The 288,358-nt window shown below is 40.3% G+C and overlaps 2 protein-coding genes, 2 long non-coding RNA genes and 1 other non-coding gene across 8 annotated transcripts; 3 read left to right on the top strand and 2 right to left on the bottom strand.

Annotated features, from left to right (window-relative positions):
- Nucleotides 1–36,559: 36,559 nt before the first annotated feature.
- Nucleotides 36,560–56,274, top strand: PITX2 (paired like homeodomain 2). Of its 3 annotated transcripts, XM_055434658.2 has the most exons (5): nt 36,560–36,793; nt 40,604–40,659; nt 41,124–41,261; nt 52,411–52,616; nt 55,017–56,274. In XM_055434658.2, exons 2-5 carry the CDS (start codon nt 40,614–40,616, stop codon nt 55,578–55,580), a joined length of 954 nt encoding a protein of 317 aa, XP_055290633.1. In that variant the 5' UTR covers nt 36,560–36,793; nt 40,604–40,613; the 3' UTR covers nt 55,581–56,274. The 3 variants fall into 3 exon arrangements, with proteins under 3 accessions (XP_055290633.1, XP_055290634.1, XP_055290632.1); XM_055434659.2 differs by lacking the exon at nt 41,124–41,261 and having other exon boundaries at nt 36,565–36,793; XM_055434657.2 differs by lacking the exons at nt 36,560–36,793; nt 40,604–40,659; nt 41,124–41,261 and adding an exon at nt 50,646–51,557.
- A 1,872-nt stretch (nt 56,275–58,146) lies between these two features.
- Nucleotides 58,147–78,598, top strand: LOC148777796 (uncharacterized). Its single transcript, XR_016037366.1, has 3 exons — nt 58,147–58,391; nt 75,121–75,195; nt 78,520–78,598. It is a non-coding gene; the product is annotated as an uncharacterized LOC148777796 (long non-coding RNA).
- Nucleotides 78,599–83,104: 4,506 nt separating this feature from the next.
- On the top strand, nt 83,105–207,631 carry LOC129561540 (uncharacterized). 2 transcript variants are annotated; one of them, XR_008687035.2, is made up of 5 exons: nt 83,105–83,140; nt 169,023–169,094; nt 176,982–177,012; nt 206,328–206,400; nt 206,795–207,631. It is a non-coding gene; the product is annotated as an uncharacterized LOC129561540 (long non-coding RNA). The 2 variants fall into 2 exon arrangements; XR_008687032.2 differs by lacking the exon at nt 83,105–83,140 and adding an exon at nt 161,162–161,700.
- On the bottom strand, nt 113,872–196,036 carry ENPEP (glutamyl aminopeptidase). Its single transcript, XM_055434170.2, has 20 exons — nt 195,253–196,036; nt 179,032–179,173; nt 176,950–177,081; nt 166,193–166,313; nt 164,716–164,870; nt 164,423–164,536; nt 161,597–161,731; nt 159,237–159,302; nt 156,495–156,560; nt 156,209–156,360; nt 144,992–145,071; nt 135,611–135,744; nt 135,429–135,484; nt 127,705–127,855; nt 126,369–126,442; nt 126,156–126,260; nt 125,898–126,068; nt 122,967–123,107; nt 115,714–115,792; nt 113,872–114,696 (listed from the first exon to the last, which is right to left on the bottom strand). Exons 1-20 carry the CDS (start codon nt 195,882–195,884, stop codon nt 114,550–114,552), a joined length of 2,853 nt encoding a protein of 950 aa, XP_055290145.2. The 5' UTR covers nt 195,885–196,036; the 3' UTR covers nt 113,872–114,549.
- Nucleotides 207,632–236,421: 28,790 nt separating the features above from the next.
- On the bottom strand, nt 236,422–236,523 carry LOC129562218 (U6 spliceosomal RNA). Its single transcript, XR_008687141.2, has one exon. It is a non-coding gene; the product is annotated as a U6 spliceosomal RNA (small nuclear RNA).
- Nucleotides 236,524–288,358: the final 51,835 nt, after the last annotated feature.

The raw sequence follows: 288,358 nt of genomic DNA on the forward strand, positions 1-288,358 counted from the left end.
TGTCCACAGAGTCGGTGATGCCATCCAGCCATCTCATTCTCTGTCTCCCCTTCTCCTTCCGCCCCCAACCTTTCCCAGCATCAGAGTCTTTTCCAGTGAGTCAACTCGTCGCATGAGGTGGCCAAAGTGTTCCAGTTTCAGCTTTAGCATCAGTCCTTATTCGACAAATGAGACATCCCTACTCCTACCCTAACTCATTTGATCAGATTGAGCCTACTCTACCAGTCCTTGTGTTTAACAAAACAGAAAAATTGTTATTAAAAGAGAGAAAGACGTATTTGGCATTATTATCACTGGTAACCTGAGGCGTGCCAATGTTAAGTTAATAAAGGTTATTTATAAAGCATGAGGTACTACAGTACCATTAGGAATAAATAAAACCCAGAACTTCCATTCCTAACTTCAGCTAACAACTCTTTCCCAACCAAAGAAAGACTTACCTCTGAAGTTCTGGAAAGGAAATAGTGTCAACAGGCTATATTTTGCACTTTTTATTGAAAGAATATTTGAGAAATGAAATGTGATAATAATCAGATGTTTACTCCAACAAGAAAGAATGCATTCATATCAACTTTTGCTTCCATCATCTGACTGTAAACACTCAATGCCTGTAAAGCTGAACCCAGGCCAAAGAAGGATGTAGGCCAAAGTGCACAAGTAATATAGAAAGCTTGAGGCTAGAAAGTATGTTCCCTCAGGGTAATTCTTTTTATTTAGTACTTTGCACTTTAAGAAGTTTGATTTAATATGACCAACACTCATCAAGTGCCTTCTGTGCGAAGGCATTATTTTAGCAGCTTTGGTGTCAGTGGCCAACAAGGAGATCAATGTCCTGTCCCTACCATTTTATTTAATCCTTGAAACAAGCTCACAACAGATAGATGTTACCCCTATTTTATAATTAAGAAAAGTGAAGTTTAATAGGATTAAATGACCTTCCAATGATCACAGATCCATTAGGCTGAGACAGTGGTAAGAATCTGAACTTTGCCATTTGACTCCCACACCAGTGACCTGTAAATAAATCACCCCCACCCCTAGGGGGTGCCCGCGAGTTCCTTTGTGGCCATTCTTGCTTTTCCTATTTATACCACCTACTATCTGGAGGACAACTCCAGCAGTCCTTTGAACAAAAGGTTGAAAAAATAGAAGGCGGCTCAGAAACTGGAGATGAGGGTGGGGTGGAAGGGGGTGAAGTAAACAAATGGGAGTAAGACCCCAGTCTCAACCCTTCTCCTCACACCTGAATTCAGAAGGAACTGTCATTATTTGAAAGTAGCTGCTAGTTGTGATAGGAATGTAACACATTTTGAAAAGAAATTTGGCTTCCAACAAATTTTATAGTTGCTCCAAAAAAAAAAAGTTTAGCTGGTTATGTGTAGAGTGCAAACGTTACTCCTAGATTCAAAATCATTGACTATTCCAGCAAAATCATCCAGTAACAAACCCCATGCTAGTGATTAACCTTTAGGCTGTGATTTCCAGCACCAGCTGAACATTATCATCCCCTGAAGAGTTTCTAAACATTACCATTTCCCTAGGACACACCCCAGACTAATCAAATCAGAAAGCCTGGGAATGGAGCTCCAACTTGAGCTTTGGTTCAAAGCTTTCCAGGTCATACTGTTGTGCATCAGAGCTTGATAACCTCTGCCTTTCACTGGTTCTCAAAGTGCAGTCCTGGAGACCAGCAGCAGCTGCATTATCTGGGAACTAGTTAGAGATGCAGATCTCAGACCCTACCCCAGATCTACTAAAGCAAAAGCTCAGTGAAGGAGGCCGAGCAACCCATGTCTTAGGAAGTTCCCCAGTGATTCTGGCAAATGCTCGAGTTTGAGAACCATTGCTTAAGAACATTCTGTTAGTCCAAGAGTTAAGATGTATCTACTTAAGCATCTAAAAGAACTCCTAGAACAGACTTTTGGACTCAGTGGGAGAAGGCAAGAGTGGGATGATTAGAGAGAATAGCCTTGAAATATATACATTACCATATGTAAAATAGATGATCACTGCAAGTTCGATAGATGAAGCAGGGCACCCAAAGTCAGTGCTCTGGGACAACCCAGGGGGTGGGGTGGGAAGAGAGGTGGGTGGGGGGTTCAGGATGGGGCAGAACACATGTTCACACTATGGCAGATTCATGGTGATGTATGGCAAAAACATCACAACATTGCTAAGTAATTATCCCCTAATTAAAATAAATTAATTAAAAAATAAAATAGCTTCTAAGTCATTTCATTTCCTAGCATTAGCAAAGCTACTCCTTGGAAAACAAACTTTACATTAAAAAAATAATGTCACAGTAAATAAATTCAAAATAAAAGATACAGACATTACCCTTATCATTTAATTCATCTTTTCCGAATTTTCCCCCTATTTTTCATGGATTTTTTCTTCCCTTCTCTTTCTAAGGATCAAATGTTAAAGTTTTCTGAGTGCTGGCCTCATGTACAAAGTTGCCTTTTGCTTTAATTGCATGAGACACGTGTGAGCACAGAAATATGAGTTACAGATTTACATGCATTAATCTCTGTGAGAGAGCAGCATTCTCCAAGCAGCATGTAAGCCTCACGTGATGGTCCTGGGTGCCACAGGCAGGCATAAGTTGTTTACATTAGCAAATACATTTCAACAAAAACACATGTTGGCAGTGAGCACTCTCTCTCAGCTCCTCACAAAAGTCACTCTGTGGGGAGTTAGACTTTGTGAAAAGAATCTGAATTGGAAAAGTTTCCCTTTATATTTGGTTCCTAATGACCATCTGAAGATCTCAAAACATTTTGAATATGTTAGTGTTTCAACCCTCTCTACAACTAACTACAAGGAGCCAATGTGACCAATCCCAAAATCAAAGAATAAAGTAAGAAACACTATTCATAAACCAATAAAAACAACCCAAGTTGTGGCAATGGGGATATAAACAGTCCAGATGAGGGCAATTCTGAAGAGACAAAGTGCAAATGAAAGTCGTTCAGTCACATCTGACTCTTTGTGACCCCATGGACTATACAGTCCATGGAATTCTCCAGGCCAGAATACTGGAATGGGTAGCCTTTCCCTTCTCCAGGGGATCTTCCCAACCCAGGGATCGAACCCAGGTCTCCCGCATTGCAGGCAGATTCTTTACCAGCTGAGCCACAAGGGAAGCCCCTGAAGAGCCGAGGGAGGTCATTAAAATGACACGAGCTGAAAACAAGCAAGCAAGCAAGCCACCTCCAAGAGGAAGAATTAACACTCAACCTGCAAGGCCAACCTGTTGGTACAAACTGGAAATACTTCTACATTGATTGGTAAGCAGCTGACGCTCTGAGCCCCAAGAGTATCATCTCCCTGCCCTGGGCACCTCTGACACTGCCCCCAGCCCTCCTGGCCACACCGTCTTCATCCTGCAGAGGTAGTGCCAGGCAGAGCAGGGAGCCCCTGGGCCCTGCTGACGCAACCTGTAATCTCTTCCGACAGCCGTGCCCACGTCATAGACTCTGCTGAGCGTTTGGAATGTCACCCCTGCATCTGTCTAGGCATCAAAAAATGACTCCAAAGGGATGAAATAAAGTTCAGCTGATTTACCACATTACCATAGTGTTTACCATTTTAGCTTCACATCAATATATTTCTGTTCTTAAATCAAATGCCCTGACCTGAAACACACACACATTTTAAAAAAGCAAGGATAGATTCCTGTGGATGAGGCCCTATTTCTAACAGTGACTTTGGCCTTGGCAGCATGCACAGGGGTCATTGTGGTCACAGTTGCTGTCATGCTTGCATTGACAGTCCCTAGCCTTGCTTCTCTAGTTGCACGTCTCTCCTAACTAGAGAGAATAGGGGGCCCTCAGACTGCAGGCTCTTCTTCTTCCAGAGCAAGGATTTAAAAAGGCATGTAGTAGCTTGGAGGGGAGAGGGCAGACTCATAAAAATCACAAATTTTAGCATTTGAATGTGAAATTTTTCACAGCCTCTTTTTTCACCCTTATTTCAAAACATTTGCTTTGGCTATATTGAAAGAAAGTTGCTCCCAAGGCAAATGTATGTCTATCAATGAAGAGCGCTGCAGATTCGATGCAGGGAGTATCCACCTAATTGACTATTCCCATCCTTCTTTTCAAGTGTTTTTGACTAATCAAGAGAGAGAGGAAGGCTTGGGGAAGCTTGTAGCACCTCGAAGTCCAGCACTCCTGCTTGACTATCTGAAGCAGGCTCAGCCACAATCACAGCCTCTAAAAACTTTTTTCAAGCCCCCACCTTTCAAACTTGTTTATTCAGTTTTGCTGTTGTCGGTGCCACACCCATCAATTCTCTGCGGCTCTGCGTTTTCATCCTCTGCCAGCTCCCTTACGTGACAGCCTTACCAGTTTACCAGTTCTTTACTTCCTGTTCCGCCCCTGACCCCAGTGTCCCATGGCTTCATGGCCTGCGACCTTGGGACAGTCACTCCCACACACCCAGCCACAGGTCCCCGAAGCCCAGATGAGCAGAGCCCGACCCCCCACCCCTGTCCCTACCATTGCTTGCTGGCAGGGAGAAGAGCTGTTTTGTCCATATCAGTAGGACACTTTCACAGGGGTGACCTGAAGATCATTCACTCGCCACCACCTTGTACTGACATTTAATCAGCTAACTACCTCTAAGCCCCAGCTCTTTACAAGTTACCTTCTCACTCTGGAATTAGCGCTTTACCAAGACTTAAATTATTCATAACATTAGTGGTGAGTCAGAATAAATATAAAAGAAAAAGACATTTTAAAATCTTTGAAGAAAAAAAGGATTCAAATAAACATGAATACCTAGTTTGCACACTTTATACACTTTCTCAAGTAGCTGCTAATAAAGAATTTCTATTCAAAATAAGCCCACAGGCATGCATCCTGTGGGAAGTTTCATTTCCCTTTTTCAGGTTATTCATTTTAAGAAACTCTTGAAAATGATATTAATTTAGTGTCCAAGACTTTGCTTTAGCCTTGAGTCCTCTCATCCAATTCTGATAAGGTTTACTATGTAAAGAGGATTAACTTTAACATTTAATTTAAGCACTCTAAGGATTATATTATCCATAAATGTCAGTAAATAAGTATTATCTTTATCCTTTGGTATACAAGATGTAACACTCTTGTACTGCATTTGTTTTTCAACAATTGGAAAGTTTACTGTGGGGTGGGACTTTTTAAGAAACTGGTGTGTGACCAGCAATCCAGGTCAAAGATCCATCTGGCCCTTAAATGTCTTCATTTTCTCCCATTTACTCTAGCCTTACGTAACATCTGTTCTTTAGTTAATCAGCCCCACAGCAATATTGTTAATTCTTCCCCAAAGCAGACATCTTTGTCTTCAAACATATGTATTCAGATTTTAGTATTTCAAATACCTTCTTTATGCAAAACCCTGCTAGTGAGAGAGAAACACTAAAGTAGATCTACCTTTGTTGTTATTTAGTTGCTGTCATGTCCAGCTCTTTTGCAACCCCATGGACTGTAGCTGCCAGGTTCCTCTGTCCATGGGATTTTCCAGCAAGAATACTGGAGTGGGTTGCCATTTCCTTCTCCAGGGGATCTTCCTGACACAGGGATCAAACACATGTCTCCTGCATTGCAGGCAGATTCTTTCCTGCTGAGCCACCGGGGGGACCAGATCTACCTTAGCAGCAGGAATATTCAGTCTAAACAACTGTGCTTATCAACGTGTTGTTTACTACAAACATTTTCATCCAGCTTCTTCTTGGTTTCATCATCACATTCCCGGATATTGTGACTCTGCTAAGGACCAATTATAAATTCACCAATTCTAGTGCTCTGGGGAAATTACCTATACAATTGATCATCTCAGACCACTAGCCTAAATCTCACCTCTACTAAATCACCAGCTCATTGGAAAAGACCCTGATACTGGGAAAGATTGAATTCAGGAGAAGGGAACGACAGAAGATGAGATGGTTGGATGGCATCACCGATTTGATGGACATGAGTTTGAGCAAGCTCTGGGAGATGATGAAGGATAGGGAAGCCTGGCGTGCTGCAGTCCATGGGGTCGCAAACAGTTGGACATGACTGAGCAATTGAACAACAACTAAATTACAGTACAGAGATAATAGAGAAAACATTAGATTTCCAGCATCACCCAAAGTTCTCACTTTGTCAAATATTTCATTTTGCAGTTATAGTACAACATAAACATCAGGCTTCTGCTTCACCTATAAAATGCTAGCAGAGCCTCCAGTGACCTTATGTAGAAACAGATCTACAAAAGCAGATAGCATGTTAAAGATGTTGCAAGGCAAAGAACTGGAATACCTAAAAGTAAAAGAAGAGAGAGAAAACAGCCAGTGCTCACTTTCTAATGTCCCAAATCAAGATTTTCACTTTTGAAAACAGCAGACTGTAAAGACCTGCTTTTCCATGAATTATCTTTAAAACTGTAAGATTTCCATCAGTTCCCCTAAAAGCATATTAATAATAATAATGACCATTAATTAAATCATGCATGGTATCAGCCACTTCTTATAAGTGTATTGTTTGGGCTTCCTCCTGTCCCTACCTGTTCCTTCACTCCAGTTTCCCTAAGATTCCCTAAGATTGTGCTCCGTTATTAAGTCTCTTTATTTAAAAGAGGCCGCACTAGAGCTTTTGCTTCAGTCTGTCTGCTTTCTGGTAAAACTTGGTATATTAGTTACATATTCCTGCATCACACAGCTATAGGATCTCGGTGGCATAGGACCCGCAGCATTGAATTTTGACTCAGATTTGCCAGACAGCAGTGCAGCTTCACTTCAGAGTGGGGCTAAGGAGGTGCCTCTGCCCAGAGCTGTGGCTCTGCCTAGGCTGAGCTCCAAGTCTCGAGCTCAGCTCCAGTCTCCTGCATGGATCCATGCAATTCTGGAACTCAGACTGAAGGAGCAGCAGCCACCAGAGGGAAGTTCTTTTCATATCAGTGCCACAGAAGCAAGATGGCAGCACAGGAGCATCAGCACCTTTTTAGCCCCTGAACTGTGGTGTTGGAGAAGACTCTTGAGAGTCCCTTATACTGCAAGGAGATCCAACCAGTCCATTCTAGAGGAGATCAATCCTGGATGTTCATTGGAGGGACTGATGCTAAAGCTGAAACTGCAATACTTTGGCCACCTCATGCGACGAGTTGACTCACTGGAAAAGACTCTGATGCTGGGAAAGGTTGGGGGCGGGAGGAGAAGGGGACGACGGAGAATGAGATGGCTGGATGGCATCACCGACTCTGTGGACATGAGTTTGAGTGAGCTCCGGGAGTTGGTGATGGACAGGGAGGCCTGGCGTGCTGTGATTCATGGGGTCACGGAGAGTCGGACACGACTGAGCGACTGAACTGAACTGAACTGAACTATGTTACATCTCACAGACCAAAGCCAGACATATGACTGAGCTCAAACGGAGAGAAACTAACTGCAGGATTACAGGGCAAAGGATGCAGGGATAGGGAGAGGTGAAGAAATTAAGTCAATGATTCAATCTACCCTGCTGGGCTGACACAACCACTCTTGTAATTTGAAAGGTTATCTCTAGTTCACAGATGAAAAAATAACCACTCAAGAGATGAAGGAATTTTTCCAAAGTCACAGTTAGGACTGAGCCAGAAAGTCAAGTTTATCAGGCACAAAAGTCCATTTATTCAGAAATTGCAAATGAGTGGCCACTGTGTGCCAGGAAGGATATGATAGACAGGGCCCCTTCGGCAGAACTCTTGCTTCTTGCTCAGAAGAGTCCTCATTTTTCACATTTCTCCACCAGAGCACATTCCTCTTTTCTCAGAACAGCATGTTTCCTACCTAACCATTGTGTTTATTTCTCCAGAACATCTGTATAGTTAGAGCTGGGAAGTTCCTGCCTGGTATTAATACCATCTCACTGTGTAGGAATAAATGCCTTAGGCTCTGTTTCTGGGAAGATAGAAATGGGCATTTTCCTTCTCCAACTCACATTAGTTTCTTGAATAAATAACAAAAGATAAGGTAGACCTTTCTAACACACCCTCGTTTTCCCAGAGTTTGGGCTTACATTACTGCTTGTAAGAAGAGTCACCAAAGTTACTCTTTTTTAATCCAATGTATAATGTTATTAACTCTTAAGGTAAGGCATTATCATATTTCACAGCGCAAAATGTGCTGCAGATATTTACGTCAAGATAACTTAACAAATATTATGATTTATATTTTAGCTTTCTTCCTTTCAATTATTGTCATATTTGTTCAGAATACTTAAAATGAAATTAGTAATAGCAATAAAATGAAACGAGATAATCAGAAGAAAAAGCATGTCCTATTACCAGTTACCAGAATCTGCACCAGTGGTTTTCTGTCCTTGGTCATATAGCAGAATCAGAATTTATAAAAATATTGATGTTCAAGCCCATTCCAGATCCTTGGAATGGGGTCTGGACATCATCAGTTTATGAAAGTTCCTTAGGTGATTTTAAAGCCCAGCGAGAACTGAGAAACATGGTTCTTCTTATACCATCCACCTATATCTTTCTTATTATGACTGCAGTTGTTACCTCAGTCTAAAGTGACAGTTTGAGCTGGCAAGCTATATCCAAAATCCTAGTTAAAACTGTTGTTTTCATTCATTCATTCAACCGACATTTGCTAAGTGCCTGCTATTATAAAGGGGACGTACAGAATATAGACCAAGAGCCGTAGTCCCTTCTTTTAAGGAGATTATGAAGCAAAAAGCAAACATTTAACAAGAAAACAAAGACGATTTTAAAAAGTAAACCAAACTATTAGAAGTTATAATAAGTGCCACAAAGTAAATGGCTATTGGTGAGGGCATTGTATACAAGCTGAGACTTAAAGGATAAATAGGAGCTCACCACACAGAGTCAGGAAAAGAGTGTTCCAGGCAGAGGGAACAGCATGTGAGTTCGTTCAGGGACCTGAGAAACAGTGCTTATGACTGCTGCAACCTGGGGTGGGAGAGACGGGTCAGCTTGAGAGACAGGGGTCACATCATCAGAGTCTTTAAGTTTTATTTTAAAATATGTATTATATTCTTGAGTGTGTGTGTGTGTGGGTGTGTGAATGGCTCCATTTATTATCTTGTTTTTCAACTGTTTTCACATATTGTTATATGTAGTTATAGATTTATTCCATTACCATATCATGTTTTGTTGTGTGAATGTACATTTATCTCCTCTACTGTTGATGGGCATTTGGGTAGTTTCCAGTCTGGGGATCTTTCCAATAGTGCTGCTGTTCCTCTATAACCTTTTGTTTGGTTGTAGTTTTTTGTTGTTGTTGAAGTATCATTGATTTATCAAAGGGGAAAGAGAGAGAGGAATAAATTAGGAGTTTGCGATAAAATAAATAACGCAAAATGACCTACTGTATAGCCCAGGGAACTCCGCTCAATATTTTGTAATAACCTGAGAGTTGGACTGTGAAGAAAGTTGATCGCCGAAGAATTAATGCTTTAGAACTGTGGTGTTGGAGAAGACTCTTGAGAGGCCCGTGGACTGCAAGGAGATCCAACCAGTCCATTCTAAAGGAGATCAGTCCTGGGTATTCACTGGAAGGACTGATGCTAAAGCCGAAACTCCAATACTTTGGCCACCTCATGCGAAGAGTTGACTCACTGGAAAAGACTCTGATGCTGGGAAAGGTTGGGGGCGGGAGGAGAAGGGGACGACAGAGAATGAGATGGCTGGATGGCATCACCGACTCTGTGGACATGAGTTTGAGTGAACTCCAGGAGTTGGTGATGGACAGGGAGGACTGGTGTGCTGTGATTCATGGAGTCGCAGAGAGTCGGACACGACTGAGCGACTGAACTAAACTGAACTGAATAAGGGAAGTAGGTTTTATATATATATATATATTTATATATCTCTTATAGGTTATTACAAAATATTGAGCAGAGTTCCCTGGGCTATACAGTAGGTCCTTGTTGGTTATTTATTTTATCCCAAACCCACTCCAGTACTCTTGCCTGGAAAATCCCATGGACAGAGGAGCCTGGTAGGTTGTAGTCCATGGGGTCACAAAGAGTCAGACACGACTGAGCGACTTCACTTTCACATTTCACTTTCATGCATTGGAGAAGGAAATGGCAACCCACTCCAGTGTTGTTGCCTGGAGAATCCCAGGGATGGGGGAGCCTGGTGGGCTGCTGTCTATGGGGTCGCCCAGAATTGGACACGACTGAAGCGACTTAGCAGCAGCAGCAGGATATATATATGTATGTATGTATATATATATACATATACATATCAGTTCAGTTCAGTCACTCAGCCATGTCCAACTCTTTCCGACCCCATGAATCACAGCACGCGAGGCCTCCCTGTCTATCACCAACTCCCGGAGTTCACTCAAACTCATGTCCATCGAGTCGGTGATGTCATCCAGCCACCTCTTTCTCCGTTGTCCCCTTCTCCTCCTGCCCCCAATCCCTCCCAGCATCAGAGTCTTTTCCAGTGAGTCAACTCGTCGCATGAGGTGGCCAAAGTATTGGAGTTTCAGCTTTAGCATCAGTCCTTCCAGTGAACACCCAGGACTGATCTCCTTTAGAATGGACTGGTTGGATTTCCTTGCAGTCCAAGGGACTCTCAAGAGTCTTCTCCAACACCACAGTTCAAAAGCATCGATTCTTCGGCAATCAGCTTTCTTCACAGTCCAACTCTCACATCCATACATGACCACTGGAAAAACCATAGCCTTGACTAGACGGACCTTTGTTGGCAAAGTAATGTTTCTGCTTTTTAATATGCTATCTAGGTTGGTCATAACTTTCCTTCCAAGGAGTAAGTGTCTTCTAATTTCATGGCTGCAATCAGCATCCACAGTGATTTTGGAGCCCAAAAATATAAAGTCTGACACTGTTTCCACTGTTTCTCCATCTATTTCCCATGAAGTGGTGGGACCGGATGCCATGATCTTAGTTTTCTGAATGTTGATTTTCAAGCCAACTTTTTCACTCTCCTCTTTCACTTTCATCAAGATGCTTTTTAGTTCCTCTTCACTTTCTGCCATAAGGGTGGTATCATCTGCATATCTGAGGTTATTGAGATTTCTCCCAGCAATCTTGATTCCATCTTGTGCTTCTTCCAGCCCAGCGTTCCTCATGATGTACTCTGCATATAAGTTAAATAAGCAGGGGGACAATATACAGCCTTAACGTACTCCTTTTCCCTTTTGGAACCAGTCTGTTGTTTCATGTTCCAAGAGTTCTAACTCTTGCTTCCTGACCTGCATACAGGTTTCTCAGAAGGCAGGTCAGGTGGTCTGGTATTCCCATCTCTTTCAGAATGTTCCACAGTTTATTGTGATCCACACAGTCAAAGGCTTTGGTAAAGAATCCACCAGCCAATGCAGGAGAAACAGGAGATGTGGGTTCAATACTAGTTGGAAAGATGCCCTAGTGGAGGAAATGGCAACACACTCCAGTATTCTTGCCTGGGAAATCCCATGGACAGAGGAGCCTGGCAGGCTACAATCCATGGGGTCACAAAGAGTCAGACACAATTGAGTTACTGAGCATGCACACACATATATGCATACATATACATATATTCAGTTTATGTATGTATTTTCTATATAGCTTATATATAACTTATTTATAACTTTATGTATAGTATATATAGAATATTTATATATATAACTGAATCACTTTGCGGTACAACTGAAAAAATATGTGTTATAATCTAACACATACTAAATTCCAGTATTCTTGCCTGGAGAATCCCGTGGATGAAGGAATCTGGTGGGCTACAGTCCATGGGTCGCACAGAGTCAGACATGACTGAGTGACTAACACACACACACATATACTAAATACCATAGGAAGCCATTCAGGTAGTGGGGAAAGGAGAAGAGAAAGGTTTATGAGATCCAGTTCATCCCAGTTAACAGGAGAACAAGTCTTCCTCCCTAACCCTATAGGTGACATTTTGAGAGTAGAATTCTCACAAACTAGTGAGTCGAGTTGGTTGAATAATAAAGTGTTTATGAAAACAAAGTACATATTTGTAAAACACAAGCACACACAGTACCTAACTAAGGTTCATCCCTACCAGTGGCAAATCAGTTCAATATACTTATTGGCATGTCAATATTCAGCTATCCTGTTTATTTTAATGTCTGTCTGTGCTCAGTCACTCAGTCATATCCAACTCTTTGCGACCCCATGGATTGTGGCCCACCAGGCTCCTCTGTCCATGGAATTTTCCAGGCAAGAACACTGGAGCAGGGAGTTGTAATTTCCTTCTCCAGGGGATCTTCCTGACCCAGGGATCAAACCTGCATCTCCTGCATTGACAGATTCTTTACCACTGCACCAGCTGGAAAGTTTCTTTTAATAACTGACTCTTAATATAGTGCTTGCCATCCTGTAAAATTAATACATGATATTTGTAACCATCCTCTTTACTCCTAGACCGAACTGTTGTTTCTCGTTACTATAGAGCCTGAAATCCTTCTGAAGAGAGTGAAACACTCCATCCAGTGCCCAAAAAAGGCAGTATCATTTTAAGTGAAAGCTGTTAACTTGATTTTCATTGATGAATATTAGCCAGTTGATAAATCTTCAAAGACACATTTATACCTACATATAAGTACAATGGATTTTTGATGTGCTAATAGGAAGAATCCCAGTAAGGATAAATACACTAAGGGAGAAAATGACTTTTTTCTAAATGACAGATTAATGGTTTTAATGACTTCTTTCAAGTCTGGCATAAACACAATGTTCAAGAAGAAATCATCAGGTCTGTGTTTAAATTTCATTTTATGACTTGGATGAATCTCCAATTTGTTCATTCAAAAAAATGTGTTACATGAAACATATAATGTTATAAACCAGTGGTCTCTCAATAAAAAATAAAATTGAATTCAATTTTTTAAAATCCTTATCCTTTGTATTAATTTCTCAGGACTGTCATAACAAATCCTACAAATTTGGCAACTTAAAACAACAGAAATACATTCTCACCCTATCAGCAGACTCTAGGGGAAAATCCTTTTCACCTCTTCCAACTCCCAGTGGCTCCTGGCTTTCCTTGTCTCGTGGCAATATAACTCCAGTGTCTGCCTCTCTCTGTACCTGGCCCCTTTCCCTATGTCTCTCTGTGTTTCAAGTTCCCTCTCCTTTCTCTTATAAGGACACATCATGGGATTTAGGGCTCAACTTAATCCAAAATAATCTCTTCTCAAGATCTGTAATTTGATTGTATCTACAAAAACCCCATTTTCAAAATAAGGTCACATTCATAGGAACTATGGGTGGGACTTGGATATATGAATATCTTTTGAGGGGATACAATTCAACCTACTGGGCTTCCCTAGTGGCTCAGCAGTGAAGAATTCACCTGCCAATGCAGTTGTGAGCTCAATCTCTGGGTTGGGAAGATCCCCTGGAGAAGGGAATGACAACCCACTCCAGTATTCTTGCCTGGGAAATCCCACAGACATGCAGCCTGCCAGGTCCCTCTGTCTATGGGATCACAAAAGAGTCAGGCACGACTTAGCCACTAAACAATAATAATTCAACCCACTAAACCTGTGTAAATATCATTATTAATATTATTATTAGCTGCAAAAGAAATAAATCTCAAAATAATAGTAGCTTAAACAAGAAAAGTTTATTTTTTGTCAAGGCAAATCTCAAGTAGAGAGGACAATGTTGATCTAGTCCCCCAAGTTGTCAGGGACCCAAACTGCTTTTATCTTATTAGTAAGAAGATGCCCTTGACCCTTAAACTTACCTCATGAACCAAGATAATTACTCTATCTCCAGCCATCACTTCTGCATCCCAGCCATCTGGAAGGTAAAAAAAATAAGGGAAAGAGTATATCCTCTTTCTTTAGCAAAACTTCCCAGAAATGTTTCACACTACTACCATTTACATACCATTGGCCAGAATTTGGCAAACCAAATCGTGTAGCAAACCTAGCTGCAAGAGAAGCTGGGAATTACAGTTTCTATTTTGGGCTGCCATTTGCCTAACTAAAATTCGAGAATTCTATTGTGGAAGAAGTGGAAAATAATATTAAAGGATACTTAAACATCTGTGCCTCAAGGGCAAAATAATCTTCCAGAATTGTTTTTCAAGAGCTGAATATCCTGAATTGCTAAATTCTAAAGAATCAATGCTGCATAGAACCTAATTTTACTCTAATCTTTGAGATAACCACACTTTCCCCCTTCACTATTTTTCCCTTCTTTAGTACTGTTTATTTGGTCTCTATAGACAACTGTGATGTCTGTACCAAATGCACCAGTTAAAAAGTTATCACATTTATTGACTATTACAAATCTTATCAATACCCTTGATTGCTAAGCTATTATTAAGATAAAATCCCACTATATCTTATAATTGAAGTTGTTCTCAAAGGGCTTCCCTGATAGCTCAGTTGGTAAAGAATCTGCCTGCAATGCAGGAGATGCCGGTTGGATTTCTGGGTCAGGAAGATCCACTGGAGAAGGGATAGGCTACCCACTCCAGTATTCTTAGGTTTCCCTTGTGGTTCAGCTGGTAAAGAATCTGCCTGCAATACGGGAGACCTGGTTAGATTTCTGGGTTGGTAAGATCCCCTGAAGAAGGAAAAGGCTACCTAGTCCAGTATTCTGGCCTAGAGAATTTCATGGACTGTATAATCCATGGGGTCGCAAAGAGTCAGACATGATTGAGCAACTTTCACTTTCACCTTATTCTAAAAAAATGTTATGAATGGAAGGTGCCACAAAAGCAAAGGAGCATGTTTAAGTAATAGCAGACTGCATCCAGAAGAAGGAAACTAGTAGATTTGGGAGGGTGGGGATGGAAACTGATAAGCATCACCAGTTTTCATTTCAGCAGGAATTGAGCAGTCCATTTCACCTCCAAATGTGGCAAAAGAACAGCCATGCAGAAAGAACAAAAACTTAAGACCAGTCAGTGGCGATCAGAGAGCACCTCAGCTGAGCTGATGGAACAAAGAAATGCTTCAGGAGTTGCTTTAGTGACAATTTTCAGAGACAATTACAGACCACAACCTTGACTAGAGGAGATATCTTAATGCAATATGGAGACAGGGAAGGAAACTTAGGTCTAGGAAACAGAGATTATAGAAATGAGACCAGGAAACAAGCCTCAAAAGTCAGTTGCCCCAACTCACTATTAGAGACCAGAGAGCTAAGAAAAAGAAATTGAGAAATGAAAGAAGACCTGAGCAGAAGAACGACAGACTATCAGATGACTTTACCAAGGACAGATTCAGAAAACCCTTGTCAGATACTGCCAGCCACTACCACAGAACACTGTATCCTCTGGAATTTTGCCCCAAGGAGCAAGCAAGCAGAAGATAATAGTCAAATACTACGTGGGGGAAACATGTCTCAATATTTTCATAGGTGAAGTTCCAGCCCAACCTGCTGGTGATATCCATTTACCAACAATGAGGTAAGAATTGACCACTACTTTCTAAAATACATGTACATTTGTGATGTAAGTACCATGTTAATTTCTTTACTAACCCACACCTGAGGACTCCAGTGTAAATCCTAAAAACAAGATTATTCTGTGATGAAACTCACAGCTAACTCATTTTAAGCCTTCAAATTTTCTGTTTCTGGTCATACATCTTCTACCCTTAACAATGGAACCATTCTTTATAACACCCTTGAGTATAATTAAACAGACAATCCTCCTATTCTGAACCACTACATAAAAAGGAGTAAATCAAGTCTCTCATTAATAAACCAATAAAGGGAAGTCCTTTGAATTCAGGCACTGGTAGAAGAATTCATGTGTTTTCAAAAATGGTAAACAATGAAAAATTTTTTTCAATGTCATAAGAGTTGGCAGTCAGAGTCTCCAAGACAGTTTTAAAAAAATGTAGCTTAAGTATTTTTCCAACCATCACCAAAAGTGGTAGAGACAGTAACGTGGTAAAAGACAGAGAACTGTCAACCGTTATTGGATTAGACACCATCTGACCAGTTATACGTCAGAAGATTTTTTTTTTTACCTCTCAGAGTATCCTCTTTTTCCCAACATGTGTTGTAATCCTCTACAAACATCATATAGTTCATATAAAACTCACATAAGGAAACGGATGGGAAGGCATTTTGTGCAGTATAAAGTAGTACGCAGATGCAAGATGTTTGTATTCCTACAAGCATGAATACTTTCTTTTAAGGGAGTATTTTGCTCACTCTGACTCACCACAGGACCAGGGCAATTGCCTGAGTGTTGGGAGGATTTTGTTTTATGTTCATTGTTATATAGTTTGTGTCCCCATTTCATCTCTGAGGTCTTTATCTTGATTCTTCAATTTGTTTGCTGAATTTTCTTTTTGCTTGCTCGAGAATCAAAATCATCTGTTTATGATCCCTCCACTGCACAACTTTCTTTTTCCGTAGTATGGAATCATTTGTACGTAATCAAAGGCTTCTGTTCGGGGAGCTCATGGGTTTGAAGTGACTTCTGATGTTCTTTCATCACTGATTGACTTATAAAGTTTTAGAAAGACCAGAGAGCAAGTTAGTTCAGCGGGTGAATTAGAGAGGAGCATGGGTCCTAACCTCACACTCTGCTTCCAACACCTAGAAGCACTTGGGTACCTACTTAGACACAGTTTTTTTTCCCTTAAGTAAGACTCCAGTGACTTCCCTGGTGGTCCAGTGGTTGAGACTCCATGGTCTCAATGCAGGGGACTTGGGTTCCATTCCTGGTCAGGGAACTAGATACTGTGGGCCTCAGGGAAGATCCTGTGTACTGCCAAACAAAGGAATAAATAAAACATTCCATCCATTCTGGCCTAGGTTTTCCTGAACAATGATAACCATGTTGATGTTTTCAAGGGTCTTCAGCAAATAAGAAGTAATGAACCAACAAGAAGACAAAAGGGTCAACCAGTAAGCAAAGCTATCACTTTTTTCACTGACACAGAGTAGGTTAGAGGACTGAGCTTACTGGGAGAATCAAAACTGCCTTGCTCACTCCTGACATTCAGTCTAGTCCTTAGACCAGCTCACTTGAGGGGAAGTTTGAGACCACAAGGCAGACATACTTACCCAAGTCAGTGTCTCCATTTCTCTAACTGGAGTGTGAGAAAGAAAGATACCACATTCCTTCACGCCCATGGATTTTTCATAGTCTAGCTCCCCACAGTCCAGGAAACTGGAACAATGGCTGTCACTAGGCAAAGATATCACCAAAAGAACTAAGACATTGATCAAAAGGTTGGGAGTATGTAGGGGTGATCCTTCCTCACAGAAGTCAAGAGCCAGAGACATTTTTTTCTAGTAAATAATGATAGCTAGCATTTATTGTCCAAGCTTCCCTTATGGCTCAGTGGTAAAGAATCCACCTGCCAATGTAAGAGGTGAGGGTTCAATCCTGGGTTGAGAAGATTCCCTGGAGAAAGAAATGACAACCCATTTCAGTATTCTTGCCTGGGAAATCCCACAGACAGAAGAACTTGGCAGGCGACAGTGTGTGGGGTCGCAGAGAGTCGGACATGACTTAGCAACTTAATGACATCAACGTTTATTGTTATTATATCTCATGCGCTGCTCTAAAAGCTTTACTCAGATTAACACAATTCATTCTCACAACAAATTTATGACGAAAGTACTATTATTACTCACTTTCCAGTTGAGGAAATTGAGGCACAGAAAGGTTAAGTAATTGGATAAGAGAAAAGAAAATCATGTCCAAGTATTAGTAAGTAGAAGACTCTACAGGAAGTAAAGCAACATTACATCTCTTATAGAACTCATGAGAAAAATACAACCATGATGGAAGAGTTTCTTTTCTTCTATATTTAGGATTTCTTCTCCCAGTACATCTGGGACTTTAGGAAAATCCCTACACAGAACGCTGCTAATGAACTTGGCTGGATTGATGGAGTATGACAGGAAGGAAAGGAGGAATGTTCCTCTTACTCCTAATGTCTCCCCCTTGGTTTAGTGTAGAATCTGCATGAAATCTCCACTGACTTTTCTCCTGAACTTAAGATCTAAGATTAATAGTAAAAGATAAGTGTTATTGGGATTTCCCTGGTGGTCAAGTGGCTAAGACTCCAAGCTTCCACTGCAGGGGTATGGGTTTGATTCCTGGTCAGAGACCCTGCATGGCCTACAGCGCAGCCAAAAATAAAACAAATAGTTGGGGAGGGGTGTGGAGATTAATATTACTAAAACAGAGAAATGATGAGTTAGGGGCTTCCCAGGTGGCACAGTGGTAAAGAATCCACCTGCCAATGCAGGAGACACAAGAGAAACTGGTTCAATCCCTGGGAGGATCCCCTGGAGTGGGAAATGGCAGCCTGCTGCCATATTCTTGCCAAGGAAAATTCCATGGACAGAGGAGCCTGGCAGGCTAGAGTCCATAGGGTCACAAAGTGTCAAACATGGCTGAGCATACACACACACAATAGAGAGTTATAATCAGCCTTATCTCCTTGCAACAAATTAATCTGGGGGTGGGAGTTAGGCCAAGGGAATAAGCCCTGAAGAGATGAGACAGAGGTTGGAGAAGAATGAGTACAAGTGAGGGGAGTAGCTCAGTGAGAAGGGCTCACAGGTAGCCAGTAAGCGCTGTGAGGACACCAGGTTCTGAAAGAGACTGAACACAACGCAAGGGAAGGCCTCTCCCTCTCAGTCCTTCACTTTATTTGACTTGATGTTCCCAACTTTTCTTTGGGGGATTTTTTTTTTTAATAAAATCCCTGTTTTTTGTGGAAAGATCATTACTGCCTGTCTGTATTACAACAAAAACATTCATCTTTCCCTGAGGCCCTTCTGCTGTCTCCTCCCATCAGCAGAAGCCCACATCCCTTAATGTGTGCCTCGTCAGGAGTGATAGGAAGGACACCCATTCTATGATGTTATTTATGAATGCCAGCGCTAGGATATCAGCTCTTCCCCATGTATTACCTGCGGCTGCTACAACAAATTATCACAGACTGGCTCACTGAACACAGAAATCTATTCTAGCGTAGTCTGGGAGGCCGGAAGTCAGACATCAAGGTGTTACACCTTCTCCAGGGGCTCTTGAATCTTTCCTTGCCTCTTCCAGCTTCGGTGGTGGTCTGCACTGCCTGGCCTCTTTGGCTTGTGGCCACACCATCCCAATCTCCACCTCTGTGTTCTCTTCAGTCAGCCTCTGCCCTTAATATAAAGATACTTGCCACTGGCTCTAGATCTGCCCAGCTAATCCAGGATGACCTCGTCATATCAAGATCTCAACTTAACTACAACTTCAAATACCTTTTTTCCAAATCAATGGACGTTCACAGGTTCTAGAGATTAGGATGTGGATGTGTATTTTAGGGGGCTACCATTCGACTATACTCCATCAGAAGGACAAGTGAGAACACAAGGGACAATGCAGGATTCAAAAATGGAGTTGTACACTATTTTAGAACTCACCTCATCAAGAAAAATGCCAAAAGCAGAGGTTGTAGTGATGCTCTGAAGAGCAGGCCAGAAAAGAGCACCGAGTACCTGTCCCAACAATGTGATAAGCATGCATGTGACCCTGGATGATTCTCTCGTCCTTTCTGGGTCTCAGTTTTTTTATCTATAAATGAGGGATTGCTCAAACATTCTTTCAGGATTCTTCCAGCCTCCACATCTTATGATTCTACAGAAAATTCCATGCATATCTGAAGGCTCAGAATGCCTATTTAGAAAACAGACAAAAGTGATATTATCACAGCTAGTCTTTCAATCAACAAATGCTGCTGAGTGCCTTCCTTTTGCCAGGGAAAGGAAGGGTATATCAATAAATAAGCCATCACGTTGACTAAAAAAATTCCATGATGCTAAAATTAACAAGCTTCCAGGAAATCAAGCTGGTTTATACAAAGTCTATCCTGTAGAAAAGAAGAATAAGGAGGAGAAAAAGAAACCTGGCACAACTAATCTGAAGCAGAGCTGCCAAGTTGCCACTAGAGACACTTGATTTTGTTCTGTGCTAGGGGGACACTGTGCTGGAAAAGAGTGTGAGTTTTGCATTCAGTTCAATCTGAGAATGATCCTAATTATGTGAGATCTTGAACAATTCACTTAACCTTCCAGAATCTGCTTGTTCATGGGGAAAATGAGGAAAAATAATAATAATGCACATGTCACTGGAAAATGGTGAGGCCCCAACTTGACAAGGTACAGCAGGAATTTAGTGGCAGCTGTCTGGTATGTGTCATTTCCTTCTGTGTGCCCTGCCTGGGAGAAAGTAAACAGATAGGACCTTAAACAAAGTTGTAAAGTGTTTAAAGTTCACTTTTCACCTGCTTTCCTGTACTTTTCTTTTCCTTCTTGTTGGTTACCTTTCCAGGCAAGGAACTTGTCATTGACAGTTGTTTTTTGGTTGAACTGAAATGATTCATCCCAATTTGTTGCCTGAAGCAAATTTCCAATTATTTTGTCTCTAACTTTAGAATGTATGTCAAAGAATCTTTGGATATAAACAGAAAGATGAGAGGCGATCGGGATGGGAGCAGAGAAACTGATTCTGAAGTCCCATGAAATGAAACGCGCTTCCTCTCCAGATTCAGAAGAATCTCATTAGACATTTGGGACGTGCTTGCAAAGCCTGAATGCAATGGTACATAGACTCTTGTGTTTCTCACCAAAGCCAGGCTGAAAGCTAAACTCTCTCACTCTAAAGATGATTTAGAGTGCTACTAAAGGCAATTTAAATAAAATAATGACAGTTAATGACAGTGCATATATTCAAAGCCTATTCCATTGTCACATTCACATTTACCTATTGGGACTACTTCCTATGTCCCCGAGATACTAAGATGCATAATGAAAGTTTTCTGATGTAATTTGTGTTTTGTTAATATTTGACGTTTTTTTCATTCCCAAACCTTATCACAAAAAACTGTGGAAAATTCTTCAAGAGATGGGAATACCAGACCACCTGACCTGCCTCCTGAGAAACCTATATGCTGGTCAGGAACCAACAGTTAGAACTGGACATGGAACAACAGACTGGCTCCAATTAGGAAAAGGAGTATGTTAAGGCTGTATATTGTCACCCTGCTTATTTAACTTATATGCAGAGTACATCATGAGGAACGCTGGGCTGGAAGAAGCACAAGCTGGAATCAAGATTGCCGGGAGAAATATCAATAACCTCAGATATGCAGATGACCCCACCTTTATGGCAGAAAGTGCAGAGGAACTAAAAAGCCTCTTGATGAAAGTGAAAGAGGAGAGTGAAAAGGTTGGCTTGAAAAATCAACATTCAGAAAACGAAGATCATGGCATCTAGTCCTATCACTTCATGGGAAATAGATGGGGAAACAGTGGAAACAGTGTCAGACTTTATTTCTTTGGGGCTCCAAAATCACTGAAGATGGTGACTGCAGCCATGAAATTAAAAGATGCTTACTCCTTGGAAGGAAAGTTATGACCAACCTAGACAGCATATTAAAAAGCAGAGACATTACTTTGCCAACCAAGGTTTGTCTAGTCAAGGCTATGGTTTTTCCAGTGGTCATGTATGGATGTGAGAGTTGGACTGTGAAGAAAGCTGACTGCCGAAGAATTGATGTTTTTGAAATGTGGTGCTGGAGAAGACTCTTGAGAGTCCCTGGGACTGCAAGGAGATCCAACCAGTCCATTCTAAAATCAGTCCTGGGTGTTCACTGGAAGGACTGATGCTAAAGCTGAAACTCCAATACTTTGGCCACCTCATGAGAAGAGCTGACTCACTGGAAAAGACTCTGATGCTGGGAGGGATTGGGGGCAGGAGAAGGGGACAACAGAGATTGAGATGGCTGGATGGCATCACTGACTCGATGGACATGAGTTTGAGTGAACTCTGGGAGTTGGTGATGGACAGGGAGGCCTGGCGTGCTGTGATTCATGGGGTCGCAGAGAGTCGGACACGACTGAGTGACTGAATTGAACTGAACTGAAACCTTTCCCATAGCTGTTATCCAAGAAAATACCCTCAAGGCTTCTAATTATAATTATGAAGTTCCTGAAAAGTACACGAGCTAAAATTATACTCTTCATTGACAGGGGCAGTTGGAGTGTATACATTTGAATCTGGAGTCAGACAGGTGCGTGGCTGGGTTTCTATCCCAGCTTGTAGCTATTTGCTCACTTCCTGTTTTTGCAAGAACTTAGGAAAGTTACTGTCCCTCTTTAAGTCTTAGTGTTCTTATCTGCTAAAGGGGGACAATAATAGTAATGACATAATAAACTGCTTAGCACAGTATACCCACTACATTTGAGTTATTATCATCATCCAAAGCATGTACACGTGAAAACAAAAGCTGATTACTTCAATCTTGAGAATGAGAAAAGCATTAGTCTGAATTAATGAAATATTTAACTGAAAAATGATGTTAAGGAAAAGGACACAAGAGTCCCACACTATTGCCTGGTATAAGTAAGACATATTTGGAGATCTATATAATAGACTTAAGATGGGTAATTTGACTTCAGTGAAACATAAAACTTAAAAAAAAAGTTTTTTAATGAACTAAGTTGCCAAAACAACAGTCCAATGCAGTTATTATTATAAAAATTTCCAGATAGGTCATTTTCAGTCCTGATTATTTTCATCACAAGGATGGTTTGTCAATTTGATCCATTTATTCTTCTATTCCACAGCAGCAATTTTGATATCAGAGAATTGTGCTAGGAACACAGAGATTGATTATATTTAGCCTACTGCTGCTGCTAAGTCACTTCAGTCATGTCCGACTCTGTGCAACTCCATAGATGGCAGCCCACCAGGCTCCCCCATCCCTGGGATTCTCCAGGCAAGAACAGTGGAGTGGGTTGCCATTTCCTTCTCCAATGCATGAAAGTGAAAAGTGAAAGTGAAGTCACTCAGTCGTGTCCAACTCTTAGCGACCCCATGGACTGCAGCCTACCAGGCTCCTCCGTCCATGGGATTTTCCAGGCAAGAGTACTGGAGTGGGGTGCCATTGCCTTCTCCGAATATTTAGCCTATGGCCTGCCAAAGCTTACAAGCATGTACTGGGCAGCAATAATCATGCAAGTAGTCTAGATAATCATTTGGAAATTTAGGTAATTTAATGTTTCTCATCTTTACAATAGAAATAGCTACATACATTATTTATTTCTCAAGATTACTGGTAAAAGTAAAGAATTTGTTAAATAAGATCTTTAAATCTTTGACCAAACAGCATATGAAGTATATGGTTTATTTTGATTATTTTTATTTTGACACTGTACTAATACTAAAACTATTTTGAAGACAATTAAAAATGTAGGAAATGACAGAAATACAAAAATTCTAACTAATTTGAATGAGTTCTCAGAGCTATTGATTAGGTTCATGTATTTGTCTCTGTCTGCCTATATACATATTTATTTCTTGTCTGTTACAAAAATTAAGCTGAAGTGGCACAAGCAGCTAAAGTTCGCAGCACTTGGAAGCCTAACCCAGGTTACAACATGTATACTTGAAAGAAAATGAAACAGCCTTTCTTTCAAAATATTCTTTAATTTAGACTTTCACTAATGGGCCCCGTCATTCTACCTGGTGTTTTGCTGTTGTTTTTGTTCTGTTTTTTTACAAGATAACCCACTTAGCAAGCTGTTGCCAAATTACTTAGGAATTTTCTCTTCATTATGACAGATGACAACAAATCAGATTTCTAATTTCTCTTCATATAAGTAAATTTTAAAAGCAAGTAGCAAAAAATAAAAATAAAGAGTAAGTAGCAAAAGAATATAACCCAGAACAGTTAATGTTCTTAGGGAGAAATAAAATTTTTCATGAATTTCAAATTGCTGTATTTTCCATACAGTTTCAGTACAATACAATAATTACCCAGCTCCTTTGACGGAGTATTTGGATGAATGAAAAGGGACTATTTTTACCTTCCCAGGGCCAAAACAATCTAGTGATTGAAACTGGCACATGGTACACCATCTAAAAATATTTCAGCATATCATTTTATAGTACCAAAACCATGTCACTTATTTTTTTTAATTGGCCTGAGACAAGGAGGTTTTCATTACCTCTCACCAACATTATTCCAAAGAAAAGTCAGCTTCAGATTAAAGCCATATACTTTTTTAATTACGTGTAACTGTGCCAAGGTGTTCTTGGGGAGGAAAAATAAAAAGCTCCCTTATAACCCTTACTAAGAATCTTACCATGGGGACTTTACTCTTATTTAAATTAAGAGTCAATCCTTTATTAAATATATTCTAACTAGCTATTACTATTATAGGAAAATTACCTCTATGAATGAAGAGATTAGGGGTAGGAGCTGTAGGGAGAGTCTGAACTGGATTGCTTATTCTCTTACAGTTCATCAATACTTCACAAGGCTTTGTAAAAATATAAGGCTGAACTGAACTGAACTGAACTGAAGGCATTATTTTTACATTTAAGCATTATCTTATACTAAGTGAGGTATGCAGTTAAATTTTGTGCTAGAACTTAAACAAGCATTACACGAGTTCACTAGGGAGTGAGACAACATATCTGATATATTGTAAGTGATATAAAAGAATTTATATTTCAGTTCTTTAAATGAGTCAAAGAGCTTTCCCAATTTGATTATTATTTATCTTATTTTTATTTGTCTTTGTTGTCAAAATTATAAGGAGATAGGACTCACAGGACATGTTGATATATAATGTATGTATATATGTACATAAATATTTAGACACACATTTATACAGGGTGGCCTATTTAAAATCATAATACTTTACATGGACCTCTATTTAAAGGAGAGAATATTTAAACACATATTCATTTATCTATGTATAGAATACAGAGTATAGACAGGGAGAATATATTCATAATCATGTGACTATTTTAAACCATTTTTTAATTACAAAGGATAAAAATTAAATGAAACAAAACTATCATAAAGTTTAATGTTTTACTTCTAAGTAGAATAAAAATATCTGATTTAGCTTTCTTAAATGTTTTATGACAGCGTAATTCTCATAAGTGTTTTTATGTAGATATATGAAATATCAACATAAAATATCTCAAATATAAAGGGAAAAAATTCTGGCAAGAATAAAAAATTCAGAAAAATCCACAGTTCAAAATAATAATTAAAACCACAGTCAATGACTTCCAACAAGTGAGATCTTTTTCAGTTCAACTAAAACCTAATAGTAGTAAAGAAAAAAAATGTGGTTATTATATCACAGCCTGGTTATCAATCGTTTTGAAGATCCAGAATAACATCAATTTCTTAGTTTTCGAATATCTGCTTATCACCTGAGGTGGGAAATCAGACATAATGAATGAATTAAAATCCATGAATTTTATCCAGATCAGTAACTCATCCTATTTCAGAGATAATATATATATATTTTTTTAATTTTACAAAGAAATGGTGGCTTTTGTTGTTTTCTCCCAACTCTTTGACTCCACAATCATGTCTGCCTTCCACTACCTACAGGGTGGAGCCAGTCCAGCATAGGACAATGACCCCATCAGTAATAAACAGAATACAGAAGCAGATTCCTGAGGGGGCAGCAAAGGTTCCTGCACCTGGTAATAGAAGAGAAGGAACGTTGAAGGTTCCACTACTTCTATCCCAGCTTCCTTCCTCAAGCTCCTGTTTCCCAGAACACTCCTCATTCTACTGGGACTATATGACCTCCAGACTTGGAGCATCCAGGATGTACCCTTTTGGGAAGAACTCTCATAAATATCCATACCTGGGTAAGATTCAGGTTTGCTGGTTTGGTAATGAAGCAAAACAAGAGCAGCCTCGAACCTGATCCAAATCCTCCTCCTTGCCATTTTTCATACTCCAGGAGATTTCTGAGGTCAGGACCAGCTCAGCAAATGAACTGCAGCTTTTCAGTGAAATAATCCTTGGAAGGACCTGGGAGTAATGTACTTTCTTTTTTCAAATCTCCAAAAGATGTATTTAAAGGAAAAAACTTAGAAACATTTAAACTAAATCACTGTATTCCTTACAATAGAAATAATGTTAAAGAGGTGAGACATTAATTTCATCTGAAATTAGAAGCAAATTTTCTATTTAAAAATGTAATACTATTTAAATTTAATCTGAGAAGCAAAAGACTCAGCAGTCTCCTAAATCAATTTGCAAAGCAGCCGACTCTAATATTCTCTCATCTTCGCCCAACCCTGCACCCTACCACATCTATTTAGCCATCTCTCTTTTCTTTTTCTGTGATCATTTGCATATAATTAAAAGATTTGGTTGGCCTTTTTAAACTCAGTTTATGCCCATTAAAGATCTAGAAACACATTTCCATCATCCAGAGCTCAGCTTAGCAAATTACCACAAAATGAATCTACCAAATTAACTGAATCATCTTGTTGAACCACAATCTTAGATTCCTCCTCTCCTTTCTTCTCATTTTAGTTGAGTTGAGTCATTCCTTTTCCTCTTGTGATTTTTTTTTCTCTGTATTCCACATATTCTTGTGGATTTGGAAAGGGTGGAAGATGAGGAAAGAGTATGATTTATGTCCTCTTTCTAAAATATAAGAAAGCAAATAAATAAATGCTTCCAGATAAAAAGCATTATTTTCATTTTCATTGACTTTTGTAGGCCCTACTTGATTTCTGTAAATCAGAAACCAGTAGAATGACATTAATGCTTTGGAAAAAGAAGTATGAGTTGCCAACCGTGGCAAAAAGAATAAAGAACTGAAAGGAGGCAGCTTTAACCCATACAATTCACAGCTGCTCTCCTGTGAGAGAGGAAAATGTTCTCTTCCAGGGAATGCATCTCTGAGATAAAGAAGAAATAATTCAGGGGAGAATAAGGAGAGCAAATATGAAAAAAAAGAAAATGAAAGGACTTCCCTGGTGGTTCAGTGGTTGGGACTCCATGTTTCCAATGCAGGGGGCACAAGTCTTACCCTGGTCAAGAAACTAAGTTCTCACATGCCACATAACACAGCCAAACAGAAAAGAAGGAAAAATAAAAGAAAATGAATAAGAATCCTTTTGGTTACATTCAGGAAAAACAACTCCCCAACCCCCACCAAATTGTGGAATATGTGAATTTAAAGAAAGAAAGAACATTTCTATCCAGACAAGGAAAATGCATGGAAAATCATACTTGGCCCAATATTACTCCAACATTTTCTTTCAGGAAATTTAAACATTATAAAATGAATCGATGACTTCAGTATCTTGAAGAGTCCGGCTTGGGAAACAAAACTAAATACATTTGTGAGAAAGCACACATCCAAACAAAAGGGCAGTTGTTACAACATCATGAGTGACATGAACAAAATGATCAACATCCTCCCAAGGGACAGCATAAATATCAAACGTGCTAATAAGTGGAGGCGGTCCCCTCGTGACAAAAGGTGTGGTACGTGTACAGTTACCACATAAGAACAAAATCATGGCTCTTAAACAGCAGCAGCACTGTTAGTTACATGTGATATTTGAAAAATATGACAACCATCTCAATCTGCTCAAGTAGCACTCATGGTAGGGTGAAATTTCATCAACATTGGTTAACTTATGGTGTATTAAAAAGCCAGCAAGGAGATAAATTGATGGATTAAAAGATAAACTACTCACAGGCAGACAAACAGAAGGACAGATAGAGTTCCAAACAAACGTGTGTTTTACTCAGACAGAAAGATGACAACCAGCCCCAAGAAGTGATGTGTCTGCTAGGAAAGCCTTGAACACAGAATTTTCTGACTTCCTCTTTAATTTAGTTCATCCAGCGCCATGCAGCACAACCAGGGATAACTCTCTAAACGTCTCTATGATAAAGTCATAACATCTATTAAATGAAGCTAATAATATTTTCACATTGTTTTTTGAGCATAAAAGACCTAGGAAATATTTCGAAAGGTCCTCTATTCACGCCCTCTATTCATTGGAGCTACTTGACATGATATCAATCTCTTCAGACAGATACACAGTGTATATGTGAAATTGTGAAGCATCCAAATGCATTACCAATGGACCTTAACGTGCTCTATGCTGTAAAGAATAACTGGTAATCTTTCTGGGAGTAACTGAAACATCGGAGGAGGGCATCTTCTAGATCCTTTCTAGTTCCTTATTCCTTTGAAGCCTAATTTCTCTTCCCTGTTTAGGAAGAAAATACTGTGAGAACCACAGGATAGAGATGAAAAATAAGAGTGCATGTCTTCAAATTTTTCTTTCAAAAATACCATGGCATTTACAGGAGATAGTCTGGATTCCTGTGACAGAATGAGTTGAGATCCCCCTTGAAATGAACAGACATGCCACTTTCCTTTATATGAACTTTATATGCTTCCTTATTCTACACACATCCCAAAAGAATGAGATGTTCATTGCCAGAAAATAGGAAACTAGATTGATTCTTCCTTTTTTTCTTTTCCTTATATAAAATTGGGACTCCATTCATACACTTATATGTATCTCTCCCTTCTGGAAAAGGCCACGTGGAACCAATGGTGGCTCATTTTTGACAAAGAGACAAACTTGAATTGGGAATAACCTTTGGGGTCAGTAATGGGCCTGAGGTGATGAAATGGTCCTGGTGGCAGGTTCCCTGGCATCCTCTCCTGGCTAATGTTCTGCCAGCAACTGGTCCAGTGTTGTTCCCACAGATGGTGTTCTTGGGATTGTTATTTCTCCCCTTCGTTTGTCTCTTGACACCCCTCCACTCAAGGTTTCTTCTTCAGCGCAGAAAGTCATCTCATTTAAAATTTCAAGTGACTTGACTACAGTAACAGAGCTCTTAGGGTGCAAACCAGACAGAGGTAGGTAAAGATAGGTAGAAATCCATTTCTCCTTTGAGCCTCGCACAGCTCAGCACAATAACCAGATTCCTAACAGGTTTTTCTAGATTTCACTCCCCACTCCACTTGCATGTTCTTATTCTTATTACAACATGGATGCTCTTATTACTCAATCCTTACAATCATCTCTCTTTGGTTCTGGGATAAAGCTGCTGCTGCTGCTGCTGCTGCTAAGTCACTTCAGTCGTGTCCGACTCTGTGTGACCCCATAGATGGAAGCCCACCAGGCTCCCCCTTCCCTGGGATTCTCCAGGCAAGAACACTCAAACTTTAATTTAGATATGTTATACTCCCCTGGAATCTCTGGGAAAAGAGTTCTTATAAACTAGATTCCTAGATCTTACTGGGCTCAGACCATTAGTGAAAAGTACTAATTTTCCTACTGTTCACAAACATCCCTGCACTTCCTTTTCTTTCCTGGGATGACTTGCCCATGGCAGATCCTGGAGTTTGGCCTTCCTGCTGTATTTCATTCAGCCGATTCTCTTTTCCTCCTCTCTAGCACTGCAGACATTTCTTCTCTATCCCCCAGTAATATATTTGCTTTTCTTGTTTCTGCAGTTTCCTTTCGCTTTTTGAAATGTTCCACATGGAAGTTCTATATTTCTTTCCCTCAGAGGCTTCTGACTCTCCGGTTATGATTATCAGTGTTCTTGTTAACATTTGGAACTCTGAAGACAGACAAATCTAGATTCCAGTTCCCACTGTGCCACTTACTGCCTACGTGATATGAAGTAATTTCCTACTCACTCTGCACTCCAGTGCTTAGAAACTCCTGCTCTTTTCAGGTGGGTGACCTTGGGCCAACGAGACAATCACTCCAAACTTCACTGTCTTCACTTGTAAAATGACAGCACATACCTTACAACATTAGTATCAAAAATAGATGTGATGATCAATACAATGGCAAAATAAACTAATCACTCTATAAATATTAGCTATTACCATTATTAGCAATTCAAATTGCCAGGCCCATTTGGTCTGTATCAAGTTTCCTGACTTCACTTTGTTCTCAGTACAAATGCTATTATTTCTTAAATGTGGAATTTATCAGACCTCATTAGCCAGAGGCATTTTCTCATGGTCCACATGAAGTTTAGAGAGCTGGGAGAGCCAGAAGTTTTTACACGGTTAACAATATTTAAACATGTCTGAGTCCTGGTGAGTCGTCACTTGTCCCATTTCTTCTCTGTGCTAGAGCTTACTAACAGAGCAGTTTTCACCCAAATGCATCAGAACCTAAATGTGGAGATCATGACAGTAAGTATGAGAACTACAACCAAAGAATATCACTGAACCAGAGACCTATAAAACAACCAACCTGGTGCAGACCACGAAGCAGGACTCCACACACACACACCGAGTGCTTTGGGATCCCAGAGTGAGCAACTCAGTGCTCCAGTTAAAGAGAAAGTCAGAGTGGGAGACCTGACCACCGCGTCAGTCACTTCACTCAACTCAGGCTTATTCCTGCTGAAGTGTCTGATGACCTCCAATGCCCTCTTCCTCCTCCATTGCTCTAAAGGCCACTCCTCCAGAAATGAGAACCCAGCAAAGAGCATATCGGCTGTGAGAAAAGCTATTCCTGATGCTATAAGAAAGTTCACAAGGTACATTTGTAGGATGACACTAAGCCAGATGTGTTTCAAGTACCAATTATTATACAACAAAGAGCTTACTTTTTGCATGTTGTTATCTGTGACGGTGGTGGTGGCGATAGTGGACACAACCCACTCCTCAAAAAGGAAAAAGAATGCATATAGTAATACTAATTATTATTACTTGCAAAACAAGACAGAAGTTCTGAAATAAAAACTGAGGGTTTTTTAATATTAAATTAGAGATTTCTGTTATTTGAAAACCAAGATTAAACTGACAGGAAAGTCTACTTCAGAACAGTAATTGAACTTGCACTGCAGTGAAGGTAGATTCAAACAATGATGTGAAGTCTGATGAACTAACAAACCCCAGCAGAGGGTCTAAAAAGACCATACTCAAACAATACTAAACCCCTGAGCTTACAGATCGCAACAACTCAAGGGGTTTACCCCCAGTTCACCATGTCATATGGCTCTACTTTCTAAAGTCACTATAAGAAATTACAAGAAATTCTGTATAGCTGCTTTAAATGGGGACCCAGATCAGTAGGTATACATAAAACAGATAAGGCAGTTTGCGTCTTATTTACTCCCATTATTATAAACAAAATCAAACCACTGAGATTTGCAGACTTTGGGGGTCTCTTTTTCACTGTTGAGCCCAAGGTTATTTCTCCTCTTTAACACCAATAACCATGTTGACATATTTTTCCTAACTCTGCATATATTGAAAATAGGTGGTTGCAAACAAAACTCAGAAACATAACCAGCATTCTAAGAAAATGGCCCTGAAATTATTCTTTTTACTGTCGCTTTACCTGATGCTCCACGGTGCAGGCTCCTGAGGGCCTCCTGCTTGGAATGACTGAATGTAGATGACAACCAGAGTTGAATGAGGAATCCTGAAATTGGGGATTCTGATTCCTAATGCAATCTGTTTGCCAGTCTGCAGCATGAGTTCCTCTTTATTTACCATTTGGTAAAGACTATAGGTGGAGATGTTGTGGGCACATGGACACAAGCGTTCAAACTGCTTTGAAAGAGGAGTGCAGAAGAGAGAGAGATCCAAGTGCAAATAGGCAGGCATTTCAGATTTCAAGAGACAACTGAAAAGGGAACATCTGTTGCATCCCCTGGGTTTGAGGGCAGTCTGTGTAACTCTTCCTATCTCTGAGAGTGTGCACAAAGTGGAGAGGGTGGAGACTTCCAACCTCAAATCTAAAAAAGATTGAGAGATTTCGGAAGGCCCAGAGGCGCCAAAGGTCAGGGGGATCAATATACAGACCCTACCGTGGGGGAAGAGAGGGGGAAGGGAAGACTCGTGTTGAAAACCGCTGCAAAAGGGAAGCCAATGAGAGAGAAGGAAGTTTCTGAATAATTAAAAAGTTCAGAATAAGCAAACTCAGTTGCCACGGGGGAAGGAGGTGGGATGGGGGATTTTAAAAAAGCGGTTGATGTGGTAATTAAGAATTTTGGTGAGCGCCTGGGCAGGTCACCTCCTTTCTCAGATCAGAGCCCCATCAGAAATTCTTTCAAGTGTCCTTCTGCGTCGCCAAAGATGACAACAGCAAATCAATAAGTGCTTGAAATGAAAGGGGATGTTGGCGAGCCCCCAGGCTACAGATTTCCCGCCGCCAGCTTGTTCTGAACTCCTAGCGTGCCTTTGCACCGCCTCTCTTAAGAAGAGCTACCTTTTATTCCAATTCTCAGGACGAAGGTAAGTGCTCAGTTAGCATATCTATTAAAAGTCGTCTCTATTTCCAGCTCTCGCTTTGGGCCGAGAGAGCGCTGCCTTGGTTCGCCAGCCGGCCGGCCAGGCGGGAGGAGAGGGGCGGGCTGGCCAGGCCGCCGGCGGGGCCACACACCTCCCGCGCTGGCCCAGCTGGCCCCAGGACTGAGCGCTTCTAGGTCTGAGCTGGAAGGTCCTGCCACAGCAAACGGCCTGAGCGACGGCGCCTCCGGAGCGCTTCTTCCACTTCATTTATTTACAAATAAACACAAAATCACTAACAACAAGTAAGGGCCCGTGCTCCAAAACTACAACTTGGACTCACCGGGAACTCCGTTCTGAGTTCCAGACCGTGGTCTGTTCTCCTTCCAATAACCATCTGTCCCCTAATATGCCTTGATTTGACAATCTTTCCAGAGCCCAATATCGGGAGACGTTTTAATTAGGTAATTCATTAGTGAGTCAATACAGACATTGATATATTCTTTTAGCTCAAGTGGTTAAGTACTAATTTCGAAATGATTATAAAACACCGGAATAGGCAACGCATCGTAATTTTAATTTATATGCAAATCAATTGGTTCATCTTTAACTCCCTTAAAAAAAAAAACAATTATTGTATTGTAGCATCGGAGGTAGGATCAGACCTCCTGAATAAATTTGGAAACAAGACCTGGACTGGGAAGAAAATTTAGAGCAGCCAACAAATCAATAATGTTTGAGGCAGTTAAACATCGCTAGCCATTGGTATTTACATACTCGCTTGTTTTCAGATAAGGAGCTGGGGAAATTGCTTGCCAGAGCTGAAATCATAATCCAGAGTGAAAAAAGTAAATGGTAGCATGCAGCCAGTTACCGTGGGCTTGAAAATAATACTGTACCTTTCCTAAATCCTAACTCTTGGGTGAGAGGAAGCTGGCAGGGGTCACCCCACATTTGTCCTCGGTTTTGCCCTGCTTTGATCACAAAATGCTATGTCTTCCCTGAGTTTCACAATATGCTCCTTATTCGAACAGTTCTGCCACTTGCTTCAAAGTGTTAGAGGGAGGGGCATAATTCAGAATCTCACTAGAACTTTTCTGAACCCATGTAACCAGCACCACTTTTCCTATGCTGATTTATTGGGGGAGGGGGGTTGCCTTATGTCTAATTCTCTGTCCCCCCACACATTAAACCTGATCATCAAAAAGAAACAGAAGGAACGGGCGGTGGAAAATAGTGCAGTGCACAGGTTTAATGGAAGGTTATTATCTTTAGACATAGCTCAAAATTTTGGAAAATTGAAAAGAACATTTACTTCTGGGGGGAAAAATTTTTAAGATGTTCTAGAATAGTGAATCTCACCAGACGATCGGCGCTTGAGTTGTTTATGTAAAAGTGTAACATCCTTGAAATTCACTGATACAGAAGGTCAGTGTCTCCCCACCACGACTCCCAGCCAGGCGATCTGGCCCTTAAGGAGCTGGTACCTTTGATGCTACAATCTTGTTTACATCTGCAGAGAAGGGAATTGCTTGCTTTGCTTGGACGCTCCCTCCACCCCTTCTGATTTGAAGTAATCGGAATCTAAATACAATCGCCACGGCCCACTCTTCCATTTCTGCTCCAAGGAGAGAAAAACCTGAAATCCACGTATTAGATCAGCTCGGTGGTTTGTAGCACACACACACACACACACCAGCACCCTGCCTTTCCTCTGCATGCCTAATGTATTCCCTGGTGGTTCTGGGCATTAATTAGTTGTTTAATAGGAGTATGACTAAAAATGTAAAAGAAGGATTAGGAGCGTGAAACGTATGTCCAGCTCCTTCCACACACTCGAGGAGGGAATGAGAATCATTCTGTATCTTCTATTTCTCCAGGAGCCATTTGCATTTCCCACCAGCTGCTCACTTCAGCTGCACTGGCGCTGGGCGAGGCGAGGACCCAAAAGCTCGGCGCGGTGTCTGCGGCGGCCGGGACTGGGGTTAACCAGCCCCTGGCGGGCGAGACTCCAGACAGAAGGGGGGCGAGGGGAGTGTGAGCTTCCCAGAGCCCCTCCATCCCAGCGCTGGTTTGCGAACCTCGGAATACTGAAAGGGGAGGGGGTGGCACGCGCTTATCTGCGCGTCTCTCCAGCGCAGTCCCTTTCTCTTTCCCTTGTCTTCCCGGGCGTCTCTGACTCTGTCTCTGATTTTCTCACTCTTTCCCCACTTTTCCGTGAGATTCTCCATCCTTGCCTCCAGATGAAAGCGAGGTTGTTCTGCTCTGAGCGTCTCTTAATCTCTATAAAAATGAAAAGAAAAGAAGGAAGCAGACATTAACCCATAACTCAGGGGGCTGAGGAGGCGGCAAAAAATCTTTGATGAGTAGAGAGGAAAATGTCTTTCTTGGACCAAATTATGTGGTAAGTTGTGACCTTAGATTTCAGTCGTGGGACTTGGAGAAATTTGATTTTCTTGCCTCAGCAAGATTGCAGAAATTAGAAATAGAAATCCTCTGAGACAGAGGGGAAATAAAAGTAAAAACAGCACGTGGGCATTTCCCCCTCATTTCTCTCCCCTTAAATAAAACTGTCTTGAATTTCCACCGGTAAAGAGAGAAAGTTTGAGTTTTCACGGATGTTATGTGGAGGTTAGAAATGGCTTAAAAATCTAGACCTCTAGTCAGTTTTCTTCCTGGCTGAAGAGGCTAACCCTTTCCATAAAATGAGTCCATCTGTCGACTGTTAGCTATTTCAAAGTGAAGGGATTTAGCACTCAAAACAAATTGAGCAAGTTTGTTTGCCTGTTTTTACTGCTAACTCAAATGAATTCAAAACACGGAGTAATTCAAGAAAACACATAACATATTCCAGACAGCTCCCAAATGGAGGGAAAGCCCAGCACCTATATGGTGACCTGGGTTATTTTAAACGCCAGGTTTTCAAAGATGTATATATTTCACACACATTCTCCCGGCCTCATTATATTTTCTTAAAATTGTGAGATTTGGTATATCGATGTAGGAAGAGCAATACAACTTTTAGAGGGGATTTTATCCTCTCCTGAGACCCAAAGATGGGGGGCCTCTCTCATGGTGGGCCTGGTTGAGTTTTGCTCCTATGCAGGAAATAATATTGGTGAGAATATAGGACCAGGGGCTGTGGCTGTTTCCCCACACTTTCCAAAAACCTACATTAACAGGATGCCCTAGAGACTGAAATAACTTTGTCCAATATGCCTGGCAGAGCCTTCCCACCTGGTCTTCCAGCGAATCGTGTTTATAGTCCTACCACTCAAAGGCAGGGCACAGTGAAAATATCATCTGGCCACCAAAACGCAAGCTCTTGCTGGAGTCAAGAAATCAGAAAATCAGGGTTTAGAAGTAGGGCACGCTTCGGGGACTCCGAGGGGCAAATGTCCCTTCTGTTTTCACACGTTCTTCGATTTTTAGGAGCAAATGTGGATTTGAGGGGAGCTTCCCTTCCCACCCCCACCGCCATCCCTTGCAATTTAATACCATGCCCGCCAGGAACCTTAACCTCGTCATTTTAAAAAATGAGATAGCCGTGACCCGGAGTGAACTTGTTGAGTGTAAGTACAGCAGAGGAAATTCTAGACTCCATGAACACCGGAGCCTTGTCCAGAGCAATCCCTCGGTGCCCACCGGTCAGTGCGCGGCCGTGCCCACCTGCGCGCAGACACCGGGTGCTGTGCGCCGGGTCCACTCGCCTTGACCTCAGTACGGTGTCGCCGCCGGCGGTGCTGGCCTTCCGCGGAGGACGCGCCGGTAGCTCCCTTCTAGCTGTCTTCCTCCCACCCTCTTCCCAAACCCAGTCATCCCACCGACCCCTGCTCATCCCACTTTTCCAGATTTCTCCAGTCATCCTCTCTCACCCCATCCCGCAACCTTCTGTCCAGCTTCCTGCCTTCCTGGTATCTGTGAACTCTCTCCTAACCCTTGCAGGCCTGAAAGAAGGTCACACACTAGCTTATTCAAACTCACACCCTGCAAGCCTCGCCCCCAAACAAACCCAGGCATACTGCCCTTTGTTCCATTTCTTAGGCCACTTTCTCTGTCCCTCCCTCCCTCCCCGTCCGGGTTTCCACACACACACACACACACACACTCCAGAAGAGCGTTTCTCCCCGACGTCTCCTCGACGCCCTTGCCCTTCCCCTCTGATTTATGCGAGCTCCTGGTTTGGCGCAGATTCCTTCTTCTGCTGCTGCTCCTTCTCGTCCTCCTCCCCACAGTGGGAGTGCTCGCGCCTGCTGCTCAGTGAGCTCCCGTCTGAGCGCCCCGCCCGGCCCCCTCGCCCGCGCGCCTTCCCCGGGCTGCCCCTCGGGCTCCCGGCGCCCGCGCCCGCGGGCCTGCACCGCCCGCCGCCGCCGGGTTTCCGTCGCCCCTGCGGGCTCCCCCCGCGCTCGCTCCCGGCTCGGCCGCGCGCCCGCCACTGTGCGGTGGAGTTTGGTGGAATCTCTGCTGACGTCACGTCGCTCCCCACACGGAGCCGGAGCCGAGGGGAGAGCGGGATGAGAGCGAGGGAGGGGAGAGAGAGTGCCAGAGCGAGCGAGCGGGCTGGAGGAGAGCGGGGAGAGGCTGCCAGTGACGGCTAGGTTCCGGAGGCCGCCGCGCGCCCCTGGACCCCCTCGGGACTTGGCCCCCTCGGGAGCCCCGCAGTCCTCCCGGCCCGGGCTTCTCGGGCGCCGGCGGTGCAGTCCGCGTCTCGGCTCGCTGGAGATCGCCCCGGGACGCGGCGGGACGCGCAGACTGCGGCTCTCTCCCGGCAGCCGGTAAGTGGGGGCCGTCTCTCCCGCAGGGGTGTGAGATAATGCGAGTTTGGAAATTTGTTCCACTTTGGAGAATCTTCACCGAAGGTGATTTGTGGCTCTTGGGGGCTGTCTTTCCCCCCGAGGTAACGCAGTTGGCAAACAGACCTTGCAAAGCCCTGTTCCCTTGGTCCCCAGGCACAGACACCAACAATCTATGGGGTGCTGAAGTCGAGTGGGAAGCGAGACCATGGCTGGCATTTAAAAGGAGGTATCTTCCCTTAAATCTTGGTGCCAACACTGCAGGGACAAATCCTCAGACGGAGGATTAGCATTCTCAAGATAAAGGGCCGGGTACAAAGTTTCAGCTACTGGAAGATTAGCCCCCTTCCCATTGTTACCAATTGGAAAAAAGATTCCATCTTAACTGGCAGTTAGTGACCTCTCAGGCCCAAGCGAATTACCTGGGAGCCAGGCCTGAATGCCAAGCTCACACAATTACTTCGGATTATAAATCCTTTAAATTGATTACCAGTCAACTCCAATCTTGCACTTTGGGAGATACATTTTAAATGGATACAGGGGAGACGACTATTTTCCAACCATCCAGTGAGGAAAAAATTATGATTCTAAATCTGAGAATATGTTCCTCTTTTTATTACAATTTAATGATTTTTATTTTCCTTAGCAATTTAGAAGTCAAACCATCATAGGGTCCTGTGATTTTTATTTTATTTGTGCAAGCAATATGTCATATTAAATTAAATTTAAAAAAAAAAACTTTCACTACCATGAATTAAAATAATATTGGAGTTCACACATTCTAAAGTATTTTATGAAAAATTAATTTGATTTAGAGACATTTCCTCACATTCTTTTTAGGCCATTAATAAGAATTAAAGTTGCTTTTAACATCATTTTGGAGGAAATCCATCTAAAAATACAAATACCAGTTATGTAAAGGAAACAAAGCACATAAGCAATATAGGCTGAGGATTTCTGTTGATATCACATAAAAGAAGCATCCAAAGTTTCAATAATCAAACTTTGCCTAAAAATGAAATAGCTACTTCATGTATGGAATGTTTTGCTCTACCTCAGCAAAACACTTAAATTATTCAGGTGCTTTGTTCCTCAAGTTGAGCATGTTTGTCCCCAAGTGTTCCTAAATGACCAATATTAATTGGGTTAAACTGCTAAAATACAGAATTGCGTTAAGCAGTATTTTAATTTCCTTAAATGATTACCCACTGCAAATTAATTTACTGACTAATCTCACTAATTTAGTTCATTTAAAACATATGTTCTTATGTTTATTTTTAAACTTTCATCAGAGATTTTGTTGTAGGATAACAATGGAAAGGAGGGAAATGGGAAAGGATTGGAATTATCAGGACTATGTTTCATTCCTACAGTTTCATCTTATGGCAGTCGTCAGAAATTATTTTTAAGCAAATTGTTTTATTTCTTAGGGCTTGCCTGCTTGTATTAGCCAGTGTGGTTCAGAGTGTTCCCATTAGCCGTGTTGTGCTTTTTAGTGCGCTCACAGTAGAAAACTCAAGTTGACCAAAACAAGATTGCCTGGCATATACATTCCAACCAGGACATGAACTTTTGGGGTGAGAACAACTTTCCAACAGGAAAAGTTGCTCGTCTTAATTTGTGAGATTAGCCACTGAAGCCCCTCGCTAAATCCAGCAGCCAAATTTGTCTTGTAAGACTTGTCTTGACAGGGCAAGTTTAAGGATCAGCAGGCAGGAGGGAATTGGAGGTCTCTTTTAAAAAATTACCTTCCCCAGTTATTTAGATTCAGTTCATCTAGCAGGTTTGGTCATTATATGAGGAGAAAAAAGTGCAAATCTCAGGACTCATTTTGACTGCAAAATAAATCCCCAAGTCACAAGGACATGTAGGAGTGAGCTAAGGAACATGCCTTGACCTTCTTTTCAGTCTTTAGAGAGGCGTTCTTGAAGATTTGTTTTGTATTGCTTTGTTTGGTCTTCAGCACTGAAGCGTGGGAGTGAGGAGGGGGTAGAACGTGTAATAATCGACTGACTTTACACTGAGCAATCCGATCTTTTTCTTTTGTAGATTTTACTATTTTTAAAAATAAAAACTATCTGCGGTTACCATCTGCAAAGCTCTGGCTACTGGCTAATAATGCAGCCAATTCAGAAGTTAAAAAAAAAAAAAAAAGATTATCGAAATGATGATGACATGCAAATTTTCCCCGAAATTATCATAAGTAAACATTTGAAGTCTGGACTAATAAAATCCCATCTGTGTTACTTCATATCGAGTTAGTAGAAAGCTGTGATAATGAATTTTGTAATATCTCACGAACAGACATCTCAATCAGGGACTAATCCTGTGATTTTACTGCAGAATCACTAAATCTGGAACCGCCAAACTGCTACTTCTGGGCCCCCAGGCCCTCCAGGATAGGCAGAGCCCCTGCCCGCGTCCACCCGGGTCTCCCGCAGGGTCGGGGAACCGCCTGGAGATCCCCACCCCTTGGATCCCCAGGCAGCTGCGCTAGGCAGCGACCTTGGTCCGAGGCCCCTGGGTCCTGGCTCCTTCCAGGAGAGGCCGAGGAACCTAGAAATGCGACTTAGGCCAGAGTCAGACACCCCACCCCCCCACCCCCAGCTCCCTGCCCAACCTCTGCCCCTCGAACAACCGGGCAAACGCCAGCTCGAAGCCCCAGCCCTGGATCCGAGCAAGAGGTGCCCTCCCGCCGCCGGCGTACCCTGGTTAGCATGCAGCGAGGCAGGCGTCGAGATCCGAGGGGCCTGGGGAGCTGGGACCTTCATTCTTTTCTTCTGTCTTTAAAGCAGCCGCCGCTCTTGTACCCACCCCGACAGAGCCCTCTCGCCACCACCCACCTCTCCCGGTTTGCCTGTGGCGGAGAAGGGGGAGCGCATTAAACGCCTGGCTCGCTGCGTTGTGGTTGGAAATTTAAAAAAAGATTTGGTTTGCCGGGGAGGAGAAGGGGAACTGGGGGGAGCCGTTCTCTCAGAGCTATTTCTCTACCCTTGGCGGGCAGTAAACCCTCCGGGGACGTTTGCCCGCGCTCCTCAGTCTAACTCACTCCACCTCGGTTCCCCTACTCTGCGATCTTAAATCATACTTTAGGGTAAATAAATGACCGGGTGAGTATCTCCAGGGGAAAGTGTGGCTAAATATGGAAAAGTGGCTTCTGATAGAAGAGAGGCCCGAAGCCAGTCTGCTCTGAGCATCCTAGGCCTTGGAGTTCTGTTCGTTTCAGAATTACAGAAAATCGAGGCGGGGGTGGGGGGTGGAGGGGTTCTATCTAGGATAGGAACAAGCTGACTCTGACACTCTGTACATGTTTACTGAGCTTCAACTAACGGACAAGCACTGTGCTGGCCTTCGCACACAGCTACCCACGGAGAAAGTCCTCTTCACCCAAATTTTGTATCCCCCTCTAAGGTTGTCCTCGGGTTCAGACGGGTTTTTAACCCCTGACACAGGCACCCCTGTGAGTAGTTCCACAGCTTGGGTTCCCAGAACGCGGTGGCTTTATCGGCCAAGAGCCCCTGGACCCATTGGCGGCAGCTCTGTAGAGAGATCCAACGCCCCCCATACACACACACTTGGGTAAACCGTCGGACGTCCAGCACCGGGAGCAAGGGTGGGGATGAGGCCGGGCTCTTGCTGCCAGAGACTGTCAGGTCCGAGAAACACTCCTGAAACCTAGTAGGGAGAGGCGCCGGATGGCTTGTGTTGAAGTCCTCTGCCCCACAGGTAGCCTCCTGCGAGCCCTGTGCGCCCGCCGCCGCTTCTCACAGCCCTCCTTCTCTTGTTTTGCAGGTAACGGGGAATGGAGACCAACTGCCGCAAACTAGTGTCGGCGTGTGTGCAATTAGGTAAGAGTCGTTTCTTCCGCCAGGGTCACCCGACCTGAGACCGCGCCACGCGAGGGCGGCGAAAGGGCACTGGTCTTATGGCGAGGCCGTGCGAGGGGCTTTTCCCGGAGGGGCCGGCCAGGGCAGGAAGGAAATCAGAACCTAGACGCCGGGGGACTCTCCTGGTGGGGGGCTGTGGGTGGGGAGGGAGCCGCGCTCCGCGTCTCCAAGCCTCGGGCCTCCTTTTCGCGGGAGCCGCTGGTAGCCCGGGAGGCGCGGAGACAGAACAGCGCCCTGCGCGGGGTTGCCAGACGGTCCGGGAGACTGGCGCGTCCTCCGCCCTTTCCTCTAACTGGGTCTCTGCTCTCTGTCCCTCTCTTTCCTCGCTCCTGCCTCCCTCCCCACTCTCTTCGACACCCCGATTCTTTCCCACGCCGTCCGGGGCGTCTCTCTCCCTGCACGTGGGGCGGGCGCGCGTGGCCTAGGCGTGCAGCCGGCGGCCGTTGAATGCCTCTTCTCCAAAGACTCCGAAATCAAAAAGGTCGAGTTCACGGACTCTCCGGAGAGCCGGAAAGAGGCGGCCAGCAGCAAGCTCTTCCCGCGGCAGCATCCCGGCGCCAACGGTAAGACCTGGAGCGAGGCGCAGGCGGAGCGCCGGGCGCCCGCCTCCCAGCCTCCGGGGCTCGAGTGAGGCGCACGCGGGTGAGGCCGCCAGACGGGGCGCGCCTGCTCGGAACTTAAGACACTTGGCCTCCGGTTGGGACGGGAAGCAGCCGTCCAAGGAACGCTAATTCTTTTCCCAAATTATACTGCACTCCTGAGACCCATCGCCTCTCCCTCTCCCTCTCGCTCTTTCCTGATGATCTCCTGATGTGTGGCCTGATCTGCGCACACCCCGAGCTCCCTCCGGGCCTCTAGCTGGCGTGGAAAAGTGGTCCAACAGCGACCTCTGTCGCTCACTACGTCCCACTGCACGCCGCACCAGCAGGGCCCACCCGGTCCCGGCGGCCCTCGGCCGCGCCCCGCCCAGCCTTGTGGGTGCGGGGTTTCCCGCGGAAGGCCAGCGCGCGAGGCTTTGGTTAGCGTCGGTTCGCCCCGGTGGCGAGGTGGAGGCGCTGACAACAGCCCTACGGAGCCGGAGGGCAGCGAGTGCGCGCAGCAGCTGAGGGTGGAATGGAGTGTGTGACCCTGTGGCACCACCTCCCTGTGGTGCTGGTTGCAGGGTCTGGGTTTTGGCGGTGCAATCGATGGTCTGGTTTCACTATGGAAGAGTCAAGGGCTATTGCTGCTCGAAGTCTGCACGCTTGTGTAAAACTTAAAACGTCCTCTCCGCATAGACCTTGTTGAATTGAATCGTGGTCTTTAGGGGGTGTGTGAGAGAAAGAGACAGAGGGGTTGAAGGGACAACCTTTCCTTAGGAATACAAGAAAAACTCAGATTTGCCGTTGGTCTATTCCCCATGTTTTACAGGCTCCTAATAAGTAAGTGCCTATTCTTAGGAGGTTGTTGACCTTTGATAATGTGAGGACATAACCACCCACACACACACACACACACACACGCAGACCTCCGCCCCTAACCACCACTTTCTGGATTAAAATGTAAAGATACATATGTAATATGTGCGAGAGGGGGGCGAATTGGTATCCCCGCCAAATAAACTTGCCAAGAAGAAAACAAAGGCTCCGCATTGGGCTTCCCGGTGAATCGGAGAGAAAAGCACCATTTGTTGGAATAAAGCGCCCAAAGTGGTATGGAACTAACTGGCCTCAACACCGCGAAATATCGCTAGTTCTCCTGCTGGGCCAGTTAAACGCTCACTTGTCCGGGATTAACCCCATGGGGTTAAATGGGGCCTTGCAGAGATAACGTCGGGTGATTTCTGTCATTAAGATTGTGTTAAATTCTTCTTCTGTTTGATAATCGGTCGTAAAAATAAATTATTACACCGGAGTATGTTTGGGATATGGTTAAAAATCAAGAGCAGCGATGACTCCCGGAGAAAATGCTTTGTACGGGTTGAGCCCTGGTTCCGGCCAGACCAGGGGAGCTTCCCAATGTCGCTTCGCACAGCGCGGGCCGGCCGCCGCCCAGCCGAGGCTGACATTTCTCCTGCTTTCGGGGCCGAGAGATGCCAAATCTCTCCTACTTTTCTCACCCGCATCTACCCTTTTCTTGCCCCCAGGAATGGTTTTGAGGACAGGTGGCTTCCACGGGAGTTTAGGACCTCTTCAGTGAGAAACCTGAGGTGGGGTGTGGGCTTCCTAGGCGGGCAAGCAGTGGGGGAGAGCCGCGGAGTCCTGCTCGCTGCAGTCACATCCTGGGCAGGTGGGCCTGGGTGTTTGCTTTTAATAATTAGCAAGTAAATAAAGAGCTAGAAATAATTAATGATTTTTCTTAACCCTTACGTTCAGGCCCGGATTATTTTAGTGCTGGGAAAGGCTCTTCTCCACACAGCCAATAGTGTGTTTTCTGCCTTTTGAACTGAAGAAGAAAATTGCTGCCCAAACATGTTTAATGCCATTAATTAAGAAGAGACACGTGATAGGAAAAAATGCTGAAACTCTTGATGTTATTGGCTTTTAGGGAATTGGGTAGACCAAAAATGTCACACGAGTGGGCAAAGCTGTATAGTACCACTGAAGGAAGGTTGCAAGAGTCCCCTTACTGAATATAAGTAAATTTAACTTATGGAATATGCAAACTCCTAGCCACAGCTTCCTTTAAAAAAAAGAAAGAAAGAAAAGATTTTTTTTTTTCTCCTTAACTTTTGAATAGGTTTTATTTGCTTTTAAAAAGAAAAAAAATGTTTGTAATGACATGCGATTTTCAAAAAGGGCCATGATATCCTATTATTGGCACTGCCCTCTCCTCATTTCCCCAAAACACCCTGTCCTCACTGAAGACTGAAAACGTTCTCTGAGTTGACAGGGTCGACCTCCTGGAGGCCCCGACTCTGTATCCCATCCCAGTCGAGTCCCCATTCTCTTGATACCCGTTGGAATGACCCAACGTCTGGCTCGAACCCTTAAACGGGAGCGGGCAGGAAGCAGGCTGAAGACCTCCTAAAGCCAGAGGTTTGAGAGAGGGTGGAGAGAGGAGTGGCTAGGTGTGTTAAGTGGAGAGAGGAAGAGTCGACAAGTTAACCAGTACCCTCTCCCCCTCCCCCCTCCTTACAGAAGGGGCAGAGGCCCGCTTGGAACGTCTCCCTAGAACAGACGTCTTTGGCTTTCCTTCCCTTTGGGTGTCCCAAAACGAGTTTACGTTTGGAGGAACTCAAAAAGTTGTCTCGACCTTCAGGAAGAGGATGGAATGCTCCTCCCCTGTCAATAACCTTTAAATTTCGGGGTAGTGACCCTAGTTTGGGGGCTGTAATCCACCGACCTGCCGAGATCGGTCCCGGCGCCTGGCTTCGCGACCAGACCTGGGGCGGGTATCTTCCCCAGGCCTCCCCACAGCGACTCGATTAATTTTTAAATCGTTCTGGCAAAGCGTTTGTGCTGAAAGTGTTCGCCCCTTGCCTCTGGTGCGCGCAGACTTCCTTCCCTAGGGACGAGGACTCCAAGGCCCCAACCGCGACACACACCGCCTCCCGAGGCAGCAGCCGGCTCCCCGTCTTCCTCAGAGCACCCGGGGTAACCCCGACGCCTTGACGGCCGCAGCGCCCCATTCATTCAATCACCAAGTGCTCGCCAAGCACATTCATCACTGATTCCTAATGTCCCCCAAAGCAAATCATCCGATTTCTCTACGCCACTACCCTACGACTTTAATGCTAACAAACAGACCCGTAAAAGCAGCCCAGACCATCTCTAGCAAAAAGCAAAATCGTGCTGCGCGGGGCGGCGCTTAGACCTGAGCTTGGTCGGAGAGAAAGGAGGGTATTTAAAAGGGGATGGGGGTAATCTTAGTGCTGACAGGGGGCAGGGGAGGGGACGTGCCGGAGGAGAGTGAGGATGAGCGGAGGTGGGGAAGGACAGCATTCCTTTTTTTTTTTTTTTTTCTACTCACAGCCCACCCCGCGCCAAATCTGCAGTTTATCCGCAGAGCTGCCTCTCCTTTGTGTGTGTGGATGTGTTTTCCCAAGAGGGGAAATTGTCCGAAAGCAGTCAGTCCCCAGCGGTAGGCAGTCCGGTCGGTTCTTCGCTGCCGACGCGGTGCGCGCTCCAAGGTGCGCAGGGCTGGCTCGGCAGTTAACCCGCACCGCCCGCCGGTAATATATGCAGCAGTTGTTAGAGCGGCTCCGGGGAAAAGGAAATGTATAACGAAAGCTTATTCGTGAGCAGGAATATACTAATGGAACAATCTGATGTCTTCTTAATCCTATGTAAAAAGCTTTGTCGTCCTCCTAATATTGACTGAATGGGTAATTAATGGCTCTTCATCTAGGCGAATACCCTGTAATCCAAAGATAGGCAAAAGACAACAAGCCCAAGGTAGAAGACAAAAGGCCCAACTGCGGTCGCCACCCTCCTCCCTCCCACCCTCCACTCAGGGTCTTCAAATGGGAAAGTTTCCTCTCAGGAGAAAAGGCAAGAGTAGGAAAATATACATACCTTTCCCGGGCTAGATTTAACCACAGAACCTGGCTGCCCAGCTCCATACTCCACTACTCCTCTCTCCCCCACCAGCCCTTCCCTCTGCGTTTCTTTCTTCTCAGTTCTTCTAGAAAGTACCCCCTCACTGTGGCCCAGTTCAGCATCTTTCCCCCCCAAGGCACCCATTTTTCATATAGGGAAGCAGTTGACCACGGAGGACCAATTAGGAGGTCCTCTAACTCAGGCGAAGAATTGAGTGCCTTTCTGAAAAAGAGATTCCATTCTTTTACAACCCAAGGCAGACAATCGGTGAGGACTAAGGTAGTTGGGAGGGGAGGGAAGAAATTAATAGAAGGAGAGGTAGTAGGCAAAATTATGTATACATGTTCAAGAGTGATCAGGAGTGATGGAGTCAACTCCACTGTGAGGATCTGACATGAAGAGTGCCCAGGATTCTCCCAGCCTGTTTTTAACAGGCTGACATTTTAATTTAAACCTTTAGAAGTAATATATTACTTGGGTTACTACAATGAGGTGGGTTCTTTTTTTTTTTTTTTTTAGTCAGTTGACAGCTTTTAAAATATTATTTCGCTAGGGAAATAAAAGCTTCATCTCAGATTATAGGTGGGTATTTTTGGATTTATGTGATTTATGGTCACCATGACAACTAATGCTGAATGTTAGCTACCAGCATGTCTGGGAGAGGGGAAGAGAAAAGAAGGGGAGCAAGAGAAATAGAAAGGGAGACAACATGAGCGGGAAAGGGGAAAACAGAGGGAAAATAAAGAGAGAAGCATTTCAACCCAATGTTTTAAAAAGTGACTTTAGTCAGTCCCATGTCACTTCTGTCTCTCTGGACCTAGACACTGATGTTTATTCATTCCTTGTCTCTCTTGTATCCCATACACAAGTATACCATTCTTTTTATTTTATTTTTCCACTCGTAGTTGTGTTCTGCGATTAAGTGAGCACCTAATAAACCTGTAGCATTAACAGGCTGCTGTGAACAGGCCCTACAGCATGTGGGTTTAGTGATTGCAGCACCCCCACTCACAAGACCCAGAGCTTCCTCTAATCTCTGGCTCTTCTCTTCCCCTGCCAGTGTGGGGTGAAGGGAACCCCCCAGCCAGTTGCCACAGACTTAAAGTGGTTGTGTGAGGGACAGAAATATGGGCACCATTTGCAGGGACCCAGAGAGGTTGGGTGTTGCTCAGTACCTCTACAAACTTCTGATTCCTGAAAGAATCTGCCACTTTTTGCAAACCCGCACTTTTAAAAATTGCATTTAGGGAACTGGGGTGGGGGTGGATCAGTCACAATAAACCTTTAATTTCTGGGTGTTCCAAGTGTTTGGCTCAGGTCAGGGAACAGCAAAGAGGCCCTTTCCAGCATGATTTGTGTGCAGAGAAAAGCCAGGCAGAGGAACGAGCAGAGGCAGAGCCACTTCTCGGGCAAGGTGCAAGGTCTCCCTCTGAGCTCTGCACCTTACACTGCATGCTCATGCGCACACACACACACACACACACTCATACCCATGCCTGTCACGAGTCGAGCTGAGTCCGGCAGGATCTCATCCTTGAGCTAACCTGGACCCGTAGCAATACTCCCACCCCTCTATGGCCTGACAGCGCAGAGACATCTAATTTCAGTCTTTCAGATGAACTTTGAGGACAGACTTTTTCCCCCCAAAGTCTTGAGTCACTCGCTTGGGTCCCAGTTCACATCTCTGCCGCCCTCTGCGGAGAGTTTAGCAGTGCTGCCTAACCCCTCTCATTGCGATGGCCAGAGGGCCTTTGTGCACTAAAGAGTGTGAAATTAAATAAGACCTCAAGACTGGTAATCGGTGGCAAATACCAGCTAGAAACATGCCTAACCCTGTGTCACACATTGCCCTCCTCAAGGGGCTTTCTTTGAAAGAATAAGCAAGAAAACCTGATCAAAACGATATCTTCTGAGTGGAAAATCCAAACCCACACTGGGCTTCCCATCCTCTCCCCACCCTAGCCATGCAGCTTCCCTGAACCGACTATGCTGATTTTTTTTTTTTTTCTGGAATGACAATTTCTGTGATAGTTGCTGAAGACATAGTCATTTCTTTAAAAAAAAAAAAAATGTTTGACTGCTCTGAGCCTTGGTTGTTGCATGTGGGATCTAATCTCGGCGCCCCCTGCACTGGGAGCACAGTCTTAGCCACTGGACAACCAGGGAAGTCCCACAGTAATTTCTAGAACCAGCCAAAGAGTGGGGTGGGGGATAGGTCACGTAATAGTAGTGTTGAACTTGCAACATACCTAAGATTCCCTTACTTCCAACTCCTTTGTCATCTATACTGCCCAGACCTGTGCACCCACAAGTTTTTTGTAGACTAAATCTAAAAATTGCCCACCAAAACTACAGTTTTAACTGAAATGTGTTTCTTGTACTACACACTTGCTTTTCCTCTTCTAGACTGTTCATGTTGGAGCACCCCTACCAACCATGGAGTGAACATGTTGGGCCTGGAAAGGGTGTCACCCAGTATCAATGTGTAAAGTGATTTGAAGATTAGGAGGGAGTTGAAACTCTGGCTAGAAAAATGCAAAGAAATACCTCCCCTGCTCCACTGGGGGGGAGGGGAGGATATATTAGGTACATTCATTTCTATCTATAGAGGGGTATATGCATGAGTTTGTTTTCACTTAACCAGAGTTCTTCAAATAATTTATCTTTCTTTATTCTCCACTTGACTTTGCAGTGAATCAATACAGTTTAAGATTCTTATCTTTTTAGGCTTTCAGGCTGATCACCAGCACTTGCAACATCTCCAACACTTTGGCACTATGTGGAGCTCCCACTTGCCCTTGGGTTTTTCACCCACTTTGGAGTCTAGGTTAGGTCCTTCATACATGTGTATTTGCCTTGAGGAAAGTTCTGTTCATTGACAAAGCCAATGAGCTTAAATCAAAATTCCATGCATTTAATGAGAGATGGGCTTAGAAATTTACATGGCTCTGTGGAGCTTCTCGGCTCTTCTGAGTTTTTAAAACCACTCAGAGCCTTCACCAAAAATTGTAACTCCAGGATTTGAAACTTGAAGAAACAAGGAAGAGAGTATGTTCACTGTGGAGGAGAATCTTTCATTCTCTGATGTGATGGAGTTCTTTGTGATATGAAGGCATGAGCATGTGCTGTTGTGGGGACTGCGGCTATGCCGAGGTTTAAGAAAAGGTATTGGAATATGATTAGTAAACATATTGGGCAGAAAAGAGCTGGATTCATATTGACTTAGTTATAGGTCATCGGCTGTCAGTGCAGTGGGAGGAGATATTTACTTTACGCATATACTTTATGATCTTGAGGGAATTAGAGGAAATTCAATAAGAAAATGGCTAGAAACATTTAAAACCCTTATTTAAAAGACTTAAGCAAATTAGAGTCTTATCAGATTAAAAACCACTACAAATGTAAGAGCATTGTCTTCGGTGAAACACTGGGGGGTCTGAGAAGGAGAGTCTACCAAATCTCAGGGATAAAACGCGTCATTTAAGCACCCGATAATGAGCAGAATGTAAATTAATTTAACCTTCTTTACCAACAGGCTGCTTATGTAATATGTATAATTTAGTGATAAGATTTCAGAACCTAATATAGCTGGATGGATGAGCCTCAGCTAATGCAGACCGGTCACACGGGGATGTGTTCTGCTCTGAGCAGGTGTGTGTGTGCATGGAATGGGGTTAACTGGAATAAAAGGTTAAAAAAGCCAGAAATGCTGATTTAAAGCGTCCTATGAAGAAAGCTCCTCCTGTTAGCTAACATCTTCTTACACTAGGATGATACTTTGGGCAGAGACTAAAGAATTCTCATTTGGTCCTTTGGACTGCTCTCAAGCTTGTTTAAGATGGGGGAGGAGTTGCAGATACCATGAGGTGGGGGAGCAGGGCAAAGGAGAGACACCTAAGTTACAAACATATTTGTTGTCTGCCTTATCCACTCTGCCTCAAACTGAATGAGTTTCTCAATCTTGGGAACAAGGGCAAGGAGTGAGTTTTTTGAAGATACCTCATACTGGCGTTGCAAATCATTGACTGTAATGTCAAACAAATACACATTCAGGGATGATAACACTAACTCCACAATAAAGCAATCGTCAATGCAGAAACCCAGGGGAGATTAGTTTGTGCTCTTCAGCTGACCTAAGCCAGAGGACAAAAGGACTTTCACAAATTATTTTGAATGATATCTTTGGATTTATTTCTTTAATTTCTGTGAAAATAGTGCTATAAAGATTTACATGTCCCCAAAGGTGTTTTTTCCTTTTGTCTCAAATGAACGAACAAGGCTTTATTTTTCCTTGTTGAGTGTCCTCCTAGGCTTTTGCCCTTCACCCACAGCCTACTGTCTCTGCCTGCTTGGACTCCAACAATTCAATACAGCCTTGAGCTCCTAGGAATAGAAAATGACTTCAAAATTATCCTTGAAATTGGTTATTTGGCAACATTCTTAATTGTATGGAAATTCATTAAAAGCATATTTTATATATAATTAGCTCAAAGTTGTTGATTCTACAGGCTTTATGGATTTGAATCTGATTGATAATAAAGTAAACAAGAGTCAAATTTAAAGCAAGATTCTCTGTTGGGTTAGGAGGTGCTTAATACAGTGTATAAGGAATTTGAAAGCCCTAGGATATGTGTCTTAATCAACGTTAAGTAGAATGGATAAGCTTTCAGCATTTTGAAAATGCTGGGTTAGGGTTTCTATTCTATTGTGTGTTTTCTGTCTGGGGACTAATAAGCATTACAGAGAACGTGATCTGAGGCGACTTTTTATTCTTGTATAAATCCAGAGTGAACCACCAAACAGTTGTTCGTTTAAAGTCAAGGTAATTTTCTTTTGACGGGTCCATTTGCTTCTGATTTCTAATTTATTAGCCTCTCTTCTCAGGGCTCTGTCTTCTTTGCAATTAAAGTAAAGCTTCTTCAGATTAGCGCCGCAGCATTCACTTGACAGGTTGTTTGGAAAATTTAAGATCGGAGAGATGATTTGTTGGTGTTTTAAATTTTTTCTGGTTTTAAGTAGTATATCTCCTTTCCTTGCAGGGGGAGAAAAACACCTCTCGGTAGGGAATAAGCGTAGTGAGGCACAAAAGGGGAGGGGGTGCTGGGTGCCCTGTTGATCCTTGTACCCCTCAGCCTTCCACCTTTCCGCTTTTTTCCAACGAGCTTTTTACTCCCAGCCTCGTCTTTCCACCTCCTCACCAGAACTAAAAGCCGGATCGTCTTGGGCCGGGCCGGAGCAGAATTCCCGGGAGCCGGCGGGTGTAGACTCTGCGGGCGCACGGAGGTATTGGCCCGGCCCCGCACATCTGATAGGTGCAGACGGGATGGGCCCTCCGTCACGGCTCGGGGGCTCCTGATTGGTGTGGAGCCACGTCACTCCAGCCGGCGAAGGGTCTGGGAGGAGGCGGAGGCTGGGAGGGTCGGGGAGGGCTGGGGAGGGCAGCGGCCGAGTGACGTCTCGGCACCAGGAAGCCCGCCTCTGGTTTTAAGATGTTAGGCCAACAGGGAAGCTTGGAGCCGCAGAACTGGTCCGTCGCTCGTCTGGGTGCTGGGAGCTGAGCTGCGGCGAGGCCAGGCTCGAGCTCTACTGCCCGAGGGGGTGTGCGTGTGCGCCCCGCGGAGGGTGCGCCGAGAGGCCCGCGCCGCCGCCGCCGCCACGGGAGATCTAATATCAGCTACCTGTCCCTGTCACTCTTGACACTTCGCTGTCAGGGCTGCCGCGCGGGGGGCGGGCAGAGCGCGAACGGCGTTAGCTTTCCTTATTGGAGGGGTACGAGGGGGAGGGAGGGAGGGAAGAAAGGGGTCTTTGCCCACTCTTGTTTCGCTTTGGAGCTTGGAAGCCTGCTCCCCAAAGACGCTCCGAACCATTCTCTCCTACCCACATCCCCATGTCTCTCCATTGACCCGCTGACTCTCGGCCGCTGGATCCTTTCGCTTGAGCCTTCGCAAGGAGCCGGGGGGGGCGGCTCGGCTCCAGGACTCCGCGCGGGTTGTGTTCCCGGCTCTGCCCGCGGCGGCCACCGCGAGGAAACTCCGCGCCTGGAGCGGGAAGCGGAGCAGGCGGCTGCGGCGGCCACGGGGCTTCGGCGGGGCAGCAACCCAGGACTCGTAGGGCGGCGCGCTCCTTCGTCCATGAACTGCATGAAAGGCCCGCTGCACTTGGAGCACCGAGCAGCAGGAACCAAGCTGTTGGCCGCCTCCTCGTCCTCCTCCTGTCACCATTCTCAGCCGCTGGCCATGGCTTCGGTCCTGGCTCCCGGTCAGGCCCGCTCCCTGGACTCTTCCAAGCACAGGCTGGAGGTGCACACCATCTCTGACACCCCCAGCCCCGAGGCCGCAGGTAAGGCGCCGCGCGGTCCCAAGGAAGTCGGCCCCACCTGGGGGAGGCGTGGTGGGAGTGGTCGTTCGGCTCGCTCCCCGCAGAACTTCCGGAGCCAGGGTTGTATGTATCCCGCGTCCCTTCTCTCTGCATCGACTGCCCGGCTGGGGTGGCGCGAACCACGCGAGTCGTTCTGCACGGTCCCCTTCTCCCATTACGACCCTGATCTCCCTTCCTTTTTCTGGGTCACAGAAGTCCCAGCATCTCCGTTCTAGACCTTCAGAGGGGGCCGCCTCCCCCGGCCCTCCCCAGCCCTTACGCGGTCCCTGTTCTGCTCTCAGCTTTCAGCTCCCAAGAAGCTCCGCTTGTTAGAAAAATAGTTGTGAAACTACGCCTCAGAAGAACAGGCGTTTTTGTTTTGTTTTTCTTCTTCTAAAGGGCAGAGGAACTTGGGTGCCTCGCCGAATCCCAAAGTGTACTTTTCCTAGCCTTTGGAAACCGCCTCGATATCTAAGCTTTCTACCAGGGGAGGTTCTGTAAAACACGCGCGTGTGGGTGCCCCGAGAGATTTGATGTGTCCTCGCAGAAGCGCATACACTTGAAAGCACAGGCTATAAAAATGAATGTGCCGTCGCAGTGAGATAAACATGTAAATAAAACGTGCGGCGCTGGGGGAGGGGAGGAGATGGGGCGCGCACACCCACACTCACGTTTGCACAACCCGCAGACGCAGCGCTTTCCGTGGCCCGGAGCAGCGGCTCGCACACTCCTCCCCCGCCAGACAGCCCGGCTCTGGCCTCTGCCGCCTGGTCCAGTTGGCGTTGGCGGGCAGCAGGTGGGCATGCTGACGGGGACCTCTGTGTTTCGTTTTCAGAGAAAGATAAGAGCCAGCAGGGAAAGAATGAGGACGTGGGAGCCGAAGACCCGTCCAAGAAGAAGAGGCAAAGGCGTCAGCGGACTCACTTCACCAGCCAGCAGCTGCAGGAACTGGAGGCCACTTTCCAGAGGAACCGCTACCCGGACATGTCCACGCGCGAAGAAATCGCAGTGTGGACCAACCTAACGGAAGCACGAGTCCGGGTAGGAGCCCGCACGAAGCTGGGGAGGGCGTTACTGGGATGCCGGCCCTGTAGATCAGGAGGGAGGGTGAAAGGCAGAGCCGTCCGGGAGGGCTCGGGTGGGTGCCTTTGCAAAAGCAGAAGGCCTCGCGGCGGCCCAAGTTGCAAGGTCACAGCTCCCCCTTCCGAGACCAGCCGCGGGCCTGGAGCAGGCGCCGGGAGCGGTCCGGCTCACCGCCCCGCCACACAGCGTGCTCCCAAACGGGGCCGCGTGCATTCCGCTGCACAGGGCATTGTGTTCCCCGTTTGCATTCGCCAGACGAGCTCTAATAAAATCCCTCCCAAGCCAGGAGCTGAGGACAGGCTCCGACCTGCGCGCGTTTAACAAGGAAAACCCGCCTGAGACACGCAAGGGTTGGCTCTCCCTGGAAAACTTTTGCGCCAGGTCTAGCCGGGCCTTTTCTTTACTCGGCTCATCCTCATCACAAGGTCTTTGCGGTTTTTCTGCCACTCAGTTCTCTCCCACACCCTACTATCCTCGGTTTTGTGATCTGCGGAAGTAGTTTTAATACAGAACTGCTATCCTGCCAGTCCTCTTAGAAAGAAAGGAAAAAAGAAGAAAGACTTTTCTATTTGGTTTATTTATCTTCTCTCAGGAGACTGTTACTCACGCCCTTCCTCCCAATTATAATAGTTTTATTAAAGAAAAGGCTTACCTTTGTAGCAAATCTGTACTTAATGAATTCGCAAAAATGAACTTAAATAAATTACGCGGTAGCAATATCCTGGTTTGTGCTGGTCGGTGAAAAACTCCAAATGTTAGGATTCTGAAAGTATCACATAGCAGGATCCAGAGGTTTTGCTGTTAAAAAACAAAAAGCTCTGGATGGAAAAAGAGCTCCCAGTTAGAACTGAGAAAACACTGTATAGCACTAATGATGAATAAAGACCAAAATGCGCTCGGAAAGCAGAGAGAGGAAGGCACTCTGAGTAGCATCTGTGTAGGGAATGAGGCTAACCTAGTGGATATAGGAACCAGGATGAAGTTGGAAATGGTTTTAGTTTAACAGCGCAGACCTATGTTTAGGCCCTGGCCGCGTGGTTTTTTCGCAAGGTCAGTTTCTCTTTAGCCCTCCTGCACTTCTGGGGAACGGGCCTCGCACGGACTGTTCTCGCCTGGGCAAAGTTTAGGCGGCCAGGGTAGAAAAGGCAAGTAATTTAAATGAAAACAATCTATGGGGTCTCCGGAACCCTTCGAAAAACCCTACCCCACCCTCTTCGGCTTTTCAGCAGTCCCTCGCGAGCTCCCGGCCGCCGCTGCGCTGGGCTCTCACTCCCTCCGCCTGCCTCCTTCCAGGCCCGGTGCTCGTCCAGCCAAGTGGGGAATGAAGCTTGCTTTTTATAGCTGTCGGGTGCAAAGAGGAAGGGGGATAAAAAGGAAATCTAGAATGAAAGGGAAAAAGAAAAAAAAAAGCGGATTAGGCGTCTGGGCCTGGCTGAGATGTGTAATGTGAAACATCACCGGTGTCAGCTCGGAAATCTCGGGCCAGGCCTCGCTCCAATACACAAAAGCCGCCGTCTGGGGCGACGGGCGGGCCCGATGTGGATTGAGAACGGGTTTGCGTCTGGGCCATCGGACGCGGGTGGGGGCTGGCCGGGCTGGGCGACCGCCAGCAAAGCCCTGCAACTAGGCCTGGCCGAGCAGCGCCGGGCGCGCGGGCCTGCCCTGGGTGGGCGGAGAGTGTGAAGGAGCGGACCGCAGGGTGGGGGAGGCTGCAGGAGCGACTCGCTCAGGGTTCCCGGAGATTTACACGCCAAACTCTTGGGGTTTAATGAGCTGTCGGGGAGGTGGGCTTTTGCGTTTTATTTGGTTCTTTTGGCTAGGCGAGGAAGGGGTCGCGGCCGGGTGCCTGATGAGGGCGCTCGTTCTGTGAGAAGCGGGGCGGGAGTGAAGATCCGAGAGGGGAGGAGGGTTGTGGGAGAAAGGGGCCTCCCAGCCCCTTGCCCTCATCTCTGGGTCTGTGGCTTTGGAATGCAAGCAAGTTTGCAAGGTGGCCGGGGAAGGGTTGGGCAGAGAGCCCGCTGCTCCGCGTTTATTTTGCAGTAAGTGTTTTTGGCCCCTGAGGAGGACCGGGGTTAGTGAACACGCCACCCGCAGGCCGCCGGGCGTTGGGCTGGGGTTTGTGGCGCGACTCAGAGCCCGGACTCGCAAGCCTGAACTGGTCGGGGCCTCTGTGTTGGGACGGGGTTCTGGCAGCTTGGGGCGCGGCGCAAGGGAGGGGGGTGGGGAGCGGCTGGGGAAAACTGTGGCGGCGAGGGTATACACTTGTGTGTCGGAGGGGGGATCGCTAGTGCTTTCCGGGAGCAAGGTTTTACTAATCCGATCTGTGGCGTCTGTTCGCTCCTTGCCCTTCATCCCCAGGTTTGGTTCAAAAATCGCCGGGCCAAATGGAGAAAGCGGGAGCGCAACCAGCAGGCCGAGCTGTGCAAGAATGGCTTTGGGCCGCAGTTCAACGGGCTTATGCAGCCCTACGACGACATGTACCCGGGATATTCGTACAATAACTGGGCCGCCAAGGGCCTCACTTCGGCCTCCCTGTCCACCAAGAGCTTCCCTTTCTTCAACTCTATGAACGTCAACCCCCTGTCGTCACAGAGCATGTTCTCCCCGCCCAATTCCATCTCGTCCATGAGCATGTCGTCCAGTATGGTACCCTCAGCGGTGACCGGCGTCCCGGGCTCCAGCCTCAACAGCCTGAATAACTTGAACAACTTGAGCAGCCCTTCGCTGAATTCCGCGGTGCCGACGCCCGCCTGCCCTTACGCGCCGCCGACTCCTCCGTACGTTTATAGGGACACGTGTAACTCGAGCCTGGCCAGCCTGAGACTGAAAGCAAAGCAGCACTCCAGCTTCGGCTACGCCAGCGTGCAGAACCCGGCATCCAACCTGAGTGCTTGCCAGTACGCCGTGGACCGGCCCGTGTGAGCCGCGCCCCACTGCACGGGGATCCTAGGACCGTGGATGGGGCAGCTCTGCCCTTGAAAGACTGGGAATTATGCTAGAAGGTCGTGGGCACTAAACAAAGAAAGGGAGAGAGAAAGAAGATTTAGGGAGAAAAGGAAACCACTGAATTAAAGAGAGCTCCTTTGATTTCAAAGGAATTTTCTCAACGTCTGACATCTTTCACTAAAAGTATTTCCAACAGTTGCGAGGACACACAAATGTTTGACTGGATATGACATTTTAACATTACTATAAGCTTGTTATTTTTTAAGTTTAGCATTGTTAACATTAAAATGACTGAAAGGATGTATATATATCGAAATGTCAAATTAATTTTATAAAAAGCAGTTGTTAGTAATATCACAACAGTGTTTTTAAAGGTTAGGCTTTAAAATAAAGCATGTTATACAGAAGCGATTAGGATTTTTCGCTTGCAAGCAAAGGAATGTATATACTAAATGCCACACTGTATGTTTCTAACATATTATTATTATAAAAAAATGTGTGAATATCAGTTTTAGAATAGTTTCTCTGGTGGATGCAATGATGTTTCTGAAACTGCTATGTACAACCTACCCTGTGTATAACATTTCGTACAATATTATTGTTTTACTTTTCAGCAAATATGAAAAAAAATGTGTTTTATTTCATGGGAGTAAAATATACTGCATACAAATTGGTCTGGATTCTTTCTGCCCTCCTCTGTCGCCTGGCCAGGGTTTCTCAGTCACTGCTTCCTAAACAAACCAGTTCCCTCTGCCTGCCTAGTTAAATACACAAGGCAGCAGTACTTATTTAAATTTGGTAGAAATAAATTATAGTCATTCGTCAGAAACTCAAAAGAAAAAAGAGGCACTCAGGGGGAGAAAAAAAAGCTGCAAAGTCTGTTCTTGTCTCCCAGATTTTTCTTTGGCTTAAACCCAAGGGATTCCATTATTGCTAGCTAGCAAATAATAGAAGAGAGAAAGGAGAAGGAAACATAGAAAGTACCTTAGCTTGGAATGACTCAGGTTTACTCCTTTGGGGAGGGAACCAGCACACCCAGTAAATTGTTCTGGAGAAGTATGTGTGTATGTATGCATGTACAGTTTATATACATTCCTCTCAAGAGGAATAGGTCTATAAGTTTACAAGGAAACACCTCCAGTTCAAAATATTTAGGCCTCCACGTTTATCTTTCAGGCTTAAGTAGAGAGATTCTTCATGTTATATTACATTACTATTTCCAAATCCTTTTGAGACATTAAAAGAAACAAAGCCCATTTCTAATAACCACAGCCCTTTAGTTTCTCAAAGAGCCCAGGGGTTGAGAGGTTAGAGTGGAGTTTCCTGAGTCTTGTCGAGCAATATGTAGTTGAGGCAAAGGTCATGCTCCCCGTGTTTTGTTTTAAATAATATTGACCCATTAATTCTAAACCTGCTTGTTCCTGAAATTATACAGGATTATAGTTTGCAAACTGCGGGACAATGAAGCAAATCAAGATGAATTACAGCCCTGGCCCTCCCTCCCAGCCTCTGACATCTAAACGGGGAATGAGGTGGGTGTGTTTAAAAGAGCGTTAAGCACCCACTCTTCTTTTGTTGGTGATTTTCAGCTTTTTTTTTTTTTAATGTGAAATTTAATTTTGTAACAAATGGTAGCAAATACGACTTAGTCCCAAAGACTTCATAACCGTGGCGCAAGGGAGGTCGGTGTGCCGGGGGCGGGGGGCTGGGGGGAGTTCTGAGTCCTTTGCTATTCGGATCACTGCCCCCTCCCCCCGCGGTGGGCGACGACGACAAACATCACCCCGGGGGATCCGGAGCGAAAAGTAGCCGCCGGTTTTCTGGGGCCGAGGAAACCTGCGTTTTTGCGCTTAGGTTGCTTTTATCTGACTGAGACGCTACCTACGAGCTTTCGGAGCTCAGACACTGAGTCTTTGTTCTGCGTGCGACTGCTGCTGCCACTTAAAGAGATCGCAGATAATGTCCCCGATTTAAGACCGGTGCTTAATGCACATTAACTTTCTTTCTTTCTTTTTTACGCTCTGCCTCCGACCTGCGGAGGGATCACGCGGCAGTGGAGGGCGGATAAAAGCCCTTTGGACGAGGTTCACCTCCGTCCTTGTTGATCACTTGAGAGCAGTGGAGAGGAAAACGGTCCCCACGGGCGGACTTTGGCTCCTGGAGCCGCGGGGCTCGTCGGCCTCGGCCCCGCGGAGCCTCCTCCGGGCCCGGGGCTGGGGCGGCGCGGCGCGGGAGGGGCCGGGAGAGCGGATTTGGGGCTGGGGGGCTGGATGCGCTGACCAGACCTGCTGGGGGGACTGGGTTTGCAGGCCCGAGAGTGACCGGAGCGCTGGGTGAGGCGGCGAATCTCGGCCTAGTCTGCTGGTGCTGAAATAGAACTCTTATTTCGAGGAAATCAATCAATCCGCAGGAAACAAAAATGGAAGTCGAGGTTTGGGAAGACTTGTCACTTCCCGGACTTGAGTGGTGCGGGCTGGGGGCGGAGACTTGGGAGACAAGAGAGGCCCTTTCTCCCACCTCAGCGCCTTTCCCAGGACTTCCAGAAGGGAGAATGACCCTCCTCACCTCCCTTTCCCAACCCACCCTGGCTCGGCTTTCAGCCCCTTTCTGCACCTCCTTTTCCCTTCAAGTGAGAAAAGCCTAGTTCCCGAGCTGACGGAGTCGGTTCCCTCGCCCCTCCCGCTTCCACGCGGGTCCCCCCCCCCCCGCCCACCCTCCAGCCATCGTTACTGCCACCACCTCGGTTCCACTCAATCGATTTTTGCTGCAGGTCAACATTTATTACCGGTGAGTGTGAGGGTATTTTTTCTCCTTCTCTAGGTCTCTTAATGATTTCTGAGCTAGTTGTGTATTAAAGTGCTTAAAGGAACCTTTAACGTAATCTATAGCATGAACACCAGCCTCCTCCTCTTGGGATCAAAGATGGCGAGCTGGAGGTCGGGGCCCCCAGGAGCCCAGGCATCCCGAGCCTTCAGTCCTGGTCGACCGCCTCTGGGCCCCTGAGGCTGGGGAGGGCTGGGACAGGAACCCCGCGCAGACCGTCCGCGGTCCAGGGGCTTTTCCTTCCCGCCCCCCTCACCTGTTACTCTAATCCTTTCTCTGGTCTGTCCTCCTTTTTTAAACTTAACATTTTTAAGGCCCCGAACTCTTCTTCTCCCTAATACTGAATTCAAATTAGTGGAGACCTGGGAAAAGGCTGATAGAGCCCACATTTGTTTCAATTTCCCCCCACTTCCTAAATCTGAGTTTTACCGCCCACAACATGATTAGAAATTCAATTTTTAAAAATACGTAGTGCAGCCTGGGCCCTGTAGGCGGTTTGGTTAGGAGGCTCAACCTCCCCTTTTCCTCCTGGCCCTGTTCTTTCTCCCACCCCCACCCTCTTCCTGCGAGGTGCTGAAACCCGGGAGTCACTTTAGGAGTAGAACAAAAAAAAAAAAAAAAAAATTAATGGGAAAAAAAATAAAGAGAGTCTTAAAAGTCCCAATATTCCTCGAAAGCCCCATAAATTAACCCTATGAAGAGCGGCGAGTTCTTTTAAGGCGAGTCTATAAAAATCTAGCGCGATCTCGAAGGAGAACGACCCTCCCCCGCACCCCCGTCGAGAATGTGACCAAACAAAGGTCTGTCCTGCAATCCACACCCTAATCCACGGACGCCCTCGCCGCCGTCGCCAGGGCTCCCCAGCCTCCGGCCGCTCACAGAAGCTGCAAAGCTGGAAGTCCCCGGCTCGCTGCTTATATTTTTGAGAGGAATGAAAAAAAAAGCGGGGGGGGAGTGTAATCAGATCAGAGGCATTTATGAATATAGAGTCCCTATTGATTGTCTTATAAAACCCCTTTGCAAGCTGCAGTTAATCTGAGCACAAGGAGAAGCCAGAATCGTGGCTGATGGAGGAAAGAGAGGTCTCAAAGTAAACGGGAGAAATTTCTCATAGCAGAGTTTCAGAAGGAAATTTTAAAAGCTCTCCTTTCTCTCCCAGCCTTCCTAATCTGAAAGTTGCATTTTAACTGAAATTGAAAAAAAATAATAATTGAAGATGAGATTTTTAAAAAAAGGGTTGTGAGGAAATCCGATTTTAGACACATTGCTAATTTACTTTTTCAGGTTTTTACTTTGATCTTAAGTTTATTTATCACTGGCCCCACCCCACCCCTAAAAGGAGAACTTCTCATTGTCTTTCTATCTAAAAAGATAAAAAACAGAATTTATTGTTCATGGGATGCATAACTCCATTCACTTCCGTGCTGAGCATTTTATGCATTTTATATAAATGTTGATTTTAGATTTTGTTTGAAGATTAGAGAAGGCCTGGAAGAAATAAAATAGCCCATTAAAGATGTATTTAATTCTACTTAATTACCTTTAAAAAAAATCATTGCTACTCCTGTTGTAACAGTGCGGCTGTTAACAATTCAATGGCAGTTGTAGAAAACAAGAGATAGTGGAAACTAAAGTTACTCCGTCGAAGAATGATTGAAAGAACCATCTCCTTTTAAAAGAAAAAATTTAAAAACATTAATGAGTATACGGTAAAGGTGTTTACTTTTAGGGGGCTGTGTGCGGAGCTGCCTTTTTTTTCTCCTCTCAGAAGGGCTAAGAGAAGTTCAGACTCACTGGGCCCTCCCTGAGCAGGGTGTGTATCACCATCCCCTGACATTGATGGATCTTTCCTGAGCCACTTCTCCTATTCTGTTGTTCCTGCAAAAATGTTTAAGGTGTTTGCCCCACCCCTTGCTTTCTATCTTTTTCTCCCCCTATCTTTTCCCTCTTCTGTTTTCTTTATCCACTCCAAAGTGGGCTTTTTTGTTTATATGCTTGCTTGCTTATTCTCTAACAACTTAGAAAATGACCCGCTCACTTGTATCAGGACTAAGGCTTGGTGTAGCTTCCTTTGAGCTCCGAGACTCCCTCTACCAGTGCTTCCTCCGTCCAGGAGCAGCGAAGTCTTTCTGGCTCCTCCAATAATTTGCAGCAGTCCCCCCTGCACGCAGTCCTGGGCAGGAACCTTCATCTTCGTTCCTTTGGGGAGATGAGACCTGGAGTCATTTCTGTTGTCCCCCAAAAGTCGGTGGAACAGCATATGGAACGTGACTTGGAACCACTACCAACTGTAACCTAGTTTAGGGGCACTTTCTCCGTTCTGCTTAGTATCAACTACCCTTCTTCTCTGGGCGGATATCTGGGTGGGGTTACTGCTCCCAGATGAAACTTGGTGGCATCTTTCTCGGTCCTCCCGGATGAACTGGCACAGCCTTCTCTAGTGTCACTTTACGCGGCCGCCTGTGTTGGATGGACCGTGAGTCTGAGATGGACCTTGAGTCTGACTGATACACCCCTCCGCATGTGGGCACGGCAGAGGTGGAGACCCTGCCGGCTGTCCCCAGCGCCACAGAAAGGGATTTGCCAACTGCCAGAGCCCAAGGCGACAGACGACAGGTCACTTTGTTAGGAAATAAGATAATATCCAACAAAAGAAAGTAAAATAAAACCCTTCTTAGGCGGGCGCTGGGCCTCCGGGCGATGTTCATTCACACGGCTCTCCTAACCTCAGTGCCTCCACCCCAGCCTAAAACCCGTGAAATCATAGGAGCCACTCTTATCTGATGAGGCAGGGTCTTGTTTGTCAGATTCTCCGACAAGGGCGAAAAAAATCCCGTCTGCAAATTCAGGGCTGCAGCTCCCGGCGCGAAGCTCCCCTCCCCAGCCCGGAGCCTCCTTGCCTCGTGCAGCCCCGCCGGCCTGTCAAGCGCCCCGCGCCTGGAGTGCCAGCCTGGACCGCTGACCCGGGCGTTCTGGAGCCCTGGATTCTGCAGGGCCACGCGGCCCAGCCCTGCCGGGGACCCGCGGAGCAGCCGCCGCTCCACCTGAACGTGCCCCGGGGCGGGGAGGCATCACCCTGGGCCTCCCTGGCCGCCCGAACTGTGGCTCCGACACCACTTTCTATTGACCACAACAGCTGCTTTATCTTGATGTTCCATTTTTTGGCCGGCGACGTGGGAGAAGGGCGGTGGCCAGACGTGCCGCCTCGCATGACCCTGACGGTATTTTCAGAGGCACCCGGAGAAGCGGCGGCCCAGAGGGCAACCTACGCACCTCCGGGGACTCTTCTCGGGTCCCTCCGGACAACAAAACCGGAATCTAATCCGCAGCTGCCGCCGCCCGCCCACCCCCTGCCCCCGCCACCCGCGGCGTGCCTAGCCTGCCTGCCGCCCCGGGCGAGCGTCGGACCCAGGCGGCCAGGGCGCCACAGCTTGCCCTCAGAGGCCCTCTGGGCCGAAGCGCCCGCCGCCCCTGCACGCGCCGCTCAGGGCCCGGGCGGCGGCGTCGTGGGCGGTCGGGGCCCGGCCAGGGCGCGGCCTCCCGGCTGCGCTTCCAGGGACGCGCGCTGGGCTCTGACCGCGGATCCGCCTGCTTCTCTGCCTTCTGGGAATCCGCTTAGGGAGGCTCTGGCCGGAGGAGCCCCCCCACCCCCCGCCCCACCGCATCCCCCTCACCCTCTGGGGCTTCTTCGCCTTCGCTCCCAAGCGGCCATATACCTTGAATGGGTCTTCCCTGGCTGCCTCCCTCCAAACTGCCCCTCGAAGCCCCGGGGTTGAACATTAACCAGTCGGAGCTATAGAGTGGGGTAAAACATTACATATAAAAATGAATCATCTATCCGATCCTGGGAGACAGAGCCTATAGTGAGCTCGGCGTCTAGCGCTGCCTCGGCCATGTTACCGGTCCGACGCACCGACCCTCCTGGCGGCCACTTCCCCAAGGACCGCTGCCGGCGCCTGGGGTCTAGTGGGGGCTGCAGGGCTCAGAGTTCTCGGCTCAGTCTTTCTTCTTGAGGAGCCTAATGTCTACACCTTCTAATACAAGCTCATGTCCTTTCCTACCACACCTGAGGTGCACAGAAAGGACTGGAACAGTTTTTTCTCTCTTCCAAAGGTTAGTGGGAGCAGCTACGGTTCCAGGAGGAGATGCAGCCCAGGGGATCTGGAGAGCCCAGGCTGAGCGATTGATTCCGGGGATCGAGCCCCAGTTCTGGCGCTCCAGGTGGACCCCGGGAGGCAGGGCTGGGTGGGCAGGGAGCTGAGCGGGAGCCGGGCCCGAGTGGAGGCGTGCAGTGGGCGGCGCAAGAGGAGGGTGTGTGGGTCTCGAGTCTTGAGACCGCGCAAGCCCTGGCCGGAGGTTTCGGGCTGAAATCCCAAGTTCAGGTCCCACGCCAAGCCGCACTCTCCCGGTCCTGCCTTCTTCCTACTCAAACCTCTTGTTTCTTTAAACATAAATGATAGAAAGTTACAAGGGTACTGACTTCCGTGTTAGATCCACGTGCCCAGTCCAATGTACAGAACTTACAAGAAGATAACAAGAGCTGGTGAAGCAGTGCACCTCCTGAGTTCTTGTGCCCTCACCTGAAAACGTTACGAAGGTGATTCCCTTTCTGTATGTCTGTCTCTGCCTCTCTGTCTCCTTTCCCTTTCCCCAATTCAAGGAAAGAGATAAAGTGGGTACAAACACGAGAAAGACGTGATGTTACAAAAGCTTTCAGGAATCGCCAACCAACGTGCACAACAGTTCTTGAACCTCCTAAGAAGACTGGTTTATTTCTATGCAAAATAGCTGCTTTATTCAAAATAGATTGCCTGACCCATAACAACCTCTCAGAAAATATTTTTTGAACAGGTAAATTTCCCTCCCTTCCCCACCTCCACCGTGTCAGCTCATAATTTTTACTGAGAGCATTCACCCAAATCTTTGTGTTTGGGTGTGTGATAAAGTGGCTGTGGTGGTGTGGATGTCTGGGGTGAACTCTGCATCATTCCAATACCCTCTCATGGTCATGTCCTAGCTTCTTCAAAGGCCACTGCTTCTCCTTCAGTGTGTTCACGTTGATCCTGAGAGTTTCCAGGGATGAGGGAGGGTGGCAACTGAGACACTGGTGAACAAGGTTTTTCAGAGACTCAGCAGGCATCAAGTATGTGGGAGTATTATGTATACGTATTAGTTGGGTACTAATCAGTTCCAGAAGAAATGGCTTTGAATTTAAGATGTGGTTGCAGGATGTCCATTGCTTCATGCAGTGTCACAACTTTAACTTCAGTGCACACAAAATTCTTTGTGATTCCCATCGAGCAATACAGCCCACTTTGTCATTGCCCAGCTTTGTGTTACCCCACTTCCCCCAAGAAAAAGAGAATTGACTCAAATGTTCTAACCATTAGCTTCCCAGAGAGAATAAGCAGATCAAAGGAAATGAATTTTTTAAAAGGTAGGAGTCACACTCAATTGCCCTCTGGTGACTTAGAGATACAGAGAAACATAGATGGATAAAGGACATTTACTGATACTTTAAAAGATGTGTATGGCTGGGGAAAGGGGTATTATAAAGGGTATTGCAGTGCTCCAACGTCCTCCTCCCTCACCAAATTACCATGTTATCTGACACCCTCAATCTATTTGTGTCCTGGGTAACAGACAGTTTGACCAAGAGGTCATAGACTACAGGGCTCGGGTGATTGGATACAAGTTTGACAAGAAAGGAATCTGGGTGAGGGCCACAGTGATGGCAGAGAGAAGAAGGCCACAGTGGCTGGAGCAGCCTCACAACACCAAATCTCTGCCTGGCCTTGCATCACCTACAGTGCCTTGTCAGAGAACAGGGAAGTAGGAAGAGCTAACAATACAGCCTCATCCATGGAATTTCAGTACCTGTCCATATCCCTTTTCTTTACCTTCCCATTATTTCCTGCCTTCTTCATGTATTCCTATTTTGCCCTTCACCCATCTCTGGAGCCTATCCCCAGAATTCTAGTTGCTTTTGGAGTAAGTATCCTCTGCTTGTCCCCATTTGAATTAAGTCTTCAGATTGTTTGTAGTATATACTCTTCCGGATAGGAAATGTTTTATTTAATTGAGAATCTTCTTGTAAACCATTTGTATTTATAAATATGGAGTGCTTGAATAAACAGTAAATGTGTCAGAGCCAATAGGTAAAGCATGCGGTATAGGAGCCTGTCTTTTCCCAGCATCGGAGGCACTGTGCACATTCTTTAAAAAGCCGCATTGCATCCTGGGTATCCTGGAAGGTTCAGTGAGCACACTCCTTTCATCCCAGGCAGCATTAACCTTAGTGTTATGACTACCAAAGTAGTAAATCTCAATTCAATTTACTATTCTTATTTGAAAGTATCTTCTCTGCCTTAAACTATCACTTGTGGGTTTGTACACATTGTAAAAATTATACATTGCAGGAAAAAACATAATAGTCCTGTGTAGAGTTTGTATACGAATGTGAGTTCTCTGAATTTTTCCACTTAAAAATGCATTTCATTTTCTTGTGTTATATCCTATTGTTGTTATCTTGGCAGTATTTGTGCTGCAAAAGATGCTTAGCAGTATTTTTTTAATAATATTGTGTATATGTTAATCCCAAACTCATAATTTATCGCCCCACTTTCTCCTGTGGTAACCATAAGTTTGTTTTCTATGCCTGTGGTTCTACTTCAGTTTTGTAAATTAGCTCATTTGTATCACTTTTTTTTAGATCCCACATATAAGCAATATCACATGACTTTTGTCCTCTGTCTGGCTTACCTCGCTTAGTGTGACAATCTCTAGTCCATCCATGTTGCTGCAAATGGCATTATTTCATTATTTTTATGGCTGAGTAATATTCCATTGTGGAAAACTATTTTTTTTTCCACATATTATGCCGTTGTCAGTTACCATGTGGGATGTTTTAATGTGAGTTAAGACTTCGGGGGTCATTTTCTTTTAAGCTTTTTGTGGGAGCCTGGCATAGTACTTGCTATATAATAGATGTTCAATAAATGGGAATTGATCAAACAGTATAATTAAAACTTTGTTCACAAAATTTAAGTTCAAAGATATTAAAATGTTAAATTGTCATAAATTAAATCTCAGATTAATTCCAATTGATCTCTAATCTTTTCTCAACAAATCAAATACGTAAAAGAATTCTACAGAAGAAATTTTATCTGAATCTTTTTTATCATCGCTACTATCATATTTATGTCAGCATTTTAGGATGATGATGAATCATATATTTCTTATAAGGGTTCATAAGATACTGTAGATATTTTAATGTTTAATATATCTTTATTAAAATAAAAAATTTAAAAAATATATAGCTTGGGACATGTGTGTGGTGATGGAGGCAGAAAGGGGATGTGTGTGTGTGAGCGTGGAGGGGGCTATGGAGACACATAGATGACAGAATTTCCCAGCTTACAATGTCAAAACCTGGATCACTTTACTAGTAAAGAGATTATGATCTCCAGCTCTCACAATTATTTTACACTTTTAACAGTTTCACTATTCACAAATATACAGTAAAATTCAATGCATCAAAATATACTGGGAATAAGTTGTTTTTTCACTTTTATAGTAAGAGATGAAGAAATTTGAGAAGAATGTTAGTTGACCTAAAAACAACAAAAAAGTGTTAACCCAATTAGACACTGATTAAAGTCATAAGTTAAAGAAACCATAGCTATTTTTGTCTCTTAATTGTTGCCCAGTAAGCTTCAAGTGCTGTGATTCATGGGGTCGCAAAGAGTCGGACACGACTAAGCGACTGAACTGAACTGAAGCTTCAAGTATTTTTTATTAGTTTATTGGTGACAAAATATCCCTTAGATCACTTATCCCATCCACTCCCACTTTTCAGCTGCTACTATAAAAAATAAACATGTTTCAGTATACCAATGGGAGCATGGCATTACTTTTGATAAGACACCTCTGAAGCACTTAATATTTTTTACCATACCAGAAAATATATGTTTTGCCTTGTCATGCCAAATAAATGAACAAATACATACATGAACAAACAAGTAAAGGTAAAGATTGGAATGGTAGGGAGTTACAGTGAAGTTGGTTTTGCAGTGCCTGTAGAGCTTTCAAAGACCCCAGTTTCTCCTGGAGAATCACTAGCCCTGGCCTGGCTGTTTCTTAGAAGGCACCCTAAGGAGGGTTAGATTACTGAGGATTAAAAAAATCAAGAAGGAGGATAATTGGGAACTTACAAAATGTGATAGAGTAGACAAATATCTCTGATTGGTCCAGACACTATAATCATCATTAAAAAATGCTATCTACACACTCACACGGAGAAGGCAATGGCAAGCCACTCCAGTACTCTTGCCTGGAAAATCCCATGGATGGAGGAGCCTGGTGGGCTGCAGTCCATGGGGTCACTAGGGGTCGGACACGACTAAGCGACTTCACTTTCACTTTTCACTTGCACACATTGGAGAAGGAAATGGCAACCCACTCCAGTGTTCTTGCCTGGAGAATCCCAGGGACGCGGGAGCCTGGTGGGCTTCTGTCTATGGGGTCACACAGAGTCGGACACGACTGAAGTGACTTAGCAGCAGAACACACTCATAAATAATGGGCCAACATTATCTTGATAGCACTATCTATATATTTTTACCATTGTATTTTGGTCTTATTTTACTAGAAGTTTTTCTAAATATATATAAAGAGTGATACAGATCTGAATTATTGAGTTCTTTCTCTGAGTCACTGAGCTATATGATTTTCATATATTAATCAGTTCTCACAACAATCCCATAAATTAGGTACTATTACTTTCTTATTTGACAGATGAGAAAAATTAAGCTCAAAAGTAACTTGCCTCAGGCTGCCTGGTTAATGAATGGCAGAGTTGAGCCTAGAACAGGACTCAAATCAGGCACAATTTGACAAGAGGCTGGTTACCCTAACCACTTAGCAAACTGCCACTGTGAAAGAATTGTCTTCTGCATCATTTTCTGTTGATGTGATCAGAAAACACCCTTCATAAAAGGCGCGTATGTTAAGGAAATATATGAAAAGTGCTATGAGAATGATATTGCTCAGTTTTTGAGATGAATAGTGTTTGAAAAAACGATGATTACAGTGACTAAGGCAATCAAAGGTAAAGTTGTTCTACACTTTTCACATGTGTTTCAGGGTACATTTCTTAGACTAAGGCAATAGACACAACCTAAGATATTTTGAAATGTGACATTTTAGGTACGACAGGAAAAGGAGCAAACTTGCTGGTATTAAAGAAAGGATACATACACAGAGAGATATCAGTTGGCGTACGATCAAGTGACTTTTTTCTTGGTCTTGTAGACTAAAACCTGCTTCCTTCTTTCTCGCCTCTCACTTCCATTGCCCCTTTGGAGACTGACTCTAGATCTCAGCCTAGACATCCTAAGTGTGGGAAAGGCCTCACTGACATCTTGGCACTGAATCAGGTTAAGGAGCTCCTCCTGTGTGCGCCCACTCCCATGGCACAGCACATAACACACTTCCGTGAATTAACACCTTTGAAGATTATAGCCCAGTTATTTTGAAAAATGTCTCAATTTTTTTTGTGTGTGCATGGTATTTTCAGGTGATTAGATTCAGATTGCCTGTCTTCCATGTTATTGAAGTGATGCTGTGTCCGTAGGCACGCAATGTCCACTTAGACAATATTTGGTGATGTTACATTGATACTGTAACGAAGGTGGGGTCTGTTAGTTTCTCTGTTGTATTGTTACACTTCCCCCATTGTAGTGAGTATTTCTTGAGCAGCTTTATGGTGAGGAACTGAAAACTCCTGCTAACAACCATGTATGTGAGTTTGGAAGAGGATTCTCCAGTTCTTCAAATGTCTGCAGCCCTGGCCAACAACTTGACTGCAACCTAAACTCCTTCTAGATTCCTGACCCTCAAAACTGTGTGCAATAATAAAAGTGTATTGTTTTAACACGCTAAGTTTTGGAATAATTTGTTACATTGCAGTAGATAACTGATGCACCGTCTCTACCTCCTGTCTTCTGAAAGTTTGTCACTTTTCATCTGTTAGTCTTTTCCCTTCTCCTTTGCATTTAGAGGTTTATTCTATTTTTTTCCTTTTCTGCTTCCATTTTAATTGTATTTGGGGGAAAATAAAGATAAACAAATGTGTTCAATTATCCACATTTTATCAGAAGTTCAAGGAGGTGAATCTTAAGTACAGATTTGAAGGGAAGAAAGGATTGGATTTAACAATGCTGTATAAGAAAATTTGAGACAGAAGACATATGAGATAAATACTAAGAGGCAGAAAAATATTTTTATAGAAAATAAGCAACTGGAAAATTTTTAATTTCATACTTAGTAAATATAATTCTGATTTTTAAATATATAATTTTAAGAATAATTTCTTTGTCTGTCCAGTATCATACTCCTGGAAACAGAGCTGACTACCTTCAGGAGGAACTGCCCTTCTCTTTACTCAAAGTCTGTCATTCTAGTCAGAAGGCTGGTAACTCTGATCCTATCCTGAGAGTTTTCAAATGAGATATTAAAAAGTAAAGCAGTCTTTTACAATGAAGAGATGAGACATCAAAAGTCAGGTTCTTCAGGACAGAAGGTTGCAGTGTCTAGTAAGAGAAAGCTGACTCAGAGGAGCAGAAATGAGAGCTGGCTGGAGAAAGTTTAGTGTGTCTCTGTTCCTGTGATCCTGGAAGTCCAGCTGAATCCATGCCCTTCCTGAGATTTTCCTGCTCAGGTCAGCGTATTATGTGTTTTGCCCATGGTAGTTCAAGTTTGGTTTCTGTTACACGCAACCCAAGGAGTTCTTACTTCAGCAGTGCCCACCCCACCCCCATAAATAGTCATCTCCCCTAATGACAGTGGAAGAAAGTGTCTTTGGAGCTGGGATTTGAGATAGACTTCTCAGGTCCCTGGGACTCCAGAGTTATACTTATGTAGAAAGTTAGTATAACTTACTTTCTTATAAGTAACTTATATTTACATGGAAAGTAAGTATAAAGTATATATACTTTCTACTTATGTAGAAAATCTCATCTTCCAGTGGCTTTTTGCTAACACTGCCTGGGAAGTATTGAGGGGGTGAAGGAGAGTTGTGTACATAAACACACACACTCACACCTGTCCAGCTTTTTTGCCATCACAATAATATTTATTGAAGGTCTATTATATTTCAGGCACTATCACAAACATCTGTTCTGCATTAGTCTAAGAAACCAGATTTTCAGACTGTTCCTAATTATAGATGAGATAATACATTTCATGTAAAAGATGTTAAATATTAGTCTTTATGAATTAGGAAAGTTATGAGCAAAGACTCATTCTATGCACCTTTCTATACCTTCTCCAGGGTTAAGCACCGTGTGGGTGTCTCTTTTGCTTTTATAATAAAAGGTTAGCCCAAGAAACTTGGAGCAAGATTTCAAATGCAAATGCTACTTCAATATTACTATCCGAATGACTTGTTTCTAAAGATATTTTTTAAAAGGCGATGAAAAATGAACAAAAAGTCCAAATTAAACTATAACTAAATAGCGTGACTGCCTTGAAATTCTAGCTTTATTCATGTAAGTCTGTATCCTCCAGTGAAGCGGACTGAAACAAGTCAACCCAAATCTATATAAACAGACTTAAGTTCGGGAGAGCTGCAGTGTTAAAGGCATTAATTCCAACTTTGACTATTACTTTGAAACTTGGACAAGTAGTGTCTGTCCAGTAATTTCTTATGTGTTTTTCCCTGCCTCGGTCTTCCTGGGGGAAAATGGTTATGACAGCTTAGAGCTCTCTTCTGAAGAAATTTCCACACTGGCAAAGGTACCAACTTTTCACTTTCGCAGTGGGTGGTCCGGCACAGAAATTCCTCAGTGGCTGAGATTCTGGAGTCTGACTGGGCCTCCCATAAGCTACAGTATTTAAACATAAATTTTATATGTAATTTAAGATGTGAACTGTTTTAATTAAAAATGGGTAATTAGATTTTTCCCATTGGAAAATTTAAAGGTGTTCCTAGCATATTCTGTAGAGTTAAGACTATAAGTCTGCATCAAAAATTAAATTTTTTCTTGCTTACTTTTTAAAAAAATGTAATTTCTTAACTTCTTACTTTGCTTTATCAGTTTTTATTCTGTGTTCTCTACCTTTCTAATATTTTTCTTAATTGTTAAATATACACATACATTTAAAATATTTAGTAAATTCATAGTGTTTTTTTCTAAATAATTCACTTATTTTTAATAAAAAGTTATCAAACACTGTTGTAAGATTCTGTGTTAGAAACAATAGAGGTTACAAAGCTAATAATAATTTATTAAGGCAAGTGTTCTATATCCAACATCTTTTATTATATGAAATACCTATGAAATAGGTACTGCTACTTCCATTTTGGGCTTCCCTGGTGGCTCAGTGGTAAAGAATCCACCTGCCAATGCAAGAGATGCAGGTTTCATCCCTGGGTCAAGAATATCTTCTGGAGAAGAAAATGTCAGCCCACTCCAGTATTCTTGCCTGGGAAATCCCATGGACAGAGGAGCCTGATGGGCTAGTCCCTGGGGTTGCAAAAGAGTCGGAAACAACTTAGTGACTAAACAACAACAAATTCCCATTTTACTAATGAGGAAATTGAGATGCCAAGAGATTAATTTGCCTCAAATCACCTAACTAGCAACTGGTAAAAACTAAATTTAAACCTGGGATTGTTTGACCTCCAAAGGTTTTTCTCTTAACCACACTACTGTGTTTCTACTTGTTAACCTGAATCAATTTATAACACTAACTCAGCTCATTCGATGAGGGTTCCAACTCAGAAACACCTCTTAGTAATGTAGATGTGCTAACTATGACACATAGAATGATACAACCTATGTAGGTAGAAAGTTTAAGATATACAAGAAGAGATAACTCATGTAAGCATATAAGTGAAACCTAAGTTAGAACTGAGTAAGTACCTTATGAGTGGTACAAAGTACCTTGGACTTTCAGAAAAGAGTGAGTGTACTTCTGGTTGGGAGGATGAAGACAGCGTGTCTGAGACTTTTTTTTTATTTTGACTTTGGAAAAATGGACAGGCTTTTAATAGAAATGGAGGAAGAGCATTTCAGGCAGGGAAACAGCATGATAAAGATTTAATAGCAGCTATGGGATGAGCTTAGTGAACCAAGAGTAATCCAACCTGGGGAAGTAGTGGAAGATTTAAACTGTGATATTGATTGTGAGAAAAGAGGAGACAGAGCTAAGAAAGGTAATCAAAAAACTACATTGGATGAGCGGGTTTATAGAAAGGACAAATTCAGATAAACTTCAAGTGTCTGGGTTACAAACTTCAGTTATTCTGACTAAATGATGATGCCACTAGCAGAAATATGGAAATGCTATTCATTTGAAGAGTCATATCTTAAGTTAGGTGAATAAGAAAAGGAATCATGGCAAGGCAGACAGGGAGAAATTCATTTTTGGAATCCCAACATCAGGAAGTCTAGGTTTTCCTGGTAAAAATTCCCCAACTGACATGTTCAACCAAGACTGATTTTACTGAGAAGTCAAGTTGGCGGCAACCTATTCTGACTTTTAAGTCAGCCAAAACTTGACAAAAACTTTTCATTTATTTGTCAACTGTATAAGAAAATCCACACCATTAGATAGCTTGATATGGATTCAGGCTTCGAAAACAAAAGCTCCCTATATGTCATTAGATTGTCCAACTTCTTTTAAAAATCAAAAATAGTTAAAATTTGACAGAGCTTGAAAAAGCTCTCCTATCTTGGAACACTGGGGGCAGACTTAGGTAAGGTGTTGATACAGACAAGAGGAACTGGATACCAAGAAACTTGAGGGAGGGAAATTCATGATTTCTTAATAATTTATTAATCAAAAACTATTTTTAAGGATAAATTAGGCATAGGGCATCTTGCTAAATACAGGGGAAGAAAACAATGACAAAGCAGTTTAGTGGGCAAAGGATAATGAATTTATCTTACCTCATAATTTTGCCAAAGGCTAATATTTTATGTACATCCATAGCAAATAGGTTACATGTTTTGGGTTTCCAGATTAGAAAATTTAAAACACTATAATGTTTAGTATTTATTTCTTGAGGGCTTTGTCTATCTGATTCATCAGTCTTTCAAAATGTATTCGAGTTTACAGATGAAGTTGGAGCTGCCCACTATTTATCATACTATATTATCATGGTGAATGGGAGGACTGGACCCCTATTTATAGAAAATTAACTTAATAATGTATGTGTTATTTCCATAATGGTGCAGGTAAAGATATATGTACTTGCTTTATCAATTTTAAAAGTCTAAATAGGCCTAGAGGCACAAGTATTTAGCAAGTGCTTTTATCAATAAGTTACACTTCTAAAATTCCACAATATAACCCACCAATCAATAATTCAAAGCTGAGGAGTCTTGCTGATATGACAGAATTAACATTCAAAATAGATCTGAATAGATCGAAATATAGAATTGAAACTACTATTGGAATTTAATGATAGATATAGGTAATTATTATAGTAAAAAAAAATCAATAAACACCCAAAGTGATGAAGTTGGCTTAATAGAAACTCCTAAAAGCTAAATTATCAGGGATTTTAGTGAATAGAGTAGCCAGCCTTCATGATGATCCCAGTTATTCCAGGCTCCTATAATTCACATCTTGCAGTCCCCTTTCACATTAAATAAAGTTAGTCTATGTAGCTAATAGGATTTGTGGAAATGATAATGTGTGGCTTCCAAGGCTGCGGCATAAAAGATATAGCAGCTTTTTTTTTGGATCACTTTCTCTTGGGGAGAAGTAGCTGCCATATCATGAGGACACTTAGGCAGCCTTATGAAGAAACCTACGTGGTGAGGATCTGAGGCTGCCTGCCTACACCCAGTCTGAACTTCCCAACCATCTGCATCTCTGAAGCAGAACCTACAGCCCCAGTCAAACTTTCAGATGGCTACAACTTCAGCCACTCTCTTGAATCCAACCTCACGGTAGACTTTGAACTAGGAACCACTTAGCTAAGCTGTTCGCAAATTCCTAACTCACGGAAACTGAGAGGTTGTTTTCAGCCAGTGGATTTTGTAGTAGTTTGCTACGTGCTAACAGATTCGGAAGTGGGTTGCTGCCATACCAAATCCTACAAGTGAGGGAGAGGCATTGCAGTGAGGCAGTGGCAGAAGTGAAAAAATGTTGAAGAAAGCACCAGTGCGAGTTGAAAATATTCGAACAGACTGTTATTACAAGTCTGATGGCTTCTGAGGAGGCTGCTAGTGAGGAAAATGTTTTTGGAAACTCGAAGAGGATAGCTCTTAATTCAGTGACAAAAAGTTGTGATGTAGGAACTAGAAAACTGGATCTAGTAAAATATATGATGAAGGGTTCATTCTGAGTGCTAGAGGTGCTCCTTGATTTCTTCTCACTGTTTATGGTCAAAAGAAAGAGGGGGAAGATAAGCTAAAAGAACAACTGTGAAACCAGAAAATGCCAAGACTTGTTAGTCTTGAAAATTCCCAGCCTCTCAAGACGGGAACCAATGGGAAACAAAGAATTGGCTTCTCAGCAAAGATCAACTCCAGGCGCTGTCAGACAATCACTGTATAAAAATGAAGTTGAGAATATGACTATAAAATCCTTTGCTAAGATTTCAGAAAGAGCTAAGATTATCACTCACAAGAGTTGGCCAGACAGACATTAGGGCTTCTAGGAAGCTTAAGGGTACTGTCCATCAGTAATCTCAGTAGAAACTCTACATAGATAAGGGGTTATCTCAAGCAGATATGTAGGTGTGGCTTTTGTATAATGAAATATAGTAAGATTCACAGGAGACCCATTTTTAAAAGTATTTAATTGTTAGAAACATCAGCAGCTTGGACTGAAACGAACAGAGACAGAACAAAAGGAAAAGAGTCTTTGGACCTATAGGCTGAGAAAACTACCCAGATCCAAACCTAGGCTACCTTTCGTGGAAAAATCAGTTGACTCAGCAGGCAGAAACCAAGAGCTTAAAAGTCAGAGCCAAGAGTCATGGAAAGTCATTCCCAATAAGCAGTAGGAATAAGTTCTAATGAAAGAACTTCCAACATTTGCCTAGCTAGACTATAAAATTACTATGAACCAAGGATGCCTATATTTTTTTGCTTTTTGCCCTTTGAACAGGAACGTATGTAATGGTTATGGCTACCCAGTTGGCCCTAGTGGTAAAGATCCCACCTGCCAATGCAAGAGACATAAGAGATGCTATCCTATCCTTCCCCCATCATTGTATGTTGGGGGGGGCGGTGGGTGTTGAAGGTGGGTGGACAGATATCTTACCTCTTTAATTCACAGGTTTTTCAGGTCAATGAACTGTTCTCAAGGAACCATACCCAGAGAACTTCATCCATTTCTGGGCCTCACTGAGACCAACAAAGATTCTAGATTTTGAGATGATAATACAATGGGATAAAACTTTTGGTGGTCTCAAGAAGGTGTGAATACAACTTATCTGTGGAAGGGAGATTAGTCAGTGAGGAATAGAGGATGGACTCCAGGGTCAACCTCCAACATGGCCCCAAATAATTCTTGCTGCCTGATATTAATGCGCCTATTTAGTCCCTCCCCTCTCACATTGGATAAGACTGACTTGCGTAACCAGTAGTATATTATTATGGAAATGACAATACGTGGCTGCCAAGACTAGGACATAAAGGATATTGTGACTTCTGCCTTTGCTCTCTCTTAGATCACTCACTCTCAGGGAGTCAGAAATCATGTCATTTCATGAGGACACTTAAGCAACCCTAAGGACACATCCATGGTAAGGAACTGAGCCAGCATGAATTTGACTGCTATATAAGCAAACCATCTTAGAAGCAGATCCTCTAGCCCTAGTCAAGCTTTCAGAGGATTGTAGACCTAGCTAAGATTTTAACTGTAGCCTCATGAAAGACACTAAACCAGGATTACCCAGCTAAGTTGCTTTTAAATTCTTGAGCCACAGAAACTGTGAAAGATAATAACTGTTCATTGTTGTTTTCAGCCACTAAAATTTGGGGTAGTTTTAATGACATAACAGATAACTAAATCAGTCAACTGCAATTTCATGCTGCTGCTAAGTCGCTTCAGTCGTGTCCGACTCTGTGCGACCCCATAGACAGCAGCCCACCAGGCTCCCCCATCCCTGGGATTCTCCAGGCAAGAACACTGGAGTGGGTTGCCATTTCCTTCTCCAATGCATGAAAGTGAAAAGTGAAAGTGAAGTTGCTCAGTCGTGTCTGACAGCAACCCCATGGACTGCAGCCTACCAGGCTCCTCCTTCCATGGGATTTCCCAGGCAAGAGTACTGCAGTGGGGTGCCATTGCCTTCTCTGAACTTCATGATAAGGCAATAGTTGAAATGACTGCTTAAGAATATTTTGTATTTTTTGACTGCATCAACTGAACAAAGGTTCCATAATAGCTAAGGTAATAGTTCACTTCTGGACTTACATCAACTTAAGATATTGTAAATAGTGTGAGTCATAGACTTGGAAAGACATTAGCAAACACATTGAGAGCACTAGTGAAGACAACAAAATGCAAAATGAAGAGTATGTGAAAACAACTAGTGTGCATGAGAATTCCTGGTCATGCTTTGAGTAGACTTGGGGGTGACATGGCATTTGCACATGTGTTTAACGTATTAGCACAGGAAGCAGGTAATAGATATATCCAGTATGTCCTATGTTCCTTAAAAGGGGAGAATAGGAGCAAAAGGCTAAAAGTTATAGAATAACAAATGTTAAATAACACAGAGAAGCATTTTTGGATGCTTCCAGTTCTCTAGCTAAAGAACAATTTCTTCACTGGAAGAATTGAAACACAGGCTAGATCATCACCTATAAAAATGCAGAACAGAAAAATCCTGGATTAGGATGTTGGATAAACTCTGCAAACTGTCTTCAGGGCTGCTCTGATCTGTCCTAAGATATATTTATTCAGTTACCTGCAATAAAGAGCAGTTTTATAGGAACTCCCTTACATGAACCCCTAAAATCTTGTAGTGGTTTCATCACAGGTGACACAGTAGACATTTTGCAGGTCCATGGAATGTAAATAATGTTTTCCCAATTACATGAGCATCTAGAAACAAAGCAGAGATAACTATAGAAGAAAGATACTGTATTAGTTCTGAAGATTTAAAAAAACTTCCCTGGGATAGATGTATCTTCTGAAGCTAAGATTCAATTGTTTCGGCTTCATTTTAAAGCAGGACATTGTGGATTAGATTGATTTATAAGATTTAAAGTCAACTTGTATGTCACAGTGTACAAAGAAGGTGAGCATAAATCAAATCATTTTCCCCACTGAGAATCATTTCATTATCTACTGTTTGAGGAACATCTAGGGGATCCATTATGTGCCCTATATGTATCTGTAAGTGTTAAGCTTTCAATCAACTAAGCAGAGTCATATAATTGTTGATAACAGAGTTGGGAAAAGAGCTGGGGTTTCTTAAATCTTAATGTAATATGCACAATTTGGCGGTTTCTTAAGAGCTATATTACTCTTTCTAGAGTAATAAAAAGGAAAACTACACAGGAGTTTCAAACTACTATATAAAAAGTAATAAGCTACAAGCATATATTGTACAACACAGGGAATATAGTAAATATTTTGTAATAATTTTAAATGGAGTATAAGCTATAAAAATATTGAGTCACTAGGTTGTACCTCTGAAACCAATATAACACTGTAAATCAACTATACTTAAATAAGAAAAACAAAAAATATACAGAAGATGAGGAAGCTGATGTCCTCATCCTTAAATAACTTCAGAATTGTTGCTAAGAAAATATTTGCAATTATAAAACACAATATGCCTGTAATATTTTATTAGATAATTTTGTCTGATGTAGTAATATTTCTTTAAACAGAAACATAGAAAACAAAACTATACTCTTCACCAATCATCTCTGAAGTTATTAAAGAACCTTTTCTCAGTTTTATTATCTATAAATTGGGATTAGGACCTATGTTGAACATACATGAATGTTATGCAAACACTGATTTGTTATCCATTGTGCTTTGAAGATGTTTCTGATAACTGTGAAATACTTTTTTAAAAAAATTTCATTTCTCAAATTTATTAAGACAGTGATCATATGTTCATTGAATAATGCATATTAAAATGCCAACCTTAAGTCTAAAGTAAACATTTTTTATTTTTTTAATGTTACACAGGCTCAGTGTCCTGAGTGCTTCCCAGGGAATGTAAAAGCCCATTCTTAGGTTGCTGTCTTAGAAAAAGCTCATGTTTAACATCTTATCAATGATCCTCCAGGCTAAGCCTCCCGAGTTATTTTTCTATCATCATTATTTTTATTTTATATTGCCAGTATAGATTAAGAAGAAAAATATATAAGGCAAAGTATTCACAAATATATCAACATTTGAACATGGATACTTGTCTTTCAAAATCTCAATTAATATGGCAAGATTTTTAGGTTGCAGTTCAAAGTTCTTAAGTTCTTTGCTATATAACTGAGAGGGAATGTCTGCTTTTTCTCAATTCTTACAAAATGTTTCTAGCCTATGAATCTTCACTTATCCTTGGGATCCACTGGGATTAACATTTATAAACTGCAAATACACAAGAAGCAAAGGGCCAAGGCTTTCCAAATAGGTATAATTTGCTCTTTTTAGTCATGGTAAATGAGGTAATATTAATTATCATTAAGAAGAATGGAGAATACTCATTTTCAACATATATTGCAATTAAATACAGTTTCTTTAAAAACTGAATTGGTCTGGGTTTAGAATCTAGAAAACATAAGAACGTGTATTTCTGATAATGAATGATAAGAGCATCCACTATTTCATACTAGATGTCCACTTACATGTGCCATGTGGCAATGTTAAGTATTTAAAATACTGAAAACTTAATACATTTAGTTCCCTTCTTAGAAAGGCTGAGGGCTTTTTAATTGAAAAGGCACTGTTAACCTATGTTTGAAGATTTAGTTTTAAGGACATTATAGTATAAACTAGCTAAAATGTTGAATGTCTTTGAATGTGGAATATAATTTTGCATTGCTATGTGTTTGTTTCCTATAATGGAAGCTAATCTCATATAACTTTTTTTTTTTTTTTTGGCATGCAGGACCTTATTTCCTTGACCAGAGATTGAACCCATAATCACTGTGGTAGAAGCACAGAATCCTAACCACTGAACTGCTAGGGAATTTCTTAAAATTTTAAAGAGAAAATAAAATTTAAAATGTAGAATGAATGTATTTCTCTTTTCTCAACCATTTTTTAAATAAATCATATGCCAATATCAAAATAACACATTGTTTACTGACACACAGAATATTTTGAAAGTTTAATATCCCTTTTCTTTAAGACATAGCTTAAAGTAAATTTTCAGTGTTTGCCTTAAAGACAATTAATCCATCCTCAACTTGTGTGATCCTTTGCCCTAATAAATTGGTTCTCCCTTTGTGGCTTTGATATTTACAATTTAATTGGCACTATCAGTGCAACAGATGATATATATCTTCATACTTTAGGCTATAATTTCATAGAATTTTTGAGACATTATAGATCATAAGAGTCTATCATTAACTCAGTGTATTAAAACAACACTGGAGAAATAAATACATACCATTTTAGATGATATAATGGGAAAGAAGAGAGATTCTGTGTGGAATACACTGACCATTACCAGGGATTTATGGTTACTTACCCTCTTCATTTATTTTTAGTAAAAAATAAGACCAAACCCTTCAATTCAATAGATCAGGTATTCAGATTGCATTTCTTTAAAAAGTGTTTTGAGGAAGGTAGTTTGAAGAATGTCTGGCCCATCGACATGCAAATAAATACTACTAAATACTTGGAACTAAAAAGCATCTTGACGAAAGTGAAAGAGGAGAGTGAAAAAGTTGGCTTGAAGCTCAACATTCAGAAAACTAAGATCATGGCATCTGGTCCCATCACTTCATGGGAAATAGATGGAGAAACAGTGGAAACAGTGTCAGACTTTACTTTTTTGGGCTCCAAAATCACTGCGGATGCTGATTGCAGCCATGAAATTAAAAGACACTTAATTCTTGGAAGGAAAGTTATGACCAACCTAGATAGCATATTAAAAAGCAGAGACATTACTTTGCCAACCAAGGTCCGTCTAGTCAAGGCTATGGTTCTTCCAGTGGTCATGTATGGATGTGAGAGTTGGACTGTGAAGAAAGCTGATCGACAAAGAATTGGTGCTTTTGAACTGTGGTGTTGGAGAAGACTCTTGAGAGTCCCTTGGACTGCAAGGGGATCCAACCAGTCCTTTCTAAAGGAGATCAATCCTGGGTGTTCATTGGAAGGACTGATGCTAAAGCTGAAACTGCAATACTTTGGCCACCTCATGCGACGAGTTGACTCACTGGAAAAGACTCTGATGCTGGGAGGGATTGGGGGCAGGAGGAGAAGGGGACGACAGAGAATGAGATGGCTGGATGGCATCACCTACTCAACGGACATGAGTTTGAGTGAACTCCGGGAGGTGGTGATGGACAGAGAGGCCTGGCGTGCTGTGATTCATGGGGTTGCAAAGAGTTGGACACGACGGAGCGACTGAACTGAACTGAACTGAAATACTTGGAATTGCTAAAATCGACCATTTATATCCTAAACACGTCACATTTATTGGAAGACTCAAACTTAGCTGGGGCGTCCCAGGTGGCGCTAGTGGTTAAGAACCTACCTATCAAGGCAGAAAGGTAAGCGACTCAGGTTCAATCCCTGGGGCAGGAAGATCTCCTGGAGGAGCGTACAGCAACCTGCTCCAGCATTATTGTCTGGAGAATTCCATGGACAGTGGAGCCTGGTGAGCTATAGCCCATAGGGTTGCAAAGAGTCAGAAGCAACTTAGCACACACGCAAAACTTTTCTTTAGCTCGTATGATGGTTTCCTATTTATTTAAAAAAAAGGGGGCAGAAAAGCCACTGCTTTCAACAAAAGATTGGAGGGAGATTTTTAAGTACATACACGTGTGTGTGTGTGTGTGTGTGTGTATGTGTGTGCGCGCGCGGGTGCGCGCGCGGGTGGGGGTGGGGGAGGGTGGGAGAGGGTTGGTTCCCAGGTGGCTCTAATAATAAAGAACCTGACTTCTGGAGCAGGAGACATAAGAGACAGGTTTCGATCCCTGGGTCGGGAAGATCCCCTGGAGGAGGGTATAGCAACCCACTCCAGTATTGTTGTCTGGAGAATCCCATGGACAGAGGAGCCTCGTGGGCAAAGAGTCGGACATGACTGAGCGACTTAGCAGGCACAGTTTTTTTTTTTTTTTTTAACGTAAATGGAATTAAATTATGAGGAAATTTTATTTTAAAAACAAAAACGAAACTATGAGTTAAACTAGATCTTATATATCTTTGTATATCCTCAGATCCTAACAGAATCAGGTATACATTCACTAAGTAGGAATTGAATGAATTATTTTACAAATGAAATAAAACAACCATTTTTAGATGTAGCATCTTTAGTATCACTAAGTTTGGCATCAATTCAACAATAACAACTCAGCTCATTTTGTTTTTGAGGGCCAAATCTGTATCATTAAACATCATTTAATAGGTAATTTTAAAACTTTATACAGGTAGGCACAGTTGTATAAATACTATTTATTAACTCACATAAATTTAAAATTAATTTTTAAATTAATACGGAATCATTTAATGTTTTTCTGGTTAAAATCCCAAGCATGAAATATACCAAATAGGATGCTAATGTAAATGAACCGTTGATGTCAAATCACAATAACAGCTAAAAAATAGAAATGTGCAACAGAAATGTGAGTAGGTCTGAACATCTGTCACTTATATTGCTAACTAGAATAAGTAATTTTTAAAAAATTGAATCTGAAGTTTATTTTCATTTATTTCAGACACTTGGAAACTAGCCATTGTTACTGTGATTGATGTTGAATTTTTAATAGATCATATGTATGCCAATTTTAATAGGCAGTTATTTTTTGTCTAAAAGTATGAATGTGTGAAATTAAAACGAAATGGAAACCCTGACAGATGTTCAGTTTGAATATCACTATCTTGCACTTTATCTTGTGTTTTCAAGTTCTCTTTTCTTCTCAGATGTTCAACAAAATCTCTCAACAGCCTTTGAAATGACAGTGCTTCTTCACTTAGATCTCCTTCTTGAATTCTGCATATCTTTATTCTCAATTTATGTTAAATGTCCAGATCCAATCTAGGACTACTAAATATATAAATAATACTAATTTACTAAAAAAAAATTGCTCCCTCTAGTGAATTCACAGTATTACTTCACTTTCTGGCATGGCTGCACTAATTTAATAAATGATATAAATGATTATGACTATCAGTTTGACGATAGTGATCTGGTCTGCTTTTGATATATTATATAAATTTTAATGCTTTCTGTGCTTAAACATTGGGAAGTTTCATAATGATATATTTGCGCTGCTTGCTGGATATTTCAGTACACTAAAATACATACAATACATTAAAAAACTGCACTGAAAAAATTATTTATTCCTAAAACCCTTCATATTACTTTTGAAACACATTTGGTACCAAGTTATTTCCAGGGTTATGACCATGCTACTTCAGCAAAGTAAAGAGGGTGATTTAAAGCAATTGTCCTAGTAGTTAAAATATAGTAGAAGTAAGTTTAACTGGAAATCCAAGTCTATACATAATGCCTGTTTTTGCTCTGGTTACTAGAAACGTCAGACATTTTTAACCTTATCCCTCTCATTTCTAATCAGAAATGTTGTGCAACTAATGATGGCACATACAAAAATATTTGACATCCTTTGGAATTTTCTTTAAACTTCTATCACAATACTTGACTATAAAGTAAAACAGGGGGCTGCAGTGAACAGAGAGCATTATTTAACTCTCAATCGTTAATGCAAGACCTGGCCATCAAATAATCCATTTTAAATCACAGGAAGGAGAAATTAAAACTGAGAAGTCGTCCAGATGATTACATTTATACACCTAGTTAATTTAGATGCACCAGTAATAATAGACTAAAACAAAACCAAACCAGTCAGGAGACTCAACTTTTCTTTCAAAGCAGGATTCCGTTTTGTGGGGAATTTGAATCACTTGGATCATTACTTCTGTACTTGACCACTTTCCCTCAATAGGCAAAGCCTTTTTACAGTGTAATTTCAGTTAATAAAGCAGATGGTATGGGTTACCAATCACATCAAGTTAGTTTTCCTGTATCAATAATAATAGAGTAACTCCATCAAGTTTTATGTAGTTTTCACCTTCCAAGCACTTAGCAAATATTAATTCATCATCGCAGCACTCCCACGAGGAGGTAGGGATTTTTAATAAATAAAATATAATAAAATATATTCTAGATTGATTTATTTGAAAGCATCCGTGAAAGACAAACAGAGAAACTCTAAAAATTAAATGATTATATTAATTATATGAAAGAAGGTAATATTGTTTTATGACTCATTCTCCCTGGAAATCATTTCAGGAGGAACTCTTGGGAGTCAGGGGCCTGTCAGGGTTTTACAGATTTTGTTTCCACGATTCCTTCTCAAGGGAAGGAACAATCGGCAGCTTTTCCCTGGAGACAGGTCTGAGTCCAGGTGAGGGGCAACCCGGGTCTGGCGGCGGCCGTTCCCTGGAATCCCCGGGCCCTTGAGGGCAGAAGCCCCGCCCCGGACGGCGGCGCGCGCCCGCGGCCGGGCCGGGGATTCCGGCGCCCGGAGCTCAGCGAGGTGGGTCCCGCTCAGGGCTGGCGTCTCCTCTGCCTTTCTTGAGCCTGCCTCCCTCCGCTCCTTGGCCGAGCGCGCCATTTATTCTGAGGACCTGCAGCTTCGCGCTCGCTCCCGGGCCTCTCCGCGCGCACCCCTGGCTCCTCGCTCCCGGGTGGGGCGGCGCCCCGGCCTGCGGGAGGCCTGGGCCCGAGCCGCGAGCCAGCCTGGGGCCGGGGGCGGTGGGGTGGGGAGGCGGGCCCCGGGCTGCGTGCGGGGGCGCCGGGCGCGGCTCGGGCCTCGCTCGCCGGCACTCCAGGCGTGGAGCAGACGATGGTCCGGGCTCCAGAGAACCGGAAAGGTATGCACACGTCAGGTAGGCGGGTGAGGTTTGCGGGCTCCGCGTCCCACACGTTCCCTAGCGTTGGGGCCTGATTACAAGTCAAGGCAGGAGACCAACTGTCAGGCTGCAGGGAGGAAGACGTCCATCGTCCATCTGCAGTTCGTGTCACAGTTCTCAGCGACTTTCACGGTTCCCCGGCAGTCCTTTGTGGAAACCTGACAGATGTCTGGCCCTGGACATTCCTGGAACTTTCTAGTTGTCCCCGTGTGTGGTATTGAACATTGTTTGCACCAAAGCAGCTGAGCCGTCGTTATAGGCAAACCTCACATTTAAGCACCACTGTTGAGCTTTATCCAAAGGTGACATCGGTGTCATCGTAGAAATAACCGACGAGGAAGAACATTTATTTACTTAGTTTAATTTAATAAGTAATGAGAAATCAAGGGTTTGGATGAGTATAGAAGAGTTCAGAGGAAGGAGAAGAGCAAGAGTGTACAACCAGAAGACATTTATTTGGTATATTCCCAGCCTTTCTCTTGCACTGAGAAAAGGGCCCGCTTTGAAAAAATGAAGTGAGATCAGGAAAGGTTCATTGTTTCTCAGATGGAGAAGACATTTCTGTTCTCCTGATGACCTTTGACTTAGGGAGATGAAAAGGATAAGTAAGAATTGGTCTTAAGTTGGACTTCATCATACCTGTCTGTCTTAAGTGAGGTTTTATCAGTGCTTTCATTCCTTGAGTTTGAATACTGCACACACACCCAGCCATGATGCTGACAGTAAATGGCCCATTCAGTTAACAGCCTATCTCTATCTACAAAGAATTGAGGTTCAGTTTGGTCCCTCAGTTTTGTCCAACCTCTTTTTGACCCCATGATCTGCAGCATGCCAGGCTTCCCTGTCATCACCAACTCTCAGACCTTGCTCAGACTCATGTCCATTGAGATGGTGTTGCCATCCAACCATCTCATCCTCTGTCCTACTCTTCTCTTCCTGCCTTCAGTCTTTCCCAGCATCAGGGTCTTTTCCAATGAGTCCGTTCTTCCCATCAGGTGGCCAAAGGATTGGAGCTTCAGCCTCAGCAACAGTCCTTTCAGTGAATATTCAGGACTGATTTCCTTTAGGATGGACTGGTTAGATCTCCTTGCAGTCCAAGGGACCCTCAAGAGTCTTCTCCAACACCACAGTTCAAATTCATCAATTCTTTGTCACTTAGCTTTCTTGTAGTCCAACTCTCACATCCATACATGACTACTGGAAAAACCATAGCCTTGACTAGATGGACCTTTGTCAGCAAAGTAATGTCTCTACTTTTCAGTATGCTGTCTGGGTTGGTCATAGCTTTTCTTCCAAGGAACAAGTATCTTTTAACTTCATGGCTACAGTCACCATCTGCAGTGATTTAGAGCCCCAGAAAATGAAGTCTGCCTCTGTTTCCGCTGTCCCCATCTATGTCCCATGAAGTGATGGGACTGGATGCCATGATCTTAGTTTTTTGGATGTTGAGTTTTGAGTCAGTTTTTCACCCTCCTCTTTCACTTTCATCAAGAGGCTCTTCAGTTCCTCATCACTTTCTGCCACAAGGGTGTGTAACTAAGGTTATTGACATTTCTCCCAGCAGTCTTGATTCCAGCTTGTGTTTCATCCAGCCCAGCATTTTGCATGATGTATTCTGCATATAAATTAAGTAAGCAGGGTAATAATATACAACCTTGACATATTTCTTTCCCAATTTGGAACCAGTCCATTGTTCATGTCCGGTTCTAACTGTTGGTTAGCGACCTGCATACAGCTTTCTCAGGAGGTAGGTAAGGTGGTTTGGTATTCCCATATCTTTAAGAATTCTCCACAGTTTGTTGTGATCTACATAGTCAAATGCTTTGGCATAATCAATAAATTAGATGTTTTTCTGGAACTCTCTTGCTTTTTCGATGATCCAGCGGATGTTGGCAATTTGATCTCTGGTTCCTCTGCCTTTCCTAAATCCAGCTTGAGCATCTGGAAGTTCATGGTTCACATACTGTTGAAACCTGGCTTGGAGAATTTTGAACATTACTTTGCTAGTGTGTGAGATGAGTACAATTGTGTGGTAATTTGAACATTCTTTGGCATTGCCCTTCTTTGGGATTGGAATGAAAACTGACCTTTTCCGGTCCTGTGGACACTACTGAGTTTTCCAAATTTGCTGGCATACTGAGTGCAGCACTTTCCAGCATCATCTTTCAGGATTTGAAATAGCTCAACTGGAATCCCATCACCTCCACTAGCTTTGTTTGTCGTGATGCTTCCTGAGGCCCACCTGACTTCATATTCCAAGATGTCTGGCTCTGGGTGAGTGATAACACCATTGTGGTTATCTGGGTCATGAAAATCTTTTTAATATAGTTCTTCTGTGTATTCTTGCCACCTCTTCTTAATGTCTTCTGCTTCTGTTAGGTCCATACCATTTATGTCCTTTATTGTGCCCATCTTTGCATGAAATATTCCCTTGGTATCTCCAATTTTCTTGAAGAGATCTCTAGTGTTTCCCATTCTGTTGTTTCCTCTATTTCTTTGCCTTGATCTCTGAGGAAGGCTTTCTTATCTCTCCTTGCCATTCTTTGGAACTCTGCATTCAAATAGGTATATCTTTCCTTTTCTCTTTTGCCTTTCACTTCTTTTCTCAGCTATATGTAAGGCCTCCTCAGACAACCATTTTGCCTTTTTGCATGTTTTTCTTGGGGATGGTCTTGATCACTGCCTCCTGTACAATGTCAGGAACTTCTGTCCATAGTTCTTCAGGCACTCTGTCAGATCTAATCCCTTGAATCTGTTTGTCACTTCCACTGTATAATCATAAGGATTTTATTTAGGTCATACATGAATGATCTGGTGATTTTCCCTACTTTCTTCAGCTTAAGTCTGAATTCGGCAATAAGGAGTTCATGATCTGAGCCACAGTCAACTTCCGGTCTTGTTTTTGCTGACTATGCAGAGCTTCTTCATCTTTGGCTTCAAAGAATATAATCAGTCTGATTTTGGTATTGGCCATCTGGTGATGTCCATGTGTAGAGGCTTCTCTTGTGTTGTTGGAAGAGGATGTTTGCTATGACCAGTGCGTTCTCTTGGCAAAACTCTGTTAGCCTGTGCCCTGCTTCATTTTGTACTTCAAGGCCAAATTTGCCTATTACTCTAGGTATCTCTTGACTTTCTACTTTTGCATTTCAGTCCCCTGTGATGAAAAGAACATCTTTTTTGAGTGTTAGTTCTAGAAGGTCTTGTGGGTTTTATATATTTTTGGCTACACCAAACTGCTTTTAGGATCTTAGTTCTCAGACTAGAGATTGAAACCATAGCTGCAACAGTGGAAGTACAGAGGGGTCCTAAGCTGGACCCCCAGGAAACTCCTTGAATGTGGTTATCAAAGCTACATATATTGAAGAAGAACACAAAAGGCAATTGTCAGGTCAGTTTATCTCTCTCTCAGTTGCTTTCACAACAAAAATCTGGAACAGCAGACTAAAGGGTTTAAAGCAGCTGACAAGTTATAGCTCAGTTACAGATCAAGCAGATAGATATTTTGTTAAACATTTACTCCCAAAACGCAGGAGTAGACTGACTCCAGAGGAGTCATTGTATTAACCCTGCTTGGCTTTCCCCTTTTTATACTTCCCCTTTCCTCCTTGTGGTTGTGCCCTGTGCAAACTAGGGCTTGTACCCACCACAGATCAAGAAAGGGAATGCAAATGGGCATATGCTCAAGGCTGATTGACAGTTGCAAGTTATCTAACAGGCTCTATTGCAGATATATTCCCATATTTCTGTCTGTTATAATCTGATGTATATATGTGTTCAGTTCAGTTCAGTTCAGTTCAGTTGCTCAGTCATGTCCGACTCTCCGCGACCCCATGAATCACAGCACGCCAGGCCTCCCTGTCCATCACCAACTCCCGGAGTTCACTGAAACTCATGTCCACAGAGTTGGTGATGCCATCCAGCCATCTCATTCTCCGTCGTCCCCTTCTCCTCCCGCCCCCAACCTTTCCTAGCATCAGAGTCTTTTCCAGTGAGTCAACTCGTCGCATGAGGTGGCCAAAGTATTGCAGCTTCAGCTTTAGCATCAGTCCCTCCAATGAACATCCAGGATTGATCTCCTCTAGAATGGACTGGTTGGATCTCCTTGCAGTATAAGGGACTCTCAAGAGTCTTCTCCAACAGCACAGTTCAAAAGCATCGATTCTTCGGCGATCAGCTTTCTTCACAGTCCAACTCTCACATCCATACATGACCACGGGAAAAACCATTGCCTTGACTAGACAGACCTTGGTGTGTGTAGAATATCTATAAACCCTTAATGGACTCCTAGTGTCTAGGGTTATTTGAGGAAGCCCCTGTGGTTAGTTTGTATCCACTGTGTGCCTAGGGAATATGTGCAGGAGTTGTAAAAGTCTCTGTGGTTATTTGTTGCATATCTGTGAGATTTCCCTGTGTCTGGGATGGGATTTAGAGATCAGCTTGCATACTTTTCTGCTAGGCCACCCCTAGTTGATCATTCTAGTGAAGTGAAAGTCGCTCAGTTGTGTCCAGCTCTTTGCGACCCCATAGATTATACAGTCCATGGAATTCTCTAGGCCAGAATACGGAGTGGGTAGCCTTTCCCTTCTCCAGGGGATCTGCCCAACCCAGGGATCGAATCAGGTCTCACGCATTGCAGGTGGATTCTTTACCAGCTGAGCTACAGGGAAGCCCAAGAATACTGGAGTGGGTAGCCTATCCCTTCTCCAAGGGATCTTCCTGACCTAGGAATCAAACCAGTGTATCCTGACTTGCAGGTGGATTCTTTACCAACTGAGTTATTTAACTTTCTACCTAACATAACTGTTAAGAACAGTAAAAGTGGGGATGAAATTATTATTTGATAAAGTTAATTAGCAAATTTGCCCCTGAACTTCCCCAGTTTCCTTTGATGAAATGTGCTTTCTGCTCAGAGTGAAAAGAACTAAAAGGCATTTTGGTTTCTGCAAAATCCTTAACCTGCCACTAGAGGATGCTCTTAATTCTTACTATGAGAGGACTAATCTAGAAAAAATGAGGTTTTTTTCCACAATCAATATGTAACAGGAGATTACTTTGGAAATTGCACTGCTTTGCTATTCACATGTTGATGTCTTTTTGCTACTAACAGTTCTTTTATAAAAAAAATATGATTCAGGTTCATATCAATTCTGTTCAGTTGTTGGTATCTAAATAGAAAATGAAGACGCTTTTACTTTTGGCTTATACTTTTGTATTTCAGTATGGTATGTAGGCCTGCAATGCTTTTGGTTGCTGTTAGTGAATTTCCTTTTTTTGCGATTAGAAAGAAAACTCACTTTTTTAAAAATTTTTATTGGAGGCTAATTATTTTACAATATTATATTGGTTGGTTTTGCCATACATTGACATGAATCCGCCCCGGGTGTACATGAGTTCCTCCTCCCAACCCCCCTCCCCCCTCCTTCCTCCCCTTATCCTCCCTCTGGGTCATCCCCGCATACCAGCCCTGAGCATCCTGTAACATGCATCGACCCTGAACTGGCGATTCGTTTCACATATGACAACATACATGTTTCAATGCCATTCTCCCAAACCACCCCACCCTCACCCTCTCCCACAGAATCCCAAAAACTGTTCTATACATCTGTGTCTTAAAAATATAATCTTAAAAAAATTATTTATTTTACTGCATCAAGCTGGGTCTTAGTTCCATCATGTGGGATTCTTCGTTGTGGCTCACAGACTCTCTGTTTGTGGCACAGAGACTCTAGTTGCGGCCCTCGGGCTTAGCTGCTCTGCATCATGTGGGATCTTGGTTCCCCAGCCAAGGATCCAATGCCTGTGCCCTGCGTTGCAGTGGATTCTTAACTAACGGACCACCAGGAAGTCTGAAAACTCACTTTTTATTAAGGCACAGTTCATGACCAAAATGCATTGTCTATCACTTTTCTTATTAACCATTATAGTGAATTAAATGGTCGTTCACTATTACCTGCTCTCTTTTTTCATAAGATAAGGGATATACAGAAAGAACTTTTCAAATAGGCAAGATATAATTATATCTCAAATAAGCAAAGACCAAATGAATACGAGGTGAAAATTTATGACAAGTTCTAACAGCTGAGAAAGGCTTTATTCCTCATCCAGGGCATGCATATTGCATTCAAAATATTTTAATTTCTGACAAATGATATCCACCGCTTAAGTGTCATATGGCAAAGTATTAATCTGCAACATGAGATTTAAAGTAAACATTCAACTTTCTACATGACATGCAAGAACTGACTTCTAGATCTCATTGCAACTTGCGAACAGATTGGATTTTAGCATTTATTGAGCTCCTCAGTTCAGTTCAGTCGTTCAGATGTGTCCAACTCTTTGTGACACCATGAACCGCAGCACACCAGGCCTCCCTGTCCAATCACCACCTCCCAGGGTCCACCCAAACCCACGTCCATTGTGTTGGTGATGCCATCCAACCATCTCCTCCTCTGTCGTCCCCTTTTCCTGCCCTCTATCTTTCCCAGCATCAGGGTCTTTTCAAATGAGTCAGCTCTCCGCATCAGGTGGCCAAAGTATTGGAGTTTCAGCTTCAAAATCAGTCCTACCAATGAACAATCAGGACTGATTTCATTTAGGATTGACTGGTTTGATCTCCTTGCAGTCCAAGCGACTCTCAAGAGTCTTCTCCAACCACAATTCAAAAGCATCAATTCTTCAGCACTCAGCTTTTTTTTTTTCAGTGACTCAGCAGAGGTCACATCATACCAAAGGTACATACCATTAATGTGATTTATCACTGATGCTGGCATGGAATACCTGACTGAGGTACTATGTGTCAGGGCCTCCTCCTCAGAGTTGTCTTTTTTCTCCCTTTCCATGCTGTATGCTGTAAGGAGCTCATTGTGCACAGACTACACTTAAGGAGAGGGAAGATATGCTCCACCTCCCTGAGAGCAGAATCAGTTCACTTCATTCACTCAGTCGTGTCCGACTCTTTGTGACCCCATGGACTGCAGCACGCCAGGCTTCCCTGTCCTTCAGTAATTCCTGGAGCATGCTCAAACTCATGTCCATCCAGTCGGTGATGCCATCCAGCCATCTCATCCCCTGTCGTCCCCGTCTCCTCTTGCCTTCAGTGTTTCCCAACGTTAAGAGTATTTTCCAGTGAGTCAATTCTTTGCATCAGGTGGCCAAAGTATTGGAGCTTCAGCTTCAGCATCAGTCCTACCAATGAACAATCAGGACTGATTTCATTTGGGATTGACTGGTTTGATCTTGCAGTCCAAGGGACTCTCAAGAGTCTTCTCCAACACCACAATTCAAAAGCATCAATTCTTCAGCACTCAGCATTTTTTTATGGTCCAACCCTAACATCCATACCTGACCACTGGAAAAACCATAGCTTTGACTAGATGGACCTTTGTTGGCAAAATAATGTCTCTGCTTTTTAATATGCTGTCTAGGCTGGTCATAACTTTCCTTCCAAGGAGCAGGCATCTTTTAATTTCATGGCTGCAGTGATTTTGGAGCCCAAGAAAATAAAGTCTGTCATGGTTTCCATTGTTTACCCATCTATTTCCCATGAAGTGATGGGCCTGGATGCCATGATCTTAGTTTTTTGAATGTTGAGTTTTAAGCCAGCTTTTTCATTCTCCTCTTTTACTTTCATCAAGAGGCTCTTTAGTTCCTCTTCACTTTCTGCCAAATGGTGGTGTCATCTACATATTTGAGGTTATTGATATTTCTCCCAGCAATCTTGATTCCAGCTTGCTCTTCCTCCAGCACAGTGTTCCTCATGATGTACTCTGCATAGAAGTTAAATTAGCAGGGTGACAATATACAGCCTTGACGTACTCCTTTTCCTATTTGGAACCAGTCTGTTGTTCCATGTCCAGTTCTAACTGTTGCTTCCTGACCTGCATATAGGTTTCTCAAGAGGCAGGTCAGGTGATCTGGTATTCCCACCTCTTTAAGAATTCTCCACAGTTTATTGTGATCCACATAGCCAAAGGCTTGGCATAGTCAATAAAGCAGAAACAGATGTTTTTCTCAAATTCTCTTGCTTTTCTGATGATTCAGCAGATGTTGGCAATTTTATCTGTGGCTCCTCTGACTTTTCTAAATCCAGCTTGAACATCTGGAAGTTCTTGGTTCATGTACTGTTGAAGCCTGCCTTGGAGAACTTTGAGTATTACTTTGCTAGCGTGTGAGATGAGTGCAGTTGTGCAGTAGTTTGAGCATTCTTTGGCATTGCCCTACTTTGGGATTGGAATGAAAACTGACCTTTTCCAGTCCTGTGGCCACTGGTGAGTTTTCCAAATTTGCTGGCATATTGAGTGAAGCACTTTCACAGCAACATTTTTTAGGATCTGAAATAGCTCAACTGGAATCCCATCACCTCCACTAGCTGTGTTTGTAGTGATGCTTCATAAGGCCCACTTGACTTCGCATTCCAGGATGTCTGGCTCTAGGTGAGTGATCACACCACAATGGTTGTCTGGTTCATTAAGATCTTTTTTGTATAGTTCTGTGTTTTCTTGCCACCTCTTCTTAATATCTTCTGCTTCTGTTAGATCTATACTGTTTTTGTCCTTTATTATGCCCATCTTTGCATGAAAATTTCCCTTGGTATCTCTGATTTTCTTCAAGAGATCTCAAGTCTTTCCCATTCCATTGTTTTCCTCTATTTCTTTGTATTGTTCACTGAGGAGGAGTTTTCTTATCTCTCCTTGCTCTTCTTTGGAACTCTGCATTCAAATGGGTATGTCTTTCCTTTTCTCCTTTGCCTTTAGCTTCTCTTCTTTACTCGTCTATTTGTAAGGCCTCCTCAGACAACCTTTTTGCATTTTCTTTCTTGGGGATGGTCTTCATCACTGCCTCCTGTACAATATCATGAACCTCCATCCATAGTTCTTCAGGCACTCTGTCTATCATATTTAATCCCTTGAATGTATTCATTCACTGGATAGATCATGGTGGAGAGTTCTGATAAAATATGGTCCACTGGAGAAGAGAATGGCAAACCACTTCAGTATTCTTGCCTTGAGAACTCCATGAACAGTATGAAAAGGCAAAAAGATTTGACACTGAAAGGTGAACTCCCCTATCAGTAGGTGCCCAATATGCTACTGGAGAACAATGGAGAACTAACTCCGGAAAGAATGAGGAGACGGAGCCAAATTGAAAACAATATTCAGTTGTGGATGTGACTGGTGATGGAAGTAAAGTTCAATGCTGTAAAGAACAATACTGCATAGGAACCTGGAATGTTAGGTCCATGAATCAAGGTAAATTGGAAGTGGTCAAACAGGAGATGGCAAGAGTGAACTTTGACATTTTAGAAATCAGTGAAATAAAATGGACCAGAATGGGTTGTGGGGTTTGATTCTAAACAGGATTTTGCCCCTCCTACCATCTTGTTAGGGCTTCTCCTTTGCCCTTGGACATGGGGTATCTTTTTTTGGTGGGATCCAACATTCTCCCATTGATGGTTGTTCAGCAGTAAATTGCAATTTTGGAGTTCTTACAGGAGAAGATGAATGGAATATCTACATCAATTATGTGAACGTCTATACAGGAGATTTGTATACTCTTCCTCATTTATTAATTTAGTTAATGACTTTATCAGCTCTGTTTAACCCACCCAGTTTGTAGTACTTTCTTATGACAGCTTTGTTGTTGTTCAGTTGCTAAGTCATGTCCATCTGTTTGCAACCCCATGGACTGCAGCACAGCAGGATTCCTTGTCCTTCACTATCTCCCAGAGTTTGCTCAAATTCATGTCCATTGAGTCAGCCATGCCATCCAGCCATCTCGTCCTCTGCCTCCCCCTTCTTCTCCTTCCCTCAGTCTCTCCCAACATCAGGGTCTTTTCAATGAGTCAGCTCTTCACATCAGGTGACCAAACTATGGGAGCTTCAGCTTTAGCATCAGTCCTTCCAATGAATATTCAGGGATTGATTTCCTCTAGGATTGACTGATTTGATCACCTTGCTGACAGTTTTAGCAAACTAATATAGAAGGAGCGGTCAGTTATTTTGGTTGTTAATGATTGCTTAGGTAAGAGAAGAAATGAAAACATGCCTATTGACTTGACAAGAATTATTTCAGATGCAAAAATTGTAATGTGGATTGAGGGGTGAGTAGTAGGTGACCAAGTGGAAACTAGTCATAGGTTTTTGCTTTTTATTTTTGGTTACACCGAGTTGTCACTGCTGCGCAGACTTTTTCTAGTTGAGATGTGCAGGCTTCTCACTGTGGTGGCTTCTGTTGTTGCAAACCATTGGATCTAGACGTGCGGGCTTCAGGAGCTGCAGCTCTTGGACTTAGTTGCTCCGAGGCATGTGGAATCTTCCTGGACCAGGTATCAAGCCCATGTCCCCTGCATACGCAGGTGGATTCTTATCCACTGTTCCACCAGGGAAGTCCCAGTTTTTGTTTTAAATAAAGTCAGTATTGTAAGAAATGAAGGCAGTTTGTTGAATCTACCACCACTTCAAACTTTCCAGTTAATTGTACCTGATTCTCTTGCTACTTCTAATCACCTTTAAAAAATCAAATTAGTATTTCTCTTTATTTTCACTATGTTGTTTCTCCATTAAATTTTTTTTAGTGATTCTGTCATGACTTTGTGAAATTCATATTTGTTAAGGAGAGTGCAGAGTGCTGGATAGTGAGTCATCGTAAAACAGACCAGTAGAGAAATTGGAAGAAAGGAGTATATTGCTTACAGGTTCTGAAGGAAACACACAGCATGTCTTGTGGGGCTGCATGGGGAGGTCAAGGCAGAGTGCAGATGGACAAGGTGAAAGTGAAGTCGTTCAGTCGCATCCAACTCTTTGCGACCCCATGGACTGTAGCCCACCAGGCTCCTCCATCCATCCTGGGATTTTCCAGGCAAGAGTACTGGAGTGGGTTTCCATTTCCTTCTCCAGAGGATCTTACTGACCCAGGGATCGAATCCGGGTCTCCCGCATTGCAGACAGAGGCTTTACCGTCTTAGCCATCAGGGAAGTCCTGCAGACAGACAAAGCAATAGGATCTGGGGAACATGCTTTCATTAGGGTCCGTAGTGGAGTGTTTTGGGGTTCCCTGGGCTAAGGCAGTTCCATGGGGGCTTATCTAAGGAACACACAAGGAGAAAGCCCTGGGAGAAAGGGAGACTATTGATTACAAGGGCTGTAGGGGGAGCCATATCAGGAACTTTGTGACTTTGTGGGTTGTTCTCTAGGGTGTGTGTTTGCATGAAGGGCTTGTGTCAGTTTAAGGTCCCTTTAGGCCATTTGACCAAACAAAATGATGCAGAGGCAGCAATACCGTGGAAGAGTTTACCTAAACTCTTGACAGTATTTTTTACTTCCCTCTGGAATAAAGGCCTCAGGTTAACTTTCAAGACTTCGCATATTCTGAATCCTACTACATCAGTTCAGGTTTGTGATCCTGTGTTGTGATCCTCCTCCCTTCATCTCTTCTGTATACATTGTATCAAGTTTATTAAAATCTCTGGCCGTCCTCCCCGCCCCCACCCCAACTTTGTTGTATCCCTCTAACTACATGTTGCTCATCCTTCAGGATAAAATTTAAGGCCTGATTCAACCAGGACTTGGTCAATTCTATTTTTTAAAATTAGTTTCTTTTTTAATTGAAGGATAATTGCTTTACAGAATTTTGTTGTTTTCTGTCAAACCTCAACATGAATCAGCCATAGGTGTACATATATCCTCTCCCTTTTGAGTCTCCCTTCCACCTCCCTCCCCATCCCACCCCTCTAGGTTGGAACAGAACTCCTGTTAGAGTTTCCTGAGCCATTCAGCAAATTCCCTTGGCTATCTATTTTATGTATGGTAAGGTAAGTTTCCGTGTTGCTCTTTCCATACATCTCACCCTCTCCTCCCCTCTCCCCATGTCCGTAAGTCTATTCTCTCTGTCTGTTATTAAAATATCAGTTGAAAGCTAACAACTTTTTTCTACTTACTAATGTACATTTAAAGATATATCTTCAGAGGCAAAATAGTAGATAATTGGAAATATTTCTGAATAATGCTAGTCAGAGAATCCTACTTGTATCTAAAAACCTCATATTATATCAGTTAGCTGATGTGGTTGAGCAGATATAGTTTTGTACAACCCTGGGAAGGATTCCCTGTTGGTCTTGAGTTTCAGTACATCAAAAATTTATATGCCCCCTTCCTCCTAGCTGAATTCTCAGTCAACTGAGAGACAAATAAGGAGTTACTATAGATAAAGGCTTGGTTGGAGGACATAGCTTCAGTTCAGTTCAGTTCAGTTCAATCGCTCAGTCGTGTCCAACTCTCTGCGACCCCATGAATCACAGCACGCCAGGCCTCCCTGTCCATCACCAACTCCCGGAGTTCACTCAAACTCATGTGCATCAAGTTGGTGATGCCATCCAGCCATCTCATTCTCTGTCATCCCCATCTCCTCCCACCCCCAGTCCCTCCCAGCATCAGAGTCTTTTCCAGTGAGTCAACTCGTCGCATGAGGTGGCCAAAGTATTGGAGTTTCAGTTTTAGCATCAGTCCTTCCAATGAGCACCCAGGATTGACATAGCTTAGTGGGCAGTAAAAATGACAAACAGAGACAGTTAGGTAGACTCACTACTCTGCCACAACTACCTGGGCAACTTCATGTCCATTTTCGCTACTCCCCCTCCCCCCACAGGGAGGCTTTATTGCTGAGTTTGCTTTATTTCTGAAAACATGTCAGAACATACACTCTCTGGACAGGTAGACTCCTAGAAGAGGAAAGAAGTGTGAGTTGACCCAAATATGCCCAGGACATGACGGGGGAGAAGTGAAACTAGGGACAAAGAAGGGTCCTGCTCTGAAATATGTGGGATGGAGTACAGGGGCAGAGGAGGAATCAGTACTTTTGCTCCACTAGAAGGTACATCTATGCTGAAGGACACATTAGGTGTGGAAATACGTTCATTCCTGACATTTTCTGCTGCTGCTTAGTCACTTCAGTCATGTCCAACTTTGTGTGAGCCTATAGACTGCAGCCAGGCTCCTCTGTCCATGGGATTTTCCAGGCAAGAATACTGAAGTGGGTTGCCATTTCCTTCTCCATCCTAACATCTGGGGAGAAAGAAAAGAGATTTTTTTCCAGAGAAGTTTCCCAGGAACTCAGCACTTGCACCAATAGTCTGAAAAATTTCAAGAAAGAATATTTCTCTTCTACCTCTCTGAAATAATCCAAAGATCACCCAAATTCTTGAGTTTGCTTTTGGCAAGCCAAGTACTCTTGCCTAGAAAATCCCATGGATGGAGGAGCCTGGTGGGCTGCAGTCCGTGGGGTCGCTATGGGTCGGACACGACTGAGCGAATTCACTTTCACTTTTCACTTTCACACATTGGAGAAGGAAATGGCAGCCCTCTCCAGTGTTCTTGCCTGGAGAATCCTAGGGACGGGGGAGCCTGGTGGGCTTCTGTCTATGGGGTCACACAGAGTCGGACACGACTGAAGTGACTTAGCAGCAGCAGCAGCAGCACCCTTGACTTGTAAATTTCCTGTTGTCTGTTGACAGTGTTCTTTACAACACCAGTCTTTACCACCATCACCAGTCACATCCACAACAGGGTGTTATTTTTGCTTTGGCTCCATCTCTTCATTCTTTCTGGAGTCATTTCTCCATTGTTCTCCAGTAGTATATTGGGCACCTACTGACCAGGATAGTTCATCTTTCGGTGTCCTATTTTTGGCCCTTTCATACTGTTCATGGGTTTCTCAAGGCAAGAATGCTGAAGTGGTTTGCCATTCCCTTCTCCAGTGGACCCTGTTTGTCAGAACTCTCTACCATTACCCGTCCATCTTGCGGAGTTCTATACAGCATTGCTCATTGAGTTAGACAAGGCGGTGGTCCATGTGATCGGTTTGATTAGTTTTCTGTGATTGTGGTTTTCATTCTGTCTGCTTTCTAATGGATAATAATTGGCTATGGAAGCTTCCTGATGGGAGATCACCTAAGAATTGATGCTTTTGAACTGTGGTGTTGGAGAAGACTCTTGAGAGTCCCTTGGACTGCAAGGAGATCCAACCCGCCCATCCTAAAGGAAATCAGTCCTGAATATTCATTGGAAGGCCTGATGCTGAAGCTGAAACTCCACTTCTTTGGCCATCTGATGTGACAAATTGACTCACTGGAAAGACCCTGATGCTGGGAAAGATTGAAGGTGGGAGGAAAAGGGGATGACAGATGATGAGATGGCTGGATGGCATCACCAACACAATGGACATGAGTTTGAGTAGGCTCCGGGAATTGGTGATGGACAGGGAAGCCTGGCATGCTGTAGTCCATGGGGTGGCAAAGAGTCGGACACGACTGAGAGACTGAACTGAACTGATGGGAGAGACTGACTGAGGGGGAAACTGGGTCATGTTCTGATGGGCGGGGCCGTTCTCAGTAAATCTTTAATCCAACTTTCTGTTGATTGGCAGGGCTATGTTCCCTCCCTGTTGTTTGACTTCAGGCCAAAACTATGATGGAGGTAATGAAGATAATTGCAACCTTCTACAAAAGGTCCCGTGCACACACTGAAATGTTAGGTCGTTGAATCAAGGTAAATTGGAGGTGGTCAAACAGGAGATGACAAGAGTGAACATCAACATTTTAGGAATCAGTGAATTAAAATGGACTGGAATGGGTGAATTTAACTCAGATGACCGTTATATTTACTACTGTGGGCAAGAATCCCTTAGAAGAAATGGAGTAGCCCTCATAGTCAGCAAAAGAGTCTGAAATGCATTACTGGAATGCATTCTCAAAAACAACAGAATGATCTCTGTTCATTTTCAAGGCAAACCATTCAGTATCACGGTAATCCAAGTCTATGCCCCGGCCAGTAATGCTGAAGAAGCTGAAGTAGAATGGTTCTGTCAGGCAAGTGTATGCTCCTTGGTTCTGTCTCATCACAACAAAGATTTGGAGTGACAGATATTAAAGCCCTTGGCCCAAGCTTTAGGGTCTTGGACAAACCGTGTTATAGCTCTTAGACAAATCAGTGTTCTATCCTGGAAGTGTCAGGGCATGCTAACCCAAAGATGTGAAGAGAAGAGAGTAGGGGAGCACGCCAGCACGTGGGAGAGAGAGAGAGAGCCCTTTGGCTCCACTTTTTATATGGTTTCCCTCCCTCTGGGCCTGCCCTATGTGAATTGGGTTAGCCAGGAGTGCTGTTTGTTCTACATGATGTCCTCACTCTGGTCCTCGAGCCTTCCTTTGACCTTCCTTTGTTCTTTTTTCGTGGGCTTTTCCTTTCCTTGTCTTTTAGCCACCGCCATTTTGGACTCCTGTTTCCTATTCTAACTACCTAACAGTTCTATGAAGACCTGCAAGATCTTCTAGAACCAATACCCCAAATAGATGCCCTTTTCAATATAGGGGACTGGAATGCAAGAATGGGAAGTCAAGAGATACCTGGAGTAATAGGCAAATTTGGCCTTGAAATACAAAATGAAGCAGGGCACAGGCTAACAGAGTTTTGCCAAGAGAGTGCACTGATCGTAGTAAACACCCTCTTTCAACAACACAAGAGATGACTCTACACATGGACATCACTAGATGGTCAATAGTGAAATCAGATTGATTTTATTCTTTGCAGCCAAAGATGGAGAAGCTCTATATAGTCAGCAAAAACAAGACTGGGAGCTGACTGTGGCTCAAATCATGAACTCCTTATTGCCAAATTCAGACTTAAATTGAAGAAAGTAGGGAAAACCACTAGACCATTCATGTATGACATAAATCAAATCCCTTACAATTATACAGTGGAAGTGGCAAACAGATTCAAGGGATTAAATCTGATAGAGTGCCTGAAGAACTATGGACGGAGGTTCCTGACATTGTATAGGAGGCAGTGATCAAGACCATCCCCAAGAAAAAGAAATGCAAAGAAGCAAAATGGTTGTCTGAGGAGGCCTTACAAATAGCTGAGAAAAGAAGAGAAGCAAAAGGCAAAAGAGAAAAGGAAAGATATACCCATTTGAATGCACAGTTCCAAAGAATAGCAAGGAGAGATAAGAAAGCCTTCATCGATGATCAATGCAAAGAAATAGAGGCAAACAATAGAATGGGAAAGACTAGAGCTCTCTTCAAGAAAATTGGAGATATCAAGGGAACATTTCATGCAAAGATGGGCACAATAAAGGACAGAAATGGTATGGACCTAACAGAAGCAGAAGATATTAACAAGAGGTGACAAGAATACACAGAAGTGAAGTTGCTCAGTCGTGTCCAACTCTTTGAGACCCCATGCACTGTAGCGTACAAGGTTCCTCTGTCCTGGAGTGGGTTGCTATTTCCTTCTCCAGGGGATCTTCCTGGCCCAGGGGTCGAACCTGGGTCTCCCACATTGCAGGCAGATGCTTTACTGTCTGAGCCACCAGGGAAGCCAGAAGAACTATATAAAAAAGATCTTCATCACCCAGATAATCATCATGGTGTTATCACTCACTTTGAGCCAGACATCCTGGAATGCAAAGTCAAGTGGGCCTTAGGAAGCATCACTAGGAACAAACCTAGTGGAGGTGATGGGATTCCAGTTGAGCTATTTCAAATCCTAAAAGATGATGCTGTGAAAGTGCTTCACTCAATATGCCAGCAAATTTGGAAAACTCAGCAGTGTCCACAGGACTGGAAAAGGTCAGTTTTCATTCCAATCCCAAAGAAGGGCAATGCCAAAGAATGTTCAAACTACCACACAACTGCACTCATCTCACATGCTAGCAAAGTAATGCTCAAAGTTCTCCAAGCCAGGCTTCAACAGTACGTGAGCCAAGAACTTCCAGATGTTCAAGCTGGATTTAGAAAAGGCAGAGGAGCCACAGATAAAATTGCCAATATCTGCTGGATCATCAGAAAAGCAAGAGAATTTGAGAAAAATATCTACTTCTGCTTTACTGACTATGCCAAGCCTTTGACTGTGTGGATTAAAACAAACTGGAAAATTCTTAAAGATGTGGAAATATAAGACCACCTTATCTGGCTCCTGAAAAATCTGTATGCAGGCCAAGAAGCAACAGTTAGAACTGGATATGGAACAACAGCCTGGTTCCATGTTGGGAAAGGAATACGTCAAGCCTGTATGTTGTCACCCTGTTCATTTAACTTATATGCAGAAGACATCATGCCAAATGCTACACTGGATGAAGCACAAGCTGGAGTCAAGCTTGCCGGGAGAAATATCACTAACCTCAGATATGTAGATGACACCACCCTTTTGGCAGAAAGTGAAGAGGAACTAAAGAGCCTCTTGATGAAAGTGAAATAGAAGAATGAAAAATTTGGCTTAAAGCTCAACATAAGATCATGGCATCTGGTCCCATCACTTCATGGGAAATAGATGGGGAAACAATGGAAATAGTGAAAGACTAATTTTTTGGGTTCTAAAATCACTGCAGATGGTGACTGCAGCCATTAAATTAAAAGATGCCTGCTCCTTGAAAGAAAAGTTATGACCAACCTAGACAGCATATTAAAAAGCAGAGACATTACTTTGCCAACAAAGGTCCGTCTATTCAAAGCTATGGTTTTTCCAGTAGTCGTGCATGGATTTGAGAGTTGGAATATAAAGAAAGTTGAGTGCCGAAGAATTGATGCTTTTGAACTGTGGTGTTGGAGAAGACTCTTGAGAGTCCCTTGGACTGCAAGGAGATCCAACCAGTCCATCCTAAAGGAAATCAGTCCTGAATATTCATTGGAAGGACTGATGCTGAAGCTCAAGCTCCAATACTTTGGCCACCTGATGCAAAGAACTGACTCACTGGAAAAGACCCTGATGCTGGAAAGATTAAAGGTGGGAGGAGAAGGGGACAATAGAGGCTGAGATGGTTGGATGTCATCATTGACTCGATGGACATGAATTTGAGTAAGCTCCGGGAGTTGGTGAAGGACAGGGAAGCCTGGCATGCTGCAGTCCATGGGGTCACAGAGTCTGACACAACTGAGCAACTGAACTGATTGACAGTGTATGGATGAAAAAGACTGGCAGTTAACAAATAATGCACAGCTAAAACTATGGCCATATCTGTAAGTTGTATATGAAATCAAGTGCCCACATTGTATCTTGTATACTTAAACCTTATTCCTTATTGTTTCAAAATAAAGACTCTCCTTTCCCAATATCAACAAGATATATGAAAATAAAAACGTACATGAGAAAAATCTAAGCATGGCAGGTAGAACCAGAATTTAGGATAGATTCTGAGGCAGTGTTACCTGAAAATGAATTTGGTAAAAGAATTTAGAAGATTACATCCCAGTGATCTCTGTGACACTGTTCAGCTCTTGTTCAGTTGCTCAGTCATTTCTGACTCTTTGAGGCCTCATGAACTGCAGCACGGCAGGCCTCCCTGTCCTTCGCTATCTCTCAGAGTTTACCCAAACTCACATCCATTGAGTCGATGATTCCATCCAACCACCTCCTCCTCTGTCGTCCCCTTCTCCTCCTGCCTTCAATCTTTTCCAGCATCAGGGTCTTTTCCAATGAGTTGGCTCTTCACATCATATGGCCAAAGTATTGGAACTTCAGCATCAGTCCTTCTAAGGAATATTCAGGGTTGATTTCCTTTTGGATTGATTGGTTTGATCTCCTTGCTCTCCAAGGGACTCTCAAGAGTCTTCTCCAACACCACAGTTCAAAAGCATCAATTCTTCAGCGCTCAACCTTCTTTATAGTCCAACTCTCACATCCATACATGACTACTGGGAAAACCATAGCTTTGACTATGTGGATCCTTGTCGGCAAAGTGATGTATCTATTTTTAACATTCTGTCTAGGTTTGTCATAGCTTTTCTTCCAAGGAGCATGTGTCTTTTAATTTCATTGGTGCAGTCACCATCCACTGACTTCTCTGAATGTTGTAGATCCTGTGTTGCTCTGTGCTATTCTCAAGTTATGACTGCATATTTCATTTAAATGTTTAAGCTAAACTTTGATAATTTATGCACAGTCATTGACTAATCATTGCTGGATCCAGAGTATAGCTTATCACTTTATATTTAAAATAAAAAAAAGCGCAGCCTTTTACTTACCCCAAATTATGCATGTGTTAGTTTACCTGCAATTTTGTCTAAATTTTTTTATAGCTTCCTTCTTGATAAAATTCAAATTTAGACTTTTCTGAAAAATCAGATCATTGAATCTCCTTATCATTATGTTGTGGATAAATCTTTAGGAATAGTATACATTTATTTGATCATTTATTGATTCTTATACCTAGACTTTTAATTTATTGGATAGGAATCATTTACATCACTCAGGGATAAGCTTTGTCATAAATTTGACATAGATCCTTCAAATTAAAATGCATCTTCAATTTATCTTGAAGTGTTGATTGCAAAGCTATATTAATTAAAGTTATAGATTTTATGATTCTGTATCAGTTTTTTTTTTCTCCTGTATGGGAAGATGGCTGAGGAGAGAGCTTAGCAATTCTTTCTTTACATCTTTTACAGGCTAAAACAATTGGGTCCATGGCCTACATCTGGTAATTTTAGTACCATAATAGTTAGCCTGTATGTTAGCTAGTTGCAAAATTATTGATCTGGGGAAATCTTACCTTTGTTCTACATTTGAAGTATAAAAGTATTCAGACAGCTGCATCTCAACTTCATAAGAATATGTCAACATTTCCCTCAGTTCATTTGACTGTTAAAGTAGCAAGAGAGAAAATCTGTACTCCAACTCACTACTATTTTGATAAAACATCAAAACTCAGTTGAAAGTAGTATTTCTGAGAGGTTATCTGAAGAGTATACAATCCATTTCATTTGTCTAGAAGTCTTAAAGTTTAACTTTGGATTAAGTCATATCAGTTAGCTGTATATTTGGACACTATTATCTTGGCTTTTTGTAGAATTGTTTTGAGAATTAAATTTAGCAAGTCCTGACCTCAACAAGCAGTTTATGAGGAATAGTGGGGATGAAAGCCCAATTAGAATGGGCTCAAGGAAGAAATTTTAGATGAGCCTAGACAACTCTGTTTTGTTTTTGTCTTTTACTCTGACAAAATCTTGAACATAAATGAATATCTCTTCAGTATTTATCTAAAAGGGATCCCTAATAGTGGAATTGCTAGGTCTGATGGCATACACATGTAAAATCTGATAGTTTCTGCTAAATTCTTCTCTAAACAAGCATGGATAGCTCTTAAGAGAAGTTTCAGTGAGTAGAAGAAGAAATCAGGAAAGAAAAATAGGGTTAAGAGACTGGGGGGGGGTATATTTTAATTTGGGAGGAAATAATAGCATGGTTCTCTGCTGATGCAAAGAATATATCAGATAAGGAAACACTGATGGTGTAAGAGAGAACACAGACTTACTCACTAGTACGACGCTTTGAGAAGTTGAACAAAGATGAGGCCCAATACATTGGCCTTAACCAGGAGCCTAGCCATGATGGAAGAGAAGGTAGAGCATATGGGAATGAATGCTGGTATCTTATTCTGGTGTAAGGGAGCATCATAATTTGTTTAACAGTCTTAGAAACTGCCATTGGTTCTTCACTTTCAGAGCTCTGCAGTGAAAATCCTTTCATCCTTGTATACCATGCAAGTATTTTTATACAGCATCGAAAGGATAAACCTCTAGAAATTGTATTGCGGGCTCAAAGGAAAAGCATATTTAAAATTATAAAACATGTCACCAAATTCCCGTTTAAAACACTGTTTCAATCCACACTGCTACCAGCAGTGGTGAGAGGTCTATTTCCGAACCATGCCCTCATCAACAGTGAATTTTCAGTCTCTTTAGTTTTGGTTGATCTGGTAGGTAAAAAAAATGTTTTGATTTTGTTTATTTGGAGATATTCCTTCTCTTTTTTTCAATTTCTGGGTGACTTTAAAAATGTCTTATTGAGACATACACATACCATTAAATTCACCCATTTAAAGTATACAGTTATGATTTTCAAGGTTCAAATGTGTTATGTATTAGAATCATTCCTCTTCTGTAATATTTCACTACAGGTATATACCATCTTTTAAAAATTCATAATTTGATTTGTTTCATTTAATTATTATGAATAATGTTACTATAAACATTTGCATACAACTTTGTGTGTGGATATTTGTTTTCATTTTTCTTGGATATATATCTTGAAGTAAAATTGCTGGGTTTATAGTAACTCTATGTCTAATATTTTGAAGAACTACCAAACTGTTTTCCAAAGCAACTGCAGCATTTTAGATTCCTACCAGCAATGTATGAGGATTCCAATTTCTCCATATCCTTGCCAACAGTTGTTATTGTCTGTCTTTTTTATTATTGCCATCCTAGTGGGTGTGACGGAGAAGGCAATGGCACCCCACTCCAGTACTCTTGCCTGGAAAATCCCATGGACGGAGGAGCCTGGTAGGCTGCAGTCCATGGGGTCGCTAGGAGTCGGACACGACTGAATGACTTCACTTTCACTTTTCACTTTCATGCATTGGAGAAGGAAATGGCAGCCCACTCCAGTGTTCTTGCCTGGAGAATCCCAGGGATGGGGGAGCCTGGTGGGCTGCCCTCTATGGGGTCGCACAGAGTCGGACACGACTGAAGCGACTTAGCAGCAGCAGCAGCAGTGGGTATGAGGTGGTATCTCACTGTGGTTTTAATTTGCATTTCACTAGTGGTTTATAATGTTGAGCATGTTTTCATGTACTTATTGGATATATGTCTATCTTTAGAGAAATAGTTATGCAGATCTTTTGCCCAGTTTTAATTGGGTCATCTTTTTATTGTGGAGTTGTAAGAGTTCTTTATATATTCTACATTTTTTGGTTTATTCATTCGTTAAATTGTGTTCATCTCTTTGAGGCCCCATGAACTGCAGCATGCCAGGCTTCCCTGTTCTTCACTATCTCCCAGAGTTTGTTCAAACTCATATCCGTTGAGTTGGTGATGCCATCCAACCATCTCATCCTCTGTTGTCCCCTTCCTCTCCCGCCTTCAATCTTTCTCAGTATCAGGGTCTTTTCCAATGAGTCAGCTCTTTGCATCAGGTGTCCAGATTATTGGAGCATCAGTATCAGCATTAGTCCTTCCAGTGAATATTCAGGGTGATTTCCTTTAGGGTTGACTGGTTTGAGCTCCTTGCTGTCTGAGGGACAGCAAGTCTTCTCCAGCACCACAATGCAAAAGCATCAATTCTTCAGTGCTCAGCCTTTTTTATGGTCCAACTCTCATATCCATACATGACTACCAGAAAAACCATAGCTTCGAGTATATGGACATTTGTTGGCAAAGTGATGTCTCTGCTTTTTAATATGCTATTTAGGTTTGTCATAGCTAGTCTTCAAAGGAGCAAGTGTCTTTTAGTTTCATGGCTGCAATCACTAGTGCACAGTGATTTTGGAGCCCAAGAAAATAAAATCTGTCACTGTTTCCATTGTTTCCCCATCTATTTGCCATGAAGTGATAGGACTGGATGCTATGATCTTAGTTTTTTGAATGTTGAGTTTTAGACATAGAACTGCCATATGATCCAGCAATCGCACTCCTGGGCATACACACCGAGGAAACCAGAATTGAAAGAGACACATGTACTCCAATGTTAATTGCAGCACTGTTTATAATAGCCAGGACATGGAAGCAACCTAGATGTCCATCTGCAGACGAATGGATAAGAAAGCTTTGGTACATATACACAATGGAGTATTTTTCAGCCATCAAGAAGAATGCATTTGAATCAGTTTTAATGAGGTGGATGAAATTGGAGCCAATTATACAGAGTGAAGTAAGCCAGAAAGAAAAACATCAATACAGTATACTGACGCATATATATGGAATTTAGAAAGATGGAAACCTGAAACCTGTATACGAGACTGCAAAAGAGACATAGACATATAGAACAGTCTTTGGGACTCTGTGGGAGAGGGTGAAGGTGGGATGATTGGGGAGAACGGCATTGTAGCATGTATATTATCATAAGTGACCAGTCCTGGATCGACGCATGATACAGGATGCTTGGGGCTGGTGAACGGGGATGACATGGAGGGAGGATATGGGGAGGAGGGAGGTGGGAGGGGGGTTCGGGAGGGAGAGCACATGTACACCCGGGGCGGATTCATGTCAATGTATGGCAAAACCAACCAATATATTAATGTAAGGTAATTTGCCTCCAATAAAATAAATTAAAAAAAAATCTGTCACTGTTTCCATTGTTTCCCCATCTATTTGCCATGAAGTGATAGGACTGGATGCTATGATCTTAGTTTTTTGAATGTTGAGTTTTAAGCCAGCTTTTTTACTCTTCTCTTTCACCATCATGAGGCTGTTTAGTTACTCTTTGTGCCATTAGGGTGGTGTCATCTGCATATCTGAGGTCATTGATATTTCTCCTGGAAATTTTGATTCCAGCTTATGAGCCATACAGCCTGGCATTTCTCATTATGTACTCTACCTGGAAGTAAAATAAGCAATGTGACAGTATACAGCTTTGATGTACTCCTTTCCCAATTTTGAACCAGTCCATTGTTCCATGTCTGCTTGTCACTGTTGCTTCTTGACCTGCATATGGATTTCTGGGAACAGGTAAGTGGATCTGAAATTCCCATCTCTAAAAATTTTCCAGAGTTTGTTGTGATCTACACAATCAAAGGCTTTAGTGTAGCCAATAAAACAGTAGTGTTGTTTTTTTTTAATTCCCTTGTTTTTTCTGTGATCCAGCAGATACTGGCAATTTGATCTCTGGTTCCTCTGCCTTTTCTAAATCCAGCTTGAACATCTGGAAGTTCTCAGTTCATGCTGAAGCCTAGCTTGAAGGATTTTGAGCATAATCTTGCTAGCATGTGAAATGAGTGTAATTGTACAGTAATTTGAACATTCTTTGGCATAGCCTTTCTTTGGGATTGGAATGAAAACTGACCTTTTCCAGTCCTGTGGCCACTGCTCAGTTTTCCAAATTTGTTGGTATATAGAGTGCAACCCTTTAACAGCATCATCTTTTAGGATTTGAAATAGCTAGGCTAGAATTCCACCACCTCCACTAGCTTTGATCCTAGTAACACTTCCTAAGGCCCGCTTGACTTCACACTCCAGGATGTTTGGCTCTAAGTCAGTGACCACACCATCATGGTTATCCAGATCATTAAGACCTTTTATATGTAATTCTTTTGTGCATTCTTGCCATGTATTAATCTCTTCAGCTTGTGTCAGGTCCTTGCTGTTTTGTCCTTTATTGTGCCCATCTTTGCAAGAAATGTTCTCTTGGTATCTCCGGTTTTCTTGAAGAGATCTCTAATCTTTCCCATTCTATTGTATCCCTCTATTTCTTTGCATTGTTCACTTAAGAAGGCTTTTTCTTATCTCTCTTTGCTATTCTCTGGAACTCTGTATTCAGTTGGATATCTTTCCCTTACTCCTTTGCCTTTTGCTTCTCTTTTCTCAGCTATTTGTAAGGCTTCCTCAGATAACCACTTTGTCTTCTTACATTTCTTTTTCTTGGGGATGGTTTTGGTCACCACTTCCTATATAATGTTATGAACCTCTGTCCATAATTCTTCAGACACTCTGCCTCCCAGCTCTAATCCCTTGAATCTAATCATCTCCACTGTATAATCATAATGGATTTTAATTTAGGTCATACCTGAATGGTCTAGTGGTTTTCTCTAATTTCTTCAATTTAAGCCTGAATTTTGCAATAAGGAGCTGATGGTCTGAGCCACAGTCAACTCCCGGTCTTGTTTTTGTTGACTGTATAGCGGTTCTCTATTTTCAGCTGCAAAGAATATAATCAATCTAACTTCAGTATTAACCATCTGGTGATGTCCATGTGTAGAGTCATCTCTTGTGTTGTTGGAAGAGGGAGTTTGCTGTGACCAGTATGTTCTCTTGGCAAAACTTGTTAGCCTTTGCCCTTTTCCATTTTGTACTCCAAGGCCAAACTTGCCTTTTACTCCAGTTATCTCTTGACTTCCTACTTTTGCATTCCATTCCCCTATGATGAAAAGGACATCTTTTTTTTTTTTGGTGTTAGTTCTAGAAGGTGGTGTAGATTTTCATAGAACTGTTCAACTTCAGCTTCTTTGGCATTAGTGGTTGGGACATAGACTTAGATTACTGTGACTTCCCTTGGGAATGAACTGAGATCATTCTGTCGTTTGTGAGATTGCACCTAAGTACTGCGTTTCAGACTTTTGTTGACTATGAGGGCTGCTCCATTTCTTCTAAGTGATTCTCACCCCCAGTAGTAGATGTCATGGTCTTCTGAATTAAATTCACCCATTCCCATCCATTTTAATTCACTGATTCCTAAAGTATTGATGTTCACTCTTGCCATCTGCTTGACTATTTCCAGTTTAGTTTGATTCATGGACCTAACATTCCAGGTTCTTATGCAGCATTGTTCTTCATCAGTTCAGTTCAGTTCAATTGTTCTTCATACCAGTCCCTAATTAGGATTTTTGATTTACAAATATTTTCTTTGGTACTATGGTTTGTCTTATAGCTCTCTTGATAGTATCATTTGCAGCAATAAAGTTTCTGATTTTGATATAGACTGATTTATCTATTGTTTTCTTTTGTTGTTTATGCTTTTGGTATCATGACTAAGAAATCATTGCCTAATCCAAGATCACAAAGATTTACTTGCATGTTTTTTGTTCTGTTTTGTTCTTTTGTAGTTTTAGCTTTTAGGTTTATGATGTATTTTGAGCTAATTTTTGTATTTGATGTAAGAAAGTGTTCCAACTTTGTTTTATTTGCATGTGGATATCCAGTTATCCTAGCACCATTTATTGAAAAGACTTTTTCTACATTATTATTGTCTTGTGAAGAATCAAGTGACCATATATGTAAGTATTTCTGGACTCTCAATTCTATTCCATTGACCTAAATGTCTCTCCTTATGGCAGTATCATATTCTATTGATTATTGTAGTTGAGTAGTAAGTTTTAAATTTGAGATATGTGAGTTCTACAACTTGTTCTTACTTTGAAGATTCTTTTGTTTATTCTGTGTTCATTTCAATATGAATTTTATGATCAGGTTTTCAGTTTCTGCAAAAAAGCAAGGTGACATTTTTTAGGGATTATGTTGAATCTGTCGATTTGGGGAGTATTGCCATTTTCACAATATTGTGTCTTCCAATCTATGAACCTGAGATGTCCTTCCATGTATTTAGATCTTTAATTTTTTTAAATAATATTTCCTAGTTTTAAGTCTACAAGTCTTGGACTTCTTTTGTTAAATTTGTTGCTTAGTATTTTATCCTTTGAGATGGTCTTGGAATGTAACTTTATTTTCTTATTTTTCATTGCTAATGTCTTGAAATGCAATTAATTTGTATCCTGCAACTTTGCTGAATTCATTTAGTGGTAATCGTCTGTGTATGTGTATGTGCAAGTATTCTTTAGGATATTCTATGTGTAAGATCATGTCTTCTGATAATAAAGATCATTTTATTTTTTCTAATTTGGATATCTTTTTAAAAATACTTTTTAAAATTTATTTATTTTTGGCTATGCTGGGTCTTCATTGCTGCGTGGACTTTTCTTTAGTTGCAGAGAGCAGGGGCTACTCTCTAGTTGTGCTGAGCAGGCTTCTTGTTGCCGTGGCTTCTCTTGTTGAGGAGCATGGGCGCTAGTGCTCACAGACTTCAGTAGCTGTAGCTCCCAAGTTCTAGAGCACAGGCTCAATAGTTGTGGCCCTCTGGGTTAGTTGCTCCATGGCATGTGAGATCTTCCTGAATCAGGGATGGAATTCATGATTCGTGCAGTGACAGATGGATTCTTTACCACCGAGCCACCAGGGAAGCCCTGGATGTCTTTTATTTCCTTTCCTAATTTCCTTTGCAAGAGTTCCACTCCAGTGTTAAGTAAAGTTGGCAAGCACATCCTCGTCTTGTTACCGATCTTAAGGGCAAAGCATTCAGTCTTTCACCGGTATGTGTAATGTTAGCTGTTGGTGTTTCATAGATGCTGTTTTCAGGCTGAAGAAGTCCCCTTCTATTCCTAGCTTGTTGAATGTTTTATCGTAACAGGGTTCTGGATTTTTTCAAATGTTTCTTTTGCACCATGGGAACGATCGTGTAGTTTTTGTCCTTATTCCTTCAGTATAGTACATCACATTGATTGATTTTCATATGTCAAAACAATCTTACATTCTTGGATAAATTCCACTTGGCACTTGTTCATGGTCTTTAGTCATTTTTCTTTGTTGCTAGATTTGGTTTGTTAGTATTTTGTTGACAGTTTTTATGCATATATTAAAAAAGGATGTTGATCTGTAGTTTGGGGGATTTTTTTCTTGTGATGTCTTTGCCTGGTTTTGGTATCATTGTGTTAATGACCTCATAGAATTGAGAAGTGTTCCCTCCTTGTCTATTTTTTGCAAGTTTGTGAAGAATTGGTGCTAATTTTTCTTTAACTATTTGGTAAAGTTCATGAAGGAAGCCATCTGGTCCTGGGCTTTTCTTTGTGGGAAGTTTTTGTTTTTAATTACTAAGTCAATCTTAGTTGTTATAGGTCTGTTTAGATTGTCTGTTTCTTCTTGAGTCAGTTTGATAGTTTGTGTTTTTCTAGGAATTTGTTCATTTAATCTAAGTTATCTGATTTGTTGGTGTATGGCTATGCCTAGAGTTCTCTTTAATTCTTATCTCTGTAAATTTGATAGTGATGCCTCCTCTTTCATTCCTGATTGCAGTAATTTAAATTATCTCACTTTGTTCTTGATCATACTAGCTAAAGGTTTGTCAGTTTTTTTGTTCTTTTCAAAGAACTGATTTTTGGTTTTATTGTTTTCCTCCTGAAATTCAGGCAAACAGAACAGCCTCTATCTGGAACATTGTTGGATCTAGTGGCAGAAGAAAAATGGAGAATGTGGCAAACCATGTGCTGACTCTGGACATTTCCGCCTGAGATTGACACACATCAATTTCACCAATATTTCACCGGCCAAAGTCAGTCACATACCTATGCTGAACTATCTCATGATGGGGTGAGATAATGGAATTCTATTCAGGGATGGACAGTGACTACTAATGAACATTGCCTTTCCTTAGTGCCTTCAGTTGCATAGCTTTGGTTATTCCTAAACCCAACTTTATTTTATTATCCAAACTGGTGTCTTAAGTGAAGACTAGGAGATATCACAATAGTAACGATAATAGCATCTAGTGTTAATTAAGTGGTTATCATTTTCCATACAATGCATCCTTTACATGTGTTTTTGCATTTAATCCTCACAACAACCCAGGGATGTGGTGATTATTTTTATCCTCACTTTATATATGAGGAAACTAAACAATTGGGAGATTAAAGGCAAGTAGTTGAAACTCAAGGTGACTAATTTTAAAACACTCGTTTCTACTTTAATATATGGTTAAGTAGATTCTGGTGATAAACTAAGTTCAAGTCATGGCTCATGCCAGACACTAACTCTTGGGCCTTGGGCAAGTTGTGTGACTTCTCTGTCTGTTTCTCCATCTGTAAAATGGGGATATTAACAGTACCTACCTCACGGGTTTTTGTAAAGTTCAAATATAGAAATTGATGTATGTGGAGTGCTTGTGTTTAGAATAGGACTTGGTATTAGAAAGGAATTTGTTATTATTGTTACTATCACTATTAGTATTATTTAGCAGTTTTGGAAGTTTCTTTGGTTAGTCTACTCTTCTTTCTGTTCCCTGCTTATTCTCCCTTTGAGAATTACCATTCTAGCTTTCTCTTCCCACCTTATATTTATCTATTTTTGTAATAACACTTTATCTACACGGAGGGTAAACTGTAGGAGTACCATTGCCTTCAACCTAGCTGTATATCTCTGCTCCCCAGAACTTCCCTGCTTGTCACTTATATGTTCCTAGTTTATTATATAAGCTCCTAGTTTACACTTGTGTGGGTGGATAGCAGTGATCTGCAATATAAACTGCCTAGAAGGAGGCAATAATTATTACTGGCCCTGCTTCTTGCTACATGACTTTGCTGATCATTTCTTCCTCTTAAATCTTTAAAGTTGATGGTTTATTGTGGTTTAATTTTGGATACCACATACTAAAACTTTTCCCTGTAAAAATCATGACACAACCATAAAAGCACAGTAGCAAACTCTTCTTGGCATAGATCTATCTATTGGTCATCAGCCTTTAAAAACCAGATACTGTTTGTGAAGGGCCTGATTGGCTAGTGGAGTTATAACGAAGTGTGCACGGTTCTTTTTCATATGGGGTAAATAGAACTAAACAATTCATTCTCAGTTTTAATGCTTAGAGTGGAATGAAGCAGAATGACTTATAGGCAAGTTGGGAATCTGTTTCATGTACCATCTCCTTCAAATTTTTTTCTTTTAAGAATTTATTGCATAAAGCAGAAGGATAAAACATCCTACTTCCTTATTTATCCACTTGAAACAATACATAGACTTCAAGTACTGGTTTTGATTGTGGTCAATTTGAAGTTAGGGTGTTAATCCCCATGAGGATAGTGGGATTATATTTTTTTTTTCCTGATGATTTATGATGTCAATGTGTTTTTCTTCTGAAGTAATTTAAAACAATATTTTAAAAGTTTTAGTCTGAAAATATATTTTTTTGTCTCCCCCCACTTCCCCCCAGTCTACATTTGACTTTGACAGTTTAGCTATGTGGATTGAAAAGTAAAAATTAAGAAACAGCAATAGGAAAGTTTACAAAGTTTGAGAGTCCTTGATTAGGGAATATTTTTTATGTAAAGTCAAAGCTAGGGTTTTGATTGTTTCCATGTGTTTCAATTATCATCAAACCAATCTTAAATTATACTTCTGAAGGTTGCAAATAAATTTAGATTTTCTAGATACAGCAGATTGGAATATACTAATTTACTATCTTTTCTGTCTCTTGGACTTGTGTTGTGGATCTACTAGGCATCAAGCGACATATTAAGCATGTTCTTGCCACCAGCTCCTACAAAATTTATATCTTTAGTCAAATCACGAATATAAATTTGATCAGTGCTATTCTGTATGAATTAGTGATGGACAAGGAGGCCTGGCGTGCTCCTGTCCATTGAGTCACAGCTGAGCAACTGAAGTGAACTGAACTGATTCTGTATGGATTAGGATATAAGGGTTTACACATTAAAGTTATATCTAAGAAGATATATCCTCAGATATGCAGAGTCATGTTTGAAACATCCATGGGTTTCCTTATTTTCACACTTAAAGATTGCTAGGTAAGATCAAAGCTAAATTCTAATTCCATTTAGTTTTATGGAATGATCACCCTTCTCTCTTTCCTAATAAGTTTCCAGTTATTTAGCCCTTTTCCTCTAAAATCCATGTAGGATTTAAACACTATCTTTCCCTTAATTTCATAGTTTATTTGAAGGAACTTTGTAGGGAATGGAGCAAGATGACCGAAAACTAAGCATGAAAAATACTGGGTTCTTGAATCTTATTGCCTCCTACTAAAGTATTTGGGGAGTGCTGCTAGTAAAGGAACACTGGAAAACAGTGTATTTTTTCAAGGTAAGTATTCAGATTTATTTTAAAAAGGAGAGGAGAATTCTTTTGTTGATTTTATAACAAAGGTAAGAGTCAGGTATTCTTTGGCTAATTCATGCAATCCTTGAGTAAAATTTAAGCCCAGGTTACTTTGATAGGATTTAAAAGAGTAAAACATATGTGAATACAATGATGTTAGATCTGTGTAATTCTGAATAATAAAATAAAGATTAAGATGGTCCCTCAAGTACTGGTATTCAAACTTTAAAAATCATTCAAGAGAGAAGATTAAGTGGTGTTTCTTTGGTACTAAAAATGTAAAGCTAAGACCAAATTGTTCTATTTTCACAGATTTAAGATACAAAGAATGATATTTAAAGACCTTAAAATGGCTATTAAATTATCTTCAGTCTGTAAAGAATCTCCTACAAAGTATGCTTAGAAGAAATCCCTGAGTACATTAACTACTCTATTAGTATCTTCCTTCATAAACAAAAAGGAACAATTTGAAAGCTTTGCAAGACATATAAACACAGTACTTAGTGAAAGCAGTATCTATATATAAAACTCCCTCCATAGTGCTTGTAAATTAGGCCACCAAATATTTAACAGGAGAAACAATAGAGTCACAAAATTAAAATATGATATTTGGATACATTAACCATTCAAATCAAGAAACCAGTTTCTTATGGTGTCCCTGTTTTGTTTTAGCCACTCGATATTGTTTTTCACTGTTTCCAGTACTTGCTCCCTAGGTTTTTGTCCTGCTCCAGCTTCAGGATATCTTTCGAAAAAGCTCTTGATCTATAAAAGAGAAGGCAATAATAAGAAAGTAATCTTAAGCCCAATTATTCTTCAGGGATTTTATTTACAGTGAACAGCATTAATATACATCTTCTGATGCATCATTCAGATTGAGCCCAGCTCTCAGATTAGTAGTCATTACCCATGGCTTTGGACACCTGGCAGCATGTCCCGCAAAAGAGGCCCTGCTGTACTGGGGAAGGAGAGCAGCACAGTGGTGGCTGGCATGCTCTCTTTGCTTCTGCAGGTTTCTTAGTTTTCTGCACGTTCTCCCAGGGTGTTTCCTGGAAAATCTGTACTGTGGAATGATGGCTTTGCTTAGCCTTTTGTTCCAAGAGTCTGGAGTGTTTTATATACTTTCAGTTCACTAATTGAGGGCTCATCAAAAAATTTCTATTAAATTTGGTTTGTTTTCCCTCTTCCCTCCAAAACCCTCTCCCAAACTTAACCATAGTAGTATCTGCTATTTACAAAAATAAGAATTATTTTGTTTCACAGAAGAATGTAACATTCCAATATCTTAAACAGATACTGAAAATTCATACAATCTCTATTTGTCTAACGTTAATGAACATCCCCTCACCCCTCCACCCCACAGGAAGTGAGGTATCCAAAATCTGAAAGATTTGGGCTTAGTTTTGAAATTCCAAAACTCTGAGTTCTGAAAGGAATCAAATCTTGACCAGCTTATCCCAGGATTACACTTACCTGGAAAGGAGAGATGGACTGCTCATGGCTTGCTAAACTGTATGGTCTCATGGACCATGAGCCTAAGCCTCCCACGCCTCACCTTTCTCAACTTTTAAACTTTATTTCTCGGTTATTTGAAATTTTTTTAGTTTTAAAATAAAATTTTTAAATTTTTTAGAAAAAAATAAATGTATATTTAATTATATATAAGAATTATTACTTTTTCCCTGTCTTCTGCAACCTGAATAGAGAAAATATCACTTCTATTTGAAAAAAAAATTAATTCTGTTCCTTCCTTGACAAGTATAGAGGAATTTATCTTCCTACCTGCCAGAGTTGTAGTTCGGTGTTGAATGGCTCTGCTATAGTGACAATCCGGCCAAGGTTTCTGTTATTGAGTGTATACCTGAAGAGAAATTTAGGGGTGGAAAAGGCTACATAAGGGCTCAGAACTTTAAATCTTTCCTCTAGATGCAGACATGTCCTTTTTGAGAGTTTTTTAAAAGTAATTTTCAAAGTACAATAAGTATAAAACAGTAAGTAAACATATTTAATTTAAAATAATTCTATTGAGAAATTCGCAGCAACTTTTGCACTTTTTTTTTGTAGACAGATCCACACTACTTTCCCAGAAATGGTAGGCTAGTTGTTATATTCCCCAAATCTGTTTTCCTTTTTCCTGCACACATGAGAACTGTAGTCCGATTACATGTCTCAGCCTTCCTCCTGGTGCTGCTGCTGCTAAGTCGCTTCAGTCATGTCCGACTCTGTGCGACCCCAGAGATGGCAGCCCACTAGGCTCCCCCGTCCCTGGGATTCTCCAGGCAAGAACACTGGAGTGGGTTGCCATTTCCTTCTCCAATGCATGAAAGTGAAAAGTGAAAGTGAAGTCGCTCAGTGGTGTCTGACTCTTAATGACCCCATGGACTGCAGCCTACCAGGCTCCTCTGTCCATGGGATTTTCCAGGCAAGAGTACTGGAGTGGGGTGCCATTGCCTTCTCCCAGCCTTCCTCCTAGCTAGGTGCAAACAGGTGATCCAGTTCTCATCAATGGAAAATAAACAGAAGTGGTAGGTTCAACTTCCACCTTCTTGTTAGGGAAGTAAAGGGAAATTGCTTGCCTTTGATCTTCTTTTTTTCCTTCCCCTTCTTTCAGATTTCAACTACACAGAATAAGGCCCTAGGCCTCATGGAGCACAACCACCCTAACAACTTGGAATGCTCACTTCAGGAAACCAGTCTGAATGACAAATAATTACTTATGCCCTTTAAGCTGCTGGATTTCTATGTTTTCTGTTACAGCAGAATAGCTCTGTCACCTTTATCTTAACTAATAATCTATGTGTCTTCCTGAAGATACAGAAATTTGGATATAGGTTATTTATTCTGCTTCCATAAAGCTTTATTGGCTACTTGCATATTTGGCATTATGATCTATATCAGCCTGCTAAGCAAAGACGTTTGAAGCTAAGTGCAAAGATAGCACTTTAGCATTTATATTCTATTCCTATACCTTTTGCATTTCTCTCTTAAAAAGTAAGAATCACAAATTTCCCTGTAAACCAAATGCAAATGACAGTGATACAGGTAAAATTTCATCCCAGTTAATCACAGTGTAAGACAAACAATCACAAGAATTATCTGTCAACCTTGAATTTTGGGAATGTTGGGAAAGGATAAAGGAAATATATCAACATATAAAGAAGTAGACAGGAGGAGAAATTTTACATTTAAAAAGTATCACATAAAAAGCAGAAATCATGAAGATAAAAACTAATAGTTTGTCACATACACATTAAAAAATTTATGTGAAAGGAAGCCTGCCATAAAATTAAAAGTAAAAATTTATTATTTTGTTGTAAAAAGAGCAAATATTTTGACTATATAAAGAATCCTTTCAGATTGGTGAAAGTCGCTCAGTCGTGTCTGACTCTTTGCGACCCCATAGACTATAGAGTCCATGGAATTCTCCAGGCCAGAATACTGGAGTGGGTAGCCTTTCCCTTCTCCAGGGGATCTTCCCAACCCAGGGATCAAACACAGGTCTCCTCATTGCAGGTGGATTCTTTACCAACTGAGGCACTAGGGAAGCCCTTTCAGATTGGTAATAGGGAGAAATACGCTAACATGAAATTATCAAAGGAATGAATCATCAGTTTGCAAAAGAAGTATTAAGAGAAAATGAACCGAATGGAAAGAGAAGAAATGTTCTAATGATTATTCACAATTTTGGTATACTAGGTCCAACGATCACTCTTATCACAGACACCACTGAATTTAAATCCATTATGTCTTTTGTCTTTATTTTCTTTGAAGTCTAAGGCAAACAATTTCCCTTTACTTAATATCATCAGTCATTATCCAAAATGTAAGACTCAGGCACGACACTGAACCTGTCACGTGTGTACCTCCTTGCCTCTGACTTGGCCATCTAGAGTTACCCAACCTCTCAAACCCTTCACCTAGCCCTTTGGAACTACCCCTTTACAGGGAATACTACTACTCATTTGGAGAATGTTTCTTTCCCTGTATCCTCCATAGCACCAGGTCAGAAAAGGAATTGGTGTGATCATGCTCCCCGTTATGGGTTACAAACCATTATTCCTTCACTCTGTAAGACCCTCTGCTTCTTCAGGTTATTCCCCTTCATCTCATTTATGATAACACTTTGGCATCTGACTCCTAGTTGTCTTTTCTACTCCAGGCCATGACTTCAAGGTCCACTTAGATGAAGATACAACAGCTTAACTCCTTAGTTTCTTGACCTCCTCATTTCCAATGATATTTTCTCCACTCTACTCCGGCCACCAATTTCCATCGTCATACTTTGTGATCATCCATAAGTACTCTGCCTCTAAAATCATTAATTTATGTATGCTCCATGACATAATTTACCCTCATTCTTTGACTTTATCTGGATTTCCGGTCCGTTGAGCATCTCTATCCCTACTTTCTTCAGGATCATCAGCTTTTCCTTTGCTTTCACTTTTTTCCTAAAATATTTTAAATTCCATGATATACCATTTTCAATAACATTTTCGCCTAAGCCCTAAGCTTCCTTATAGTTCAGTAATGTGTGTATATATCTGTATATATACATACACACACCTACACACCTGAACTCTCTGTTCTTCTGAAAACTTTATCTTTTCTAGAAATCTAGACATTTTATTTTTGTCACTTGCCTTCCATTATTAACCTCAGTCAGTTCAGTGGATCAGTTGTGTCCAACTCTTTGTGACCGCATGGATTGAAGCACGCCAGGCTTCCCTGTCCATCACCAACTCCTGGAGCATGCTCAAACTCATGTCCATCGAGTCGGTGATGCCATCCAGCCATCTCATCCTCTGTCGTCCCCTTTTCCTCCTGCCTTCAGTCTTTCCCAGCATCAGAGTCTTTTCCAATGAGTCAGTTATTCACATCAGGTGGCCAAAGTATTGGAGTTTCAGCTTCAACATCAGTTTTTCCAATGAATATTCAGGACTGATTTCCTTTAGGATTGACTGGTTTGATCTCCTTGAAATCCAAGGGATTCTCAAGAGTCTTCACTAACGCCACAGTTCAAAAGCATCAATTCTTCACCACTCAGCTTTCTTCACAGTCTAACTCTCACATCCATACATGACCACTGGAAAAACCATTCATAGCTTTGACTAGACAGACCTTGGTCGGCAAAACAATGTCTCTGCTTTTTAATATGCTATCTAGGTTGGTCATAGCTTTTCTCCCAAAGAGCAAGCCTCTTTTAATTTCATGGCTGCAGTCACCATCTGCAGTGATTTTGGAGCCCAAGAAAACAAGGTCTCTTATTGTTTCCATTGTTTCCCCATCTATTTGCCATGAAGTGATGGGACCGGATGCCATGATTAGTTTTTTGAATGTTGAGCTTTAAGCCAGGATTTTCACTCTCCTCTTTCACTTTCATCAAGAGGCTCTTTAGTTCCTCTTCGCTTTCTGCCGTAAGTGTGGTGTCATCTGCATATCTGAGGTTATTGATATTTCTCCCGGCAATCTTGATTCCAGCCTGTGCTTCATCCAGCCCAGCATTTCACATTATGTATTCTGCATATAAGTTGAATAAGCTTTCTAACTTCTAATCTACCAAATTTTAAAGGTTGTTCTTATCTTTTCATCTTTATCATTGCATCCACAGTATAATCTACCACCATCTTTTATTAGGATTACTGCAGTAGCTGTATAATTGCTTTCCCCAAGTTCCCCATTTAGGCTTTACCACTAGAGCTTTCTTTTGAAGACAAAATTGATCATTTTTACTTTTTTATTTAAAACCCATTAGTGACTTATCACTGCTTTTAGAACAAAAGCCCAAATCTTAATGTGATCCCCAAAACCTTAGCCCTTAGCTTTCTTCTTTTCAGCCAGGAACGCTCACCTCCTGTTCATCTAATTTACTCCTGCCCTTCTTTAAGAATTCAGTTCAGTCATCACTCCCTTAGTTCAGTTCAGTTCAGTTCAGTCGCTCAGTCGTGTCCGACTCTTTGCGACCCCATGAATCACAGCATGCCAGGCCTCCCTGTCCATCACCAACTCCCGGAGTTCACTCAAACTCATGTCGATCGAGTCGGTGATGCCATCCAGTCATCTCATTCTGTCGTCCCCTTCTCCTCCCACCCCCAATCCTTCCCAGCATCAGAGTCTTTTCCAGTGAGTAGGGAAGCCCTTAACCTCCAACTTCTCCTGACTTGGTCAGTTTCCCCATTACGCTCTTTCAGTGTACCCAGAACCTTTTCTATCTGTTGTTATTACAGTTTTAATTATACATGTATTTATGTGATTCTTTGCTTACTATTACGGACTTTCCTGGTGGCTCAGATGGTAAAGGATCTGCCTGAAGTGCCGGAGACCTGGGTTTGAAGATCCTGGGTTGGGAAGATCCTTTGGAGAAGGGAATGGCTACCTGCTTCAGAATTCTTGCCTGGAGAATTACATGGACAGAGGAACCTGGTGGGCTACAGTCCATGGGGTCACAAAGAGTCAAACACGACTGAATGACTAACACTTTCACTGTACTTAATATTGCTCTTCATCATTAGACTCTAAACTCCATGAAAACAAGAGAACCAGATCTTTTTCTCCTTGTATCTCTAGTGCCAAGCATGGAGCCGAGCACATAGTATATGCTCCATAATATTTATTGAATGAAAGAATTATTATTTAAAATGAGATACCAGTTTTCATGTACTCAATTAATAAGAATATATTTAAATAAATGCGCTGAGTATTGGCAAGGGTTGGGAAATAGGCAAAATTAATAGTAAAGTTTGTTCTGGGAGACAATTTTGCAATATTCATCAGAAACTCTAAAAGTGAACACATCCTTTAACTCAGCAGTATTGCTTCTAGTATTATTTGTATCCTAAGGAAATTGTCAAGGATGTTCAAAGAGAACAAAGAAGTTCAGTTTCAAAGATATTCATTAGTACATTATTTATAAAGTGGAAAATTTGAACAATTATCCAAAAGATGTAGATTAGCTAAATAAACTAAGATGTATTTATATGTTGAAATATGATTGAGAATTTATATAGGTAGTTGCAGTTTTTATTCAATCTATTCATTGCTAGTTTCTAAATATATTCTTTAATTTTTAGTCACAAAGAGTAAAACAGAAGAGAAATGTTATAGAAATTATAGAAAATCACTGGAAAAACTGTTAGCTGTAATAACAGACTTTCTTCGAATCTGTAAAATATCATTACAGGAACTTAGTGTGATTTCCTTTTTTAAAATTTCAATTTTCTTATCATAAAATGGGTGTATATTATTTTGCACAAAGTACAGAGAAGCAAAAATAAGGATACAGAAATCACTCGTGATCACACCACCTAAAAGTAATCCTTTTTGTCACATAGCTGTTTTCCCTTGAGTCATTTTTCCATGGATGTTTGTTTATTTACAGAAATGGAATGATAGTAGATATATGTTTTTATAATCTGCTGTTTTTTACATTATCCTATATTGTGGATATCTTTTTATGTCCTTAAGTAGGCTTCTTTGATGTTATTTTTAATTCTCAGTCATATTTCAACATTTAATATAAATATGTTTATTCCAAGAAACTAATACCATATAGAGTGTACCATTTAAGGGGAAATGTGCTGTATATTTATCATGTTGATTATTTTTAAAACTAAAATAAGGATTTAATTATATCTTAAATATTTTGAAAAATAATTATATAAAAATAATCTCTGATTTAATATTATATAAGTACTATTATGTTATCCAGAAGAAATGACTGCCATGCACATAAAACTTTATACTTAACTGCTTATTAAATTATTTTGTTTATGAGGTAGTGTTTATATGATTTCATTCATGTCCCATTGACTTAATTTTTCATTCATAATCATAAAATCAAACTTTATTACCACATAATATTGACTTATTGAGTTCATTCAACTTCACAGTTTCATGTAAATGTTTAGTTGAATAAATAAAAGCAAATAATAATTTCTGAAGTGTTTTTGGAACTTTGTGGTTAAGTCTCAAACTGGAAAGGACATTAGTGGTTGGTCATCAGCTATTATAAAAATCATAAAGCAAAAGCTTTATAAAAAAGCAGATTATTTATTTGAAGATGACTATAAATTATTTAGAAAGAGAGGCAGTAAAACCACTCATTCTGAAGTCTGGAAAATGTTTAAGAGTTTGAAAATATTTGACTGAATCTTGTCTCATTTCTGTTTAATTTGTCTTATCCAATTTTAATGGGGAAATTATACTTTTTCAAGTTAACCATAATTAATATTGGGCTTTTTTGTTTGTGTCTGACATATGGTTATTATATGATTTTATGTTTTAGGCTACTTGAAATAATATCACATGAGAATTAGATTATCAGACTATGAAGAAATAATAAAAGCCTTGGGAGAGGGTTTAGAACTAGCATTGGAAATAGTCATTAATTTGTTTGTCCTGAAAAATTAAACTTTAGGTCTAATAGATTTAAGGTCAACTGTTTTTGACTTTTATGATAATACAAACCTGTTTTTTCCTACTTCTTAATTTTTTAAGAGGTATAACAATGAACTAACTTTTAAAATGAAATGTGCATCATTTGAAATAAGTCACATGTGTGTGCTTAGTTGCTCGGTCGTGTCCAACTCTTGGAGAGCCCATGGACTATAGCCACCAGGCTCCTCTGTCTGTGGAATTCTCCAGGCAAGAACACTGGCGTGGGTTGCCATTCCCTTCTCTAGAGGACCTTCCCTACCCAGGGATCAAACCTGGGTGTCCCGCATTTCAGGCAGGTGCTTCACTGTATGAGCTACAGGGAAATTCCTTCAGGGGCTTCTCTGATGATTCAGGTGCAATTTAGGTGTGTTTGAAGATTTCAGGAATCTATTGATCAGTCGGAAACACTACTTTCCAGGAAAGGAATTATGCTTCAACTAGTATATTGCTTCCCTAGAGGGCAAATACCATAATCCTTTACTTCTGATAATATGGCATTTCAGATATTGTATAGATGTCAGAGAAAGCACAAAAAAGAGAAAAAAGAACTTGTACATGGTATCAGACAAAGAGAACAACAAATCATTATCTGATCACCTCACCTGTTGACTAGATATTCCCAGTTGAGTTGTATCCAATTCCAGGCCATAGTCTTCCCATAGCTATTATATGAGATGTACTGAATGACTGTAAACACATCCTGTGTTTTAATAAGGTTTGAGTCCTTGAGTAAATCCAAATACCTAAGTCAAATGGAAAAGCAATTCAAAATGAACTTTCAGTGATCACCCTTAGCTAAATTCCAATAGAACATAACTTTCATTCCAGTAATTTAATTCTTGAGTCACCAACTGAAACAATTAAATAAGAAAAATAATAAAACACAATTTAGTATTTTCTAAAATACTTAACTGATTTTAATTTTGAGGACTAGTGAATTGTAAACTGTATGAAAATTTCACTTATTTTGGAGTACTATAACAGTTAAAACCCACAATTTTAACTATTAATTTAAAATTTTAATTGCATTTATTTAATAGAAGCACTTCATCCATTTGCCTGTTACTCCATTAAACTAAAAAAGGAACTAATAAAGTACTGATACTCTCTTTTTCATAAATTTATAAAATTTTGGCTGTCCTGGGTCTTCGTTGCTGCACAGGTTTTTGTCTAGTTGCAGAGAGCAGGGGCTACTCTTTAGTTGCAGTGCATGGGCTTCTCGTTGTGGTTCCTTCTCTCGTTGTAGAGCCTGGGCTCTAGGGCATGTGGGCTTCGGTAATTGTGGTGTATGGGCTCAGTAACTGTGCCTCCAGGGCTCTAGAGCACAGGCTCGGTGGTTGTGGTACATGAGCTTAGCTGTTCTGCAGCATGTGAGGTCTTCCGGATCAGGGATCAAATCCACCTCTCCTGCACTGGCAGGCAGATTCTTCACCCCTGCACCACCAGGGAGGTCCTTCTATTCTTATTTTATATGGGATTACAGTTAAGTCTTAATTGATGCTTTTGAACTGTGGTGTTGGAGAAGACTCTTGAGAGTCCCTTGGACTGCAAGGAGATCCAACCAGTCCATCCTAAAGGAAATCAGTCCTGAATATTCATTGGAAAGACGGATGTTGAAGCTGAAACACCAATACTTTGGCCACCTGATGTGAAGAACTGACCTATTTGAAAAGACACTGATGCTGGGAAAGACTGAGGTGGGAGGAGAAAGGGGCGACAGAGGATGAGATGGCTGGATGGCATCACCGACTCAATGGACATGAATTTAAGTAAACTCTGGGAGTTGGTGATGGACAGGGAGGCCTGGTGTGCTTCAGTCCATGGGGTTGAAAAGAGCCAGACATGACTGAGAGACTGAACTGAACTGAAGATTGTAAAAAACAACTTCCTAATATAATCTGTATGGTTAGATTAGTTGGCTATAATTAGAGTATAAAGCAAATAAGTCCAAGATAAATTAAGTGACCAAATAGATTTTTATTCACTTTATTCCATGGCTGTACCCAGAGGGAATATCTGAGCATGCTCTAATAAACTTCCATAAACTGCACTGGAGTGGGGCACTCCTGAATTTTGTACAATTTATCTTTTATCCTCTAGTTCATAAGAATATTAGTAAGGCATCTAAGTGGAACTTCCCAGGTGGCACGGTGGTAAAGAATCTGCCTGCCAGTGCAGGAAATCCAAGAGACGTGGTTTGATCCTTGCAGGAAGATCCCTTGAAGTAGGAAATGGCAACCCACCCCAGTATTCTTGCCTGGAAAATTCTGTGGACAGAGGAGCCTAGTGGGCTACAGTCCATGCGGTTGAAAGAATTGGGCAGAACTGAACACGCACACAAGGCATCTAAGTACTTGCTAATTTTCTCATCATATACAACAATTAGCATAATGGCAACCAAGTAATGAATCAATATGATGTTTTGTGGAATGTCAAGATGATCAAGTTCTGGATATATAGACTATCTTAGGCCAGAGAGAAGGAGACTTCACATATAGCCCTGAGGTGAGATAGTGAAAGTACATTGTTGGCCCTGCTAAGTAAAAGCAAACTGCTTCTGGTAGCTCTTACAAATTCGTTATTGCACTATAATTTACTATTTATATTCTGCCTTTCCCATGAATCTATCAGTTTCTCAAGGATAGATATTATTCTTTTTCATTTTTATTCCCACAATCTACATACCTATGCATAGAAAGGATATCTTAAGTGTTGGTTAAATGAATGAAGCAAATATCTCAGAATCTATATAAGCAAAAAATGAATAAGGCAGAAACTAGTTGATTTGGGACATAGGTGTGAAGTGGGAGAACATTCATAGGTGGGCTTCAAGGGGTCTTTGTATATTTTGAGTATAATGTAAATAACTATTTGTGTGTGCATGCATGTTGTGATTGACAGTCCTCTGCTGACAGAGACCAGTTTCGTTCTGGGTTTGGATCAAGGGGTCCTTGATTCTAGGGAAGGCAGATTGCTACCCCATCCTCAGCGTAGCATGATCGGCCCAAGTCAGTCAAAGGAACTCAAGTTCGTAGCAGTCAGCAAGTGATCAAGTGGTAGACCCAGAGAATCACCCAGAATGATCAAGGGTGACCTAGTGCTGGATTATGAGAGGCAGTGGAGATAACTGACCTCTTATCATAAAAGACAGAGTCGTGAGGAGGAGCTCTTTTGCTCCTGTCTTTCTTCCATTGAACATATTTTTGTGAAGACAAAATATTTGGAGTTCTGGAAGTCATAAAATATTCAACATGTTGAAGATGGAAGAAAAGAAAGAGAAAGAGCCTAGGTCTTGGGTAAAATGTTGAATTACTGTACATGACTGGAAGTTATCTACCTCTAGAATTTTTTATATGAGATAATGTGTCCTTATTTTTTAAGCCACTCTTGGATACTTTGTTTCTTGCTGGGAAAACAATTTTTTAATAGACTTTCTTGGAAATGTATCTTCCATTAATTAGCATTTTAAAGAGACTGTGACATGTAAACTATCGAGTACCATTCATGTAATTTTTTAAAAAGTTCCAACTTACCTTGACAAGAGAGTAACATTCTTCACTGATGCTAATCCATACAGTAGTTTTTCTTTTTCTTGAGCTAGTGAAGTTTTCTGGTATTGCTCAAGAGTGTAATTCCATGAAGTCTCATTGCCAGAGTTCTGCATACCATACCGATAAACCAGAAGCCTGAGATTTACAGGAACACTAGAAGAAGAAACAGTGTATCAGAGATTTTAATTCCTCATTTCTCAGTTTAAAGTCTTCTAGATATGAAAACATGGAAACAGTCACCTTGCAGTCCCAGTTAGCCACTCCTGAAATAACTGGGAAGCACTGTTCAAGGCACTGCTGTCTCCCATCCTGCATGCCAGTCCTAATACAGAGGTACGGAGTAATCTAAGAAAAGAAACACACACACAGCTGGGGTCTTGAGCACTTTTCAACATATCTTAACACACACAAATATTAAACAAATATTAATTTTTAAAAAGGTAAAAAAATAACTTTGTGAGGTGGTTTCCAGTATCATGCCATCCCAGAGAATCTGCAATGGGCTTCACTTGATCTCGGAAGTATTTCTGAAATAAAAGCACCATGTGAAGTGAGTAATAATTTACTATTTAGCGACAGTCTCCCATTTACTGTTATCTACAGTTCCCAGTGGTAATCTTTTCCCCTACTAGTTCAGAGAACTTTGGGCCTGTACTTAGGAAAGGTATATATTCCAGTTTTTATCACATAGCAATTTTACTTCAGTTCTGAACATAAGAACATTCTGGATCACTCTCTAATGTTTTATAGAACTTTTAACCCTTTTAACCCCCACTTCTTAGCTGACATTTTAATAAAAGAATAACACCTGATAGACTTACCATACTAAAGATTGCTCAAGTATTAATGAAATAGTAACTAATATTTGTATATTAGATTAAGATTTACAAAGGCTATTTATATTATATGATTCTTGCTGCTGCTGCTGCTGCTAAGTCACGTCAGTCGTGTCCGACTCTGTGTGACCCCATAGACGGAAGCCCACCAGGCTCCCCCGTCCCTGGGATTCTCCAGGCAAGAACACTGGAGTGGGTTGCCATTTCCTTCTCCAATGTGTGAAAGTGGAAAGTGAAAAGTGAAAGTGAAGTCGCTCAGTCGTGTCCAACCCCTAGCGACCCCACGGACTGCAGCCCACCAGGCTCCTCCATCCATGGGATTCTCTAGGCAATAGTACTGGAGTGGCTTGTACTATCCCATTATCATGGGCAGTCAAGTACTAACTTCCTATTGTACAAAGAAAATAAAGAAATATGAAATCATTTGTCCAATTTCTTTCATAAAGAAAATGGAAGAGCTAGAAATTGGAATCCAGAATTTATTTAAAATTACAAGTGTCCTTGTAATCGGAAAGTGCTGCAGAAATTACGAAGCCAAGAAAAGTAGTCTGAATGACTGTCTTATAATAAAATCTCAATGTAATAATAAGGAAAATTATGTTTTGATAAGAAAAATTCATTTTAACATAGATAAATCCATTAAAAATAGGATCTAGTTTGTATTTATGGTTTAAAACGTTATTTGTTTTAAATAAAATATTAACTATTGTATTTCTTCTAACACTGAAATACACCTTTAAGTGGTATACTGAACCAGAAATACTGATACACTTCAAGCTGAAAGAAAATAGCATCTCTTTGATTTGATTAGTCAAGTCATTGTAATTTCCTTTGATTTTACTTGGCAGTCAAGATATGCTTTTGCCATTTCCCAGGAGCTCCTTCTCAGAAATCTTCCTATTCTACCAATGGGACTAAACATCTACTTTCATGAGATATAGTATTAGCATTACCTCAATCATAGGGTATAGCTCTTTATCATCTTCAAACATGCTAATAATATAGTTTACAGCCGAAATGACTCTCTGCCATGGTAAATATTCCTTTTCTTCTTTGAGATACTTGGTCAAGTTCAGAGCCTCCTTATAATTTAGAAGCTGAGCTCTAAGAAAGAAAAAAAAAATCCCACAGTAAATTAAAACCAATAGATTGGTTTCCTTTGACTGAAAGTACTAACAGACTTTATAGACTTTAATGTTAATGAGAATCCTTCAATTAAACAATTAAGAAAATGCATTACTATAAAGGTCCAATCAAAGAGGTTTGTTCACAATGATGTATTAGTGTTTTCATATGTTCAGCAATAAAGGGAAAGACAAAACATTAAGGTATGCATTGAAAAATTGCTGTGGCAGAATTTTAGATAAAACAAAAGCCATTTAGTTGTATGGTTAATATTGACAAATAGAAACTTTTAAACATTAGGTTCACTAGCTGATTATAATATACAAATGCACCATTATAAATGTACCTTATTGAATTTTTTATATTTGATATGAATAAGAAATATAACAGTACTTGTGAATCATCAATGCTTAAAACATTTCAATTGGACTTACATTCCCCATAAAACATCTCCTTTTTAATACATTTCCCAGTAATATTTATAAATAAAAATGGATTTTATTCCTCAAAACAATGTGAAATTACTGTTGACACTTTAAAGAGTCCAACTTATTCCTCCTTAGAACAGATTTTAGAACTTTTTGAAATAATATTCTCAAAAATCTGTTATGCCTTAAATTTTAGCCTAGGTTTTGTAAAGACTCTCAGGTGGGAATCTTGTCTTTCCAAGTTACATTTTGAAAATTTAGGTTAAATAATAAACTTTAAATTATTAAAAGTAATACTGGTGCATTAAGTGCTATTATGTTTGAAATCATTGTTTTGTGATTGAGGAATAATGTAATCATATCTTGATTTCCTCCCTGAATTGATAGGAAGATAAAATGGTATTGGAGATCTGGGTAAGAATAAACACTTTTGGCATCATATGATTTGTACTAATGTGACATGATACAGAGTTTGTTTTCAGTTCAGAGAGCCGATTTCTCCTATTTTCTCAGATCTTGATCTTATTTATTGTTGTGCAGGCGCTCAATTGTGTCCAACTCTTTGTGACCCTGTGGACTGCAGCACGCCGGGCTTCCCTGTCCTTTACCGTCTCCCAGAGCTTGTTAAAACTCATGTCCATTGAGTTGGTGATGCCATCCAACCATCTCATCCTCTGTCATCCCCTTCTCCTCCTGCCTTCAATCTTTCCCAGCATCAGGGTCTTTTCAAATGAGTCAGCTCTTCACATCAGGTGGCCAAGATACTGGAGCTTCATCAGTCCTACCAATGAATATTCAGGGTTGACTTCCTATAGGATTGACTGGTTGGATCTCCTTGCAGTCCAAGGGACTCTCAAGAGTCTTCTCAAGCACCACAGTTCAAAAGCATCAATTCTTCTGCACTCAGCTTTCTTTATGATGCTCAACCTTCTTTATGATCTTTTTAAAAGGATTTATATTTTGAAGCATTCAACTTGTCTTAATAAAAGTATAACTAATATTAAGAAATGGAGTAATGTTTGTTGAGTAGAAAGTGATTGTAGAATGTTATGTTGCAATTTGAAACTTGAGAATTTTCTAATTTTAATAATTCTCTAGTTTCCTGGGTGGATAGAGCAACAGCTTTATCCAGTCAGTATTTGCTTTGAATAACTATGAATACTTGTTGCTCTGAGGATCAAATTGGTGAAGGTTAATGAAAGTTTATGAAGAATAATAGGTAATTCAGAAACCTAGTGGGCTGTACATTTATAGCAGGTGAAGTTTAGAGGCCCATTTTATAAATATATATTATATATTTAACTGTTGATATCCTATCCTAGAGCCTTGTTTTTCCAACATATTTGATAGCCATGCAATTATTGCACTGGTATCACTTTTTTTTTTTTTAAGGCTGGGTCACTTGGTCAGAACACTGTACTGAGAATGAATTTTTTGTCAGTTATTGTAGAGTTAATATTTTGAGAAGTTGATGCACTTTTCATTTCCCACACATCATGCTGCTGCTGCTGCTAAGTCACTTCAGTCATGGGTTGCCATTTCCTTCTCCAATGCATGAAAGTGAAAAGTGAAAGTGAAGCCAGCCACTTAGTCATGTCTGACTCTTAATGACCCCAGGGACTGCAGCCCACCAGGCTCCTCTGTCCATGGGCTTTTCCAGGCAAGAGTACTGGAGTGGGGTGCCATCGCCTTCTCCCACATCATGCTATTCTGTGGTATTTGATACTTCCAAGGAAGAGCGGTATCGTTTAGGATCATGATTCTCAAGTTTGAGGACGTATCAGCAACACCTGGAAGGTGTTTTAACACTTTGGCCCCATCTCTAGAATTTCTGACTCAGTAGGTCCGGTGTAGGGCCTAAGAATTCTCATTTCTCACAAGTTCCCAGCAATGCTGATACTACTGGGACCGTGTGTGAAGAATCAGTTTTTAGAACAACGACATCTTTAGTGCCCTTCCCTCCCAGGTCCCCTTACAGTGCTGTTTTGTCTCATGGCTGCACTTTTTCTTCAGAGAATAGCCCTTGACCAAATACATCCATCTTGCTTAAAAGGTTATGCAACCCCACCCCTGGACATTGATTGTCTGATTCAGGAATGCAACAGGCCAGCCTGCTTCCCTCAAGCTGGGTCACTGTGTAGTACAGTTCATGGATGGCTTCCTACTGGAATCTGGCAAAGCTAGACTCCAGCTAAGACCATGTCTTTGCTCAGCTTTTCCCCTGCCCCACCCTGCTTCTCACACTCCCTACCTCAGGAGAGTCCTCTCTCAATAAACCACATGTTCATGAACCTCCATTTCAGACTCTACTTTGAGGGAACTCAAGACAGCGTGTTTACTCACTTTGAGTCTCCAACCCTATTTATTAAATCCATAGACCAACAGCTGTTCTGAAAGCCAGATTTCATTGAGAATTTTCCTTATTCAAAAATCTTCCATTTATAAGAGTCCAGCCTGAGGAACTTTGATCCTAGAATTGACCTACGATCTATATTGTAGAGAGGATGGAGGCTATATCTTAAAGAAAGTTCCCACAAAATACTACAAAGAAGAAAACAAAAAGGTCTTTTGAGGAAATTCTTGCTCTCCTATCTTGGGCTGAGGTACTCAGAAGTTTGGGGAATCTTGGAACAAAAGGTTTGGTTTTGCTTTCCTGGGTGTGACCTGGAAAGATTGCACAGTCCTTCTCCAAGAAGGTCGAGTTCAGCACAATGTCTTATCCAACAATGGCTTTTGAATGGGACATTAGAAATGGTTGAGAGAGGTGGTTAGGTAGAGGGATCTGACCCTATGGTCTCAGGTTCTTCAGCAGAGTCTTCAGGTGGTGTGGAGACTTTTGAAAACTTCCCATGTGTTTGGTCTCTTGACGTTAACTTTCTAATTAAATTCAGATTTCTGGCTTAAAACAGTCTCCTTGCAATCAACTAGATCCCTTTTGGAGTCTTTCCCCAGCAATTCAGTTCTCCCTTCTTTAAAAGGCAGCCCTCAATAGGGTGGGAAAAGTTACTTATCTAGTTCTGTGCTGTGGTCTGGTCAGTTCTGTAAGCACCTATAAAAAGGTAATCTGGTGCGCCTAGAGGTCTGTAACCTTGGCATGGCTGATGTTCACTTTGTGGTCTTTATTTGCTAACCTGGCCCTCACCTTGGACATGGTTGGAGCCACAGTACCTTGAAGTCTGGCAAAAGTCTGTTTACATCATTAGTATAGGCAGCCCTTGAAACCGCCTTCTCTGGCATCCTTTCCTCAGCTAGAAACTCCTGCTCCCTTCCGTGTGTTTGCCAGCCAGCACTCTCTGCTTTCACTGGTGCTATTCCAGGCCCCTCTCCTGGCTTTGGCACACAGTGGGTTGCAAAGTGCCAAATAAGCTATTGAAAAGATAAAACTCTACTGCAACAGGTAGACAAAAAAGGATTCTTTCTGTCTCAATTTTGGCAAGGCCCCCAAACCAAGCCGCTTGGCCTATACTATAAAGTAACATGGGGGTCCACCCAATCGGGATTGACATGGTCAGAGGGTCAGCTTTCTGTGACCCTCAGCTGATAGCCCACTACAGCCTGTGAAAGAGATTGGAATGCCTAACAGGGAGAGAGAGACATTTTAGAAGAGGGCTTTTGGAGAAGGAAATGCCTACCCACTCCAGTATTCTTGCCTGGAGAATTCCATGGACAGAGGAGCCTGGCGGACTACAGTCCATGGGGTCACAAAGAGTCAGACACGACTGAGTGGCTAACACACACTTTTGGAGGATTCCGTCAGTGTACTGCAAGTGCTGTCCTCTCACGGAGGACAAGAGTGTAGGATGCTTTCCCCGTCACACCCAGTCTAGAAAAGAGGTTTCAGTGGAACCACTTGAAGAGTTTTATCTGTATATCTTGGAACTCGTGTGGACACAATGGCCTGGTGTCTGATCCCCAAGAAATCTAAAGGATGAGAGACTGTAGTTGACTACTGCTTTAACAACAGAGTGAAGAGAGAGGAATGCATGAGGTGGCCCATCTCTCCAGACTTTGTCAGGGGAAAGGATATATGAATACTTGCTATAGACTAGATGTGGTTTGGAAGTTTTCACTTCCTTACCTCAGGGAACTTCAGAAGAAAGACCGTTGGCCATGGAATGGGCCATAAAATAGCACATATTCCATGAAAGCAGCAGACAAGGGAAAGCATCAGTGTTAAACATGTCCAGAGTTCAGAGAGGACCAGAAGTGGACAGCATGTCAGCATCTTCCCTCATTTGCCCTGTCTGTGCTCTGTGCAGTGGAGAATCAGAGGCGACCTGGTGAAAAGTAGGAGCTCCATGTAGCAACACGGAGAGGAGATCAGGCACCTTGTTCTCATTGCAGGTGGCTGACCTGAAACTAGCCTGAGCCGGGGCTGGGAGAAACTTTAACTGAACTTAAAAACTTTGAGGGTGTAACTAGGCAGGGCGTATGGTTGAGCTGAGCCTGTCGTGGGGACTCAAAGTGACTGGGTGAATTCTTACTCCTTGTCTTCAGCAAATGTGCCCAGCTGGAGAGCATAAGAGTCCTGGCTCCTCACATTTGGGGGCAGGGAAATCAAGAATATTTTTCTTTTTAGGTCTGTCCTTTTACTGATGAAACAGAATAGTTCATTTCTTTTTGAATATCAGAGTAGAACTGTGTAAATTCTAATCCTCGCTCGTGCACTTACCTGTCTACGCATTTCTATTTTTCTCTGAAGTTTGAGTGATTTGGAACAGACTCTAAACTAACACAGGTTGGGGTCTGTTTCTCTCTGAGTCCATTTTTCCTCATGTGTTGCAGGCAGAAATTGGGTGATAACTCAATAGCTCAGGCAGTGTTTCAGATGACAGCTCAGGTATTTTCTGGATTGGTTGCTGTGTGATTCTACATGCTTTCTGACTTTCAAATTTGTTTCACTTTTCTTCCTTTCTGAAGCTCTTCAAAATTCGATGGGGCTATGGTCAAGCAGCTGAACAAATGCAGGAAGACTGTTCAATTGTGTGAATTATCCACTTTGTATACCATTCCTCAGAGAAAGCTGTTCGAGATTCTTTCACTTCTTAAAGCAAAAGAACTGTCTGCATTGTGTTATGATGGATATTAAACTGTAAAGATATTATAATATCTTTATAATCTTTACAGACAAGATTCTAAGCTTTGGAAAAGATCACAGTGCATTCACAGGAGAGTTTTCCTGAAAAAAAAATCTAATAGTCCTATCATCTTTAAAAAAGTTTTTGTTTTTGGCCACACCATGCAGCTTTCAGTTTCTTAATTCTCGGACCAGGGATTGAACCCATGCCTTCAGCAGTGAAAGTGCAGAGTTCTAACCACTGCACTGCCAGGGAATTCCCTAAAAGGTGGATCATTTTCTTTCACCATATCACTACTTAATTTTCCCAAGCTACATAGTGCCAGGAACAGAGTAGGTGCTCAATAAATATTTATAAATGAGGGATTGACATAATATAACATAATGAAAATAATCTGTTACATTGCCAGGAGATTAAACTTGGAGTTCACCAATGAGAATCAAGTTCTATTACCTACAGTAGAGTCTAGATTACAAATTTAGAAGAGCTTTTCTAAATGCTTCTTTTGTTTAGTTGCTAACTCGTGTCCAACTCTGTGCAATCGCAGGGAATGTAGTCTGCCAGGCTCCTCTGTCCATGAGATTTCTGAGACAAGAATACTGGAGTGGGCTGTCATTTCCTTCTCCAGGCTAGCTTCCTGACCCAGGGATCAAACCTATGTCTCCTGCATTGTGACAGGTGGATTCTTTACCACTGAGCCTCCAAATGCTTCTTTGCTGCTGCAAATCAATGGTGGGTGCTTGTTCGGTCAAGCACTGTGATCTATCGAGCACTTCCTAAAGACTGGACAATGGTTGGAGTCCTTTGTGTACACTCTCTCACTTATTCCTCATAAGAGTCTTGTAAGTTCATATCCATTTTACTAATAAGGAAACTAACTGAAGCAGAGACAAGTGAAGAAACTCTCTCAAGGTTATACAGAGCCAGGATTTTAATGTGGTTCGAGAGCTTGTTTTTAATTCCCTGTAAATTCCCCCCTTAAAAATGTCACAACGGATTTCTAACTTGCAATATCTAGGGAGTCCATGTAAAATAGTTCTCCCATGCCTTTAGTGCTGTTATACTATCCTTCCGGCCATATGTTCAGTACCTATTTAATGAGCATCTACCAGGGGCCAGGCATAATTAATTAGGAGCTGGGGATAAAATGAAGAGGAACATGATCCAGGTGCCTACCTTCATGAAACTTATAATTTGGTGGGTGAGATGGATAATTAATAGGCAATAGCAATTAATATTATTGGAAACGCAGGGACCCATAAAATGGACACCCAACTCGACAAGGGGAACTAGCATCTCATTGTCAGTACATTGCTTGTGTCTAAAATGAGGCTACTACAAAGTCAGCAAAACAAGTTGGGTGTGCCCCTAGCTCCTACAGAAGTGCCAGAAATTCAAAAAACACTGGTCAAATTACTAATGTTAGCCTATCTGAAAAAAGAATCTCAAAGGTGCTGTGGTTACTACTCTTACATTACCCCAATCTATGTTGATTTTTTTTTCAAAGTGTAGGTTGTTTTTTCTAAGTGTAACTACCTTTAGGCCGTGAGAAAAAATTCAAATTTCTGAAATGACACTTTAATTCTATCAGTCCTAGAGTGCCATGTCTCATTCTTCTTACCCCAATGACCTGAATAATATTTGAAAACTCTAGCCATAAAATCTTACAATGGGTTTAGGCTCACAGAGATGAGTTCATGAAACACATTGTTTGTCTTTTTATTAAATCAAATTATAATGGTGCACTTTTGAGCATTTGTAAGTGTCACTCCTAATTAGCTCAAGAACTCAGATTAGTCAAACCTCACTTAAAGTCAATAGGGTAGGTGAGGTTTTTGTGTCTGTTAAGGGCTGATATCAGTATTTTGGCTATAAGGCTCATACTAGTTTTAAGGAAGAAAGTTATATAAAATAATAATGTAAATAGTGGTTTTGGATACTTTAAACTATAAATTAATACTCAAACTTTGTTGTAATTCATTTTAAAAGAAATTTATGACAAGATCCATAGTATTTTAAATAATTGAATCTCATTCTAAAACCTACCGTGCCAAGGCAAAAGCATCATCAATAAAACTTGCACGATCAGCAGGAGAAAAGTCCTGGGAAGAGAAAGAAAAAAAGGTAGGAAACATGAATCTTAAAGCAAAATATATTTAAAAATTAATATCATTAAGATGCTGGTCTTAGAACAAAAGTAAAAAATTCACAGCCATTTCCACTCTTACCATGTGGTTGAGGGAAAGATTGGTAGCTATCCATTCCCAAGTTGATACTTCATAATTTACACGGTAAAAGCCAATATGATCAGGGTTTATTTTGAGAAAAGCATTTCCACTAAGAGAAGATTCCAATGTGATTCCTGTGGTAGTAAATAAACACTAATGAGAAACATGTTTGCACATACTGTCAACACATAGAAATTAGACCCAGAGGGCAAGAAGAAAAGAAATGTTAGCTTGAGGAGTCAAGTTTGATTTGGAATCAAAGCCCCAAAGTCTAATTCTTATTATTCCTATTGCCTAACTTTAACATGTCATTGTAGTGTGTGAGCTGAAAAAGAAATAAGTAATATAAATAACTGCCCTGTAATTTGGGACATTATTATTTTTTACTTTCAGAAGCTTGTCATATGGGTGAAATAATTCTGTGCTTGTCAATCCCTCAATAAAAAAATTTAAAAAAAAACACAATACTTAAAGACAGAGAAGTCCACGCCCTTTGGGAGTAATCCACATATTCTTAATCATGATGGATTAATTACCCAAAGAATATTCACTAGGATAGCCTGGGTAGGATATAAAAACGTAAACATTTAAAAGAATACTTTGTTTATTTAAAATCAATATTCTAATTGATGGATATGGTGATTGCTAAGCAGAATAATGATTTGAGAGTCAGTAACAATTTTCAAATGTCAAGAAGGCTTGCAATAGGACTAAAATCCAAATACAGCATTTTTGATCTTGTAGTCCATTTCATACTCGTTCTCCCAATTGTATTTATTTTTATAAAGCCTTCTACTTCCATATTTCAATTGATTATATCAGTGTTTTTTCATCAATGGATTTACCAAATTAACTTTATTTCTACAGTAGTATTTAGAATTTACATAGGCTCTAGGATATAGATTTTTTAAGCTCAATATTGAAGGAACAAAGACTTACATTTTAAGTAAAAACTACTCAAAATAAGGCAGGAGAAGGGGTCAACAGAGGATAAGATGGTTGGAGGGTGTCACTGACTCAGTGGACATGAGTTTGAGCAAGCTCCAGGAGTTGGTGAAGGACAGGGAAGCCTCGCATACTGCAGTCCATGGGGTCTCGAAGAGTTGGACACTGAGCAATTGAATTGAACTGAACTCCAAATAGTATTTATGCTCTGATATGACCAGTGTTTGGTTAGCATTACTCATATACTTTTTAACTCCTATACTCTTGTCTGTATGGACAATATGCAATTTAAATAGTGATGTGGGAATCCTTAGTATGCTTAAATAACTTCAAATAGTTTAATGTAATAATGACATGGGATGTGATATTAGGAAATAGGATATGAGGCTGGAAGTAAAAGTGGGGCTTCAGTGTGAAGAGCCACATGCTGTATTAAGTCCATCTTCTGAGAGATGGTAAGAAAAGAGAAGATTTTTAGGCAGGTAAATAATATACTCAGGTCTGTTTCTAGAAAGATAATTTTGATGGTAGGATGGGAAGGAGATTTTGGAAGGAGACTCTAGAGTCTACTATAATAATCTAGGGCAAGAGAAAATGAAGGCTTACCTTAATGTGGAGATGATGAAAATAGATGATGTGTTCAAGAGACACATCACCAGTAAAGTCAACACTATCTTTTCTGACTTGATGTGGACAGTTAGAGGGGAAAATGGGGTGCATGATTGGATGAATAATGGTGTTGCCATTGAAGAAGGAACGGAAGAAGATGAGTCAGTTTGGGAGGAAAGGTGATTTACATTTTGGAAGTGCTCGCAAGGTTTGGAAGATATCCAACGACACAGTAGTTTTTCATGATACATGAGTAAACACTTCAACAAGACAATAAGTTTCTTTAGGAACATTCATAGTGGGTTCTTGACAAATTGTAAACCTTTACCTCACTCATGTAGTATTTATCTTTCTTTGTCATTCTCCCACGGACAGGTTGTTGAAAGGAAGCTAATCTTTTGGCAGCCATACACTTTGAATGTTTGTATCAGAAGAGCCTCTTGCTAAGCACAGAGCCATATGTTACAGGAGAAAGAGCATGAACTTTCGAGTCTGACAGATCTAGGATAGAATCATGGCTCTATGACTTACTCGCTGTGTGATCTTGGCCAAATTACTTGACCTCTCTGTGTCTCAGTTCACCATAGGGAAATGGATAAAAATCCCTCACGGGGCTATTGTGAAGATTAAATAAGATAACACAGGTAAAGCGTTGGCTACATAGTTATGTGTCCAACAGATGGTAGCTATCCCCATTATTATGAAAGGGGATATGCCGCCAGTTCTATAAATAGCAAAGCAAATATAAATAACATTGAGAAGTTCCTGGCAATCCATCTAAATACGGCAGTATTTTAGTGTGCTTTATATATACCTAGTTAAGCCTGTCTAGAGTTACTGTGATTTTTCTCACTTTATGGATGAGAAAGCTGAGGTCCAGGAAGTTAGTAGTTACTGGACTTTCCAAGTTCGTGCTACTCCTGGAACAGCTGTCAACAACAAAATACTGTTGGGTTGTTTAGTTGCACAGTGAAGTAAGTAGGATAAAATACTGATGCCTGTTCCAGGCAGTACATAGAAGTAAATGGTGCATGATTCATTCTGTTTCTCCAGTTACTATTAAGATCTTTCTGATTACAACAGTAGCATGTGTTCTTTATGGTTTCAAATATGTATTTGGAAAATAAAGAGTATAATGAAGAATACAAAAATTATCCACCACCAGTTGACATTACATTTTTATCTTGTGTGTATATGTATATATGTATTTATCTTCCAAATATATGCACATGTGAAGATACAATACATATAGAGAAATTTATTGTGTTTTTGATTGTTGATCCTTTTCACTTGAAATTATATTGTAAACACTTTTCAATTTCATTATATATATATGAAGATGTAGATTTAATGGCCACATAGTAATCACACAATTTATAAATTGTTTTGCACCATTTCTTGCTAGTTTTATGCCTAAGAGTGGTAAATGGATTCTTTCTGGGTAGGAGCTCTTTCTAAAATTTTTTTTCCTTTTGTCTGTTAATTCAAAATTTCATTCAGAGGCTAATTTCAACTTAGATTTCAATAGCAAAGCATGCATACTAGTTCTTTAATATACTGTTTTATGTAAATAATTACAACAAAATTTAGTCAACTAGACAGCTTGTGATAGCCTGAAATTTCTAGAGAAAGAAACATTTTTCTTTGGTGACATAAATACCGGGTTCCATCAATCCTTTAAGCAAATTATCTTTCTGTATAAAATTACAGTTCATATTTATTTTATTAAATTTGTGTATCTCTTAATAGTAAAACAGCTGAAAGGTATAAGAATACTATTTTTTACTAATGACATACAAATTATATTTGGAGATCTAAAAATTTCAAGTAGGATGCACTACTTGGAATTTGGGGTAAGGAAGAAAAGTTTAATCTCTGAAACAAACACTAACATGATCCATTGTAAAATGGATTGGTTATCCATTTGTGACAATGTTTCCAACAAATTACTTATTCAAGGAAATAATAATATAATTATTGTGTTAGTAATAATTATAGAGTCCCATCTAAATCTCAGCAGGAAGCCTAGAGGATCTCCCTGAAAAGAAAGATATAGGATTAATACATAATACATAATAAGCAGGAATTGGGGAAAAATGCATTGTGACTGTCATGATGAAGAAATATCACGGGCAGTGGTTTTGGTGACTGGGAAGAAATAACTGCAAAAGAGAGTCGGATAGTGAAGATCTGTTGATGTGTCCCTAGTTTGCCCAGGGAAGCAGGTACCCAGCTGAGCTGGTACATGTGTTCCAGATCATTTGACAGATCTGCTGTTACAGAAAACAGTGTATGTGGAGAAATCTGTTGGTTGCTTCCCACACTTCCCTTTTCTTCTAGGTACACAGCTGGACTATATTTACTAGCCTCCCTTGCAGTCAGGTGGCAACATATGACTGGCACTGGGGCATAAAGTGTGGGCAGAAATAATAGATGCACTTCCAGGTCTGGTCCCTCCATTATCTTCCTCTGTCCTCTGATCAGATGCAAAAGATGCAGCACAGAAGTCTAATAGTAGTTTGCAGAGAGAGAGGAAGTGGAGCCATAAGAAGGAAAAAGAGGAATTCTAAGTCATTATCTGGGAGTGAGCTACCTAGGAGGGACGGCAGGTCAGGAATACCTCCATTGGACTGTTGCATGAATAAGAAATTTTTATTTCATTGAAATATTACTGATCGCCAATATTTGCAATAATTAGGCTCCCCTAGTTAATGCAATATACAAAGCTGTCACAGCTTGATTGACATCTTTAAAGTAATTGACGTAACTTAGCTCTCCCTTTACCCTAATTAAATAAACTTTCTTCCTAGAAGAGATACCTAATTAGCTGACGTGAATATTCTAGTTCATGTTAGCCAGTATGTTTTAATTTGTGTAAATTAACAAATTAGCATTCCTATATGTATGGTTCATGTGAATAAGTCTTTCAAGACTTGGTTGACCAGTGCTGAATTAAACAAACTGAGCTTCTGAATCTGCAAAACTGAATCCATAATGAATGATTATGGATTTTTCTTTTCTTTCTCTCTCTCTCATTAAATTTGAAAAATATATGCCCATCATTATTTTGATATGAAATATTTAAATATAACTACCGTAAAATTTTAGGAATATTTATATGATAGAATTTGGTTCTCTAAATCATCCATAATATCTAATCTGAAAGAGTTGTGCAAACAGTCATCACAAAGTCTATTCTACTTCCTATGCCCTAAAATTATCTTTTAGACCTTATATGCTCATGAATCCCTATTTTTAAATATGTTTTAGCAAGATGGGTTGTCTGATATCATATGCTAATCTATAAGTCTTCTAAATGTTGGAAAGCAGAAGATTAAAAACAAAAAGGTGGTATACCACTAAATGTAGATGCATTGACAATAGACAGTATAGTAGCTGATGTTAAAGATAGAGGCATTCACTATACATAGGCAACCTCTAGAAACACAGCAGTCTTCAGGCAAACAAGCCTTGCGAAAGGACTTGCTGAATTCTTAGTACATCTTAAGATGAACACAGCACCTTGAGGGAATAGGGTGAACAGGAGACAGGGAGTATGATGTGCAATGTGTATCTTCAAAGAGCTTATAATCTACATAAAAAGAAAAGGCAGAGAATATTAACCTTAATAATGACGTTGCTTAAAATCTAAGGAATAATACTAAGGATTGATGAAACTAATAGCACAAAATATGCTCTCAACAATAAGAGGAGAGATTATTCAGGGTAGGTTAGAATTGCCAGAGAAGGCCCTGAGATGGAGATCCTCTTTTGTTACAAAGTACATGTTTCATTGTTTTCATGTTTAAAATATTGTGCACAACACAAATGTGAGTGAAAGATCTTAGGGGAAGCCCCACTATTGCCTGGGAAATTTCTAGCTGATGAATCACCACAGAAACCAAGAAGAAGGAGGCGGGGCTGGTAACCTGAGCTGATTGCCCATTCAGTACCCTCAGGACATGTTGTCATCTGCACTCTGAGCTGGGAGTTGAAGATGTCCCTAAACAGGAAACAGGAACTTATTGCCTAGCCTAAAAATGGAGCAGGCACTTTGAAGTAGGAAGAGATGTCTAATTTGCTTCTGGCTAAATGACCAGTCATGATTCTGAAATTGCAGATAAAGATAGATTTGTCATCAAAGCTCTGTGGACATTACAGCCACTTCATTCATTCCTTCAATTAACAGTTACTGGAGATATGGAACAACCACACAACAACAAAAAATAAGCTTCATTTCTCAAGGAATATTCTACAGGGAAGGGAGGGACAGATAAAAGTCGGTAGTTACAGCAAAAGAAATGCCTCAAATCTAATGACAGAGGGATCGTTGAGGTTGCCCTGCGAGCCCTTTGCTCTCTCCCACTTCATACTAACATTTTCTGTCCATAGCACTGAGCCTATACTCAGTCAATCCTATTATCCACATAAACTCTACCTTTAGTCCCCCCAACCCTCAGACAGATGTCCCTTTCTTTACTAACTTTTCTCAGCTTCCAGATCTCCACTTGTATTTCTCCTGTGAGCCCCTTTGGCTCTTACCACACCAGGCCCTTATGCTGCTGCTGCTGCTAAGTCACTTCAGTTGTGTCCGACTCTGTGTGACCCCATAGACGGAAGCCCACCAGGCTCCCCCGTCCCTGGGATTCTCCAGGCAAGAACACTGGAGTGGGTTGCCATTTCCTTCTCCAGTGTGTGAAAGTGAAAAGTGAAAGTGAAGTCGCTCAGTCGCCCTTATGACATGGTGTTATATTTCCCTGCTGACTCGTCCACACCCTCCCTAGACAGTAAGTGCTACAAAGTAAGAATTGTGGGAATTTTTCCCTCAGCATTATCTCTATACCTACCCTGGTGTCTGGCCCATTAGTTAGGGCTTAGTAAATACTTGTTTGAAATAATTAATTTTTTAATTAATTAAGGACTAAGTTCATTATTAAAATATTGTGTCTAATAAGGACACAATACATATAAGAAAAATGTTAATTATCAACTCCTGAAATCTATTTTCTGGACCACTGGAATAAACGTTAGTTACCCAGAAATTTTACTTTTTTGAAAACCTCAGTTTATGGAAATTCTGGATAGATCGTATTAGTGAAAATAAATTATCCATGCTTTTAAATTTGTAAACATCAAATCAAGAAGATTCCCAGATGTTTCCCCAATCTTCAGTTAACCAGTGGTAATCAATGGGGAAAATATGTAGTAATATTTCAGCCAAATCCACTGAAAATTTCCCAAGGAAATCCTAGCCTCATTATGTTGTTTATCAGTGCTATCGAACATTTTTTTCTTTTTTACTGTATTTTTTTCTGTCTCCATTTTCCTTTGGCTTAAGTAAGAAAAAGGTCAGAAAAGGTCTTGGTATGCAAACAAAATTATCCTATATAAAATACTGATCTGGGTATTCTAGAAGAATTTAGGAGAAATTGCTGACTACATCAATTAAAGTTAGTATAAATGACCAAGAGAAAGTTTTTGTTGTAAAGGCAACAGTGAAGGGTCTTACCTTGACAGTAGTAGAGATGGTAGAGTTTATACTACAAACTAAAAATCACAAAGTAGGGCTTCCCTGGTGGCTCAGTGGTAAAGCATCTGCCTGCCAATGCAGGAGACACAGGTTGGATCCGTGATCCGGGGAAAATCCCACGTGTCATGGGTCACAACTATTGAGCCTGTGCTCTAGAGCTGGAGAGCCAAAACTATCGAAGCCGTGAGCTGCAACTGCCGAAGCCTGCAAGCCCTAGAACCACTGCTTTGCAATAGGAGAAGCCACAACAGTGAGAAGCCCACACACTGCAACCAGAGAGCAGCCCTGCTCAACGCAGCGAGAGAAAAGCCTTGCATCAGTGAAGATCCAGCACAGCCAAACATACACAAATAAATAAAATTATTTTTAAAATCATGAATAATTTATAATAAAAATAAAAAAAGAATCAAAGCTGAAAAACCTTATGGGAGCCACGTAGAAACTTGTACACAAATGTTTATAGAAATATTGTTCATAATAGCCAAAAGACAATCCATATGCTCATCAACTAATGAACGGATAAACAAAAGGTGGTATATCAATATGATATAAATATAACTTGGCAATAAAAAGGGATGACATACTGATACATGCTATGACATAGATGAATTTGAAAACAAGCTAGGTGAAAGAAGCCACTCACAAAATGCTATGGGTATCATTCCATTTATATGAAATGTCCAAAATAACCAAATCTATGAAGATAAAAAAATAGGTTAGTTGTTGCTTAGGGCTGGAGTATAGGAGAACAGAGGAGTTGATAGCTAAAGGGTGTGGAATTTCTTTTTGAGGTGACTGAAATGCTGTAAAATTGACTGTGGTAATGGTGCTCATTGGAAGGACTGATGCTAAAGCTGAAACTCCAATACTTTGGCCACCTCATGCGACGAGTTGACTCACTGGAAAAGACTCTGATGCTGGGAAATGTTGGGGGCGGAAGGAGAAGGGGATGACAGAGAATGAGATGGCTGGATGGCATCACCGACTTGATGGACATGAGTTTGAGTGAACTCCGGAAGTTGGAGATGGACAGGGAGGCCTGGCGTGCTGTGATTCATGGGGTCACAAAGAGTCGGACACGACTAAGCGACTGAATTGAACTGAACTGAATGGTTACACATATCTGTGAATGTAATAAAAACTAGATTGCACACTTTAAATGGGGGAATTTTATAGTATGTGAACTGTATCTCAATAAAACTGTTTTTTTTTTTTTTGTTTAATCTACTGGAAATAGGGTAAAAATTCACTTGCCAGAGGAAATGAATTACTACTTTAGAATATTTTGCAAAAGCAAATAGGCATATGTAAATAGAGGGTAGATGATCTGCTTTTATTCTTGAGAAGCAGTGGGTGAAAGTCCATGCCAAACGCTATTTGGAAACCAAGTCCTCATGGGATGGGATGGGATGAAGAAGAGTCTCATTTTGTTTTAGATAAGAAGCGACTTTGAAACACAAAACAAGCGCAATAGCAGAAGTATAGAAAGCAGGATTCTTCTTGGATAGTGGCTAAAACTTGCCTTTTTTAAAATTATTTTTTCAGCGATCTGTAGTAGAAAACATGTGATAAGGTCTTGTTTTCATATAACTCGAAAATTTTTCAAGAAAAGAAAATACAAATGAATGGAGATAGAGTACAGAAATGTATTTCAAGTTGACTTAAGTGGGTGGAACAGTCACAGCTGAACTTTAACACAGGCAAGGGCTAATATGTTCACTTAGGAAGATGGATGGATGGATGGGGAGATGAATGGGTATAGATATAGATAGTCCCTTGAGTTACTGGTGACAACTTACAGCTTAGAAAAAATAATTTAGTGTCGTTAAAAATTCTAGTGTCATGCTGGTTTGAGAAAAACATTAGGTCTGATTTCATGGCAGTATTTTAAAAGTCGGACTTGTCACATAACATTTTAAGAAATTCAGTGACATTTGATATTTAAAAAAAGAAAGGAAGACGGAAAAAAGAAAGGAAGGAAAAAAAGAGGGAAGAGAGGAAAGGAAAGAAGAAAACTGATGTACTGATCTTCTAGTGGTTGGGTGTATGACCCTTCTCTTTGAATGTAGGCATTTATTATTGTGTCAGTTATGGTAAATCATTACAAAGAATTTCTTAAGGCAAAAAATTCTCATTATTAAAGATAAGGCTGTGGGCTCATCAGTTAATTATTTAAGAGATTTCTTTTAGTTGAAATTTACATCATAAGTTCCAGTTTTATTGTTGTTTCTTTACACATACTTATTTAATGTAATACATTAATTCAAGGAAGAAATAAATCAATTGACGATATTTACCTCCTGTTTCTGACCTATTGTATAATGTAATCCTTTGTTCATCATCTTCAGTCCATTTAACTGGAATATTCCATGTGTAACTAGTTTTTTAAAAAGAAAAATTTAACTTTTATTACTAAAACATAAAAACATTTCCAAAGTAATAATAGACAAGCATAAAAGGCAATAAACAAGCATATTTTCCTCATAAGCGATTATCTAGTGTATAGTATACAGTTAACACAGTTAATACATTATACTCTTTTTATGGTAAGCTATGTAATTGCTTTCAATTTATATAAGTCTTTAAAATTTGGAAATCTGTTTCAGAAAATTAGCTAAGGTGAAGAAGATTATTTCAATAAAACGCCTTGAGACTTTGGAATAGAGTTATTGCATAAATATAATAATTATACATATAAGAAAACTGAGCATTCACATACATACTGGTATGCACTCTAATGTGCTATAGTTCCCATCAAGGAACATAATGCGTTAGAATTCAGAAGACAATCTTAAAATGCTGTGAAGGAAATAAAACATTTTAGAAATTACATTGAAATGACACCACCACCATCATCCCTTAAAATGTCTCATGCTCTTTAAATATCTCCTATTTAGAATCATGTGAACCAGTGTGCTGCAAAGAAAATCACTGGGCAAGCACGTTTCAGGGATTTTTAGTGTTTTCTTTAGCTCCTTAGTATTTTCTCATGGAGCTAAGGGAGGAGATGAGCTTTGTATTTTGATACAATATGTATACCTAATATTTACTCTTGAATCTCTTAAAAGAAATCTTAAATGTCTTTTTGGTTGTTCTCATTATCATACCTTACCAGTCAGAAAATACAGGAGATCTAGAGAAAAGATGAATCTGGGTTTAGGAGGTTTCACCTCAAAGTTGACCAATGATCTGTGATCATTCAAGTCCCTAACAGAGAATGGGGGAATGATACTTCTCCCTTTCAAGATCTAATAAAATTTATATAATTCAGACAGATGTGTGTTTGTCATCTGCATGAAAGAAGTAATCCATTGTTTTATAATTGGTGAAATGTTTTATAGATTGAGCTTTTTAGTTTTCTTGAAGGTTTGTTTTTTTTTTTGCATTTGAGTAAATAGCCGAAAACGGCTATAAGTTTCACAATACATAAACTGTTTCTTGGATCTTATAAGAGACATTGTCAGTGGTCCATCCTTATCCCCTTGAGTCCCTGTGTCATGTTTGTACTTCCAGTTGTAGATTCCAATGTGCTTTCCCTGCCAACAGCCAGCACCGGGTCTGTCTGTCAGAGGACTGCTCTCTGGCTGCCTGGTCAAGGAAAGCCAGAAGTTCCTGAAAATGTACATCCTCGGGTGCAGTCTTTAGCCAATGATGGCTGGGCGTGAGAATGTTCTCTGCCCCATCTGGCAGGACCACACTGAAGCAGTCTCTAGAACTTCCTTACAGGGTAGTTACCTTGGACAGCACCTGCCTGTTGTATTTTGCTGTTTGATATCCCACTGCCCAATCCCCCACCAGCCTTTCCTAGATTTCCTTATGAGTCACTCTTACTTGAATGATCAGAGTCTGATTTTAGTGAACCTAAGAACGATAGCTTATAACTTCTAGACAGATAGACAAAGAAACATTTTTTAAAAGTCATATCCTACCTACAGATTTCACTCTTTCACTGCTCTGCTGATTCAGTGTTGCTACGTAGACTTACATTTCATTCTCCTCAGCTTTTCCCCATGCCAACCCAACTGAAACAACAGATTCTGCAGTGTCTGGATACACTATGTATACAGTTAGGATTTCACACTTCCACTGTCCCCTCTAAGACATGGTGTTTGGGACTAGGCTGTGCCTGAGAGTAAGCATAAGACATATTACTAAGGTCGTGTAAAAAAATATTACTCTGAGGTCTGTAAGAGCATCATAAGACAAAAAAGTTTAGAGGGTTGAGGCTATATAATTTTATAGTTTTGGAACCACTTGCAGGATCTAATCTGAGTAAAACAATAGATTTGAGAGTACAAAATATCAAGAAATAGAAATTACATAAATGAAATGATAGAGTTTCTTATATGTTATCTAAACTTCAAGAGTATATTTTTAAAGGTATAATTCACTTTTTAAATATCTAACAGGGAATATATATATGTGTGTATGTGCTTAATTGCTCAGTCGTGTCTGACTCTAAGCAACCCCATGTAGCCCACCAGGCTCCTCAGTCCATGGGGATTCTCCAGGCAAGAATACTGGGGTGGGTTGCCATGCCCTCCTCCAGGGGATCTTCCCAACCCAACCCAGGGACTGAACTGAGGTCTCCCACATTGCAGGTGGATTCTTTACTGTCTGGGCCACCAGGGAAGCCCATATATGTGTGTATACATATATATAATTATAACTGATTCACTTTGTTGTATGGCAGAAACCAACACAACATCGTAAAGCAATTTTCCTCCAATTAAAAAATAAGTTAAAAAAATGCCTCTTCCCAGAAATATGTAAAACAATGTAACAGTTTCTGTCAGTATAAGTACAGCTAATCTAATTTTCAAAATAAGGAAACTAATTTTGCCCCAATATACCTACTGGTATTCTTCCACCTGTTTACACTGACTAGACTGCCAAAGACATGTAAACCCGTCCCATAGAGAACTCTCTCTGATGGAGACGTGAAACTTACCCATTTCTAAGAGATGGCTTGAGGCCATAGTATTAGAACAATAACTTACACACTTGTCAGCCATTTAGGTTATAAAAAGTTTCCGACCAGTAAGAATTCCCTAATGTTGGATTTAAGTGGTGAGAAAAGGGAAGAGGTCATTTAGTTTATAGTATGACTTAATGTTGTCTATCAGACAGGAATATATCTGAACAGAGAGCAAGTGAATACTAGGATTGGAGGGAAAAAAGATTCCTTTTTGGGGGTATTAGGCATATATTATGATCTAGCTTTTAAATCAAGTTCAAAAATAAGGAATGACAACTTTTTATGTCTTTTTTCTCTCTTATTAGTTCAAGAGCCACTACAGATTTTTAAGAAATGTTCTTACGAGTAGAGCCTGTGTTTTCTAGGTTTATTTTCCTATGCATATATACTTTGTAACTTTTTTTTAAAAAGGGAACAAATAGATTGATTTTATGATAAATGATCACTAAAAATCATGCATCTATTAGTCTAACATTTTTTAAAAGTATCTGAAAGTTCAGACTAAAAAATTTAAAGAAAAGTATAAATGTTAGTATATAGTTCCATGTTCTAAATCTTGATGGGGCTTCCCTTGTTGCTCAGACAGTAAAGAATCTGCCTGCAATGTGGGAGACCTCAGTTCGATCCCTGGCTTGGGAAGATGCCCTGTAAGAGGGCATGGCAACCCACTCCAGTATTCTTGCCTGGAGAATCCCCATGGACAGACGAGCCTGAATGCAATTGAAAGATTTATTATAACTTTAAGAGTGATTTTAGACTGGCTGAGATGCTTAGTTCCGTTGGCAATAAAGTCTTTTTTTGTTTGGAGAGGGATCCATAATGCAGGAGTAGTTTTAAAAAATCCAGTTCCACAGGTTTAGAAGCACCATTGGCTGTCTTTGACTTAACAAATCAGTGGATGTGAATCAGAGAAGGGAACAACTACTGTGAAACTTTCCCAGTGGAAGTTTGTTTCTCAAGAAATAAATATATTTAAAAAATTTTATATGTGCAAAGACTATTAAACAGCAGTGTTAGAGATAGCCAATCTGATCTGCTAGAACATAAACAGTAATGGTAAAAAAAACAATTTATGGTTAACAGAATGATCACATAAATTATGGAGGTTTATGTAATTGAACTGCCTCCTGATAACAGGTCAGATCTAAGTATCAAATCATTCACATATTATGAAGAGGAAAGGATGAAATACAAAGTCTTCTCCATCATAATCTTTCCTCTCCAAAATAAAGGATATACAGACACTCCCTGACTGACTTCATTGGGCCTAAAATCTCAAATTTTCCTATATTTTGGTGTGAAGTATTTTCAGAACCTGCACTTCAGCAAGATATCCAGTTTCTCTGAATTTCATTTACTGTGGGAGAGCTGAGTGTCTGAGGCTTTCGGGGGGTTGGGGTGGGGGGAGGCTGGTAACAGGTTTCAACAAGGTGACCGCCACTGGCTTCTCCGGTTTAAGTGCTAACCAGTTTATTGGAAGTAGCTTATTTAATAATTCTGAATGTTCTTCATCCTCCAGAAAGATTTTGGCAATTTAAATTTTTGGAAACACCTGCTAGATAGCATATTAAAAAGCAAAGACATTACTTTGCCAACAAAGGTCCATCTAGTCAAGGGTATGGTTTTTCCAGTGGTCATGTATGGATGTGAGGGTTGGGCTGTGAAGAAAGCTGAGCGCCAAAGAATTGATGCTTTTGAACTATCGTGCTAGAGAAGACTCTTGCAAGTCCCTTGGGCTGCAAGCAGATCCAACCAGTCCATTCTAAAGGAGATCAGTCCTGGGTGTTCATTAGAAGGACTGATGCTAAAGCTGAAACTCCAATACTTTGGCCACCTCATGAGAAGAGTGGACTCACTGGAAAAGACTCTGAGCCTAGGAGGGATTGGGGGCAGGAGGAGAAGGGGACGACAGAGAATGAGATGGCTGGATGGCATCACTGACTCGATAGACATGAGTTTGAGTGAACTCCGGGAGTTGGTGATGGACAGGGAGGCCTGGCGTGCTGTGATTCATGGGGCGGCAAAGAGTCGGACACGACTGAGCGACTGAACTGAATTGAACTGAACTGAGGTGCTATTCATGTGACTTAATTCCCAAACTCCTGAACTGGAAGCCAGGAAACAGATTCTGTTCCCTACTGCATGGAATACATAACATAAAGTGGGTCTACAAAACTTTTTCAGTTCTCTAGAAATATGGCTATACCCCTACAAACAAGATGAAAACAATGTTCTAAAAGGAGATTGTTCTTTGCAAATTCATCCAATTCGATTCCCTGTACACTGTTTATTCTTTAGCTGGAAATTTTAGCTCAAGTCAACCTTTAGAACATCTGCCACATGCCCCCAGCCCTAGCCCCTCTCCTGGTGCAGGCCCCAGCAACTCCATCATCTCTCATAGGGGTCACCCACTAGAATATCATCCTAACAGATCTCCCTGAATCCACACTGGCCCCACGTGATCTGTTCTCCATAGTACACTAGAGGGGAACTTTTTGAAAAATGTAAACGTGATCCTGCCTGTTCTCGCCTTAACTTCCTTGAATTTGCACACTCTTTTGTTCATAATCTTTAAGGTGGTCTGCACGCCTGGCCCCCGCCTTCCTCTCTAGCTGTATCTCGCCCCAACCCCCTGCTCTTCCCAGGGCCTCTGTCACCCAGTTCTTGGAGCCAGACTGCCTGCATTCAAATCAAGGATCCATCACTTACACTCTGCAACCTTGAATAAGCTGTTTAGTCATGTTCTGCCTAAATTTCTCCAACTGTTATAATAAAATACTCTAAAGTACTTAAAATTGTGCCAGCTACTTAGTAAATGCCAGATCAGTATTGCATATCATATGTATGATGCTCCTTTTCAACGTTAGAGCCTTCATATGTGTTTTCTATTTTGACAACCCTGACAGTCACTCTCAACACCAATTTTTACTCAGTTTAAGAATCACTTCCAAATTAATTACTTAAAAAAAAAAAAAAAAGAATCACTTCCTCAAGACAGAAAGTCTTCTGTAGCCATCTCTACTCCACCACACCTCTTGCCTCAGGCTCAGTGTTTCAGTGGACACGTATGGCAGGAGAGAATAATAACTGTGAAGCTTCCAAATGCAAGCTCCTTTTGCGAGAGAGAAATGTTTCTAAAATTTTAATATCCAGAGGCTCTGCTGCTGCTGCTGCTAAGTCGCGTCAGTTGTGTCCGACTCTGTGTGACCCCATAGTCGGCAGCCCACCAGGCTCCGCCGTCCCTGGGATTCTCCAGGCAAGAACACTGGAGTGGGTTGCCATTTCCTCCTCCAATGCGTGAAAGTGAAAAGTGAAACTGAAGTCGCTCAGTCGTGTCCGACCCTTAGCAACCCCATGGACTGCAGCCCACCAGGCTCCTCCGTCCATGGGATTTTCCAGGCAAAAGTCCTGGAGTGGGTCGCCAGTGCTTTCTCTGTCCAGAGGCTGTAGCAGTATTAAAAGTATTCAAATTATCAATCTATTGATAATTTGCGGGAACATACAACTAACTATAAAAGAACCAGCTTACGGCTGTTAAATGAAACACTTCCTGAGACACTTTCTTTACACTGTAATTCTCCTCCCTCATATTATCCTAATTGCTATTGAATAAGTGATCTTGTGATGCTTTATATATGTGACTGTAAGATAAGGTCACTGAGACTATTTAAAGTGAGAGGAACAAGGTGAAGGGTCTTTACAATAGAAATCAGGCAGTGGAGATTAGAAGCCACCTGGAATGTGGTGGGTACAAAATGTCTCCACCCAAAGCAAGTGTTAAGCTAAAAGACAGTTAAAATCAGCATGGATGAAATTGGAATGGTGTCCAGGGGATTTAGTGCATGGCTCTTATTTAGCTAGAATCCTGTCTAGGAGAGGGCTCAGTTGGGCAGGGGGTGTCTGAGATGATATCCCCAAAGTGGCACACCCAGGTTCCTGTGACCAGCCCCAGTGGCTTGGAGATCCTGCGGTTGTGGTTTTGTTCTCTTCATTTGGGAGAAGTTGGCACTCCATTAATGTCTACAAAAATAACTAATTATACAGCAATGGCTATAGTATTAACTCTTTTGTAAAAGTTGTTGTCATACAAGGGTGATAAGTTTGGAAACCACTGGCTGTGTGTCACATATTTTGTCAGCTTTTACAATATTTGAGATGTTTAAGAAATTTGGCAAATTAGAGGGAATGACATTGGATTTGTAATTTTAACTGAAATTCTTAGAATATCTTAACTCAGTAGTCATGTTTAAATGCCTAGAAAAATCTGATTTTGCTGGGGTTTTTTTTATTATTGTAATTTTATTGGACTATAATTGACTCACAATGTCAGTTTCAGATATATAGCATAGTGATTCAGTTATACATATATATATATCATTCTTTTTAAGATTCTTTTCCCTGTGCTATACAGTTCCCTGTGCTATACAGTAGGTCCCTGTTGGCCATCCATTTTATATAGTGTGTGTATGTTAATCCCAAGCTCCTAATTTATACCCCCCCCACCATGTTTCCCCTTTACTAACACTAGGTGTATTTTTGAAATCTGTGGGTCTGTTCCAAATATGATTCCATATATGAGTGACATCATATGATGTTTGTCTTTCTCTGACTTAACTTCACTTAGTATGATAATCTCTAGGTCTGTCCATGTTGCTTCAAATGGCACTATTTTGTTCCTTTTATGGCTGAGTAGTATTCCATTGTATACACATACCACATGTTTTTTATCCATTTTTCTGTTGATGGACATTTAGATTACTTCCATGTCTTGGCTATTATAAACAGTGCTAATGAACATTGGGGTACATGTGTCTTTTCAAATTACGGTTTTCTCCAGATATCTGTCCAGTAGTAGGATTGTTGGATCATCTGGTAGTTCTGTTTTTAGTTTAAGAAAACTTCATACTGTTCTCCATAGTATTTGTACGAATTTTTGTTCCCGCCAACAGCGTAAGAATGTTCCCTTTTCTCCATACCCTCTCCAGCATTTATTGTTTATAGGTTTTTTGCTGCTTGCCATTCTGACCAGTGTGAGGTGATACCTCACTGTAGTTTTGACTTGCATTTCTCTGATATTTAGTGATGTTTAGCATCTTTTTATGTGCTAGAAAAGTCTCATTTTGTAAAGTTAAAGGTTTGATTCTTTTTGTTACTGTTGTTTTTAAAGCTTAATGCGTTGAAAATGTCCAAGAAATTTGATATGCCATATTAATGAGTTTTAATTTATGTTCATAAAAATATATAGAAAAGTATTTTTAATTAGATTTATAAATCTGTGTCTTTAGGTGTTTATATTTGAAATTGTAAATGGAATTTAATAACGTTTTCAGTGGGGGCTTCTCTGATAGCTCAGTTGGTAAAGAGTCTGCCTGCAATGCAGGAGACCTGGGTTGGGAAGGTCCCCTGGAGAAGGGGAAGGCTACCCACTTAAGAATTCTGACCTGGAGAATTCCATGGACTGTATACTCCATGGGATCACAAAGAGTCAGACACAACTGAGGGACTTTCACTTTCACTTCACTAAGTAGTGTTGTTTAGAAGTTTCTTGTAAATGAAATATACAAAATAATTGATTGATTGAGTTTGCAATTGTTAAAATGTTCAGGAGAATTTCATTTATACATTGTAAATAAAAGCATCCTCAATCAAAAACTAGGGAGACTACTATTGAAGAATCTCCTCCACTCTACCCACAGGCCAGCACCTCTCTCAGAAGCACCCTCTTTTAAATGCTTCTGGTTTTAGTTCTTCGGATGTCTAATCCTGTAACTGTAAATACCTCTAAATTTTTTAGTTCATATTTCTTAACTCACCCACAAAAGAGGGTGATTTAATTCACTTTCACTGCTTTCTTTTTCCTTCTCCCTGCAACAGTCAAATTTTAATAAAGCATAATTGTTATTATCATTAGACTTTGTATAAGTTACAGTTGTCCCTTTAGATAATATACTGCCATTTCTTGTTTTATACATTAGTATGGCTACTGTCTCCTAACTGTAGAATAAGGTTCTCTTGTGCAGTGCTGGTAAATGCTCAATAACTGGTTCTCAGGGTGGAGTGGAAGGTGGAATGTGTTATTTGCTGATTTCTATTAACTCACATCATAATCAGTTTCAGGGTACTGGAATGATATCTCTGACTAGGGATTAAAACCAGCTTCCGTCCACCACTGAACCAGTATTCCAACACTCTTCTACCTTTTCTTCCTTTTCCACCTCCTTTCTTCTGTCAACTATTTTTTTTTCCTGTTATAATGTTAAAACTGTTTATATGTACAGTCTAACCTGCCACCAGAACAAAATTTTAACATGTTATCCATTGGTTGATTATAAAAACTAAAAGACAATAAATAACATATATAGAGTTATGCTGTATGCCTATTGTTGGCCAAGAAGTGTGTTGGAGTTATATTTCCTTTTCTATGGTTTGATTTCCTGGCCCTTGAGTCACTTGAATAAAAATTTCCCTTAACATCTTATTTTATAAGGGTAAAATAGACTCCTTTTGGGGTTTCCCTGGTAGCTTCCCTGGTGGTAAAGAATCCAGCTGCCAGTGCAGGAGACTCCTTTTCCTTATACTTTATCAGTGGCATAAAATCATTCTACCTGCTTCGTTTTTTTTGGGGGTGGTCACAATTTTTACATATGGCCTTGATATTTTTTTTCTAATTTTTCTTCTTTATAGTTGACCAAACTGATAGGCCTTCACCAACTCCTCAATTTTGCCATCCTCCCAATCATACTGTCTTTTTTTTCCTGCAGATCACCTAACTCAGCTCCAGTCTTCCTGCTCTTATGGCACTGTGAGCCCACTGAATGGCTACTGATCTGCATTTCCTTTCATGGATCTCCTGGGACAGATACACTGTTTCCTGGATCCTGTGTCTTCCTCTTTTTTTATATATTCATATTTTTCTCTCCCTGCTCCAGTTCACCTAGAGTGTAGCCTTAGTAACTTTCTAAGTGCTGTGCGGAAAGCATTTTCTGGGGCTGCATGTCAGAAAATGTCTTCACTGTGCTGTTACATTTGGTTTAGGGACTGGGTAGAGAATCGGAGGTTGAAAATATTTTTTGCATCTACATTTTAAATATCTGCTTTATTTTCTTCTTGTGTTCAGAGCTGTTGTGAAGAATTCTAATGTCACAGTAACTCATGTACCTTTATTCTCCGAAATTTCATGAGGCTGTAGCTAAGTATGTTTTGGTTTTTACCATTTTGTACTGTGTACTCAATGGGGCTTTTTAATCACATTCCTTGTGTCTTTTATTATTTCTTTGTTTATGATATGCCCATTAAGTTTCTCTGTTTTCCTTTTTTGAGAGATTTCTATTAGTTGGTGCTAGGTTTTTTTCATATTTATCTTCTCGTTCACATTTGCCAGTTTTGTGTATGCTTTCCTGTACTTCTTGAAAATTCTCCAAATTTATTTTGAATTGGTCTATTAATTTCTTTGACAACTGAAATTTTAATCTTTCATAGCTCTTTTATATTTTTAGTTTGTCCTTTCAAAAACAAACTGCTCTCAGTTAATGTATATAAGAGCTTTGATCTCAATGTATTTCACAAATTTATTTTTTCTTTCAATTATGTCTCTTATTGAGATGGGTTTATTGTTTGTTCATGTGAGATTTTAACTTTTATGTTTTTAGATTTTTTTCATGCATCTTGTTATCTTAGATCGTTCATTCATGTTTAAGAAAGAAGGACTGAACTGATTATTCTTGGTGATTTGTATGTTACCCCTCTACTGTTGAGAAGAGAGGTATGTTTTTGAGACAGACTTCTCAGCTGAACAGGAAGTCTGACTAGAGGCTCTGTGTATGTATGAGTGGAGCTGGCAGCTCTAGCCCATTCATCCTACAAATGCCACAGGGAGCCAAATGGAAATTCTTAGCTTTCCTCCAATTTAGTCAATTTGTTCAGGGGAAAAAAAATTTAAAAAGCCCTCTGGGTTTTGCTGGGTCATCGCCAGACTTTTGAGAGCTCTGTGCAGAGGAAAGAATGGCAGTCAGTGAAGGGAAGGTGGAGGGAGAGGGGTCTGGCTAATGCCATGGTCCTGAGTGCAGACTTCAAATTAACTGCACTGCTTTCAACTTCGCTTCTCACTCCTGCCATCCACTCTGAGTGCTGACACTGAGCCCAGGCCCATCTAGGGTAGGGGAAATCAGCTTCCACCTCTGCTCAAGTCTCTTTTCATCTGGCTGCACCTTCTCAGTTTGTTTTCTGTCTGTATTCCTCCCCCTACTTTTCTTCATCTAGGAACTTCAGAGTTCCTCTCTCTTTTCTTTACTTCTCTGAGTTTATTTCTTTTAATACTTCTATTTCCTTATTCAGTCATTTCTGGGAAGAATAAGACTTGCATGCATGTGCTCAATCCACCATTTTGAACCCAGAGATGACTGAGCTATTTCTAAATGTCTTTATTTCCATAAAGACACTGTGCTTATGAATCAGGTACCGAAGAACAAGTTCTAGATGAATTGCCAGTATTTCCATCAAATTTCTGCTTCCCCTGAAGTGCATTATAGAGTCTTACCCAAAAGCTGAATGTGGCTCAGAAGAATTAGCTCTCGAGTCCAACAGAAAGCGTTTCTGTGTGATGTTCTTCATATTGGCCACATTAAGTACAGGGTAACCCATCTGATTGGTCCAGGTGTCCATTACTTCTTTCACTGGGAGATTACTTGCCTAAGATTAAAAAAAAATAGAGAATAATCAATCAACAAATAAGGGGAAATAAAAGGATAGAATAATCAGATAAAGAAATGATTGATAAATCATTTGTTAATCAAAGAAATTTTTGAGGATATACTTCTCATTACCTCTTCAAGTGCTGCCCAGAAATCTGAAGTTTTGGCATTCTGAAATTGGTATTTTTTCAAGTAATTCTGCATGTGAAAGATAAATATTTCAGAAGTCAATGTTTGCTTTTTCCATACTTTCACAACATCTGTGAACCTTTCAACAATCTCATTCTAATGTATAATATAGCAAGTATTCCTAGAATGAAAATCGAATGATATTCTGTATGTAAAACATTTTATAACCTATAAAAACACTGTACAAATAATGATTTGTAAAGCATAAGAAATACTTTTTTATTATTAATGAGATTTTTTTTTTTTTCAGTTCAGTTCAGTTCAGTCACTCAGTCGTGTCCGACTCTTTGTGACCCCATGAATCACAGCATGCCAGGCCTCCCTGTCCATCACCAACTCCCGGAGTTCACTCAAACTCATGCCCATCGAGTCGGTGATGCCATCCAGCCATCTCATTCTCTGTCGTCCCCTTCTCCTCCCGCCCCCAATCCTTCCCAGCATCAGAGTCTTTTCCAGTGAGTCAACTCATCGCTCTAGTGGAATTGTGAACAGGAGAGGGAAAGTTTAATTTTTTCAGCATATACAATGCAAGGTACTTAAGGACAGTCGAGTGTTCAGCAGACGGTCAAGAGACCGTAACATTTTTGATCGGCTAGAGAAAAAAAGACTCATGATTCTATGATGTTCATTTATTAGCGTTAAACTGTCCACTACCAGCTATATCCCTTACCTTTATTTACACCAGTAGTGTTTTCTCATCTCAGACACTAGACGGCCCCATCACTCATGAGTGGTTTAAGTGATATGCAAAGATAAAAACTGGTAAGCTTGGCTTTAAGCCAGGGCTCTCAGCAAACTTCTTCCATAAAAAGCTGTAAAGATTTTAAGTGTTGTGAGCCATATAAGTCTCTGTCACAACTACTCAACTCTGCCTCCATAGCCCCAAAGCAGCCAAGATAATATGTAAGTGAGTAATCACGGCTGTCTTCCAGTGAAGCATTATTTATGCACTGATATTTGAATTCCGTGCAATGTTCACATGTCATGAAATATGCTTCTTTTGATTTTTTCCAGCCACTTAAAAATGTAGAAATGATTTTCATTTGCAGACCTTACAAAAATGGGTGGTGGACTGGATATGGCCCACAAGCTGTAGTAGTAGTTTGCAGATTTTTGTTCTAAAGAAATGAATATACAGTCTTGGGAATAATAATAATGATGATGATGATAATGGATAAATTGGGGAAATTACTCACTTTAAAGTGTAAGCCTTCATGTTTCCAAATATTTTTACCATACAGACACAAAATATTTTAAACTAGAAGCTTCCCCATTTTGTCAGTTCTGGTCCCCAAACCTCTCTGCATATGAGTTTTCAGGGATACTGTGATATCCCTAAAGAAAATTCCTAGTCTTCTAATCTCATAATTGGGCACTACTTTCGGTTCTCCAGGAAGCCTTCCAAAATTCCTGCTGTAATCACTTCTCTGTTATGCTCCAGAATTGTCCTGTTTAAAATATGGATGTCTTTGATGGAAACAGAACCTTCTTAAGTGGTCTTTGAATCTTCAAAGAAAATAAACCAGTGGTTGACTTTGCACATATCATTTTCACTCTAAGTTGCTCTAACTTTCAAGAGGTGCTTTACCTCAGTCATGTTATCTTCTAAATTCCCTTTTTTAGCCATGGAGAGATAAAACAATATTAGCAGGACTGCTTCAGGATACCTGGGAGAGGCTTGAAAACAGTTTGAAACGCTGCCTTCATATTTGTTCTTTTGGCTGGTTGACTGCTCAGCGCTGCCACTGGAGGGCAGGCAAAGGAAGGGAGAGGAAATGAAAGGCACGTGCTCTTTATCAAATTCGTTCCAGAGTCTTGTATAGATCACTCTTTCTTAGTAAAATAATTGGATACTTGAAATAGTAATACTTATAATCATAGCTACCTGTTAATGATGAATTTTAGTGAATAGTATCTTCTTAAAATTAATTAGAGGAACTTCTTTGTATATTCACAGTGTCTTGTACTGAGAAACATGCAATCTTGGGACTGAAAGGAACCTTAAATACTATTTTATATGACTCTCACATTTTGGGGGTGAAGGAAACTGGTGTCTAGAGAGGAGAAGAGATTTGTCTGAGATTACAGTGAATAGACTTCTGAGTCCTGGATCAGTTTGTCTGGTTTTCACCACTGTTGTTACTGTTTTTAAATTAGTTTCTTGCTTCTTCTGAGTGAGAGGATTGCAGCTTATAGTATACTAAAAGTAACGAATTTTACCTAGATTAGTGCTTTTGAATATTCTATATTGACATTTTCCTCTTCACTTTGAATAATCACAATATAGTCATTCTAGTCAAAAGTTCATGATGACCTAGATCCCTCGATAATAGTCCCCCAGTTGTTACTGGTAAGCACAAAGTGAAACAAACAGCGTTTCTATTACTAATATTTTAGGAAGGGAAAGGAAATTTTCTAAGCCCTAGCCCTGTAAAGGATATCAAAAATAACTAAGTAATCTGTTTAACTTCTCTGTGAAACTTTGGCTAAGTGACAGTTGCAGACACAGTGCAGGTAACAAACCGTATGTGAAATCCCTTTTTTTTTGAGTTTTTGCAATATTATCTATTCCTGAACAAGGAAAATAAAAGTAAAAGGGGAATTGTCCTTAATTAATTACATATCTTATTCATCAGCCACATACCAGTGTAGTTTTTTAATAGTATTAAAAGTAATAAATCATACCTGACATCCTATTTGAAATTTCTCTGGTGTTATCCAGTTTTCAAGCATTCTCAGAATGGAAGCTCCCTATGATGTAAAAGAATGGCAAGTAAAACTAATATAGGACATATAAAAGAAACAAATATCAATGATCTCTATTGGGGCTAGTATCTCATGATCATATTTGTGGGATAATGTCTTCAAGATGACTCTGCTAAATGGTTATCAATCGGTGATTCTAGGGTGAAAATACCATCTGGCATACCCCCATATTGATGCTTCTAAAATAACTAAAAGGCAGGAAGAAAAGGATACGAGGGACATCTTTTCAGAAACCTGAGGTTCAAATAATTATTGCACTTCACCACATGAAGCAGTAGATGGGGCTTTCCTAATGAAAGAGAAACTTGGGGACAAAGTATTGAGCAAGGAAAGCTATTTCAGGATAAAATGCTGGCTACTTCTTAGGTATATTGGAATATTTGGGGAAATTATATTTAACAGAGAGGAGTAAACAGTTGAGGGATTAATTATGTCATATAGTTTAATAAAGATTAGACATATAATTTCTAATATAGATTCGACATATAATTTACTGAAGCCCAGGTGGTGCAGTGGTAAAGAATCCGCCTGCTAATGCAGGAGACACAAGAGACGCAAGTTTAACATGTGAGTTGGGAAGAGTCCCTGGAGAAGGAAATGGCAACCCACTCCAGTACTCTTGCTGGAAACTTCCATGGACAGCAGAGCCTGGCGAGTCTATGGGATCGCAAAGAGTCGGACACAACTGAGCACTGTCCACACACAAAGACACATAATTTAGGCATAAAATTCTTCTCTTCCAAAATGGTTTACCTCACTTGGTTTTATTTAGTCTGAAGTATCTGATGAATACCTCTGCTCTCTACTTGCTTTTCATATGTTATAAGATTAACTCTAAAACACATTATTGGTAGATTTAAACGGCTTCCTGGTGGCTTAGTAGTAAAGAATCCACCTGCCACAGCAGGAGACCCGGGTTTGTTCCCTGTGTTGGGAAGATCCCCTGAAGGAAATGACATCTCACATCAATATTCTTGCCTGGGAAATCCCATGGACAAAGGAGCCTGGCGGACTATAGTCCATGGGGTTGTAAAGAGTCGGACACAACTTAGCGACTAAACGACAACAACAATAGCCAAAATAGATTTAAAAATCAATTTTCCAGTAGCTGACCAGAGAAACATTGCTTCCTCATTTAAATTAGCAATTTTTACTGTAATTTATTAAGATATAAGTTATTTTTATACCTAGTGGAAGGCTAAAGGCTTAGAAACATGTATTTATTTCTGACCTAATACCTTAAACCCATGGAATATCTGGGACTTAGGAAGAAGCTCATTTAGTAAATATAAATGTCTCTCCATGAATTATCTACTTATAGTATAGATTCAAAGTTTTTATTTTAACTGAAAGATAAAAAGAATCATTAACAATGTAAAAGAAAAACGAATAAAGGAAGCCTAAAAATGCCATGAGAATATATGAGAGGGAAAGCCAAAAAATATGATGCTGTAAGCTTCAAATACTAACATATGGTACTTTTCACTCAAGCCAGTTTTATCTGCTATTCATTTTAATAATTATCATAATTTGTCTTAAATAAAACTTTGCGTGTCTCCTAGAACAATAAAATGTATTAGTTTACAGTGATTTTTGGACAACTTAATATAGCCGGTAAACCATAAGAAGCTGAGGTAGAAAATTGACTAAAATATGCTGCATACAGGTGGGGAAATGTGTGTAAAGGAGAAGCCACAGGAGAAAAAGTTGTAAGAGAGAATGGGTAGCATGAAACTTTGGGTCACTATGGATTTTCAACACTTTTCGTAGAATTTTAATGGATAAAAATGCCCCATCTATGACATGCTAACAAAAGTCATTCATCTTTAAACATTATATGAAACTGGATGAAAGTAATTCCTTAAATGGACTTGGATTTAAATACTTACTGGAAGCATTCTACTAGAAAAGTGTCCATGTATACGACATTTCTCATTCACTACAGAAAAAGATTTATTGTCATTCAGATAATCAAATCAAATAATTTTAAATTGGATGTTTAAAGTATAAATGTTCAGTTATCAGAATGAGAGCCATTTTAAGCAAAGGTGAAAAGAGAAACTTTTAAAAAATCTGATTCAGAATTCTATGACAATGACCAGCATTGATCATTTCCACTGAAAATTGCAAACTGTGGAATATTCAGCACTGGAATAAGTTCTACACTATTTCCCCAAACCCATTAACATAAGCTAACCATTCTTACCAGTTTTAGGCATTTGCTAAGGAAAAAGCCATTAAACAGGAAGACATTCAAAACAGTGTCATATTTTCCCCACCTTACTATAGGAAATTCCATCAAAAACAGATGTTATTTCATCAGGAGTTGTCACAGTGACTACAATTGGGTGTGAAGATATCAAAGAATCATCCTCTTGAACAGGTAATACATCATCAAGGAGCATTTGATCACGCTGAAATGACAATGAGCCAAATAAATATAGCACTTTATACTGGTTTATATATAAAAATGTTTATATAATACAGATTGACTCATGTTATTTAAAGCAAGCATTAGGTGTTCAATTAATCACATTTTGCATTGATTTTTCTACACTGATTCCATTCCCTTCCCCTACATATAATTTCTTTGACTTTGCCCCTAATGACTGGCCAAGAAGACACAAGCATTTATAAATTCTGTTTCTGCTGTTTCTGGATGACTTTCAGACATGTGCCAAACTGTTCATGCTCTGTTTCCATATCTGTGCAATAGGAATGATGGTATCACCTCACAAATTTGTCTGAGAAGTAAGGAAGAATGTTGATTTGCCAAAAATGGATGTTTTAGGGGTCTTTTCTACCAATTAGTTGTTGAATTTGAATGATTCATTATTGAAGAAAATACTAACTTTTGTATTAGTTCTAATAGTTACCTTCTCATTCCAACCCTAGGTTTTCACAGCAAAATAGAGTGGTTGAGAGGTCTAGCCCTATAGTCAAACTTTGTGGATTCAAAGCTCATTTTCTCCACATATAAGTTTAAGTAATTTCCCTCACTCATTAAATAGGAGTAATGATGGCAGCTACTTTTCAGAAATGTGCAGAAGATTTAATGAGACAGTGCATGCAAGCATTTGACATAGTACCTGGCACCGAGTGAAATCTTAACACATTAGCTGCTATTATCATTTTGATTCTTAATTAGTTAGAACATGAAATCTAGCTCTAATAAAGCACTACTAATAAAAAATCAAAAGCTTTATTGGTTTTACTTAATCAAAAAATATTTCCAAAAGGGAGGATGCTATATTAGTTTACATTTTCCAAGTTTGTGAATTCCATTTATAATAGGTAGGATACTATCATCAAATGATGATTGTCAATCAAGGTAATTTGATTTAAATTTTTTTTGTGCCCCTAAAATGTTAATAAGAAAGAATCTTATTCTCAATGTCAGTAGATTTGACTCTATTCTTGGTTGTGTTACCAACTCTCTGTGTGATATTGCAAACTTGTGTCACCTTCCTGGGCATCAGAGTTTTCACCTGTGAAATGAGGCTCCACCATTGTGGTACTTAGTAAGCTTTCTTACAGTGAATCTTTGTTCATCTATCCGCTCCACCACCAGGCCCTAAATTGGGAGCTTTTATAAGGGCAGGAAGTGTCTGTGTTTTCTTTAGTTTTGGGTCCTCTGTAGTGTTCATTGAATGAAGAATGAATGGATGGATGGAGAATGAATGAGTTGAATCATATGATTACATTTCATTTAAGAACTGAATACTAAATTCTTCTAATATTTAATTGGTGTTTTTGAAACATTAAACATTAAATGTTAAAATATTACATATTATATTATGTATAATATAGCAATATTAAAATGTTATAATTTCTTATATCTTGATATACAGGGGGTTACTTTATAAAAAGTAAAGGACAAAATAACTTTTCATTTATATAGTCTAATTTCAATAAATTACAAAATCAGCATTTTTCAACATAAATGAATGGTCTTCAGCTTGGGGAATATGTGGGGAAATTTGGGGTTTTACAACTGGCATGGAGAGTTACCCGAATCTAGTAGATACAGGCCAGGGATGCTGCTAAATAGCCTACAATACACAGAACACCCCCACAACAAAGAAATATCTGGCCCAATAGCTCCAGATGAAAAATCCTGATGTAGATTAAATTTTAATGAAGTGGTTGTTGCAAATTAACTTTTTTAGTTTTTAAACCAGGTTGTGCAAACTTAAAAGGTCTTCAAGTGTATAACCGTCTTCTCACTCTGTCCAGTAGAGGGCAGTAGTCTATAGAGTAGACAACCTCCTGTAACGCTTCTTTCACATATCTGCATGCTTACACTTTTATATATACAAACTGATAGGCATAGGCTTCCCTGGTGGCTCAGACGGTAAAGCGTCTGTCTGCAATGTGGGAGACCCGGGTCGGGAAGATCCCCTGGAGATACTTACACCCTCTAAATACACTTGAAAACAGATACAGCTTTTCAGGAAAACAATATCTGTAGAGTTCATAGAAGCCTCTGTTCCAGGCCCCTCGGGGACACACAATATAATAATAGTAATTACCTGTACATTTTTCAGGGCGCTTTTAAGCTTACAAGATAGAGAACAATGTTCTTTAATGGAAGAGAGAACGGATTCAGAGAGCATATGTAACTTGCTCAAGGTCACATTCCCCGTAACGCACCTTAAAATGATGCATCCAGGATTTAAACCTAAGTCTAACTACTAAGTTTATGTGCTTATCTCTTTGCCACATCATTTCAGCAAACTGCGTAAGGGAAGTCATTTATAAAATTAGGCTTAGACGTTTTTCAAAGGGTTAGAACTACAGATACTTCCTTGAACACAGAGTTCACTGTTTAAGCTAGATATTTTTTCTTGCCTTGGCGTGTGTTCTTGAATGACTCTACCAACGACATCCTAGGCTTGTGGTGTTCAGTTGCTCTCTAGTGCTTGGGTGTAGGCTCTGAGCGTGGTGTAGTCACTGGAGCCAGCTGGTTCCACCCCATCCTCCCACTACAATTCCCAGTTCAGTACTGCACATGGTCCCTAACTCAGGCCATTGTCATAGTCCAAAGTCTCCAGTCTGCTTGGCATGAGCATAATAGAGATTTGAAGTTTGTGTTTCAGGCTCACCATTTGCCAGTCTTTTTCTGCCTGGTCTACTCCCAGGTACTCAAAGAAGGAAGCAAATCCTTCATTTAGCCACAAGTCTTCCCACCATTCCATGGTCACAATATTTCCAAACCACTGCAATTATAAGCAATAAAGAGAGAGTTAAATTCCTGTGCCTGTGGTACAGAGGCCGAGAAATTTTCAATATAATAATTTGTTCATGTAAGTTTTCTAATGACACAGAAGTAGCAGACATCATACTCAGCATTTATTTCCAGCTTTATCTCTCCCTAGTTGATGCTAAGATTCTATACCTGATGCACAAGCTCATGGGCTATCACAGCAGCCACCCTCTGTTGGTTTGATGAGGCAGATTCATTAGGGTCATAAAGCAGGTTTGTTTCTCTGTAAGTGATGAGTCCCCAGTTCTCCATAGCCCCAGTGCCAAAATCTGGAATAGCAATTTTATCTATGGAAAAAGAGTCCAGTGAGAAATACATTCTTTCCATTTTGTTCATAACATTTCTTACCAAATTAAGTTCTTTAGATGAATGTTTTTTAACAGGCTAAAAATAATTTCTCAGAGTGAAAAACAATCATCTATTTGTATAAACTTTTTAGTCTTTAATGTGCTCAAAATTTCCATGGAACTTTTCCTGTTGACTCCAGGAATCTGTGTCTTTTATTTTTTAAGAATATGATTGGCAATGCTCTTTTCAAGTCCTCTATAATTTTATATCTTGTGTTTCTTTCTGTATTTCATTTTTATTTGCTTTTTTCTCATGACTTTCACTTAGATAGTACCAAGCTTCTGTTTTGGAGGATGTGCTGTAAGGAATACATTGGTGAGAATTCCACTTTCCAGGTTATCACGGGTGGTACAAGAGAAATAAACAGAAAAAGACTTTTAAATTAATGTGCTTAATATTTTATCAGATATTATGATGATTTTTGTGAAGTATTTCTCTTCCTGTCTCCTCCTCTGATAGTTGTGAAGCAATCAAAAGAAAGTGGGGAGGAGCTTCCACAAAGTTTTTCAGAGCCATAGCCATTCCCATGTAGAGAATTTGACATTCCAGCTGCTTTGCATTGGTAATTGATTAAAGTAGTGGCAGAAACAGAAAAAGAGAAGTCAGTTGTTGGTTGCTAGGTTTTTTTGTTGTTGTCTTCATTTCATCCCATCTGTATGGGCGTTACATTTACAGTCTTTGCTAATACTGCTCGAACTTATTAATAAAGTGTTTCTGATTATAGTACTGTTTTTATTTTCAAAAGAAAACATGTTCCCCCATCCTTCATATTAGAAAAAATATTTATAGTCCGAGCACCAGCTCATTTTAACTGCTGGAGAATCTAGAATTAGTCTTGTACAACAATGGAAAGACTGGAAGTACATAAGGCTCTGACAGCATTATTTATCCCTATTATTTATTAACTCACTGATGGTAGAGAGGCAATGGAAGCTATTGGGATGGGTACTGATCTTGAAATCAACAAATCTAGGTTGCTGTTTCCGGCTCCATCATTATCAGTGTCTGTAGTTTAAGCTTTATTTGGAAATAAAATACTGTACATTTATCAGGTAAGAACAGAGAATAGACATTACTCTGGGAGGAATCCAGAATGAATCTTTCAGTATCCAGTAAGTATTAGACAAATAGTGTAGGCATATGATAAAAAAGACTAACGGATAACCATTAACTCAGGATGCTAAAAGTGGAGGAAGTGAGTTAACTTAGGTGAAAACAAAGGCAATATTAAAAATAAGAAAATTTAAAAAATGGTTCTCACCTAATTTAGGAAGAGAATAACTCATAGCAAAGTAGTCTTCAAAATAGTCAAACACACTTTTAGTTATGTTTGCAGCATATTCAGCTGTGTGCTTTTGCTCTGGCTGGACATATATAGTGAGCTATTAAAAAACAGAAACATTCAGTGAAAATTCTTCATTTGGTAAAACACAAACACTATGATGCATGACATAGTGGAAAGCAGGTGGGCTTTGGAGCCAGGCGAGTCTAATGGAACCCTCGTTCTGCGTGGCCTTGGGCGATCACGCCATGTCTCTGAGAGTCAGGTGCAAAGGAGAAGAATGCTGCCTGACTCACTGTAATTTCATCAAGGACTATGAATAATGCGAGACACAATGGCTGGCACACTGTATCATATATTTGCAAAATATTATTACTTTTTTCCACTTAGAGCATATATAGTCATCTTAATATGTATGTATCTATGTGCCTCTGTGTAATCTGTCTAGAGGAAATAAGGCATATGATTTTTCTTATCTAAAGAGCCCTTACATACTTGTTTTCCATTGATGCTTTTCTATCCATTGCCACCAAATTACGCTTTTGATATTTTAACTGTTCTACTCCCAGAGTCTAACATACAGTGATTCAAAATTTTCTTAAGAGGGAGGCATCTTGATAAGCTACATCTCTCAAAACCCAGGATATTATTTTATGCCATGACATAATTTATAAATCAAACCAACGATAGACTTTTTACTCCCCAATTCTAAGCATGTATAACCTAGAGTAGCCAGCACAATATTGGAGAAAAACAATATTGAAAAATTGATACTATCTGACTTCAAGACTTACTGTAATGCTACAGTAATCAAGACAACGTGGTATTAACAAAACAATAGAAAAATAGGTCAGTACAAGACAATAGAGAGCCTAGAAATAGACCCACATAAAAATAGTAATTTGACTGTAATTCGACTGTAATTGACAGAGGAGTCAAGGCAATACATCGGAGCACAGATAGTCTCAAGAATGGTGCTGGAATAACTGAACATCCACATGGAAAAAAGTGAATCTAGACACAGCCCTTACACCCTTCACAAATATTAACTTAAATTTGATTGCACACCTAAATATAAAACACAAAACTATAAAACTTCTTAAAGATAACATACAAAATCTATCAATAGGTGATGTTGGATATGAAGCTTATTTCTTAGCTTCAGCACCAAAGGCATAATCTATGAAAGAAAAACTGATAAACTGGGCTTCATTAAGTTTTGTTCTGTGAAAGGCAGTGTCAAGGGAGTGAGAAGGCATAGACTGAAAGGAGGTATCTATGAAAGGTCTGTCTGATAATCAACTATTACCCAAAATATACAAAGAACTCTTAAAACTCAGCAAGAAGAAAGCAAGCAACCTGATTTTAAAAAATGGGCCAAAGGCCTTAATAGACACCTCCCCAAGGAAGATATGCATATGGCAAGTAAGTATGTGAAAAGCTGATTCATATCATATTCATCAAGGAGATGCAAATTAAAATAACAATGAGATACCACTACAAACTTAACTAAAATGCCAAAATTCAAAGCACTGACAACACCAAATGCTGATGAGATGTGGAACAGTAGGAACTCCTATACATTGCTGGTGAGAATGCAAAATGGTACAGCCACTTTGGAAGACCGTTTTGGCAGTTTCTTATAAAATTAAACATTCTTTTACCATAAGGCCCAACAATTGTGCACCTTTGTGTTTACCCAAAGGAGTTTAAAACGTACCTTGCACGAAAATGTTTATAGCAGCATTAGTCGTAATTGCCAAAACTTGGAAGCACCCAAGGTGTCTCTCACATACCACATAAACTGTGAACAATGGAATATTATACAGTGCTAAAAAGAAATTAACTATGAAACCATCACAGAAAAACAGGGTGGAACCTTAAATGCATATTACTAAGTGAAAGAAACCAATATGAAAGGGCTACATACTGTATGACATTTTGGAAGAGTCAAAGCCTTGGAGACAGTAGAGAGATCAGTGGTGGGCAGGCTGAGGGGTGAAGGGTGGAGAGACAACTTGGTGGAGCAGATTTTTAGGGCAGTGAGAATACTCTGCGTGAGACAGCAGTGATGGATGCTTGTCGTTATACATTTGTCCAAATACACAGTATATACAGCAGCAACAGTGAACCCTAAGGGAAACTATGGACTTTGGGTATGCTCATGGTTCGACTGGTAGCCAGTGTCCTGTGTGGAGGAGGCGTATTACTAACGAGGAAGCATATGCGTGTGTGGGAGCCGGTGGGGGGTGTTCTAGAAAATCTTTGTACCTTCCTCTTCATTTAGTTGTAGACCTAAAACTGCTCTAAGAAAGCAGTCTTTTTAACAAAAGTTTGTGAGGAATTCAAATGAACTGTATTTGTTGAACTTGAGGCCTGATTCTAAAACCTCAAATAAAGCAAAAGATGCAGTCAACTGGTAAGTTTAAGCCTGTCTACCTAACTAGAACTGGGGCCTCATCACTTTTTAATAAGGAAAAATGAAAAATTATGCCAACTCTTTTCCTTTTTTATTATTTCAAATGCATTGTTAGTTTTGCTATTCTTTTAGGCTCACCCCTTTAGCTGTCTTTTCTTAGAAGTGAAGAACAATAAGAAAGATCCAATAATTTAAGGGGTGAGTTTCTAAAAATCATCTTAAGTTACCAGCGCTTAGTGTTCTCCCAGATACTGGGTGATTAACATTCTTGCTTTATTTGCATAAATAAAGTTGTATTCATCTTCATCTCCAAAGCCTACAAAATTCACTCATTTATCATTCTTTCCTTTCAATTTCATTTTTATTTATTTAAAAATTTTTGTTTTCCAGAAGTGGTACATTTCCTCACTTCCCCTGCCCTCCTGTTCTCTATGTGAACAACGACACGCATTTTCCAAGATGGTAAGTAAAACTGAGGATCCCGTTGGTGGTCACTGAACAAAGCAAAGGTGACTGCCCGCTATGAGATCAAAACCATCACGTTCATATAGCATTCCCACGTCGTAAACTGAGACTCTCAGAATTTTTCACTGGTGGACTGACTAGTATGTCAGAGCTTCCTCAGGCTTTCTGTTCTCGTCTGTTAAAAATTTCAGAAACGGTGGTGTCTCTTGATTCCCTGCTGTTATCCACACACTCTGTACATTTATGTTGCCCATAATATCTGAAGCGTGAAAGAGGGCTGAAAAAGAGGAAGAGGAGATAACAGGCAGGCCTCCCACGTTAGATGGGGCAGTGGGGAGGAGAAAGACTGTGCTTTTTCTGCCAGTATGTTCTTATTGCCCATGCTGGTAGATTGACCTCCTTCAATCGGAAGGCTTCTGAGACAATGTAATCAGGTTTTCCTTACTCTCCATATTTCTGTGGTCAGCAGCAACAGGAATGCAGTGTCCTTAAAAAGAGTTGTGTTCATGTAAATCCAATAAAAATAAAAGTAACACCTTCCTCTTTTGTTTCTGAGAAACTCAACATCACAGAGAAGTATGTTCTGTCTTTACAGTCTTGCCAGTCTGCAGATCACCTGTGATTGATGAACTTTATTTTGATGCGTCATCTTTTGTGACCACTGAGATATGGTCATATTTGATTTGATCAGCTGAGATAAGCAATTTGATCAACTGAGATAAGCAATCACAGAATATAAAGACCATTAACCTTGTAAGATTATTAGCCAGAGCGTATCTGTGTGTCCTATCTGCTATATATCATAAACATATTTTTATTTTAAAGATTCCTTTCTGCAGGCTTTGGTAGGAGTAGCTAACTGCCCTCCATCATCTGCTAAGCCTCAGCATTCCTGTCCATGACAAAGTTCAGTCAGTTCCAAATTGTCATTGCTTTGTAATAAACTACTGTTCCAAGTTTACATGCTTGCTTTACTGAGATGATATTTTTTAAGCATGTGACTAGCCATATTGAAATAGCATGGGGTGAGGAAGGAGTATGTATATTCTTTCTTCTTAATTTCTAAAAAGTCACATATGCCTTTATTATTTAAAGATTTTATTAAGGTTAAAGGTAAAGGTTTTATATATAAGCTTAATAACTACAACTATCTATGAAGTTTCTAAGTCTTCAAGAACCTACCTAACTTGAATGCATATATTTAGTTTTTAGATCCTAAATTCTCTAAGTAGACTAAATTACTGAGATATACCATTGTTGGATACTACTGGTGTAGTGGTGTTAATCGCTCAGTTGTGTCCGATTCTTTGTAACCCCATGGACTGCAGTCCACCAGGCTCCACTGTCCATGGGATTTCCCAGGCAAGAATACTGTAATAGGTTGCCATTTCCTTCTCCAGGGGATCTTCCCAACCCAGGGATCGAACCTGGGTCTACTGCATTGCAGGCAGATTCTTTATCATTTGAGCTACAGGGAAGACCTGTTGGTTACTATTAGGCATAACTCAAAGCACTGAATCTATTGAGCTAGCATCAGATGTAAAATCTGTGCTTCCTGAAGCCTATATGCAGTTGATTATTCTTTTGGGAGGTGTGCTTCATCTGTTTTATCAATGTTGTTGCTGTTGCCTTTCTCTTATCACATGGGAACCCTACCCAAGAAGGCTTTTAGAGTTGTTAATGTTATCCCTTTAATTAAGGGTCTCCAGGAATTTGAGAGATGGAATTTAAGTCCACAAGAATTTATTCTAATTGGTTGCTATCACTTGTTTTATGTGTAGTCATTATGGTTAATTATTAGTCTTACTGAGTACTTAAAAATTTCCAGGTAATGTGACACTTACCATGTACATCAATCCTATTAATCTGTCTCTATTAGTAATAATAATAAAGTATAATATTTTGCATCAGTAATGATATCTTTACTCCAATGCTTTCATTAGCCCAGTTTCCACGATTACAGAATCCAAAGAGTTTTGAAAATCCAAAGTTTTTTTTTAAATATGTTCTCAGCAAATTAATTTGGTGGTATCATCTGACCTGAACTGAGAGGAATTTTTTTAAAATAACTTATTTTTCTCACTACAAAGTATTGCTGTAGAAATACTACTATTTGATTATAAGGAGCTGCCCCAAGATCCCACTGCAGTTATTCAATAATACTCAATATTTGTACATACTGCTTTTCACAGATCTGAAAATTTCTGAATTCCAACATGCAACTAATCACAAAGATTTTAGATAAGGATTGTAAACTTCTCTCTCCAATTTTAGAGTTTGGAGAGTTTTAAAAGTAAACTTCCAACTGTGTATGAGGAAAATGTATCCCCAAGAGAAATGAAGACCACACTGACACTAAATGTCAGCACAAAGTTTGACTTTTACTATGTTGTACTGCTGCTTTTCTCCACTCCTAAGAGTGAAGCCTGACTTTCCCGAGTTACAAAATAGAGATAACAACAGTGCGTAACCAATAGTTAAGTGAGCATTGAATAAGCTAACGCATAAGCAATACTTCAGTGTTCCATCCAGAACGTTAGTATCATCAGAGATAATACATTGAATGATTATCCCCTGTAATTTTCTTTGTCCGTACTTCCTTATATGTGGGATATCCACACCGTGGTACCCACATTACCATTAGGAATACTAGGAGAATGAAGAGGGAAAAAATAAAATGTTGAAGTTTTTGAAGTCCAGAATAGGCTTTTCACACCCACACAAATTAATCTGAAAGCCAAAACCTTTTGATTTGCAAGAGCCTGGTTGGAAAAGGCCTTAGCAACAGAAGGCAAGGAAAAAAGTAAACCACAGAGTTTATGCTTTAACAATAGATTGGAAAGAGACTGGAGGCAAGTCCAGAGGGCTGTGTGTCAGTAAATGAGAACCCCAGGAGAGGGGTAGTAAGATTGAAGGGGCAAGACTCTGGAAGGGTGTCTTAGAGTCTGAGATAAAGGCACTGAACTTGGAAAGACCATGTGAACAAAAAGGAATCAAACTGAACAGATGCTACTAGCCACTACCACCTAGCCAGAAGTCCAGCCAGCGCCTGCAGGGTTCCCACCGCCACCTGTGAGCCGCGCAGGCCCGCTGGACCTGGGACCGTGTTTCTGTTGTCCTTGTCTGCTGAGTGTCTTCTCTGGACAGAGGTGACCAAATATCCAAGTTTGCCCAGAAATGTCCCGGGATTCTAAGTCTGTTGTTTATCTGTTTACACCTCTTACCCCAGCATAATTAATAACACCTCTATTATGTATATTCTATAAATAATAAAATATTTGTTCACTCTACCCATTGACAATAGCCTGATTTTCCACTGCTGATCATTCGTCAGACTTAGCACCTGTTCATCTCTTGAGATTTTTCCATCTTATCTGAATTGTTCCAAATAGACACACTCCTTTATGTGGCCCATGACTCTTGCAGAGCCCCCTGTTTTTGTTCTTTATGTTTTAGAAGGTGAGAGCTTTGGCACCAGAGGGAAACACAGTGGGGTGACAGTGGACAGTGATGACCACCTGTGTTTCACATGTCCATTGAGGCATAGATGTCTTAGCATGTCTCACTCCCTTTAGGACTTAGCATACTCTTTGTGCACATAGTAGGTGCTCAGTGCTGCTAAGTCACTTCAGTCGTGTCCCACTCTGTGTGACCCCATAGACGGCAGCCCACCAGGCTGCCCCGTCCCTGGGATTCTCCAGGCAAGAACACTGGAGCAGGTTGCCATTTCCTTCTCCAATGCATGAAAGTGAAAACTGAAAGTGAAGCTGCTCAGTCGTGTCCAACTCTTCATGACCCCATGGACTGCAGCCCAGCAGGCTCCCCTGTCCATGGGATTTTCCAGGCAAGAACACTGGAGTGGGTTGGTTGCCATGCCCTTCTCCAGGGGATCTTTCCAACCCAGGGATGTAACTCGTGTCTCTTAGTCGTCACCTGCATTGGCAGGTGGGTTCTTTACCACTAGCACCACCCGGGAAGCACGTCCTTCTAAATATTCTTTCAGCAGTAGATAGAAATTTGGGGAGGAGGAATACTTAGTAGAAAAGAATTGGGATATTTTGGTTCTTTTCAAGTTTTGTTTGTGATCCTGCTTTATCACAGGAATGTGATAAATTCTTCCTAAATTTTAGATTGTCCCTTATCCATAGATAAATTATTATAAATATGGAAAACCTTGGCTTGAAGTCTGGGTGACTTAGGACTGTATTTTTGCTGTGGCTTTGCAGTTTCAACATGGGTTCAGAACGTTGAGTCCCAGAGTTCAGCAGCCATGAGGCACTGTTTGAGAAGCAGCCCAACATCATCACTTAGGTTACACAGAACATTTACTGGCAGCTCACTTCTCATTCAAGTCAAAATTTGAATAGTTTGATGCGTGGTGATTATCATGACTGCAGTAGGGGGTTTTCAAAACAAATAACATTAAAAAATCTAACTTACCTCACAGAATTTTATATACTTCTTTGTTAATATTATTTTTGTAAATTTAAATAAAGAATAAGAATCATTAGCAATCTTCTGTGGCTTCCTGAATTAAATGCATTCCTTCAGTGAAGATTGATAGCCCTTAATTTAGAATAGTCCTTCCAGGAAATAAATTTAAAAAAAAACAACAAACTCATTGAAATAAAAATGTTGTAAAAAATCAAACTCATTCTGAAAATGTACCACAAATAGCAAATGTCTTTGAGAATATGGAGAAAAGGGAAACCTTCTACCCTATTGGTGGGAATGCAGGTTCGAGCAGCCACTGTGTAAAACAGTCTGGAGGTTCCTCAAAAAACTAAAAATAGAGTTACCATATGGTCCAGCAATTACACTGCTGGGTATACATTCAAAGAAAACAAAAACATTAATTCAAAAATATATATGCACCACAGTTTCCATAGTAGCTTATTTACAAAAGCCAAGATACAGAAACAAAGTAAGTGACCAGCAACAGATGAAGGGAGAATGTGTGGTATATATACACACAATGAAATACTACTCAGCCAAAAAGGAAAGAGATTTTGACATTTGCAACAACATGGATGGATTGGAGTGTATTATGCTTAGTGAAATAAGTCAGACAGAGGGAGACAAATACTATCTGATGTCACTTATATGTGGAATCTGAAAAATGAAACAGACACGAATATAAGAGAAAACAAACAGACTCACAGATATAGAAAACAAACTAGTGGTTACCAGTAGGGAGAGGGGAAAAAGGGAGGGACAAAATATAGGTAGGGGATTAAATGGTACCAACAACTATATATAAAATAAATACTGTACAGTCCCAGGAATATAGCCAATATTTTATAATAACCACAGATAGAGTATTTCCTTTAAAATTATGAATTGCTATGTTGTACATCTGAACTTTATATAATATTATAAACCAACTATACCTCAATAAAAGTGTAATGCAACTGACAGTCACAAAACGAAATATGCAGAGTTAAGTCTTTTGAACTACATTCCAAACTTGGTTACCTGTTTTCCTAACAATATTTTAGGGTTGGATCCCTAATCTTCATGAGCAACAAGGACATTTTAAACATAGTGAATGGTTCAGGTACTAATATCTGCTATTACAGGTAAACAATTAAGAAGAACATAGGCTTCAATTTGGTTTTTATTGACGTAAAGTAGTTCTTGCCAGAATGGTGACTTCACTCAGTGTATTATAGAGTCTTGGATTGTACAGTATAACCTGACTGTGAAAGCAGGTGATACATGTACCAGAATAATACTGTCAGAAGTGAAGTGGATAAGAACGGTTTTCTGATTCATGAAATTTCTACTAAAAATGCTGTACTACACAAAAATCAACTTCATTTGTTAAGGGGACCAGTAATATGGAGACTTTGGTTCTAGAGCATACAGCATATTAATGCTTTAATATACCCCCACTTCTCCTAACAGGCTTCCCTGCTGGCTCAGTGGTAAAGAATCCACCTGCCAATGCGGGGGACGTGGGTTCAGTCCCTGGGTCCAGAAGATCCCCTGGAGGAGGAAGTGGCAACCCACTCCAGTATTCTTGTCTGGAGAAGCCCATGGACAGAGGAGTCTGGTGGGCTACAGTCCCTGGGGTCGGAAAGAGTCAGACATGATTTAGCAACTAAACAGGAACAACACTGCTCCTACCAAACAGAAATGACAGTTGCAGCATAAAAGTGGAAAGCCCACAAGACATATCAGGGCTTCAAACAACAAAAGTATCTCTGTGGAGTGGATAAAAATACAGAGCAGTTGGCAGGAACTAAACCTATCAGCCTATTGGGTTTGGAAGGAATTAGCAACAAGCTCCTGGGGGTTAGAGCTATGTCATGCTTTGAAAGTTATTTTCTTAAACTCTGACTACTATTTCTGATTGTTTTCTCATAGTTTTCTGTTTTTATTTTATGGTGGTCATATCTTCCTGAATCTCAAAGAGTTGGGTAATAATGAAAGATTGGGTGTGTGAGAATGTTTAATCTGTATGGCTTTTTTGGTTTCTAACTATTACTATTTACTCACACTGTGCTTGGCTGTTTATTTGCCTTGGATTTTTTCTTTTATGTTGCTTGTTTTCCTCATATGCCGGTTTGTCTTAGGTTGTCTATTTAGCTATAAGATTGCAGTATTGTGAGAATAGTGTGGGTTCCCACTGATGTTACTTTTAAGTAGATAGAAGTGGTGTGGTTTTCCTGTAATTCTCTCTGGAGTGGGAAATTGTACTGGAGCATCTGTGCTTGGGTGTTAAGTGCTAGATTTCAATTTAGAGTGAATGGGTAGGGAGCCAGTCAAATGCCAAAGAGGCAGAATTTACCTTGAATTGACATTCACAGTAGATGCCTTTAAGTTCTCCAGCAAGATTCCGTTCAGTTTTGAAGAAAAGAGCCCCACAGGTTTTTGCAGGAGGGAAAACTGTGGCTACCTCTCTTCCATAGATAGGATGGAGGGAGAAGTACCTCTTCCCTCCAGTGACTGGTGAAGAGGTAAAGATATTTTTCAGGATATTACATTTCAGAAGGTTTAGAGCAGGGTATATTGTTTGAAAAGAATCTGGAATTCGAGTCTCCACACTTGCCAGTTGTGTGATTTTGAGCGAATTACTTAAACTCATTATTTCAGTTTTCTTACTTGTGAAGTGGGAGTGACGATTTCTTCCTTATAAAATTATATTACAAAGAATATAATGTTTCACATATATAATATATAGCACAGAGGTAAACTAACCATTAGATAGCAAGTTTAGGGCATGAGCAGAATGGGGGCCTCCAAAAAGAGAAAAATAACTAGGTAATAATTAGGTAAAAGTATTTAGTATTTAATTTTTCAAGAGAAAATGATTAAGTTCATCATTTTGATTTTTTTATAAAAAGCTTATTTGTATTTTCTTACATTTTTAAGAAGATGCCTTTTGAGACCTTGCTGCTGTCTTATGTTGAATTAAATATTGGGATGGCACCACAGACATCTCAGTGCTTAGCTACTTGAAGGATATTCATCTACCCTCTCATTTCCTCCTCTCCGTCTAGCCTCCATCTTGGACGCCACCCAAACACATAAACCCAATCATTTTACTAAATTGTCCATGCTCAAATATTTAATACCTATGTGCTGATATCCTTAGAAACTAGCTTTGGATTTATAGTGAATTTTCTCCTGAAATAATTCAAGGCCATCCATTCCTATGGCTGTTTTTTAAATTTTTTACCTGGGTTCTCTCAGCTTACATTTTTCTATATTGTTCAGTGTTTCATCAGACTCACAGACATTGGTGACTAATGGGCTTTTCTAGTGTGGGGTAAAAAAGACTGTTCAAAAAAAGTAGACAATCACAAATGCATAGGTGGTAAATTTTAAAAAATATAATGGTACTCACAGGTATCCCCCTGTTTGATATTCTCGTTACAGAGTCAAACTGATGTACTGCAAAGCACACCAGGTAAGTACTCATGGGGACAGACTTCTGGAAAGTTGTCCGAGTCCATTTATCATCCACCGACTCTTCTTTCTATTGAAAGCAAAAGATAATCTTTTATTTATAAAACGATCAATCATGGACAAGACAAACAAATAGTTACTCTAAACCTGGCTTTCCAGTCAGAAAAAAAAAAGCTTGTCAAAGTTTAATGGTAGAAAGAAATTTTACCCCTAAATGGTGATGTTGAAAAGACTGGAGGAAAATTCATTTTATTTTTAGTACTGTGAGAGTGTGATTGAACTATATACTGTATGAGGTTTCTTAGGGAGAAATTCAACTTTGTGATGTAAACTAGACAGGAGTTTATCTTTCTGTACTAAACACAAAATCCTGACCATAATATTTGAGCATATACTATGACCCCTTAATGGAGAATAGGCTAGTGCTCAGTGCCTTGCACACAGGAAGAACTCAGCAGGTATTTGCTAATTTGACTACATGCAAGACGGCAATAGCTGTGCCAGGCATAGCAGGAGGTCAGGCTGTCTTTTCCATCTCTGGTTGTCTCCCCCAGAGACCTAAGGTATGGTCACTAAAGTCACTGCCTTGGTTACCATGAAGAGAGAAAAGATTGTATTACTTGCTGCAGCTACCAGCTCCATCTGTCTGGTTTTCTGTCCATGCCACTTTGCCTTTCTCACTGCCAATCACCAGTCCTAATACTTCATCCATGAATACTTGCCTAATTCCTGCTGCCCATTGTGTGAACACTTCCACATGCCCTGCAGCCACACAGTGAGTCACTCTACAGTGGGAAGCTTTAAAAAAGGATTAAGAGAGGGAGGCTGGATTAGAGCTTGATGCATCATTGACAAGGCAAGCATGTGCTTGTAGAGCAGAGTTGAAGCCCCAGCAGTTACTCTGTGATGAAAACCTAGTATTAGTTCTGATCTCCTAAGGCTAGTCACCTTCCTCCAGGGCTAGTTTCTGGAACTAGGTGAAGGTGAAGAAGTGTGTTCTCCGCAAGACAAAAAGGTAAAGTGAAGTTTGCCTTCTTCCTCCTCGCGCCCTCTATCTGTTCCATGCCAAGAATTTTGACTGCATTGCACTCTGACCCAGTCCTCTGGATTAGTGTGTCCTTTAAATCCATCTTTTCCTCTTTCTTCTCCAGTCAAACCCCAATTGCCTAGGAGTCTGACATAGAAGGAAAGTTGATAAGCTTACATTGGCCTTTTTAAGCTTACATTTACTTTTTAACCTTCTTAAAGCTTTTGTTTGCTTTTTTGAGGAATATTTGTAATTAAAGAGGATGATTCCAGTGATCATATTTCAGATAGTGGATCAGAAAGATGGGAACTATAATGTAGGCACAGTGCTTTTCTGGTATCGAGTAGGTGACAATTATATCTAAGGATGAGCTTCACCCTTTTACATGTCAAAGATATAAGGCATAATAAACCTCAACTTTGAGGTAATGATACTTTAGTTAACCGCGTTACCCGTTATAGGGTTGAGGAGCAGGAACAGAGGGAAGAGTCATGTTAATAATTATACAAACAGAATTTGTTGAGCCTGTTTTTTTTGTTTGTTTTATTTTTGAGTACTTCTTGTTCACTAGAATACCTATGGGCATGATGATCCCTGGAGTTGGTAGCGATACATTTAAGTGATAATTTTTTTGTAGAAACCAAGACTAGCCCTCCGAGTATTTTAAAATCTGTAATTCCACTCGTTTGCCTTTAATTTGTCATGATTAGGGGATTCTTTGATTTAAGCAGAGTCTAGCTGACATATGTCTGCTGTATCCATTCTTGCTTAGAAAACCCAACATGGTATTTTGACTAGATTGTAATATCTTGAATTAAAGACTTCTAGTACTCAAACAAGAGATTGCCCGAATGTATTTTTAAGCCTCTAAATAAGCTATTAAAGCTCATTTATTTTAGAATTCAGTAGGTTCTCTCATAGCAAATCAGGAAATATGCCTGATATTCTAAACAAACTATCTGCATAAATTTTAAAAGAATTCAAAATACTCACCTCCACTGGCATATTTGAAAGTGCCTTATATTCTTTGGAGTGGACAATGGATATTGTATACGTTGCCTTTTTGTTGGGCTCATCAAAACAAGGGAAGGATTTCCTGGCATCTGTTGGTTCATGATCAGTGGCTGCTATGCTCCTTAGAAACAAACACACAAAGAGAATATACGTTGCCTCTTCTGACAGCCTCTGTTCCTATAGAAAACAGTCAACTATGGAATCAACTCTTGCATTTCTTAAAGCAAGTGTCCATCCAGAAATCTATCAAATAGTTGTCAAAATCTTTACTGGAATTTTTAGGTTAACAAATGAAAATTCAGAAACTGCTTTGGGTATTTTATATGACTAATTACGTATTTTGGTCCCATAACTAAAAACCTGTGATGAGCAAAAGTCAGTCCAATTTATGTGCTATCATTCTTTCCATCCTAAAGCTATCAAGTGACAAGTACATAAACACAAAGCCAAACTCAAAGGCTTGCTTGTAGCTGTCCTTGTAAGTGTGAACAGCTGTGTTCTGTCATGGAGTAGAGGAGTATATTCTAGAGTCTAAAGATCCTGTCCCTAATAGCACATTCTTTCTTACTTATGTTACACCAGGGACAAAACAGTTTCATTTCCATGCAAAGCAGTCCCTGAACAATCTCCCAGTGAAGTAACCTTTGGCCAGATTTAAAACCCCTTTTGGAAAGAGACTATTCTTTTATGGCTCTAACTAGGCATATGCGTTCTTAAACTAAAACTTTATAATGTTTCCATCATTTCAAAGTGGGACTATTTTTTTGAGTAATTGCTCCCAAAACATCAATGAATATATACTTTTTATATGTAGTTATAGTACAGTAAGATTGTACATTTGCTCATTTGAAGACTAAGCAGAGTAAAAAGTGTAAAATAGAAATGTTGACATATTCATTTATAATTTGTATAAGAAAAATATTTTGTCTTTCAGAATTCTCCAGGACTAATGAAGGTATTTCATAAAGAATAACAAATTATTACATCCTTCATTTATCCAGTAAATATTTGTTGAACCCACTCTTTGATACACACACCCACATTTACCAGGTATTGTTCTACATACTGAGGAAATGACAAAGAATCGATAGATAAGGAGAATGATAAGAGCTATGTAGGAAATAAAACAAGGCAAGTGACAGAGAATGACCCAGGAAAAGTGGTGAGCAATATAAGGTAGAATGAAGGGGACGACGGAGAATGAGATGGCTGGATGGCATCACTGACTCTGTGGACATGAGTTTGAGTGAACTCCGGGAGTTGGTGATGGACAGGGAGGCCTGGCGTGCTTTGATTCATGGGGTTGCGGAGAGTCGGACACGACTGAGCGACTGAACTGAACTGAACTGAGTCAGGGAAAGTCTCTTGCAGTAGGTGATGAGAAAACCCCAGATAGGTGAAGATTAAGGAAAACATGTTTCTTTAGTAGAGAAAACAACAAGTGCATAGTTGCTAAAGTGGAAAAGAATTTACTGTGGTTGAGGACCTAAAAGATGTCCAGAGTAGCTGAAGTACAGTGAACTGGAGGGACTAAATGATCAGCAGAGGGCACGGTAAAAGTCTGCACTTTATTTGGATTCAAGGATGCAATATATACATAATTTATCTAAAAACTAATATGTCATAGGTCAACATTCATCTACAAGAAATTAAAATATTTTTGAAGTTCCTTTAAAAACCCTCTGGATATAAAAATTACTTGTTAAAAACTTAGCCAAGAAAACTAATCTGTGAAAAATAAAACTGGAAAAGGGCTGTCTTTTGGGATACTATTGACTGAGGGGGACAACTTTCTGGGATGATTGAAAAAAATCTGTATTTTGGGTGTGATTAACAACGATGTGTACATTTCTCAAAATTCATTAAATTAGTTCCCATTAGATATGTGCATTTAATATACATAAAATCTGTCTTAAAATAACTGTAAATCAATATTGAGTTCCAGTAAGTAGGTTTAGATTGTTGTAGTGATATGAATTAGCAGTGAAAAAGCAAACTTTTCTGTGTTCTGAGCTTGAGCAAATGAAGATAACGGAAGGCAGGTTTCTCACTGCTGGGAAGAGAGTTATAAATTTGTTTAAAAAAAAAAAAGGAGACTAGACCTTGATACTGAACTGTAACTGAAGGGTCAGTGTAAATTCAATGATTTTTTGTAAATATGTAAATGGATATAAAAATATAAAGACATGCATTCCCTATCTTTGTCTGCTGAACAGGACTAGAAAATAACACACTTGTAGCAGTGAGCACAACTAGTTCCCATTCAGTCAGTTCAGTTCAGTCGCTCAGTCGTGTCCAACTCTCAACGATCCCATGAATCACAGCACACCAGGCCTCCCTGTCCATCACCAACTCCCGGAGTTCACCCAAACTCACATCTATTGAGTCGGTGATGCCATCCAGCCATCTCATTCTCCGTCGTCCCCTTCTCCTCCTGCCCCCAATCCCTCCCAGCATCAGTCTTTTCCAGTGAGTCAACTCTTCGCATGAGGTGGCCGAAGTAATGGAGTTTCAGCTTTAGCATCAGTTCTTCCAATGAACACCCAGGACTGATCTCCTTTAGAATGGACTGGTTGGATCTCCTTGCAGTCCAAGGGACTCTCAAGAGTCTTCTCCAACACCACAGTTCAAAAGCATCAATTCTTCGGTGATCAGCCTCCTTCACAGTCCAACTCTCACATTCATACATGACCACTGGAAAAACCATAGCCTTGACTAGATGGACCTTTGTTGGCAAAGTAATGTCTCTGCTTTTTAATATACTATCAAGGTTGGTCATAACTTTCCTTCCAAGGAGTAAGCATCTTTTAATTTCATGGCTACAATCAGCATCTGCAGTGATTTTGGAGCCCAAAAAAATAAAGTCAGCCACTGTTTCCACTGTTTTCCCATCTATTTCCCATGAAGTGATGGGATGAGATGCCATGATCTTAATTTTCTGAATGTTGAGCTTCAAGTCAACTTTTTCACTCTCCCCTTTTACTTTCATCAAGAGGCTTTTTAGTTCCTCTTCACTTTCTGCCAGAAGGGTGGTGCCATCTGCATATCTGAGGTTATTGATATTTCTCCCGACAGTCTTGATTCCAGCTTGTGCTTCTTCCAGTCCAGCATTCCTCATGATGTACTCTGTATATAAGTTAAATAAGCAGCGTGACAATATACAACCTTGACGTACTCCTTTTACTATTTGGAACCAGTCTGTTGTTCCATGTCCAGTTCTAACTGTTGCTTCCTGACCTGCATACAGGTTTCTCAAGAGGCAGGTCAGGTGGTCTGGCATTCCCATCTCTTTCAGAATGTTCCACAGTTTATTGTGACCCACACAGTCAAAGGCTTTGGCATAGTCAATAAGCAGAAATAGATGTTTTCTGGAACTCTCTTGCTTTTTTGATGATCCATCGGATGTTGGCAATTTGATCTCTGGTTCCTCTGCCTTTTCTAAAACCAGCTTAAATATCTGGAAGTTCCCAGTTCACGTATTGCTGATGCCTGGCTTGGAGAATTTTGAGCATGACTTTACTAGCGTGTGAGATGAGTGTAATTGTGCAGTAGTTTGAGCACTCTTTGGCATTGCCTATTTTGGGGACTGGAATGAAGACTGACCTTTTCCAGTCCTGTGGCCACTGGTAAGTTTTCCAAATTTGCTGGCATATTGAGTGCAGCACTTTCACGGCATCATCTTTCAGGATTTGAAATAGCTTAACTGGAATTCTATCACCTCCACTAGCTTTGTTGGTAGTGATGCTCTCTTAAGACCCACTTGACTTCACATTCCAAGATGTCTGGCTCTAGGTCAGTGATCACACCATCTTGATTATCTTGGTCGTGAAGATCTTTTTTGTACACGTTACCACTCTCCAATAAAAGGAACCAGAACTCGTCACACAAATCATATCAATGTTTAATGTTCTGATTCTGATAACTGCACTGTGGTTTATGTTAGAAAATGTTCTGTACTTAAAAAATATGTACTGAAAGTGAAGAGGCAAAGAGAGAGAATGTTTCAACATAAAGAGAGAGACAGATGTGGGGCTGTGGGGAAGAGAGAAAGAAGGACAAAATGTAAACCATTGGTTGTGTTCCTACAATTCCTTGTATTATTATTGTAACTTTCCTGTTAAGTTTGAAATTATTTCAAAGCAAAGTTATCCAAAAAGTCCCGGTATTACTGATTAGTTTTTGTGATGATAACAGTTTAACTAGTCAATTGAAGTTTCTAACACCTGAGACTGTTAAGTAAGTAAGTTAGTAAGTGTTAGTCGCTTAGTTATACTGGACTCTTTGCAACCCCATGGACTGCAGCCCACCAGGCTCCTTTGTCCATGAGATTTCCCAGGCAAGGATACTGGAGTGTGTTGCCATTTCCTTCTCCAGGGGGTCTTCCCAATCCAGGGATTGAACCTGGGTCTCCTGCATTGCAGGCAAATTCTTTACCGACTGAGCTACAAGGGAAGCTTGAATCTCAAATACACCAGAACATAAAGAAACCTGTACACTCTCCCAGAGTACTGAGGGTTTTTAATAAGATTCATTAGCTCCAACTCCATGTTTAGTCAGCTGCTTTTTTCTTTTGAATTCTTCTGGATTCTGATTTCTTTCTCAGACAAAATAAAAGGAAAAGTTACTCTCTGCAAGAATGTTTCAGTTTAGTCACATCTCAGAAATAAGCCAGCCCATTAATTTGGGAATATGGAGAGAGACTGTGTGTGTCTGCACACGTGAGCATGTGTGTCTGCACACTCCCACCTTCATGTGTGTGGGAGGTGACGTGATGAAGGAGTGGAATAATACTATTCCAAGCAACAGCCACTGGGTAGGTTTTCAAACACCTGGTTTCAGTGTTTGTGCTGTAGTATATACTCCTAAGCATCTAAGAGAAAGAAGAATTTTCCGTCCTTTGCTCACAATCTCTCTTTAAAATAGATTGTGCTTGATTGTAGGGGAAAGATGCCTTATTATATGACAGTACATCAGAGCCTACCTTTGGAAATGGAATGGGACTGTATTGGTGAGATGTCTGTGTGGTGTGTTTGGTCCATGCTGGTGGTCCTGTCCGCAAATGTTAATTACAGCGAGTCCCACTCAATCATAGTGATCTGGACTTACCGTAGTATACATATGCTGACATTCATCAACCAGAAGGGCTATAAAATGTGGATTTTTTTCATTTTTTAAGTTCAGAGCCTATGTGATTTTATGGGAAAACCCTCTTCTAAAAGTAAAAATTCCTAGATTCTAATCCTACTCCAGCCCTTTAAGTGTGATTTTGTGCAAATCATAAAACCTATTATTTCTTAGTGTCCTCATCTATAAAACCTGGTTACCAGAGCATATCTGACCTTTCCACAGAGTTACAGGGGAAGGAAAAGTGGTAGATCACATGTAGTAATGTATTAGAAAGTCCCTTGAAATTTGCACAGCAGTATTAGAATACACTTTATTTTCTTTCCTATAGAAGGCTAACTATGCTTTCTGATATAGTACTTTTCACAGTTAACAGATTTCAAAATATATTAATCTGTACTGGAACAAAATTACTTTGTTTGTAAATAATATACAACTATTTATACAAAAAGCAAGACCCTTCTACATGTTGCTTACAAGAGACTTGCTTCAGAGCTGAAGACACACACAGATGAAAGCGAGGGATAAAAAAAGATATTTAATGCACATGAAAATGTCAAGAAAGCTGGGATAGCAATACTCATATGAAACAAAGTAGACTGAATATAGGGTCTATAACAAAAGACAAAGAAGGCATTTTATAACGCTAGAGGATCAGTACAAGAAGAGACTATGGACCATAAAGAAAGCTGAGAGCCAAAGAATTAATGCTTTCAAATTGTGGTGCTGGAAAAGACTCTTGAGAGTCCCTTGGACAGCAAGGAGCAACTACTCAATCCTAAAGGAAATCAGCCCTGAATATTCACTGATGGTGAAGCTGAAGCTCCAATACTTTGGCCACCTGATGCAAAGAACTGACCCACTGGAAAACTGACTCTGATGCTGTGAAAGATTGAGGGCAGGAGGAGAAGGGGGCAACAGAGGATGAGATGGTTGGACAGCATCAACTCAATGGACTTAACTTTGAGCAAACTCCAGGAGATAGTGAAAGCCTGGCGTGCTGCAGTCCATGAGGTCACAAAGAGTCGGATCCAACTTAGTGACTGAAGAGCAACAACAACACAGATGAACCCATTATAGGAATGCTTAAATATATAAAGCAAACTGTGACAGACAAAAAGAGAAACTATACAATAATAATAGTAAGGACTTCATCACACCACTTACATCAATGTATAGTCATTCAGATCGGATCATTAGACAGAAAACCATTAAGAAATCAGTGATCTTAAATGACACCTTGGACTAGTTGTGCTTAATATGTATCTGTCGGACATGACATCCAAAAACAGGAACACATTCTTCTCAAGAGTACATGCAATGTTCTCCAGGATGTATGTTAGGCCACAAAACAAGTCTAAACAAATTTAAGAGGACAGAAATAATATCGAGCATTTTTTCTGACTACAGCATTATGAAACTATAGGTATCATTTTCAGGAATAAAAATGAGAAAAAACACAAACAGGTGGAGACTTAAAAAACATGCTTCTAAAAAAAAACCCCAATGTTTCAATCAGGAAATCAAAGAGGAAATCAGAAAATACCTTGAGACAAATGAAAATAAAAACTATCTAAAGTCTATGGGATGTATTAAAAACTGTTCTGAGAGAAGTTTATAGAAACACATACCTATCTCAAGAAACAAGAAAAGTCTCAAATAAACAACCTGAAAGAGAAAGAACAAACAGAGCCCAATGTCAGCGAAAGAAGGAAATAATAAAGATCAGAAAGGAAATAAATAGAAACCTAAAAAAATAGAAAAGATCAATAAAACCAAGAGCTGTTCCTTGGAAAGATAAACAAAATTTCAAATGTTTAGCCAGATTCCCCAAGAAATAAGAGAGAGGACACAAATTAACAAAGTAAGAAATGAAAGAAGAGAAATTATAACCAATATAACAGAGATTAAAAAACATGAGCGAATATTAGGAACAGCTATAAAGCATAAAGCAATAAATTGGACAACCTAGAAGAAATGGATAAATTTCTAGAGACATACAATCTTCCAGATTGAATCAGGAACAAATAGACAATCTGAACAGACCAATTTAAAAAAACTCCTAGCAAACAAAAAACCAGGACTAGACAGTTTCACAGGGGAATTCTACCAATATAGAATATATATATAGAGACGTTAATATCTATCCTTCTCAAAATATTCTAAAAAAATTGAAGAGGAGTGAACACTTCCAAATTAATTCCACAAATTAATTTGATACTGAAAATAAGCAAAAACAGTACAAAAAAGAAAAGTATAAGCCAATATCTCAGATGAATATAGATATGAAAATCCTCAACAAAATATTAGCAAGCTGAATTCAACAATAAATAAAAAAGATCAGACACTGTCATCAAGTAGGATTTACTCTAGGGATGGAAGGATGATCCAAGATCCATAAATCAACCAATTTGATACACCACAATGACAACAGGAACAAAAAATACAAATAATAAATGTTGGTAAGGATGTGGAGAAAAAGGAACCCTGGTAGGATGTTGGAGGGAATGTAAATTGGTATAGTCACTATGGAAAGCAGTATGGAGGTTCCTCAAAACAATAAAAATAGAACTACCATATGATCCAGTAATTTCAGTACTGGGTATCTATCTGGAAAAAAAGTGAAAACACTTATTTGAAAGGATAGATGTACTTCAGTGTTCATAGATAAGATATGGAAAAAACCTAAGTGTCATCAACAAATGAATGGATAAAGATGATGCAGTATATGTGTTCAGTTCAGTCGCTCAGTCGTGTCCAACTCTTTGCGACCCCATGAGTAGAAGCACGCCAGGCCTCCCTGTCCATCACCAACTCCCAGAGTTTACCCAAACTCATGTGCATCAAGTCAGTGATGCCATCCAGCCATCTCATCCTGTCATCCCCTTCTCCTCCTGACCCCAATCCCTCCCAGCATCAGGGTCTTTTCCAATGAGTTAACTCTTCACAGGAGGTGGCCAAGTATTGGAGTTTCAGCTTTAGCATCAGTCCTTCCAATAAACACCCAGAACTGGTCTCCTTTAGGATGGACTGGTTGGATTTCCTTGCAGTCCAAGGGACTCGCAAGAGTCTTCTCCAACACCACGGTTCAAAAGCATCAATTCATCAACTTTCTTCACAGTCCAACTCTCACATCCATATGGAAAAACCATAGCCTTGACTAGACGGACTTTTGTTGGCAAAGTAATGTCTCTGCTTTTTAATATGCTATCTAGGTTGGTCATAACTTTCCTTCCAAGGAGTAAACGTCCTTTAATTTCATGGCTGCAATCACCATCTGCAGTGATTTGGGGACCCAAAAAAATAAAGTCTGACACCATTTCCACTGTTTTTCCATCTATTTCCCATGAAGTGATGGGACCAGATGCCATGATCTTAGTTTTCTTAATGTTGTAGTATATGTGTATACAGTGAATATTGTTCAACCATTAAAAAGAATGAGAGTCTGCTATTTGCAACAATATCCATAGACCTGAAGGGTATTATGCTTAATGGAATAAGTCAGACAGAGAAAGACAAATATTGTTATCACCTATATATGGAATCTAAAAAATAAACAAATATAACAAAACAGAAATAGACTCACAGATATAGAGAACAAACTAGTGGTTACCAGTGGGAATAGGGAAGCAGGGAGAGGCAAGATAAGGGTAGGGGATTAACAGGTGTAAACCACTGTGAATAAAACAGGCTCTCAGGATATACTGTACAGCACAGGGAATATAGCCAATATTTTATAGTAACTTTACATGGAGTATAATCCGTAAAAATATTGAATCTCTATACTATAAACCTGAAACTAATATTATAAATCAAGTATTCATTTTTGTAAAAAGGCCCTATTTGTATATGCTAAATTCCATCAGAGTTACTAAAGTTTTCTAAATATATGCAAATTTGAAAACAATGTATATGAGATAGCTATACAAAACCATTTAGGACAATGACTTCTTTGGAGAGGTTTTATTCAGTGATAAAAGCTTCTTTTTAAAATTAGATGAATTGTTTTGCAAATCTAATGGAAAAAGCCTAGCTAATCACAGTATGTTCAGGAGTAACTCTTGGGTATGTCCTGAATAATTATAATCCTAGGCAAATGTGCTGAGGTAAACCATTTATCTACAGGGGCCTCTCCATGTCATGTTAATAAGTCACTTACTAGACCCAGCACATTAAAAATATAATTCTGTGTAGCTTGTTAGTTTTACAAAAGGGAAGGCATTCCTCTGACTTTTCTGAGTACGTGAGATTAGGGTAACCTCAGAGAGCTGAAGGGAGAGGAAGTGATGATGCAAGCACCAAGCCATTCACTTGGAATCAACTTAAAACAACTGCTTGGCTGCCTCATAAATCATCTGGCACACTGTTTCCAATGAAGACTCTCAGGCTACGTTCAGTAGTTTAATAACTTGAGCCCGCAAAATGAACAGCAAGGTCTGGGTGAAAACTTAAACGAAGGACTTCTGATGCAGGTGAGGCAGCCACAACTAAGTATCATTGCAGACCTTAGTACAGGGTTCCAGAATTAAGTACGAAAGCTGATCAGTGCAAAACCACCCATTTAGATTATGATGCAGACTCCAACTTATTTTTATGGTGGTTTGAACCAGTTAATTATTTTCTTTTCCAACAGCTCTTTTTCTAAGTGGAGGGTACTCAAAATCTTTTTGTTCCCTTGCTTCCAACATAAATGAAATTACTATGCATCCTGCAACAAGTAAACAAGGCCTCCCCCCACCACCAAATCTGTTCTTTATTGATAATGGGCATACCAATAACTTGACATATCAATCTAAGACTATAATGAATAAACTGACATGCAGTTAAAATTTCAAGATCAGAACTACAGTGAGTATACTTATCCATGTGTGAGGATGTCACACACATACACACACACCCTAGATTATGACCATCCTGCTGATTTCTTTCTGCCATGTTTCTACTTAACGCTTACATCTTTATCACAAGTCCTAACCTCGTGCTTCAGATTTATTTATCCAGATGCCTTCTAGACATCTTTTCCTAGATATCTAACATTCAGCACATCTGACACCAAACTCATGACCTTCCCTTCTAAACCTGGTTCTTCTATTTCTAATATCAGTGAAAGGTGGGCTATCAGATCAGACGTCTGGAGCATCCTTGATCTATAACTTCAACTTATCTCTTCCCCATTGCCAATTAGTCTGCAAAGCCTGACTACGTTGCCTCCAAACTGTTTGCTTCGTTGTATTCTCTTCTGTCTGTCCTGAAGTCACTGTACTACCTGATCCTTATCTTTCCTGGATACCTGCAGTTTCTCTCCTATACTCATGTATAGATTTAGTTCTTTTCTCTCCATGTAAATAGTCAAGGGTTAACCTTTTCTGCATAATGCCTGTCGTTAATTATCCTTACTTTTTTTCCCAATGAGTTTTCCAGACTTATCTCTAGCTAGCCTCTTCATATAAACCTCTCCTACAAACATATTTCTTCTTAATCTGCTTTTTTGACTTAGTGCCTTTCCTTTTTGCCAGCTCCTACCTTATTACTTGTCTCTGCTTATTGAAGTCCCACCATTACATCAAAATTCAGCTTCAATCCCAGCAATACTGTTGTTGTTCAGTCATGTCTGACTGTTTGCAACCACATGGACTGCAGCATGCCAGGCTCCCCTGTCCTTCACTGGCTCCCACAGTTTGCTCAAACTCATGTCCATTGAGTCAGTGATGCTATCTGTCTCATCCTCTGCCAAAACCCCAGAAAACCCAAAATGAAAACTGTCTGTCCTTCTTTTAAGTTCTTGTTGTAATTCCTACTAATTCCAATGATTCTCAGTCCTTAAAGTATGAAGATGGCATTCCTAAGTCAAAAAAGAGATTTTACCAGCTCCTCTTGACTTTGACATGAGATGGGGAGAAAAAGAACCAATAGAAGTTTTCCATGCTTAGCGGGAAAGTGAAGGTGTCATGGGGGGAAACTGGATACCTCTACAGGAAAGAAGCTGTGGCGATGTAGTGGGTCCCAGCATTTGCCAAAGCACGCTAGTCACGTGAGAGCCTACGTGAAAATGCTTCTATATATTCATTCAGTAATAGTTAAGTTCTCTCTGTGGGCTAGGTAGTGAAAAAGAGAGACACAGAGACCCTACTTTCAGGGACCACAGAAGAGTCCACGGTAATGTGGTTGGGAAACTGCATACTATGGCCGCTTCTAGAGGTTTGTCGTGAACTTTATCATATAAAAGTCTCTGAGAAGTCCCACCATTAAAAAAAATCATTTTGTATTCAGTATTATTTCCCAAAAAACTTTGGCCACAGAATAACTCCGCTGCTTTTTTCTGGCAATATCTATTAATACCTTCATGCAACTAGAACTCTGTGGAACAGATAATTAGGAAATGCTGTGTAAGAACAATCCAGATGCGGAGAAGGAAATGCTGAACCTTAGAGAGAAGGGAATGTTTCATGTACTTTGAAGATGTGAGTAGAGGGGAACTCTGAGAAGAGAATAACTGGGAATCCTACGTAACTGTTGAGAATGTTAAGAGGGTTTAGTGGTGTGGACAAGAAATCATTCCAAAGGTTTCAATCCTTTGAAGTGGTTTTCCTCAGACCCAAAGGAACAGACCAGATGGTAGAAAAAGTGGCTGTCAAGTTTCTCAGACTTTCTCCTCCCAAGCCTCACTGCAACTCTGTCCCCAGTGAGATGGTGTGGTTATTATAGCTAGGGAACTCTGAACTGACTCTACCTTCTTCTCCAAGTCTCCATTTGCCTCTGAATTTTGACAGAAAGAAGCTTAGATAGTTGTCTCCTTTCTGTGAAGTCCAAGTCTCAGTTTTATTTACAGAAATCAAGTAATTTTGGTTACTATTGAGTGCACTTTTGTTTAGTTTGCACTGTGGTTCTGACAGTAATATCCCATACCACACATACTCAATCCCAGAGTTAATTTTACAATAAGGCAGAAAAGCTGGAAAATATAATCTTGACAGTATACATAAAAATGTATTACTCTGATGGCATTTGAAATTGTATGAGCATCAAATATTACAAAGTTCACTATATGATATGAAAGAACGCTGCTATTCCCCCTGAACTCACTCTTGTGGCTCTTCTCTGCATTTTGTAGATAAAACCCACTGGAGACCTGCATTGTCAAAATGTTATTCACAGGCTTGAAAGAAAACAATACACTTTTCTCATATGCTTGAAATATTTCATAATAAGAAAAACAAAAAGTATTCCATTGAGCCTAAATGAGGTTACTGAGTATGTGCCAGAATTGTTCCAAAACCATGAATGCAGTACAGAACTGGCTGCATCCTGTGTAATGAGAACCTCAGCTGCTACCAATGAAAACAGAGAAACTTGGGGACACCAGTCCTCCAAGGGAGCCTAACTGACCACTGGCCTTGCCCCTACCTTGCTGTCACTTGGTATTTCTGAGTATTTTCTCAACTAAAACAGCTAAGTTTCAAAATGTCAGCTCTCAAGTATATATTTTTATCATAAAATTAACTCATATGGTAAAATAATCCAAAGATTCAGAATGAATATGTTAGCATACAGTAATTTTTACGCTTATGAAATACATAACAGAAACTTATGAATGGAACTGTGTTCCTTATTTTTTGACTTTCCTATAGTGTATAGAATTTTTTAAAGTATTTTGATGGCTTTACTTAGATGCAATTTTTGTTGTTTTCACAACCCAAGAAGCAGTTTTAAACTTTTAGCAATAATCATTTAAAAGTTTTGACTTGTTTTCACTTTACACTAACAGATTTCTAGAATCTCTTGAAGGTAGATATTCTTTGAAGATAGATGTATCTTTAGATATTCCTTTTCCTCAACCAAACTGCAAACACTTAAATCATTTTATTGTTAGTGAGACTCAGAGAAATAGGTACTTTATTAATTGTTTGTGGAAATGTAATTTGGGACATATTTTTGAAAGTCAGTTTGGAGCTACATACTGAATACGATGGACATGAGTTTGAGTGAACTCCAAGAGTTAGTGATGGACAGGGAGGCCTGGCATGCTGTGATTCATGGGGTCACAAAGAGTCAGACATGACTGAGCGACTGAACTGAACTGAACATATACATAAGTACATGCACATGTGTTATATATGTGTAGATGTGTGTATACACACACATACACACATGTGCTCATACATACATAGTTTGAGCCAATTTCCTAAGAATTTTCCTATAGAAATATGAGAAAATATTATTCCTAGTTTTTTTAAAAGGTTGTTTATTACATTTTATAGGTGTTTATAGGTAAAAAAAGTGGGAGCGATTTAAGCACCCAAATCTAATGGGAAAGTTGAATAAATTACATTATATTCATACCATGGACTATCATGTATCCATTAAGTCATTGGCAGAAGAACACCAAATAACATGTTATAGTGTTGATATATTGTAAAAACATGTTACACAACACTATATAAAGCATAATAATGCTATGTTTGTGTCCAGAAAAAAATGACTAGAAAACTATCTGCCTAAATACTAACAATTACTATACTTGAGTGATGGGATAATAGATGGATTTTTTTTCTTATAATTTTTTTGCTTCTCAAGTTTTCTGTAGTGAATGTCTCATTAATATATTTTATGAAATAACTAACCAAAATAAATGTTACAAGTTTCTTGACATATTTGTACTTTGACCCAGCAATTTTATTTTTCAGACTACATCCTAATATAAGGAAATACACTGTAAGTACAGTTACAGATGTACTTACAGCTATATTCTTTCTGACTTGTTTATAGTATTAAAATACTGGAAGCTACTCAAATGTCTAGTATTAGTGAATTGGTTTTAGAAAATAATAATTCATTCATGCAGTGAAATATTGCTCAGTCTTTAAAATCAGACTCTTGAAAATATTTAATAAAGGGAAATGCTTCCAATATATTCAGTTAAAAGGCATATGGATGGAGAGATATGTAGAGATAATTAATTACAATTTTGATTACCTAAAAAAATTAGAATATACATTAGCATGTTAACAGGGCTTACCACTGGATGGTGAATTTATACGTTCTTTTGATTTTCTTTTTTATAATTTCTATGCTTTCAACATTTGTAATTTTTATAAACAGAAAAATATGTAAACAATAAAGAAACTTTATTCTGTGGTGTATAGAATTGTTTTATTGCTAGTAATATTAATATATGCTACCTATATAAACATGACCCCTCCAAATATTTCTTCAAACTATCATTTCTAGTCTACTCATTTTAATACTGTACCACACAATAAGAATGTTTAATTATTTTATTTTAATCCCTTGGTCTTTCTGATAAACAACAGGAAGCATTTTGACCAAAAGATTTGCTTTGCTCTATAAAATGCTTCAAACAACATAGGAAAGGGATATTCAGAGGGTTGGCCATAAATGTTCTCTAAACAGTGACATAAGGTTTCTTTTCTTTTTTTTTAGAATGTAAATACTTTTTATTGTATATACCAAGTTTGATTGAGTGTCATATGTTTTTAGTTGCCAACTTTAGTTTTAGTTGCCAAATTTTAAGGTTTCTTCATTATTCACTCGTTCAGAATCTAAGTAGGTAAAAGTCAAAACAGTTTCAAGTTCAGTGGTACCTCAGGTGTAACCTTCCTCTCTGATGCAAAAACCATACCCACAGGGTGAAGGTTTTTTTAATTCAGTGAGAGCAATTATGTCTTTGACATAGCTCTAAGTAATAGCCTCTGACTAAATGAAAGACAAGTAACTATTTGTCTCAGGGAATGCAAATATATATACAGGTGTACTTGGAGGGCTCTGTGTGTGGGGATATTTTTATGTCCTTAATTGCTTAATATATCTTTTTTTGTCACAAAAGACAGCATAACTACTGTATACTGCATGATAGATAATAAGCCCAAAGATTTATCCATGTGCTACTACTGATGCATGGACTCAATGAGCATTTATTGAGTAAAACATATTTCTGGCCATTTGAGATAAAAAAGACACAGCCGTACCTTTCTTAAGTGAAAACACAAAGACAGTTACATGAATTTTATATACTCTTTCAATGTTTGCTGCTGCTGCTGCTAAGTCACTTCAGTCGTGTCCGACTCTGTTTGACCCCATAGACAGAAGCCCACCAGGCTCCCCCTTCCCTGGGATTCTCCAGGCAAGAACACTGGAGTGGGTTGCCATTTCCTTCTCCAATGTGTGAAAGTGAAGTCGCTCAGTCGTGTCCGACCCCCAGCAACCCCACGGACTGCAGCCCACCAGGCTCCTCCATCCATGGGATTTTCTAGGCAAGAGTACTGGAGTGGCTTGCCATTGCCTTCTCCGCTTTCAATGTTTGCTGCTGCTACTGCTGCTGCTAAGTCACTTCAGTTGTGTCCGACTCTGTGTGACCCCATAGACGGAAGCCCACCAGGCTCCCCCGTCCCTGGGATTCTCCAGGCAAGAACACTGGAGTGGGTTGCCATTTCCTTCTCCAGTGTGTGAAAGTGAAAAGTGAAAGTGAAGTCGCTCAGTCGTGTCCGACCCTTAGCGACCCCACGGACTGCAGCCCACCAGGCTCCTCCGTCCATGGGATTTTCTAGGCAATAGTACTGGAGTGGCTTGCCATTGCCTTCTCCGTTTCAATGTTTAGTCTCCAATAAAACAAAAAATTATAATTAATATTTACTGATTGTCACTTAAATTTAGTATGATATCATTTTAAAGTTCAGCTTAAAATCATTGCCATATAGCCCACAAATATCACCAGTGAGAGTTACCAAAAACATATTTTTAAAGTTTCAGGTGGTTTATATAAATATTAAGGATAAAATGCAGCATATTATGATTTTTCCTGATTAAAAAAAGGACTTACAGTGATTTTTTGAACTCCATGCAGCTCATTCAATAGTTTCAAATTTTGTGATAGGCTTTGAAAATACAACACGGCAAGTTTTTGTTTCCCAGAGAAACAGGCAGAAATGAAGTCAAGTTGAGATAAAGATCAGACCATGAAAATAATTGAAAGGTGAAAAGAGAAAAGGAAAGGAAGAGAAACGGGAAGCAAAGATAAAAGCTTTGGAAAAACAAAGCAAAAAAAAATGTTTTTTTTACTTGGTTTGTCCTTTCTCCACGTATGTCGTTCTGTAAAATCCCACGAGCGAGCCGTTCAGCCAGCCGGCGAACTCCATGATCAGGTGGTAGGGACCCTCGCCAGTGGTGGGCACAAGCTCTTCTTCTGCTTCCACCACCACATACTCCTGCTTCTTGTATTCGAAGCACTGCCGTACTCGAACCTGCTCCCCAGACGGCCTCCTCAGCTCCGGGAGCTTGGTGATCCTCGTCTCCCGGAGATGCAGCCACAGGTGCCGGGTGCGTGCGCTCACGTTGATGGAGATGTCCACGCTGCCCGTGTACGTGTCCTCCTCCATCAGGGGCCTCAGCTCCAGGTCGTAATGCTCTGGGCTGATGAAGTCTGGCAGCCTGAACTCCTTCCAGCCCCCGCTCTCATCCTCACGGGCAGGGCAGACCCCCTGGTCCTGTGGAGCGCTGCTAACGGGAGGCAGGTGGGAAGGAGCCGGGGTGCCCTGTCCTCCCTCTGTAGAGTCACACGATCTGGTCAGACCCACAGAAAGTCCTACTATTAGTCCGACAGCCACCACCACTGCGCAGATAATGGCCACATGTTTCGTCTTAATGCAGTATCTCTTAGAGCCTTCCCAAGATGATCCCTCCTCCAAGATCATTTTTGTTTCCAAAGTCAAATGTTACACATGAAAAGATGTTAAATTTAACTAACGAACGTCAGCAGTCCTTTTCCAGTTGGAAGTAGTTCCCTGGCTTGGCAGTCTGCTTTTGCCTTTCACAAACCTCTCTCTGGCTTCTTGCGTCTTTTCCTCTCCCTTCACGTTCCCACTGGCCACTCCAGGATGAATGTGGAAACAAGGGGGTGGAGCAAGGACTCCAGAAGAGGGACTGGGCTGGAGGAAGAAGACTCACGAGAATATTGTCACGGCTCCTCTTATAAACAACGCATCCCTCACCCCACCCCTCCTGCGCTGGAGTGAGTTAAATATAAAACAGGGCTTAGCTTATCAGCCAAGGGGAGGATGATCTTTTGCCAAAGCTCTGTCAGCAGCTTTCAGGGAGAGAGCATTTGGGAAAGAGGTGTGCTTGTGATAGAAAAATTCAACCTTTGCCACTGAGTCTATTGTGTGCACAGTCTCTCCCTCCTAATCAAAGGGCTTCTTGAATTTCAGCTATTTTTCAGGTAACTTGCTAAAGAAGCTGTGTTTTCTTTTCATTTTTTTCCCCTCATGTAAGCATTCAGATTCTGTCTTTTGCCAAAGCCAGATCCTGGAATTCGGTGCTCAGTATGATACATAAATTCAGGGACCATGTAAGTACTCAGTAAATATTTGTTGAATTGGTGGATTAACAAAACATGGCCAGGTCACCATAAATCAGTTGATGCTGGATAAAAGAGGGAAGGAAACATAAGACATTAATCAAAGCAATACTGGAGCTGAAATGCATGAGAAGAAAAAAAGAGAAAGGGAATGGGTTGAAAGGACAGAAGGAGAAGGAAGATAAACTTGATAAACTTGTTAGCTTAGATAACTAAACTATGTTAAACAGATAGTCTCGTCTCAGTGAGATTGAATTCTTTAACCTCGAGTATGGTAGATGACATTTGGAGCAGACAAACCTGTTGCCTTTATACGAAAAGGTCAAGATGATGGAAATCACAATAATTGACTCCCTTTGTTGTGAGTACCTAAGATATATATACACCCAAGCCTTCTCTAATAGTAACAGTACAATCATAAATATAAAAATTTGAGAGCTTTCTACATGCCAGGCAGTGTCCTAGGTACTTTAAAGAAGATCTGTCTTACCAACAACTCCATAAGTTTGGACTATTATGATGCCCATTTTAGAGACAGAAAGACTGACATTCAAAGAGGTTAAGTCATTTGCTCAAGGTCACAGAATTGGAGTTAGAATTCAGGCTGTCTGAGTCTAAAATCCAAATAACTAATTATACTGCCTCTCTTCTCTGAAGAGGAAAAATATTTAAGGGTTAAATAACCATGAAAAACTTGGTCAGTATTTCCCAACGTGCAATCCATGGATATTAACAGATATACTTGCAAAGCAGGCAATGCTGGGGTAGATGAAGTTAAGAACATTCTTTCATTACCTTCCATTCTTCCAGGGCCTCCCGGTTGCATTACCACCACACCGTGAGTCTCCCAGACAGGATACACTATTGAGTGATTTCTGCCTTTAGTTAATGAGAAAGCTGTTTGGTGAGGTACTTTTTGGGGCAGACTTGAAGGTCTTGTGTTCCTTGAAACACACTCTGAGGGTCTTGTGTTCCACACTCGGAGAAATGCTACCTTAAAAGATTCCAAATTATAAACACACAGGGAAAAAAAAAAGAGAAGATTTTAAGAATGAAAGAGTCCATTTTGCTCTGTACATTTCTATTGTTTTCATAAAAATAGTAGTAAAAGAAATAAAGGGGAGAGGTTATATTTTTCTAAATTACAGGCACATCTTGGTATTTATTTCACATTCTGAAGCAATCCTAAACTTTTAAAAAGCTTTAAAAAAATCCCTTTTTTTTAAATGAGAAAGATCATCTGATGTTTCACTAAATGTTTCAGAAACATTTTGATGTGTTCTCCATAAATTAAAAGGAATATGTAGAATAAATTTATCTCAGCATAATGAATGAAAATGAAAAGGAAAAACATTTGGGAGGATGTACGTAAAATCATATTAAACTGGAAGCATTTAAAAAAAAAAAATCTCAGCTAAACTCAAACTCAGCTAACGCTCTTAATCTTGTCTAGAAAGATAGCAGTCTTATCACCAGCTTATTTGGTCTAGACTGAACAAAGAAGATGGGCTTCCCTGGTGGCTCAGAGGTTAAAGCATCTGCCTCCAATGCGGGAGATCCGGGTTCGATCCCTGGGCCGGGAAGATCCCCTGGAGAAGGAAACGGTAACCCACTCCAGTATTCTTGCCTGGAGAATCCCATGGACAGAGAAGCCTGGTAGGCTACAGTCCACGGGGTCGCAAAGAGTCGGACACGACTGAGCGATGGAACGGAACAAAGAAGATAGTAGACTTCTGAAATAAGGTACACTTCAGGGGAATTGAGAATGGCCACCTGAAATCAAGTTTCTCGGGGTTCCCAGGTGGCTCAGTGGTAAAGAATCCGCCAGCCAGTGCAGGAGCCACAGTAGATGTGGGTTTGATCCCTGGATCAGGAAGATCCCCTGAAGAAGGAAATGGCAACCCACTCCAGTATTCTTGCCTCGGAAATCCCAAGGACAGAGGAACCTGGTGGGCTTCAAGTCCATGGGGTCGCAGAGTAGGAAAAGATAGCACACAAACATCAAATGTCTCTCCTACTTTGCCTGAAATTCCACCATAAGGAATTCATTATTTAAATGCATTTTTTTTGTTAGAAAAAATAAAATAAAATAACTTAAATCCACTTAGTGTATGTGCACACATCCATAAATTTTTAGTCTAAGGCCTAGTTCTGGCTACAACATCTTATTAGTACCAGCCTAAAAGAGCTGCCTCCACCCTCTGAAGGGCACCACATCTTACCCACGTCAGCATATTAGGGTTGCCTGATGTGCCTGAAGTGTCCAGCCAGGCAAGTTGGAGTAGCAGAGCCAGCAAGTGCACCAAACACATGTAGGGTCAACACAGTAGGGTTTACCAAATATAAAGCCCCAGCTTTCATAATCAGTAACGCTGCGCTCTGCTGCAGCAGTGCCTGCTGACCTTCCTCTCCCTGACACTGGAATTTGGAGTCTGTGGCAGGAGACTCTTGATCTTGAAAGCCCTTGTTCCAGATCCATTCCACAGTGAAGGTCAAGGTAGCCACTAGCAGGACACACCGAGAGAGAATCTACTCCTGCAGTAAGATCAACAAACCGTCATAGGCACTCACCTAGATTAAACAATTTATATTGACTGATGTTGTGTCAGAGAGTCTTCATTACATATAATTAATTTGAAAAGGCTACCTCTAGTCAGTTTCCATTTAGGTTCAAGCCAGTGGAGTGAATGAATGCACAGCTGTAGATTGTAGACCCTAGATCACACTATCCCTCCCCCACAGCTTTTGACAATGGGTGTTATCAGCTTGTATCCCAAGTACAAATCCAATCTTCCAAATATGACCTCAATAAATGTTCACTGATTGCTTGTTGAATAAACAAATGAATGGATAAATAAAAAGAAGGAAAACAACTCCAAGAATACAGAATGGGAAGGGTCAGTGGGCATAACATAGCAGAAATGTTGAGATAAACTCAGTTCAAATTCCAAGAATGACTGTAAGGGAATTCCTTGGAGGTGAGGGCTTGAAAAAGATTCCTGATCTTGAGAAGATGAGCAACTTCTTGGCTAATTCCTTCCCATAGAAGGTAGATTGATGCAAGAGACTCAATACTGAATCGTGCTTAGTTGTTCAGTCATGTCCAACTCCTCATGACTCCATGGTCTATAGCCCACCAGGCTCCTCTGTCCATGGAATTCTCCAGGCAATAATACTGGAGTGGGTAGCCATTCCCTTCTCCAGGGTATCTATCCAACCCAGGGATCGAACCCAGGTCTCCTGCATTACAGGTGGAATCCATAATACTGAATACACACTGTGTACCCCGCCTTTTCACTTGGAGCTTCAGTTTAAAGTTCTTCTGTTAGGTCTCAGAAAATACACACACCGCAGAGGCTACTGGGTTTTCTGTGTATCTGGAGTACTATCAGCTCACCTAAGAACTAGGAGCATCTCCAGAAATACTTCAGCAATTTACACTACAGTGTGAAGATCCCCTGGAGAAGAAAACGGTAACCCACTCCAGTATTCTTGCCTGGAGAATCCCATGGACGGAGAAGCCTGGTAGGCTACAATCCACAGGGTCGCATAGAGTCGGACACGACTGAGCGACGGAATGGAACGGAACGTGGTTATTTGACTGACTCTCCTGTTAGTCAGTGAAAGCTGAATGGTTCAGGAAAACTACAAACAAAAATGGCAAGATAGAATCATACTGGATGGAAGAAGCAGAATCTGTGAATTGGGCTATATTAGATAGGGAGCAGAGAGAATCAGAACCAGTCTTTTTCCATCTTGCCACAGCATCTCTATCATCAACCATGTCAGTTCTATAAACCTCATGGTCAATCCAAGTATTTCTAAGCTTTAAAGGTTTAGCTGGAATTTAAAAGGTGGGTGTGCCATTCCATTTGACTTCACCAGCCATGCATTCTAAATCCATATTGGTAATGTTCATTGTGATCCAGGTCAATTATATTTTATTCTCCTCAGGAGCATCATCTTTTGTTCAGCCTCAGGAACTTTTAAAAGGTTCAATTGGTTGTTTGTTGTTTGTTTTTTTTTTTTGTCTCTCCATTTTTTTTTTTCTTACCCATGCCCCTCACACTTGAACATTCCTCCACCCACCCTCCACCCCATTCCACTCCTCAACTGGTTTTAAAACTAAGTGATCTCAGCTAACTTTTTCCATGAGCTGAAAATAACTGCATACGTCAGGCAGAAAGTGTTCCTCAGACTGTCTAACTTTTGCTGGTTGGTAATGATGCATTTGCCCAATGACTAGCACAAGAAGAAACAATACACAGTAGGGAAGACCAGGAAGAGCTCCAGTGGGTCAAGAGGCACGGAAGAGCAGGAGGAAGGAAAAGTTTCAGAGAAACTGCTGAGAATACATTGCAAAACATATTCAAACGCAGTAGAAAATGAAAAGCAATGAAACAATACGTTTATGTCTTCTCTATTTTTATTTCCAGACTGATTTGAGAATCCTTCTGTAGGATTTTCTGGACACTCAGACTGTGCTCATGGTATTCTCCAACCATGCAGTCCACAGACACCAGGATTTCATAAGTTTTGAGCAAGAATCACATTCCTGTTTCTCATTTGGATTGTTCTAGGGAAAATTGGTGCACTTTACCTGCCTCTGAAAAAGTGTTTATGGGCCACTTTTTTCTTTCAGTCATTCAACAAATATATACTAGCTCCATAAATATTTCAGTTCAATTCAGTTCAGTTCAGTCGCTCAGTCGTGTCCGACTCTCCGCGACCCCATGAATCACAGCATGCCAGGTGGATAAGGAATTCAAGGATAAACTTTAAAATGTGGACATTAAAAGAAATGTTAATAAATACTCTTTAAGGCATGTATTTAAACTCCTGCTTTGTTCTTAGAATGTGAAAGTTTTGAAAATATTCATGAAAGTAAACAAAATAAATGAAAGGATTTTTATTATTCTGATAGTTTTATTTTTTTCTGTTTTTCTATTAATGCTTTTATTCTTATAATTTTAAACTGCTTTTATATTCGGTTCTCTAAGGTACAATAATACATTGGGAGACAGTGGCAGGGCATAGAAACAGCAGGAGGAGAATAATAGTGATAATATAGTCTAGATTTCTGTTCTGATAACTTCAAAATTATCCTCATCTATTTTCTCAGTGTACTAAAAAACAGCTCTAAATTCTGAGTTTTGAAACTTCCTGAAATGTTTAATTCACTCAACATTTCCTTTCAGCCTTCTGTGGGCTTCCCTGATAGCTCAATTGGTAAAGGATCCACCTGCAATGTGGGAGATGTGGGTTCAGTCCCTGGGTTGGGAAGATCCCCTGCAGAAGGGAAAGGCGACCCACTCCAGTATTCTGGCCACAGCTCTATATTCTGAGTTTTAAAACTTCCTGAAATGTTTAATTCACTCAACATTTCCTTTCAGCCTTTGTAGCATCAAAATTCTTGGCAATGTCATCTCTCTTCTCTCCTATCTGCAGAAATCTGCAAAAATAATGTTGATGTAGAGAAAATATCTTATATAATGTTATTTTATTCCATAAGGAATCCAAGTGAATTATACTAGCAATGATGACTTTGGATCACGTTCCCCACAGAAATTTTCATAGATTCATTCTTCATCTTAATATTAATCATTTCTTTCAGAGAAAGAGCATGTGATTTTCCAAATTTATTAGCACTGGCTGTTTGGTTTGAAATTTTCTTCATTACTACATTAATTTTAACAAAGTTGTCTTTAATTTTTGTTTTCTTGGAAGTAAAGATTTTAACTGCATTAGGAGTGCCCATGTCCGATTCTTTGTGACCCCATGAGGCTCCTCTGTCCACTGTATTCTCCAGGCAAGAATACTGGAGGAGTTGCCATTTCTTTCTCCAGTGAATCTTCCTGACCCAGGGATCGAACCCACGTCTTCTGCACCTCCTGCATTGCAGGTGGATTCTTTACCACTGAGCTACCAGGGAAGCCCTTTTAACTTCACTAAGATGATCCAAGTCATCCATGTGATAAACAAACATGTTATTTCTTTGTTAGACTCCCTTTTCTTGGTATATCTTCTGTTTTTCATTTATTACTTTCTTAGTATGTTTTTGTATTAAGCTGAAAAATTGTCCCCCTAAAAGATATCCACATTCCTGATTCCTGGAACCTAGGAATGTTAGCTTGCTTTTTTTTTTTTTTCAAGTTTTTGTAGATATAATTAAATTAAGAATTTAGAGATGAGGGCATTATTTGGGGATTATTGGTATTAGGATAGGTTTTAAATGCAATCTCTCATATTCTTATAAAAGGGAGGCAGAGATTTTTCCCACTGACATACAGGTGAAATGAAGATGGAGCAGAGGAAAATTTGAAGATCCTGGTCTTAAAGATTATAAAGATGTAGTCACAAACTACAGAGTTCTGGCAGCTACTAGAAGTTGTAAGAGGCAAGGACCGGATTCTCCTCTATAGCTTCTGAAGGAGAGGTAGCCTGCTGACACCTTGATTTTGGCACAGTGATACCAATTTTGGATTTCTGGCTTTCAAAAATGTGAGAGAATGAATTTCTGTTATTTTAAGCTACTAAGCTTGTGGTGATTTGTTACAGCAGCCCCAGGAAATTAATACAACAGTCTTTAAACATTCATTCAACAAATATATATTGAGATCCACAACATGCCAGATATTTTCAACTGACGGAAATCACTAAATAAGAACACAAAAACGGTCTCAGAACAGAAGAATTTTTCTCAAGTAGGAATAAGGTTGGAATAAGAGAGAATATTGGCTTTTTGGACAATGACATACTCTTCTTTCATCCACTTCTGATTTTCTAGAGATACACTTCAGAGCTCTGTTTTTGTTCTTCAGGGTATATGTAGATTTTACTCAAGGTTTTAAAGGATTTTTAAGATATTTACTTGACTGCGTCGGGGCTTTGTTGCAGCACACAGGATCTTTCTTTGTAGACTCTGTAGTTGTGGCCCACAGACTCAGAGCTCCTTGACATGTGGGATGCTAGTTCCCCGACCAGGGATGAAACCCACATCCCCCGCATTGAAAGGTGGGTTCTTACCCACTGGACCACCAGGGAAGTCCCCTTTTAAAGGATTGTTATGCATTTATTTTCCAATTGCCTTCACCATGGAACGTTTGTTAAGAGGACTGATAAATCATTTCTTCAGTGAAGAGAATATATGTGTTTCTGTATAAACATTATAACTCCCACTGAATTTATCTGAATCATTTATTAAATTACATCTTGGGAAAATTTATATTTGCTTTTGATTTGGAAGCTTTAATTCTAAATGCTTTTTTTGGTCAGTGATGTTGCAAATCCAAGACAAAAGAATACTATTTCTTGTGGATGGAGTGATTCTATCTTCTGAATGCTTTGCCTCATTTATTTCTGCTTTTGTCATTGATAGTAATCTGGTGAATTATTTAGCTTCTGTATTTAGATACTTTCCTTTGATATCTTGATTTTCATTAGCTTTTAAAGGGATTCAGGTGAGTTTTATTCTGGGTTTATCTGGTATCTTTTGCATCTGTGGCTAAGATATTTATATGCATATGTTGCAAGGGTTGGACTTCCCACATGAATCAGCAGAAAATAACTTGCCTACGGTGCAGGAGACATGGGTTCAATCACTGGGTCAGGAAGATCTCCTGGAGGAAGGCATGGCAACCTATTCCAGTATTCTTGCTGGGAAAATCCCATGAACAGAGAAGCCTGGCATGCTGCAGTCCATGGAGTCACAAAGAGTCAGACACGACTTAGCAACTGAGCCGTGATGCTCTCTAGTAACAAGAAGTCTGGAGTTAGAGAGTAGCATTATGATTTGGCAGCTCAATAATGTCTTCAGGAAACTAATATGTGCTTATCTATTCATTCCATAACCTTTATTGTGTGATCCCAAGCTGGCTGTCACAATTCTGGCTATGACAATCATTTTCAAGATTAAGAAATGGAGGGAGGAAGGAAGAGTAACTTTTTTTCCCCTCATCTCTCTTTTTCTTTTATCAGTGAAGACAGTAATTTCCCAGAAGTCCTCAGCAGTCTGAGTCTAAAATTTCATTTAGAAGTCCTGATTCACTTGGCCTTTCTGTATTTTTACCTACCGGCGAGGAATGTGGTAGAAATTACTGACGCGGATCAACACCAACTTATCTCTAGAGCAGCACACATTGCTGATGCAAACTCAGGATATTTGTTGGCAAATAAGAGGAGAAACAGCTGTTGGCTAGGCACAAGCACAGCCTCAGTAGATCTTATCTCTGGAGAGGATCAGGACAAATCTGAGAAGGGCAGAGAGTTTGTACTTCTTACCATGTTCTATCTACTGCCTCTATCCTCCCAGCATCTTTACTGGTTTTCTACTTTGTTTTTGTTGGGGTGTTTTTTCAGGGGGGCAGGTAAGGCAAGGTGGGGGGGCTAGGCTGAGGTGGGGAGGACTCTCCTATTTCCTATCTCCTTACTACTTTCTAAAATCATCTCTTGTTGCCATCGCACTATGCAGAAACCTTCAGTGTGTCCCATTCACTTACAGGATCAAGTTCATGGCATGGTATTCCAAACCCCATTCCCTTAACTCCAGAAGGTTCCGACATCTTAAAATCCTTTTTCAAATTTACCCACAAGCCACACTGGCCAACTGATTGGCGAACACACAATACCCATTACTATCAGGATGCATTTGCTGGTGCTGATGCTCCTGCCTCTTCTCCTTTGAGTCATTCTCAGGACCCAGCTTACCTCTCTTCTCAAGTAAACGAACATTCCCTGATCCAAATGGACCAAATTGGTCAATCCTTCTTTACCTCCTATAAATGCACTTGATGTCATTCATTTGTCGTTTATTTTTAGTCCAACCCCCAAATGGCCACATATGCTGTGTATTAGTAAACACAGTCCAACTCCCCAAACAAGCAATACCCATCTATCTGCTGTGTTGTTTATTTCTCACTCAGGCTATATCCAAGGTGGATATTTTTGTTCGTGGACTGCCCTGGATGGCACTCCATTAAGCAGTAAGTCAGGAGGTGAGGTTCCTTCCATCGTGTTTTGTTTCTCTCTTCAATATATGACTCCAAGGTGGCCGTAGGAAGAGAAGAAAACATGAGAAACTCATACTGGACTTTTAGTTATCTTGGCCTATTGCTTTCATTCACAACCTTTGGCCAGAATTGGTCACATAACCAGAGAAGGCAATGGCACCCCACTCTAGTACTCTTGCCTGGAAAATCCCATGGATGGAGGAGCCTGGTAGGCTGCAGTCCATGGGGTCACTAAGAGTCGGACGCAATTGAGCGACTTTACTTTCACTTTTCACTTTCATGCATTGGAGCAGGAAATGGCAACCCACTCCAGTGTTCTTGCCTGGAGAATCCCAGGGACAGGGGAGCCTGGTGGGCTGCCATCTGTGGGGTCGCATAGAGTCGGACACGACTGAAGTGACTTAGCAGCAGTCACATAACTCTGCGAAAAAGTAAAGGGGCTGGGACAGACAGCAACAACTCAAGCCTTCAGGAGAGGAGCTTTGGTGGTCAGCTAGCCATGACTGCCTTCTGCTGGCCTCCCCTCATCTTAGGGTGAATGTTGCTAGTATGGCACAGTGACTCAGAAGGAGAAGAAAGTCATATGTAGGAAAAAAAAAACAATGCTGTGCCAGTTGCTATTATTTTTATTAAGTCCTCAGGATATATCCAAGGCAAAGCGCCTTCTTTCTTCATGTGTATATAAAAATGATTCACCTACATGCTCATAATTAATGCTTATTTCCATCACTGCTGCTCTAAATATTTACTTTAACTTGATTTCTCCTGAACAGACGTGTACTATGAGGGGGACGCACACTTGAGTGATTCACTCTGGATCCCACTCTGCTTCTTGGGTTGGCTGAGGTACGGCAGCTCCTATTTTCCAAAGGTCATTTTATTGGCACTTCAGAATACCATAGAAACAAATGTAAGTAAAGGTAATTGCATTCAGGTGGAAGGAAAGAAGAAGGAAATGGAACGAAAAAGAACTAGCATTCACGGTACATACTTAGTGCCAGATGTCTTTTATTTGCTGTCTTTTTAATGCATCCAGCAATGCTATGAATTAGTTATTATGGGTCCCAGCTGCTACTACCCAACCCATGCTGTCTCCAAATCTAGTAGAAAGAATTTAGTACTATTTATGGGCTAGTCCAGACTTCTCCATGAATAATTTTGTATTTTAGGTACATTGTGGACTATCTAGATCTTTGCAGCTAGCCTAAGTGACGAATCTTTTTTATAATGTTGTTTTTAGGTGAAAATGTACCACAGGAACCAACATGAGACCTGCTTACTTATCTGGCCTTCAGGCCTCTCAGGACACCGGGAGAGTCCCCTTTCCACCATGCACATGGCACTGCACAGCGCCAAGTTCATACAAGAGAGTCCACAGGCAGAATGAGTGGTTAAGTGATAATTACATAAAATTTAAGCTGAAAGAGAAACTAATTTCCTCTTTTCATCATAAATTTTAAATTAAACTGTTTATAAAACAACATTTTCCCAGATTTTCTCTCTCAAACATTAACCAATTTTGTTGGAGAACAGCATATAACTGTTTCAGCCAGAATCTAACATAGGTTTGTGACAGAAAAAAAGAAAATGCACAAAATGTAATATATGTGTCCTTCCATGAAGTGATAAAAGCAAGATAACAAAATGATATATACAATGTGAAATTCCTGTTGTAAAATATATATACACAGAAAAAGATTGGAAAGCATAAATCAAAGTGTTAAAAGCAGTGATTTTCCTTGGTGATATATAAAATTATGGGAAATTTCTTTTGCAGTTTTGTGTTATCATTCTTGTTTTGTGTAGAGTGTTTCCCTGAAGATATGCTATTTAGTATTTAGGAAAAAAAACACACATATGCAGATTGTTATACTAGGTCAAGTCTTTCATGGAAAAATCTAGATGTTTGTTTGTATCTGTTACTTCCCTGTACTATCCCTTGAAATGTTGATCCATTAAATTCAATAAACTAAGAAAAGATGTTTATACTGTCTCTGCTGCTGCTGCTGCTGCTACTAAGTCACTTCAGTCGTATCCGACTCTGTGCGACACCACAGACGGCAGCCCACCAGGCTCCCCCGTCCCTGGGATTCTTCAGGCAAGAACACTGGAGTTGGTTGCCATTTCCTTCTCCAATGCATGAAAGTGAAAAGTGAAAGTGAAGTTGCTCAGTCGTGTCCAACTCTTCGAGACCCCATGGACTGCAGCACACCAGGCTCCTCCGTCTGTGTGATTTTCCAGGCAAGAGTACTGGAGTGGGGTGCCATCGCCTTCTCCATTATACTGTCTCTGCTGCTGCTGCTGCTAAGTCGCTTCAGTCGTGTCCGACTCTGTGCGACCCCATAGACGGCAGCCCACGAGGCTCCGCTATCCCTGGGATTCTCCAGGCAAGAACACTGGAGTGGGTTGCCATTTCCTGCTCCAACGCCTGAAAGTGAAAAGTGAAAGTGAAGTCGCTCAGTCGTGTCTGACTAGTAGCAACCCCATGGACTGCAGCCTACCAGGCTCCTCTGTCCATGGGATTTTATAACTTAAATTATTCTGTGGGTTCCCCTTTTTGCACTTTTCCATAAATCGTATTTTTGATTGCTGAGATTCCCAGTCCATGGGTCATCCACTTCCTTTCAATCTTCTTTCCCACATCTCACCCATCCCACCCATCTGGGAGCCCTCTTTCAGACATTGTTAAACATCATTCTTCCCCTTGGAGGTTGTGTTTTACAACAGGGATTACAGGTCAGACAAATAACGAATATGCCTTATTAAGCCTTTATTAGGACAACTGACATTCAGACACACATAGAGGAAATATTCACATTTTAAAATTGGATTTTATTTTTCTCTTAAAGAAAAGCTTTATGAATTTTTATATAAATTTTACTTTTCCCTTTCTTATTCCCAAACAATATGGTTTACACCACAGCCATAGTAACCTTTTAAAAACATAAATCATGTTACTTCTCTGCTTACAACTTTTAATGTCTTCTCAGTGCAGTTGAAACAACGGTGAGATACTTTTTTATGGCCTTCAAGTCCTCCAAGATATCTTTTCATTTTATCCCATAGACTCTGAAAAAACAAGAACTTTCTTTCTGTTCGTTAAACACTCAAGAGTCCCATTTTGGGCCTTTTTTCTTACTTAAAATAGGTCTCCCAAACACCTTTGCAAGACTGCCCCCTTCTCACCGTTCACGTCTCATCTCCAGTGCCTCCTCCCCCATGCCACCGACTGCCTCACCTCATTCTTACTGCCCTTCCCCTCTCCTGTGACACTGTCTGTCCCTCTGCACTACACCGTAGTTCCCATAGCCTGCTCTCCACCTGAAGTTATTTCACGTCGTTTTTTGTTAATGAGTATTGTCTGTCTCACCAACTAGAATGTAAGTTCCACAGAGTAGGAGCTTTTTCTTGTATCTCCATTGCTAGACTTATGCCGGGCACATAGAAGGCACAAGATAAATATCTCTTGTTTAAACGAAAATTGGTTGTGAGTAATGCACAGTACCGTGTCTTGTTTGCTCCTATAAACGACTGTAGGATCTGCAGCTCAGGACATAAAGAACACACCTTCCATCTTTGAGCAGAGGGTATCCTTTCTCCCAGGCCCTTCAGTCTTTTTGTCTCCATTCGTGAACTATCAGAGCCTTTTCAGGCCACCACTAGAAGGGCAATTTTCTTGATCTGCTTTCACCTTCAGACTCTCACCAAATTCCTGAAAACTCCTATAAGTTTCTGTAATGGAAAATCAACCTAAATCAGAGTCTCACTGTTGTTTCTTTGGTCTACGAAGATAAAACTATGGTGCCATCCTGAGCACAGTGTGTACTTTTAGTTGGATTGTCACTTATCTGTCACACCCATGCCTTACCCCTGAATCAGAGCATTTTTCTGCAAGGCTGGTCAGTAGGACTTGGAATGAATCTGTTTTAGAACTTAGGTCAAAACGGGAATTATGGTAATCAGGAGCATGGTTTCATTAGCATCACAGCCTAACCAACTTTTCTGATTCATCTTAAAATGTTATTCAGCCATAACTTATTGAAAAATAAAGACAAATTTATCTTTTATAAAAACATGGGAATTTAGAGCTGCAATGCAATTTAGATACAATCTAGTTTAGACCATATCTAGTTAGCTATGATCATGGTTTTTATGATCTAGTTTATCAAACTAGATATGACCTAGTTTATCAAGCTAGATATGATCTAGTTTATAGTCTTAAACATTTAAATATAGATATTTTAAAAATATTTAAGAATATTAAAACCCAGGGCGAGGCTAAGTAACTTTTCAAAGGTCACTGAGCAGAAGGCAGAGCCACATTTAGACACCCAGTCCAAAACTCTTTCTACTACATATAATGAAGTTCAAAGTTTATTAGTTGTAGGATTAACTATTTTGCAATACTTAATAATCTTTTTCTGTGTTACAGTGCCTGGAACATAGAAGGCAATCAATAATTATGAAGGATTTTACTTCAGTTCGGAATAGCAATTATAATGCCTTGTTGCTTTTCATTTATCTCTGTATTTTGAGGTTGTGTTCTACAGCAGGCATGACTGTTATCCACAATGGCTTGAGCAGTATTAATTTACATAGTTAACTGACTCTCGCATGCATCATTTCACACATTTCTTCCTGATGAACCCACCCTGGGGTGTGTATCGTGTCTGTATTCATTATGCACGTATATAATTCCATTTCTGATGTGAATAGTATAGAAATGTTACTTTATTTATTTACTGATAATTATTTATAAAAGGAAAATAAGGTGGAATTCTTGGGTTTAATTATCAATACTTATTCATATGGAAATAACTTTAAACTATTTGGCATTGAAATAATAGCAAAGATTTGGCATTATAATTGAAAATGTCTGAATCCTCTGTTTATGAGCTCATAGTATTTGAAAATTTATTTGATAAAGTCATAGCAAGTCGAGAAAAAAAAATCTATTTGACATTGAAAGTGAGATGTAGAAAATGGAAAATGAAATGAGGATTTCCTGAAATTTCAATCTGAAGAGTAATTATAATGGTGGCTATAATTTTATGAAATAAAATGCTGAACATCATTTAAGATATTTTGAAATTTCACTTTATATTTTGAATATAAATCGAGCCAAGTCTGGAAACAGTCCCATGATCCAAGAGAGTGTTCTGCTTTCACTTGCAGGCCAGGCACTGGAGGGCTCATCTATTGGTGTTCTAAATGTAATGACTGCTTTTCACTGCTTTAACCTCTCTGTCTGCATGTGCCTCTAACTTGCCCCAATTTACCTTTGTGCTGTAGAAGAGCACACAGCATCATGTTTTCCTTCTTCATGGGGTTAACTGTCTTCGTTTGTCTCCCATGAGTCTCAACTTTCACTAGCGCTGTTTATCACTTCTGTTGAGAAATGCAGAACATTATTGCTTTTCTGTGACCCGACAGGAGGGAAGAATAAATAGTATACTCCTCTGCTTCACTGACAAGCAGTTCTACGTTCAGCAGTTTTCTAGCATCTAGTCTGTAGGATACTTCCACAGACAGCAGAAAAATGATGCTACCATTCTTGCATGAAGGTACAAAGCAGTACTGAAAACATCTGTCTCATTAGTTCACTGAATCAGATAATGATCAAAATAATGGGTAATTCTTCGCACTATTATGTGGTACTCAATGACAGAGTACCTGCCTTATGAACAATGTCTCTCCCTCCCCACCTTGGTAAAGCAAGAGTTTAGAAACTATTTTTGTGGGACCACTACTGCTGGAGAGCCCAGGAGAAGCGGGGATGCGGCTCTAGGATATAATGTTTCAGAGTTTCTACTGTGGGGAACGCCGAATTTTATAATTATTTGCAATTATTCCCCTTTCTTGAAACTTTCCTCTATCTTTGAAGGTGAGTCTGTGAAATGAAAGTTATAATAAAATGGGTCATAATGAATCTTGTAAAAAAGAAAGAATTTAAAATCTGTTCACTGAAATCCTGTTAAGCACAAGTCCCACTTCTTCCATGAGACCTTTTTAAGCCAACCCAGTTAGTGGTTACACATCCCTTTGAACTTGTAAATACAATTGTCTTCTCCACCATGTGTTTTATAACACATGAAATTTATTCTGTTGGCACTTTATATTGTTATTTGCCTTTCTTTCCTTTGTGCTGCTCTTTAATAAATACACGACTTACTTCCCTACTAGAGCACAGGCACTTCCTTGTTAGATGTTGTTGTTGTTTAGTCGCTAAGTTGTGTCTGACTCTTTTGTGACCCCATGGACTGTAGCCTGCCAACCTCCTCTGTCCTTGGGATTTCCTTGGCAAGAATACTGGAGTGGGTTGCCATTTCCTTCTCCAGGGGATCTTCCTGACTCAGGGATCAAACTCATGTCTCCTGCTTGTCAGGTGGATTCTTTACAACTGATCCACCTGGGAAGCCCTCCTTGTCAGATACTTATATATATATTCCTTGAAGCACATAAAACTATCATTCTGTGAAGTAATATTAAAAATTAAAAGATGGGTTTATTTCCAAGTAGGTGAGTGTAGGTTCTTCAAAACGATGTCTACTTTAGATAGTAAACTTTGTAAGAACTCAGGTGGGGAGAAAGAAAGGGTTTCTTAGATCAATGTGTCCTCATTCATTAAGGTAGGATGTTCTATCTTTTCTAACTGTCTCTACAACCCTGCCCTGGAGAATCACCCAGGCTTCATGTAGGCATGTACGTGACTGCTTTGTATCCACTTGAAGTATGGTTAATGAAATAAATCTGACAAAACAGGACTACATATTTTCAGAATGGGTGTCTTGCTCGTTTCATCCCACTCCTGAATTAGTCCGCAGTGTGTTCCCTTTGGTATTCCATGCCAGATCCATAAGTAAGCAGGCAGACTGTGCAAAGTTCCAGAGCAGAAGGACCTGCTATGTTTTTATATTCTACAAGGCATTCTCCTTCCCATTATTGAACTGTTGAGAAGAGGTGCATAGAATTTTAATTATGTGTGGGTAAACACTTCAACTTTGGTGTTTGAACCTGATGTGGAGATTAAGGACAGATTGGCATAAAAAATCTCAAGAGCTATTCTGGTTAAAAAAAAGAAATTGAGACCCCAACCCAAAGGCAAAACCAACCAGACTCAGCCCCCTCCCCATAATCTCCCTCATTTTTGATAGAATGTGTATTATTTCCATACTATGTAATATGTTATGCAAACACAGCTTTACGTAACTTCTTTCAATAAGATTGCCATCTATAAACATCTCTTGTTTTGACATTCTCATAGTACCACCTCTTCAAATCCTTTCCCTCAAGGTGGAAAATTATTGAAGTCTGTGTGATATTAAAAACTGGGGTGTACTTTCATTTATATCTAGGATTAAATAACAAGGACCAAATTTATCTTTCCACCTGAAACTACAAAGAAAAGGAAAATAAGGTATGAAATGATTTCCAGGACACCAAGCATCAGGCAACATAAAACAGTTACCTTGAAAGACAGGAAACAAATAGGTGACTCTTATTTTTGCCCAAGCTTACTGCTTTAAAAGAGTTTCCAGACTGTAGTGCAAATAGGAGGAACCCAGGAGGAGTTATCAGGATCTTTGAGTTGAATAGAACCCAGGGAGACAAAGTCAGCTAGAGTTCGAAAGAGTAATAAAGTGAGGGGGGAATCCAGAAATATACGGTGTGTTCCCCTGACCTTGCAGCATCTACTCATTAGTGTATGTTTGTGAGGAAACTATCAGAGGCAAGGAAATCTCCCAGAAGAATTAGAGGGAACAATATGAGCACTCACACAGGGCTGGGTATAGTTGCTGTTCTAGACAGTCTCGAAAACTTCAATGTCCCAGGGTGAAAATAGATTGTTCAGGAGGGTTTAGCCTCAACAGTGGAAATTAGCCAACCAAGACCCAAAAGGATGAAAGTGTTTCCTACTATCCTAACTGTATCTTAGCATAAAGCTCAAGAATATTGATAGGAATACAAAAAATATCCAGCATTCAACATGATAAAATTCACAATGTCTGACCTCCGAGCAAAGATTACAAGGCATACAAAGAAGCAGGAAATAAGAATCTCTAAATAGGTGGAAAATAAATCAATTGAAACCAGAGCTGACACACATATTAGAATTAGCAGATAAAAACATGAAAACAATTACTACAATTGTATGTTCAAAAAGTAAAGCAGATATGGGGAAAAGTAAAAACTGCCAAACTGAACCTCAAGATAAAAACTATAATGTCTGAGGTGAAAAATACACCCGATGGGATAAATAGTAGTTAGACACTGCAGAAGAAAATGCTTAGTGAATGTGAAGGAATGGTAAAAGAAACTATCTGAAACTGATAGATCCGTGTATTCTGACTGGAAGGAGGGGCATGGAAGCTACTGGGGAAAAAGTTTCCATGAGGTGGAAAGAGACAGAATAGATGAGCTGATTCGTGCAGAGTGTGTAGTCAAGGGCCGGGGAGAGGGCACTTATGGTTTTGAGTCTGTGGGGTGGCAGACACTAGAACCACTCCTAAATCAGTCATCCACCTTGGAGGGGTGAGAGAGAGGGAACCTTTGAACTTGGGGTGGTCTGAGTGAACTATCTGTCACAGTGAAGCTGAGACCAATTTTAATGCTAACATTTATGGCTGTGGGGATAACCATCCTATCTTGTACCTGAAGAAACACTCTGGTGATTGCAGCAGCCATCACCATGGAGGCAGCAATAACATGTCTAATGCAGGCTGTGCTGAATGGCGCATTTCCTTGAACTCTACCGGTTTAAGCTGCATTAACAGGCAGAAGCCATGTAGCGTATTCTGCACACTTAGCTTCTCACAGCCTGTGTGGAGTTCATCATTGTCAGAGAGAGTACAATCATTTATGGTTCTCTGTAAGCCAAAGGCAAACATGGCTGGTCTTTCATAACAAGGAAGCCTTCTGAGGGATTCTGGGGTAGCTCAAGGCGGGGAGAACCTAGCGCAGAAGAGACTCTGGTGTTCCTTTTAACGTGGACTTGAGTGTTATACTTGAAATTGCTCCTGAGGAGTAGTTATTATGCTCCAAATGAAACTTGACCACTCCAGTCACATAGGAAAAGTTGAGGTGTATTTCTTAGCTTTTTATCTGCTAAAATGTTTCTAGAAAAAAGTACCCACATAAAAAGGAACAAATAGTCCTATAATAGAGTTTTTGGAAATTCTGCCCAATTTAAACTTTGCCTTTAGATTCCACTAAACCTCATGTATTATTTTGCTTTGTTGTGAGTGACAAAGAAGGAAGTTATTGGGATAAATTTCCCTTACCCAATTTCATAACCCATTTTTTTACATTTTATTTTATTATTTTTGACTGTGCTGGGTCTTTGTTGCTGCATGTTGGCTTTCTCTAGTTGCCACAAGCGAGGACTAATCTCTAGTGCTGCATGGGCTTCTCACTGTGGTGACTTCTCTTGTTGAAAAGCATGGGGTCTAGGTACGTGGGCTCAGTAGTTGCAGTGCATAGTCTTTGTTACCCTGTGGCATCTGGAATCTCCCCAGACTGGGGATCAAACCCATATACCCTGCATTGGCAGGCAGATTTTTTTTTTTTTTTTTTACCATGAGCCTATAGTGATAAGGAAATGGCAACCCACTCCAGTGTTCTTGCCTGGAGAATCCCAGGGAAAGGGGAGCCTGGTGGGCTTCCGTCTATGGGGTCACACAGAGTCGGACACGACTGAAGTGACTTAGCAGCAGCAGCAGCAGCATAGTGATATATTTAAATAAATTAATAAGGTGAATGTTTCATGGGGATTAAAATATTTACATATTTTCAAAATCACCTGCTAAAAAACACGTATTGATTATAAATGGGAAAATGAGTAACTTTACAGTGGAGAAGTCTATCAGATTCCACATTAATCAAATGATCAACATGAACATCATCATAATGGAACAAATAGAAACTGTAATGCCACCTGATAGAATGCAGTTAGCAGAACGTAGCACCAGTTCTATTATACTCCTACCAAAAGGGAGTGGGGAGAGGGATATGCATAAACTTATTCTAATCATGAGAAAATATCAGATGAATCACATTAAGGTCCATTCTGCAAAATATCTAGCCTGTAATCTATAGTGTTATGAGTCAAGAAAAGAGGAATTACACCTGACATAAAAGACATTATTTGGACAACTAGTGAAATTTGAATGCAATCTGAAAATTAGATGGTAGTAATGTGAATTCTGGGAGTTGGTGATGGACAGGGAGGCCTGGCGTGCTGTGATTCATGGGGTCGCGGAGAGTCGGACATGACTGAGTGACTGAACTGAACTGAACTGAACGTACAATGTTAATTTCCTGATTTTGATAGTTGTATTGTGATTATGCAAGAAAATGTTTTTATTTGTATAAAACACACAGAAAAAGCATTCGGGGTGATAGGACATCAAGTCAGGCAGATTCTTAACCACTGGACCACCAGGGAAGTTCCCATAGCCAGTTTTTATCTACTATCACTGTTCTGAATGGTTATAGCTAATACATGTGTAGATTCATTATATGACAAGCACTGTTCTACACACTGAGTTAACCATTAAGTATAGTTCACTTAAGTCTCAAATCTAGCCTTCTCTATTCATTAAAAAAAAAAAAAAAAAAACATAGTTAGAATGTGAAACATTTCCTGTGGGGGAAAAAATATGGGTTTTAGTACAAATAAATGCTGTCTGTCCAAGACTTAACTTGATGTAGAATTAAAATTACTTACTTGCAGATTTCACATAATGAAACTTTATTTGGATTGTCTTTTGCAAAAAAAAAAAACCTTATTATTCAGACATGCTTGCACTTGAATGTGATGATTTAGGGCCTGTTACACAAAAATAGTTGTAACTGTATGTAAAGCCATGTAAAACATTAGACCTATAAAAATGCTTTCCCCTAAAGTGTTCATGAAAGAAATAGACTGAGAAGGAGAGGGAGAGATTTTACTAATTTGAACAGAATTGCCCATACATGCAAATCTCAAAACTTCCAAGTATGTTTTTGTCAAGTAAATCTATTAACTGATATATAGTCTCTTCTGTCTCATTGTAATGAAAATTGTTTCCAATCATTTTGTAAACAAAGAAGTTCTGTACTCCCCAATTGTGATTTACATAACTATATATAGATAGTCCAGAGCAAAAAGGTCAACTATACTGTCCTTTTATCTATTTTTTAAAAATACCAATCTCAGTGTTTATTTTGTACTCAAAGGATAGCTTTCTATGTGAATAATTCCAAAAGCATGAGAACTAAAAGTACAATAAGTTTAAAAATATGCTAATGTTTGGAAATTAATGGGTTTTGGTTCTTTGTAAATTGCAGTTTTAAAAGAAATACTTCTTCACTGGGTGTTCTTAAGTTACTATACTTTTGATACAAATGAATTTTATTATCATAAAACACTGTAAAATTAAAAGGAACTTTAAAAAATATTTTGATTAAAAAATAAAATTCTCAGGTAATATAATTTGCCTATTGCTAGTCTTTTCACATGTGCAGATAATGTTTTAAAAGTCAGGTAATATAGTATTTCAGATTTGAGGAGAAAACAAGTATTCAGTTCTGTGTGCTCTTCTTGTAGTCCTCAATAGGGCCAGAACTCTATTAGATAATTTATTTAATGGGTACAAAGTAAGTTATGATATAAGTATATTCCTTCATTTAGTCCACTTAGATTCAATGCTAATGTACCGAGTGAAACTTTCTTTTCCTGAAAAGTGTATGTTACATTAGGAAAAATAAAAAGCTAACTTTGCCCTGAGAAATAGTTTATTAACTCATGGAAATATGGCCAAAACCCCCCCCTAAAAGCCATAATTTTACTTGTCAATCATCTTTACTTTAAAATATTGATATAAACAATTCTAAGATATTATGCTTTAATCTCTAGGAAAAATAACATTGAAAATAACACTGAAGCAGCAAATTGTACTGAATAGGTAGTTCCTCAAAGTTGATTATTCTAAGTTTCAGTACCAAAAGAATTTTTTTTAGAATATCTAAAGTTAGAAGTCAGTCTTACATTTTTCAGGAAAGATCTTCTTTCCCTGTATATGAAAATATCACTTATCAGAATGAAAAACACTAGAAAAAAAGCTTTTAAATTTGTTGCTGTTTTTAAAACATGAATAATAGCATTAGTTACATAGGAATCTGATGCTCATGTATTGACCTGGTCTACTTATAGACATACTTATTGACCAGCACCAAACACTGGATTCTGAAGATGCCACAGTTTTGGAAAGCTCAGCTGAATTTACTCGAACTTAACAGGACTTCTTGAACTTATCTCAGTGAGTCAGGAGACTGAGGACTGGTGGTACACACCTGCCAGGAGTCCATTTACATCTGAAATGAAGTACCGTCTCGAAGAAGAATTTATCCTAAAAGAGAGTGGGGCCCTTAGAGTGTGGTCATGATCAGTTCTCTGCCTTAGGGGGAGGAACACTTCTGAAGATAGCAGTGTCTGCCTCTTTGCTCAGCTTTCCCACCTTGACTTTTGACTGAAGCCATGAGAGTGGGAGACAGACTCAGTCCAGCACTCCTGCCAGCAGGTTGTGACCTTTGCCAGCAACAGGAGATTTTGGCAGCATGGCCCCTGCTGCGTCTGTGGCTGCACGCAAGCTGGCAGCTGCAGCATGGCACAGAAGACCGTTGGCAGGAGAGGGCCAGCAGTGGAGCAGCGGCACTATCAGTAACTAGTGCCTTCATGAGAGGGTTTGGCTGATTCAGGAGTGATAACTGGGGGGAACCAGATAAGGCAAGGATGTTAGAGAACATGGTGGAAGTGACACAGCAGTTAAAATTATCATGTGCCTGTGACACACACCTGCAGAGTCCTGGGTAAAGCTAGATGGTTTTGAAACGGTCTGGAGGAACCCAAACAGTGGTTACTATGGAAAATACTGTTCGGGATGCAAAATAAATAAATAAATAAATCCTTCCTGCACTGCTTGTCAGCTATGTCAGCAATTTAATCTCTGTTTCCTTGTTAGTAGTATTTACTTACTCCATCAAGTTTTATGAAGAAAGATGAAATAGAGTCTTTCTGCATAGGAAACTTTAACAATTTTATCTCATTTAGGATTGCACTGCAGCCAACTGTGCTAGTGAATCAGAATATACAATTTTAGTGATCAATATTTCTTCATAAACATACATCTTCCCTCTCAAGCTGTCTGACATAAACTACTTTAATCTGGGCATTGCAAAGACTTTGTGATTTTTTCTTCTTTTAATTACTGAAAATATCATTGCATGAAGCTATAATTATAAAAATGTATTGTTGGGCAAATAGCACATAAAGATCTTATATGTATGACGATAATAGTACAAAGTGAGATGGGTGATGGAGATACATCCAAACAATGAGATCAAACAGTAATTAAAACCCATAGACAAAAGTGAGCATCAAAAATGGTAAATATGTAAATTAATATAAAAGACTCTGTTTTCTTCTTTCTTCTGTTCTTTAAAAGACATAAAAATGTACAAAGAAATAATCATGACACATAAGAATAGCACAGAAGAGGGGAGAGAGAATCCAGTTACAATGGAAAAAAATAATTTTTACTGTCATCCTCTTAGAACACTGCCTTGTGACCATGACACAGGGATGATAAGAAGCTACTTGGAGGGGCTTTTGGAAGACTTGTGTTGGGAAAATATCATCAGTTTGGTGTAGACAATGCACGATGAAATGAGGCCTTTGGTCCATCAGTTTTCTAAGGGCAGAAAGCAGCAGCCCAGTTGAGAAGGCTGCACAGCTATGAACAGATGTGTTTGTTTACCACAAAGGGAAGATGTCACAGAATCCAGAGCCAATAGTCTAGAGGGGAGAGCCATGGATAACTGAGAACAATGGATTAGGAAGATACCAAAAAATTAATCTAACTGGTTGTAGGAAATAAGACCAATAAGCAAAAATCAATAGTTTTCTATATGCCAACCATACAAACTGAAAAATAAAAATACCTTCTCTAGGCGAGGGTGGGATGATTAGAGAGAATAGCACTGAAACATGTATATTACCATATGTGAAATAGATGACCAATGCAAGCTCGATGCATGAAACAGGGCACACTGAAACATGTATATTACCATATGTGAAACAGATGACCAATCCAAGCTCGATGCATGAAACAGGGCACACAAAGCTGGTGCACTGGGCCAACCCAGAGGGATGGGATGGGGAGGGCAGAGGGAGGGGGTTCAGGACGGGAGAACACATGTACACCCGTGGCAAATTCATGTCAATGTATGACAAAAGCCACCACAGTATTGGAAAGTAATTAGCCTCCAACTAAAACAAATAAAAATGTCTTCTCTAACTTCCAGATATATTAAACACTAAGGGATAAATTTATCAAAATATTTGCAAAATCTGTACACTGAAAGCTATAAAATTTTTTTGAGAGAAATTAATGAATTGCCAAACAACTGGATAGATACTCTATGTTCATAGATGGGAAGATTCAATATTTTTGAGGTGTCAGTTCTCTCATATTGATCTAGGATTCAACTCAATCCCAGTCAAAATCCTAATATAGTTTTTTTCAGACAGAAATTTATGTCAGTTCAAAATGTAGTTATGAAAGACCCCAAATCTGAAAGAGCCATAACAATTTTGAAAGGGAATCAAGGTTTTCGAGAACTAAAGACTACCTGATTTAAAGATTTGTTGTAAAGCTACAGTGATTAAAAAAACGTGAGGTATTTACATAAGAACAGGTATGTAGAACTTGCAACTGTGCTCCACTGTCCATGGGATTCTCTAGGCAAGAATACTGGCGTGGGTTGGTTGCCATGCCCCCCTCCAGGAGATCTTCCCAACCCAGGGATTGAACTAAGGTCTGCTACATTGCAGCCAGATTCTTTACCCCCTGAGCCACCTTGGTGCCAGTGGTAAAGGACCTGTCTGCCAATGCAGGGAATATAAAAGATGAAGGTTCAGTCCTTGAGTCAGGGAGATACCCTGCAGAAGGGAATGGCAACCCACTCCAGTATTCTTGCCTGGAGAATCTAATGGACAGAGGAGCCTGGCGAGCTACAGTCCATAGACTCTCAAAGAATCAGACACTGATGATGCAACTAAGCAAACAGATATGTAGAACAATTTCAGTTCAGTTCAGTCACTCAGTCATGTCCAACCCCTTGAGACCCCATGGACTGCAGCACACGAGGCTTCCCTGTCCATCACCAACTCCCAGAGTTAGCTCAAACTCATGTCCATCAAGTCGGTGATGCCATCCAACCATGTTGCCCCCTTCTCCTCCTGCCTTCAATCTTTCCCAGCATCAGGGTCTTTTCCAGTGAGTCAGTTCTTCACATCAGGTGGCCAAAGTATTGGAGTTTCAGCTTCAGCATCAGTCCTTCCAGTGAATATTCAGGACTGATTGCCTTTAGGATTGACTGGTTTGATCTCCTTGCAGTCCAATGGACTCTCAAGAGTCTTCTCCAACACCACAGTTCAAAAACACTCACCTTTCTTTATAGTCCAACTCTCACATTCATACGTGACCACTGGAAAAACCGTAGCCTTCACTAGATGGACCTTTGTTGGCAAAGTAATGTCTCTGCTTTTTAATATGCTGTCTAGGTTGGTCATAACTTTCCTTCCAAGGAGTAAGCATCTTTTAATTTCATGGCTGCAGTCACCATCTGCAGTGATTTTGGAGCCAAAAAAAATAAAGTCAGCCACTGTTTCCAATGTTTCCCCATCTATTTCCCATGAAGTGATGGGACCAGATGCCATGATCTTCGTTTTCTGAATGTTGAGCTTTAAGCCCACTTTTTCACTCTCCTCTTTCAGTTTCATCAAGAGACTCTTTAGTTCCTCTTCACTTTCTGCCATAAGGGTGGTGTCATCTGCATATCTGAGGTTATTGATATTTCTTCTGGCAATCTTGATTCCAGCTTGTGCTTCTTCCAGCCCAGCATCTCTCATGATGTACTCTGCATATAAGTTAAATAAGCAGGGTGACAATATACAGCCTTAATGTACTCCTTTTCCTATTTGGAACCAGTCTGTTGTTCCATGTCCAGTTCTAACTGTTGCTTCCTGACCTGCATACAGATTTCTCAGGAGGCAGATCAGGTGGTCTGGTATTCCATTTCCTTCAGAATTTTCCAGTTTATTGTGATCCACACAGTCAAAGGCTTTGGCATAGTCAATAAAGCAGAAATAGATGTTTTTCTGGAACTCACTTGCTTTTTCAATGATCCAGTGGATGTTGGCAATTTGATCTCTGGTTCCTCTGCCTTTTCTAAAACCAGCTTGAACTGGAGAGACTCATATGCTCCAGATATATATTTGTGTGTGTTTGTGTGTGTGTGTTCCATCTTAAAATCTCATTCCATTCCTACCTTCCACTCCCAACCTTCTCCTGCCAAACACACGCGCAGACACACACACACACACACACACACACACACACACACATTCAACTTTGTTAGTAGAATCTTATTTCTTTTTAGTCCTTCTTTTGGAGGTAATGAATTTCTTTACCCTGCCCCCTACCATGCTCATGCCTTCTAATCTCCAGGGGTCTTGAAAGTGTGCCCTAGACAAAATCCTTTTGGCGTGTGTTCACTCTATTGGCAACAGGAATGGGGATGTATGACAAAGATAGAATAGTATTCACAACGTGCTTAATGTATCATATGGTGAAATGTTCTTAAATTTGGCTACTGGGCTTTTCAGTTAAATGTCTTATAAATTTATTCCTAATGAACTGCCCAGAGTTGACAACAGGACAGACCATATCCCACAGCACAACTAACTAGAAGCTACCTTCTCAGTAAGAAGGGGAGTTGCATTAGCAATGATATTTCGATGGTCTGACAGAAGTGGCTTCATGTTCTTCTGCAACATATATATGTACATTCTAGACACATACACATATATATGTACATTCTATCTGTAACAGGAACATTATATATTCACATATGTAATTATTATTCATGATATTAAAATAATGACTTTATCTGTTTAACAGTTTTAGGTTTACAGAAAAATAAGCACAAAATGCACAGAATTCCCATACACCCCATAATCCCCTCTTGCCCCCAGTTTTCCTGTTATTAACATCTTGCATCATTGTGGTATTTGTAGTAATCAATGAGCCAGTATTGTTACATTGTTAATAATTAAAACACTAAAGTTTATTCTTTGTAAGTTCTATGGATTTTGACAAATATTTAATGAGGTGTATCCACCATTACAGTATCATACTGAATGATATCACTGCCCTAAAAATTCTCTATGCTCTCTATCCATCCCTCCTTCACCTTCCCTCTGAACCCCTGGCAACCACTGATGCTTTTGTTGTCTCCACAGTTTTTCTAGTGTCATAGATTTAGAATTATACGGCATGTAGCTTTTTTAGATGGGCTTCATTCACTTGGCAATATGCATTTAACAGAGTTTTAAATAAAAGCATTTGACTACAAAGTTTGTTGAAAAAGAAAGTAAATTCCATTAAGTGTAGTTTCATCACGAACTTCCAAAATTAGTGATTAAAGAAAACAGATCTACGCTCTTTAACTTGTTGCTGAGGCAGATAATTTTTTCAGTTTTTCTTAAGACAGTAGATTAATGTTTATTGTTACTGCACCAAGTAAAGAGTGAGGGAACACAGTGCTCTGTGAACAACCTTGGAGTTTCACTGCAGTTTTGAGAGGTCCTCCCTGCTAAACTGCATATTCTGTGTACATTTTCACAAACCAGTTATATTCCTGAGATAAAATCTCAAGGATTTTCACCATCATTGCTTGTTAAAATATTTGTTGCAAGGATTAAATGAGCATGTGTGTAACATGATTAAAGTGAAACCTACTTTATGGAGTAAATATGAGGATAAAATGTAATAATACATTTAAAATACAACACTTCCTGGTACACAGTAAGTGTTCAATAAATATTACCTATTATTATTTTTAGCACAACTGCTGATTTCCTTTCTCTGTAAAGGCCATTGTGTGAAAAGGAGGGTGTACTTGAACATTGATGGGGAAGCAGCAAGTTAAAGAGGCAGTAGATCAATGATCAGGTGGCACTAGTGGTGAAGAACCTACCTACCAAAGCAGGAGATGTGGGTTCGATCCCTGGGTCAGGAAAATTCCCTGGAGGAGGGTATGGCAACCCACTCCAGTATTCTTGCCTCGAGAATCCCATGGCCAGAGGAGCCTGGCGGACTACAGTCCATGTTACAAAGAGTCAGACCCAACTGAAGCTACTTAGCATACACACAGCACAGATCAATGATTAAGAGCTCTGGCCATGGAGTATGGTCATATGGGTTCAAAAGTCTAGTTTTGCTTGTTACTAGCTAACTTGAAGTTACTTAATCCTTCTGTAAGACTACCTCCTGTGTAAATGAGGAGACTAATAATTCCTATCTAAGTGGTTCTTTGCCAGGGCCTGACATTGGCTCTGCTCTACAGCAGTGATTAAGGTGCCATCACGAGAGGGGTATAGACTGCACTCTGGACCATCTGGGTAAATCCTGGCCCCTTTGATTTTGGGGAATGTGATGGGGCAAGTTATTTAGTACTTCCTTGTTTCCGTTTCATATTTGCATAAGTGAAAGTGTTAGTTGCTTAGTCATGGTTAGACTCTTTGTGACCTACCTCATGGACTGTGGCCCATCAGTCTCCTCTGTCCATGAGATTTCTGCAGGCAAGAATACTGGAGTGGGTTGGCATGCCCTCCTTCAGGGGATCTTCCCGACCCAAGGATGGAACCCAGGTCTCCTGCATTGCAGGCAGATACTGTCTGAGGCACCAGGGAAGCCCTGCATAATGCATAATTAGTTAATAAATAATAGCTTTAATAATTAGAAAAATAAAAAATATCCAAAAAAGGATGTTTGGAGAAAATGGGCAGTGCGTTTTGTGATAGAAACAAGCATTTGAGATGTTTTTTCCCATTCCTAGAAATTGCTAAACCACTGGATGAGCATCATTGGAATTTATTGTTGAGTAGCGGTTGTGGTGTAGTCTGTCATCACTGGATAGGAAAACAGCCTCCTGAAAACAGGTCACTTACCCTCTCTGAGTTGCTCTCCATGAAAAATAAATAAGGGACATGTGCCCTACTTATCTCTCAGGGGTTTTGTTAGATGATATAGATTGTGTGTGACTTCATGTTAATTCAGTATACATTGGGCATCGTCCTAGATGTTATGGGTAAGAAGGCCAATAAGAAAAGATTTCTATCCTCCCTGAGCTTATCCATGAGAAGGAAGTGACTGTATGTGTTAGCCACTCTGTTGTGTCTGACTCTTTGCAACCCCATGGACTGTAGCCCCCCAGACTCCTCTGCCCATGGAATTCTCCCAGCAAGAATACTGAAGTGAGTAGCCATTCTCCTCTCTGGGACATCTCCCTGACCCAAGGACTGAACCTGGGTCTCCTGCACTAAAGGCAGATTCTTTACTGTCTGAGCCACCAGGGAAGCCTGAAGGAAGTAAATACAACCATAATTGTGCATAATGAAGTGTCAGAGGTACTCTGATGAAGGTTTGTACAGGGCACAGCTTGGTCACAAATGTGAGTGATTGTCTCCATCTGAGGTTAATGAGGAATGGCTCCCTGGAGGCAGTGACACCCAACGCAACCTGTGAACATGCTTGGCTTGCCTCATGGTGGGGTCCAGTTGAAAATGAGCTGAGGTCCTGAAGTATCGCAGACACTATTGTGTCGTCAATCTATATCTGAACTTGAAAAACTTAGTTGAATTGCTGGGATCATTTTCAAGAGTACTAAGACCTGATGATGAGAATTTATAACACTGTTTTGTTGATGAAATTTTATCATTTTATTCAGTGTTTGTTTAAAGCATACTTCCCCCCTAATAAATATAGAAAGACTGATAGCGTAAGAAAAATCACTATTTTGTAACCTCCAATGTAAAAACTGATTCAGATCACCAAGAATAGATGTTTCACCTTAAACAGTAGGTGAGAGATTCTTGGAGAACAGGATAGTCTCTCAGTTTGGGAACTTTCCTGATGGTTCAGATGGTAAAGAATTTGCCTGCAGTGCAGGAGACCCGGGTTCGATCCCTGGGTTGGAAAGTTCCTCTGGAGACGGAAATGACAACCCACTCCAGTATTCTTGCCTGGAGAATTCCATGGACAGAGAAGACTGGTAGGCTACAATCCATGGGGTCACAAAGAGTCGGACACTACTGATGACATTAAAGTATCAGCCCACAGATAACTTAGTGATTACAGAGAGACAAAATATGTCTTTATGATGGAGAGGTGACCACATTTACCAAGTGATGGAGCTCGGCACTGCCAGGAGAGGGATAGCCTGAAGTCTTGCCTACTGATGTTATGTGACAGGAGGAATATAGCATCATCTATAATGTGTTCTCCTAGAAATGTTCAAACTGAACCTAACGCAAGGGAACAGACAAATCCTAGATATGGAATGTTCTGTAGGACTCTTCAAATAGTTTAATATTACAAACAGAGGAAGCAAAGGGACAGATGAAAATTGAGGGAGTCCTTGGACTGCAAGGAGATCCAACCAGTCCAATCTAAAGGAGATCAATCCTGGGTGTTCATTGGAAGGACTGATGCTAAGGCTGAAACTGCAATACTTTGGCCACCTCATGTGACGAGTTGACACTGGAAAAGACTCTGATGCTGGGAGGGATTGGGGGCAGGAGGAGAAGGGGACAACAGAGATTGAGATGCCTGGATGGCATCACCGACTCGAAGGACATGAGTTTGAGTGACCTCCGGGAGTTGGTAATGGACAGGGAGGCCTGGCATGCTGTGATTCATGGGGTCGCAGAGAGTCAGACTCGACTGAGCGACTGAACTGAACTGAACTGAAAGCAGGCTGGAAGAAGCACAAGCTGGAATCAAGATTGCCGGAAGAAATATCAATAACCTCAGAGATGCAGATGACACCACCCTTATAGCAGAAAGTGAAGAGGAACTAAAGAGTCTCTTGATGAAAGTGAAAGAGGAGAGTGAAAAAGTTGGCTTGAAGCTCAACATTCAGAAAACGAAGATCATGGCATCTGGTCCCATCACTTCATGGGAAATAGATGGGGAAACAGTGGAAACAGTGTCAGACTTTATTTTTTGGGCTCCAAAATCACTGCGGATGCTGATTGCAGCCATGAAATTAAAAGATGCTTACTCCTTGGAAGGAAAGTTATGACCAACCTAGATAGCATATTAAAAAGCAGAGACATTACTTTGCCAACAAAGGTCTGTCTAGTCAAGGCTATGGTTTTTCCAGTGGTCATGTGTGGATGTGAGAGTTGGACTGTGAAGAAAGCTGATCGCCAAAGAATTGATGCTTTTGAACTGTGGTGCTGGAGAAGACTCTTGAGAGTCCCTTGGACTGCAAGGCGATCCGACCAGTCCATTCTAAAGGAGATCAGTCCTGGTTGTTCATTGGAAGGACTGATGCTGAAGCTGAAACTCCAATACTTTGGGCACCTCATGAGAAGAGTTGACTCACTGCAAAAGAGTCTGATGCTGGGAGGGACTGGGGGCAGGAGGAGAAGGGGATGACAGAGAATGAGATGGCTGGATGGCATCACCGACTTGATGGAGGTGGGTTTGAGTGAACTCCGGAAGTTGGTGATGGACAGGGAGGCCTGGTGTGCTGTGATTCATGGGATCGCAAAGAGCTGGACACAACTGAACGACTGAATTGAACTGAACTGAAGCAGACATAACAGCCAAATGAAATATATCAACCTTGATTATTAGAACCTAGACTGAAAAAATAATCTAGCAAAAAGGACATAATGAAACAATTGAGAAAGTTTGGATATGACTGCCTGTTAGGTGTGGTACTGATGTGAAGTTGTGTAGAGGAATCACATTTTCTTGAGAACTGAAATATTTAGAGGTGATATGTTCTGATGTATGTATGCAGCTTAACTTTTGGATGGTTGAGAAAATAGTATTCATGTGTGTGAATAGGGGGAGGGGATGAGGGAAGAAAGGATATCAGATGTGGCAAAAACATTACTACTTAGTGAATTTAGGTGAGGTTGTATGGGTTTTACTGCATTGTTCCTTGACATTTTTCAGTAACAAAATAGAACATACTTCTTATTTTAAAACAAGGTTTAAAAATGGTTCTAATATAATGTTCTGCCTATTAATGTATGTAAGTATGCATATAGACATATGTAGTTTGTAGAAATCATTTGCTTTGCATGTTTTTAATACAATGGAAAATTTACCTTCTAGGCTTGCTTATCAGAGCAGGCAATGGCACCCCACTCCAGTACTCTTGCCTGGGAAATCCCATGGACGGAGGAGCCTGGTAGGCTACAGTCCATGGGGTCACTAAAAGTCGGACATGACTGAGTGACTTCACTTTCACTTTTCACTTTCATGCATTGGAGGAGGAAATGGCAACCCATTCCAGTGTTCTTGCCTGGAGAATCCCAGGGACAGAGGAGCCTGGTAGGCTGCCGTCTATGGGGTTGCACAGAGTCAGACACGACTGATGCGACTTAGCAGCAGCAGTAGCAGTAGCAGGCTTGCTTATAGTAACATTCTACATTAGGATATCACATTTCTTGATAAAAAATAGGGCTCAAAAATGCCATGAATATGTGATCCTGAAAATTACTTAATCATGCATTAATATAAGTGTACAGTTATATTCAATTTTGCACAAATTATGTAGTAAACTGAAAATGTACAATTAACACCAAGGAGACTGAAACATATATATATAGATTTGTAATAGTGTGTGTGTATGCTTAGTCAGTCATTCATGTCCGACTCTGAGACACCATGGACTATAGCCCACCAGGCTCCTCTGTCCCTGAGGATTTTTCCAGAAAGAATACTGGAGTAGGTTGCCATGCCCTCTTCCAGGGGATCTTCCCAACCCAGGGATTGAACCCAGGTCTCCTGCATTGCAGGTGGATTCTTTACCGCCTGAACCACCAGGGAAGCCCATAAATGTGTATATCTAGATGCGGACACAGTTGTAATGTGTAAGTTTTGGTGTCTGTACTACTTTATCACTTCTATCATCCTCCCCTTTTTCACGTGTTATGCAGAGCTAGTGGTAGCACAATTTCTGAAACACTTCCACTTGAATAATTGATTGAATTAAGATACCCCATACCACAAACAACAGAAACGTGGAAATACAGACTATTCCTATGATTATCACATTGATAAATATTCAATACTATCTCAATAATTTAATTAAAACGTATTGCTTCAAAATGTGTATAGACAGCCTCAATATTTTCTTTTCTTTGAAAATCTTTTGCAGAGGGAAATCCTGACTATCTCTGTTTGTCATTAGATCACATTGTAAAATGTTCTGTGTAAATGGGCGTAACATACTTCAGTAGTACTGCTGCTGCTGCTGCTAAGTCACTTCAGTCGTGTCCAACTCTGTGTGACCCCATAGACGGCAGCCCACCAGGCTCCCCCGTCCCTGGGATTCTCCAGGCAAGAACACTGGAGTGGGTTGCCATTTCCTTCTCCAATGTGTGAAAGTGAAAAGTGAGAGTGAAGTTGCTCAGTCATGTCTGACTCGTAGCGACTAATAGTAGTAAAAATGATGTAAGATAGGAAGACATTGCATGCCTGCATGCTGAGTCATTTCAGTTGTGTCCAAGTCTTTGCACTCCCATGGACTGTACCCAGTCTCCTCTGTTTATGGTATTTTCCAGGCAAGAGTACTGGAGTGGGGTGCCATTTCCTACTCCAGGGGTTCTTCCTGACCTGAGGATTAACCTGCATCTTCTGTGTCTTGTACATTGGTAGACAGATTCTTTTACCACTAAGCCACCTGGGAAACCCCAGAAATACATTATTTATACTCAAAAAGTCTCTGAATACCTCAATAAATTGTTTTAACTCCCAATTTAATAGATGCTGCTTTGCACATGGTAGGCACCAGAAATACTTGTTTAATAAAGATTACTTAAATGAACTACCTTACACTGAGCGACTGAGCATGCACACATGCACACACAAAGGACTTCGGTTTAAGTTGATTTGGATCAATCAGAAACACTTACCGAGCACATTCTGGATGCCAGGCACTGTATCTGGCACTGGAGAAAAAAAATAAATAAAAATCCTTATTCTTGAATAGATCACAATACAGATTGGGTACAAGTATCTGAGTTATATCATGCAATACATTTTGACAAGTGTTGTGAATTTCTGTCAGTCAGTCAGTTCAGTCGCTCAGTCATGTCCGACTCTTTGTGACCCCATGAATCACAGCAAGCCAGGCCTCCCTGTCCATCACCAACTCCTGGAGTTCATTCAAACCCACCTCCATTGAGTCGGTGATGCCATCCAGCCATCTCATCCCCCGTCGTCCCCTTCTCCTCCTGCCCCCAATCCCTCCCAGCATCAGAGTCTTTTCCAGTGAGTCAACTCTTCACATGAGGTGGCCAAAGTATTGGAGCTTCAGCTTTAGCATCAGTCCTTCCAATGAACACCCAGGACTCATCTCCTTTAGAATGGACTGGTTGGATCTCCTTGCAGTCCAAGGGACTCTCAAGAGTCTTCTCCAACACCACAGTTCAAAATTTCTGTGGTTTTGTGTAAATGCCAAAAGCAAAGTCTCCTGACATAGATAGTATTTCCTTTCATTTTTGAATTTTTACTGGATGGACAGCTTTTTTCATCACCATCATTAAGATGTTGCTCTACTGTTCTTTTGTTACACAGTTACTGACAAAAAATCCACTGTTTTTGTTCTGTTTGTTATTCTCTAGGTAATGATTTTTTTACCCCTCTGGTTGCCTTGAAAATTTCTCTTTATTTTTATTTTTTGCGGCAGTCTGACTATGATACCTGTGTGTGCCTGTGTGTGTGTATCCTCAGGGTTCTCTGTGCTTTTTAGGTTTGTGGGGTTTTGTCTTTCATTAATTTCAGGAAATTTAGGTGTTATCTCTTGGAGTGATTCTTCCCAGTTCTCTCTCTCCTCCTTGTAGAAGTACACTTACATCTATGTTAGATGATTTGACATCATCTCACAGCTCTTGGATGTTCTTTTCTCTTTCATCACTCTTTTTTTGTCATTTTAATTTTTGGTTAATTTCCACTTTTCTGTCTTCAAAGTCATTGATTCTTTCCTCAGCTTTGCTTAATAAAGGAACTGTTGATTTCTTATATCATGATTTTTTTCCATTTAGCATTTTATTATAGTTTCCATTTCTTTCTGATTCTCTCCGTCTGTCCGTGCATGTTGCCCACTTTTTCCACCATATACTTTAACAAATTATTTATAGTTATTTTTAAATTCTTATGTGAAGTACCACATCTAGGTCATTATTTCTGGTTCTGTTGATTGATTTGTCTCTTGACAGTACGTCGATTTTTTCTTTGCTTTTTTGTCTTATTTTTTAATGCATTGTGTGCATTGTGTATTGAAGAATAATAGACCTTGAATTAAACAGTTTCAGATCTAGGAATAGCCACTCTTCTTCTGCTAGGTTATTAGCATGGGATGTTGAATCATTCTAGTCAGTATTCAGGGCTTCCCTGGTGACTCAGACAGCAAAGAATCTGCCTTCAATGCAGGAGACGCTCGTTTGATTCCCTGGGTCAGGAAGATCACTTGGACAAGGAAACAGCAACCCACTCACTCTAGTATTCTTGCCTGGGAAATCCCATGGACAAAGGATACTGGCAGGCTACAGCTCATGGGGTCTCAAAGAGTTGGACACAACAGCGATTAAACAACCAACAGTCAGTATTTAAGCAAGGTTTGGATTTTATTACTGCTATTGACATCCTCAGTGAAATCAGAGGCTTCAAATTCTTTTAACAGTGGGTTGTGTTCACCTTGTCTTTTGTATGGGGCTTGGGGTACTGAGGAGTTATTTTGGTATTCTACACTCTCAGCCTGTATTCATTCTTGGCCACCTGCCTTGATCCATGGTCCTGCCCTTTTCCCAGCTGTCGTTGTGTATAATTCAGTTGTGGAGCTTGTAGTGGGGGTAGAAGTTCTTGATTTTCCTGGTCCAACCTCAATTCCAGGCAGTATGCCGAGGCTTCAAAAGTGTGCCCTTGTGAGTATTCATTCCCTTTGCTTCTGTGGCAGCCAGACTCTGCCTTGAATCTGGGGTGAGTTTGGGGCAGGAGAAGTACTCTCTCCCCTCCCCCAGCAGAAGCAAATCTTTCTTATTGGTGCAGAATAACTGGTCCAAGAGTGTTTCCTTCACATCCTCCAGGGAAGCTATCTTTTGCTTCTACCCTCCCTATAGAAGCAATGGGTCTGTGACTAGTTCCTAGGGTCACGAAGGAGCATTTCCTACCCGCCACCACACGATGGGGGGAAGGCTGAGAATGACTGCTGTCCTTCTTCCGATGGCTTAAAGCTTTTGCTTCTTATGAAAATAAGGTCCAAAGAAGTAGGCAGTGTTTTGTGCCTGTTCCTCAGAGTCACCAGGTCACCAGTGATGAGGTTTGATCTCGTCCCCTTCCCTGTCCTTACTGTTTCTCTAAGAATCTGGGGGAGGCTTGTGCAGAAGAGCATGCAAGTGGGTGCAAACTTCCCTATGCCTGGCACTTCCTGTCATTCTATCATATGACATATGTCATATCATATCATATTCTAGTGATATGCTAACCCACTCTCAGCCTTTAGGGATTTGTTAAATTTTTCTCTTGTTTCTTCTTACTTCTATTACAGTCACTTTCCCCTTCATGCTTTGACTCAGATGAATCCGTTTGTGTATCCTTATGTCCCAGAGGGACTCTTCACTGTGGAATTCAGTTCCATTGGTTGCCTCCTTACCTCAACTCTCAAGAAAAGTTATGATTTCGTAAATAATTCTGGTTTTTCTTATTATGATGGTGGGAGCAACATTTGATTGTTGTTTTTAAAAATCAATTCATTTGTTTGTTTGCTGTTCTTAAATATTTACTTATCTATTTATTTGGCTGCATCCGATCTTAGTTGGAGCATGCAGGGTCTTCCTTGCATCATGCAGGATCTTTTATGTAGTGCACAGACTCTAGTTGTGGCACATGGGCTCAATAGTTGCAGTATGTGGGCTTAGTTGCTCTGCAGCATGTGGGAGCTTAGTTCCCTAACCAGGGATTGAACCTGCATTCCCTGCACTGCAAGGTGGGTTCTTAATCAATGGACCACCAGGGAAGTACCAATACATTTGCTATCTTTAATATACTCATGAGACAAGAAAAGGTCATTTAAAAATTGGACACCTCTGTGGTTGGCTGACTAAAGTGCAATTACTGAAACCTGAGAATTTGATTTTAGAATAAATAAATAAGTTATGTTGGGGCTGGTATCCACAAGTGGGAAGTTTTCTTCAGGAGTAGTTAGAGACATAGAGCATGTGAATTCCCTATTAGCAGGTCTTCCTGGGATTCATATTGTTGTTCAGCCACTCAATTCTGTCCAACTCTTTGCTACCCCATGGACTGTAGCTCGCCAGGCTTCCCTGTCCTTCACTATCTCCTGGAGTTTGTTCAAACTCATGTCTATTGAGTCAGTAATCCCATTCAACCATCTCATCCTCTGTCGCCCCCTTCTCCTCCTGCCCTCAATCTTTCCCAGCATCAGAGTCTTTTCCAACGAGTTGGCTCTTTGCATCAAGGATTCATGTAGAGAAAATATTGTTGATTATCCTTCTAGTCTACCTAGTTTATCTAATCTAAAATCCTGGTTTTCTTCTAGGCACTGTTGTGGTATTTTTAAGAATTATTAATACAAAGATATCCTCCGTTTGCTTTCTGTGGTCCCAGCAGAAAGAGATGTCACGCTGAAATAGGGTGATTTAAGAAGAGGAGTTAATAAAGTTTACAAAGACCTAAGCAGTGTGTAGAGATAATACCAGGAAGAGTGATGTATTGCCATGCCAGTGACAGTGGGGCTCTGCTATCATCAGGGGCTGAAAGGGAAAGAAGAGTGAGCAGCTGGAGAAAATTTGAAGAAAAAGAGAGCTGTGTAGGCCGGGCACCCAGGTGGCACTGTGACCTTTGATTTATGGATGCAGCTTGTCCCTGGTGACCCCAAAGAGAGGCATCCAAAGGAATAAATACTTCAACTTCACTGTCCTGCTTCCTTATCTTCTGTCTGTGGTCTCTGTGGATTGACCCCATTCCACACGGAACAGACGAACCTCCCAGGGCACAGAGCAGGTGGGAAGGCTGGAGAGTGTATCTGGAGAGGCACATAAGGAGCTCTCCCACACATCTGGGGACTCTGCATGGCCATGGAGACTCCCTTTTTCCATTTTTCTGCCTTATTTTGTAGATAATAGCACTTTTCCATCTCTTCATTATTTCTTAGAAAAACTTTTAACAGGGTTTGTTTTGTTGACTAGATATTACTGGTTAAAGAAACTCTGTAATGTTTTACCAGAGGACTTTCTTGAGAAGAGAGCAAATTAATTATAGGAGACCAAAGTCATTGAATTAGGATGAACTGGTAATTCACTAGTGGCCAAGTGGCTCCTCCTGAACTCACTGGTTCAGCCTCTAAGCTGGCTGCAGAAGCCTCAGTCCTCTCGCCTTGGTGTTTGGCGAGCTTTGTGAGGAGGACGTTGCAGCAGGCAGCTGAGTTAGGCTGCGGTACGGTCAGGGTCTGCTTGTGAGTGACCTGCTGTCTCCTGTACCTCATCCTCTGTGTTCCCAGTGTGGGGGTGGAATGAGGAGCATAAGTTTCAGAAACATCAAAATGAGCTCCTCAGCAGGAATGGCTGGAGACCCTGGAGAAGACTGGTCAATGTCTCTTGCTGAAGTCAGAGAAAAGCGGCAGAACTGCAAACAGCGACAGGCTCTGCCGGGAATGACTAAGCCTGGTTTGAATCATGAAAGAAACTATCACGAGTCACAAGGCAGATTTTACAGCTTCGCCTGTGCACCTGCACAATCAGCAGGAACTTCTGAACATGAAAGATAATGATATAAGCATGTGCAGGGACAGGGTGCCCAGAGATACAATATGCTCCTCTAGTGGATATATGCCGGAGAAGGCACTGGCGACCCACTCCAGTACTCTTGCCTGGAAAATCCCATGGACGGAGGAGTCTAGTGGACTGCAGTCCATGGGGTCGTGAAGAGTCGGACACGACTGAGCAACTTCACTTTCCCTTTTCCCTTTCATGCATTGGAGAAGGAAATGGCAACCCACTCCAGTGTTTTTGCCTGGAGAATCCCAGGGACGGGGGAACCTGGTGGGCTGCTGTCTATGGGGTCGCACAGAGTCGGACACGACTGAAGCGACTTAGCAGCAGCAGTGGATATATGCAATCTATCTTGACAGATCTACCACCTCACCTTTTAACCAATCTGATTCTCATTTCACAAAATGCTCTAATCAGTGGATATAAGAATGTGTGCTAGAAACACTTGAAAGATAACTGGGCATATGATACAATGGAAATGTATCCATATTTGTTTTGCGCCATATACTCCTATATTTTTTATTAAAAAATTGTGTAATTAAATTTTAATTGCACAATTAAATGTTTATAATTTACATTTTAATTAAACTCTGTATAGTATTTGTGCAATTAAAAAGGAATGCTTCTATAGCTCTACAAACACAGAGAATATGGTAGTTCTTAATACTGGCTATGCACCAGACTCACCTGTTCTTATGGACTCAGTGTTTGTGTCCCCCCAGATTCATATATCGAAACCCTACCTCCCCCCAGTACGATTCAGTGACTCACTATAGAGTTAAACTGCCTTCTTGAATCCTGGCTCTGTCAAGTATTAGCTGTGTGATATTGGGTTGGTTATCTAACTTCTCTGGCCCTCAGATTCTCTTCTGTAAAATGGGGATAATAACAGTACCTACCTCGGAGGGTTGTTGTTGTTGTTTAGTAAAGTGCTGAGACCAGATCCTGGCACATAATAGAGTGCTGTCATGAGTATTTACTGTTTTATTATTTATTCATTCCAAGTGTAGACTAATCTAGCCTGACAGTGAGGGTCTGAGTTATAGAATGCAATTTGAGAAGCAGGCATAATTTTATTCTTTAACACAGAAGTCTGTTTGAAACTACTAGCCATAAACATTTGTCTTTTATTTCTTTTCTTTTTAAAGTTTTTATTGGAGCCTAGTTGATTTACAATGTTGTGTTAGTTTCAGGTATACAGCAAAGTGAGTCAATCAGACATACACATATAAACAATCTTTTTTATTTTTTAGATGCTTTTCTCATATAGGCCTTTACAGAACATTGAGTAGAGTTCCCTGTGTTACGCAGCGGGTTCTTATTAGTTTTCTATATTCCTCAATCACTAAGTCTTGTCTGGCTCTTTGTGACCCCATAGACTGCAGCACACCAGGCTTCCCTGTCCTTCACTATCTTTTTGAGTTTGCTCAAACTCACGTCCACTGAGTCAGTGACACCATCCAACCATCTCATCCTCTGTCACCCACTTCTCCCCCTGCCCTCAATCTTTCCCAGCATCAGGGTCTTTTCCAATGAGTCAGCTCTCTGCATCAGGTGGCCAAAGTACTGGAGCTTCAGCTTCAGCTTCAGCATCAGTCCTTCCAGTGAATATTCAAGGTTTATTTCCTTTAGGATTGATTGGTTTGATTTCCTTGCTGTCCAAGGGACTCCTAAGAGTCTTCTCCAGCACCACAGTTTGAAAGCATCAATTCTTTGATTTTCTTTATGGTCCAATTCTCACATCCATACATGACTACTGGAAAAACCATAGCTTTCACTTTTATGGACTTTTGTTGACAAAGTGATGTCTCTGATTTTTAATATGCTATCTAGCTTTTCTTCCAAGGAGCAAGCATCTTTTAATTTTATATGTGTATATGTCAGTCCTGAACTCCAATCTCCCAGTTAATCTCTCCCCACTCATCCCCATAAGTTTGTTTCCTACGTCCATGACTCTACTTCTGTTTTGTGAATAAATTCACTTAGCAGGGGCCATGCTTATCTTCTCTGTATTGTTCCAGTTTTAGTATATGTGCTGTTGAAGCAAACACCTTTATTTTCTATTAGTAAGTTCCTTATTTCTACCTGCATCCCAACTCTGGCTGGGGTATAGAAAAATCACAAGGGATGCTACAGAACCTCAGAGCCATTAGGATGGTGGCTTGCTACATTACATCCAGAAGGGTAATGGTGGGAACTGGATGGGCAGAGACCTCATGGGGAAAGTTGAATTTATATTGAGACTTAAAAGATGAGTAGCATTATGATATATAGTGATGAGTATTTTATTTAGAGAAAGTGAGAAATCCTGGGGCAGAGTCAAAAGATCCAATGAGAAGGGGGGTGTTGATAAGTCAGTTTAGAAATGTTTAGGGTCACAGTTTCAGATGGTAAAGTTCTAAACAGGAGATTAGTTCATCTTCAACTTGGTGATGGGATTGTAATGCTTATATAAGTAAAGACTAAATAATTTTTGAAATGAGTTAGATAATCCACTAAGCAGAATGATCAACTTTAACCCAGAACTATTTTAACACCAGAAGGACGTGGATTGAGAGGGCATTGGTTGAATAAGTTTCTTTCACATTGTATCGAACAGTGAATAACTTTCAAAATCTCCTCTTCTCTTGTTATATAAAACTGAATGACATTTATACCTTAATAGATATATGAGGAAAAACCTGGGTTATAAGTTTGATCTTTAGTTGGAGCAGATTTTACTAGTCTCTTATTTCTCAGGATTTCAGGGCAAGACCTATATAGTTAGACAAAAGGAACAGAAAATAGCTGAAGGGATTGATGAGAAAAAATTGATGGGACTGTGGAGTGGGGGCAGTATGGTATAGCAAGTCATGTGGAAGAAATGTTAGCTTTAGAATCAAGATCCACAAGCTTCACATTTCATCAACATATTATCTTGGGTAGTTCCTAAACGTTTCTGAACCCCTGTTTCTTCTAATGACCTATGAGTGGGGGACTAACAGATGCCTGCCTTTGGTTGTGCACACCAAATCCCACACACCTCCTGGGAATGCAGTGCCCATCCTGGCTTAGTGGACATCCAGCAGGGATGACAGCGCTTCCCTGGTGACTCAGTGGTAAAGAATCCACCTGCAATGCAGGAGATGCAGGTTTGGTCCCTGGGTCAGGAAGATCCCTTGGAGAAGGAAATGGCAACCCACTCCAGTATTCTTGCCTGAAGTTCCGTGGACAGAAGAGCCTTTTGGGCTACAGTCCATGGGGTCACAAAAAGCTAGACATGACTTAATGACTGAACAACAAGCAGGATAATACCTGCAAAACAGAGTTGTGGTGAGGCCTCACCCTAATGGAGCAATCTAATCATCATATTCTTAAAATCTGAAATTGTTTTCCATTTCCTATTAAGAAGATTTCAAACTCATACATTGGAACAGTGTCCAAAGTGAAACAAAAACTACTTTCTGGGAATTCCCCTCCACTTTGCCCCTTTTCAAAAAACACCTTTCTTCAGTTTAATAAAGTCACTTATCACTACATTCTTTTCTATTTCTGTATCTTTATCCTGCATTAGCAGGTGAATTCTTTACCACTGTGCCGCCTGGGAATCCCTGTACCTGTCTTTATACCATTCTCATGCCCCTAATTCCCTGCTTTTCCGTGTTGACTTATTCCACAAATTTACTGGTTCTTTAAAGCTCAACCTAAAGTCTACCCATCATTGAAGTCTTCCCTGACTCTTTCTCAGCTGGAAGCCATTTCTCTCTGAATTGCCTGGCATTGTCCCTGCATCTGCCTCTGCCTGAGTCTTCAGCCTTGAACCACTGTTTTTACTCATCTGTCTCATCACCCTTGCCAGATTGAGAGCAGGGTGAGAAGATTCACACAAGTCATCCTTGTGTTCTGAGATCACAGAGCCCAGAGGCTTGCCTTTAGTATTTGTGCTGGATTATTTAGACTCATTTTGGCATCACTGCCACCTTCCTAAGGTCTCCATTGCAAGAGAAGTTGAGAGCTGTGTTTCCAGAATCCTGTTGAGATGGGAGACTCCAGGAGAAAAGGAAGCCATTATTTTCTGGAGGCAACTGCAGGCGGATGACTGAGCAGATGAGAGGTTCCAGTCAGCTTCTGGTGAGCTTTCTGAGAATCACCTGCATCAGTCCTGCAGCCTGAGGGGTCGGAAGGAAAGTTCCAGAAGTTCCTGGTATTCAGACAGTCTTTGGTGCAAGCCTCTTGAGAACCTTGGGGAACTACAGGCCGAGATTGTCACTGACAGCTTCCCTGGTGGCTCACATGGTAAGGAGTCTGCCTGCAATGCAGGAGACCCAGGTTTGATCCGTGGGTCAGAAAGATCTCCTGGAGAAGGAAATGGTAACCCGCTCCAGTGTTCTTGCCTGGAGAATCCCATGGACAGAAGAGCCTGTCGAGCCCTAATCCATGGGGTTGCAAAGAATCAGACATGAATGAATGACTAACACTTCACTTCTAATTCCCAGCATTGAAAATATTCACACTTTGAATATATTGAGTGACACCAATTTTCATACCCAAACGTTGACGTGTTTAATATTTGTACAATAAATGAAAACCAGTTCTATTCATTGATAAGTCAGTAAATATTCCACTTACGTTCATTATTCAAGGGGAAAGAAGCTGACATCTATTGTGAGTTAATTATATGGCAGACAATTTCCTGGGTGTTATTTACTACTTCGCAATAATTCTGAGAGATCAGTATCATTGTCCACATTTTATATGAGGATGTGGCAAGAAGAGAGTCAAACAGATACTCTGATTCACAAGCTAATAATTTTCCACACTATGATATTGCTTTTTGTGTGTCAACTTAGTGTATGGCTTTGTGGATAATCACAAGCAACTTCAAAAAATATTTGAAACCCCAATATCAGCCAAGTTTTTTAGAGCAGTTTTACCTGCTCAGAGCAATAAATCTTAAGTTTCTTCTAAATTATACCACTGAGGAGGCTACCTATAACTAATGGATTTGATTTAAATATTTGAGTCAATTTTCTTCAGTTATTTAGACACTTGTATGCTCATATATTGCTAAGAATGAGTGCTTTTATACCAGGTAAAATAACAAAGTTAAAATTGTTTTAAGTATCTGAAATTTGGGGTGAGGCTGGTTTATATATTCAAACTAGAAGGACAGTGTACAATAAAAGACCCAGCAATATACTTTATCAGTTACAGTTTAATTACCCACCAATATCCATTGCGCTCCTTTGGAGCTTAATAACTACTACTTCTTGACCTTTATGGGAATGCTGAAGACTTTGATCTGAAATACAATCACCTGGAACACTTTTTAATGATTTATTCTTCATTGCAAATTATTTGGAAAATGTTATATTATGCAATGTTATGTCTGCTTATAAACATTATAGTCACATCATAAATAGTTTCCTACATTTAACAATAATGTTTAAGTGCTTAAATCATGAACAGATGAAATTATCAAAATTACCGTGGTAAAAAAAGAATAGTAATACAACGAATTTCATAAAAATCTTATTCAGAAAGAGAATTGATGTTTATGAGTTAACACTTAACATTTTGCTAAAATGTTGGCAATCCCACCAGGGATTATTTTTTGGCCTTGGCTATTCTCTTCATAATAGTTTTAGATAAGTAAAGGATGCTTCCTTGCAGTAAGAAAAAATCTGGTAATATTTCACATGGCAAAGTCCTTATACTTGTAGATAAACAACTATGGCTCAGATTGAATGTGTGATTTTTAAATTTTTAATTGTTAGATGTTTGCTGAGAGACAAAAAATGTAAATTTAAATTTCCAGAGAAGTGACAGGTAGTTGCTTAAAAATCTGTCTTATTTTACTATAATGATTCCAAATCTATTTTGAGCTTTCATTTGCTTCAATTTTTAAAAAAGTTGCTGTGCCTCAGCAGTAAATTTGGGGTTGATAAAACAGTCTCATGTTTAAAAACAATATGGTTAATTAATATAACTTACCAGCAAAACACACAACCATTCAGAATTTAAATCTTCAGAAAGCAAACCTTGCCTTATCAGTTTCTTTTTGAAAAATAATTATGACATTTATAAAATAAAAAGAACACTAAATCTACCTGCCTGCATTAAAGTAAAATAGATCAAGAAATGCTCCAATCATGCTGTTCAGTTAACTGAACATTAACTTGGCCCAGAGTCTTGTGTGACATCCACTTTGAGGCTCTTTTAAGTTTTTTCCCCTTGGACTGAATCCCAACTGGTTGTTTTATTGACATATATAATCCAGATAGTTCTGAATAAGACTGGATCCTTAAGAGACCCAAGATAATGAAATAAATATACACATTCAGGTTTATAGATGTGGCAAAGAGCATTATTTATTCAGAAAGAGAAATCTTATCCCTTTCTGGTAGAGAAAAAGAAAGATTAAATGGAAAATAAAATGAGTAGTAAAAGAAAGTGTAGCCATTTATACTAGCTTGCTCATGAAAAAGAAGCCTGAGAATACAGATCTGCTAGAAACACAGTGGACTCGTATGGAGTAAGGTGAATGTAGGAATGAAAATGTGTATTTTTCCTCCTCTCTGTTTATAGTCAGTTTATCCTTAACGGCCACTCTTCCAAAAGCACAAACTTTATATTTGCAGGCCAGGCCCATTCACATATTACTCTTCTGTATTTTTTAAGAACAGTATATGTTCATTACTGAGGGGGGTGGAAAAAAGGAAAAAACAAGCAGAGACAAGCAAAAGGAGAAAACATCCATAATTCCACCAAAAGATCATTATCTTCAATTTGGTGCACCCACTCTAACACCTGTTCTTTTCTTTACCTTTTCATAATAATCTTTTATTTCAGAATGCAGGTATAAATGTTCATTTTCACCATGAATACAACATCAAACATTTTTTTGTAAAATGTTTTCTTCCATATTATCATGATGTGAAGGCCACAGAATGTTGAGAGGCAGACAGTGCAGGGTGAAGCCACAGGCTCTAAAAACAGACTGCCTGGCATTGTGTTGGCTCTGCTGGGTGCTAGCTGTGTGATCTTGGACAAATACTTACCTGCTTTGCACCTCAGCTTTGTCATCTGTAAAATGGGGGCAATAATATTATTACATTATTAACATTTTATACTATATTACATATGTTATAAAGATTAAATTACATCTTTTGAAGTGCTTAGAACATTGTACATAATAATCCTACGTAAGTGTATGTAGTTTAATCAAAATCTCTTAATAAGTTTTTAAATTATTACCACTTTTCTACTAATATAATCAATTTTGCAATGAATATTTTTTACATATGTCTTTGCACATTTGTTGTATTTTCCTTGAGATAAATTCCAAGAAATAGAATTGCTGTGTTAAAAGATGTGCATCTTTTTAATTCTGGCAGAAAAATTCGCAAGAAAAAATTCGCATATTGTAAAGGATATGCCAGTTTTCACTCTGAGCAGTGATGAATCTAAACATGGTTGTATGTTTTGAAACCTAGCTTGCAGACTTTAGTTTTCATAAGAATCATCTGGGAGCTTATTAAAATTATTCTTAAAACTCATGGAGATTCAGTATCTCTGGGGTGGATTCTTAGAATCCGCATTTCTTAAAAACAAGCTTAGGTAATTCTGACACAGCTAGCTGATGAATTTAGAAATACTGAATCTTCTCTTTGGCCACTCTTCTAACACTGACAACTACAACCCCATTGATGTGATAGGTTCAGCAAAGACAATTCTATAGGAACTTTCGGCCAGAAAATATATTTTACAAGTCAACTAGAAAACAAATTTTTTTCTTTATATGGCACAAAAAGTTAACCCTTTCTGCAGCTATTCTCAAATTTTCAACAGCTAAAGCAGATTTTGCTAGTTTGCCAATTTGCATATTTCCATTAATTATGATGGTTATATTATTCCTCCAAATCTCCTACATAATTTTTCCAATGTAGATCTCATTGTTCCAAACATCCTTTTTATTCCATGAGTATGTCAAACTTCTCTATAGTATGCCAAAGAACAAAACAGAGCAAAACCAAATCAATTTTTCAATTGTGACATAAAGTCTGAAGTTAGCAGTTTGGGATGGTTGGGCAAACCTCAATGCTTGGTTTTGTGCATGTAAGCCTTTTTGGTGTGGGTGTGTACCACGATCTATATTTTCTTAAGCTACTAGTCTAATTAGTCTGTTAGCTCCCCCTTCTCAAAGGTTGGCTGCAAAGTTGGAAAGGAGCCACTGAATGCCAACAAGAGCAGCTGTTGAGATAAACAAGGCTCCCTGAGGGGTTGTTAAAACTAGCTGAACGAAAAGGAAAAGTTAGGGAGGAAAAGGCCACTCATTCAAATTAATAAAACAATTTCACACCTTTTAACAGCAACAGGCTTATAAATTAGACTAGGTATCATTTATTTTTAAATGATATGGATAAATTCTAGAAGCTGGGGAGTGGTTTTTAACAGTTTGCTTCTCAGCTGATCATCCTGCCAAATGAGTAATATTTAAGGAATAATCACTATTTTAGAACAACATTTCAAAGCTTTGCTCCACCTGATGACATGGGCTTTGTGATTTGATCTCAACCATTTTCTCAAAAGGTTCCTCTTGTCTCTTCTTCCATAAGGGCATGTTCTCTTCACCATCCTTCCTGTGCCTTTTGACTACCAACTATACCAAGTCTTTCCTTCTCTTCCTCCTGAACTCATGCCATTTCTCTCTCCTTCATCAGTCACCTGTCCACTCCTAAGAAGATGGCTTCTGAACAATTGACTCCACTGGGGAATCAGCACTGTCAAAAGCCACATACAATTTCTCAAGACCTACATTCAATAAGATTTTACTCTTAAGTCTCATGCTTCAGATTTTCCATTATAACTGACATTTTGCTTCCAGATTTTTCTCAACATTCTCTTCTCTTGATGCCAAGAATTCAAACCTGCTGACCTACTCGGTGCCCAGTTAGACCCAAAGTTTTTTCTTTTTTGTTTTAAGCAAAAGTTTTAGTTAGTCATTTTAGGCACTCAGAACTTCACATGTTCCCCACTGGCTGCTTCACACATCACTGCCTGCCCACAAAGACATGTGCATTTTTATCCATGGGACAACACTGTCATAATTCCCCTCTGACCTCTCTGATTCTACTCTTCTTCCCAAATATAGTTTCAACCATCTAGTTCTTTTTGTATCTTCATATTTACCATCAACATTACCATCCATTCGAATAATGTCAGGTATTTGTTTAAATAATTGTCCTAACATTGACATTTTCTGCCTTAACTTTGCTGTCAAATTCCAATTGTGGATATCCAACTGATTTCTAGACATTTCCAATCAAGTGTTTCACCATGATTCTCAAGCTCAACATATTTAAAAGCAATTTTTTTTTTCCCAGAAGACTACATTTTCCTTCTGACTTTCATATTTTGATTAGAGGTATTATTTTTGCAGTTGTTCAAATTGAGACTCTGTCTTCTCTTGAATCCTCTTTGCTCACCAAGTGATGCCCCATAGTTACTAAGTTTATGAATAAGGAAAATGAGGGTTAAGACCCCAGTGTGAAGCCATCCAGCTGTTTAGTGACAGTGTTCCTGGATAAAGTCTAGATTTCTCAATGATAGATTTAGTATTCTTTTCATTGAATTAGGTTGCCTTTATACTGAGCGAATTTACTACAAGCGTTCTAAGAACAAAAAAAGAATTTAGTAGGGAATATTTTCCAAATATCAACATAATTTTAGGATGCTGCAAGAGTTAATTAAACTGACAAAATCATTGAACATTAAATTACAAAGCTTTATATTCACTATCAGATTTACAAAGGAATGGGAAAGGAAAGATAAATTTTTCTTTAAAAACCAAATTAGTTTTGAAAATGTTCAATATGGTCTGAAGAGACCCTAGTGTGTGACGATGATAAGGATAATGATTCTGGCTTATGTTCTTCATGATGAACTTCATGTAATCTTCACAGCAACCTTATGTAATCTTTACAGTAACCTTGTGAGGTATATATGTATTATTATTATCCCTCTTTAATGGATAAGGAAATGGAGGTTAGGGAAATTAAGTAACTTGTACGAGATCACATGGTTAAAAGGGGGTTGGAATCTGAGTTATAACCCAGGTCACTTGGCCTGATTTCAAACAAGAGTATCCCTGTGTCAAATCTATTCCAGGTAGTTCTGACGCTCTCAGAAATTCTGCATTTTGTAGTATTGTTCCTTAGGTTTTTAATGCCAGAACATTTTTTCAATAGCCTCCACTTTTAAATTACAGTGTCAATGTTCTTTATGGGTTGGAAGAAGCATGAAAGTGTTGAGTGTTTCTCTCCTGGGCATGTTGCAAGTTACCTCAGAGAGCAGACCCCTCAAAGGCAAATGCTTTGTGCTCAAGGAGCTGCTGAAAATATCTTGTTTGTTATTCTTAGTGGAGAGACCACTTCCCTGCTGAGATTATAGTTCAGGAAATACGTCGTGAAGGGATCATGTATGTGACAAGGGCAGCTGGGGACACTTGTAAAACTCCTTTTCCCTTAGTTTATACTCAGTTCATATACACCCATCAGCTCAGGTGATCCCTTGTTCTTGAGCAATGGTGCCAGCTGCCAGATCCGATGGCTGGTTTTTCTTCCCATTTCTTTCTCACTTTCAGCAGCTCATTTGGTTTCTTCCCAATGGATTTCTGTCCCCATCTCACAACCACTAACCTATTGATAAACAGGTTCTGTCTAAAGCACTTCTCATTTTTTAGTTCATTAAGGGATCTGGAACTTTCTTAAACTCTGCAAATTACCATTATAGTCCATATAAATAAATAAATGTATATTAATGTGTGTATATATTTTTAAGTGACTGTGAAAAGCATCACAATATAAGAGGATGACAGGCTAAAGTAATGAATCCTCTCACCTGGGTTCTATTTCATCTGATAATCATTCATTTACTCTGGTCCTCTGTTCTTTTATAAAAAGAGGGTTGACCAGATCTCTATAGCTCATTCTATATGAGGAAATTTCTAATATTATTTATAGTAATAATATAGTACCTAACACTGCAGCATTTTAGCCTTTCCAAGTGAGTCCAAAAGGATGCACTGAGTGTATCTTCTTCATTATTTCATTTAATCTTTGTGGAAATCTCACATGATAGGAATTAATATTAATGTTGTCCCATTTTTTAATTTGGGAAAATGAGGCCTAGAGCAGTTAAATAACTTGCCTAATGTCACTCACTAGTAAGTGGTTTCCATTGATATTGAGGTTATTCACAGTTTTTCAGGTTTTGTCTTCTCTAGGCACTAGTCAGATTTTGTTCTTCAGCCACCTTGCCTCCCTTGAAGTTGAGAATGGTGCGTAAATTGCTGTGGCTGGTGAAATGTGAACTCAAATGCTATGTGTCAGTTCTGAACAGAAGTTTGAGGAGTCAATGTGAAATTTGCCATGGTTCTTTTTCTACCTGCCGCTGATGTTTCAGATACAGATATCAGCTGTCAACTTGGGTCCTGGAGTAGGAACAAGGCAGAGCAGAGACCCCAGCCAATCAGCAAAAGGCATTTCGTGTGAGTGAAAAATAAATCTTTGTGTCTATTGGATTTGTATATCACGGCAGCCTAACTGGCCCATTCTGACACAGTGCTGGAAGCATGACTTTTGATCGTGGGGCTCACTGATCGTAAAACCCACAAACAACCACTGTTGTGAACTGAATTGTGCCACCCTAAAATTCATACGGTGAAGACTTAACCCCCGAGAGCTTGGCATGTGACTGTATTAAGAGACAGGGCCTCTTAAATGGTGCTGAGTAAAATGAGGCCATTAGGATGGGCCCTAATGCAATATAACAGATGTGCTTATAGGAAGAGGAATTACAGGCATACAGAGAGACCTCAGGGTTGCTGGCACACAGAAGAAAGACCATGTGAAGACACAGTGAGAAGACAGCCATCCACAAGCCACGGAAAGAAGCCTCAGGAGAATCCAACCCTGCCAACGCCTTGATCTTGAACTTCTATCCTCTGGAACTGAGAGAAAATAGATTGCTGTTGTTTAAACCACCCAACCTGTGGTATTTTGTTATGTAAGCCCTAGCAAACTAAGGCAACCACTCTGTTCCACTTGGTCCTAAAAAGATAGCACTTCAGTTCAGTTCAGTCGCTCAGTCGTGTCCGACTCTCTGTGACCCCGTGAATCACAGCACGCCAGGCCTCCCTGTCCATCACCAACTCCCGGAGTTCACTCAAACTCATGTCCACAGAGTCGGTGATGCCATCCAGCCATCTCATTCTCCGTCGTCCCCTTCTCCTCCCGCCCCCAACCTTTCCCAGCATCAGAGCCTTTTCCAGTGAGTCAACTCATTGCATGAGTTGGCCAAGTATTGCAGTTTCAGCTTTAGCATCAGTCCCTCCAATGAACACCCAGGATTGATCTCCTTTAGAATGGACTGGTTGGATCTCCTTGCAGTCCAAGGGACTCTGAAGAGTCTTCTCCAGCACCACAATTCAAAAGCATCAATTCTTCAGTGATCAGCTTTCTTCACACTTACTAATTACCAAATCATCAAGACCCTAAGAAAGAAAATATCTTAACTACACATCTAAAATTTAATTCACACTGCAACCTAGATATTCATCCATATAGTTCTCATTAAAATAAAAACTATTTATCTAGAAGCTATATAAAGCACTGCTAACTTTATCTGTTACAAATAGCTGTGAAAAGAAGAGAAGCTAAAGGTAAAGGAGAAAAGGAAAGATATACCCATTTGAATGCAGAGTTCCAAAGAATAGCAAACAGAGATAAGAAAGCCTTCATCAGTGATCAGTGCAAAGAAATAGAGGAAAGTAATAGAGTGGGAAAGACTAGAGATCTCTTCAAGAAAATTAGAGACAGCAAGGGAACATTTCATGCAAAGATGGGCTCGATAAAGGATGGAAATGGTATGGACCTAACAGAAGCAGAAGATATTAAGAAGAAGTGGCAAGAATACACAACAGAACTGTGCAAAAAAGATCTTCATGACCCAGAAATCATGATGGTGTGATCATTCACCTAGAGCCAAATCCTGGAATGTGAAGTCAAGTGGGCCTTATGAAGCATCACTATGAACAAAGCTACTAGAGGTGATGGAATTCCAGTTGAACTATTTCAAATCCTAGAAGATGATGCTGTGAAAGTGCTGCACTCAATATGCCAGCAAATTTGGAAAACTCACCAGTGGCCACTGGACTGGAAAAGGTCAGTCTTCATTCCAATCCCAAAGAAAGGGAATGCCAAAGAACGCTCAAACTACTGCACAATTGCACTCATCTCACACACTAGTAAAGTAACGCTCAACATTCTGCAAGCCAGGCTTCAGCAATACGTGAACCATGAACTTCCAGATGTTCAAACTGGTTTTAGAAAAGGCAGAGGAACTAGAGATCAAATTGCCAACATTTGTTGAACCATCAAAAAAGCAAGAGAGTTCCAGAAAAACATCTATTTCTGTTTCATTGACTATGCCAAAGCCTTTGACTGTGTGGATCACAACAAACTGTGGAAAATTCTGAAAGAGATGGAAATACCAGACCACCTGACCTCCCTCTTGAGAAATCTGTGTGCAGATCAGGAAGCAACAGTTAGAATTGGACATGGAACAACAGACTGGTTCCAAATGAAAAGGAGTACGTCAAGACTGTATATTGTCACCCTGCTTATTTAACTTATATGCAGAGTACATCATGAGGAACGCTGGGCTGGAAGAAGCACAAGCTGGAATCAAGATTGCTGGGAGAAATATCAATAACCTCAGATATGCAGATGACATCACCCTTATGGCAGAAAGTGAAGAACTAAAAAGCCTCTTGATGAAAGTGAAATAGGAGAGTGAAAAAGTTGGCCTAAAGCTCAACATTCAGAAAACTAAGATCATGGCATCTGGTCCCATCACTTCATGGGTAATAGATGGGGAAACAATGGAAACAGTGAGAGACTTTATTTTCTTGCACTCTAAAATCACTGCACATGGTGACTATAGCCATGAAATTAAAAGACGCTCCTTGGAAGAAAAGCTATGACCAACCTAGACAGCATATTAAAAAGCAGAGACATTACTTTCCTGACAAAGGTCCATCTAGTCAAAGCTATGGTTTGTCTAGTAGTCATGTGTGGACATGAGAGTTGGACTATAAAGAAAGCAGAGCACCAAAGAATTGATATTTTTGAACTGTGGTATTGGAGAAGACTCTTGAGAGTCCCTTGTATAGCAAGGAGATCAAACTGGTCAATCTTAAAGGAAATCAGTCCTGAATATTCATTGGAAGGACTGATGCTGAAGCTGAAACTCTAATACTTTGGCCACCTGATACAAAGAACTGACTCATTGGAAAAGACACTGATGCTGGAAAAAGATTGAAGGCAGGAGGAGAAGGGGATGACAGAGGATGAGATGGTTGGATGGCATCACTGACTCAATGGACGTAAGTCTGAGTAAACTCTTGGAGTTGGTGATAGACAGGGAGCCTGGCATGCTGCAGTCCATGGGGCCACAAAGAGTCAGACTTGACTGATCGGTGAACTGAACTGATGGAACAATGGACTGGTTCAAAATCAGGAAAGGAGTACATCAAGGCTATATATTGTCACTCTGCTTATTTAACTTCTATGCAGAGTACATCATGTGAAATACCAGGCTGGATGAAGCACAAGCTGGAATCAAGATTGCCAGGAGAAATATCAACAACCTCAGATATGCAGGTGATACCACTCTAGTGGCAGAAAATGAAGAGGAACTAAAGAACCTCTTGATGAGGGTGAAAGAGAAGAGTGAAAAAACTGACTTGAAAAATGAAGATCATGGCATCTGGTCCCATCACTTCATGGCAAATAGAAGGGGAGAAAGTGGAAGTAGTGCCAGATTTTATTTTCTTGGGCTCCAGACTACTGCAAATTGTGACTTCAGCCATGAGATTAAAAGATGCTGGCTCCTTGGAAGGAAAACTATGATAAACCTGGACAGTGTATTCAAAAGCAGAAACATCACTTTGCTGACAAAGGTTCATATATAGTAAATCTATGTTTTCCCCAGGAGTCATGTACTGGTTTGAGAGTTGGACCATAAAATGGCTGAGTGCCAAAGAATTGAAGCTTTTGAATTGTGGTGCTGGAGAAGACTCTTCAGAGTCCCTTAAACTACAAGGAGATTAAACCAGTCAATCCTAAAGGAAATCATCCATGACTGTTAATTGGAAGGACTATGCTGAAGCTGAAGCTCAATACTTTGGCCACCTGATGCAAAGAACTGACTCATTGGAAAAGACCTCGATGCTGGAAAGATCGAGGGAAGAGAAGGGGACAACAGAGGATTGCATCTGTCACATAGCATCACGGACTCAGTGGACATGAACTTGAGCAAACTCCGGGAGATACTGAAGAACAGAGGAGCTTGGCATGCTGCAATTCACTGGTTTGCAAACAGTCAGACACGACTTAAGGACTGAACAGTGACAAATAATCTAATCACACAAGCCCTTTAAAAGCAGAAGTCAGAAAGACTGTGAACATGAGAAGGATTTGATGTGCCATTGCAGGCTCTGAGATGGGGGAACTGGCAAGTAAGTGAGGGAGGCCTCTAGAAGCTGAGAGCAATCAGGATGACAACGGGCAAAAAGTAAGGTAATTCAGTCCAGAAAGAAACCAAATTCTGCCAGCAACCTCAATGAGCCCAGAAGTAGATTCTCTCCTAGAATTTCTCAATATAAGAGCTGAGCCCAAACAACACTTTGATCTTGGCCTTTGATTCCTTGAGCAACAGAACTCAGTTGAGTCTTCCATCCAGACTTCTAACTTACAGAACTAAGGGATAATAAATGGATGTTGTCTTAAGCTGCTGCTTTGGGTTAACCATGATGCAGCTATAAAAAGAGAATACACCATAGCTAGCAAACACTGAGTGCTTTTTTCAACAGTCACTCTTCTAAGTGTTTTACATTTAAAGAAAAAAAAAATTACAGTATTACTGTGGAACTGTTGTTGTCTTAAAGCAAAAAAATGAATTCACAGTGTGAAATTATGTGACATGTGAAGAACAAAGCAATGCAACAGACAGAAAATAAGCAGAACATCCTATTCAAGAGAAAGCAGAACAATGAGACAGAATGGGAACTTTAAATAAGTATAATTTAAAATAAATATAAAGATAAGTTAGAATGTTGGAAACATAAAGCAGAAACAGGCAATTATAACTTGAAAATATTCAGTATAAAAAATATTTAATTGTTGAAATGAAATTGGAGCCAATTATACAGAGTGAAGTAAGCCAGAAAGAAGAACATCAATACCGTATATTAACGCATATATATGGAATTTAGAAAAATGGTAACCTGAACCCTGTATAAGAGACTGCAAAAGAGACATAGGCATTTAGAACAGTCTTTGGGACTCTGTGAGAGAGGGTGAAGGTGGAATGATTGGGGAGAATGGAATTGTAGCATGTATATTATCATAAGTGACCAGTCCAGGTTCGACGCATAAATTTTCCTCTGTTCATTTCTTTGCATTTGTGCTTTTTTAATAAAATTCTTTTTTAGAAATAAAAAATAAAAAAAAATAAAAATAAAAATAAAATAATAATAATTGTTGAAATGAAAACATAGTAATGGCAAAAAACATCACACCTGCTGACCCAGTAGAAGACTTGGGCACCACTATGCAGTAAGAGTGAATTGTCAAATGCGTTGCCAGAACTTTTCAGAAGTTTTTGAAAGTCTAGAAAAGAGACCAGAGGGACTTTTGTTGTGGCCCAGTGGCTAAGACTCTGCATTCTTTATGCAGGGGGCCCAGGTTTCATGCCTGGTTGGGGAGCTAGATTCCACACGCTGCATCTAAATGCTTACGTGCCGCAACTAAAGAGCCTTCATGCCACAATGAAGACCAAAGATATTACATGCCTCAACTAAGGACAAGCTCAGCCAAATGAATAAATAAAAAGTAATAAGAAAAAATATCTTTAGTGAAGTACAATCTCAATTTTCTTGCCAAATAATTTCTTGAGAATAGGGATTCCTAAAATAGGAATTAGGAAGCATTATATCTAAAGAATTCCCCTTCCCCAAAGCAACCAAATATTCTGCTATTATTATTGAGAATAAATAAGCCCATAAGTTTTGTGGGAAAAATTCCCAGCAAAACTTTCATCTTAGCTTTGATCACAAACGTGGCTGATTTGTATCTCAGTGTGTTAGTCGGTCAGTCGTGCCCGACTCTTTGCGACCCTGTGAACTGCAACCCACCAGGCTTCTCTGTCCATGGGATTTTCCAGGCAAGGATACTGGAATGGGTTCCCATTTCCTTCTCCAGATTTTGGGAAACCACTCCAGTTCTCTTGCCTGGAAAATTCCATGGACTGAGGAGCCTGGTAGGCTACAGTCCATGGGGTCGCAAAGAGTTGGACATGACTGAGCGACTTCATTTTCACTTTTTCACTTTACTATGTAAATTGTGATTGCCACACCTCAGAAAAGATACAGTAGATCCGGTAAAGTGAAAGAAAAGAACTAAAAGAATCCATCAGGTTTAAGGAACAACCCAACAGCACAGTCTAGTAAGTTTGGGGCTATTCATTCTCAAGTGTCAAGCCTTGGCCAGTTTCAAGCCTCTGCCTTCTTCCTCCCCACACAGCTCCTATCCTAGGACTGGCCCTGAGGGTGAACAACCAATAATCCAACATTCCTGAAATTTCTTATCTGATTTTCCTCCAGCTGAAGGAAAACCCAGCCAAGCTCCAGGGCACAGTGTGCTTAGTGACCTGTCCAGGGCCACAGTGACCTGGGAGCCAGGGAATTGAGTGCAGACATAAGCTCAAAATCAAAACCAGGAACTCGTTACAGAACAGGACAGCTCAAGTGAAGTAAGCCAAGGTATCAAATTAATTAGTAAGTCAAGTAGGAGGTAGTCTGGAGGGTTTCCACCAATCAAGCATGTATGTATTTGTGGAACCTTTTCCATAGACTGATGAAGCATTTAGAGGATGAATGAGTGGTACTTGATGTTTTGCCCCTGAACCACAGCTAAGAGGTTTTGACTTTACTACCTTTGATAAATTTTTCTGAAATTGACTCTCAACCTACCTACAGAGAGGCAGGGTACCTCCTGCTCTTAGATTTCTCATCATGATGCTCCACCAGTTTCATTTGGAAGCTAAAGCCTTTTCCCATACATTTGGGTCAGAATGCTTTCTTTCCAGTTCCCGTCTGGGGGTGGGGGGTGGGCTCTATCTTGCTTGACTGTCACTGGGTCACCTTAGTCTGTTGCAGTTGACTGAGATATGCCAAAGACAAGAAATGTGATGGGAACATGCAAAGATGGGATATGACATCATTACATTCTGCAAATCACAAAGACTGTGAATTAGAGGCATAGTTTGTCACATTCTGAATACAGATACTCTTGGAATCTCAAAAGTGGTCATTTAGATCAACTAAAGTACTGTTTTTGCATAAGGTAATTATGTAAGAATTACTGGTAGAGATTTTATGAGTCAGTGGTAATGGCTCAGTATTAAAAGAAATTTATGGCAGACCTGAGAAAATCCATGTCTGAAATCTGAATAATAGATTACTAAAAGAAATTAAGGTTTATTCTTGGTAAAACGTGAGGTTAATGTACTGAAGGACAACCGTATGTGGACTTTTGTTGACTTTGTGGGGGAAGTGGCATCTTAGCACCTATTTGACCTTCCTAAGAGCACCCTTATTTCTTTTTGGGGGAATTACTTTTCCCAGGGATAAGCAGTCTTGGTACTACTGTAATCAGGATCTCTGCCTTCCCGCTAGCCAAGCAGCTGGTAATTCCAGCTGGACCAATAGGAATCTGTCTCTTGAGACTTTGAATTATGAGTAACCTGAATTAAGATGATGACAACAACTTTTGGAGCTTTTCATTCTAAAACAGAACCCAGAGTATGTCCTGCTGTCTAGACAGCTGGGGAACATTTGAGGTCCTGTCTTGGTTCTGTGGTCCCACCTAGCTGTATAACTTTCTATCCACTCTGTGAGTTATCGACCATAAAAATCTTGTTGGCTCTTGTTAATTACAACACCAGAATCTCAGGTGATAAGCCTTCTGCAAAGTACCTTAGGGCAACCTTTCTGTCAGAGCATGGCTATAGGAATCATTAAGTCAGGAATCAAACAAACTTGAGGACTGCTTGCCCTTCCACTGAATTTTTGTGATTCTGAAAAACTTGCTTAGCCTTATGGAGTCTTAACACCCTTACCTGTAGAATGAGGAATAAAATCTTCTTACTAGGTTGTTGTTGGAATTGGGTTAGCATTTCTATGAAAATTCCTGGCATAGGAAACTTTCTGGCATAGTTCCTATGTTCTGGCATAGGCACATAGGAAGAAGACCTGTGAATTTCCATGTCAAAGTGGTCCATTTCTAATGAAAGATTCAACATCAGTGATTTGGCCAGTGATGACAAGATGGAGTGTTGGGCAATCTTTTAATGTCATAGATTCTGTAAAGAAAGTTATACTTAATAATCAGAATACCCATTACCTCTTATTACTCTGCTAGACAAAGATCAGAATTAGTGATTCATGGGTCTTTTAATTCTGACAATATTTCTTCTTTGTTGGCAATAAAGATGGCATAGAATTTCCCAAATGAATATTTACAAAGTAAATTGCTCTGGGGTTGTATCATGTTTGCATACTTATTAGTTCAGTTCTTGGCAGATTTAAACTGAATCTCTGTTTACAATAAAATAAAAATCATTTGCTGCTTTACACAAATGTTACTTTCAGTCTGAAATAAAGAAAAGATAGCACCAGTTTAATGAAAAGAGAAATTTCCTCCCAGGAAATAGCAGCAGACAGAACTGGCTTTTTCCAGAAATAACTAGAACCATGACTGAAGGTCTCCACTTTCTGCATCTCCAATGCTTTGTGTTAGTTAATATGCTGGGAAGGCTTCAAGTCCTACATGAATTCTTGACAGAATCCAGGAAAGCAAGAAAGCCACTTGACATAGTGTCCTGTAACTGAAGAATTTAAAATCTTGCAATGATGTAACAGTGAATTTCTAAAATGAAATAGCAATGTAAGAAAAAATATCCTATAATGCACCCCGCTCTGTGCTAGAGCATTTGGAGCTGTGGGTGTAAGGAGGCCAGTGTCACAGCCCCACCCGTGCTCCCACCCGTCAGGGGGAGGAGGGAGCACTGTGCACAGCAGCAGTCTTCTTTGTCTGTGACCAGCCTAGGTTGGGTGAGCACATTTGGTTACGGAAATCTGTGTAAACTGAATAGTCCATGCGATCTTTCCAACAGAGAAAAATGGTGGAACAACCACTACCTTAAGGAAGCATTTTTCAAAGTGTCATACGGGATTATTCTTCAACAAAATCATCCTGAGATTGTAAAAAAGTGTGTATCTAGGATTTATCCTTGATAATCAAGGTATCCGAATCTCTGTGAGTGAGACCTTAGAAGACTCTTCAGTTCAACTGATGTTTAAGAAACACGTACCCGTTTCTTAGCTGTTTCTGATCTGTGGGGTACAGATACACAACGGTATGTTACTCAGCCATATAAAAGAACAAAAAAATGCCATTTACAGCAACATGAATGAACCTAGAGACTGACATACTGAGTGAAGTGAGTCGGACACAGAAAGACAAATATCATATGATATCTCTTATATAAGGAATCTTTTTAAAGGGAGTGCAAATGAACTTGTTTCTGAAAAAGAAGTAGAGTCGCAGATGTAGAAGAAAAAAGTATGCTTCCCAGGGGATAAGGGGGAGAGGGGTAAATTGGGAGACTGGGACTGATATATACATACTTTGTTATTGTTCAGTTGCTAAGTCATGTCTGACTCTTTGTGACTCCTTGGACCGTCCTCCATCTCCTGGAGTGAGTTGAGTTGTTAGTTGCTCAGTTGTGTCCGACTCTTTGTGAACCCACAAACTGTAGCCCGCCAGGCTCCTCTGTTTATGTAATTCTCCAGGCAAGAATACTGGAGTAGGTCGTCATTCCCTTCTCCTGAGGATCTTCCCAACCCAGGTCTCCTGCATTACAGGCAGATTCTTTACCAACTGAGCTACAGGCACGTCCCAGAGTTTGCTCAAATCCATGTCCATTGATTCAGTGATGTCATCCAACCATGTTATTCTCTATCACCCTCTCCTCTTTCTGCCCTCAGTCCTTCCCAGCATCAGGGTCTTTCCCAGCGAGTCAGCTCTTTGCATCAGGTGGCCAAAGTATTGCAGCTTCAGCTTCAGCATCAGTCCTTCCAATGAATATTCATGGCTGATTTCCTTTAGGGTTGACTAGTTTGATCTCCTTGCAGTCCAAGGGACTCTCAAGTCTTTTCCAGCACCACAATTCGAAAGCATCAATTCTTTGGCACTCAGCATTTGTTATGGTCCAGCTCTCACATTCGTACATGACTACTGGAAAAACCATAGCTTGATTATATGGACCTTTGTTAGCAAAGTGATGTCTTTACTTTTTAATATGCTATCTAGGTTTATCATAGCTTTCCTTCCAAAGAGCGTCTTTTAATTTCATGGCTGCAGTCACCGTCTGCAGTGGTTTTGGAACCAAAGAAAATAAAAACTGTCACTACTTCCACTTTTTCCCCTTGTATTTGCCGTGAAGTGTATGGATATGCATACTGTGCTGTGCTTAGTCGCTCAGTCACATCTGACTCTTTGTGACCCTGTGGGCTATAGTCCACCAGGCTCTTCTGTCCATGGGGATTCTCCAGGTAAGAATACTGGAGCGGATTGCCATGCCCTCCTCCAGGGGATCTTCCCAACCCAGGGATCAAACCTAGGTCTCTCGCATTACAGGCAGATTAATAAGGACCTGCTGTATAGCACAGGGAACTTTACTCAGTACTCTGTAATGGCCTATATGGGAAAAGAATTAGAAATCTTAATTATATCGAATTGGTTCATAATGCTTTTCAGGTCTACTGTATTCTTCTACTTCTCTGTATATTCAATTAATTTCTGAGAGCTTGATATTGAAACTTCAACTGAAAATCTTAATTTTTCTCCATTAAAATAAACAATTGTAATATATAGTAGAACTGTATGTAGCTTTCGGTCTATATTTTCCAAATATCCTGAAAATGTGTTATATTTTTATAATTTAAAAATAAAAAGAAAGATAAAAAAATCTGAAAGAGTAGAAATATATACACATATACATGTATATAACTGATTCACTTTGCTGTATACCTGAAACTAATACTACATTGTAAATCAACTATATTCTAATACAAATTAAAAAAAAATTTTAATGTTTAAAATTAAAAATAATCCATGCCTCTCCAAAAGTCAACATTTCTGTAAGATACAAAACTGAAATTTGAAATGACTAATTTTAAGTCAAGAGTAACTTTTTAAGAATTTTTTTGTTTTGCTTCACTTTAATAATGTCATTGTTGGTTAACCATGAAGAAGGTTCCCAAATTAACTTTCAATATAAGTAAAAAGACTAATACATTTTACAATTATGACAATAAAAGAAAAGAAAGAAACACTGACCCAGAGGTCTCAGAAATCTAATTCTTGCCCCACCTGATTTACCTTCAAATTAAGAAGAGAAAATAACTATTCGTTCAGTTTTATGAGAGCTACAACAAGAGAGAAAGAATTCTGATGGATAGGAAATGTGAGAGATATTTTATTAATGGCACAAAATGTTATGTTTTGCCCCAATATCATATCTCTCTAACCTGAGCAGTCATTAACTGGCCACTGGAATCCAGCACAGGACATTTCTCCAGACGACCAAACATTACTGGTCAGCACAGTGATTTTTAAAAGTGGAGTTATTAATCAACAATTTAAAACTGGGAAATATATCATAAAAATCAAAATATATAATCCTTCCTGAAGAATCAGATTGGCTTTAGACAAGCATTTGGAGTTCATTTTATACCACCTCTAGTATTGTCTTTATTCCCAACCAACCAAAGTGCCAGTTAACATTTATCATTGAGTTTATGCTGGTATGTTTTTTCAGTTAAGAAGGTTAAATAGTCTCACCTTGGGGGCTGTCAGTTATTACCTGCCTGGTCCTGATGCCCAGAGTCATTTGAGCATGAAAACATGCCAAGCAGTGATGATGGAGCCCTGATCCCTGTAGTCCTGACCCCACTGCAAAATCTAGGCGTGTGAGGATTCTTTATTGAAAGGCAGGCTTTCTGTTTTGCAATAACTTTGCAAATAAGCAGCAATCTTTTTTCAAATATCTCGGAAGACAATTCAGAAGAGACATTTTAATTCATAAACTCATCTAGTTAATAGCAGAGGGAAAGAATATAAGACTTAGTCTGAAAATCTGGAATCCAGAACACCCAGTTCTGGGTCTATAGGGACAAGCTGACATTGACTGTATTGTTGTAGTTTGGTCGCTAAGTTGTGTCTGACCCTTTGCAACCCCATGGATTGTAGCCCACCAGGCTCCTCCGTCCACAGGATTTCCCAGGCAAGAATACTGGAATGAGTTGCCATTTCCTTCTCCAGGGTATCTTCCTGACCCAGGGATCCAACGCGTGTCTCCTGCATTGGCAGGTGGATTCTTTACCACTGAGCCACTGGGAAGCTCGGCACTGACTGCATACACAATACCATGTTATTTAAGTAAGAAATGCATACCTCAGTTCAGTTCAGTCGCTCAGTTGTGTCCGACTCTTTGCGACCCCATGCATACCTAGGAAGTCTTAATAGCAGACTTTTTATTGAAGTATAGTTGATTTACAGTATGATGTTAGTTTCAGGTGTACAGCGAAGTGATTCAGTTACATATATTTTTTCAGGTAATTTTCCCTTATAGGTTATTGCAAGATAATGAATATTGTTCCCTGTGTTATATAGTAAATATTGTTGCTGATCTATTTTATGTATAGTAGTTTGTATCTGTTAATCCCATACTCCTAATTTAAAGGCACAAAATGGCACCCTCCCTTTCCCCTTTGGTAACCTTAAGTTTGTTTTCTAAGTCTGTGGGTCTGTTTTTGTTTTGTAAATAGATTCATTTGTTTTATTTTTTACATTCCATATATAAGCGATTTCATAGAATATTTCTTTTTCTCTGTCTGATTTACTTCACTTAGTATGATATTCTTTAGGCCCATCCATGGTGCTGCAAATGGCACTATATCAATCTTTTTATGGCTAAGTAATATTCCAGTGTATATATATATATTTACATATACATATATACCATGTCTTCTTAAAACAACCATCTAATGATGGGCACTTGAGTTGCTTCTATGTCGTGGCCTATTTAGTGCTGCTATGAACACTGGGATGCATGTATCTTTTTCAAATTAGGACTTTTATCTCTTTTGGATATATGCTTAGGAAGCATATTAAAAAGCAAAGGTCCATCTAGTCAAGGCTATGGTTTTTCCAGTGGTCATGTATGGATGTGAGAGTTGGACTATAAAGAAAGCTGAGTGCTGAAGAATTGATGCTTTTGAACTGTGGTGTTGGAGAAGACTCTTGAGAGTCCCTTGGACTGCAAGGAGATCCAACCAGTCCATCCTAAAGGAGATCAGTCCTGGGTGTTCATTGGAAGGACTGATGTTGAAGCTGAAACTCCAATACTTTGGCCATCTGATGCGAGGAGCTGACTCATTTGAAAAGACCCTGATGCTGGGAAAGATTGAGGGCAGGAGGAGAAGGGGACAACAGAGGATGAGATGGTTGGATGGCATCACCGATTCAATGGACATGGGTTTGGATGGACTCCGGGAGTTGGTGATGGACAGGGAGGCCTGGTGTGCTGCAGTTCATGGGGTCACACGACTGAGTGACTGAACTGAACTGAACTGAACTGAGATTGCTGGATTGTAGGGTAGCTCCATTTTTGTTTGAGAAACCTCCACACTATTTGCCATAGTGACTGTACTAATTTGCATTCCCATCAAATATAGGACTATTTGATATTTCTATATAAATAGGAAAGTTCCCTTTTCTCCATTTCCACTCTAACATTTATTTTATCTGTAGACTTTTTGATGGTAGCTATTCTGACTGGTGTGAGGTGATACCCCATTGTGGTTTTGATTTGCATTTCTCTATTAGTGATGTTGAGCATCTTTTTCATGTACCTTTTGGCCCATCTGTATGTCTTCTTTGAAGAAATGTTTATTTAGGTTTGCTCATTTTTGACTGGGTGGGTTGTTTGTTATTGAGTTGTATGAGCTATTCGTATAATTTGGAAATTAATCCCTGTTGATTGCATTGTTTGCAAATATTTTCTCCCTTTCTATAGGTTGTCTTTTCTTTTTTGTTGGTGGTTTCCTTTGCTGTGCAAAAGCTTTTAAGTTTGATTAGGTCCCATTTGTTTATTTTTATTTGTATTTATTTTGCCTTGGGAGACTGATATAAGGAAATATTGCTACAATTTATGGCTAAGAATGTTTTGTCTATGCTCTCTTCAAGGAGTTTTATGACGTCATGTCTTTTGTTTAAGTCTTTAAGCTATTTTGAGTATATTTTTGTGTAGGGAGTGAAGGCATATTCTAATTTCATTGATTATATGTAACTATCCAGCTTTCCCAACATGTAAAAGCAGACATTTTATAATCTACCAGCAAAACAGATTTCAGAGTATAGAACTTTACATTTTATAAAGTGATATCATATTATTTCTGTCAGTTTCATACCAACCCTGCAAAGATTGTATCAAAGGTCTCACTTTATAGACCAGGTGTCTGTTGTTTGATAGTTAACTGATTTACATTAGGTCAAATAGCTCCCAACCAGCAAAACAGCATATTAAACATAATTCTTTTGATCTAAAAATATTTTTTTCTCTATTCCACATCAACCACTTTCCGTTATAATTTCAGAAGTTGTTCATATAAAGCCAGAAGGAATGTAGCACCACAAATTATACTGTCCATCAGGAAAGATCTCAGACTCTAGGCACTTAGACCTTTATTTTCCTCAAGTAAAACATAGAAATCCAAGGATAGAGGGCAAACAACTCTTCTCCCTGTTCTTAAAATGTTTGAAAAGCAATGTTTTTAGCTTTTCATGTTCTGGACAATTACTCAAAAGATATTTACAGAGGGCAGTGAAAGATCATGAAAATGCTTATGTCACAGTCAAGTTCATTGAAAACATTGAACAGGGAAAATTCTATAGACATGACATATTAAAGCTGAAAGAGATCCTAAAATTGTTTAACCTGGTTCTCTTAGGTGAGGATGCAGAACCCAGAGAAATGGCATCATTTCTAAAGCTGACTTGTAAACCCTAATCTCATAGATACTAAGAGAGCATATTTCTTGTCAAATTTATTTCTAAGAGTTTATCTTTTTTGTTCATATTGAAACTGTAATCCTTTTTCGGTTTTGGAAGCTCTTTCTTCTATAACTGATCTGTTAGAGTTTATGCTTTTTCTGGTTTCTAAAAGAGTTATTATTAATAGTAATAAGTACCTGTGAAACCACCACTTACTGAGACCAAACGCAAGGGCCATGCCGATAACCTGCTATAAATAAAAACGTATCCCCTCCATATGATTTCTCAGCCTCATTTCATCCCAGGTAACTAACCATGCTAAATCTCAGGTTGTTCCTTTCCTTCTTGCTTTCTTTGATACTTGGGTTTACTGCATCTGAAGGAGGAAACGAAAAGGCCGAGCTGAATCCATCTTGAAAAAGAAGGAAACTCCATCTTACATTCCCAGTGAACTTTGGACTATGTGCCTGGTAGCCATGGAGATCACATACCTACTGGCCTCCTGGACTGATAAACATGATTCCATACCAAGATTTCCCTTCGCCAAAAAGAATGTAATAATCCCCTATGTAGTCAATCACCTTTATAATCTTTATGGCACCCATTGGTGTAAGCTACAGTGTATAACCAGCTGACCCTTCTGATTATGAATCATGGCTGTAACCTGATTGTATCTACCTTTAACATTTTCCAGGCTGGGTTTAAGGAATTTGGGGATGTGTTCCTGAGCAGCACACTTAAGGTATATAAGGTTTTCACAAAAGTCAGTCAGGGTCCTTGGCTAAGAGGAGACTCTGCCTTGGGCCCGCCGGTGTAATAAACTGCACTGCACTTCACTGCATTGTCCCTCTGAGTGAGTCTGTTTCCCGGAACGCGTGACTACTACAACACATCTACATGTATTCCTTAGAAGTATATGTGTATGTGTATGGAAATAAACAATTTGGGTTGTTCAGTTCAGTTCAGTCACTCAGTCATGTCTGACTCTTTGTGACCTGATGGACTGCAGCATGTCAGGCCTCCCTGTCCATCACCAACTGCCGGAGTCTACCCAAAACCCTGTCCATTGAGTTGGTGATGCCATCCAACCATGTCATCCTCTCTCATCCCCCTCTTCTCCTGTCCTCAATCTTTCCCAGCATCAGGGTCTTTTCAAATGAGTCAGCTCTTCACATCAGATGGCCAAAGTATTGGAGTTTCAGCTTCAACATCAGTCCTTCCGATGAATACCCAGGACTGATCTCCTTTAGGATGGACTGGTTGGATCTCCTTGCAGTCCAAGGGACTCTCAAGAGTCTTCTCCAACACCACAGTTCAAAAGCATCAATTCTTCAGTACTCAGCTTTCTTTATAATCCAACTCTCACATACATACATGACTACTGGGAAAAACATACCTTTGACTAGACGGACCTTTGTTGACAAAGAATGTCTCTGCTTTTTAATATGCTGTCTAGGTTGGTCATAACTTTCCTTCCAAGGAGTAAGCGTCTTTTAATTTCATGGCTGCAGTCACCATCTACAGTGATTTTGGAGCTCCCCCAAAATAAAGTCAGCCAGTGTTTCCCCTGTTTCCCCATCTATTTGCCATGAAGTGATGGGACCAGATGCCATGATCTTAGTTTTCTGAATGGTGTCATCTGCATATCTGAGGTTATTGAATTTCTCCCAGCAATCTTGATTCCAGCTTGTGCTTCATCCAGCCCAGCGTTACTCATGATGTACTCTGGATATAAGTTAAATAAGCAGGGTGACAATATACAACCTTGATGTACTCCTTTTCCTTATTTGGAACCAGTCTGTTGTTCCATGTCTAGTTCTAACTGTTGCTTCCTGACCTGCATACAGGTTTCTCAAGAGCCAGGTCAGGTGATCTGGTATTCCATCGCCTTCAGAATTTTCCACAGTTTATTATGATCCACACAGTCAAAGGCTTTGGCATAGTCAATAAAGCAGAAATAGATGTATTTCTGGAACTCTCTTGCGTTTTCCATGATCCAGCGGATGTTGGCAATTTGATCTCTGGTTCCTCTGCCTTTTCTAAAACCAGCTTGAACATCTGGAAGTTCACGGTTCACGTATTGCTGAAGCCTGGCTTGGAGAATTTTGATCATGACTTTACTAGCGTGTGCTACTACTGCTAAGTCGCTTCGGTCGTGTCCAACTCTGTGCGACCCCACAGACGGCAGCACACGAGGCTCCGCCATCCCAGGGATTCTTCAGGAAAGAACACTGGAGTGGGTTGCCATTTCCTTCTCCAACGCGTGAAAGTGAAGTCACTCAGTCGTGTCCGACTAGTAGCGACCCCATGGACTGCAGCCTACCAGGCTCCTCTGTCCATGGGATTTTCTAGGCAAGAGTACTGGAGTGGCTTGCCATTGCCTTCTCCATGATGAGTGCAATTGTGCGGTAGTTTGAGCATTCTTTGGCATTGCCTTTCTTTGGGACTGGAATGAAAACTGACCTTTTCCAGTCCTGTGGCCACTGGTGAGTTTTCCAAATTTACTGACATGTTGAGTGCAGCACTTTCACAGCATCAGCTTCTGGGATCTGAAGATGATCCCATGTCCATTGAGCTCAACTGGAATTCCATCACCTCCACTAGTTTTGTTCGTAGTGATGCTTCCTAAGGGCCCACTTGACTTCACATTCCAGGATGTCTGGTCTAGGTGAGTGTGAGTGATCACTCCATCGTGATTACCTGGGTTGTGAAGATCTTCCTTGTACTGTTCTTCCTTGTATTCTTGCCAGCTCTTCTTAATGTCTTCTGCTTCTGTTAGGTGAGTATTTGCTTTTCATTCTTTTACTATTTTGCTGTTTCATCTCATCCATCCTCCTGCCCCCTAACAATGATTTCTTCAAGTAATAATCAACTCTCTGCTTTTCTCTGTAAAGACTTTCTTTCCGGAAAGACTTGATCATATCTGGTTTCAAATTCCAGAAGTTTCACCTCTCACCTCAATTCTGATGATGCCATATATAGATTTCTAAGCCCTCACCACCTCTAGTCACATCATGTTAATCACTTACATACTTGGACACTGTTCTTTATAGTAGCAATTTATTAAGTTACTAAATATACACTATGAAGAAATTAGGATTTGGCTAAGTGAAGACAGATGCATAGCAGAGATAATATTTAAATTGGAAGAGGAACTTCATAGATAAGGCATAGATAACAAAAGAACAGGCATAGATAACAAAACTGTGGGCTTCTATACTGGAGAGAATGAAATTTTTAACGTGTCTAAACTAATGTTATTCAAGGGCTTTCTGTCACTTGTAGCAGAAACTAATTATAATTAAACATTGGTTTCTGGGGGCCATAAAATAATAATAGCTAACTAACATTAACTGGTCATTATGTTTGAAGTTCAAGGCTAAATACTGAACATCTGTTACCTCATTTAATCTTTACAACACCGTTCTGTATTAGTTGCTATTATCATTTCCACTTTAGATGAAGTAACTAAAGATTTTTTTGAGTGCCTAATCCAAGTTCCTGTAGTTGGTGGGTAACTGAGCTGGGATTTCCAAAGCTAGCTCTTAACTACCTCTCCATCTTGCTTTCCCTCACAGGTGTTTTGTAACACAGCCATGGTAATCATAAACCAATTAATTTACTAGATAAACTGCATTTACGACAAGAGTTTTTATCACTTTGTTTTAGTTACTGAAGGACTGGGTGAAAAAACAAAAAGCTGGTACCACAAAACCCAGGTTCCACCTTGGCAAGAATTTCTATTCCTTACCCATGGGAACTTATAAAATACACACCCTGGGACCCTTCTGACTCATGTTTCAGGTGTGAACACCAGAATTTACCACATTGTATGATAGAAACATGCTTTAAGGATTTGCCTCAGGATACAAACAAGGGTTGAAATGCTATTTGAATGACTGGATCCAGATCTTTTTAATCCTTAATGTAATTTTACTAGTTAGGAATTGCTTCCGGCCATTGCCGTGTGACCTGACTACAGTGGCTAAGACATTTGGGCACTTTATTATTCAGTCAGTTCAGTTCAGTCGCTCAGTTGTGTCCGACTCTTTGCGACCCCGTGAATCACAGAACTCCTGTCCATGAATCACAGGCCTCCCTGTCCATCACCAACTCCCGGAGTTCACTCAAACTCATGTCCACAGAGTTGGTGATGCCATCCAGCCATCTCATTCTCTGTCGTCCCCTTCTCCTCCCGCCCCCAATCCCTCCCAGCATCAGAGTCTTTTCCAGTGAGTCAACTCTTCGCATGAGGTGGCCAAAGTATTGGAGTTTCAGCTTTAGCATCAGTCCTTCCAATGAACACCCAGGGCTGATCTCCTTTAGAATGGACTGGTTGGATCTCCTTGCAGTCCAAAGGACTCTCAAGAGTCTTCTCCAACACCACAGTTCAAAAGCATCAATTCTTCGGCGATCAGCTTTCTTCACAGTCCAACTTTCACATCCATGCGTGACCACGGGAAAAACCATAGCCTTGACTAGGTGGAACATTGTTGGCAAAGTAATGTCTCTGCTTTTTAATATGCTGTCTAGGTTGGTCATAACTTTCCTTCCAAGGAGTAAGCGTCTTTTAATTTAATGGCTTCAATCAGCATCCGCAGTGATTTTGGAGCCCCCAAAAATGAAGTCTGACACTGTTTCCACTGTATTCCCATTTTTTTCCCATGAAGTGATGGGACCAGATGCCATGATCTTAGTTTTCTGAATGTTGAGCTTCAAGCCCACCTTTTCACTCTCCTCTTTCACTTTCATCAAGAGGCTTTTTAGTTCCTCTTCACTTTCTGCCATAAGGGTGGTGTCATCTGTATATCTGAGGTAATTGATATTTCTCCTGGCAATCTTGATTCCAGCTTGTGCTTCTTCCAGCCCAGCATTTCTCATGATGTACTCTGCATATAAGTTAAATAAGCAGGGTGACAATATACAACCTTAACGCACTCCTTTTCCTATTTGGAACCAGTCTGTTGTTCCATGTACAGTTCTAACTGTTGCTTCCTGACCTGCATACAGGTTTCTCAAGAGGCAGGTCAGGTGGTCTGGTATTCCCATCTCGTTCAGAATTTTCCACAGTTCATTGTGATTCACACAGTCAACGACTTTGGCATAGTCAATGAAGCAGAAATTGATGTTTTTCTGGAACTCTCTTGCTTTTGGCTTGATCCAGCAGATGTTGGCAATTTGATCTCTGGTTCCTCTGCCTTTTCTAAAACCAGCTTCAACATCTGGAAGTTCACGGTTCACGTATTGCTGAAGCCTGGCTTGGAGAATATTGAGCATGACTTTACTAGCATGTGAGATGAGTGCAATTGTGTGGTAGTTTGAGCATTCTTTGGCATTGCCTTTCTTTGGGACTGGAATGAAGACTGACCTTTTCCAGTCCTGTGGCCACTGCTGAGTTTCCCAAATTTGCTGGCATATTGAGTGCAGCACTTTCACAGCATCATCTTTCAGAATTTGAAATAGCTCAACTGGAATTCCATCACCTCCACTAGCTTTGTTGTAGTGATGCTTCCTAAGGCCCACTTGACTTCACATTCCAAGACGTCTGGCTCTAGGTCAGTGATCACTCCATCATGATTTCTGGGTCATGAAGATCTTTTTTGTACAGTTCTGTGTATTCTTGCCACCTCTTCTTAATGTCTTCTGCTTCTGTTTGGTCCATACAATTCTGTCCTTTATCAAGCCAATCTTTGCATGAAATGTTCCCTTGGTATCTCTAATTTTCTTGACAAGATATCTTGTCTTTCCTATGCTATTGTTTTCCTCTATTTTTTTGCATTGATTGCTGAGGAAGGCTTTCTTATCTCTCCTTGCTATTCTCTGGAACTCTGCATTCAAATGCTTATATCTTTCCTTTTCTCCTTTGCTTTTCGCTTCTCTTCTTTTCACAGCTATTTGTAAGGCCTCCTCAGACAGCCATTTTGCTTTTTTGCATTTCTTTCCCATGGGGATGGTCTTGGTCCCTGTCTCTGTAAAATGTCACGAACCTCAGTCCAGAGTTCATCAGGCACTCTATCTATCAGATCTAGTCCCTTAAACCTATTTCTCACTTCCACTGTATAATTATAAGGGATTTGATTGAGGTCATATCTGAATGGTCTAGTGGTGTTCCCTACTTTCTTCAATTTAAGTCTGAATTTGGCAATAAGGAGTTCATGATCTGAGCCACAGTCAGCTCCTGGTCTGTTTATTATTTGGAGGCTAAAAGGAGTTCCTCCCAGCTGAATCAGGGCCCTTTAAGAGCTTTCCAGGAAATGCCACGCAATGTCTTTCCTCACACATCTCAATTATTAGCCATCCATAATGCAAGGGAAGTTTGGAAATGCTATCATTTAGCTTGGTATGTGGCTGTCCCAAAATACAGTCTGTTGCTAAGGAAAAGAAGGAAGATAGAGCCTGGAATGCAACCAGCACTGTTGGCCAAAGAAATAATCCACACAGGTAAAGCACACAAACTCGTCACTGTTGATTCTGCTCATCCCCATGTCCATGTCCTCACAGGGAGTGTGGAGGGTTTCAACCAACATACAACACAACAGACTTTCATCTTTTAAAGGTCAGCATGGTAGTCAGAGAAGAATGTCAGGTACAGATATTGGAAGACTCTGGATGTCTGTCTCTAGCTTAGGAAAAGATAGGTTCTGTTAGGGGAAGCACACTGATTGAAAACATCCACCCTGGCCAGGCACCATAGTAATCATTTGCATAAGTTGACAGGAGGTCCTGGTAAGGAACGAGGAACTAATAAGCCTGCGCCAACCATGAAATTAAAACACGCTTACTCCTTGGAAGGAAAGTTATGACCAACCTAGACAGCATATTGAAAAGCAGAGGCATTACTTTGTTAACAAAGGTCCATCTAGTCAAGGCTATGTCTTTTCCAGTGGTCATGTATGGATGTGAGAGTTGGACTATAAAGAAAGCCAAGCACAGAGGAATTGATGCTTTTGAACTGTGGTGCTGGAGAAGACTCTTGAGAGTCCCTTGGACTGCAAGGAGATCCATCCAGTCCATACTAAAGGAAATCAGTCCTGAGTATTCATTGGAAGGACTGATGCTGAAGCTGAAACTCCAATACTTTGGCCACCTGATGTGAAGAGCTGACTCATTTGAAAAGACCCTGATGCTGGGAAAGATTGAGGGCAGGAGGAGAAGGGGACGACAGAGGATGAGATGGTTGAATGGCATCACTGACTCAAAGGACATGGGTTTGGGTGGACTCCGGGAGTTGGTAATGGACAGGGAGGCCTGGCATGCTGCAGTTCATGGGATTGCAAAGAGTCGGACACAACTGAGCAACTGAACTGAACTGAACCAGAAGAGTTCGGAAAAGTTCCAAAAGGAGACACCACATATCCGACCACCTCCCAGAATCCTTCTCTCTGGCATCCATCTTGGCTAAACAAGGAGTCCACCACCAGAAAGGACTCTGAGTCAGAATGATTAGCTAGAGACAACCTGGAAACTAATCCCATCACCATAAAACCCGAGAGAGCCATGTGGCAGAGCTGTTCTCCTGGGTTCCCTTACCCTACTGCTCTCCACCCGGGTGCCCTTTCCCAATAAAATCTCTTGCTTTGTCAGCACATGTGTCTCCTCCGACAATTCATTTCCGAGTGTTAGACAAGAGCCCAGTTTCAGGCCCTGGAAGGGGTCCCCCTTCCTTTAACAGTTCCTCTGGTTGGACTTCTTTATTAATTGAGGTGACAGCTCTGTAAGAGGGAGTTAGCTGCACTGGGGATCTGACACTTTCATTCTTTTTAGATGGCCTTATTGAAACCAACATAAGGCAAATTCTTAGCATATACAAATACAAAGCAAAATACTTTCTTTTTAAGCTTAAAAATTCAGTCATTGCAGTCATCTGAAAACAAGTAATCTCTTATAGTTAAGATCATTGCCTCTTAATATTCAGTTTCCAGCCATACAGAATTGGAAACTTCATCTCCAAATAATAAATATCAGGACATTTTAATGATCTTCTGTAACCTGCCACCTGGGGAAGTAGCAATGAAGGGCAAACAGTCCTTTCTTGCAGATCTTTCCAGTAAAGATCCATGAGCTCTTTCCAGTAATTACCAGTTACTAAACTGATGTAGTTTATATTAAGAATTTTGAAAACTTGAACATCTACACAAATGAAGATTTAAAGAATTAAAATAATAGAACTGTATCAACAATATAGGCTTATTAGCAAACTTTGTAGACTTTAACTCTTTTCTCATGTTGACTTAAAAAAATGTACAACATGAGAGTTGTGAGTCACGCTTTATCTGCAGCAAAATGAGGCCTTAAGAGCCTGAGACAGCACCTCAAATATTTCTGCAAACTGCTTCAGAGAGGTGGAGCAGGGGGCGGGGCAGGTCAGTATATATATGATTTTGGTGAAGGGGGAGTTCATGCAATCAAGTACAGATTTTTTAGCAGAAGGTTTCTGCTATTCATGAGGAGCTGTTTTCACCATGAAGGATTTTACAACTTTTCTAGATGCGAGGAAGTACAAGTATTGGGCTCATAAAATCAGCTCCTGAAAATATCTATCTAAAGACCTGCCAGTTTTTCCCAGAGCACAGAGTGCCTCATTTCTGCTCTCCATGAGCTCCTTTCAAGGGGTGCTGAAAATCAGCCGCTGCAGCAGTACATGACTTAATCCTTACAGAGGTAGACGGCAAGGGCCAATGGCAAGTGGCAGTTTGTATAATAGTTGACAGTCGAGATTAAAAATTCCTCGAAAAGTCAGACCTAACTTCCTCTGGACCATCAGTTAAGCACTTCTTCCTGTGTTCTCCATCTTGGAACTAGGCATCAGCAGTCTCCCTGTTGTCCAAGTCAGCACAAGAGCAGCCATGTGGTTCCCTTGCCTTCACTCCCACCCCCATCTGGTTAGTCACCTGGATTCTGCCTGCCTCACATTGATCAAATCTGCTCTGAACTTTCCTTTTCCAGCTACAGGTCTAGGTAGGAGCTTTTTATCTTTTATCTTGACTGTTTTCCAGCAAGAATCTCTGCAGTGGTTTCCCTGCCAGCAATTTCCACCTATTCACTTCATTCCAATCTTCTGGCATTCCAGAGATATTTCCAAGTTACAAATCTGAAAGACTCTGTAAGGCCCTACAGAGCTTCTAGGATAAAGGTCAAATTTAGCACTGGAAGCCTTTTGCTGCTTTGCCCTTATCTGTCTCTCTATTATCCTTGTAACACCTTTAGATACACTCTCACTTCAACCTGACTGAAAAACTGACTCCTTCCCACATATCATACAGTTTACCGCCTCCTTGACATTTAAGTGTGTTTGCTCTGGGATGCCGTCTCTTTCTCCTTCACAACCTCTCTTACATCATCGTCTTGTCATCTTGTCCTTCCAAACTGGTCAGGTGTCAGCCCTCAGGGAAACCCTCCTTTGCTGTAAGTCAACTCTAGATGCCTAACCTCTGCTACTAAATCAACACCTACATGGCAAGAAACAGGTCATTCTACTTGACCTCTTTGATCTATTTGGATTTCACCATGATTAAACAGATGAAACCTTAAGGATAGGAGCTATTTCTTTTTCTCTTTGGTATTCCTAGATCCTAGCGCACTGTCTGTCATGGAGTGGTGCTGAATAAAAGCTTAGAAGCAACAGAAGGAAGAATGAATGAATGTGGAATCTTGTGCAGTTTACCTTTTTGGTATCAGTCTTTGCAGGTACCCACAATAGCATACTCATATACCCTACACCATGCCCACCCCCTTCTCATTTCTTACTGTTTGCAGACTTCCACGGACAAAGTGAGAGACAGAAAGGGAACACATTATAGATAGAACACCTTCTCACTGTCAGCAGTCTACTGGGGAAAAATGAAGTACTTCTTTTTAAGTTGTATATTTGACATAGAAAAATAAAAGTGTTGAGAACAGAAAGATTCATATATGAGTCCATCTACAGCGGGATCAGAGAAGGCAATGGCAACCCACTCCAGTGTTCTTGCCTGGAGAATTCCAGGGACGGGGGAGCCTGGTGGGCTGCCGTCTATGGGGTCGCACAGAGTCGGACGTGACTGAAGTGACTTAGCAGCAGCAGCAGAGCAGGATAGTGGTAGGTATGCCCTTTACTTCTGTTAATAGAATCCCCCTTTTGCTTCTTCTGGGAAACAGCCTTCCCCACTCCCAGCACACAACTTAAATGGGTGCTGCTGTGTCCTCATAGTCAAGGGGCAGACACCAGGTGGAAGCTAACTCAAACATAATCCTTCTCTGACATTTAAAAACTCAAGACTGAAAACAAACAAACAAACGAAACCTCTTAAGCCTAGAGAAGTTATGTGTAAGCCCCTCCCTAGTAAGCAGAAATCAAGAAATGTGAGGTTCAGGAGTTATTGGTTCCCATTTGAACTTCAAAGTTGAAGGACTGATCTACAGACATCAGAAGAGAATCCCAGTGGGAGATGAAGGGCTGTTAATAATCAAAGTCCTAAGCCCCAGTCCCAGGCCAGCCCCCTTTCTCAGACAGTGACACACCCTCGGATATTTCCAATAATGCTTCTGTTTACCTTAAGCTTATTTAGGTTAGTTCTCTGTCACTTGTAACCCAAAGGGTCCTGACTAATTCAAAACTGCAATATCTAAGACCTTGGAATTCAGAGAACTTAGCAATACCTAGCCAAGGATTTGTGGCTTCTAAGCGCTTCATGAGAGACATCCTAAAATATTGGTAAATAACACAATCCATTCTTTGTCTCCCTAAGTCAATAATATGACTGACATATTAATATTTTTATGTTTAATATTTATGCAATGGGGGGTGAAGCTGGGAAAACCCTGTGCTGGGAGTCAGGTCCCTTAGATTCAGTTGTGGTCCAGCCATTAATTTGTCATGCAGTTTCTTAGTCCTGCCTGCATTTGGCCATGCATGTTTTGAAAGTGAGCTCTAACAAATTTTCTTTGGGCAGAATTTTGAAAATATTTGGCATCATGCTAATAACTTTAGAATACGTTAATAAGAAAAAGATGAATGTTCTGAAAGAAAACAAGCAATTCCAAAGTTATATACTTAATAAATCTTTAGATAGTCTCAACCACATTTATCACTAAGAACATGCAAATTAAGACCACTGAGGTATGATTTTCTACCTACCCTGTTGCCAAAAGCTTAGAAGATACATAATATTTCATATTACCAAGGGCATATGGGATTAAGAAATCTCATAGCTTGGTCACACAAGCATTTTGGAGGCAATCTGAAAATATGTAGCAACATTTTATTGTGCATTCCCCTCAATCCAGCAATCCCTATTGTGGATTTATTTATTGTGGAATAAATAGTGAGCTATTTATTCTAGGAAAATAAATAAATGTGCAAAGATGTTTGTCCAAGTTACAGGTAAAGAGCAAGAAGTGACCATTGGGTTTAGACACAGAGAGGTCATTGGCTAACTTGGTTTGAGTTGCTCAGTGAAATGGTAGGACCACGATACTAATTGGAGCATGGATTCAGTGGTAAAGAACCGCCTGCCAATGTAGGAAACATAAGAGACATAGGTTCAATCCAACCCACTCCAGTATTCTTGCCTGGAAAATCCCATGGACAAAGGAGCCTGGCAGGCTACAGTCCATGGGGTCGCAGAGAGCATACCTACCACTATCCTGCTCTGCTGCTGCTGCTAAGTCACTTCAGTCACGTCCGACTCTGTGCGACCCCATAGACGGCAGCCCACCAGGCTCCCCCGTCCCTGGAATTCTCCAGGCAAGAACACTGGAGTGGGTTGCCATTGCCTTCTCTGATCCCGCTGTAGATGGACTCATATATGAATCTTTCTGTTCTCAACACTTTTATTTTTCTATGTCAAATATACAACTTAAAAAGAAGTACTTCATTTTTCCCCAGTAGACTGCTGACAGTGAGAAGGTGTTCTATCTATAATGTGTTCCCTTTCTGTCTCTCACTTTGTCCGTGGAAGTCTGCAAACAGTAAGAAATGAGAAGGGGGTGGGCATGGTGTAGGGTATATGAGTATGCTATTGTGGGTACCTGCAAAGACTGATACCAAAAAGGTAAACTGCACAAGATTCCACATTCATTCATTCTTCCTTCTGTTGCTTCTAAGCTTTTATTCAGCACCACTCCATGACAGACAGTGCGCTAGGATCTAGGAATACCAAAGAGAAAAAGAAATAGCTCCTATCCTTAAGGTTTCATCTGTTTAATCATGGTGAAATCCAAATAGATCAAAGAGGTCAAGTAGAATGACCTGTTTCTTGCCATGTAGGTGTTGATTTAGTAGCAGAGGTTAGGCATCTAGAGTTGACTTACAGCAAAGGAGGGTTTCCCTGAGGGCTGACACCTGACCAGTTTGGAAGGACAAGATGACAAGACGATGATGACTGAAGTGACTGAACACACACAGTAGGGAATGGATGGTGAAGAATTGGAGAGATAAAGTAATGACAACATGTTTGAGAAGCTTTGCTGTTAAAGGAAAAGGAATCAGATCTAGAGGGGAATTTAGAGTCAAGAAAGGGGTTTTTTTCTTTATAGTTGGTAGAAGATAATAGCAACAGTAGGCTGATAGAAATTATCTAAGTGAGAGGGAAAATGAAAATACAGGAGAAGAGAGGAACAGTTACTGGAGAGATAAGAAGATGGGAACTGAACTTGGAGATGCACAACTTCTACAGCAGCATGGGCAGTTCATTCAGAGTGACAGGAGACAAAGCAAAGCTCATGGGCGGAGAATAGGGAGGTTGGTATATGTCGGAATGGGAACATGTTCTGATTGTCTGGTTATTTCGAGTGAAATCAGAAGCATGTTAGCAGCTGAAATTGAGAATGGGGAGCAAATATTGGAAGAATGAAGAAGAATAAAAGGAGGAGACAGAATTCTCCTCTTCTCTAGAAGAGGAAGAGTGAATACATAAGCCAATGTGATCAGGTCATTCAGAAGTTTCCTTCTTGTTTTGCAATAGGTGAATTTATTTTTATAAGCTTATCTCTGAAAACTGCTTTAGCTGAACTCTATAGATACATAATGACCCCGTTATTAACTTCTAAACATTTTGTCAATTTCTCTAATTCATGTTTTTTAAAGTGTATTTTCAAACTTTTCAAACATTCTTTTGTTAGATTGTTTTAGTTTTAGATATCTTTCTGTTATTAATTTTAACATTATTTCATCATGCCAGTGAAAGTTATTTATATAATTTCTGCTTTTGGGATTTTGTTGACATTTCCTTTGCAGCCCAATACAGTGTCAAGGTTTAAAATGTTCTATGTATAGTTGAAAAACTGTGTATTAGCTAGCTAAATCAAGATCGTTAAGCCTAGCATTCAAAATTTTAACCATTTCTTATTTTTTTTTAGTCTCCTCAATCTATCGTTTCTGAGAGAAGTGTGTGTGTATGATCGTGATTTTTTCAATTATCCTTGTATGTCCTTCAACTTTGCCTTTATTTCAATACTGTGCATTTAGAGGCATAAAACCTCATAACTATTATTATATTTTGGGAATGATTCATTATTATGAAATATTTTTTAATTTTAACGCTTTTAAATTTGATTCTAATTGTTGTGATATGAATATTTCTATTCTTGCTTTTACTATTACTTTCACCTGACATATCTTTTGCCAGTCCTTTATTTTCTACTTTTCAAAGTTTTTCATTGTGAACTCTTTAATGTGGAAGTGTATTTTAATATTACTGATTATTGATAGTTTTGGAACTTTTATAATCACTATATATTTTTCTCTGCTATTCTTTATTATTTTTTCTCTTTACATACTTTTGTTGGATAGATTAGGCTGTCTTTTATTTTTTAAATATATATAATATATTTAAAATACAGACACATGGTATCTATTCTTCTAGTGGTTAGCCTCCCTTATAAAAGATTTTAATTTGATTTTTGTCAAAATAATACTTTCATATAGATTTAAAAAGTAGATGGTGCTAGAAATTTCATGAAGAAAGTCAGAAGTTCTCTGTAATTTTTCTTCACCAGTTTTACCACATGTCCTGAGGTGGTGAGAGAGGCAGACTGAGCTTCCATATAAACTATCTCTGGGGCAGATCATCAAGGTCCTTGGTTCCTCTTTGTGTGACTCTGACCACCAATTCATCTGCTCTGTTCCTAGGGCAGGTGCCTTTCTTGGTCACTGCTTGGCACAACATACAGCTGCTCCTCATCTGGTGTCACAATCCTTCCCCTGACCTTTTCCCCAGAGGTCCCTCCCACTCTTCATATTCTCTTCTTCTAAAGCCATTCCCATCTTTGGCAGTAGTCCTCTGTTGCAAGTCCTCCCCATCTACTTTCCATCTTTTAGGGATTTCTCACTTTCTAATCCACGGAAAATAGCAAGAATCCTATCTTATTTTCCAGCACTGGCAGAAACATTGCCCACCACTGGGATGAATGGGAGGTAAGAACATGGGCTCAGTCTACCATAATGAGGTAAATTCCAAGTTTTCTTTGGATCATTGGTGAAAATTTTACATGGTCCCATTTAGGGTTGGGGGTTGGGTATGGAATTCTAACTTAATTAATAGGATCAAATGAGGAGAGGAGACAAATTGGACCCCAAGGCTCCAAAATCTAGGAAATGTGTATAAGAATATGGTCAGTTCAGTTTCTGACAGTGCAGCGTCTGCCTTTCCAAGTCCTTCCCTCTCGGCTTACTCATGACCCTCTGTCCCACGTCTCCTGTCCTTTCCAGCTTTCATTCCTGGCACGACTCAAAGTAAGAGACATTTCAGTGACAACTCCCCCAAAGGTGTGAGATTTGATGAATAAACATGTCAATGAATTTGGAAGATATCACTTAACAAGATCCAAAGGATCGTTGTCTTCGATCTGAGGAGAATGTGATTTTGACTCTGAATTGAGGATTGTGCTTGAAAGACTCTTGGTGCAATAGAAGAAAGAACGAGGTCTCTGGGGAAGGTCAGAATGGGTTTGTGTCCTGGTGCTGCTCTCACAGCTAGTTTACTTTGGGTCAGTTACCTCACTAACCTCTTTGACTCTCAATGTCTTAACCTATTAACTGGAATGAGAATGTCTTCTCTGAAACAGGTACCATACCTACTCCGTACGCTCTAGCCCAAGCCGCCATAATCTCTCACTGGACTATTGGAGAACTTTCTGGATGGTGTCCCTTCAGGACAGGTCAGTCTTCCTTGCTGCTCCTCAGCCAGTCTGTGTCCAGCCCAGCAGGCCCACAGATCAAGCCATTCTCTGTGACTCTGAGAAAGTCCTCCATCTCACTAGAAGTAAAAGCCCAAGTCCTTACTGTTAACGCTTCTACCAGATCTGGTCCTTCACTACCTCTCTGACCTCTTGTCCTGTCATTCTCCCTTTAATCTCTGCACACCAGCCCCACAGACTTCCTTGCTGTCCCTCAAACATTCCAGGCAGTTTCCACCTTGGGGACCTCGGCACTGGCTCTACTCTTGCCTGCAGTGTGCTTCTCCAGACATACATGTGGCTTTCTTTACTCAAACATCACTGTCTTAGTCAGGTTTCTCTTCTTCTCTGTCAAAAATTTTAGTCCTTTCCCTAGTACTTCTTCAGCATTGTTTTTTTTCCTCTTAACAGTTATCACCAGCTAACATTACATATTTTACTTGTTTGTATTTGCTATTGTCTCTTTCTGCAACTAGAATGGGAGTTCCATATGGACAGGGATTTTTTTTTATTCTAATTGCTATTATCCTAGTACTTGGAATTGTTTCTAATTCATAGCAGATGCTCAGTACATATTAGCTAGAGGTGTTTATAAAGCAAAATGGTATAGAGTAGTGGTTAAGGTGGAGAAGGAAATGGCAACCCACTCCAGTGTTCTTGCCTGGAGAATCCCAGGGACGGCAGAGTCTGGTGGCCTGCCATCTATGGGGTTGCACCGAGTTGGACACAACTGAAGCGAATTAGCAGCAGCAGCAGTGGTTAAGAATGAAGCTTCAGAAAGTAGACTCCAGAGATTCAAATCTAGTTTTAATATTTACAAGGCATATAACCTTGGGCAAGTTACTTAACCTCCCTGGACCTCAGTTTTACTATCTTTGATTTGGAACACAGGTACTGGTACTGATGCGTAGAGTTGTTGGGAAGATTAAATAATACACATATAAGTGTTCAGAACAATGACTGACACATAATCAGCCGTCAATAAGAGATAGCTATTGTGAGTGACACATCTAGCACACTGTAGGTGTTTAGTTTAATGGTAGTTACAATCACCATTAAACTCAATCTGTAAGAGTATGGGGGCCTTGGAGAATAAGCAGGTTGAAGAAATGCAGTTATCTGGTTAGAACTGAAAACAGCCAAGCTGATGAGCTAACAGAGGAACTGTAACTAAACTATCTCTAATTTAACTATACATATGCAGTTTATGCCGGTAATAGCTAACTCTAAACAGCTGATTGATCACAATATGATTGAAGGACAAATTGCAACAATAGAACAAAGGGTCCAGACTGTGGTCACCAGGTTTGTGAATTTAGAAGATTCGTCTCTTAGGGAGCATAGAGTACAGTTAACCAGAGAGGAACACAGCAGCCTTCTGTTTGGGAGTCCCCTGAACAGTCCTGTCACAGTTGAATGAGGAGGCAGCACGGGATATTATTAACTGTCCCATAAGCAAAAGTCCACAAAAGCAAAGTTGTCCTGTATCAGCAAATTCCACTGCAGACATATCCAGCAACTGGAGACTGATTCCTGGAAGCAAAGGATCTACTGAACACATGATTCCTAAACAGTGAGATGAAGGCAATGCCTCCCCTTCATACAGCCACTTTCCCTTTTGATGTTGACTTTGTGGATTTTGGAGGGCTAGTGTAGATAATTACTGTTGATAAATTCCATGCACCGCTAGGTAATCTAGAGGAACTATGATCCTTTTCCATATTCTCTGATCATACTTGTAAAATGATAATAGAATAATGAAAAATTCATTAAATGAGTTTATTTTTCCAATAATCAGCTTTACTGACCTATTCTTGATTGATTGAGTTGGCTATTAATGTGATGTTATGAAGACAAGATCTATACAACACATGGAGTTATGAAGAAGAAAAGAAAAAGCCATGACCAACATATTACATGAGCCTCTATGCAAAATGTCACTCACACAGTGCCCTGCCTCACTCCTCAGAGCTCCCCTGCCTTGCCCAGAGAGCCTTTGGGGTCAGTCTTGTCCTGGACTGGAAGTAAACTCCAGTTCAACACTCAGCATCATTGGCTATTGTTCCCTGACATCTGGTAACCTGCTCCTTGTCTTCTTCCCTAGAGGCAGAGTTCCTACTTGGATGACAGCTCTTGCCTGTCCTCCACTGGGATGACAGGTTCACTCTTAGCCCCCAAAGGGGACTGTCCTCTCTGTTTCCTTACGGGAATCTCTCAATTTAGAGATTTCTAGGTGCTCCAGGCCTATGTTCTAGTCATCCATGGGACACTGCATTCCTCTCTTCCAAGCTTCGTTGATGTTGACAATTTGCATCAGAATCCACCCTCAACATCCACCTCTCTTTCTAGCTGGAGCTCTTTCTACAACCAGCCAGCCTTTTCCTCTAGTTCCACTCCACTGGGTTGGTCTAGGTCTGGGTCTGGCATCTTCCCCTTGGCTTGATCACTCAATAGAAATTTTCATATGCCTTCCTTCATTGTGTATGCACAACTCTGTAATTCAGGTGTCCAAATTCTTATTTTAGAGTTCAGGAAATTGAGATTCAGAGAGGTTAAGTGCCTTGCCCATGTGAAGCCAAGAGCTAAGTAAAGACCAGATCTTATATCCATACAATAAAACATTATTCATCCATAAAAAGGCATGAAGTGCTGATACATGCACTTGGATGTATGTATGTGGATGAACCTGGAAAGCATTATGCTAAGTGAAAGAAGCTAGATGTAAAATGTCACATGTTGTGTGATTCCACTTATATGAAATACCAGAATAAGTAAACCCATGGAGACAGAACTCAGAATGTTGCCTGCCTGGAAGTTCACTGAAAATGTTTTGAAACTATATAGAAGTGGTGGTTGTACAACACAGTTAATGCACTAAATACCACTGAATTGTTCATTTTAAATGGTTATTTATTTTTATGTTATGTGAATTTCACCTCAATTTTTTTCTAAAGTCGGGTCTTTTAATTTTCAGAGATTGAGCTGCTTTCACTGAATTACTTGTTTGTCAAGTCTAAAAATAGGGGGAAATGATATGCTATGAGTTTTTCAAATTAGATATAGATAAGTAATATTATTTTAATGTGTGAATCACCAAGAAAAATTTTCAATTTAAATGTCATTATAAAAGTAAAACGGATACATGAAGTTCAAACATTATAGGTAGAGGAGTACAGTTAATGACACAGACTTATAACAGCCCAGCCACTTCATTCACTCCCTAGCAATAAGCATTATTAGCAGCTGTCTATGTAAACTTCCAGAAGCTTTTTTTGAGCATATGCATAACCGCACATTCCTGCCTTTTCTCAATTTAAAAAAATTAACAATAGATCTTAAAGAACTTTTATAAGAGAAAAATCTATCTGGCTTGTGAATTCTAACAATTGTATAATACTACATTTTATAGACCTAGCATAAATTTATTTACCTTTCCCCTGTTGCTAATGGGAATCCCTGGTGACTCAGTGGTAAAGAATCTGCCTGCAGTGCAGGAGATTGCCTGCAATTCAGGAGACTTGGGTTTGATCCCTGGGTTGGTAAGATCCCTGGGATAAGGAAATGGCAACTCACTCCAGTATTCTTGCTTGGGAAATCTCATGGACAGAGGAGCCTGGTGGGCTATGGTCCATGGGGTCACAGAGAGTTGGACATGACTTAGTGACTAAACCACCATCTCATCCTAATATTATTAGTACTTTTCTTCTTCAAGTAGTCCTCTATTCTCATGTGTCATATGTAAAAGCCATTTGTAGGTCTAAGCAATAAACAGTTTTGCTTTTTTATTGAAAACAATAAAAGTTTTCAAAATTTAGCGTGAATAAGAATCACGTAGGAAGCTTAGCAAAAATGAGAATGCCTCATCCCTAGAGACTCAGATTTGGTATGTCTGGAAGGAGTCCAATAACTTCCTTTTTTAATAAGCACCCCAGGTTATTCTAATGCAAGTGGTTCCTAATCACATCTTGAGTAATATTGAAACAAAATAAGTATCTCATTTCATTCCCACAAATCATTGTTGAGCTCTTGTATGTTCTAAAATCTGTGTGTTTATAGTTGGAGTGCAAACACTAATAAAATGAGATCCTTGTCTCTTGTGCCATTGAGTTGCTGGTGCCTTGCTTCTGCTGGTGTCACTGCTATTACAATGACTCCAGAGATGTAAGTAGCAACAATGGAAAAGACAAGTAAACCAGTCAATGCCACAACATGAGGAATACAGAGCAGAGGTAGATACAAGATGCTGGAGCTGAGAAAGGAAAGATTTACTTTGGGCAGAAGTCAGGGGAGGCTTCATGGAGGAGGTGAGCAGATCAGTGGTGAATTAACAAGGGTTTTCCAAAGACATGAAGCTTTGAGTAGTGTAAACCTAAGCTCTTAGACAGAAGGAACATCATTTGAATAGTCATGCAAGTGAGAGAAAACAGAGTGATCTCTGGAAGAGTCTACTGAAGAAAAAAAGAAGAAAAAAAGAATTGTCACATCATTGAGTGTACCATGTTAAGTAGCTGATCTTTATCTGTGGGTTATGGAAACCATGAACTATTTTGAGCAGAAAAGTAACTGAGTCCAACTTGCATTTTAAGGGTAATTATGGTTATAGTGTTAAAGATGGACTCAGGGAATCCTAAAGTATGAGGAGGGAGATTCACTTAGAGGTTATCACAAAATCATGTGATGATGATAAAAGAGATGTGTAAAAGTACTAGAATAAAATGTAAAATGATCTTCTTACGAGTTTCAGTAGGGAAAATGCTTTTTAAGTATGTTATAAGACTCAGAGGTCAGGAGAGAAAAGAATGGTAAGCTGGACAACGTAAAAATACAGAGTTCTGGACAGTGACATTGGCATCGTGGCAGAATGAGACGCACTCTTTATCCCTCCTAGCCAATCTACAACCGACAAAATGTCAGCAACCCAACAAATGTGCCTCTACCCAACACCCCAGGATGCTGGAGTATCCCAAACATCTGTACATCTAAAGATGGGTGGACTGGGACAGATAGAGGAGGTGGATCCAGAAAAGCAGCAGAGGTGGTGCCCAAGATCCTGGCTCCCCAAACCACCCCCACCACCACCACCACTGTAGCAGCTGAGCCTACAACCCAGAGAGCCCAGTAGCATTAGGGGAGGCAGTGAACACGACCCCAGCCTCCCCACTGCAGTGGCATCCATGGCCACAGGGAACTAGGCAGCAGCAGCAGCAGGGCCCATGATCCTGGTTCCTCCAGCCATAGAAGCCTTTGTGACTCTGCCACCCAGCAGCAGCAGTGGCACCTGTGAGCCCAACAACTCCTGTCATAGCAGAGGTGCCTGTGATCCCGGTTTTCACCCTCCCCCCATGGTGGCAGTGCCCAGGATTCAGGCAACCCTGGACATGGTTGAGGCACCGGGCATTCAGGTGCCCTACATGCAACACGCACAGCATCAGTGACACCAGCAGCAGCAAGGCACCACCACCTCAGAGACATGTGTGGCAACTAGGGGCGTGCAGGGTGACACTCCTGGTAGAGACATTAGAGGGTGCAAAGTGCCTATTCTCACAAAGGCAGCTCCAGTAAGAGAAACCAGACATTTGTGCTATAGCTCCACCTGCTGAAAAACAAATGAAAGAGCTCTAATTACTAATCTGTTGGATAGAATCAAGTAAAAAAAAATTTTACCTAAAACTTTACTACTTCAAAGATGCCAACAGAGAAACAACTCAAGTACCATGAAAAACCACAGCAACACAGTATCACAGAAAGAAAATAACAATTCTCTGGAAGCTAAACCTAAAGTCACAGCAACAGCAATCTGATAGAGAATTCAAAATAGCAACTATTTATGAAGAAACTCAGTGACCCATAAGAAAACTCAGAAAGTAGTTCAATGAGCTTAAGAATAAAATTAATGACAAAAGAAATCTCTATGATATCTTATCAAAAAGATAAAAACTAAAACAAAGAGCTAAGTAAATTCTTAAGCTGAAGAACTCAATAATGCTTTAGAAAGCATTGGAACTTAGGAATATATCTACCTAAGGAAACAAAAGACTTGTACATAGAAAACTATAAAATACTAGTGAAAGTAATCAAAGAGGACACTAATAGATGGAGAAATATACCATGTTCGTGGATTGGAAGAATAAATATTGCAAAAATGAGTATACTACCCAAAGTAATCTATACATTCAATGCAATCCCTATCAAGCTACCAACGATATTTTTCACAGAACTAGAACAAATAATCTCACAATTTGTATGGAAATACAAAACACCTCGAATAGCCAAAGCAATCTTGAGGAAGAAGAATGGAACTGGGGTGGGAATCAACCTGCCGGACTTCAGGCTCTACTACAAAGCCACAGTCATCAAGACAGTATGGTACTGGCATAAAGACAGAAATATAAATCAATGGAACAAAATAGAGAGCCCAGAGATAAATCCACGCACCTATGGACACTTATCTTTGACAAAGGAGGCAAGAAAAGTGGAGAAAAGACAGTCTCTTTAACAAGTGGTGCTGGGAAAACTGGTCAGCCACTTGTAAAAGAATGAAACTAGAACACTTCCTAACACCATATACCAAAATAAACTCAAAATGGATTAGAGAGCTAAATGTAAGACCAGACTCTATAAAACTCCTAGAGGAGAACGTAGGCAAAACACTCTCCGACATAAATCACAGCAGGATCCTCCAAGACCCACCTCACAGAATATTGGAAATAAAAGCAAAAATAAACAAATGGGACCTAATTAAAATCAAAAGCTTCTGCACAGCAAAGGAAACTATAAGCAAGGTGAAAAGACAGCCTTTAGAATGGGAGAAAATAATAGCAAATGAAGCAACTGATAAAGGATTAATCTCCAAAATATATAAGCAGCTCCTGCAGCTCAATTCCAGAAAAATAAATGGCCCAATCAAAAAATGGGCCAAAGAACTAAACAGTCATTTCTCCAAAGAAGACATAAAGATGGCTAACAAACACATGAAAAAATGCTCAACATCCCTCATAATCAGAGAAATGCAAATCAAAACCACAATGAGATACCATTTCACACCAGTCAGAATGGCTGCTATCCAAAAGTCTACATGCAATAAATGCTGGAGAGGGTGTGGAGAGAAGGGAGCCCTCTTACACTGTTGGTGGGAATATAAACTAGTAGAGCCACTATGGAGAACAGTGTGGAGATTCCTCAAAAAACTGGAAATAGAACTGCCATATCATCCAGCAATCGCACTCCTAGGCATACACACCGAGGAAACCAGAATTGAAAGAGACACATGTACTCCAATGTTCATTGCAGCACTGTTTATAATAGCCAGGACATGGAAGCAACCTAGATGTCCATCGGCAGACGAATGGATGAGAAAGCTTTGGTATATATACACAATGGAGTATTACTCAGCCATTAAAAAGAATGCATTTGAACCAGTTCTAATGAGGTGGATGAAACTAGAGCCTATTATACAGAGTGAAGTAAACCAGAAAGAAAAACACCAATACAATATACTAACGCATATATATGGAATTTAGAAAGATGCAAATGATAACCCTGTATACAAGACAGCAAAAGAGACACAGATGTATAGAACTGTCTTTGGGACTCTGTGGGAGAGGGTGAGGGTGGGATGGTTTGGGAGAATGGCATTGAAACATGTATATTACCATATGTGAAACGAATCACCAGTTCAGGATCGATGCATGTTACAGGATGCTTGGGACTGGTATGCGGGGATGACCCAGAGGGAGGATAAGGGGAGGAGGGAGGTGGGAGCGGGGTTCGGGAGGGGGTACTCATGTACACCCAGGGCGGATTCATGTCAATGTATGGCAAAACCAACCAATATAATATTGTAAAATAATTAGCCTCCAATAAAAAAAGAAGTTAAAAAAAAAAAACTGGACAAATAGTAAAAAAAAAAAAAGCATTGGAAATAGAGCAGACCATATGGAAGAGAGCATTAGAGAACTACTCAAAGACAGGGTAGAAAAATGAAGAAATTCTATAAGGCCTATCCAGCTCTTTTAGGAAGGGTAACATTAGGGTAATGTGTATCCCAGAAGGAGAAGAGAGGGAGGAGGGAGCAGAGAATTTATTTAAAGAAATAATAGCTGAGAACTTCCCAAAACTGGTGAGGAAACTGGATATCCAAGTCCATGAAGCTAGGAGAACACATGATTATTTCAATGCAAAAAGACATTCTCCAGGAAACATTATATTAAAACTATCAAAAGTTGATGACCCAAAAATTTAAAGGCAGTCAAGGGAAAAGGCTTACAAAAGAGCCCCCTTTAGCCCTTTAGCTCTGATAGCATCAGCGTATTTCTCAGCATCAACTCTACAGACTAGAGGAGAGTGGAACAGCATAATCAAAATATTGAAAGATAAAAGCTGTCAGCTAAAAATACTCTGTCCAGCAAAGTTATCCTTCAGATGTGAAGGAGAAATAAACTCTTCCCAAAACAATGGAAACAGTGACAAACTTTATTTTGGGGGGCTCCAAAATCACTGCAAATGGTGACTGCAGCCATGAAATTAAAAAACGCTTGCTCCTTGGAAGAAAAGCTTTGACCAATCTAGACAGCATATTAAATAGTAGAGACATCACTTTGCCAACAAAAGTCCATCTAGTCAAAGCTATGGTTTTCCCAGTAGTCATGTATGGATGTGAGAGTTGGACTGTGAAGAAAGCTGAGCACCAAAGAATTGATGCTTTTGAACTGTGGTGCTGGAGAAGACTCTTGAGAGTCCCTGGGACAGCAAGGAGATCCAACCTAAAGTCCATCCTAAAGAAAATCAGTCCTGAATATTCATTGGAAGGACTGACGCTGATGCTGAAACTCCAAAACTTTGGCCACCTGATGTGAAGAACTGACTCATTGGAAAAGACCCTGATGCTGGGAAAATTGAAGGCAGGAGGAGAAGGGGATGACAGAGGATGAGATGGTTGGATGGCATCACCGACATGAGCTTGAGTAAGCTCTGGGAGTTGGTGATGGACAGGGAGGCCTAGTGTGCTGCAGTCCATGGGGTTGCCGAGTCAGACATGACTGAGCGACTGAACTGAACTGATATTAAAACAAATAAAGGCTGAAGGAGTTCATCACCATCAGACCTGCTTTACAGGAAATGTTGAAAGTTCTTCTATCTGAAACAAAAAGGCAAAACCACACAAAACTCTAAGGTGATAGAATCATGAAAATGAAAGTCTATATCAAAATAGGTTATTAATTATAATATAAAGGTTAAAGGGAAAAAAAGCAGTAAAAATAACTATAGCTACTTCAGCTTAGTAACACATTCACAACATGAAATGGGGTAATTTGAGACAACAAAAACAAAAGGGGAAAAGAAACAGGACAGAACCGTTACAGGTGAATAGAGATAAGAGGCTATCCTTAGAACAAGGACTGTTTTTTAGATAAGATATTCTATACAAACCTTATGGAACCCACAAAATATAAATCTAGAGCAGAGACATGAAACAAAAAGAAAGAAAACTATCATAGAAAACTACCAAACTAAAATGGCAGATAGAAACAAATGGAAAACAAAATTATGGAGCTATAGAGCATCACCGACTCTGGACATGAGTTTGAGTGAACTCCGGGAGTTGGTGATGGACAGGGAGGCCTGGCGTGCTGTGATTCATGGGGTCGCAGAGAGTCGGACACGACTGAGCGACTGAACCAAACTGTACTGAACTGAGAGCAACCAGAAAATAAAAAATAAAACAATAGTCCTCATGTGCCAATAATCAATCTAAATGTAAATGCATTGAATTCACCAATCAAAAGACACAGAGTGCTGGATAGATTAAAACACAAAAACTATACGTGGTTTTCAGAAGACTCATCTCAGCTCTAAAGACAAACAGATCAAAATTTGTATGGAACCAAAAAGACCTCAAATAGCCACAGCAAGGCCAGGTCGGGGGGTGGGGGTGGGGGAAGCTGGATATAGCACACTCCCTGAATTAAACTAAAAAGCGTAAAAGTAATCAAAATAGCATAGTATTGGTAGAAAAACACTCATTCGAAAAGATATATGCAATCTTATGTTCATTGCAACATTATTTACAACAGCAAATATATATGGAAACACCTGAGTGCCTATGGACAGGTGAATGGATGAAGATGATGAATCCAAATGCACCAAGAAAAGACTGGGGACAGGCATCTTGACGCATTTGCCCATGGGGAAAAAATCTCTAAGCTCTTAGTTGACAGTAAATGCAAAAGTTTAAAGCTGAAAAACAATACTTTCAGTATGATCCCTTTAATCCCTTAATAATGTTTTTAAGTAACTTCACAAAATCCAAACAGGTTTATAATGTGATATGATTACAAAACCAAACAAAAGCATCTGCTGGGGATTCAGACTGCCATAAAAGAAATATGTGATCCTGTTTAACGGAAATAAAGATTCCTCATGTAGTAAATATAGGACAAGCTTTATTCACTGTTCTTATTCAGTCACTCTGTCGTGTCTGACTGTTTGTGACCCCATGGACTGCAGCATGCCAAGTTTCCCTGTCCTTCACCATCTCCTGGAGCTTGCTCAAACTCATGTCCATTGAGTCAGTGATACCATCCAACCGTCTCATGTTCTGTTGTCCCTTTCACTTCCTGCTTTCAATCTTTCCCGGCATCAGAGTCTTTTCCAATGAGCTGACTCTTTGCATTAGGTGGCCAAAGTATTGGAGTTTCAGCATCCGTCCTTCAAATGAATTTTCAGGATTGATTTCCTTTAGGATTGACTGAACTCTTGAACTCTTTGTAGTCCAAGGGACTCTCGAAAATCTTCTCCAACAACACAGTTCAAAAGCATCAATTCTTCAGTGCTCCACCTTATTTATGTTCCAAATCTCACACCCATACATGACTACTAGAAAAACCATAGCTCTGACTGTATGGACTTTTGTTGGCAAAGGAATGTCTCTGCTTTTTAATACACTGTCTAGCTTTGGCATAGCTTTGCTTTTAAGGAGCAAACATCTTTTAATTTCATGGCTTCAGTCACCATCTGCAGTGATTTTGGAGCCCAAGAAAACAGTCTGTCACTGTTTCCATTATTTCCCCATCTATTTGCCACAAAGTGATGGGACTGGATGCCATGATCTTTCTTTTCTGAATATTGAGTTTTAAACCAGCTTTATCACTCTCTTCTTTCGCCTTCATCAAGAAGCTCTTTAGTTCCTCTTTGCTTTCTGCCATAAGGTGGTGTCATCTGCATATCTGAGATTATTGATATTTCTCCCGGCAATCTTGATTCCAGCTTGTGCTTTATCCAGCCCAGCATTTCACATGATGTACTCAGGATAAAAGTTAAATAAGCAGAGTGACAATATACAGCCTTGACGTACTCCTTTCCCAATTTTGAATGAGACCATTGTTCCATGTCTGGTTCTAACTGTTGCTTCTTGACCTGCATACAGGTTTCTAGGAGGCAGGTAAGGTGGTCTGGTATTCCCATCTCTTGAAGAATTTTCCACAGTTTGTTTGGATCCACTCAGTCAAAGGGTTTAGCATAGTCGATGAAGCAGAAGTAGATATTTTCTTGTAATTCTCTTGCTTTGTCGATGATCCAACAGATGTTGGCAATTGGATCTCTGGTTCTCTGCCTTTGCTAAATCCAGCTTGAATATCTGGAAGTTCTCAGTTCACATACTGTTGACTAGCTTGGAGAATTTTGAGCATTACTTTGCTAGCATGTGAGATGAGTGCAATTGTGCGGTAGTTTGAGCATTCTTTGGCATTGTCTTTCTTTTTGATTGGATGAAAACTGACCTTTTCCAGTCCTGTGGCTACTGCTGAGTTTTTCAAATTTGCTGGCATATTGAGTGGTACACTTTTATAGCAGTATCTTTTAGGATTTGAAATAGCTCAACTGGAATTCCATCACCTCCACTAGCTTTGTTGTAGTGATGCTTCCTAAGGCCCACTTGACTTTACACTCCAGGATGTCTGGCTCTAGGTGAGTGATCACACCATCATGATTATCTGGGTCATGAAGATCTTTTTCGTACAGTCCTTCTGTGTATTCTTGCCACCTCTTCTTAATATCTTCTGCTTCTGTTAGGTCCATACCATTTCTGTCCTTTATTGAGCCCATCTTTGCATGAAATGTTCCCTTGGTAGCTCTAATTTTCTTGAAGAGATCTCTAGTCTTTCCTATTCTGTTGTTTTCCTCTCTTTCTTACATTGATCACTTAGGAAGGCTTTCTTTTCTCTCCTTGCTATTCTTTGGAACTCTGCATTCAGATGCTTATATCTTTCCTTTTCTCTCTTGCTTTTCACTTCTCTTCTTTTGTCAGCTATTTGTAAGGCCTCCTCAGACAACCATTTTGCCTTTTTGCATTTCTTCTTCTTGGAGATAGTTTTGATCACTGCCTCCTGTACAATGTTATGAACCTCCATCCATAGTTCTTCAGGCACTCTGTCTATCAGATCTAATCCCTTGAATGTATTTATCATTTCCACTGTATAATCATAAAGGATTTGATTTAGGTCATACA

The sequence above is a fragment of the Moschus berezovskii genome, chromosome 5, assembly GCF_049115385.1.
Source record: "Moschus berezovskii isolate FMDL1 chromosome 5, NW_MosBer_1.0, whole genome shotgun sequence".
NCBI lineage: Eukaryota > Metazoa > Chordata > Mammalia > Artiodactyla > Moschidae > Moschus > Moschus berezovskii.

Bases quoted from the DNA above. Each gene is read 5' to 3' on its own strand.
- PITX2 (XM_055434657.2), top strand. From the start codon at position 51,350: ATGAACTGCATGAAAGGCCCGCTGCACTTGGAGCACCGAGCAGCAGGA. The intron at 51,558-52,410 runs GTAAGGCGCCGC...TTTCGTTTTCAG, and splicing joins CCCCAGCCCCGAGGCCGCAG to AGAAAGATAAGAGCCAGCAG. The intron at 52,617-55,016 runs GTAGGAGCCCGC...CTTCATCCCCAG, and splicing joins TAACGGAAGCACGAGTCCGG to GTTTGGTTCAAAAATCGCCG.
- ENPEP (XM_055434170.2), bottom strand. From the start codon at position 195,884: ATGATCTTGGAGGAGGGATCATCTTGGGAAGGCTCTAAGAGATACTGC. The intron at 179,174-195,252 runs GTAAAAAAAACA...TTTGTTTCTAAG, and splicing joins GTGGAGAAAGGACAAACCAA to GAGCATAGCAGCCACTGATC. The intron at 126,443-127,704 runs GTAATGCTAATA...CTTTTATTTCAG, and splicing joins AGCTATACCCTATGATTGAG to AAATACTTCCGAGATCAAGT.